Source organism: Danio rerio, chromosome 12 (assembly GCF_049306965.1).
Source record: "Danio rerio strain Tuebingen ecotype United States chromosome 12, GRCz12tu, whole genome shotgun sequence".
Classification (NCBI taxonomy): Eukaryota; Metazoa; Chordata; class Actinopteri; order Cypriniformes; family Danionidae; genus Danio; species Danio rerio.
The window spans coordinates 19,292,161-19,580,518 of NC_133187.1; the positions used below are offsets into that span (position 1 = coordinate 19,292,161).

A 288,358-nucleotide genomic window follows, 5' to 3' on the forward strand; every position below is an offset into this window, starting at 1 on the left:
AGCTAAAGTCTGCAGAACACCGGCCCTCCAGGAACAAGTTTAGAGATCCCTGATCTAGATTTACATTTTCCCCTACTTAAAATTTAGGTTTGTGTTTTCTGTTAAAATAATGATTTATTCATTCATTCTCCTTCTGCTTCGTCCCTTATATATCAAGGGGTTGCCATGGTGGAACTGAATCGTCAACTATTCCGGCTTCCGTTTTACGCAGCGGCTGCCCTTCCAACCGCAACACAAAACTAAGAAGCACTCTCACATTTGCACACTCACTCATACACTGCGGCCAATTTAGTTCATCCAATTCACTTATAGCGCATGTCTTTGGATTGTAAAAACATGCATATTTTAGAAATGCCAACTGGCCCAAGCGGGACTCGAACAAGCGACTTTCTTGCTGTGAGGTGACAGTGCTAACCACTGAGCCACTTGTTAAAATAATCGATTAATCTTAGTTTTTCTATGAAAGACAAAAAATATTTAATTATTGTTTCATAAAAAGTTAATCTTATTCAAATATAAAGTCACTCAACCAGCCTCTTTACCCTTGTATTAATCCGCCCACATACAGTACATACAGTACAATATTTAACAAATATTGCAGCTGTTGGATGACATAATGTACATTTAAGGCTTTTTTGTCAAGAATGTAGTTGTTTAGTTTGCAACTATGCAGTTTATTTATAAAGATAGTGCCTATTTTATATATTTATAATTTCTGAAAGACAGCGTGTCAGCAGCCATTAGCATGTCTTTGAGCAGACCAAAGATGGTTGACATTGTCAATCCACAAGATGGCAACAGTGACCGCATAAAATGCCCTTAGAGGAGGAATAACCCAGCGTAATTTTAAACTACAGCTGATCAAATCATTATAAAACTGGTAAGTGACTTTCTAAGTTGATTTCTCACTTTTGTATGTTGTAGTGCTGTATTTATACCATAGTAATTGTAGTGTATTGAGTGAGATAGAACTCTTTGAGTTACTTTTTGGTTGGCCATCTGTTTCTTATTAGTCTCCTGTTTTCGCTACTGCACACTAGATCAGTAAACAGAAAGAAAAAAGAAATGCCCATGTGTGTAGCGTTTTTCCTTATCGCAAACAACAGCAATCTGGTAGTGATTACGCTGATTTTAATTTCAGGGTTAATTATTGTGATCTCTCGACTGCAACAGATAAATACTGGGAGAAATCTCTGTAGACTGATGGCATTTCATGCATTGATTTACCCTTATAATCTTAAAATGTGAGCAAAATCACCTGTTTTGTCATCACTTTAGACATTACAATCATTCAAATACTAGCTCTAAAGTGACATTGGAGAATTAGTAATGGCTTCTGCTGTTCTGATGTCAGCTGCAGATGTGAATGAATAACGGAAGAAAGTAGTTCTTCATACAAAAGGGTTTTTAGACTCTCTGTATTTAATTTTGTTTATTTTTCCCCAATTTTTATTTAACAGAGAGATTTTTTAAACATTTCTAAACATAATTGTTTAAATAACTCATTTCTAATAACTGATTCATTTTATCTTGTCTTGATGACAGTAAATAACATTTTACTAGAAAATTTTCAAGACACTTCTATACAGTTTAAAGTGACATTTAAGGCTTAACTAGGTTAATTAGGTTAACTAGGTAGGCTAGGGTAATTAGGCAAGTTATTGTACAGCATAATGATGGTTTGTTGTGTAGACCAGGGGTTTTCAAACTGTGACATTGAGGCGTGCACTTGAGTAAATTATGATGACGATGTTTATGCGTTCACTAAAGGGAATAAAATGATTAATGTAAGATCCACAGCTAACTATCAGGCACCTGTAGAGTTAATGCGTTCCAGTAAAATATATACAAATAAAACAAACCGGTTGCTTTTTAAAATGAATGACTGTGAATGAAAATCAAACCGGTGGGCCGTCTGACAAAAAAGTGCCCTTCTGAATTAAATGAGCAGGATGCCCATCTGGATCTTTCACTAACTTCGAAGACACTACTGACTATGCTTTTATGGTTCTCAGTAATAGTTTTTTTTTTGCCTTAATAAGACAACAATATAATTATGTGATAAGCTTTTTGAATGATGCGTCACCAGGCTATTCACGTTTCCTGCAGAGTCTTATGTAATTTTAGGTCTTTCATCTTCAATTTCTCGACTTTAACTGCAGTTCGGCAGTTTAACTTCCACTCATGAACATTTCATTCAAGCTTCCATGACAAACTTATTTTAATTCATACCGCATGTCAAATGGAAAGAAAAAACAACAACTTCCGTGTGTGTGTGTGTGTGTGTGTGTGTGTGTGTGCGCGCATGTGTGTGTGTGTGCGGTCCTTTACTGACAGCCGTGTGTGTGAGTCTAGTCAAAAAATGCAGCGAGATGTGATGGTACATGCATAACGGTAATAGTTTGATTGCGGTGTTTACTTCAATATTGTCACTAATATATGCATACTCCACATGTCTTAATTCCATTTCTGTTTAGTTCAGTTATGACTTTAGTCGGATTAAGGAAATCAAAAATCACTGTTTAAATGGTAGACTCTTAATCAGAGTATGGTCTTAATCATATTAAAGTATTGTTGCCCACATAAACGTACTCAATGGTCGAGTCAACCACACCGTCAGGGCTCTGTGAACTTGGCTTTGCGAAGCAGCATTTTTTTGTATGTATGTACATCAAAAGCAAGTATGCTATAGCCCACACTTATCGACATTGGAAGATGATTTACGGTTAGTAGTGTCAGGAATCCGACCAGATTAGCATGTTGTCCTCACAGAAACAGGCTCAGCCATCACACTGAATCAGGTAAGCTATATATATAGCTATATATGCTTCAATGTAATTAATTCTACACACTTTAAATGCATTCAAGTAATATGTGAATGTGATATATATATATATATATATATATATATATATATATATATATATATATATATATATATATGCAACAGAGCAAATACAATTTTACTGTTTTTACGATTTTTGTTCTGGATAAAGTGGACTGGATTAAAAGCAGTTGTAAATCTTTAAAAACAATTTTAGGGTCCATTTTTAGCCTCCTTAAGAATATTTTCCTGACTGGACTCCAATGATTTGCTTAATTATCCTACAGTAACTTGCCTGGGTTACCTATTTAAACTAGTTAAGCCTTTAAATTGTACTTTAAGCTTAATACTACTATCTTGTAAAACAACATGAGATAAGATAAAATATCTACTGCTATCATGGCAAAGACAAAAGAAATTAGTCAAAAAAACTATTATGCTTTAAATTGTGTTAAAAAAATCTTATAACCAGCACTTATGAAATATTTAACTTAAACAAGGAGCTAAATAATAAAGTTATGTCAAATATGTTAGAAAAAAGTGGCCTAGAATATAGTAGATTACATTACAGACTACAATTTTTATAATGTAATTCGTTATCAGAAACAAACTACACGTTATGTGATTCAGTACCATAAAAGTCAATGGCTTTCAGTTTTCAACATTTTCCAAAATATTGAAAAAAGAAAGAAACTCAAAACAGTTTTGGATTGTTTATTGCTAAATAATGATGGAGTAAATAATGTCACAATATACATGGAAATAAACTATCTGTTTAAGTTCATTAAAAGTCACAAAGACATACTATAATGTTATAAAGCATTTATATTCCAATGAAAGTTTTTTTTTATTTATATATTCTCAAACAAACCTACAAAAAGTAGCATCACGATGTCCATAAAAACAAGCAGCAGCAACTGTTTAAATTGAAAAGGAAAATTAGACTTTCTGCCTCACCTCAGGTTCAGTGTGCCGCGGGAACAGTGAGGTTGTCAGGTATTTGTACAGAATACGCATGTCATCCTGCTCTAGACCACTCCTACAAAATGAAAAACAAAAGCGTCTTACAAATTTTGGTAGCTTGTAGTATGCTATTAAGAGGCAGTTTAAATGAATTGAGAAAAAGACAAACAACATTCTTAAAAACAATTTAACATTCTTAAACAGGCTTAAAGACAGGTACTTCTGAGAAAGCAATTTTTTAAACAAGACAGGAAAGTCATGTTGTGAATTCAACAAAGAGGATTAAAAGTCAAATTTGTCAAGTGTCTATCTGGATCCCTGTGCCATACAATTTGCGATTAAGAAGCTTTGGCTTCAGCGCTTTATTGTGTCCCTGCAACCTCAGCTCTCAGCCTTTATGTCCTCTACACTCAGTTATTTAAGGTAAACCCTCATTCATGTTAGGCATTTGCAGTAGGGGTGATTTTTAATTAAGATTATAATTTTGCTTTGTCTACATAATCATTTCAAGTATGATCCAGATGATCAGAAATATTTTTTGTAAAAACATCACACAATATCTTCATTATTGTATAGCAGTAGGTGCTTGTTTTCAGAAACATTTTTTGTTGTGCTGGTTAAAAGTCTCTTCCCATTCCAACAGTAATGATTAAAGTAAATGATCCAAATCTATTTATATGTATTTTTATATTCTGGGTAAGGAATAAGACTGAAAAAAAATTTCATCCAATTAAATATTGTTGGGCAGACATCTCCCATAATTCTGATAAGTAGCCCAAAATGTAGATTTGAATGCTTCTGTGCTTCTCTGTTCTGTGCTCCAGTGGATTCGCGCCGCACGTTCATGTGCATACGAGACACATGAGATCACAGCTTTAAAATCAAATGCAGAATCAAATCTTTTAAAAATCCTGAATCAATGTTGGGAGTTACTTTTGTAAGCTGGAGGAAGGATGACACCATGGCTGATGCATTTCTTTTAGACAGGTAATATGTTTTAAAAGTGTTTTAGTCACGCAAAGCTTATATAGATGTTTTTGCTATGAATGGGTTATATGCACAGAAGTGTTGTTCAGCCACTTAAATCTTCCGGTAAAAGATTATTTTACTGATTAGTATTATGAAAGAATATTTTCAGTTTCATAAGGGACTTTTTACAGCATCAATAATGTAGGTTATTTAGTTTAACAACAAAACTTAAGTAAATAGCGCTATTCCGCCTAGCCTGCTTTACTGAGGTAAAGTTGCTTTCATATTCACATCACATTGGCTCTTTTTTGAACAATGTCAACCTGTGACGCGCTCCCTATATTGTTTACCATGCTACTCTGAATATTTGCTCTAAAATAGGATGTGAGTATTGCTTAGTATTGTGTAATCCTTGCATGCTGCCGGCCAACTACTACTACATTTTTAACTGGCGAATGACATGCACTAGTGGGTTAACTGCTGTCATGCCCGCATTTATGTTTCAGGAGGTGTGGCTTTGGACAGCAGGGGTGGAACTGTGTTTCGAAGATATAATGCTAGCTGGTTAGCATTTTGGCAGATCACCTACTGCACCTTTAAGTTAGTTTAAATGCTAGTATAGTGCTCCATTTTGAAAAATAGTAAAAAAAAAAAAAAATAATAATAATAATAGTAAAATAAAATAATAATTAAAAAGCCCCTTTTTGTAATCTTTGTGAAAAAATATTTGCCACTCATTCAAGAATGCTAATTCATCAATAATTAAAAAGGCTAAAGGTGCACCCAACATAACACACTTTCCAACAGTATGTGAAAAACAGTAGGAATGCACAATTTTGGAAAAAGTATATTGGCATATTTCAACTTTCTGTGATTTATATTGCAATTTTTCACAAGATAATTAATTTATATTTTTTGATTGGGATGATTTTAAAGGGGAGTGCATAAAACATAATCAACAAATTACAAGCAAAGATAAATAAAGTAGAGCAAATATACAAATGAAAGAGTCTAACAGTATTCAGCTCCAGAAATAAAATAATCAAATATACAATAAAGCTGTATATTCTTCTTTGTGTAAAAGATTAAATAAAATCAAACTTTGCTAAAGCTTTAAACGTACTAATTACTACCTTGTGCCAAAATGCTTTAAACTTACTTAAAATGTTTACACAGACCTTTAAAACGCAAGCAACTGATAAACTTTTACTTTATTATAGTTAAACTGAGATGATTCCAAAACTCTCATGTGTTCGGATCTGTTGTACTTGGTTAACTATAATCCTGACTTCACACTGCACATCCTGCGATGTGACTATTAGGTATTCACATATTGCGATATCACTAAAAAAATTGTATGTGAGAAATACCTGTTTGACATAGTACTTCCCTCGAGATTCTGCACATCCAATAGGCACTACAGTCTGTCTGCATGAGAGAATTTATGAATGGGAGAGCAGCAGCTCAACTAATATGGGTAGGTCATGACAATGATAAATGACAAATGCAGTACTTCTGAATTCCATAATACTCATATTCATATTACATAGAACATACTTACATTACAGTCAGGAAGTAAATAAAAATTTAAAAGTAGTGCCTACTACTTGAGAAGTATGCAATTTTAGCATGGCAATTTTTGCCATGCCACAGAACACAGTCGGTAGTCTTGCATTAATAACCAATATGATTGTGTACAGAATGTGGGCGACCAATGTGTGATATTGTGGAGTTTTTATAGATGTGGTGCGGCCCAGCACTTTTCGTCAGGTGTATGATCTGGTTTAGTCTTTAAATCCGTCTCTGAATTACTCAAACTTATGTTTTTTGAATCAATACATTGACATTTTTGACAAACGTCCATTCAGATATTTGTGAACAGGTAAATTAATAGGTTAAATTAACCCTTTTTTTAAACAAAAGCTCTGTTTAGTTGCTCATCCAACTTTGTGTTTTAAAAAAAATTCTATTTTCAATTTAACCAGAATTGTGCAGCTGCGTTACAACAATATATAGCTACAGGCCACCATAAGAATCTATTAAAAGTGTCATTTTAATATGGACATTAAAGTATGGTTTCTTTGCCATTTTTTCATGACATTCTGAAAATATTAATGAATGATCTGCCAAATAGATTTTTTTTGCAGACCAAAGAAGGAATGTAAACAATTGAAGACAGAATTAATAGCCCTCCAGTATATTTATTACCATAATTTAGAATTAACATATTAACACACACATTTCTTATAACTGATTTCTTTTTTTTTATCTTTGCAATGATGACAGTACATTATATTTTACTAGATGTTTTTTAAAATACTAGTATTGGGCTTAACTCTTTAACTACCCAACCAAGAAAAAAATGTTTGGATTGCATTTCTTAACTATTAATGTCGCTAGTAAACACGCTCAATGCATTTTTTTAACATCCAATAATTTCTAAAATATAAGCCTCTACCAAATGGTTGATATGTCGGTTCATTGTAAAAGTACCAAACTTAATTCATATACTATGAAAAATTGGAAAATATGAAGTGTAAGACCAATTTATTTAAAAAAAACTATCAAAATAAAACATTTTTGAATATTAAATCATCTTTATTTTTGGAAGTATGCCATAAAATATTTCAGATTCTCATTTAACATGTTTTCTTTTTACAGTAAAACCAAAATCAAGTGTAGTTTGTTGGATTTTTTTGTAAACCAAGAATGCTGTGTGTGTAAGCCATTATTTAAAACAGTCATTCTTTAAATGACTTTAACAGTCATTATTTAAAATAGTCTAAATATTGTTAACCAATATGGTAGAGCAGGCAGTTAAAGGGTTAAGAAACATTCAACTTAACTAGGTTAATTAGGGTAACTATGCAAGTTTGGGTAATAAGCAGGGCCACACGAAATCTCCGCAAAAATTTTTAGCCCATCGTTAATTCTATTTATTTACTTGTGTAAATGTGCGTAAATTTATATTTATTCATTTTTAAAATAAATTTTAGTGTTCTTACTGACTAATATAAACATGTTCATTTGTTTTATTTATAATACAGTTTGTAAAGTATTTTTTTCTGTCATTTAGTAGATATGTTATATGAAAGACTTGCTTTACCAAATAAAGTGGATGCAATTAAACTTGCATTGTAAACATTTAATAAAAAAGGTATAAAAGGTTAAGAAGGTATTTTTTCTATTTATTTCATATATTAAGGTTTTAGTTATGATACTCCCAAAATCCTTCCACATAAATCTGCAAATTTTTAACAAAATTCTGAGCAGAAATAGTAAAAGATGTTCACAGATTCTGGTTGGGCTGACAATTAGGCAAGTCATTGTATAACAATGTTTGCTAAAGAGGGATAATAATGTATTTTTTTAATTAATTAAAAACTGCTTTTATTCGAGCCCAAATAAAACAAATACGTCTTTATCCAGAAAAAAAAAAACATGTTATAGGAAATACTGTGAAAAATTCCTTGCTCTGTTAAACATCATTTGGGAAATATTTGGAAAAAAAAAAAAAAAAAAAATTCACAGGAGGGCTAATCATTTTGACTTTGACTGTACACACAAACAAAATGAAGGTAAACAAATAATTACATGATTTTAGTTTCATTTAGAACAATTGTGAAAAGAAGGAATAGATTGACAATCACCAGATCAGCTGGTCGTTGTATAGGAAGGCTGTGTATTTCACCAAACTCAGGCTTTCTTCTACTCTATTGACAAATGACTGGATCTTCAGATAGGTCATCTTGTCCAGAGGGAAAAAACTGATTCCTCCGAACACATCCAGCAGATCACATGACTGGAGATGAAGCGTCTGCAGATACTAAAACAGAAGAGAGAACTGTAGTTTAACTTAAACCATAAAACTAAAATAAAATCCACCGAATCCAAATAGAATCGCACCGAATACACTGAATTAATTTGCCTTAATTAAATAATCAAAACTATTTATAATTATAATACAATTAGTTTTAGAAGTATTGTCTGTTTTGATTCCTTTTTGTGTCCTTTATTGTACATTTTATTAATATGATGATGTACTGTATGTATATTACTTATATTTCAAAGTCATGTCAATAGAGCAAATTGAATAAATTTGAGAGAGGGAAAGAGAGAGAAAGAGAGAGAGTGCACGAGAGAGGGAGGGGGGGGCAAGAGAGTGAAAAAGTGAGGCTCTGAAAGCTTTCTCTTGGTGCAAAATTTCATGCAAATTGTTTTGGATCCAAATGATTTTTACATAAACCCAAATCAAGTTTGTCAAGTTTGCATGGACATACAATCTTCAGACCATCAGAACTTGCACCGTGTACACCTGCCTTAACTTAAACTTACAATAAATTAATTAATTAATCAATTTAAACTAAACCGTAAAAAATATCTGTTAATTTGCAGTTTCCATATTTTGTTTTCTGTGCATTTATGGTTGTGAACTTTTGATGTTGATAATTCAACTCTACAGTTTAACAAAGTGACTTTTATTGACATTAAGGTATTTCGAAATAATATAATGTATAAGAAATAACATATACCCCCGGTTTCACAAACAAGGTTTAAGGCTAGTCAAGTTAAATTGCATGTTTGAGCTGTCTCAACTCAAAATAACTTGCAGTGAGATGTCTTAAAATACATCAAAGTCTTTTTTTTGTTTCCAGGTGCACACCAGTAATATATTTTTCTAAGGCCATTTTTATAAATGTGGCTTAAATAGCCTAATTTAACTAAGCCTTAGTCCTGGCTTAATCTAAGCCCTGTTTGGGAAACTGGGCCAAAGAGAAATAAGCCTGTAAAATAACAGAAAAAGTTCTGGCAGTTTATTACAAGGTTTTTGCACAGTAACATACAACACAAACACAGAGAATATATCACTTTAAACTATTATAAATGTTCAAAAAAAGTCAGTATATGCAACTTTTCAAGGATAAAAGTTGTCAGAAGCAAGATTAAGGTCTCATAATGAGATTCAAAAGCATAAATATTAAAACATGAATCACAATATATGGAAAACTGTTAATTAATAAGATATTTTTTTACAGTGGAGAAGCAACAAAATGACAAATAACAAATCTATAAAAGTAAAACAAAAACGGCAAATTTTAAAATGAAACTACCAAAAAACAAAAGAGAAAGCATTCAAACTATTAAAAAAATATACACAGATACACAACACTATGATAAAACTAATTCTGAATTAAGCATTGTCACATTTATTTTACAATAATACCTCATTACTGAGTAATTAGAAATGCACAGATTGCAATTTTCTCGGCTGACTTCTGTTTTTTGGGGAGGAAGTATGACTTGCCCATGCAGATTATTGTCAATTCAGATTTTCCATAAACTATAACAGAGATTATCTGTAAAGACATGGATCGGGCTGATGCTAACAATATGGACAGACCAGTCACTGGTCAAGTGTATCATGCAAAAAAAACAACAAAAACAAAAACATCTGATTCCATCTTGGCCAGTTGATCATTGCAACTCTACTAGTAATATATATTTCCATAATAGTTATCGTATAATAAAGCAGGACACACATACAAAACGCTACAGATAAGCCCGGTATAATACCAGGACTGAAAATCTGTTTCTGAAGAAAGTCCGGAACAACACTATGACGGCAAACATGGATGAAATTACCAAAGCATCCCTGATAAGGCTGACGTAAATGTAATTTGACAGCTGGGTTGCAGACCTGGTGTGACTTTGCACAGCAGTCAGTGACATTTAACCGAAGGCACAAATTGCACTTTCACTGAGAGCTTGAGGGCAGATCTCGGGTTAGGGAGGGGGTGACGCCAAGGGTTTCCCTTGACCCAAACTGAATTATTCAGACAGGTGAGTAAGCATGATGCCCTCAGCAAAGAAATCTGAACCGAAGAACCAATAAGACAAACACAGACAAATGAGATTGTCAGGCCTCTAACGTCACCAGAAAAACTAGCATCTCACATCTGAAACACTGGAGGAGATTGTTCTCTTTGCTTCACTGTTTAAATTTATCTAAAAAGATAAAATTAGAAGTAAAATTCTCTAAATATCTCACAATAAAGGCTAATATTATAATACTAATAAAACAATCTTTAAAGCATAAACACATGTATGTTGCTTTTAAGACACACATCTGAACACACTTCACAGAGCAAAGGTATATAGTGTCTACCTTTTTATCTGATTGAAGGATAGAGTTCACTTAATTAATACTTTATTTACCCTGTAAAAGAACTTTTCGAGCTTTTGGGTAAGCAGTTCCACTCCACCAGCCTCAAACGCCCTGCTGAACGTCCCGTTGAAGAGCTAAAGATCATCAACCACAACAAAAATAACTGTTAGAAACATCAGATGTTTTCTGTGTGGAAATCAATGTGAATGATGAACGGATAAATAACAGAGTCACGAGTGTTTACCTTATACATGCTGTAGCACTGCTGTAGTACAGACCCATAAACTGAATCCTAAAACACAAACAACAGGAAGACTCAGACTACATTTTGTGTAGCGTTTTAATTTCAGGCTGTTTTTATTAATATTCAGTGAAACAGTTTCACTGGAATATTATTAGAATAAAAAATACCCATATCAATATCTATTTTGATCACATTGATGTATTTATTTATTAAATATTTCTGTAGTGGCATTTCATTTATATTTCTGTTGTGGCAAATCTGAATTTTCTGTTTTTTTTATATATTAAATTTTGCTAATAATTTATTCATTTTAATAATTAATTTGTAATGAATGCATTTTTTTATCTTTTATTAATTATCAATACTGAAAACCCATTATTATTTTTACATGAGTTATTATCATCTAAAATATTACCAATATTAGAATTTATTTAGCCATTCAATTAAGATAAAAAACAAATTATATTATCCAATTATGTTGGTACGGATACACAATAAATTTGCATGCCCTTTACTATTATTATTATTAATAATAATAATAATAATAATAATAATAATAATATCTAAAATAATAAGTTCATACTAATTTGGTGCTTCCATTCTATGTTTTTATTGTAGTAAACATTTTTTTTTATTTGGGATGGGGATTTTTTAAAATACTAGTTATGATAAGTAATTACAATAAATCTCAGACTGCCAAATAAACAAATAAAAATAATTTTAAAGTCATTTTGAGTAATTTTCTAAAACATTGTAGAATAAAAATATTACTTACAATAATCTCTTCCTCTTGATATTCTACAGTGGGTGGTTTGCCATCTTTGTTGGGTTTTTCAACCATTGGATTTCGAACAACCTTGAAAAAAGAATTCAAAGTGCTTAATACATACAGTGCTAAGCATAATTGAGTACACCTCATTTTGAAAATGAATATTTGTTACCATTTCTTAGTGAATATAGGCAATGTATTTTGGTTCATTTAAGCAGAATAGATTTATTAAACAGATGTATTTATTAAAATAATATTTTACTCACTAAGCATATTTAGAAATTGAAAGATAATACAGTCAAATTCCAGCAAAATATTGCAAAAACAAATACAATCAAAATTACATATATCTAAAATATATGCACAAATACTACATTTGTATAGCTTCCTAATAAATAAATGAATTTAAAACATATATTTGTGAGGGGTGTACTTATATATCCTGAGCACTGTACTTCAGTCACATCCTGCCACACTAGTTAGATTTAATTCTATTCAATCTTCTTTGTTTGGTTTTTAAATTGTGACTAATTCTCTCCAAAACATCACAGATGCACAGTTATACCATGACCATCCAGTAATTTTCCTCTGGCTCATGGAAAAACTGTCTGTTCTTCTGAGTATGAAGGGATTTGGCTGGTTTTGTTGGACAGAATGTTCTGAAAATGAGGAAAATCTGTGTTAATAATGCTTTTTTTAATAAAGTTTTTTCATTGCTCTTGATCCCATCATTAGCAGAGTGCTAACCTGGTGAACTGAACAATGGCCTCACAGAGTCCAACATTGCGAATCTTCTCGTTCTTCTCTATTTCAATGGGGTGGTAAAACAAAATTTTCTTTTCCTCCTACAAGAGACAACAACAGCTCTATAAACATCTGATTAACATATAAAAAACAATACACCTCCATTTGTTCCCCTTTCAGGTCATTAGCAAGCCCAGATGAGTTGACACAGTGGACTGACAGTTTTATTTCACAAGAACTTCCATGTTAAGCTGCTTTGAGACAATCTACATTGTAGACACACTACATAAATAAATAAAAATAAATTAAATTTGTGTAATCTTTATTTCTCATTCTTTCACCCCAGCGCACAACAGAGACCCTACTACCATATATTTCCGAGAAAATTCAGTCAGTTTGCTACATCCACCTAATGCACTTGAAAATAGACAGTGGGCAAGCTAAAGGGGAGTGACGCATTGGAATGGAGACATTTATGAGCAAGAACAATATGCATTTGCATTTAATTTATGCATCACACAGTACTACAGTCATTATTAAACAAATATCATGTTATCATCTGTTAAACAGATGATTTTTTTGTTGAATAAATGCTTTGAAATGGGGATATTCAAACGTCAGTTGTGGGTGATGATGGGCGCAAGGCCCAACTCTCTGCCAGAGAGAGCCTGAGAGATAGGATACAATCTCTAATTGGATAATCTTTGTGCAGAAATGATGTTTATATTCATAAAAGGTCAGTTAAGTTAGTATGAAGTTAATGTTTCAATATTTTTAATGTAAAAAATAAACATAATATAAAAATTAAATTATTGTAAGGTTTTCATAAAAAGTTATTAAAATAACATTAACTTCAGGTTAAACACAATACTATATTCTGTAATTGGTTTTTAATCAAATTTAAAACAGAGTCCATTTTTATAGGAGAATTGGAGTTATGCGCCCTGTACAGAACACTATATTAATCGTGCACGAAACACCATTAATACCTAACATCTTCCATACACCTGCGTAGGCGGTACTTTTGGCGATACTTTCCAAAAACTACTGGTCTAAAAGACATCAATCAAAATTTGGATTGTGCAACAGGTATGCACCCAGAGAATGATCACACAAACATGCTTATCTGGCTTTCAATGATGGAGGAGTGTACGGAACATGGTTAGTCTACGTTAGTTGTGTCTTCATTTTCACATATGCACTTGGCAAATGATTTATGGCAAGTAATTTCATGTGTGTCAATTAATAATTTTGTTAATGGGATTATTTGAACCTTTGAACTTTGGTCTAAAAAGTACACAAAGTCCTCAAACTTTTTGTTTTAAATGCATTTAATGTTTGTATTGCATCATTTATTTGAGAGAGATGCAATATTGTCAATAGTATTATTTAGTTTTCCCATGACTAGAGAGAATTACACTTGTCAGCAGTCTATGGTTGGTAGGCATGGGACGACAACCGTTTTCAAGGTATACCGTGGTTTGGAAAAGTCAAGGTTTGAAAACTGCCAAAAATGTTTGTTATACCATTCCTACAGTGTTTATGCAAGTTTGTTTTTACGTTTTGTTTTATGTTTTTTTAGGACAACAGTGACTCCAGCAGAAAGGAACACCAAACAGGGCTTTTCAAAAAATCTGTGTTTTTGAAACTAATGAAGAGAGCAGAAGTCAATGTCATGATTCATTTTCATTATTCAGCCTGGCATGCTTACTGTTCCAAAATATTTTAAAAGTTTTTTAAAATAAAATACAAAATGTTTTTATGTTTTACCCAGACATTCAAAAGGAACTTATTTTAAAGCCGTAATCACAATACCGTGAAATTGTGATATTTTTACCCAAGGTTATCATAGTCACAATCTTATACTTCCCATGCCTAGTCTATGGCCTCAAAATGTATATGATATTTAAAAAGACAACAACATCACTATACAAAACAAAAATAAAACTTGCCTCTCCTTCCCGTGGGCCAAACTTAGGGTTATAGATGAAAAAACTGAGCAAAGACGGTGTGTACTGTTTCTCTTGCATTCCAGATGCCATTCTTGGGCTAATGAGATAATGAAAATAGAAATCAAATCATTAACACACGTGTAAACACACTCTTTATAAATTGTATGGCGTATATATCCAAATGACAACATGACAGAAGAAATACCTGATCATCAGCATTAGTGTGGTCTGTGTCAGCGGTTCCCTCTTTTTTCATTGAGCTTGGCATTCATGCCTTTTACCTAAAAAAAGCAATTATTTACAGCCGTCAACATTATAAAAAGAGCACATAAATGTACATGAAATAAATCACATAAATACAAGAAGTTTAGAAAGTAAACCTCTATTTTCTAAATGACTTAGCTTTATGTGCTAAGTAGGTACAATGTTATTTTTACATGTACTTTTGGAGCAGTCTACAGTCGAATTAAAATTATGTAGTTACATTACTTAAGTTAACAGGCTAATGAAAAGTGAATAAATCGCATGTTTCATATTTACTTGTCAAATAAACTTGTGCTGACAACGAAGTGTGTTTCTTTTTAAGACTAAAATAAACTAGTTAAACAGACACAAAAACATGAATGTGACCCATAAGGGAACTAGGAAAATGAAATTGATAACTGAGGCAATTACACAGAAAAAGGGAACCAAAAGCATCTCACTTTCCATGGAGAGAATGACGGTGGTCTGAAAAATTAGCCTTCTACTTCTAGGCTAGCTCGTTAGCTGCAGCAATAATCCGACGCTTCCTTTGGACATTTTAAAAGCGACAACTATTACAAAGGCTGTTCACACAGTTTAGGCTTACCTGTTACACCATGACAACAGAAATAAAGGTCTTGATTTGTTATCTCATGAGGGAAAACAGAGCTGAGATCACTGAATAAGATGTACTTCCTGCTCTTGACACTCGCCTGTGTGTTACAGCTACATCCACTCGGGTAGATTACATCAGCTGTTCGAACATGGGTCCGTTTCAATATCAGTCACGAACATACGAACACGCGAACTCATAAAAACATCAATTGGGAAATTTCTGTCTTGAAATATATATGTTTATTTATTTTAATAACAAAGACTTTCGTAAGACGAGGACGCTAGTACAATTTCAGTCATTCCTAAGGGGATAGTTCACCCAAAAATGTAAATTATGTCAGTTACTCTTATGGCTGGACTGGCCAAAGTGGTAATAAAAAAAAACTATCCAGTGCTTTAAGTGCAAATCAGTTGTTAGTCTGTCTTTTTCTTTACCACTAATATTTGCAATTGACTAAGTGTTGCGAATGTTAGCAGTAGTCCCCCTATATCATCACATTAAACACTACACACACTACACATATTATTTTAATTCAATGAAATTCAAGTTATTTATAGTGCTTTTCACTATTAATGTCGCTCCACAGCATGTAATTTCATAACAGTCAAAATCAGAAAAGTTAGGAGTTGTGTATAGGGTACACACATTTATTTATTTATTTATTTGTTTGTTTGTTTGTTTATTTATTTATTTATACAACAGTTTTGTCTGGTTCTGGAATGTGCTTGGCTGATAGTCGTGCGATATTCTGCAAATAACAGCACTCGTCCAACCTCTTCACCCATTACCCTTGTGTATTACTCCACCCGCAACCCCGTAGCGAATTGCAGAGGACATTCTACAGTTTGACAAATATTGCAGCTGTTGGACAACAAAATTAATTTTTGAGGCTTTTTTTTAGTCGAGAATGTAGTTGTTTAAATAGCAACTATGCAGTTTATTTAGAAGGATAGTGCCTATTTTTAAATATTTATCATTTTGGAGCATCGGATTTAGGCTGACATCAACCTGTCTGAGCAGACCAAAGAAAGCGACAGTTGACATTCCGCCACAAGATGGCAACAGAGACAGAATAATAAGTCCTTATGGGAGAAAAACAGTATTTTCTCAGCATAAATTTTAAACTACAGCTGAAAAAAATCATTATAAATCAGGTAAGTGACATTCTATACTCGATCTCTCTCTTTTGTATTTTGTATTGCTGTTTTTATACTACAGAAACTGGTAGTGTTTGGTGTGCTCTAGCTTTTTTCTGTAAACTGTAAATTCTGTAAATCTCTGTAAACTGAGGGCAAGTCGTTCAGCCTTATAATCTTAAAATTTGATCAAAATCAACTGTTTTGTTGTCAATTTAGACATTATGCTAGAGAATCATTCAAATACTAGCTCTAAAGTAACGTTGAAGTAGCAACAGTTTCTGCTGTTCTGACGTCAGCTGCAGAAGTGATGAGGAGTGGAAGAAAGTAGTTCCTTGTACAAATGGGTTTTTAAGACTCTCTGTGTTTGATTTTCTTTTTTAAACACACAATTATGCCATCGAACTGTTGTATAAATGCAATATCACACTCATAGCAGTGCTATATGGCTGTATATTGGCACTGGTGGAAGGTATTAAGGCAATCGGCCTGTGGCCTCGAGCCAACATATGCCTCCCACCAGTGCCGATATACAGCCATATCAAACTGCTACTGGTGTGATTTTGCTCACACACACACTCATATATATTAGGTCTAAGTCAAATATTGTCAAATTCAAGTCAAATATATACGAAAAAAATAAATAAATACATACATGTTTCTTTAGAATTGCAGTGTATATGTTCTTTTGGATAAAGGCGCCTACTAAAATGTAAATTTACAAGTGGTAATTTAGCACCAAGTTAGAAACAATTTTGTTTGTACAGCATGAAGAATAATTGAGGATGAGGCTGATGATCCTGCTGAAAGGGAGATATTAGGGAAATTGAGGAAGTGAAAAAGCAAGAGAGGACAATCTTAAACAAAAAAGCCTTTAACTACTTTGCACAGCAACAGCCTAGATATCATTTTCACTACCACAACAAAACCCAAAAGAAGTCTTTCCCATCTTCAGCAAAGACAGAATTTAGTAGGAAATGGCTAACACACAGTGAAGAGTCACAATCTTTATACTCTTTTTTTTCAGTCTTTATACTTGTGAAATTTCCCAGCCTAAAATTGTCTCATCAGTTTTTTTTTTTGTTTTTTTTGTAAATCTGATGAACTCTGGAAACTGATATTGACATCTATAGTATTTGTTATTAAGTAACTATAGTTTCCAGCATTCTTTAAAATATCTTTGTTCGTGTTCAAAAAACTCATATTGGTTTAGAACTACTCAAGGGCAGAGTACATGAGTAAATGATGGCAGAATTTTCATTGTGATGTGCAATTCAAACTAAATTTCACTCAAATGACTTTCAAACCATTGCAAATGATGAAAACAGTTTGCCTGTGAGAAAAACATCAGAATGATTCAAAAACTAATATACCTTTTTAGTCCATTGATGATTTAATGTAAAAACTTTGACATTTCATGGGGGAAATGTATTCATTAATGAAAAGCATATCATGATTTAAAAAAATATTTTGTGTTACACATATGCTCAGTTTCCTGGGAATTGCCTTGACGTTTACAGTGTAAGTTAAAATTCTCAAATTGTAAAGTTCTGTAAAGTTACTTTGTACATTAAATTCTTGGAAAACACTATGATCATTGTCATGACCCCAATGTATGACTGTGTCCACTTATGTAAGAAATAGTTTGCTTCAGATTATCATAAATTAACCTTCTACGTGTCAGAGAAGAGAATCGCAGTGTCTGTTTGCATAATGTGTAATAGTTAACATTGTGCTTTTTAAAAAATATTTTCTAGAGTTCTGCTTCTCATATGCTTTTAAAGTATATTTAATTGTAATAATTTGCATCTGCTAAAATACCTAAACAAAATATGGTTCTTTGACATTTTAGTCACTGTGTTCAGAATATATCCAAAGATTTATAAAGAGTGAATAGTATTTTTTTTTTTTTTCGGGTGAACTATACCTTTAAAAATGGTTTTGTACATGGCTGAATATAGAATAATCTACATGTTGCACTTTGATTGTTAACTGCAAAAATCTTTGTCAGCAGATTTACAAATTTAAAAGGGACAAATATGCTTTTTTCCTTGTAATTCCAAAATGTGTTCACTTGGAAATTTGCTAATATTTTTCACTGGTTAAATTATTTTATAAAATAAGTCACTGCAAGCATGGAATTATCGTAAAACAGCAATACTGACTTTTTTAAACTAACTTAAGCAGACTGTCAAAAATGTCTTTTTGGCTGTTATCTGTATAAAATATTGTTAAGGAGCCATTTAATGCTTATATCAAAAGTTTATCATAGCAGTGATCGATAATTATCCTTAGAAAATAGCTTTTTTTTATTATTATTCTACCCCTGAGATTAAAAGAGTTGTTATTCAGCAATGCGTTTTTACAAGCACTTAAATATACACTCACTGTCCACTTTAGGTACCAGGTTGGACCCCCTTTTATCTTTAGAACTGCCTTAATCCTTCCAGGCATAAATATAACAAGAAACTGAAAATATTCCTCAGAGGTTTTGGTTCATATTGACATGATAGCATCACGCAGAATGACATGGTACGTTATCCTGCTGGAAGATGGGTAAACTGTGTTCAAAAGGGAATGGACACGGTCAGCAACAATACTCATGTAGGTTGTGGCATTGAGATGATGCTCAATTGGGTACTAATGGGCCCAAAGTGTGCCAAGATAATATCCCTCACACCATTATACCACCACCACCAGCCTCAACCATTGATACAAGGCTGGATGGATACATGCTTTCTTGTTGTTGACTGCAAATTATGACCGTACCATCCGAATGTTACAGCTGAAATAAAGACACATCAGACCAGGCTTCCATACTTCTATTGTCCAATTTTGGTGAGCCTGTTGAATTGTAGCCTCAGTTTCCTGTTCTTAGCTGACAACAATGGTACCCGGTGTGATCTTCTGCTGCTGTAGCCCATCCGCCACAAGGTTGGATGTGTTGTGTTCAGAGATGCTCTTCTGCATACCTTGTAACGAGTGGTTATTTGAGTTACTGTTTTCTTTCTATTAGCTTGAACCAGTCTGGCCATTCTCCTCTGACCTCCATCATCAACAAGGGATTTGTACCCACAGAACTGCCTCTCCCTGGATATTTTATCTTTTTCGGACCATTCTTTGTAAACCCTATATATGGTTGTGCATGAAATTACCAGTAGTTTAGAAGTTTCCGAAATACTCAGATCAGCCCGTTTGGCACCAAACAACCATGGCACATTCAGTCTTTTAAATCACCTTTCATCCCCATGCCGATGCTCGGTTTGAACTACAACAGATCATCTATGTATGTCTATGACTATGTCTACATGCCTAAATGCATCGAGTTGCTGCCATGTGATGGGCTGATTAGAAATTTGCAGTTGGACAGGTGTACCTAATAAAGTGGCCAGTGAGTATATATATCATTTTTGGTCACACTTTACAATAAGGTTCATTAGTTAATGTTAATTAATGCATTTACTAACATGAACAAACAATGAACAATACATCTACTACTGTATTTGTTCATGTTAGTTAACGTTAGTTAATGAAAATACAGTAGTCCATTGTTAGTTTATGTTAACTCATGGTGCATTAACTAATGTTAACAAGCATGGACTTGGATGTTAATAATGCATTAGTAAATGTTCAATTATGATTAAGAATTAATTTGCTGCTTCATCAAACTACTTATTTAAATGACCTGAAATAACAGTTCCTTAGTTTTTATAATTTTTTTTTTATTTTTTTGTACAACTAAATTGTTTTATGTTTAATCAGCTTAAAATTGTAAAGAAAAATTAAGTAAACTAAAATGATTTGCATTGGGACAACATAAAGGTGTGAAAACCAGCATTTTTTTTACATTGTGTCTTGAATAAGCTACGTATATTGGCTTGAAAATGGAAACCTGCAAGTGTAACAAACGTACCATTTTACGTTAAAAACATATAGCTGCACGAAGAATAAACTTCATGGTATAATTGCTGTGTAATCTTCTCCATTAGTTGTTTGTTAAATCCAACATATTAGGCAATGCACACTGGGATTATCTCACTGGAACCGATGCCATTAAAGCACATGTTTGCCAGGCTCATTTTGATCTCCGGCTTCACTGCAGAAAGGGGATAATCAGAAGCCAGGATTGATGCGGCATTTTCAATTCCATTGTTCTAATGGGCTGAGCGGTAACCTGAGCGGGATATCCTTGCCATTCAGTATTGAGAGGCCCTCTTCACTGAAACTTACACCTGCTCTCGGTGTCTGTGCCTTTTGTACCTACTTTCTCTGCTTTGAATGTGAACTCTCTTCTTTTCAGGCTTTGGTTACATCTAGGATTTGATGGCTCATATTCTGTCTTTATTGATTAGGAAAAAAAATATCAAATGCACTGCTTGCGAATCAAAAAGAACAAGGAAAATGCCTTGATTTAAAGCTATATCAGGTGCTATTATGTCTCCATTTACACTGCAAGGAACTAGATGTTTGCGTTATGTTGCATGAAATAGCATGAAATATAGAAGTTGTTTACAAATGTATTCTTTTTTATGGATACTCACAAGTTTAGGAACATAACTAGTCCTCTGATATATCAGTTAGTGAAATTATCTGAAATAAAAAGCCAGGTATATTTGCTGTTTTGTGATATTTCTGAGGACCTAGGAACAATTTTTGATGCACTTAAATTACTTATGTCAATATTTTGTTTCGTCATTAAAAGTCTCCCGTTGTCATTAACAGAAGAGTAACAACATGGGTGGGATCCAAATGCAGCTTTAATCAAGTGTCAAGGCAGCCAAGGTTCAATACAGGAGCAGACAGTATTATGCGGATAATCCAAAGAATAAACAGTGAAACAGCTAAAGGGTTTGAGGCAAGCAACAATCAAAAAACAGCAAAAAAAACAAAACAAAAAAAAAAAACAAACAAATAAAGGGTCAAAAACTTAGTATGACAAGTAAAATGCTTTGTAAACTTCAAAGTTGAAACAAGACTCAGCCACAGATGTGTGTGAATGGTATATATTAGGAGGTAAACTGAAACCAGTGTGTGACTGCAGAGCATGATGGGACTTGCAGTTCGTCTAAATGACAGGGAATGCTTTCCAGCCGCCTAAAAATCAACACAACTGGCAATCATAACACTCACACATTGAGGTGTATATAATATTTTATTTAAATAATCAAGGTACTCGAAAATATTGTTGAAAAAATAATAATTTATTCACATTGTTTTAACATTGAAAGCATATACACATCTACACCAGGTGTCGATAAACAAACCTCTGAGTTCACTCAAAACTATCAATTCAGCACCTGATTAGATAAATCTTTTAATTATCTTTCAAAAGAAGAAGTTTAGTCTTCAGATTGGCTTTCAAGTAATGATGATCTTGTGATACTGTAAAAAAGTGGGCTGTTGTGATTTGGGGCAGAGATCAATATACTGAAGAAGCCTTGCGACAACTACAGGGTAGTTAATGAAATTTGACTTGAATAAAAACTACTGACTGATTTATTGACACATGTTAAGACATAATTTCAGTTTTTTACACGCTGCTTTTAATATATATATATATATATATATATATATATATATATATATATATATATATATATATATATATATATATATATATATATATATATATATATATATATATATATATATATTAACCAAGAGACCCCATTATTAGTCAGAATGGGGCAATAAAACTATTTAAGTAGTTTTCATCCCCAAGGTTGACATTTCCCTTTTTATACAATTTTAGAGGTTAAAAAGAATTTGTGAAAGAAAAGGAGGACTTTGATTTTAAGGCCTAATATATCCAGAGATTTAAAGAACAAGGTTATAAGAAAAATTTAGTGATTTATAAAGCATCTGATTAAGCTAAGAATATTAATAGAGATCAGATTTTGGTGCGAATTCTGTTTATTGTGAGAATATGGTTAAGACAAATGTATTTGTATATGTAACAACAGGTCATTGGGTAGCGCTGTCGCCTCACAGCAAGAAGGTCGCTGATTTGAGCCCTGGCTGGGTCAGTTGGCATTTCTGTGTGGAGTTTGCATGTTCTCCCCGTGTTCACATGGGTTACCTCCAGGTTCTTCGGTTTACCCCACAAGTTCAAAGACATGTGTTATAGGTAATTAGGGTGTGCTTAAAAATTGGCCTTAGTGTATGTGTGTGAATGAGTGTGTTTGGATGTATCCCAGTGATGGATTGCAGGTGGAACAGCATCCGCTGCGTAAAACATATGCTGGATAAGTTGGTGGTTCATTCCACTGTGATGACCCCAGGTTAATAAAGGGACTAAGCCGAAAAGAAAATGAATGAATGACCAAACATCAGGTCATTAAAAATGTACTCATTTACTCACTCTTAACTTATTTCAAGCCTGTTTCAGTTTCTTTCTTCTTATCAACACAAAAGAATATATCTGGAGGAATGTTGAAAAAACTGATAACCATGGACTTTCACAGTATTTGTTTTTCCTACTAAAGATATCAATGGTTGAGGTTGCAACAAACAAACTCATGAAGGTTTGGAACCGCTGGAGGGTGAGTAAAATGATGACAGAATTTTTATTTTTGGATAAACTACAGTTGAAGTCAGAATTATTAAACCCCCTTAAATATTAGGACCCCCTGTTTATTTTCCCCCCCAATTATTGTTTAACTAAGATAAGATTTTGTTCAACACATATCTAAACATAATAGTTTTAATAACTCATTTTTAATAACTGATTTATTTTCTCTTTGCCATGATGACAGTAAATAATATTTGACAAGATATTTTTCAAGACACTTCTATACAGCTTAAAGTGAAATTTAAAGGCTTAACTAGGTTAATTAGGTTAACTAGGCAGGTTAGGTTAATTAGGCAAGTTATTGTATAACAATGGTTTATTCTATAAACTATCAAAAAATAATATAGCTTAAAGGGGCTAATAATTTTAAAGTGTTTTTTAAAAAAATTTAAAACTGCTTTTATTCTCGCCAAAATAAAATAAGTAAGACTTTTTCCAGGAGAAAAAAACATTATTAGACATACTGTGAAAATTTCCTTGCTCTGTTAAACATAATTTCAGAAATATTTAAAAAAAGAAAAAAAATTCAAAGGGGGCCAATAATTCTGACTTCAACTGGATCTCTTTAAGATAAATCCATTTAGGAAACTGAGATTAGCTTAATATGAAAATGCTATATGAATTTGCAAACCTCAATATCACATGGCTTTACATTATATAGATAGAATGGTAACCCTATAGTACACTGGAAATAGTACACTGCTAGAAAATGTATTAAGGTCAATAGGAAAGGAGATAGGATAAAGATTTCAACAGAGAGAGACTTTCTGGAAAGGAAAAATGTCCAGGTTTAAATGTAGAATTTGATTTTTCTTCAGTAATTTTTCTGTTACTGACTTGATAAGTTTTTAATCTTTATTGTGTTTTATGATATTGTTATGGTGTTTAGTTTAAATTATTTCATCATTATTAACTTTTCCTCTTTGTTAATTTAAATAATAACTTTTTCTTAAATTCTAAATAATAATCTTGATAGTTTTAACTGATCAAGTGACTATCGTGTGACAAACTGATTGTTTAAATGGACTCTGTGTGCTTATATATTGACACCCCAATGAAGATAAGTTAACCATAATGTATCAGTACACTTGCATATTGTTTTCAATGTGAAAGCCATGTAAATTTAGGACTTTTATTTTATTCTATAATATTTTTGAGTGCCCTGAACTGACATTTTTTTGATTATGTAAAAAAATGCTGCATCCAAAATGGATGTTTTCTGACATCCATTTTTACCATTTGACATTTCTTATCTGGTTTTATTCACAAAAGACCACATCTACTCTAATTTTATTCTAATTTAATTGCTTTAAATATTTCTTGAGAACATCAGGTATCACCTGACATGTCTGATCTTAACCATCTGAAATAAATCAAGTTGCATGCTTTCTTTTGGATTTTATCTGTGGACTTTGGAATAATCTGTGTATTTATAAATATACTTTTAAAAAATCACAATTTTTAATATCCAAAATCTTTGCTGAAATATGTGAAATAAGTATCTAATATAAGTATATAATATGCATTCGGAAATTAACTGGGTATGAAGAATAGTTGTTTTACATGGTTTTGTGGCAGTTATTACTTTCTAGAGCACTTTAGTGTATCTATAACTTTTTTTGCATATACTGTAAAAGTCAAGGCGCATTATTATGGCTATTAGGTGGTTTTGTTTAATTTATACACAGCATGGTGAATAACGTATAGCTTAAAGCTAAAGATCAGACAATAGACTGTACATAATGTCTTACAGAGTTCAAAGCTCATGCACAGTAGCATGCTGATGGTTGTCCTGGATATAAAAAAGCTACAAATAAGTAACCACAGAACTGATACATTGTAAAAAGCAATTTGTTACTTTACCTAAAAAGTGAGTAAACCCACTGCCTTAAAAGTGATTTTACTTGCTGTGAAAAAGAGAGTAAACCTGTTTTTAAACTTAACTCAAATGATCCACAATTACTTAATTATTTCAAGGCAAAGGGTTTACTCACTTTATTAAGTAAAGTCAACTATTGGCTTTAAAAGAATTAAACTTACTCCTTTTTAATAAAAAAAAGCGAAATCAACTCATCACTTTTTCCAGTGTAAAAAGCTAAAGCAGATCCAAAAAAACCAAAAAAACAAAACAAAAACAAGGCAAATGCAACAGTTTAGTGTCTTTATTTTATTTTCCCTGAACAGTTTTATCATTGGTCATTTGAGGTGAATGTGGAACAACGAACAGACACATGTATTCAAAAGTCATTTGTTTACTTCATGTGCTGATTCTTATTTTGAAAAGAAATCAGGTGTAAAAAGCAAAATGACAGAAGAGGCTGCGGTGCATATAGCCGAGGGCTTGAGGAATCTTTCAGGATGAAACCATAGTCTGGAACTCTGTTGAGAAACATCAGAAATGAGAGCATAATTTAGGTAAGGATTTCACAGAGACGTTCTAAAGGAAACATTTCACTATAGCTTTAACCTGTGGAAAAAACTATGTGTTTCAACATATGCAAAAGAGGTTATTTCTATCAACTATATCCCTTTTTAAATAAATAATGCTAAACTGTTGTTGATTCTCAATCATTTGCCTGCAGCTTTTAGACTTTGTCAAGCGTGTGCATGACCGTTACTCGGGATTGAACTAAAATAATATGAGATGATCCTGATCTTTGATCCTCTTACATAATCTAGTGATAGATTTTCCTAGAGTTTCCATGATCTAAGACAGCTATTTAATCTAAGTAATGATAAGAGAAATCAGATAACTGAACAATCAAACAGAGGACATAAAAGGACAAACACAAATACTATGGAAAATTATCACTCAGTTGTCAGGGAAAATGAATACTATTAGATGTAAATATGAAATGAGACTAAAAAGTAAATGCATAAAACACAAAGAAATTTTCAAATAATGAATAAAATATAAATAAATACATAAATAGAGCAAAAAAATTTACCATCTACTCCAATTCGGCCATCACTATCATCATCTGCAGCTGTGAGGAGGCTCTTAATCTCCTTTTCTGTCAGGGTTCGTGCCCCCGGGAAAAACCGCTGGAGAAAGAACCTGATTCACACAAATCCATCGATGAGATCAATAAAGTGCTGCGCAACAGTCATCAAAACACACTCTCCTGATTCAGCATTTTAAATCTTCTTCCATTTCTTTCAATCAAATGATCAAAAAAAAAAAAAAAAAATCCCCTTCACACATTCCTGCTAAAGTGTGATGTGAATGTCATCTCCTGTGTTCTAGCTCTGTTGACGTCCTTACATAATACAGATAAATCACATAAAAAAAACATAATGACAGCATCTCCATGGATTACATTCAGAAAGGACTTAGTTTAAATGGAACTCTGGAATTATCAGGTAAGACATGGACATATATTGTAAAAAGCTTAAAAACAACAATTCTCTTTATGCACCGGATTTTATGCATGCCTATTATAAGCATGGCGTTTTTAGCATTAAGAAGTGCCTCCTCTGATCACACACTGAACAACTAAATCCTTATAAACTGTGCTTCGGATGTCCTGAAATCACATAAGCATAATCTATGGCTACATATTTTCAGCATTAGCAAAGCTGAAATCACATCTCTTCGTTTTTGATGAACTCAGCACCGGCTGAAATGACATACTTGAGCTCAGCCTCCTCGATAAATCCACTGTTATCCTCATCTATGATACGGAAGACATCCTTCACCTCCTGAGGAGTTTTCTGGCTCAGGCCACAAAGCTGGAAGAACTTTTTGTAACAAAAGGAGTCCGGAGCTGTTGGAGAAAGCCACATTAGATAAAGGCGAATATATTGCCAGACAAAAGTAGTTTGTCTTAATACTATAATCATGATTTATTGTTGTTATACCATCATTCAGTACACTTGATTCATATTTACCACACCTTGGCAGTCTTTGACAGCATTTTCAATGGCTTCAGCTGAGAGGATGGAAGTAAGTGACATATTCAAACTGTTGAGAGAATAAAACATTCCTTTACATGATGTATGTGTGTGTGTGTGTGTGTGTGTGTGTGTGTGTGTGTGTGTGTGTGTGTGTGTGTGTGTGTGTGTGTGTGTGTGTGTGTGTGTGTGTGTGTGTGTAACATTCAAAAAGTGTAAAATACATCAAAATAATAGATTAGCTGTAACATTTACTTTGGCATCTTCTTGATCAATGCTACAATGCAATTTACTCTACTTTCTAGTCAATCCTCTCTTACAGAAATAGCTTTAAAATGAATTAAACATAAAACATAAACATATAAACATAGCGACTCTAATAAATTCAACAAGAGTTGTTAGATGTTAAGCAGAAAGCAGCATCTGACCTGTGAAGAGTCTCCTCGCGCTGATCTGGAGCAGAGGTAAGGCTGTGTGATAAGCGTCTCTCATCCGCTCACCTACTTATATATATATGTATATGCTAATGGGACGGACAATGAGAGATGCTTGGGTTACCTGTCAGTGTATCAAATTCGGATCGACTTGAATTTCTTGCCCAACTAATTATCCTTTACTATTTAAATGAGGCTCGGACCGAATGCGCGCACATGTGCCTGCACTTCGCCCTAATAACAGTGGGTATTTTGACAGAATCGCTCTCTCTCTCTCTCTCTCTCTCTCTCTCTCTCTCTCTCTCTCTCTCTCTCTCTCTCTTTCTCTCTCTCTCTCTCTCTCTCTCTCTCTCTCTCTCTTTCTCTCTCTCTCTCTTTTTCTCTCTGCGTGTGTGGTTCAGGTATCCACTACGTAATATAGAAATACCTGACATTTTTGACCCTGTTGGGACACTTTTATTGTCCCATAAACAAAACAACTTATACATCAACAATAAATAAACTTCTATAATAAATTTATAATAAATAAATAGACTAACACAAGTGCATTTTTACATCACTTTGTTAACACATTTAATTTCTCTGGAGCTCATTATATTTACTCCATGGATGTTTGCAGTGTCTTAAATAATTTTGTAACAAGTATTTAATGCCTCGTTCTCATTGTATATATAAATAATTTGTATAATTATTTATGGTAGTGTTTAATATTGGACAATGGACATAATAATCTCTCTCTCTCTCTCTCTCTCTCTCTCTCTCTCTCTCTCTCTCCCTCTCTCTCTCTCTCTCTCATTTCAATTCAGTAATTGTTTTATTAGGATGACAAATGGTAAAAATGTATAGCCAAAGCATTTATAAAATTTACATTAAAGACAAAAGAACATACATGTATAAAACACAGAAACCACAGTAAATAGTAGAAGTGTAAAAAAAAGATATGCAAATAATCATTAAATAAAAAATATAAATAATATGTAATTTTATTCAATATATCATAATATTATTCAATATATCATGATCATTCATTGTATCATTATTAATCAATATATAATATTATTCATTTACATCAATAAATAAAATAATGATAAAAGATCAGAATACACTTTACATTTAACTCTGTACATATCACTTTCTCTCTGTCTTTCTCTCAATTCAGTTCACTAATTGCTTTATTGGCGTGACAAATGTTACAAATAGTGTCAAAGCATTTATAAAAAAAGAAGATACATAGCCTATATAGTGGTGGAAAGAGTACTTAAAAATCCAACTTAAGTAAAAATATCATTACTAGCCTAAAATGTAGTGGAAGTAGAGTAAAAGTATCTGTTGTGAATATTACTTATTAAGTATGAGCAAAAAGTAGACTTTTCAAAAGTACTCAAGAGAACACTGTAAAAAATGAAAAGTTGACCCAACTTAAAATTTTATAGCAATCAGCTGCAAATAAATTTTGAGTTTTTTAAGCTTCAGTGGCTGAAGTTGTGCCAAATTATTATTTAAGTTGACTTTAAAGAAAAAAGACTGAAAAGAAGACTGAAAAAAAAGTTTTAAGTCAAGTAAACTTTATGGAACATCTTCAACATCTTCAACCACTGACGCTTATTAAACTCAAACGTTCTTTGCAGCCGGTTGCTTTAAAAATTTAAGTGAACTCAACTTTTTGGCTTAAATGAAGAAATCAAAAATCTCCGACGTGCTCTTCCCGGCCAAAAGAGGTCACACTTGGATGGCACAAATGGTGTGTGGTTGGTCCGATTGCAACGTGATCTCCCCGGCCAAAATTGGTCGCGGCTGGACGGCTCAAATGCACAACATGTTCTAAAGTGCATTAATATACATCTGTACCTTTGTTTATAAACAACCAGAATATGACATATTTCGATTAGCAGGGACCGTGAAGAAAAGACGTACAACTGATAATGTAAAAGACGTCAGTTGGATTTTCATTTTGGTAGCCTACTACTTTTCAACCATGGCGGGACGTGACGGAGGGTCTTTTCAACTTGATTTTAGGTTGGACATAAGACACTGAGGTCGGCCTTATGTTGGGTCCTATGCCAACCCAAATTACTTTTCCAAACAAAACGCAATGTCCCCACGACGTACGGGTACAACATCGATCTGATGTCATGATGCAATTTCGTACAATGTTTATCATACAGTAAACATTCGTCAGCGCGAGGCAGTGGCGCAGTGCTGTCGCCACACAGCAAGAAGGTCGCTGGGCCGCTGGTTCGAACCTCGGCTCAGTTGGCGTTTCTGTGTGGAGTTTGCATGTTCTCCCTGCCTTCGCGTGGGTTTCCTCCGGGTGCTCCCGTTTCCCCCATAGTCCAAAGATAATGCGGTACAGGTGAATTGAGTAGGCTAAATTGTCCAGTGTATGAGTGTGTGTGAATGTGTGTGTGGATGTTTCCCAGAGATGAATTGCGGCTGGAAGGGCATCCGCTGCGTAAAAACTTGCTGGATAAGTTGGCGGTTCATCCCCCGGATTGATAAAGTGACTAAGCCGACAGGAAAATGAATTAATTAATAAACATTTGTCATCTTCTCATCAGTGACATCTAAAAAGTCTCTGGGTCAATGTGTGTAAAGATTTTGGACTATATCATAAACATATATAATAATTATTCTAATAAAATAAAAATACAAATAAAAAACGTTTTTTTCAACACATTTCTAAACACAATAGTTTTATATAAAAACTGAGTAACTTTATCTTTGCCTTGATGACAGTAAATAATTTTTGACTAGATATTTTTCAAGACACTTCTGTACAGCTTAAAGTGACATTTAAAAGCTTAACTAGGTTAATTTGGTTAACTAGGCAGGTTAGGGTAATTAGGCAAGTTATTGTATAATGATGGTTTGTTCTATAGACTATCGAGAGAAAAAAAATAGCCTAAAGAGGCTAATAATTTTGGCCTTGAAATTTTATTTTTTTTTTTAAAGACTTTCTCCAAAAAATATTATCAGACACACTGTGAAAATTTCCTTGCTATGTTAAACATCGTTTGGGAAATATTTAAAAATAAAAAAATAAAAATAATAATTTAAAAGGAGGCTAATAACTCTGACTTCATCTGAATAATAGAATTATATACATTTAGTCTCATCACACATTTTTGCAGGGTCTTGAATAATTTATATAAGACATTTGCAATGTCTCATTCTCTTTGGAGGTTTCAGTAAATAAATAATAATTATATTTACATACTTAAATTATATTTACTTTTAATTTTATCATCAATAATTTGAGAACTTTATAAAGACACAATTTCATCAGCATATATGCAAACACAAACATCTCATATATTATATAATCTGTATATACACACTTATTTAACAACTTTGCAACTTTCACATTTGTTACAAATGAGGTGTTACAATGTAATTTATTAACAGCGGAAAAAAAAGATTATCTGATGCAATGTTTCACATTTTCCCAATACTGAGAAATGAGCCACATGCACAAACATTGATTATACATTTCTTATTCTCATGTACTGCTTGACCTCTGTTGTCTGAATCACCTTTGGTCTGTTTCACAAGATTAGTTAACATCATCATGAATTATTGTGTGACCTATAGTTAATTAATAACAAACCTGAAGTTTGATGATATAGTACAAGATTTGTTTTTCCATTATACGTGCTTTTCTCCTTTTTTCTGATTGATGGCAATGATGGTAATAGCAAGTTTCTTTTGCAGCCTAAATATCTTTACATGTAATGAGATTGACTTTATCTTAGCTTTAAAGGACAGTTGGGAGTCCAGTCCACTTAAGTTGACTCTGAAACTAATTATCTACTCATGCAACTTGAAACTTTTTCTCTTACTTTATCACAGATCTGACCCATATCTGATAGAGTAATGATTGAGCACACAGACGCATCATTTGCTGGTCAGGAAAATCTGTCAGAATTCAGAGTAAAAAGTATGTGTGGACCAGAGAAAACAAACAACCTACTGAATCATATTACTGAATGATGCTTAATATCAACTTCAATGCATGTCTTTATTAATTGAAAATATGAAAAATATTTGTGTTGTAACGTTATGTGTCAAATTTAAAAGTGCATTAAACATAAATATGCAGCAACGTAGTAATCTTCTGGAATCTGCTGGAAATTGCATTACCAAGTAGCTTTCGCCTGTCAAGGAAATGGGAAGACAAGACATTGGAGACAACAAACCAATTCACTCTAATGTCACTGAACGAACTGGTAGTGTTACTGTATAGTGATCTATCCATTTACATTCTCTAATTTGGTTGTACAGTGCAGCCAGTGTGTCTTCTGTTGTCTTTTGTTTTCTGTCTTTTGAGTCTGCAATTAATTCTAAGCCAAAAATATATATATAAATATTACTGAAATTAATCAGAAACTTATAAAATGGTAAACAAACTGCATTCTTGTGCTTTTAGGGGGACATTTTTTTAACATGAAGTATGCAAATGAAAGTGTGTACAGGAGAGAGTAGAGGTGTGAGGCATATAAAATGTGGCAGGGAACTCCACCTAGTGGTAACCATATATACAGTACATACAGAAGACTTTGAATGTATCTTACTTTCATGTACAATGTGCAGGCTTTAAAATCTGCTAGACTAGTCATTAGAGTCCCATTATTAATCAGGGGTCTCCACAGCAGAATAAAACCGCCAACCTTTCCAGCTAGGTTTTACACAGCGGATGCCCTTCCAGCTGCATCCCATCACTGGGAAACACCCATACACTCACATTCACACACATACACTACGGACAATTTAGCTTACCCAACTGACCTATAGCGCATGTCTTTGGACTTATGGGGGAAACCAGAACACATGGAAGAAACTTACGCGAAAATGGGGAGAACATGCAAACTCCACATAGAAATGCCAACTGATCCAGCTAGGGCTCGAACCAGTGACCTTCTTGCTGTGACCCACGTGCGACCCACTGCACCACCATAACGTCCCACTTTCTATTCTGTGTAAAAGATGCGGTGGTGCAGTAGGTAGTGCTGTCACTTCACAGCAAGAAGGTCACTGGTAAAAGCCTCGGCTGGGTCAGTTGCTGTTTCTGTGTGGAGTTTGTATGTTCTCAGGGCATCCACTGAGTAAAACATATGCTAGATAAGTTGGTGGTTCATTTCGCTGTGGCGACCCCAGATTAATAAAGGGACTAAGCTGAAAAGAAAATGAATGAATGAATAAATGGATGAATGAATTAACAAACTTTAAAGCATGTTGTCATGACTTATTGATCATTTTATATAGATTATAATACTTTATTCAGCTTTGTAATTATTTGTGAAGAAATGTTTGTTTAATTTAGTATAATCGACTTATCTAAATCTGATTTTACATAAAAACATGACACAACACAACAAAACATACCTACTCAGTAAATATACACACACACACATATATATATATATATATATATATATATATATATATATATATATATATATATATATATATATATATATATATATATATATATATGTGTGTGTGTGTGTGTGTGTGTGTGTGTGTGTGTGTGTGTGTGTGTGTGTGTGTGTGTGTGTATATATATACATATATATATATATGTTGAAAAGTTTTAAAACGTCTAATTTTGATGTTAAAAATTCAACCAAGCAATTTAAAAAAGTGACTTTATTGAGCTTTTAGTATTCAAGTACACTTCACAAGTGTAATAATTGTCTAATGATAATTGTGTCTTCATAAGTGTAATTAACCCTCCTGTCGTGTTCACCTCCCGCCCCTTACTTTAGTGTTCCCAGTCAAAATTGATCAATTTGTTTTTACCTGCTCTTAAATGAGCAAAAACAACCTTTTTTAAACTAAATTTTTATTCAACAATCCTTAGCTGTAAAAATGTCTCAAAGTAGTGTTTAACTTGAATTTATAGAATTAGACATAACTATAGTACAGTATATTCAATCAGTTTATTTATATAGTGCTTTTACGATGTAGATTGTGTCAAAGCAACTTAACATTAGTTCTAGGGGTTCAGGGGATGTTTTCTGTCTAATGGATAAATATAGTCTGGAAACTTATTCATTTGCTATGGTGGTCTCTTTTGACCGGAAACACCACAGGTGTAACAAGGTTGACTAAAACACTCAAAATTCAGTAAAAGAGGGGATCATAACTTTTATGTTTAAATGCATAGTGTGGAGGATATCATAAGGCCTTGAGGCAATCATGTAAAACACAATATTTAAGAGTTTTTTTTATTGTAAATCGGTCAGATTTGAACCAAACACGACAGGAAGGTTAATGTGTTATTTTAACAACATCATATTGCCACTTATGTGTTCTGTTTTGATTTAGTTCCAGTGTTTCTTCCTGCAGGGCCATTGTTCTGGAGAATTTAGCTCCAACCCTGAATACAAATACCTGTCAGAATCCTGTAGCCCTTAATTAGTTTGTTCAGTTGTGTTTGATTAGGGTTACAGCTTAACTATGCAGTGACTCACCACCTTAATCGATTGTATTCTTTGCTTCCACTTTCCCAACTTTGCTTCCACTTTTTTTCAACTTTGTTTCAGAGCCTTCTGCTTTCATTTACCATTAAAAAAAAAAGATCATTTTACACCTGCTCTCTAAACTGTCTTTTAATATTCTTTTATGTTCCAAACAAAGTCACTGCCAATGTGATTCTTTGTATTGTAGAAATAGTTGAGCTATAATTTCAGTGTAATATTTCGACAAATTAAGAAGACCAAAGACTCAGTAATGAAAAATAGTATTTATTTTCTCATTGTCCTTTCCCCAAAACAGCGCCAAAGATTTTACAGAAACCAACATTCATATCTACAATGCGAAAGACCATGTGACGTTGACAGTCGTTGTGGACGGAGTGCAGCATGGGAGTGGACAGTCAGAATTGTGTATAAAAATCAGCCACCCAGATAAAAAAGTGGAGATCTCAGGCTACGATTGTGGTTGTCAGAATAAGGTGTTGGCTAGATCCCATTTATGCCTTGACCAAAGAGGCGAACTCTGTAACATCAAGGACAAACAATAAACCATTATCAGAGCTCATTAGAAACATATTTAAGCAATTATACATGTGATATCTTCAACAAGAAGCAAATTCCTCACCATCAACTCCAATCTTGCCGTCACCATCAGAGTCTCCAGCTTTCAGGAAGGCCTTTGTCTCTGCATCAGTGAGTGCCCTGGCACCAGCAGAGAAATTCTGCAGGAACAGTCTGAAGGGCACATAATCAGAATTAGGTGTCTTTTCAACATTTGTGACACCAGGTCATTAAAATTTGTATGTTAACTCGGTGTGAAACAGAAGTCACCATATCCTGTTCTTCCCTACTTTGATTTATATGTAAAAGAGCAAGAAAAAAATTGTATGGCAGGGATTAATTTGACTGATTTGGGAATTGATGGACCATTTAATAATTCTGATTTGTGAGCCTGGATCACAAAACCTTCTTGTCTTATGTTGTACAGGTACATTTTTGACAATGGCCAAAAATACACCATATGGGTCAAAGTTAGTGATTTTCTTTTATGCCAGAAATCAGTAGAATAGTAAGCAAAGGTTGAGTTCTATGAAAATATTCTGTGAATTTCTAACAGAAAATATATCAAAACTTAATATCTGGTTAGTAAATTTCCTTGCTAAGAACTAAATTTGGAATATTTAAAACTTTTTTTTCATATTTAGAATTTTATACATCTATAGAATGTTTATTTAATCAACTTTCTGTTCATCGTCAATCAACACTTTGTGATGTTGAAATCTGAATTTCAGAAAAATTACTCTTTTGATGGGTTTTGTGGTCTATTATCACATTTGTCAATGTACAGTCATAACGGTCTATGTTGAACATAAGTGACAGATTGCCCCTCACATGTCCTACTTAACGCATAATGTAGATATGTTGTTAAGAGAGGGAGATATCATGAGGCTTTATAATTTTTGCAAGATTAATCTTGTAACAAATACGCCAATATTAAATAAATAATAGGAATCGTTTATTTTTAATACGCTGATTACTTCAGTATCACAGCACAATCAAAGATTCTGCTTACTTAAGCTCATCCTCCTCAATGAAGCCGCTCTTGTCCTGGTCAATGACAGCAAAAGCCTTCTTGATGTCATCAGGAGTCTTGGCGGACAGCCCAACCTTGGCGAAGAAGCTCTTATAGTCAAAGGAGTCAGCAGCTACAAGATATATGTGATTTTTAGCCAAAGGGTAGAGGTACTAATCCATCAATGCAAAAGTATAAATTTCCTTAATGTTTAAACCTTAAAATGAAAAAAAAAAATATCATCAAATGTATGCCCTCATTTTGTTCCAAATCCACAGGACATTCTTTCCTTCATGGAGCAGGGAAGGAGATGTTAGCCAGAATGACAGTCTCAGTCACCTTTCACTTTCAGTAAATTTATTATGCAAACATGAAAGTGAATAGTGACCAAGGCTGCCATTTTGTAACATTCTGCCTTTGTGTTCCATGGGGAAAATAATGTCTTGAGGGTTTGGAATGGCATGAAATCTCACTTTTGGTTGTAGTCTATAAGGGTTACCTTGGCAGGCCTGCAGGGCTGCAGTGATGTCAGCTTCATTCAGAATACCAGCGAATGCCATGGTTAGCCTATAAAAATGTCAGAGGTTTTCATTTTATTTGGATAAACATACATTTAAATTCAAATACACGAACATATATTTCAAGAAAACATTTCTCCATCAACAAAAAATGATAAACTCCCATTTGCAGCCATATTAATTGCATGCCTGCAATAAATCCCACCCAGTCTTCTCGCAATCAAACAGCTTTAAAAAAGAGTGATATCCCAACACGTACAAATTCCAAGACACAAATTATTCCCTCTCCAGGTGCCAGAGACTTAATACGTCAAACACATCCTTTCCAGAGTTCATATGGAAGCGGTTAGCTGTTCGTGTTCGGTCTTCTTTCTTTCGGCAGTGAAGAGACTCACCTCTGGTTGTCTTCGGGGATTTGGGTTTGGATTCGCAGGGATGAAACTGGCTACTGCAGTGGGCACCAACTCCGTGGCTTCCACCTTATATAGCTCTACTCAAACGAAATATAAGGCATAATGTAATGGATACCGCAAGAGGGGCAGTTGGTTGAAAAAACTTGTCCAGTAGTCAGGCTGTTCTATTTATATGCTCTAAAATGAAGATGCTTAAAAGGTATATGTGTAAGTCCTTAATTTCGCGATGGCTAATAATATACGATGCTGATATGGATGAAAGCCCGCGGTGGGATGATTTTGAAGACGAACGGCAAGAGATAAGTTCATTTTGCATGGGAGAGTTCGCATTAGTTTTGTAAAGCGCAGAGCAAATCGTTTCGACGCGTTTGGAGTCTCACGAGGAAGCTCCTGAATCCATGAACCCATTATACTGACTTTTTTGGCCGTTATATGTTAGCTTTGAAAGTGGAAGGTAAATGGGTCGTTAGAACTTCTAACGTGTGTTTATTTTACACGTGTAAACAGTCAATGGTTACAGTTTTGCGCTCCTCTCCGTCTTCCTAATAGTTTCTTCATTTGAAGCCATTGCAGTTGCTTTGATCAGACCTGTGGTATAATCGGTCTAGAATTTAAACATTGTTCAAACAGATACTCTTCATAGACCACGTACGAATTAGCCACTAAACTGGCAAAATTTAAAATACTTAATTTTCTCGTGAGATCAGGCTGAATAGACGGACACAGTTCATGTCATTTTGTAGTAGACTGAACGTGTTGCATTTATGAATACATTAGTCTATGTGTTGTGATTCATTATGGCTTTATCACTTTTTAATACTTTACTGGATTTGAATTTAAAAACTTCTTATTCTTCTCTGCAGATTTCATTTCAGTTCCTGTACTGGCTATTGTATTATTTGCTATTTGATGCTTTGCCTTTGCTATTGTGTAATTTTGAATTGAAATTAAAAGTGTTACATTTATAAAAACAATATGCGTTTTGATTTATAATGGCTTTTTCACATGTTGCAAAACAGTCAATAAGCTGGATTTGAATTTATAAACTTCCTATTCTCAGTAGCCTTCCTTTCAGTTCCTATACTGGCAATTGTGTTGTGAATATAGTTAGTAATTCTGAATTAAAATTTAAATAAAATGCCCGTTTTGATATTGATACACAATAAATCCCGATTATGAATAAAACCCTACAATCTCTAATATCAATAGTAATCTCTAATATCAAAACTCATTCAAAATTATGATAATGACAGGTGTATTGGAGAAAGATAAGCTTTGTTGCACTCTCAGGAAAAAAAAGATACTTGGTGGTACAGGTAGTGTTCCTTGTTAAATTGTACCTATATGTTACAGAAAAGACCTCTTATGACACTTTTTTTTGTACCTTTTATAATTCAACTGAAATGAAGGCACACAATTGTTCTTATTTAAAATGTACAAAAATGCTGGACAACTCCATTATTACAATATCTCTGAAAATAAACCTCACTGGAAAGACAAAATGATTTTATGAGTAATTTCCATATTAAAACATGAATCATCATGTAAAATTATATAAAGAAACTTATAAACACTAATTATTAAGTTCTAGAATATAATAATACAAACAACAGGTAAAATATAAAACTATACGTATTGTATACTAAACGTTTAAGACATTTTAAATAAATGTTTAATAAGCATTTTTGATACTGTTAAGGTACTAAGTGTCTTGTCACTGTGGTGGTATCTTTATGGATCAGATTTGTACCTTTGATGAAGGTACAATGCAGGTTTTAAAAAAAACAAACATTTTGGTTTCCCATGGTACAAATCATGTCCTTAAAGGTACAAACTGCAATAGTACAAATTAGTTTCTTTGTCTCAAGGTACAATTCTGTTTCATTAAAGGTACTGTCACAACATTGTACCGTTTTTGTCTGAGAGTGTATAATAAAATGACAAACGAGACTATCAGAAGGAAAAACATTCCCTTTCAGCAGTCTTTAATATCATGACAAAGTGAATTTAGAGACTTTGCATTGTTTAAAGTAATATTAGAAATATCTATATGAAATATTGGACATCTAATGGCAGAATTACGCTGCAAAGGTGGAAGACATGCCTCTGAAGTGCAAATGGAGTGTCTTCACAGACTTTTTAACTCTCAAAGGTGGCATAAATGCATTTAGGCTATACAGCAACTGCATACTGCTATATGCTCTGGACTGAGGTGTGTCAGAGCAGGAATAATTTAGTCAGGATAGCTTTGTGCCTTTACACAGAATTGTAAGCAAGCACAGACAAGCGTAACTGTGTAAAGATGACCACTTCTGCCATATTTGTAATTCTAAATTGTTACTCTGTGCTTATTGACATTATATTAGAGACCAAACTTTTTTTAAAGAGCAAAGAGGCATTTAAATGTTTCTTAGTGGGCTGTTAGAACTGTGCAGCAAGTGGCTACACTCCAGGGGAGGGTGCGCTTCACTTGTCGTGCTTCAGTCATGTTACAGTATGCGTATGTGATATGCCTGTGGATTCTTGAGATTACAGTGACACTCTCACTCAGTCACTGAGAGCTGAGAGTGACGCCTGCACAAGGCTCATTTGCTCTCTTTCTGTTGATCACGATTAATCGGGCATGTTTACAAATCCTCATGCAGCTAAGCAGAGGTAATTCCCTATATCTGTCATTTCAACAATGCCCACACGTTTTTATTGCCTATTGTCTGTGCTTTTTCTTGGTTGTGCTAATATTATCACTTAACAATGTACATGATACTCTGCATATTTTCTCAGAAAAAAAGACAAAGCCATCACTGTTGCTGTAAATTTGCAAAAAATATGTCTACTTTTAAAGTATGTAGTTTTAGGGTACCAAATATGTACCATTAAGAGCAAATTGTGTACCTTTTAGCCTTACAGTGATCGCTTTGTACCTTTTTTTTTGTGTAATAGCAGTTCTACCAATTTAGAAATTCAAGCACAAGTGAGACTCAGACAAGATGAGGAGAGATTGTTTTAAATCAAATATATTTTTATTTCCTTAAAGTGCAATGAGATTGTAAGTTTGCACATGGATGGAGTTTTACAGAACAATACAATGCAATGAAACAACATTAATAATAAATAGCTTTTCAAGACATTGAACATGGTTCTTTGTGAGGACGAGTTTGCAGGGCATTCATAAATAAATATAAAAAAGATGATAAGCAGAGCTCTGGGTCCGAAGGCAAGGGTCCATGAATGCTTAGGCCTTTACAAGCAAAGCAAACTCTGTGGAAACAAAAGGAGAAAAGCAATTAGAGTCATATCAACAGCTCTTTTATATCAGTTTAAGGTTTAGAGTTCTTCTTTAAGCTTTCAAGTATTGACTAGCATCAACTATTCATTACTATATTCAATTAGCTCATTAAATTGTTGATTTACTATGAATAATAAACTATAAAAAGCTATCATGTTTAAAACAACAAATGCAAGATACAAAAAGATCAGTTCATTCATCAGATCATCAGATCATTCAAAGATCAGTTTTCTGTTTAAGGGATAGTTGCCCCAAAATTAAAAATCTGCCATCATTCTTTTGTTAAGCCCAAAAGAAGACATTCTAAGGAAAGCCAGAATCCTGTAACCATTGACTTTTATAGTATTTGTTTTTCCTTAGTAAATTGTAGTAAATGGTTATAAGTTTTCAGCTTTCTTCACAGTATCTTCTTTTGTGGTCAACAGAAGATAGAAGACCATAAAGGTTTGGAACCATTTGAGGTAGAGGAAAAAAAGAGCAAATCTTAATTTAATGGTGAACTGCCCCTTTAAGATTGTTTCACCAAGATTAGACTGAATAGTGCATTATGTAACAAAGACTTGACTCTTTATAAAAAGATTATTGTTTTGAATTTAAAAGTAAGTACCATCAACTCCAATTTTGCCGTCGCCATCACTGTCGCCAGCTGAGAGGAAAGCCTTGGTCTCAGCATCGGTCAATGCCCTGGCACCAGCGGAGAAGTTCTGCAGGAACAGTCTGGGAACGTTGAGGAGAGCATTTAGTTAATGAACTATATAATATAATATAATATAATATAATATAATATAATATAATATAATATAATATAATATAATATAATATAATATAATATAATAATGTGTAAGAATTAGCTCATTAATTGTAAGTTTGCGCTTTCTTACTTCAGCTCATCCTCCTCAATGAAGCCGCTCTTGTCCTGGTCAATGACGAAGAAGGCCTTCTTGATGTCATCGGGAGACTTAGCGCTCAGGCCAACCTTGGCGAAGAAGTTCTTGTAGTTGAAAGAGTCGGCAGCTGTAAAATATGACAAGGAAAACACATTGAAAATCAGGAATTTTATTAGCATTATTAAAATTACCATTCTTCTTTTGGAGAGTAATATGATGGACATGTCTTACCAGCGCAATCCTTAAGGGCTGCAGCCACATCCTCGTCCTTGAGAATTCCAGCAAAGGCCATTTTGATTTTTTCTGTAAACAAGACCAAAAACAAGATGAGGATTCAGTCAGTCAATGTAAAAGCATATAAACTTGAAGATTTAATGTTATTTCTTATAAATAAAACTTTTTAAGCAACCAAGAAGTTGATCCAATAAACATCATCTAAATCCCCCATCAGTTAGAGTTCGTTAGAGTTAAAGAAATCTTCCTACAGTTATTATATGATCTCAGTAAAAACATATCGCAATGCCAACCAAATGTAAAGCACGAAAAAATCATTTGAAAGAATAAACAATCATTGCAAGCTCATCCAAAGGCTCAGAAGGTAGCAGGTCCTCGGTTTGCTTTGGTTGTTTGCTTTGCTGCTTTCGCGTTTTCAGTCCTGCCGTAAAGTCCGTTTACATCCCCATTTAGTTCCTTCTTTTTCGTTTATCGTATTCCACTGATTAGAAAATTGATCGAGCCCTGTTGTATGATCCTGAGGCCTCTGGGAAACTCACCGTTGCGCTGCGCTGTTACTGTTCCACAGATGTGCGACGACTACCCAAGTAGCCACGGGCCCCGCTTTTATACACTTGTCTGTGGTGTTGTAACGGACACCATTTGCTTAGGTTGAGCAAAGTCTCGAAAAAATGTGTCCACTAGTCATATAGCTCTATTTTTATCCTCGCAAAAGGGGATGATGCTCTGATTCCTTATGGGAAACTCAGGAGAGACACCCTAGCCCACATAAGCGCTTAGAATATGCTTGGAAATCTGCGCAATCACATTTAATTAATTATTTGTTTCATGATTCTCATATTAGTTTAAATTTTACATCACCATATCAAATTATATGCGAATTGCCTCATATTAAAAAAGTTTTACACATTTTTTTTACATATTTGGAGTATGAGTGAATATTGCTTGAAAGGTATTTATTTATTTGTGTGTCTGTCTGTCTTTATCTTTACTTCTATTGAAATAAGTTTCAACAACATTGGAATTTTTGCATGTCTTAAATTACTGGGATTTTTTTGTTATTTGTTGGAAATAATTATTTAATTCAGCATTCCTTCATGAATTTTACACCATGATTATTGTTTAATGTTTATTTTACACATTTTTCTTTTAATTTCTTGGGAACGGGTGTTAAAGCATTTACAGTTTCTGAACTATATTTATAATTTCTATACATGCAGTAAGATGATGCTAAGCAGTTTCTGGGACAGCTGGGGGACTGCAGGAGCAAACGCTTCAGAGTTTCACATTACTGACAAATATGATTAAACACTTGAGATTTTTTCTCTCTGAAGGAGGCTTTCTCAATATTTGATTGAATGCAAGACATCCAGTGCAAAAGATCCTAAAAAGTAAATAAAAACAAATGAAATTAATAACATTTGATTAAATTTGTAAGTTAAAACACTGGAATTTTGTGATCTAAAATTAATTTCAACTTATAAAAACATAACTTTGTCTGACCAATCGTCATTTTATGTTCTAAATGACAACATTTAAAGAAGAATAGTAATCAGTGGTTTGAAGAACTACATTTTACTCAAAGTTATATCCAAGATGTAACATATTATAACATATTCACAATGCATATGCAACAAGTCTTGTTTAGACATTTAGTTTGTATTACATTTCTTTTTTCAGAAAGGCCAAACAATACATTACATTAAAACAGTTCACATTTTTCCAAACTGAAAAGGCCCCAGAAAACCTTTTATTTCTAACATATTTGTCATTAGAGCTGAAAATTCTACAGGAAATAAGGAGATGCAGATAAATCTCTTGCATCTATACATATCACATCTTATTTATAAAATAGGCTGTCTGGGTATTTTTGATGCCAACCCTCCCATCCAATCTTCCCATCGCCATCTATGTCTCCAGCCACGAGGAAAGCCTTGGTTTCATCTGCTGTAAGGACACGAGTCCCTTTTGAGAAACTTTGCAGAAATAACCTAAAGAATTAGATATAACTCAATGTGCTACTGATCAACATCAATAATAATCAACAATGACATAGTAATTAGATTAGATTATTTGCTTAACACTGCAAAATAAATAAATATATGCTGTAAACTTTCCCAGAGATGGGTTGGAGCTGGAAGGTCATCCGCTGTGTAAAAACATGCTGTATAAGTTGGCAGTTCATTCCGCTGTGGCGACCTCGGATTAATAAAGGGACTAAGCCGAAAATAAAATAAATGAATGAATATATGCTGTAAAGCATAGTGAAAACACATTCATGCTAGAACAATTAACAATTACTGCAGCTTTAAGTATTTCCTTATTTTTGAATAATCATAGTTAACTTAAACCAATGCAGCTTTCGAGACTTGCTACCGCTTGTTTCTTACAAACAACTGCTGATGTTTTATAAACTAATTATACTGAAAAATGTCAGAATTATTGGAATACTGTTCATCTTCAGGCCTTTTGTCTTTTTCTGATAGATAATATAGAGGCATGGGTTTTAAGGCGTAACATGTCGTTTTCACCCCTAGAGGGCGTGTTATCATATAAATAGAAGTGAATTTTGATGACTGTGACTAGGCTTGGAATCATGGAAGTCATCATCTCCATTACATCCTCTGGGATTAGAAATAATGTTCATGAATGAGCTGAAGTATAAAAATCTTAGTTTCAAGCAGAGTAAGACTGAAAGCTTTCAAAGTGAAATATGCTGAAGCAATTGCTGATGAAGGCGACGCAGTGGCGCAGTAGGTAGCCTCACAGCAAGAAGGTCGCTGGGTCGCTGGGTCTCTGGTTCGAGCCTTGGCTCAGTTGGCGTTTCTGTGTGGAGTTTGCATGTTCTCCCTGCGTTTGTGTGGGTTCCCTCCGGGTGCTAGAGTATGTGTGTGAGTGAATAAGTGTGCGTGGATGTTTCACAGAGATGGGTTGCGGCTGGAAAGGCATCCGCTGCATAAAAAACATGCTGGATAAGTTGGCAACCCCAGATAATTAAAGGGACTAAGCCGAAAAGAAAATGAATGAATGGCTAATTTCTGCCTGAAGAAAGTTGAATGTGCTAGCCAGCTTGTTATTTGCCTATTAAAAGAAATAGACTACAGTTTTTTTTTTTATTTAAAACTTTAATAGATTCCTTATTTTTCTAATTATGTATTAAATTTGTATTTATTTTACATTTCTTTATTATAAATCTTCAGGAAATATTTTTGGTAAAACCAAATAGTGTGAGTATGACCATCCAACAAGCTATTTGAGCTAAAAAAAAATGCTTAAAATATGAGTAAAAAGCAGTATTTATATAAAAAGACAGGCTGGCTACGGGCCTGCAGACTTAACATAATTTTCACTTCTAGACACAAAGTCATTCATAATAAATGGAAAGTACTCAACTATAGCTCATCTTGCTCAATGAACCCACTCTAGCACTGCGTCAACATTTTAAAAACCTTCACTGTCATTATTGGATGTGTGCCTGCAAAATATGTTTTAAAGGCGATGACCCTGAAATGGAGAATTTTGCTCGGAGAAATGTGTTTATTTTCCTCAAAGGTCAAATTAAGCTTATTTTACGAGTCACTTGGAATTAAACTGTTGAGTTTTACAATTTTTAAATCATTCAGCCGATCTCCGGGTCTGGCAGGGGAATTTTTAGCTTAGCTTAGCTTAGCTTAGCATAAATCATTAAATCTGATTAGACCAATAGCCAAAAAAAAAAAAAAGTTTTAATAATTTTCCTAATTAAATCTTTACTCTTCTGTAGAAAATTAAAAGTATTCTCATTTCATCTCTCCATAATAATCTGCAGTACAATGGCTGCATCAGGCATAATGATATTATACAGCTTAGTTATCTACCTGGTGACTACTTTTAGGCACTGTATAATATATTATTGTGCCTGCTGCAGCTATAGACGGCAGCAATGTTCCTTGATTATTATGCCAGTATAATCAGAATAAAGATTTTTTTTGTCAGTCTAAGTACACGATGTAACTGCAGGAGATAATAGCTTAAACTTTTTCTTAAATGTATTGATAAAATGCTAATGGTCTAATCCAATTCAGTGATTTATGCTGAGGTTAGCTACAAGTACTCCCGCCAAACTTGACTGACTGGATTACAAAATGTTTAACTGTATGTGACTAGTAAAACAATTCCAAAAGAAGTGGAGTGTTCCTTTAAAGTCAATATCTTTGTAAACATCCTGTTATTGCTTCCCTGTCATTATTGGATGTGTGCCTGCAAAATACGCTTTAAAAGCGATGACCCTGAAACTGAGAATTTACGTATTTATTCTCCTCAAAGATCAAAGGCCGTAAGCTCAATCGCACAATAAGATGAAGTCCACCTGTTTTGGTGTGTTTATTTTACTCTACCGAGAGCTTTGTCTTTGTGCACGTGCTGATCTACAGCAGGCAGACTGTGAACCGATGTGACGTCAGCTTCACTTCCTCCCCAGGCTCTTTTCCTGAGGATGGACGTCTGTCTACTTGTGTGTGCTGCCAACCAGGGGCCAAAGCAATGACAAAAACATCCCGCTACCTGCCCCTGTGGCCTTGTCCCGCTCCATACTACCTCTTGTTTGCAGGAAGGCCGTGTTTCCTGAGTGACAGCGATTAATGGATCAGGGCCGGACTTTTGTGTTCTCAGTGATACAGCTGTCTTTGTTCTTGTTTATACACTACATCAGGTGCACTGACCAGTGTCGGGAGCAATGTGATTTTAGAAATATTCCTAAAGGGATAAACTAAAGATTTTATCTGGTAAGTTAAGGGGATTTAGAATATTCTTTTTTTGGTGACTCAAATTTGTAAATTTTTATTTTGTATTGCTGTTAATTGTTGTTTTTACTGTATAAAGAATAGTGTTGATGACTATGTACATGTATATTTAATGGCAAGAATGTTGTTTTTACTACTTTTGGACCTGAATATTGTGTTAGCGGTGTTTGTTCATATGGCAATGTGTTTTTTTTACATGGCTGTTAAAAAATGTTATAGCTTTTTAAATACTGAAACATGTTGAGCTTATAAAAAAGTTGCACTTTTAAGGTACAATAGCTTGTGACTGGGACATAACAAAAAAAAACTTTTTTAAAAGTAATTTATTTACCCGTTAAAGGCATAGTTCACCCCAAAATGAAAATTCTGCCATTTATTTCATCCCTGTTTGAGTTAATTTTTTTCTGCTGAACACACAGCAAGATGTACTGAAAAATATAAAAAGGCAAACATTGACCCTATATATTTCTTCGATTGTTTGTTTATGGATGTCAGTGGTTTTTTACACAACATTTTTCCCCAACATAGTTTTCCCCCAACAATATCTTGTTTGTATTTAACAGAAGAAATTTTAGAAAGGTTAAAACCACTCGAGTGTAAAAAAATGGTTTATTCTTTATTTTTGAGTGAACTATCCCTTAAAGTTGCATATGAGCACACATTTGAATATATGTATGGACGTTTTATTAACAGATACAAACATGTCTATTTGTTAGTGTGTCTAGATAAAAACACATTTTACATATGTTTTAGAGTGTGTTGTTTTTGTTCTTTTATGTGATTTAATGCAGTGCTTTCTTATTTTTTATGCATCTCATATTTTTGAGATTTATTGGAACATTTGTGGATTTACGAATACATTTGTCGAACCCACAGACAGTGAAAACCACAAAATGTGGATTACTTTACAATACAATTATTGTTATATGTATATTATAATAATAGTCTACAAGAGAGGTTATTTGACTGTTTTCTGCTTTATAACTTTTTTCTTACTTCCTCACGGTTTTCTGTGCTTTGACTAGGCCCACTCGGAATCTGCACCTTTAGAAATTTGCAGATGTTGCAGATTTGTAGCCCACCATTGAGTCTATTTATTTAGTTGTGTGTAAATGTGTGTACATTTAGATTTATTTAGTTTTAAAATTAATTTTAAAATTATTACTGACTTATATGAAAATGTTCATATGATTCACTTCAAATACATTTTGTAAAGTAATAATTTTCTGTCTTTTAGTAGATAAGTGGTAGACATATGAGAGACTTGCTTTGTTTACCAAATAAATGGATCTAATTAGATTACATTGTAAACATTGAAAGTTAAAAGTGTATTATTTTTTATTGAATTTATTTTTTATTTTAATTTACATATCAAGTTTTTAGTTACGATACTCTCAAAATTATTCAGCATAAATCCCCAGATTTTTAACAATATTTTGTGCAGAAATAGCAAAATATATTCTCAGATTCTGTCTGGCCCTAACTATGACTATTCAAAAAGACACTAATAATAAAATATAAAATTTGTACATTTTTGATTTAGTGGCTAATTTGTAAAATCTCATTCGTACATTTTAGTACGCTTTGCTCTTCCACCAATGAGAGGTAGTGTTAGGAAATTAGAAGTTTCCAAATCGTAACTTCCAAACTTTTATGACAATAGTTAAAATAGTAATGTTTGCTTATTAAATCGGGCTTGCAGAATATGGTGTAGACCGCCTTTTTCTAAAAATAGCTTGTAGATGTTAACAAATCCCAAATAATTAGCCAATTAAATTAAAATATATATATTTTTTAAAGTAGAAAAACTGAAGTACTTTTCTGTAAAACATACTTTTTGTATTTTTGCTACTTCATTTTTACAGTGTAAATACTTTATGAATGTAACCTTGCAGAAATAGATTGCAAAAATTATACATATTTTTTTAGTATAATGACAGTCAGAGATGTTCGATGATGTTCTCATCATTGGTTTTCATTGTATAAACAAAACAATATTTTTTTCCCCCAAGTACCTTCTTTTTTGTTTTGTAGATGAACGGAAAAACTTCAGATTTGGGGAAAAAAGCTTTTTCGATGAAAAGTCTCTTCAAATCATGAGGTTAAGTTGTGCACTTTGCATGTGTGCATTCATTTGCTCATACCTGTGGTTGTTTAATAAATACTTCTTACATTTGTCAAGGGTGTAGTTAAAAGAAATGATTAATAAGCTGATAAGTTAGCAATGTGCAGCAATTACTGTATTTAAATCATTACATGTCTGGAACACGCCCTGTTTTATTTTGAGACGCTTTTTTCCAAGCCAAGCTTCTCAGTAACAGGCTGAGATTTCTCACTAAGCCTTGCTTGATAGATTTACAGCTCGTTTGATGTATCATCGTTTGCACCGAATCCGCCAACAGCATTGTCATCAAAGCTTTAGGCAATTACAATGAAGGAATTCTTGTGATGAGAATGTCTTTCAAATGCTGGCCCTAATTATGGCTGATCGTGTCTTTCTCAAATGTGGGCAGAGATTGCGCTGTTCCCTATCTCTCGGCTTCAGTTGCATCTCTATCTATTTCCAGCTGACCAGCTGTGATGGAAGCATGCCGATGGGACTTTCAGATTTAGCCAAGACGGCTGCCTCGGTTTCAGTTCCTGCTCCTCCCCTTCCCCAACATTAATCACTCAACACCAAGTGTAGGTTGGAATGTTTGTGTGTGCATGTATGGACACCACCAGGCGACCTCAGCCCAGATCACATCATTAGCCATAAATCTGAAGGCGGCCACAAAACAAACACATTTAGAGCACATTTGGGCATTCTTCCTCACCCGTGTGATTTACACGCAAACGAAACGATGCCTTACGCAACACCTGTCCCTCCAATCCCATCACTGCACGTGAGTCATGTGCCCATTGACTTCCGTGAAGTACATGAAGGCGCTAATTGAGGAGCATATCTTGCCAGGCTGCGAATTCCCCTTGTGCTGATGGTTGATATGCCTCTTGGGGTCCTGTAAAAGTGGCGAGGGGCCAGCGAGTGTCCTGGACCTCCACAATGACATGGCCAAGATCAGTTGTGTAACACCACTCATGTGTCACTTCACAGAGCTGGACACTTCTGTCTTGTCTCCAACAAAGCTTGTGAGCAGTTGTTTTCATAACGCTGAAAATTAGAAAAGCCCCCGCAGGAGCTCCAAGTCTTTCCCAATGACATGCTAACATGAAATACAGGCCTGACTGTGTGGTTCTGCCAGATGTTTGTGATGGTTTTCCCAAATTGACAGAGTGATCTGTCATCATTAAGCGGATGTTATGAATCATTATTCAGATAGATAAAGATTATTATTGTTCCATTCTTCATAATATTAAATAAAGTTCAGGTATTTATATAAGTACTCAGACTGATGAGGATAATAAATGTCCTGTTTCTCAAAGTATTTAGATAAATCCACAAAATCTAAAGGTCTAGATCAGTACTGAACAAATGTCAACATTTACTAAATGGATGTTCTTGCAAGCGTGTGACTTTTGGTTCTTTGGTCCCAGTTATATATTATTTATCAGTTTATCTGCTTTCTTTCTTTTTACTGTGATTTATACAGCACCAAGTGTAGATGTAAGCCCTAAAGTCAGCCACAACTGAACCCGATCTGGGCCAGATCTAAGAACGTGCATGGGCAGCGTTTGGGCCAGATCTAAGAAAGTGCATGGGCCGCATCTGGGCCAGATCTGAGAAAGTGCATGAGCAGAATCTCTGAGAAAGTGCAGGGGCCACATCTGAGCCAGATTTGAGAAAGTGCATGAGGTGCATCTGGGCCAGATCTGAGAAAGTGCATGGGTGGCAGCTGGGCCAGATCTGAGAAGATCTGAGAAAGTGCATGGGCCACATCTGAGCCAGATCTGAGAAAGTGCATGAGCTGCATCTGGGCCAGATCTGAGAAAGTGCATGGGCCACAGGTGGGCCATTGAAATCATACATATTTGTAATTCCAGTGGTTGAAATGTGTGTGTGTGTGTGTGTGTGTGTGTGTGTGTGTGTGTGTGTGTGTGTGTGTGTGTGTGTGTGTGTGTGTGTGTTTGTGTGTGTGTGTGTGTTTGTATATGGAATTTTTGCAGTAATTTAAAATATATGTTGCATAAATGACATGTAATACCCACATAGCAAAATTTCTCTGGCCCAGCTCTGGCCCACACAATCAGGTTTTGTTTGGCCCACATGCCGCAGTGAATTACGGTACATGACTGGACCAAATATGGCTTCCACTCAAGGGCCAAACACGGACCATATCTGGGCCAAGTCTCAGTCAAGTTAATAACTCATAACTGGGCCTGAACTGGGCCAGATAGGTTGGTGTGTCACGATTGCAATGAAATTGATAAACCCATGGAGTGATGCGCTTTAGGCACACTATGGGCACGCTTTTTCTCAAAGTGACCTGATTGGTAGAATTTTTTTTCTTTACTCAAAAATTATTTTAGTGTATTTTAAATTTGGGTCAAGACTGGCCAAACTCACATGGCCCACTTATCAAATTTTTAAATCTGGGTCAAATACTACGTTTTTCATCTGGCCCAAATCTTGTGTGCCGCCTTAAAAACGGTGCCACCTCTGCCAAACCCGGGCCATGTTTGGCCCACATGCTGTATGCCAGTGCCGGATAAATGCCTGCTGTGCCAGCTTTTTGCCAAATCTGGGCCAGAATTCTTTGCTACTAGGGTATATATTAAAATATGTAAAATTTGAATATGTAAAATCCAAACTTGTTTGATGTCATATATGTGCAGTATATATTTTCTATATTTTTGTAAATGTACACAAAAAAGAAGAAAACACAGTAAACAAACACCTATTTTGGCAAACATTTTAATCTTAAAATTTAAATGAATTTTTTCCAATGTATTTTGAATTTCTCCGCTTAAAAAAAAAAGAAAAGAAAAGAAACCAAAGTTGAGATGCTCTGTTGTTCTGCTCATATTTAAGCATGAATAAAAGAAAATTCCTTCTTCAAAATCTTCCTTAACGTTCTCTAAAAAGTAAGTGAAGTGCTTGAGATAGTATTTACACTATGACATCTTAGTTCTTTAAAATACCCCATAATATTTCATAAATTTAATTGTCTTGGATCAGTTTTTAGACTAATTAAAATAAACAATTCTATATTAAATTAAAGTTTTCTAATATAGTATTATATATTGTATACTGTAAAATCATGATACCCCAATGCAAAAACAGGCTTAACAGCCAATGAGTGACTTTAAGCTTTTTTTCTAGCAGGGCTTAGCTAAACACACAGGTAAGCCGAAGAACAATATTAACATCATTATTACTAACTCAAAACAGACTGCAACCACAAAGCATCATGAGAAAAGATGTTTAGTGGAGAAATGCTCTCCATTTTATTCTTGACCATTTCAAAGAATGCCACAATGTTTAGCATAATGCTAACTGTGCTAACCTACTAAACTGCATGTGCATGTCCACAGCCATTTGTGACTTGAGCTTCATTTGTGTGGATGTGTCTCCCAAGTAGGCAAGGCTCTTTCACTGAGTGAGTTTTGGCCTGAAATGCAGTGCGTCTGCAACAGGAGCAGGGATGCCAGTTGCGTTACAAGTCTGCAATCGTCCCTGTGCTTGTACAGTGTCTTTGGGGTTTCCCTGAGTCCTGGCTCTGGTTTTATGAGTATGACAGTATCTCTTGGATGGACTTCACACTTAGCAGAATGGCACCATACAGCAATGACACAAGATGCAAACCAGGCATCACATTTTTTATGGCATTTTATAAATGTTTTTTCCTTTCTCTATTTTGAGATCACATACATGTTGTCAGCCTTGTACAGGTCTCATGTGGCAGGTTCAGTGCTCCAGTAAGTGAGACGTCTGCCTAGACTAAAAAAAGATGACACTTTTCTCTGCATAAACTCAAGCCTGTAAACACAGAGAAGACAAGTTAAACATTAGAAGCAAGACATACGTGCACTTTCAAAAATAAAAGTTTGCGAGCTGGGGTGGTATCTTTTGAAAAGGTGCAAATGTGTACCTAAAAGGTCCATATTAATACCTTAAGGTACATATAACAAGTACAAAAGTGTTTCTTTTAAAATGTTAAGGTACTAATGTATACTTTTGAGGTACCAATATTGACCCTTTAATTAAAAATGTGTACCTTTTGCCAAGGTACCACCCAAGTGACAGCTTGCTTACCATTATTTCTGAGAGTGTGTCGGTGTATGAATTAACGCTGTTGTCTCAAAACCGAACATGCTGATGGGTTTGGTCTCCTAAAAAGAGATTATTAAATATACTAAATATATATATATATATATATATATATATATATATATATATATATATATATATATATATATATATATATATATATATATATACACATATATATAAATTTATTTTCATTTTTGCATCTAAACTCTTCATGTATAAAATAATACATTTAATATGGAATTTAGTTTAAAGAGGCTGAAAAAAAATGTAAAAAAATATTATATATATATATATATATATATATATATATATATATATATATATATATATATATATATATATATATATATCGGAATGTACCTATTTTTGTACATTTATAATTTATTGCATTAATATAAGAAAACACAATTAAGTATTTAAGTAAGCATTTAATATTTATATGTGTGTGTGTGTGTGTGTGTGTGTGTGTGTGTGTGTGTGTGTGTGTGTGTGTGTGTGTGTGTTTTTAATAATTTTAATAACTCATTTCTAAAAAGTGATTTAGTTTATCTTTGCCATGATGACAATAAATAATATTTGAGTAAATATTTTAGAAGACACTTCTATACAGTAAAATAAAAGTAAAATGACAAAAAAAGCTTGAAAATTTCATATAATTCAAGATGATAAGAAAATAAAAGTAATATATAATAGTATTTTATTGATCTTAAAATAACAAAGTACTGCCTCAGTTTATTTTTATTTTAAAGGAATCAATTTATTTGTATTGTACAATATATATATATTTTTATTGGATTTTATTTTGTATCATATACAGCAGATTAAATGAAACTAATGAGATCAGCATTATATCATGCAATAGAATGAATATATTAAAAACGAAACTCTCACAACAGACAAAGTAAGGGGATCCATTCGATTTTAATGATTTCTGGGTGCCTTCCAAAATAACTGGGGAACTTAAGTGTTCAATTTCTTTAGCAGGTGTTCTCTGTGTTTACCTTCTCTTATCTCATTTCGTTAGCGTAAAACCTACAGTATGGCTCAACATATGCACATCTTGCATTAGTCTTTCTGAATATATATGTAAATGTAACTGATGTATAGAATCGAACTATAAAAATGAAATCATCTTCCCTGTACAGTATGTCCTCACAGCAGCACAACTAAACCTGATCCACAACTGCGGGGCAAAGGCAGGCAGACTGCCGGGACTGACGGAGCTTTTTTATTTTTAAATTATAGTGACACAGCATATAGCAAAATCTACTGAACATCCCTGCCCTTATATAGCTGCTATACAGGATTAGATTAAGGATGGAAAGCCGACAAATAAGAAAGCATTTTTTTTTTAAATCTGTAAAATAAATTTTATGTCTGATTCATTTTCAGAATTACATTTATAAATATATCAATAATATAAAATAGATTGTTTTCTTGGTCTTCTGTCAAAGGGATAGAGAAGGTGAAGTGTAATGGAAATCTTTGAGAAGACAGTTCACTTCAGGATCCACTAGGGGGAGTCTTTATCAAAAACATATATCTATAAAAAGTTTCATATTTATTTACATGACCAACATATTACATATCCTTCAAACTACTTTTAAAGCTTGTTTGGGTGTTTTTTTATTATAATAAAACACATACAATTTAAACACAATTTATTTTATGTATAAATTTTGCATGTGCAAAAAGTATAAATCTTAAATATTAGAGCATACAATATTTGTTTTTTTGACCACTGGTAAGTTAGTGTCAGAGAAAATGTTCCTAAATCTGCATTCTCAGTCATGTCAAGCAAGTGGCTTTGCCTCAGCTGGCCTCTCTGTTCCAGATATCTGTAACATGGCTACCAGCCAATCTGCTGTACCAGTCTAATTTAAACTGTTCAGTAGTTCACACCTTGTGTCAGATCAGACCACCATCAGATAGGGATATTATCAATAACTAAACTTTAAACCATTACAAGAAAGAAATGTTACTTGGTATAAAATAAACATTGGCTGTAATAAAATATACTAAAAAAAAAAGAATAAATCAATAATAAATGTTTTATTTTTGTTTCATTCTAAAGTGAAGTACTACTACTGAAATAATTTATTTAAAAAAGTAAGAAAAAATTAAATGATTAAAATAAGTCTGATTTATTAGCCCCCCTCTTTGAATTTTCTTTTCTTAAAAATAAATAAATAAATAAATAAATAATAATAATAATACAACAAATGTTCACATTATGTCTGATTATCCTTATTTTTTTCTGTAGAAAGTCTTATTTGTTTCTAGAATAAAAGCAGCTTTTAATTTTGTAAAAAATATTTAAAGGTCAAAATTATTAGCCCCTTTGATATACAATGATTTGCCTAATTACCCTATTCTGCCTAGTTCACATAGTTAAGCCTTTAACTGTCACTTTAAGCTGTATCATGAAAAATATCTAGTCAAATATTATGTACTGTCATCATGGAAATATTTTAAAAATTCAGCTAATAGAAATTAGATATTAAAACTATTATGTTTAGAAGTGTGTTGAATAAATCTTCTCTCCGTTAAATAGAAAACTGGGGACGAAATAAACAGGAGGGCTAATAATACTTTAACTGTAGATGCTCAAAAATCAATCAATAAAAATCTAAAAATCAAATGACAAGAATGAAAATGACTGACAAAAACAACAATGCTTTAAGTAACTCAAGTTCAAGTTTACTTCAAACTAAAAAAGAAAACTAAAACACAAATATAATATATATAAAATTTATAAACATATATAAAAAATCTAAAATATTCAAAATAAATATGTAAATAAAAAAACCTCCTCAAATGCCTTAAAATATATCAAAACCCAATACCAAATACATTATAGTATTTCTAAAATAGAATATGATTTTACATTATTATAAATAATTAGCAGTTTTTTATGCAAGAAAATAAATTCAAAGGAATAACAAACTGAAAACACGATGACATGAATGTAATCACTCTAAAATGCTAAATAAACTTAATCACTAAGTTAAAAAAAAGTCACTTGTCAATTCATTTAGTGCTGGGTTTGTCCATATTTATCCAAAAAGTAAAGAAAAAAATAATAATAAATAAATAAATAAATAAATGAATAAATAACTGGATAAATTAATAATAATGATACTAAAAATATATAAATAAATACAATAAATGAATAATAATACTAAAATAAATAAATAAATAAAATTGAAAAAATAAAAATAATAATACTATATATAAATAAATAAAATAAAATAAATGAATTAGTTGATTATTCAGGATCTTAAATAATTAAGGCGATTGAATTTGCTTTGTACTGTATTGATTATGTTAGAGAAATTGTGTGTGTGTCATAAAATTATTTATGTAAAATAATTTAGTTTTTCATAAAAAATTTGGCAATTCAAAATTTCCATGCAGATTTTAAAAAATATAATTAAACCTAAATTTCACTGGCTGGTCTTTGAACCAATTTTTGTGCACATAAATCAAAGAGGCAACGTAAGGCAGCGTTTTAATTTAAGCAGGAGGTGGTAATGTATTTGTGTTTACAAATCCATCTTGAATTACTCACACTATTCAGACCGTCTGTACACCAGAGCTGCTGTACGAGGCACTTCCCGACTTTCCCAAAAAAGGCTACAACAGCCAAGGCTGACGTTTCATTTTTGTCCCCTACCCAGAATGCCGCGGGGCACCAGACGAATGGAGCTGCTGTTGTAGTGGGGCATGTAACTCTCAGCGCCACTGGCTCTGATTTGCATGCTCAGAATAAGCCCAAAGGCATCCAATTACACCGCTCTCATGGATTGTTTGGTGTCACTTATCATCTGTTTGAGGGATATGATGATTCTGCTCTTGGAGTGTAAAAGGATAGCGTGAGGTTCTGGGCCCCTTTTTTTTGTGAAGTGTTACCAGTCGATCGGTGGGAAGATCAGCACAAATTCACCTAAAATAGTGTCCCTCCTCCCTTTTTGGCAGTGTGCTAGGCTTCGGGACCCCTACAAGGTCTGTTGCCACAGTGTAGAGACTTCTTTCAGGATGAGCACATTCCTGTTGGTGATTTATGAAAAAATAAAGCTATGACAGAGAAGAGCTTTTCACTGACAGCGAAACATGAGCCGAGAGCTGAGTCTGGTGTTTTATTGTGTCACATTTCACAAAGACTTGTACTCAAATGTATTACACTTTAAAAGTTAAACTTAGGTTGTATTACACTTTGAATCAATCAAGTGATCACAATCTCCTATAAATCACAAAAGAAACATATATTAACCACTTGTTTAGAAGTAATACCTCATAAATCTGCTCCTATAGCGGCGTTCTCACTCTCGTTTTAATAGCTGTTGGGTCTTCAGTTTCAGAAGCTTGGAGGAAAACTATGATGAAGTGTATGAAATTCTCCATGAAGAAACGTGAAGCTCCGTGTACCTACTTGGAATGTGTGTGATGGAAGCACCAGCTGCATGTTCGCTCCTCCCCACGCTTGGCTTGATGGGACTGTGTGTGTGTGTGTGTGTGTTTCTGGTGCCTGCTGAGAACAATATCCTGATGCTGAATGAGTGTGTTGAAGGAAACTCCAGCATCAGTGATTTTGTTGCCAGAGGAGCACTTTGGGCATCCTGTGTATATGTGTGTGTGTTTATTCAGAGATTGAGATTCTCTAGTTTTGAAGCACAGACAATTAAAAAAGATTAAAGGTGCCATATAATGAAAATCTGGATATACCTAGGTATACAGTGCATCAGGAAAGTATTCATAGTGCTTCACTTTTTCCACATTTTTTATTTTACAGTCTTATTTCAAAATGGATTATATTAATTTATTTTCTCAAAATTCTACACACAACACCTCATAATGACAATGTGAAAAAGATTTTTTTTAATTGTTGCAAATTTATTTGCAACAATTGCACTGTAGCTGAATAATAAGAGTTCAGTATATGGCCATACCATGAGCCTCAAACGCAATCGTTTCCTCATTTCCATGTAGTGAGTGTAAATCCCTGGTTAAAAACTGACGCATCAAAATAAAACACAAGACTGTTAAGTTGCACACGAGGATATTAATTAGCACACCCTCAACATTTACTTTAGATCATGTTCTGGATCAGCTGGACCTGTGCGAGAAGCCAAGTCATCAGAAGTTTGGCAGCCAATCCAGAAGCTGTTACCTTATTAAAGTTTACCTACGTTTATATTAAATTTACAATGTACATGGGACTCTTATTTTGAAAATTGGAGATGACGAGAGACCAATAATGATAGATTAAAGATAGCTAGAAAATAAACCTTTCTACCCCTTAAGTTAAAAAGATTAAGCTATCTACACAATCTGTTTAAATAAGGTTTTTGAAGTATTATTACTTTGCTTGTGTTTAATTCAGAGTACATCACACACTCTCTCTGTGAATTAATATTCACAACCTTTCCAAATATAGTCAATATGGAGCTTCAGATAGATAAATGAGCATATAAAAAGAATATTTCTTTTCTGGAGAAATGTTGAATATAACTAAGCCACATACTGTCAAACCCCAAAATAATTCATGTGTGGCATAATACAATGTGTGGCTTAAGCAAGCTATTTGTACTCCACTCCACTGTTATGTGTTTCTTCTTGTTTGCCTTTCACACTTCCCTCAACATATACTTGAATGACATTATCATTTCCAAAGATGCTTGTTTTCATCTGTTTACACAGACATGCCCATGACAGTGTGAAACTTGCTTTCAAATGAATGTGTTTTCAGTCCCAAAAACATCATCGTCAAGAACAAAAGTTTTCCATTTTTTTTTTTTTGGCTGAAAATGTTGTCATGCAAATAGAATAGAATTTTTATAAATGGAGTTCTTCCCATTGCATTTAAAGGAGTGTTCCACTACTGTGTAAACATAAACAACATCTCTGAATGTAATACGCTCAAAGACGTTACAAAAAAATACATCTGGGTTAATGCGACCACAAACCCTTTAGATTCACCACACGCATACACCACATGTAGGGCCGTGGCCAGAGGCGCTGTAATGTTATATCAGAGAAAGCTAAAATGTCGTCCAAATGCTGCTATTTCCACAGAGCTTCTTCTGTTTCTGTATTTGGGCTTCCAAAGGACACGACACAAAGACACATAATTATGCTCCAGAGAATTATAAAAATATATAGCTAGCATTTGACAAAGTAGAACTTCCAGAATCTCTATTAGTTCAGTGCTGGATTTGGCTAAAAACTCCTCAAAGAAGGAGCAGTTCCAACTATAATAGACGAAGCTGTGGATTGTGAGCCACAACCTGTAAGTATTTTTATTTGTTAAAATTGATCTATGACATGCACAGTTTATAGCGGTTACAATATTTTCTAGCAAAAATGTAAACAAGGATGTAAACAATGGAAAATGCAGTTTGGCACCATTAACAATTTAGCTACAAATTTATATTTATCTGGTAAACCAGCCTGATCTCACGAGAAAACGTAAGTATTTTACGTTTTGCCAGTTTAGTAGCTAATTCGTACGAATTCGTACGAGTTCAGTCGTACGAAATGGTACGATTTTAAAAAGGAGGCGTGGCACCTGACCCCACCCCTAACCCCAACCGTCATTGGGGGATAAGCAAATCGTACTAAATTGTACGCATTAGATCGTACGAATTCATACGAATTAGCCACTAAATGAAAAAGTTACGAATTGCCGTGAGATTGTGTTGGTTAAACCACTGCAAACACCCACAATTTTCAGCAGTGCTGCAGTTTCTCTCTATGCGGACGCATTCCATGTGTTCTATCTCAAATAACAAACTCACAAAAGATATGAGAACGTTTCATATTATTTGCACATGCCTATAACCCGAATATATGAAAGACATTTGTCAAATTTTATTTTAGAGAGTAGGTCTGAGGTTTAGCTGTGTGCACTTCATTTTCTGCCTGATTTAGGCTCAAACTGATACAGCTAACAGCTACTCTGACTGACAGTTTACACAGCACAAAAGTGCATGATTTTAGGGGTGTGATGCTTTTCCTGGTGACGTGGAGCCAATCCACGAATCACAGCACATTTTGTTTGCTGATCAATCAGAGCCTCTTTAGGGCAGGTCTTTCAAAGGAACTAGAAAATATAAAGTTTTCACGTTAGCTGAGTAGCTGTATATAATTAAAGTAAAATATGAAAAAAGAACCTGATTTTCTACAAATGAAGCATGGGCACAAATTGCTTTGCTTTACAAACACAACCAAGCCTTAAAAATACCCTCTGGACCACCCCTTCCAAAAAACATCTTTATCCATCTTGAAATGCAAAAACACAATGTGATCCACTGTCAAGGGCAATGCCGAATCAACAGGCAGTGATTAATACCTTATGCTTTATTCACACCAAATGCGAAAGTAAGTTAGGTACAAAGTCAATGCAAAAGCGGAACCATAGGTAAATTACTATCATTCGGCACAAATGGCACAGAATGGGCATGAGGTAAAAAACATGCTGTGGCTCTATGAGTAAAGGTCCTACTACACTAGAGTGTGATAATTTTTTAAAGCATTTTTTGGTCACGCTTTGATTTTCTATTGATCTCATGCAATCACGTGATGATAATTTGCAGGTCAGAGTTCCCCAAGATTGGTGCTCCATGTTTGGTGTGAACCCAGCAATAAGCTGCAGGTGACGCTGCACTTTTTGGCCCATTGACTTTTATACTCCAGGCTGGAAACGCAAGCTTTGGTAACAATTTTCGCACATTGATGCATTCCAGTTCAAACTTCAATATCTTGTTTTATCATCAAATCAATCAAATCAAATCACTTTTATTGTCACATCAGCAGCAGCGCGAGTGCTATCATAAGTGAAAAGCTTAGGTGCTGGCTCCAGACAGTACAAAATACAGACAGTGCAAAAACAGCTGAAAAAAAACAAAAAAAAAAAACAGGGCAATGTAAAATTGACAGCGATATGTACAATGAATAGGTGTCCACATAGTTGTAGGGCCTGCTCCTTTTTGTAACATTTGTACAACAGATATTTGCATGCTCAAAATCTAGTGTGACCATGACTTAAGTATAAAGCTCTGTGGGCCAAAAAGAAAGAATATTGACGTCATGAGGCAAAAACTCACTTTAGTGGCCACACAACCACAATGTTATTCATGGACTTGCTTAACATATGATGCTTCATATTTGTTTATTTTTGAGTTGTGCATGGACATAAATTAAGGTTTTGTTTATTATTTATATATAATATAGAATTAGTGGTAATATATATTTTTTTTAGTAATTCATAGTAATAAAGTATGCATTTTTAGAAAGGCATTTTGAGATATACAACCAAATGGCTCTTCAAAAAAGTCAAAAAGCCTTTTGTGAGAGCCCTGATCTTTAGTGGGGCTTTATTTTTTGGGACAAAAGATTGACAAGCACATTATATTCAGGAATTGTTCTATATTTTATTGTTGTTTTTTTTTATAGTGACCTAACGTCACTGTAAGACCATAGGTCTTGTATACACAAACATGAACATTTTGAAAAATGTGGTTTACTTTTTTCAGAAACTCTAGAAATAACTATTTATATTCTTTTTTTTTTTTGCCTTCACCACTCATAAATTTTGTTTGAATTGAAGTTACCATAAGGAAAGCAAGCTGTTTGCCCTTAATTGGTGTCACAATTCAAGTCTATCCACATTGTTACAAACGCACATTGGTCAAAACGTCCTTTTATTGTTAACTGAGTTCCTATACATTGTGCTGTATAAAATTTCAATTAAAAAGGAAATTGTATGTGTATTTTCGATAAGAAACTGATTTTAGTGATGGTTATAATTTTTTAAACTGTAAAATAATATTGAAAGAAGACAGCTGGAGAGTCACGTATTTTTGGTCAAAGAGCCACATGTGGCTCGAGAGCCACAGGTTCCCTACCACTGCTATAAAGGGTGTTCAATATAGCTTTTGCCATTGTATTAATAACCCATTAATAAAATAAAATAAAAAAAGGAAATGATCACTGGTAATCGTGACAGAAAGCCTATGATTATTAGTTAATCAGTTTTAGTGTTATTTTTCACTACTTTTCGATTGTAGAACTGTAAATGTGTGACATATTAGGCAATTATGTTCTGCGAGGAAAATTGTATTGACTGAACATGCAGGATACTAAGGTGGATGAGAGCTCAAGCGTGCTTAAAAAAAGCTAAAAAAAAATTTTAAAAAAAATTAACAACCACAACATGCAAATACAGAAATACACTGCAAATAGTGCTGAACACAATAGAAATGTATTTTTGGATGTCTTTGGGATGTGCTGGAACAGATGATTCTCTTCTGTTTTCAGTTTACCTTGGTAAATTGATGTCACAAAGGCTAAAGGTACTAGCAAGGTGTGCCTAATAAAATGACCAGCAAATGTTGATATGTATGTCTAAATGTCAAAATGTGTATAATAGGAGCTGCACGGTGGCGCAGTTGGTTGCACAATCGCCTTACAGCTAGAAAGTTGCTGGTTGCTGGCGTTGGTTTGCCCTGGGTACTCCGGTTTCCCCCACAAGTATAAAGACATGCAGTAAAGGTGAATTGGTTAAGCTAAATTGTTTGTGGGGTATGTGTGTTAATGAGTGTGCATGGATGTTTACCAGTGAGATGCAGCTGGAAGGGCATCCATTGCGTAAAACATATGCTGTATAAGTTGGCGGTTTCTTCCGCTGTGGTGTCCCCAGATTAATAAAGGGACTAAGCCGAAAAAGGAAATGAATGAATGAATGAAAATTTCTATAATATCTAATTATATACAGTATATTATAATTAGAATTTATTTAATTATTATTTAGATCAGTAGTTAGATATTTGTCTTAGTTTGTTGTTGTTGTAAATTGTCTGTTTTTGTTTAATTGACTGGTTTATTGTGACCAGTCCCCCCTGCATAAATGTGCTCTGTCATGTCATTTAAGAGAGTTCTGTTTTTGGTTTACACATGGTTTGTTTGGTTTGAACTCTGTTTGGTTTTTCTGTGTAGTTTATTGATTTTCCAAATGGTTTAAATGTTTTATTAATTCATTTATTTGTTTTATTTTTGTGTAAACTTCTTTGATATTATTAAAAATTATTATTTTAAACCATTTCTCTGTCTATGCATCTTACTATGTGCTGGCTTAGTCCCTCATATATATATATATATATATATATATATATATATATATATATATATATATATATATATATATATATATATATATATATATATATAAAATAAAATTATTAAATTATATATAAAATATAACATATTATCATGTTCTGATCAAATGTTGTAATCAGTGATAGCTTACTGAACAAGCAGGACACACTAATTTTTACAATTCTACTGTGTCAGTATTATTAATTTGTACATTGATGTTCTACTGTACTGTATATTAAGCATGTATATTAAGCATAAGCATCTTATGGTTCATATTCTTATTGTTTTATTGCATATTTTATATTGTTGTGCTTTTTCTGCTGTTGTTGGTATTTTGTTAAACGCATTACAAATAAAATCTATAATAATAATAATAATAATAATAATAATAATAATAATAATAATAATTACAATAATAATAATAATAATAATTATTATTATTATTATTATTATTTTATAATATATAATAATATAATATATTTTATAATATATAATAATATTATGGTTATATAATAATAATAATAATAATATATATAATATAATAATATATATATTTTAATGTGGTTTTCCAATTCATGATTAAAATAAGTAATAATAACTAATAAATAATAATTATTAAACACCCTTTGAATTTTCGTTTCTTTTTTAAATATTTCCCAAATGATGTTTAACAGAGAAAGGAAATTTTGTCTGATGATATTGTTTCTTCTGGAGAATGTCTTATTTGTTTTATTTAATTATTAGCCCCTTTAAGCTATATATTTTTTCATAGTCTACAGAACAAACCATCATTTTACAATAACTTGCCTAATTACCCTAACCTGACTAGTTAACCTAATTAACCTAGTTAAGCCTTTAAATATCACTTTAAGCTGTATAGAAGTGTCTTGAAAAATATCTAGTCAAATATAATTTACTGTCATCATGGCAAAGATCAAATTAATCAGTTATTAGAAATGAGTCATTAAAACTATTATGTGCTGAAATGTGTTGATGTGTAGAAAATTGGGGAAAATAAACAGGGGGGTTTATTATTCAGGGGTTAATAAATCTGGTTTCAACTGTACATCTGAAAATAATAGCATAAAAGAGAATACTTTATATAACACTGCACTTCTGCAATAGCACTTTCTGGACTTTAAATGTATCAGTATCAAAAACACAGGAAAACAGTCAATAGTAAGTCAGTTAGAAGCATAGTAGTATTGTTCATACGGGGTTGTGTCCATGATTGGCCACTGGGTGTCAGATTGTTCAAGCTGATGTTGTATTCTCAATAACGTCCAGCAGAGGAAGCCACACTCAGCCTTATCTCAACCCCAATACAAGGCCTTTACTGTATTATCTTCATTATTGATTAAGAGTTAAGGATATGTTATTTTTTACAGGATTTCAGACGGTAAAAAAGTGTTTTATAATCTTGTTTAACAGCATTTTAATTGTAAATTGATAAAATGTTGGGAAAAAACTCCAAGTGTATGTGTGTGTGTGTGTTATTCTCGGACAATTTCTTAAAATAATTTGTACAAAAAATTATTATGGTAATGTACAACCACTTGTTTGTGTAGAAAACCCAGTGTTAATTAGTATTTAATATGGTTTAACTAACTAACTAACTAACTAACTAACTAACTAACTAACTAACTAACTAACTAACTAACTAACTAACTAAATGCCTTGTTAATAGGCTTTTAATATATGTTTGCTATCCTTGTTCGCTTGACAAAAACCCAACAAAAGTTCTTCACTGGCTTTTAGATTCTTTCAGAAAGTCAGCACTGTCACCAACAGTTTGATTTTTCATAATACTTTATTAAGTAAAACAGGATTAGATTTTACTTGACCGTTATTAAATAAATGTTCTATTTAGTATGAATGTGTGTGTAGTATGAATGAAATTTGAGTGTACTGCATCTGCTACATTGTCATTATGACATGACCTACCAGTGTCAGTTGCGTCTTTTCTCTTACACTCATAAACTTGCACGTGTGGCCTCATAGGATAAAGTGTCCGTCAAATGTATACTTGCAGACTTTATCTTGGCAACTTACATAATATATAGTCAGCAAGGAAGAGTATATGACCAGAGTAGTTTGTCTGAATCAAAGGGAAAACTTCAGGGGCGAGGGCCTAAAATATTGTTTAAAAGAAGTATTATTTAAAATTTGCTACTTAAAAGTGTTGTTAGTTATACATTTACAGTTCCTCTATATTAGGGGTAAACAAATGTTTTCTTATGAAGGGCCAAAAACCAAACTTGATTGAGGCTAGTGGGATAAAGGTAGCTATAGTTGCCGTTGGTAATTTCCCAATTTATTTAATAATAATTAAAAATAACTAGAAAATATTGCTTTATAGTAACTAATACACCATTTATTTTCTAATCTAATCTAATTTATGACAGAATAGAATTACACCATTTTCTCTTGATTTGCTCACCGATGTCTTCTGCATAGTTCTCTGTCCATCGAGTGACATTATTCACATTTTTGAAAATCTGATTTATTCACAACATTTATTTAAAACATTTTATTTCAGTTTGCTTTTAGTGTAGTTCAGAAATAAAACAAACAAACAAACAAAAAAGATTACATCAAATTAGAAACGATGATCTCTTTTAAATGCATTCGCCCCATCTCTCTACATCCTTCTCACTGTCTTCTCAGATTGAGTAGTGGGCCACATCAAAGGTTACATGGGACCAACTTTGGTCCGTTTGCCCTTCTTTGGGCATCTCTGGTCTAGAGCTCAAGTCTCAAGCTCAATTCCTAGAGGGCAACAGTACTGCAAAGTTTAGTCCCACCTCTAATTAAACAGATCTAATCAAACTAATTGAGTGTTTGATACCTATGGAAGCATTGAAGCAGGGCAGGAATTAAACTCTGCAGGACTGCGGCCCTCCAGGAATTGAGTATGACACCTATGCTCTAGAGTCTGAATTTATTGGATTCATAAATCAGTAGCTGAACGACCTGGTGAAATTCTGGTGAAATTTTGAAGTGTGCATCAGTGGTGGAAAGAGTACTGAAAAATCATACTCAAGTAAAAGTACAATTACTTGCCCCAAATGTAGTGCAAGTAGAGAAAAAAGTATCTGTTGTAAATATTACTCAAAATATGAGTAAAAAGTAGCCCTTTTAAACAAGTGGTGCTCGCTGCAGAGCCATTTGGGCGAGCTGAGCTCCAGCGAGGGGGAGCTTGAGCTTGAGCTCCACCTTTTTTGCACTTCTTTTACGAGTGATGTCACTGGGGGTAGGGTTAGGGGTGGGGTTGGTGTACGCATTAAAACAGCTTACAGGAGGCAGAGCGAGAGCTCATGCTCCCCCTCGCTGGAGCTCAGCTCTGCTCAAATGGCTCTGCAGCGAGCACCCTCTCCTTTTAAAAGTACTCAACATTAGTGAGTATTACACTGTGAAAAGTTGATGCATTTTGTGCAGGGATGTGTAAACGGAACATTCTGTAGTATATTTAGTGATCTTCCTGTATTTGTTCCTTCCAACCTTCCATTCGTCCATTTATTCTTTTTGTTCCTTCCTTTATTAGGTCCTTTGTTCGTTCATTCGTTTGTTCTTTCCTTCCTTAGTTTGGTCAGTCCTTCCTTGAATTTTCCCTTCATTCATTTGTTCCTTTCTTCATTACTCTATTCATTTGTTTGCTTTTGCATTTGTTTGTTCATTCATATTTTTGTTTCTTTCTTCATTAGGTTCTCTGTTTATTTATTCATTCATTCGTTTCCTCCTTCCTCTCTTAAGTTTGTTCAGTTCTTTCTTGAATTCTTCCTTCATTCATTTGGTCATTCCTTTGTTCCTCCCTTCATTTGTTCGTTCATTCGTTCATTTCTTTATGTCTTTTGTTCTTGAATCCTTCATTCATTTGTTCCTTCCTTCATTGCTCCCTTTATTCATTCGCTTATCCATTTGTTTGTTTGTTCATATGTTTGTTCCTTCCTTCACATGGTCCATTGTTCATTCATTCATTCGTATGTTACTTCCTTCTTTAGTAAGTTCAGTCCTTCCTTGAATCCTTCTTTTTTTATTTGTTTTCTCATTCATTTGTTTTGATTTTTGTTCCTTTCTTCATCAGGTCCTTTGCTCATTCATTCATTCATTCGTTTTTTCTTCCTTAATTTGTTCACTCCTTCCTTGAATCCTTCCCTCATTCATTTGTTTCTTCCTTTGTTCCTCCCTTCATTCGTTCTCTCATTCGTTAGTTCATTCATATCCTTGTTTCTTTCTTCATTTGGTCCTTTGTTCATTCATTTCTTTCTTCCTTAGTTTGTTCAGTCCTTCCTTGAATCCTTCATTCATTTGTTCCTTCGTTCGTTCCTACCTTCATTCGTTCACTCATTCATTTGTTTGTTCCCTCATATTTTTGTTTCTTCCTTTATTTGGTCCTTTGTTCATTCACTCCTTTCTTAGTCTGTTCAGCACTTCCTTGAACCCTTACTTCATTCATTTAGTCTTTCCTTCCTTCATTACTTTGGTCCTTCCTTCATTCAGTCCTTCCTTCCCTTCTTCATGTGTTCCATTTAGCGATTGTTTGAGGCTGTTTGATCATTTTAATCATTATACAGTCGACATCCTTCATATTCTAATGAGTGACATGCAGTCTAGAAAAAGTCTCTGGGTCATTGCGTGTGAAGATTTTGAACATCTTCTTGGACATTTTTAATGCTGCCAGAAGGTTTCTGCATTTACAAAGTACCCATGTCTTGAGGTTCGGTATTATGCGATTTACTTTTTTTGTGTGATCTGTTTGGACAGGACTGATTTTTCTACTTTAGCCAATCCCCATAGACAAGAAAGAAATAAAGTAGTGATGGAAAAGGAGCAGAAGGAAAGTAGTGGAGTAAAAGTATTGTTACAGCACTAAAAATATACTTAAGGGAAAGTAAAAGTACACATTTTAAAACGGTAAATTACAATTCCTGAGAAAAGCTACTCAATTACAGTAATTTGAGTATTTGTAATTTGTTACTTTACACCACTAATTTAAGGGTAATGTACTATCCCATGAGGCCACAGGACAAATTTTCTGAAGGGCAGTGAAGCAGCTGATACCTTAGAACATCCAAATTCCAGTCATGCTTAGTACACACATATAATTGGGACATACTTTTTAACAATCATTACGTTTCTAATCTATAATACTGAAGTTGCTATGTGATTATTTATTTAAAAACAAGCACTAAATGGCCTTTTAATTAAAATGCTAATGTTTGGAATTTAAAGTTGTTTCAAAAGATGTGTATTAGCTTGTGTGTGTGTGTGTGTGTGTGTGTGTGTGTATGTGTGTGTGTGTGTGTGTTTATATTTATTTACAGGGTGTGGAGAAAGCTGGGTGGAGACTGTCAGAAGACATCCACACACACACACCTGCTGAACACAGAGATGTTGAACCAGTGGCTAAAGAAGCAGGGATTAGTTCTCCACCTCGGCTGAGAGATTTCCTCTATGCATACAGATTGTGTGTGTGTGTGTGTGTGTGTCTTGACTGACTTCGTCACAGTGCCTATTGAGTCAGCTCTCTGAGTCATCCGTTTCAAGGTTGCCTAGTGACAACGGCTGGGAAATGTTTCCTATTGCGCATTCGCTGATGCTTGGCACCAATATTTATTCAGGCACTGCAGTGAGAGGGCAAGAGAAAATAATTGATGCATTTCACGTGATTGCATGGATGTTCAGCCATCCGTCAAAAATGTTTACCTGACGATTCAGAACTTTCCCTGTTTTTCATGATAGCCAACTTTCTGTTATAATATAGGACGAGACTTTAAATCAATATTTCCAAAGCAACTCAGTGTGAACACTTAACCAGAAGTGTATTTTTTGGACATGTTAAACTGAATATTGGTCTTTTTATGTGGTTACACATTGTTACCAAATCAATAAAACAGCAGTTTTATCAAAATGCTTGAATCCGTCAATTTATTTCACTTTTGTGCTGAAATAATTGGCAGTAAAGATAAACATGTTGTAAAATATATCATATTTTAACTCATGGTTTCTAAATTAAGTGTTGTATTGATTTGTTTAAGGCAACACACACACATACACTACCTGACAGAAGTCTTGTCATCAATCCCAGTTGTAGGAGCAACAAATAATAACTTGTATAAGCCACTTCTGATACCAAATGATCAACTAGAAGTTATTATTTGTTGTTCCTAAAACTTGAATAGGCGACAAGACTTTTGTCAGGCAGTGTACACATTTACTTGACTAAGTTAAATAAACATTTGCATGAAACATTATTATTGATAATGTCAATTTAAAAAAATATATTTTGTGCCTGGTTTTGTTTTCAGTTAACTATAACCTAAATGACTGATCTAACTGAAGGTATTATTTCCTTTCACCAAGTCATTTTACACCATTAATAGCCTCACACCTAAAATAATAACCATTTAAGCTGGAGCTCTCAGCTGGAGAACAGTGATGCTCCGCTTTACATCCTCAGATGTCTATCAAATCTGATGTTAAATTTAAGACAACGCTGAAACCATTATATATCAATATTATTTTCTGCATATGCACCACTATCAGGAAAACCAGCAGAATTTTATGTGATTGCTTGATTTCAAAAGTGTGATTTCAGCATTAGATTATGAAGCGGTTTTACAGGTTTCCTTTAGCAGAAGGTCTTGTGTTGCTATACAAATATTTACTGCTGTCAAGTAATGCACAGACACTACAGCGAGCAGCTGAAGACATGATTTCCTGTTTTGACACCGTCCACATCAACAATAAAACAAGCCGCTCTGCAAAGCAGGTGGAGACACCTACTGAACATATTCATGCCTATTGAAGCTCTGAGGCGTCCTTTACAGCTGCTGGATTAGACAGGGTTGACCTGCTTTGCCCTTTTAAAGTCTGTTCCTTTTAATTACAATTTGAATCAGTGGAAAGTCATTACATTACATATTTTTGCAGTTTAAAATGGGTTTCACTGTTTATATAATTTTTTATAAGCTAAATGGTTCTTATTAAAGGTTCATTTTTAACCCATTTAAGCCGACCAAGTTCAGAGTTGCCATTTTTCTTTAATAAGTAATTTTCTACATGTCATCTATGTTTAATTTCTCAATGATATGAAAGCAAACAACCAAATAAAAGAAAGAAAATAGTAAATTAGTTGAATTCCTGTCACGTAAGGCTTTTAAACTTCCCAACAATGCAAAATGAAGGCAAACCTTTCCAAATAAAGGCAAATTACTTTTTGTTCACAAATATATACCAACATAATCATGAGGGTCTCTAGAGTCATCCAAACAAAACAAATCTCTTAATAAATATATAGTTTTATTCTACAGTTTTCCAAAAGTTCATGTGGCAGCTAGTTGCCAGTGGGCAAATGCCTTGTAAGTACATAAATCATGGAATTAGGGAATAATGTGTTAATAAGTTAATAAAGAAACGTTATTGGTCTTCTTTAATGTTTTTTTTTTTTTTTTTTTTTGTCTTTGCTTTCATAATACCCCAATCTAAAAATAACTTAACCCTTTAACTGAACTGTTCATCCACACAAAAACACAAACACTGTAACTCAAATGTTTTGAATCTCTTGTCAGGGTGAAGATTTAAAAAAGGGCCAGGGTCTGTGTTTTTTAGAAAATGAAGGAGAAAAGAAAAGTTTTTGTTTACAAAAATAACATGGGGACATCGCCTTAGGAAACTCATTAAATCTCTCAAAATCTCAGCTCTTAGGATCATTCAATAAACAGCTTGAGCAGCATCACTTACTAACTTGTTTGACTATTTCTGATGATTTTCTAGAAAAAGTATCAAAAACCTGAAGAAAATAAATACAAAATAATAATAAATATGTTCATATAGGACACAAGGCTACATGCATGAAACCATTTAGAAAAATTTGGGCACAAATAGGTTAAGAATATATATATATATAGTTAAAGTCAGAATTATTATTATTAGCCCCCTTTTGATTTTTTTAATCTTTTAAAAATATTTTCTAAATTATGTTTAACATATCAATAAATAAATAAATAAATAGCAGTATGTCTGATAATATTTTTTCTTCTGGAGAAAGTCTTATTTTTTATTTCGGCTAGAATAAAAGCAGTTTTAAATTGTCTAAAAAACATTTAAGGGACAAAATTACAAGCCCCTTTGAGCTATTTTTTTCTTCGATAGTCTACAGAACAAACCATCCTTATACAATAACTTGCCTAATTACTCTAAGCTGCCTAGTTAACCCAATTAACCCTTTAAATCTCAATTTAAGCTGTATAAAATTGTCTTGAAAATTATGAAGTAAAATATTATTTACTGTCATCATGACAAAGATAAAATAAATCAGTTATTAGGGATGAGTTATTAAAACTATTATGTTTAGAAATGTGTTGAAAACAATCTGCTCTCTTTGACAGAAATTAGGGGAAAAAATAAACAGGGGGGCTAATAATTCTGAATTTATATATACACATAGATAGATATCATCAAAATAATTTTGTTGGCAGAATGAGTTCACTTACAAGACATTTTAACTCAACAACAAGTAGTAATTTATTGTCACTGCACTTTGGAAGCCTATGTAGGCTTTACATTTACATTCACTTTGGAGGCTTTACATTTACTTTGCTTTTTACAAGCATTCTAAGAAGAGTAGATTGCTTTTTAATATGCAATGGCACTACAAAAATACTGACAAATCATTTCTATGCTTCTGTGTTTATATGCTTGTTATGACGTGCCAATAACTGTTTAACAGCATACACACAAAAATATAACGATTTTCCAAAATTTCCAGTCATGGACATTCATCACAGGGTACTACGTGTTCTTATTTTTCATATAATTCTAAAACATTTTATTGATCAGAGTATTATTGTTGACAACTATTTTGAGAAAGGAACTTTTGATTTCCAACCCATAAACACCCCCTACCCCCACATCAAAGGGTAAATGAATTAACCATCTACCAGCCTCATGTGCATGTGCATTCATTATTGCACATTGTGCGTGACAATACACCCTCATAATAGCCTGACTATACTTTAGCTTTACAACATGATTATGTTGACCCAGTTAAGATGGCAATTTTATAATATGTGATATAATGTCTGTATACCATTACAACATCCTTTTTGGATGAATGTGTGAATACATATATTCCAACAAACCGTCTTAAATACTTTAAATAATTTACATTGGCTGTTGTGCATGTTGACATGAGGAAACTGTGTGTTGACACTAAGATTTTAAACATTTAATTGAAAGATGTTTGATATAATTCCATATGTATGTTCTGCATGATAAGACTTTCTTTATAAAAGCAGTGTACAAGTTTACATTTAATGGAACCTGATTATATTTTTGGATTGTGCTGGATTAAATTTCAAAACAAAAGGCAGTAGCAGTAGAGTACTGCAGGAATAACATTAAAACCCTGAATGAACACTGTAAAAATTATAATCTAAAAAAACATTACAACATGTATTGTTATATTATGTAAGTTAATCCGGTTTTAGCTTTATTTACCTATATCATGCACCTATTATGCAAGATCAACTTTTGAAAGTTGTTTGGATAGAAATGTCAGTAAGAATACTGTGTACACAGTCATACAGGAGTGATATAAACACAAGTGTCTTTTCATTCCCTGATGTTAAAACTAGAATCAAAATCCCAATCAATTTAAGACCCACTGCACCATGACAGTGCGGTTTTCCCCACCCACTGATATTGATTGACAGAAGCATCTCAGCAGGCACAACATGATATCAGATTAAAGTTGTACCTCAATAGAGGGACGTTGCATTTTAGGTGGAAATGAAATGTCAGACTGATGTCAGTCTCCAATGTCGGACAGATGTTGGATTTTGGTTATAAGGTGTTGGCTCGATATTAGATTTTGGTCACTTTCCAACAACCTAAAATCAACTAAATATCAACTTCATTTGACGTCGTTACTTAACATCAAAATAATGCTGTCCTTAGATGCTGGCTAGACTTTTAGTCACCTGAAATCAAGACCTAAATCTAACCTAATATTACAGTTTTTCTTGTTTGCTTTGTACTGGTTAAAGAAACTATAGGTTCCACTTCATTTTCATTGTCACTATCCCAGCAGAGCAGAAGACACGTCTTTCAAATGTGTAAACCCTTTCTCAATGGGTTGACACATTTTCCCCACCATTTTTCAAAACAGTTAACACGCATGTCATTCAAGCAGTCCAAACTCTATTGTTTTAGCTATGGAAAGCAAACAGAAACCATCTATTCCTAACCATTAGAAACTAGCAAGATCAGTATGAATTCACTGAAGCACGGGTTTGACACTCCTACAAATCTTCTATTATCAGTCTGCAAACATTAAAAACAGTGGAAGGTCTGTGTTGTTCTATGCCAGCATAGATGGAGGAGGTCGATAGTAGCTATTTCCTATACCCCCAATAGATTTGACTGTATTTGTTTACATGTGTTTTCTGTAATATTGACAGTATTTTATTACTTTTGTCTGTTTTTTTTCTGGGTTTTTTTTTCAGAATTTCAGTTTTCAGCCACAGTTTGAAAAATGTCATGAATTCAATATAAATTTAATCAAAGCATTTCTTATTCTGGATCCAATTCTTTGCAAAAAGGCAAATTTGACAGCCCAAATAGAAAGACGACAAATGCTATTGGCAATAGGCTATAATGTCAAGCAATGGTGCACTGGTTTACTCTGAGTTCTGTATTTTGTTGTCCATTGTGTAATGATTATTTGAAAGCTCATATACTTGTTTGCAAGTTGTGTTGTTTGAAGGTAAAACTAGCTTTTGTTGCATATTGTAAAGGTTTTGACACGGTATGTGCGTTTCGCAAGCAAAATGTGTCATTTTGACCATGAGTGCCGCTGTTTAGGTCTGTGTGTTAACTGTTTTGAAAATGTGAAGTTTCAGTTGACGACTGCATCAAAGCAATCAAGGAAAACCGTAACATCTTACAATGTTGTGTGCCTGTTGGGGTATTACTATGTCTCAGTATTAATGCATTTTATCATATCCACAAGACAAGATTTACAAACAAATGGGGGTTAAAAGATCTGTTCCAACTTTCTGAGATCACAGTGCACCTCAAGAAACAATAAGTGGTACATTTTGTATTTTTAAATAACATTTTGGTTGAAGATATACCAGAGCTATGCAACTGATTTGTCCTAGCCTTTTGTCCACTGGGGTTTTACACTCATGTAATGTACACGATAATGGGAAAACAATGTGTCTAAGGTTTATGCTAAACCCATTTAAATATGCTGATCTCTTATTATTTATCTATTCAATTAAATTCAATTCACCCTTATTTTTTTTAGCGCTTTTACAATGTAGATTGTGTCAAAGCAGCTTCACATAAAAGATCATAGTAAACTCAAACAGTGTAGTTCAGATTTCAGTGATTTCTATGCCTAGGTATACTTGATTTGATTTTCTTTATAATTTCATCCCAATCATCTAGTGACTTATAAAATACACAAAACAGGTTTAGTAATCATGTTTTTTGATAGGGATGATTTACACTATAGAGTAAAATAATAAAATATTTTTTATATATATTTACCACAGAAGTAAATGTCTCCGGCAAGATGTTCTTTGTATCCCAACAATCAATCTGGGATCATTCGAATTGGGAAGAAAATATTGCTAAGGGGGCAAAAAGGTGAAGATAACATACCATGCTTGTATGCATACTTCATTAAAATAAACAAATAAATTAGTTTAAGTACATTATACTATATGGAACAGTTAAAACCAGCAAGATCCAGAATTATATATACTTTGATGCAGATGTGTTCTGTACACTTAAAATTAGAGATCTGCTGCTTGTTCAAACTAATTATTTAAGTGAGCTGAATCAACACAATTCTTGAGTTTCTTTGGGGTTTACGTAAATCTTTTATGTTCAATCCACTTACATTTATTAACACAATTAAGTTTGCTTTATCAATTTGTGGGACAACATGAAGGAATTGTGTGGAACCTTGCATTTTTTACAGAGTACCTGCGTTATGAGGATGTGAGCGGGTGCAGAATCTCTCTAGCATCTGTTTAAGCCCAAACGACAGAACAGGTTGTACTTTTTGCCCGTCTCATCTCACCAGCTATTGGGTCATGGAAAATCTGACTGTCCTCCTATTTCCGCTTTGATGATGCTGCGTGAGTCAGGCTTTAATGCACTGGTTCGTGGCTGCTGTTTTGTCCAATCCGATCATGTGTGATGATGACATAAGTGGCAGTATGACATCAATGGATTATGCATGATAAATATCATCTATTTGCTCACATTTCAGATCAGATTATCATAGCACCGAAGCACTAAAACGAAGCACTGGAGTTCTTTCAGGATTATGTAAGGAAGCAAAAAAAAAAAAAAGAGGATTACTAACATAATGGTATTAGATGTGGCAAGTTAGGTCATTCTAGAATAGTTATAAAAAATCTGTATTTTAAAAAGTCATTTTAAAGTATTATGACGTAAGAGATTCAAGGTGAATGCTCCTGCTGTTCCTTTCCATTAAATAAATGTGACTGGTGACCCCATCCTGCATCCAAATATTCCAGCATTCATAGCATCATGTAAAAAACGTAAAAGTCCTGTATGTGAGCTAAGTAATACCTTCAAATTCAGTTTCATAAAACAGTAACCAAAAAGTAACTGGGTGACCTACAACTCTCATCAATATTCTGAAATGTGCATCTGACAGACGGTATTATACTCAAGTCCACAGGAGAGAATTTGTCGATGATGTTGTGAAGCTGATGCTGTATCACGACAAAGATGAACATTGTGGATTTATAACATCTGTACTGCATTCATAAGTCACACATTTAAATTACTATAAAGGTCACAAAATAATATTTATTATATTTTTAGCACAGTCTAAACCTTAGCCTTCAAATGTGTATCCCATTCAATTGTGTGTGAATCACCTGCTCAACACATTCAATTCATCTTCATTTCTAAGCGCGGTTTATTTACAAAATAAATTTGAGAGGATCATGTGCTTGTGATTGATAAAGGTTGGTCTCGCATCAGCTAACGCATCATGCGCCATCTTTAATTTAAAGAATTCCCCCCCTTCCACCCCTACTCCTCCTCCATTTTCCAAACAGGATGGCACGGCAGCCCAGTAGTTAGCACTTTTGCCTTACAGCAAGAATGTCACTGTTTTCAGTCCTTACCAGGCCTGTTGGCGTTTCTGTGCAGAGTCTGTATGTTCTCCCTGTGCTTGCGTGGGTTTTCCCTGGTTTCCTCCTACTGTCTAAAAACATGCAACAGAAGTAAATTGACTAATCCAAAGTGGCATCATAGACGAACTCTTAGTCAGCTATCTCTCATAGCAATTCCTAATTCATTAACCACAACAAGTAGGGGAGTTCTCGAGACCTGCAGTACCTGAGCTCAAACTCCCCTCTCGCCCTTCAAACAAGAGGCAGCCCCATGCTTGAGGATATTCTAAGCTCAGGGCTCTCTCATGGGAAAACATGCCAAACATGCTTTATTATCAATCATAAGCTAAGTGTGAACTCTTGAAAGCGCAAATTACAGTATAGATATGTTAGATTTTAACATAGATGAAGAATAGTGGATATAAATTTCAGCTTGAATCTGGCAGACAGAAGAGTAGTGGTAATTGTTGGTGTATTTCTAGTTAAATTTAAACTGATTCAGTCCAGTTTAGCATAAATATCACTATTAAAGTTCATTTCGGTTAATTTCGGATCAATTTAGAATTTAATTTAATTTCGGATCATTAGAATCAACTATTACTGTTGAAGGCTAATTCAATAGAAAGCAGCTCCACCAGCCCCAACCAAACAAGCCAGAAGCAAGAGTGGCAAGAAACAAAAAGCTTCACCAATTGATGAAATTGAAGAACAAACCTTAGGGGAAACCAGGCTCTTCTCCTCTGGGCAAACGTCAAAGGCACGAGAACCTTGAGGATAAGGTCCAGGTCCACATAGTTCAACGGGCAGGTGTTCAGACTAGCAGACAGGATCAAAACACAGGCTCGTCTGTCGCTGGGGTATTTGCAGGAATCAGTCTTAGGCTCACAACTCATTTAAAACCATTAAATCTATGTGCTCTGGATACAGGTCAGAATAATGATTATGTGAACCTCAGGATGAGGAGAAAGAGACAGACAAACATAAGTGTGGATGCCATACAAATTGTTTTCTTTTTCAAATATTTCCTAAATGAATTTTGAAAGCACATATGTGAGCAAGGGTATATTGTAATGTAAAAATGTAATGCAATGTATATATTATATAGCACATTTATCATGTATGGCCATACACTCAAAGCATTTTCCAATCATGAGGGGGGTCTGTTCACTCCACCACCAGTGTGCAGCATCCACCTGGATGATGTGATGGCAGACACAGGACAGCGACGCCAATGCACTCATCTCACATCAGCTATAGGTGGAGTGTAAAGATAGTGATGAAGCCAATACAGTAGATGTGAATGATTGGGTGGCCATGATGGGTAATTCCAAGTTAAACTGCATGATTTTAGCCCCAATTTTAACTCGCCAACAGGTTTTGAGAAATCGCAAAAGCCTGAAATCACAGGCAAATCGGAGCTCTTTTATGAAATTAACAATCACACCATGTGAACTATCAAAGATGCGATCTGAAAGAAACGCAGTTCAATCACCGACACCCGTGAGATGATTGGCAGGCTAAATATCTGGATCTGTCGGGATTCAAATTATGCCATGTAAAACGTGTTCTGATTGAAAATAACATCAGCTATTACCTACAGCCAACGAGAGAGCAGCATCTACTAGTATGGCTATCTGCAGGCCAGCGGGAGGAGAGAAAAGATTAAAAAGTGCTTATTTTCAGTCTATTTGGACCCAAGAAATGGAAGAAAACTAGTGAAAATTTGTCAGAACCACCGGTTTGATGTGTCATCTGAGCAATATCACAACTGGGTCGAAAAAGAAAAACGTTTCAGAGAAATTATGAATTCCCTTAAAAGGCCAAATGAGCAAACTAAGTACATTTTCTACCCCACTAAAGGCTTCTTTCTCGTTATGTAGGTAACATAAGATATACTATGTCACCTTGCATTGTTTCCATGTCACTTCTCACGTGTGTTTGAGTTTGCAGACCAAGACAAAGTTGTTGGCAATTCTTTCTATTGTAAAGTCATTCAGTTAGAAACCCTGTCTGCAATCTATCTTACAGTGTAAACAAAGCAGCGACGAAACGCTATCCTAGATAGTCATGCAGTGTGAACTCGGCATGAGGGCTGATGGTGGAAATTAAGCCATCGACACTGGGGTTACACTCCTACTCTTTACAAGAAGTTTCATGGGATTTTTAATTACCACGGAGAGTCAGGACCTCGCCATAATGTCTCATCTGAAAGACAGCGCTTACTGACAGTATAGTGTCCCCTTCACTATACTGGGGCATTAGGACTCACACAGACCGAAGAATGAGTACCCCCCTGCTGGCCTCACTAACACCATTTTCAACAGCAACCTATTTTTCCCATGTAGTCCCCCATTCAGGTCTGAATCCTAGACTGTAAAAGTTATGGACGTAGTATACGTGACGTCACCCATAGGTTTCTGAAGAATGCAAATGAAGATACAAGTGAGCTTGGCAAACCATCACCATTTTGTTTGCGTGCCACTGCACTGAAAAGAGGTAACCAAACTAGGGCAAAGAGGCGGCGGCGGGGCATGAGCGGAGCTACAGATGCCTGCTATCATTTTGCTTAGATGGATTTTCTTTAGGAGAAATGCTTAATATTCATTATCTGTGACTTGTTTCTGTTCTGACGACATGTGCTTGGTTGTGTACTAAATAATGAAGTGTTTAATCTTTTAAAAACACTGTTGTAATACGTTGAGCCACTGAAAATTGTTTGACGATGTTTTTACAGGAGGAAAAGGCAAATTACTTCCAAATACTTTAAATATAGTTTGTGTTAGTAAATACAAGGCTATTTATATAATCCAGTTATAACACTGTATGACGTTTCAGATGACTGTTCTATAACATACAGCAAATCAATGTCAGATTCTGGAGTGCATTACAGGTCTGAAGAAAAATATAAATGATAAATTATCTTAAGTAAAACAAAAAAATGTATAGAGATGATAAGTATATAAGAATTTCACTCACCTGGGAAATGAAGCACACTTGAATGGTTTGTGAGCACGATTAGTTGCACAGCATGCCATTTTATCTGATAATTGTAAGAAATAATTCCAAAAGGTACTTGACTATGTAAACATTTGTCATAAAACAAAACAAAAATACAATATATATATTATGAGTTCAGCGGCTTATCAGCTGGAATCAGACAAGACGGTGACCAGCAAGACTGTCACTCAAGTGGCCACCCCTTAATTATGCACACTTAATATAAACAAAATGCATGGGTTATAAAAAAAATCACCCCTCTCACATTTGTCATGAAGGGTACACTTGTACACTATCAATAAAAGTGTACAAGTGTGAAATTGTACACTTTATCAATAAAAGGTTTAGATTTTTAAAAACACTTGTAATACATTGAGCCACTAAAGCATTGTTCTAATGACATTTTTTTAAAGGAAGAAAATATAAATTACTTCCAAACACTTTAAATATAGTCTTTGTTAATGAATGTAAGGCTATTGATGAAATGCAGCATAACACTGTATGACAATATTTCAGATGACTGTTCTAGAGCCTACAGCTAATCAATCTGTCAAATTCTGGAGTGCATTCAAGTTCTAAAGAAAATTCTAAATGATCTTAAGTAAAACAAATACATTTATAGAGATAGTATATAAGTATATAATTTTACTCACCTGGGAAATGAAGGCCACTTGAATGGTTTGTGAGCACAATAAAGTGTCATTTTATCTGATAATTGTAGAAAATAATAAAAAAAACAACTGACTGTGCAAAGCCACAACAAATAAAAGAAAAATATGGTGTATGTGTCGAGCTAAGCAGCTAATCAGCTGGAATCCGCTGAGGTGAAGCAACCAGTGAGATCTAGCTGTCACTCAAGTGGGGCCAACCTTATTTATGCCAGCTTAATGTAACTTAATATAAACAAAACGAATGAGTTATAAAAAGTTCAGCCCCTCACAGTTGTTATGAAGGGTACTATAAGCTATATGAACAAAATTTTTTTTTGTACCAGGCTGTAAACACCTTTTTATCTGCTGTAAAGTTGGCCATTTTAACTTTAGGCTCAATTTTGATGAATTGCAGTTTTAGTTACTTCCGTATTAGCTTCACGAAGGAGAGCGGGAGGTTGCCTCTTGGTTATTACACAGCGGATGCCTTTCCAGCCATAACCCAGTACTGGGATACACCCATACACTCTTACATTTATACTCATACACTACAGCCATTTTAGCTTATTAGTTTGACCTATAGTGTATGTCTTTAGCCTGTGGGGGAAACGGGAGCACTCAGAGGAAACCCACGCCAACACAGGGAGGACATACGAACTCAGAAATGCCAACTCACCCAGCCGGGACTCGAACCAGTGACCTTCTTGCTGTGAGGCAACAGCGCTACCCATTGCATTACCCCTATATGACACCAATCATTGTAATTATAATTACATATATTATTATAATCAGTTTAAGAATTATGTCCAAGCATATTTTACAGTCTTCAGTTTACTAGTCTTCATTGACTGAGGCAAAAATACTAGAAAAAGTTCTAAATATGACAAAATATTCATTAAGCATAATTAAAAGAACATTTATTTAATGAAACTATTTTTATTTTGCTTCATCTAAACAATGTTCTGTGAAAAGAAACATCAGGCGTCCAGAGCATTAGCAGCAGCAGAAGAAAAAACTGTTTAAACAGCTATTTTTACATGTAGCCTTGAAGGCACCAGCTGTGCGCTTTGGGCCTTAATTGAGCCATGAAACTTCATATTTGTTTACTAATCAAAATACTTGATGTACATGTTCCATTATCACATCCATTTCTCATGTAATTTGTCCAACACCCAATTAGACTTCTGACAGTGTTTTCATTTGTCATTTACATCTCATGAGCTGGAATGTCGCACTTAGCATGGGGTTCCTAATGAGTGACTTATTTACTCGAGGGAAATACGAGCAGGACTTAAGATAACTCGGAGTATGCAAATCAACAAGTTATCTTGAAATGTGGCACAATGTTCAGCAGTTGTCAACTAAAAAGTGGCAAGCTATCAGTACAACCAAGTACTGATAAAGTAGGCTACTACTGAAGCAAATAAGGTTGATTTGCATGTATGTATGAATGAATGAATGTTCGCTAGTTACAATTGAGAGTCTTTATGCCTGTTTGTGGGCTCTCTTTTTGTATGAGAAAGTCTCTGGATGCAGCATTTTGCTTACAGGCAGATTGTTATCAGGGTAAGTGGTGTATACCGGAGGTTCCACACTAAATCAACTGATGGTTGGGATAGAAACTGTTTCCATAGTCTCAGCACTGAGCCCTTGCACACTTGACCGAAGCCTGTGTCCAAACGCTGCTCTGCCAAGGCCATCAGCGAAGTGGGGGAGGAACATTGGAGCTGATAGCCGCTGTGACTTCAACAGCTGTCAAATGGACTTGTTCCCAGAGTCCTATATGAGTTGGTCCTGTTAGTGCCACACCGCTTGTAACTGATTTAGAGCATCTTAATCCTATGTAAAAGATTGTATGTGCACATTCATTCTTTTCTACTCCACAAACTTAACAAAACACAAACAAGTTACAAACAAGCCTGAGAAGGAACTGGCGTTAATGCTGAAGCACTTAGAACAGGTTCACTGTACTTAGGTACAAAACAAACAAGTCTGTGTTTGATCTGTCTGATACCACAGTTTATGAAAAGGGTGGTTCTCGGCACACAACCACGCTTGCTCTACAAATAAAGGTTGCAAATGGAAGGGTTAAAAGCCTAATACTGTAGGAAATGCTCAAATTGTTCAACAAAAGATTCTTCATTTGCTAATATTTTGTTCTTTAGATAGCGGGTTTAAATGGACATTTGAATTAATATTATAATGTTAATATTGAATTAATAGTATAAATTAATATTTTCTGCTTATTCACGTATGCAAGATGATTCAGGGACTTTTATTACTTCAATAGAACACTATGAAGCTTTTTAATCTTAAAAGATAGCAAAGTCGATGATTATCAGCACATTTAGAGCAAAAAGAAACACACAAAATAGTTAATATGGCTCTTTGTGAAACATTAATGTTATTTTGAAGTGAACTCAAACCTGAGATGATCTTTTTTGTTTTGAACAGAGAGGCTGTAGTTTTTAACTGTTCAAAATGCTACTTGTGCTTGTCCTGGATGCTGCAATGTACACTCACGGCAACTTTATTAGGTACACTTGTCCAACTGCTTGTTAACGCAAATTTCTAATCAGCCAAACACATGGCAGCACCTCAATCCATTCAGGCATGTTGACATGGTCAAGACGATCTACTGCAGTTCAAACTGAGCGTCAGATTGGGGAAGAAAGAAGATTTAAGTGACTTTTGGTGCCAGATAGGCTTGTCTGAGTATTTTAGAAACCGCTGATCTACTGGGATTTTCACGCACAACCATCTCTATGGTTTACACAGAAGAGCCAGAAAAAGAATAAATATCCAGTGAGCAGCAGTTGTGTGGGCACAAATGCCTTTTTGACACCAGAGGTCAAAGGAGAATGGCCAGACTGGTTCGAGCTGATAGAAAGACAACAGTAACTCAAATAACCACTCGTTACAACTGAGGTATGCAGAAGAGCATCACTGAATGCACAACACGTCCAACCTTGTGGCAAATGAGCAACAGCAGCAGAAGACCATGCTGGGTGCCACTCCTGTCAGATAAGAATAGGAAACTGAGGCTACAATTCGCACAGGCTCACCAAAACTGGACAATAGATTGGAAAAACTTTGCTTGGTCTGATGAGTCTCGATTTCTGTTGCGACATTTGGATAGTAGGGTCAGAATTTGGCATGAACAATATGAAAGCATGGATCCATCCTGCCTTGTATTAACGGTTTAGGCTGCTGGTGGTGTAATGGTGTGGGGAATATTTTCTTGACACACTTATTAGTACCAATGGAGCATGATGTCAACGCCACAGCCAACCTGAGTATTGTTGCTGACCATATCCATCCCTAGACCACAGTGTACCCATCTTCTGATGGCTACGTCCAGCAGGATAATGCACCATGTCATAAAGCGCCAATCATCTCAGACTGGTTTCTTGAACATGACAATGAGTTCACTGAACACAAATGGCCTCCACAGTCACCAGAACTCAATCCAATAGAGCATCTTTGGGGTGTGGTGGAATGGGAGATTCGCATCATAGATGTGCAGCCGACAAATCTACAGCAACTGCTTAATGTTATCATGTCAAAATGGACTAAAATCTCTGAGGAATATTTCCAGTACCTTGTTGAATCTAAGCCACGAAGATTAAAGGCAGTTCTGACGACAAAAGGGGGTCCATTCTGGTACTAGTAATGTGTACCTAATAAAGTGGCCGGTGAGTGTATATAAAAACATAAAGTTTAGTGCATGTGCAAATGTAGTTTTTAATAATCAGTTTCTTTCATGCTTTAAAACCTTTTCTCTAGACAAAAAACACTACATCTGCAATAATTTGCATGAACCCTTTAAAAAGGCGACTCGTTCTTTATATCCAATTTCTATAAATGATAAATGCATAACGTAACAGTAAACCAGAAATGTTGCAACATTTCGTTATTGCTTAAATAATGAGAAATGCAACAATTACAAACTAATAATCTCCAACAATAACCTCCAATGCATTATATATCTCAATAAGACATAACCGTAAAGATCTTAAAAGTATTTAAATTATATTTATGCAAGGCTCATTTGAAAAGCAAAGCTCTATGCAAATACTACACAGCGTTCTGACTTGATAAAGTGCCGTGGAGTTAGTATCAATTCTGTCATCTCTGCAGGAAACCCACACCATGTCTCTCTCTCTCTCTCTCTCTCTCTCTTAAAAATAAACCCATTGAACGTAATCGTGTAAACAAACGGCAAGTGCCTAACGTTAATGTAAATGCACCACATAACTTCGTCCACTTTTCAAATAAAGCATACCAAGCATAAACTAGAGTTTTATCTGCCTACACCACCTGCAGCAGCAACACCAACATCAGTATCACAGCCCCCCTATTATCATCATCTGAAAGCGTGCAGAAAGTTTCAGATCGCTATTTCCGACGCTTCTGCCAGCTCATGAGTGACTCGAGGCAAAGCGGATCCCTCCTTTGATTGGCCACAAAAGCGCTACGTGGACATCTAGCAGCAACAGGTAGAGCGCGTGACCGTTATCATTTCATTCTGACCGCGGCTGTCAGGACGGCAACAGCGCTTAACAACTTATTATCGCTCTTCGCAAGGCTCTTATCGCGCACACATCACCTTGGTGGACATTCATTTCTAGGTAAGACTAAACTTTTTTTTTTCTACTGAAAGCAGTGACTGACAGCCTGTGATACAGCAGCGACAACGTGCTGTGGCACTGTATATTTTACGGGTGTAATAATTCTTGTTTGTGGTTTAATGTTCAATATCGTTATTAGTTTACAGTATATAAATTTTGAGTTTTAGAATTTCTGTATGATGATTGAGATGATAATAAACCGAGCAATTATGGCTTATCTTAGGCTAGCCTACACATTAGGCTAATTACACATTATCAGTAAATATCTCTTGTAGTCTAACAAGTTAGTCAGTAAGTGGCTACAGGATGCTTAATTTATTTCCACTTAATAAAATATCCACTTATAATTCATGAAAAAGCATATCATTTTCTCCATCAAACAATAAAAATTTTGTGTGATGCATCTGTAATGTTAATTTGAAGAGTTCAGGCGCAAAAACCTCTAAAAGCCATTTGATATTTTCTTCTAATATTAGCATTTTTCTCTAACTCTTGTGTGTTGTCTCAGTAATTTAAATTTATAGGGACGGATAAGTTATTTTCATTGCCTTTCAAGTGAAATAACTAAATATAAACAGGAGGCTGAGTAAAGTTCTCATTTTCGGAGAACATTTTAGAGGTTTTTGCATCTGAATTCTTCATTTGTTCATTTAAATATGAATATGTTATTTATCAAGTAATTACGCAGGATTCTTCTTAAGTATCTTTAATAAATATTTATGGTAATGTTTATAAACTTTAGTTACCTACGGTAGATTTTTTTAAAATTTGTGACTTCAACCTTTACTAATACATTATTAAAAACTGTATTTGTAAAGCTTAAAGTATATGTTAAATATAGCACAGCTAAGCTAATATTAATTAAAAATTAAACATTAAAAAAATGTATAAATGCAGTACAAATGAGACCTTGTTGTAAAATGTTGCTCCTTTTACAGAGATAAACATTATTTTTCCTTCAATCAAATGTCAACGTTATCATTTTAGGGCCTACACCAGGGTGTGGGTGAGTCAAGTATGAAGTCCAAAGGAAAGGGGTCAAAGCGGGGCAGACAGTCTTGGGCAGAGCAGGACGACCCAGACTTTACGCTGGAAACAGAGCCAGGTTCCAGCGAGCAGGAGGGCTCAGAGGCGTCCGTCAGGCTGGGTGGGTCATGGAGAACACTGAGAGGCGAGGGGCACAGCCGTACCCGTGTGGGCGCACGACGAAGGCGGCAGCATGGCAACACTAAAGAACGCAACGTCCGCAGGCTAGAGAGTAATGAAAGAGAAAGACAGAGGATGCACAAACTCAACAATGCCTTTCAGGCCCTGCGAGAGGCCATTCCTCACGTCAAAACAGAAAAGAAACTTTCCAAGATCGAGACTCTCACATTGGCCAAGAATTACATTAAGGCCTTAACCACCATCATCCTGGGCATGTCTAATGGCTGCCTGCCTGACGCTGAGAGTCAGATGGAGGCTAACGCCTCGCGGCTGCTGCAGTGCTATCAGCAGCATCTACGGGAAGAGGGAGAGGAGGATCTGTCCAACTACCTGAACCACATTCACAGCTTCAGCCAGGACAGCTAACACACACTGCACACTACAGACTCAGTGAGCGCTCAAGGAGAAATGTAAATATGTGTATGATGATGATAATGATGATGAATATCAGCTCTTAAAGGGTGAGTTGAATGCTCTGTCATCACTTACTTACGCTCATGTCATTCCAAACCAAATTTGTTGATCTTTGGAACACAAGATTAGCATTATAATCAATATGGCAATGGTGATGTGTTTGGTCTTAGTGGAGTAGAACTGCTACACTGCTGCTAATTTGATCATTAGTGCAAACTTGCTCCTGCCAGTATATTCACATACATGCTGCCACTGTTTTTCGCTATGCATTATGGTAATGTACAGCACAGGGGTGCAATTCTGAAAACCATCGTTAGCCAACTAAGGTCGCAAGTTGCATCGTTACAAACATAGTTTGTTAATATGGCATTTCTCAAATCTGTCGTTCCAACGAACATTGGCAAACTGCATCGCAAACTTGTACACTTGCAAGTACACCTCTAGAGCTGTAGTTAGAAACATAGTTCCTGGTTGTGTTCTATTCCCAGTTATTCCCCTATTTCTGCAGGGGTTTAAGTGTCAAATTGTAAAAGTAGACTTCAAATATATATATATATATATATATATATATATATATATATATATATATATATATATATATATATATATATATATATATAAAACAATATTCTACTTAATAATAATAATAATAAAAATAATTATTATTAAGTAGGATTTTTTCTTCATTTATTAATAAATAGCCTACTGTAAATTAGGCCTACATCCATTAACGGTTTTTATGATTTATATATGAAATTAGAATAAGTGTTAGCATAGGGATTTTATATCATAATCAAAATATTGTCAATAATATTTGTAAAGGAAACATATATATAGGTCCTATATGTGTTGTTTACATATATTATAATTAATATGGAAATCGAGTGCATGTTTTTTCCAAAACGAATATCATATTTTTTTTTTTGCGTGTGCATGTAAAACAATATAATTTGCACAACAAATATGTTTTTTTTCTCTAAAGAAGTTGTTATGCTACCCTGTTTAGCATTATTATGGACGTTTTATGTTATAACTAACGTGGTTAAAATGATGGACCTGCGACAGAGAAACTACGATTTTGGGAAACACTTGTCACCACATTGTTCTTTTCCCAAACGATGCATTATAATAAGATAGATCAGCCACAAGTTTATGTCGCAGTTTTGTAATGCTTAGTACAGACGTCCACTGAATTGTTTTTTGTACTACATAAATGCGAATGCTGTTGTAAAAACACTCTGCTTTCTCCAGCTGTCCAAATTTTAAAAAAAGCACTGAACACTCACCATTGAATGTAAAACACACAGTCAGCACCTTGCTACGCTGCCGCCATTTTTAAAAACATGGTGCTTCCATTGACAACAACAACAGAAAATGTTAAGCTCATGTTTCTGCAGCACAAAAATGCTTTGGTGGACACTCGCCCTTAAAGTGGGTAGGATTATAGTTATAGATCCTTTACTGCCATGACTTCCTAAAGAAAGGATCTACTCCTTGGCTACTAACAAGAGTAATGTCTGGACCTCTTCTACTGACCATAGGCTGCTATTTTAGCTCTCTTTAAAAATAGTAGTAGTCGTGTGGACCAACAACACACCGCTGCTGACTATTTAAATATAGTGGCTTTGGTCTTTTGTGACGCAACTCCAATAACAATAGTAGTAATAATTTTCTTGAACCAATCAGCGATGAGCAATGTATATACGACTCGGCCAAGGAGGCACTGAAAAAAGTATCAGGGATTTGGTATGGAATGCAGTAGAAAAGACAAAGAACTGCACCATACCACACAGTGGAAAAGTGCCTTGAGATAAAACCTCCATAGCAGATCTACACACAGATGGAGAATATCTAAAACGTTTGGCAGATTACTAGCAAAAACTATGCAGATGTAAATAAATGCTGAGGGGCAAAATAATTGGCTGCCCCTAGGCAATAGGATTAAGCTGATAAATGATATTATATCGAATCGCAATAAAATTTATGTCAATAACAATGGGAATTTAAAAGTTTGTTGATATTAGAGACATACTGCATTTTCAGCCACCGAAAATTTATCGGCCAAAAATGTTATGCCGGGTATTGTTGAGGTACTTTTTTATATCTGGAAGTATTAACAACTTATATCGAAATATATGGCGTTATCATTCAATATGGAAAACAATTATCGAGATTGCATTTTTGCCATATCGCCTAGCCCTATGCTAATGTGACAGCAAACAATTACCTGTGCCATATAGATCATGATGTGCTTAGAAGCAGATTGATTAAAATATCAGTCTGCGCATGCATAGAGTTTAATAACAGAACTAAAGTATATATTTTGAATGAACTTTAGAACTTTTCAAAAGCATTTAATAACTTTTTTCATTCAAATTGAGTGGTGGAAGCCTTTTGCTAAATATTACAAACATACTTATATATGTTTTTATTAAATTTAAACACTGATAAAAGCAAGCAATCAAATCTGGCCACAGAAGCTTAAGTATGTGCAAATGTGCAAAAACTAATGAGGTTTGTTCTTGAACACCAGGTATATTTGGGGCTTTTGTTTATGTTCATGATATTGAGCAATTTTGTGTGAACAGACTATTTAAATGGGACAGAAATCTCTCAAGTTTAATCATAAATATCTTAATTCGTGTTCCAAAGATTAAATAAAACCTCATGGGTTTGGAAGGGGATGACAAGTGATGATGAAAATATGACAGTTTTCATTGTGTATTTAACTAACCCTTTAAGACATGGGTCTCAAACTCAATTCCTTGAGCGCCGCAGCTCTGCACAATTTTGCTCCAACCCTAATCAAACACAGCTAATCTAGTAGTGTCTGTTAGTCTTGAACACCTTGATTACTTGGATCAGCTGTGTTAGATTACAATTGGAGCAAAACTGTGCAGAGCTGTGTCCCTCCAGGAATTGAGTTTGAGATCTTTGCTTTAAGACAACAAAAAGATCCATTTTAAAAACCTGTTAATGTGTTTACAAGCTCAAGTTGGTCCATTAATAGGCTTGTTTATGTACAGAATATGTGCCATGTGGATGTTATTCAACATCATCAGTGCTAGCCAGATGGCAAGTAACTTTTTATATTATTACGGGACACAATCTGCCAGTCTTTCATGTATTTCACCCACACATCACAAATACATCCTTTGTCCATAAAGCAAAATGTCAGTGGAGCAAAACACACTGCATGGACATAAAAACTTTTCAAGTTTGGAGTGATGTAAGAAAGATAAATTAATATCATTAACAATATTTGGGTGAAATATCTTAAGTATTCATTCATTAATTTATTTTTGGCTTTATTATTCTGAGGTTGCCACAGCGGAATGAACCGCCAACTTGTCCAGCACATGTTTAACGCAGTGGATGCCCTTTCAGCCGCAACCCAGCACTGGGAAATATCTCAAGTATCTCATACTAAAAATACAAACTCTTATCTAATAAAACTCTTTGGATTATGAAGAGGATATGCAGAGCCTTAATGTAACACACCATAAAATACCACAAAACAACAGGTTTTGTTCATATAGTGAAAGTCAAAGGGGTTAAAAACAACAAGTTCATTATATAAAGACCCTCATTCTATTAAAAACGCAGCTCTTTGAAAGAAGATGCTTTGTCCATGTAGTAAAAATTAATGGGGTTCAGACCCCATTTACTTTTATTCTAGAGTATGGACAATGTCCTTTTAATATAATAATATACATTTAACTTTAGGATGAACTATCATATTAATATGTGTTAGTCATATTATGAGTTATTCATATTAAAATGCAAACATGTGAATCAGATTTCATATTTATTGAGGACACAAACCATGCACACATGACACTGAGAGGAGTTTACTGTAAACACACTGACTCCACTGTAGTTATTTGTCTACATTAAATAATTTAAAACTATATTTTCCTTTTGTCTTTCCAGTAGTTTCTCTCATGGCTGCATATCATGTCTTTATATGTACAGAAGCGACCTTAAATAATGCCCATCACATTAGGACCATAATTACTCTTAAATAATCCAAATTTATACATCCACATGTACAACATAACTTAGCAGAATAAAATTATTCCCCCTGATAAAAAGATTTAGTAGAAATACTGTTACTTTTTGAAATTTGTGCTGCCTTTAAATGGAATTATATCACTTGTATATCTATGTATCGATGAAATATGTTGATATCCTGAGAAATGTTGTTTCGCAACATTGTCTTCACATTGTCAAATGCAACCTAAATATTGCACTCTTTCCTCCACAACAGCTCTTTAAGTTAAGTTACACTACCATTCAAAACTTTGGGGTTGGTAAGATTATTAATATTTCTTTTTTAAATTCTTAATTTGAGTCTTGAAGGAAGCGTTTAAAGAAGATTTTGATGCTCACCAACAAAGCCAAAATACAGTGAAAATATGTAATATTGTGAAATACTTCTTTTTTGATACTTTCTTTTAATATATTTATTTCTAAGCAGTTGTTAATAGTTTTTAGTGTCACATGATCCATCAGAAATCATTTTTATATGCTGATTTGATGCTTTTTACGCTCTAAGAATCTTGATTAATTAAAAGTCCCAAGAATTAATTTAAAATAAATATAATTTAGTATTTTAAAACTCCTTACTGTCAACTTTTCGGCCAATTTGATGCACCCTTATTGAATAAAATTAATATTAAAATCTTCATTCATTCATTTTCTTTTTGGCTTAGTCACTTTATTAATCTGGGGTTGTCACAGCGGAATGAACCACCAACTTATCCAGGATATGTTTTACACAGCGGATGCCCTTCCAGCTGCAACCCATCACTGGGAAAAATATTAAAATCTTACTCACCCAAAAAGTTGGACGTGTAGTGCGTTTGTACAGTATCACTGTGCTGTCTCAGCCTTCAACTAGAATAACTACCGATAACCAGATACAAGCAGATGCTGAAAGTATTACAAACTCTTTTACGCTGATGCCACTGCAGCCGACCTGTGAAATCCCATAAGCAGGTGTTTGTTTAAATCTGTTGTGTGTGTGTGTGTGTGATGTTTAATATAAAATGCTTGTAGAGTGTCTTCAGTAGCTTACACTGTGATGTTTGTTTTTTGTATTTAATGCCCCTGGATTCAAATAAAGAATCGAAACTGCAAATGTGTTACTTGACCACAGACCAATAAATAAACGCTAAATTAAGATCCTCTAACTAACCAATGTAAAAAGAAACATTATGTGAGTGTTTAAAAAGTAGAACAAGTTATCTATGAGAGCCCTCAAAGCAAGAAAACATCTTTCAAGCTCAATTCACCTAAACTGTCCTCTACAGGAGCTTGAATCCAACCCTTTTCCGAATGGGAGTAAGAGATCTGCCTTTTACGTGAGAAGTGCTACAGAAAACAATTGATGTCTACAGTAGAGAGAGGGTTAGCATGAAGAGCTCAACAACCCACTGGGTTTCCGTTGGGCTCTGGCTGGTTCCTGGTTAGCAGTGGACTGCGTGCTGCTGTTTGGTTGCTGCCACTGTTGGTCATGGATGGCATCATGATGCGAGGAGCCTCCATGGCATTTCCTCGGACCGTTATGTGATCCCATCCACCCTGAAACAAACAGATGATTTTAGGCTGGGAACACACTGAATGATTTTTAAGTCTGGTAAGATTTTCAAAATGAAAGAGAACACAACAATAATGAACAATGTTTTGCTTGTGTAGTGTGTGGTGTGGTGTGATAATCAGATCTTCATCCAGAGTCTGCAAAATCTCTGCAGACTTGAGAATAGACATGACAAAATAGACAAATAAATGAATAAACATTGCCACAAATTGACAAGCTGTTCCTAAAATTATTTAATGTTGTGCTGTACCATGGCATCCCAAATGGCCCCATATAAATACCCAGAAGGCACACAACATTATAAGACGTTAGGTTTAGGTCATGACGTCAGCTAACCAAAATTTAATTTCTAGCCAGCGTCTAAGGACAACGTTATTTTAATGTCCAATAATGACATCAAATTAAGTTGATATTTGGTTGATTTTAAGTTGTGTTGGAAAGTGGCCAAAATCCAACGTCTGATAGATGTCATAGTGGTAACACCCACACAATGTCAAAGTATAACATGATTACATATTGATATTCGGTTAATTTTAGGTAGGGCACATTGTGCATTGACGTTGGGCATTGACGTCAGCCTAATGTTGGGATCTAACGTCAACCCGATTTTGATTTCCAAACAAAATTCAACATCCTCACAATGTTGGCGTCTGTTGGGGTACAACGTCAATAAAACGCCATTTTGATGTTGTGTGCCCGCAGGGTAATGTACTCAAATTTAGATTTTACACAAAATACACCTTTTTGGTATAAGAGACTTGGTTGTTTTGTACAGCACTGTTTGAACTAGCATGGCATCCCCACATGTAAAACTGTTTTAAATTTTAAAGTGCCCCGTTATGGATTTTAGAAAATGACCTTTCGTGCAGTGTTTGATACAGTTCTGTGTGAATGAACACATCCAGCAGAAGTTTACATTTTAAAGTTCACTGTCTATAAAGTATAGGTGGGCATAAAATAATCTTTTAAATCTAGATTAATCTTGGAAATAATCTCGAAATTAATCTAGATTAAAATGGTTCATTTAAATTCTGCCAAAGGCATTCAGAATATGTGTGCTACCCAAATAGTAAGTCTTTGAAATTGGGTTTCTCAAGCCAGTTAGCGCAATAGACCAGGGGCTTATCTCCTGTTTCCAAATGCATCAGAAACTGCTTGAGAAACTGTTCTACTACGATAATTGGTGATGAAAATAAATTAACATGAACACACACACACACACACACACACACACACACACACACACACACACACACACACACACACACACACACATAAACAAACACACACACACCACAAAATGCGGAACTTTTTTTTAATTCTATTTGGTGTGCGTTATTAAATTCCATAATACTCTCACTAGTCTTTTCTCTTTATTTGCGTCTAATACCCCAGTTTGTTATGAAGGCATGAATTAAATGTTCATGAGTTAATGTGAAACTGCCGAACTGCAATTAAAGTCAGGCATCCTGCTGATTTGATTTAGAAGGGCACTTTTTTGTCAGATGGCTCACCGGTCAGGAATACATCCGTGCTAAAATATCCCCAGCTCCCAACCCAACTTTGAGAATAGATTAAGAGCGATATTTTTTATCATGCGATAAGAGTCTCACGTTAAAGCAGTACATTAACGCCGATAATGACCCATCAATAGTATAAAGTTATTGACTCTCAAAAAGAAATAGCCATTAAAATGAATCATCTTTCAATTGAATCTTTAGCCGAATAAAATTGTCCACCCACTTCTTGTGCATGCAGATTTGGAAAAACTGGAACCCCCCTTCTTCAAACACTGATTGCATTATTATGTGAAGATGCTCTGCAATGAAAGTGAAAATCGATTTTACTGTTTAAAAATTAGGCTGTGAGGAATAAATGGTTAAAGGTGCAGTATGTAAATTTGACACCCTGTGGTTGAACTAGGTATTGCACTTCTGGATCAAAACAAACACAAGTGCAGGTTGCCAGATTGAGGACAGGAGCAAGTGATTTAAATCGTGTTCTAAATTAAAGCAACGGCACCCGATAGAGATATATTTTTCATATTAAAGGGAGTTTTTGTCCTAACCAACACCTCAAAATAATATATAATATTATATACAGCTAAAAATTAAAATAATATTAGAAACGGCTTCTATTTTTCACAGGTGAACAACAGAAAACTGACAATGATCACCTCAGCTACACCTCATGTGCTTTATTCAGTGTTAAATGATAGCAATGTGAGTTTAGATGCCATTTTACATTATATTTATTGCCATATACTGAAAGCTGCAGCAGATAGTTCACCTCAGAACTGTGACTCAAAACCAACACATATGAGTGATTCAGCATGTACATTTAATAATGTTAAAGAGTTTTAATATGTGTTATTTAGATTATAAACCTTACCATTTTGTGAGTATGTGCATTTTTGTGCTTCTGAAGGGCTGTATATAAATTTCTGTCAAGGTTTGTTTGGTGCAAACAGGCAAATTACTCATTGTGTATCTCGTCATGAAGCGTGTTGTTAGGACATGCGGTTACAATGTAACCTGCTCACCTAATGTTTACATTCATAATATTTATATTATTTGCTAATTAATAACCTCATGTGGAACTCTGAATCTGCTTGTCATTTCGGAGTGTGCTACTGTCCACCGGAGGTTGCATTTCGATCGCGGACGCATGCTTTAAGAGCCTTTCTGAATGAATGAATAAATGAAAAACGGGGTTTTCCAACAAGGCAATCTGGGGTTCTGAAATATAATTAGCTAAAGTTGCAGTGAGCAGGTTAAATTACTAAAACAAAAAGTGTTCCGGTAAGGAAAACACATTTTCAAAGCAGAACATCAGACTACAGCATTGTTTTTCAGATAGAGAAGAATGTTCACTTAGCACACTTCTTACATATCTGCTATTTTATGCTTTAAAAGATTCAAATACTTACTTACTGCACCTTTACAATATATATATATATATATATATATATATATATATATATATATATATATATATATATATATATATATATATATATATATATATATTTATAAAAAAAATACCACAGTATAGACACAACCTCTTGTTTTGTTACTTTTATTTTATTGATGACTGCTAAAGCAACTTACCCTATAACATAGGATTCACATAACGTAAAGTAGGAGTTTGGAAAACCCAATCGCTGAACAAATCTTATGGGAATTGTTGGGGTAATTAGATAAAAAATAAATGCAAATGATAAGACACTAAAAGTGTTTTTGAACTTGCGTACATATTAGCCTGTCGATAGAGACCCCCAAAACCAAAACATGAACTTTTATAATCCATAATTGGGGCACTTTAAATGACAAAGAATTTTTTTCAGGAAAAAAAAAACAACAATCTAATAAAATTTAATTGTTTTTACATAATTTTCTCCACTATAGACTAGTTATGCTGATGTCACTAACCTTACTGATTAAAACCTGCCTCCAAAATCCTGTATTTGTGCAAATTATTGACTAAATCAGGATGAAATGTTTTATGTTTTATCTTGTAAACATGCACACTGTAAACCATGTTCTGAACAAACTAATTCAAACTAACAATTCAGGGCACATTTGTGTAATGGTCATACTGTATAGTGTGTGGTTAGAATATTCAGAATAATCACACACACTATATGCATACCCTATTTTACACATTAATACTGAAACATACTTTGGACTTCAATATGACATCAGCAGTGCTCACCCCAATGCCATAGTCCCATGAGTGTCCTTTCGGCTCCATTGGCAGCACCCCTAGCCGGCGACACACAGTGCCACAGCTCAAACTGTGACTGCCCTGTACCTTATCTGCAATAATCCACACCTTCAGAAAAACACACAGACACACACACACACAGACGTGCACGCATACACACACAGTCATTTAGCATCGCAGCAAACCTATTGGCTGTAACAACTAGTTAGAAGGGGAAATGGTCTAGACCTGATCCAGAGGTCCCACAGACACCTTGCGCACATTATTGGAGATGTGTTCCCATGATGAGCCCTGAGGGTAACTGGGCATCACACCATGTCTGTACCACAGATTACCTGTTCATACAACACCACACACACAAACACACGATTATTAGTTTTGCATTGATGTTCAAATAATATTCGTCCATTTTTTATATGTATGAATGTCTTGAGACTGTGAACCCAAAAAATGAAAATTCTGTCAGCAACTACTGTACTTCTACTTTTTCTAAACATCTTTGACTATCTTAAACAATGTTGGAAACAGAGTTACACAAGGTTTAAAGACACTCATAAAAGTTTGAAATCTCTTGAGTGTGAGTAATTGATGACATTTTTTTCCTTTCTGGATGAACTATCATTTAAAAAAAAAAAAAAAAAACTCCAAACCCTTTAAAAAAAGACAGTTAAACTGTTAAAATTCACCATTATTGAATCCCTCCAGACCCCGGAGATTAGCCAAATTGGAGCACATTTAGCTTAGTTATATTGTCCTAGACCAGGGGGGTCTAAACTCGGTCCTGGAGGGCTGGTGTCCTGCAACTTCTTTCAACACACATTCCTGGAAGTTGCTAGTATACCTAGCAAGAACTTGAGCTGGTTCAGGTGTGTTTAATTGGGGTTAGAACTAAAATATGTAGGACACCAGCCCTCCAGGACAGAGTTTGGACATCCCTGTCCTGGACAATAACATTCCTTTTTTCTCTGTCGGTCTTACTACATGGTGTAACTACAGAAGAATCAAGCTTTAAATAAGATAATGATCAAAACCCTTTAGTCATTTTTGAGCTAGATGCTAATGGTCTAATCCGATTCAATGATTTATGCTAAGCTATGCTAAAGGTGCTTCTGTCAGACCCACTGGATGAATTAAAAAAAAGTTGTAAATTCAATTTTTTTTTAACTCTAGAGGATTTGTAGAGGAGCCTATGTCTAAAAGATAAGTGGGGTGTTTCTTTAAATAAAGCTTTACAGTGGAAAATAATCACTTATTAGGTAAAAACATTTTTTTGATTTATTATTTTTATTTTTTATGTGCAAAAAAAATGCATAGTAAAAAAAACATGTAAATTTAAATAAAGTGAAGTAAATGTGAGTGAAAGTCGTGACATGGTCGAGTATGGTGACCCATACCCATAGCATTTGTCCTCTGCATTAAACTCATCCAAGTGCACACATAGCAGTGAACACACACCTAGAGCGAAAAGTAAAATACTTAAATGCAGTGCTAAAATACTAAAAATGGTCAATTATTTTATATTATAATTTAAAGTGATAAATTATAAATATATAAAAAATACATAACATTATTCATATTTAAATATTATAAGCCATAACATTTTATACAGTATTTAGACTCGCAATTATATGAATATCTAACAAAATTGTAAACATTCAAACGTTTTACAAACAGGTAGTAATGAAAACTAGGTATGCATCGATCACGATACTTGGATCAGATATCAGTTCGATACCGCATATTTTTGCTGTATCGGGTATCGGCCAGCTGGTACATTTAAAGAACTGCATTCAGATTAGTTTTACTTTCATTTTCTCTCAATGTGCGATCAGACAGTAACACACAAGAGTTTTATTTCAGTGGCTGATTTAAACGTTGAAATATATGTCTGAAAGTGCTCTATTTTTTACTAAAGCTCTAATATGCAAGGGTCGTTTAATTCTCATTGGTTTAATACCACTTGAATTTTGTTGTACAAACACTTCTTCATGGCTTACACATTATGCTGGTGGTGTAACAAATATGACTAGTTTGCTAATATTCAATTCAAAAGGTGTCATTTAATAGATTTTCCTCATGCTTATTAAAATTTGCATAAAAACTATGTACATAAGTTAAATTTAACTGGCAGCGCAATTTTACAAAAGTAAATGTGAATATTTGCATACGTTTTCCCTCTTTGTTATAGTTTTACAAAATAAGAAAGATATTGAGAAGAATAATTGCCATTAAAGTCACTTAAGCTACCCAAACTTCTTTCTGCTGTTCTTATGCTACTGGGACAATGCAATTGAGACAGAATAATAATTATTATGTCAATTATTTGTAGTATTTTCACAGCAATTTAAACTACCCCTTCAATATGTACAATAAGAAACAAAAAGCTAGAATTTAGACTGCAAATACTCTGAGGAAGAATAACTGAGTATGTGTCTAACACTCGGCCACACACACAACCACAGATATATTTAAGCAGCTGATGTATGACATGATAAACGTGCTGATTTGTATTCTCAGTGGTGACAGGTAATGCTTGAAATATAAATGTCTTGTCTGTTGTCCGAAGACGCATCAATTATGTCAGGTTTTCACTTTTTTTCTTGTGCTTGAATGTTAAAACGGCCCTCCTACAAATTGTCAGTCACTGAAATGGCACTAGACAGTTGTCATGTAGGCCTATTATATCCATTCTATAGTTTAATGTGAAGCACAGATAAATATTTATGTGGTTAAATTCATGTTCACTTCAGCGCTTCCCGCCACCCCACCAGCCAATCATTCTCCATTCATTCACAATTCAAGCTGCGTGCCACGTTTGTTTATGACAACAAGAAAAACTCTTCAAGATTATTTGTTCATGTTAATATAAATAATTAGTGGAGAAATACATTTAGTTTTGCATTAAGTGGGTTTATTTAATAAAAGCATCATGTTTTTAGTTAGATTGTGCTTTCTGTCATATACAGATATATATATTTTTAAATAAAGGCACAGTATCGGGATCGGATCTGTATCAGTCTATTCTCAGAATTTTGGTATCAGGATCGGATCCAAAAAAAAATGGTATTGGTGGATACCTAATGAAAACAGTGATGCAAAACTATTTTTTCTTTTAATTTTGATTGATTCTCATAATACATTTTCTTTATCCGCTGTAAACACAAATGACCCTTCGCTAAGCCACACCCGAAAACCATCACACACCAATCGTGGCTTAGGGGAGGTCTGTTAAGCTTTCGAACGAGGGAAACAAGCCAAATCGCTGTGCATATGGATTGTGCAAATCTGATACCTGGTATCCTAAAATTTTGGATGGAGTGGTGAACTTTTTTCTCTTTACAAAACCTAAAAACTAAGGTTAAAACTCAAGCTGTGTGAGGGGCCGTAAAAGCAACATAATCCAGTCATATTTCCATCTGTTTCAAGCTTCGAATATTTGGATTACATATCAACAGAACAAAACATAGATATGATCACTGGGCACTTGCAATCAATATACTTCACCTGCAGCTGTTTTTCAGTAATTTATATCCCTCATGTCCAAGTCAGAGCTACAGATGACTGATGTTTTCCTCTGTCTTTTAGAGATTTAGTCATTGGTGATGAAGTTGTAGCGGGTTAGTGTTAGCTTTTATATATGGTGTCGGATTAAAATTTGCTGGTAGGGAAAATATTTTTGATTTGCATTTTCATGTATTTATTTTTTTCACTTAACTGCAAATTAGAAAAAAGAAAATGGATTAAAAAAGCACACAAACATACTGACAGTTATAGGTACTTTCCTCTTTCTGGCTGTTCCTTTCATGAATGAATCATGTAGAAGCACTGTTCATTCGTTTTTCTTCTTCGTTTAGTAACTATACATTTAATAGCACAACAATTGTCTAAAAAACAGAGAAACCATGATTTATTAGTGTTATAATGAATACAATTGTTATTAAAACTTAAATGATGTTTTGTTTGTCACATATAATTAACTATTTATGTGATGTTGGTAAATGGTTTCAATATTTCAAACCTGCTGGAAGCACTGCAATTGATACAGTTTTTTCCAATAAGGTGGTGTAATAAATACATTTACATTTTTGTTAAGTGTTGTTCACATTAAATGAAAAAAATTAATTAAAATAAATACTACTACTACTACTAACAATAATAATGAACATCGGTTTAAAAAGTATTTTGTGACACCCACATTTTGTGTTTTAAATAATAACTCTGAATCTAACTGAGAAGTTTATTTTAGGCCTATAAAACTATAAAACGTTTATGCAGATTAATGCAACACTTTATGTAAAAACTAAATGATGATATACTAGGGCAATACTATTAATTCACCTTACAATTCTATGCCAGCTGAAGTATCACGATACCAAATAGTAATGCGATACTGTAAATCATAACTCAAATTATAAAGAAAATTGTTAGGAATACTATATTTCACATGTTATATTAGGTCTACTTGAATCTAATTCATGACTCTCTTATTATTGAAATAAGTATTATTTGCACTCCACTTAACCTAAAATTTATTCCTGCTTTTTGTTTATTTTGTAGATAACTGACCGACGAAAAATACATTAAAACATCAAAAACATGCAATCTAAAAGGTCTCCACAGACTATTTAAATAAAATGGTTTACTGTTGCACAAATGTGTGAGCATTTTAGAGACTTTTCCACATGTAACACTATCTATTGTAGCTAGACCGTTAATGTCGATATTACCATTTAGAAACTATAGTGGCACCACCAGTATATTAGAGCCATGGTATCGCAATACTACAATACTACTGTGCAACAGTTATATAGATAGATATAATCTATTATATACTATAGTGGTCTATAGCCTATTAAAAGGTCAATATTGCCTTGCTGTTTCTCATCTCGCGCAGCGCGCGTGCACTGAACCCAGAGTTGAAAGAAATTAATTAAAATAATATATTCTAGAATTAAAATAATATACTCACTTTGCAGCTTTCTTTTAAACTATAGTAGGCCTATATAAAAATAGCACCTAACCGTTTTGCTGGTAATGTCTTTAAATTAATAATTAGGCCTATTAAATTATTTATTTATTATTTATGTACAGTAATTAAAACAAAATGAGATAGTAAAATATAAATCAACAATGAAAATGTAAATTAAAACTGTAAATGAAAATGTAAATGAAAAGCTTATTTATTGACTGTCTTAGTCCTATCGCTTTAAATAAGACTGTACATCTCTCTATATTTAGGCAAAAGCGCTGCTTTATTTATTTATTTATTTATTTATTTATTTATTTATGCCTACTAATCTGTATGTATGTTTGTACTTTCATTTTACTTGTCCTAAATTTCTTTAATTTTACTTTCCAAAATGAATCCTCATTTCACTTTAAGTTAACAATGATAATAAAGCTTGGTAAAAAGCTTTTAAGGATTATTGAAGGAATTATAATGCTTCATGTTTCATCTTTATTTACCAGTAGCAGAGTATTTACAGCTACTGTGTACGCTATTTCTGTCTGTTCGCATCCTGTCCCTTTGTGCCCCCTGGTGGCATAGTCGCAAATTGCGGCTATACCTAAAAAGACGTTCTTACTCCTTTAGAGTGGCGGCGGTACAAGGCAGGGCGGTAATGCCCAAGAGTCACCCACTGTAGTTAGTATTAGATCATTTGTATATTTCACATATCCTGCTATGCATAAACTAAGATGTTAAATGGTCAGCGTATGAGGCGGCAAGCCTTTAGCTTCAGTTTTGATTAAATTATTTTCTAATCGGTTGCTATAATATCGTGAATACACCCCTGTAATCTATACTGCAGACCTTTTTTGGTCTGGCTGTCTCAGATAACTCATCTGTTCGCCAAAAATGACTGATGATATCCCTGGGAAAGCCTAACACAGGCACATACATATTGTAATAGACATGTCAGGCACGAAAGCTTGACAGGTGTAACAACAGGTGGATGGCGGGGCTTAGCAAAGGGTCAATTACTACTAAAAATGATCAATTATTTCTATTAAGTAATTTCATAAAACTACAACAACTTTTAAAAGCAACATTGCACACACAAAGATACAGAAACAGATCTGAGTACACATTCAGCAATAAATTACTAACATCAGTGCTTCCCTACTTTTGAAAATGATCATTCATCACTGATGTATTAACAATTTCTTATCAATGGGTTGTGTATAAGTGTACCATTTTCATCAACTGTGTATACAGACGTCCTTCCCACTGACACCTGTTTGAGCTTCTGTCCTGTTGGTGAGGGTATGTGATACCAGCAGTCTCCTGCAAACAGATCAACCATATTAATCCTGTAACAGAGACTTTCTAGGCAATGCTGCAACATCAGCATGACAGGCATGACTTGCATTTAAATGTACTGTGCTAGATAAGCGTGTATTGTTGCATATTCATCAGGTTACACGATATGTGCACACGACACAGGCTTTATGTCTGAAGGTTATTCTCTCACCGGCTGGGGTTTGGGTTGACACTGAGCCCCTATAGAATGCAGAGCCGTCTTTAGCAATGGCCCAAACCTGATGAACGCCACCTATGGAGATTGACTTGAAAGGCTGGTCAGTTCCCACATGTAACCATGACGACCCCTGTGAGCAAGCCACATCATCAGTCAGGATTACATCATTCTGATAAGACTCTCACAAGGACAATGCTAAATATTTGTATGGTTAGTCCAGTTGATTTATTCTTTATTCATTCATTTGTAACACCAGGCCAGCATCAAGGCTTTATGGAAACCCAAACAATCCAAATAAACCAAAACAAAATAATTTCTGAAAAATTTGTGATAAATTTGTTATAACAATGAAGAGCGAAATGTCATGTCTCGCAGGACAACGGTGCATGTCTCGCAGGTGACAACATAAATTAATGTATTTTAAAGCTATTTAAAAAAAAAAAAACCTATGCATAACAAACACATGCTATAAAATGTGTAGGATATTAAAAAAAAGTTGAATGTTTTGATTCATGTGTTTTTTATGTGCATTTACGCTTGTGTGCATTGTCTGTTATTTGTGATTAAAAAAAAAAAAACTTGTGATCAGCTGGTGCAACCCTTGCCTGGGAAATATTAATTTACATTTACACAAGAGATAGTGTTGCTTTCTAACAACTGAGAGATTTCAGCTGCTGTCTGGGCTTTCCATGCCCTTTACACCACCCTTTCTTCATGTGTTCAATACTTTTTTTGTATTTTTTTTTGTAAGGTTTTTTTTAGTATAAATTTACCTCATTTACCACAATTTCCTTATTGGATGGACTACAAATATCTTGGAATCTGGTTAGATGGTAAACTGTCATTTGAAACACAAATGAATTGCTCAAACAGGGTTAAAGCCTGTATTTGTTTTTGTTTTTTTCAAGAAACAGATATTCTTTTAAGTACTCTTCAAAACAGTATTTGGTTAAATTAACAGCATTACCAATTTTGGATTATGGGGATTCAATTTACAGATCAGCTTTAAAAAATCTCCTTCATTAACTGGATTAGTAATGGGTCATTCTTGAACGATTCATTAACTTTGAATGACCCTTTAGTATGACTCAAGAACGATCATTCTTGAGTCATAAAAAAGATTCATTTAATGAGTGATTTATTCGGGCATGCGCACATTTGTGCATGTGGAGTAGAAGACTAGTACTTTTTTCGAGTCCTCTATCGGATTTGAGTCGTTCGTTCATCACGTCAAAGACAGAAGCCAAATACATGCAGTCAGAGCAAGAAAAAGATTTGATCTGTTCATTTCTCTAGTCCTCGGTTTTGAGTCATTCTTTTATCTTGTGAAAGGCAGGAGCCAGTCAAATGCATTTAAAGCCAGAATTTTTTTTTTTATCCGTTCATTTCTCGAGTCCTCTGGTTTGAGCCATCTATCTTTACATGCTGTCACCCGATGAACTAACAACTCAAAAACCCAAAGACTCAAAAGATAAACTAATCATGGCTTTTTTCGGTTCAGACTGTGTGCATTGGTTAAGCTTATATGGACTGTCTGTGTAATGTGAACCAACCAGTCAAATATGAAGACCTGTCAGAAGAAGTGAGCTGACAAAATCATAGAAAAAAGAGCAGGTAAACAATAAATGATTATTTTCTCTTTCTCTTTTAGCATTCTAGTTATGACTTGCTTGTAGAATGATCAACGTTTGGTGTAGTTGTAGATGACTTTGGAAGAATCTTGTAACATTTTAATAATATTTTGGCAAATTAAACAAAATGACTTAAAAAAAAGATTTGTTCATTTTAATGAACCAGACTCAAAGGTCAGAGTCAGTAAAATGATCCGAACTTCCCATCACTATTCATCATCTGGTAACTATTTATTTACATTTAAACAAAAGATGGTGTTATGTTTTAACAACTGAGAGATTTCAACTGCTGTCTGGGCTTTCCATGCCCTTTACACCGCCCTTTCTTCATGTTTTCAATACTTTTTCCCTGTGTCATTTCATTTTGTTACACACAACTTAATATCTAAACTAATTATTTTTGTTTTCTTTGAACTTATAGATTACTTTAGTTGTTACTTACATCTGACAACTAACTCTGAAATATGCAGGCTGAAAGTCAGTTTTGCAGGAATATCTGCTTTCTCATCATTAAAACCTATATATTTATCTCATAAGAAGTTTTATAAACAGTTTCATAAACAGTCTGCTTTAGTCAAAATCTTCATCGTTATGAAATGACTGTCTTTACAGTTTGTAAAGTATTTGTGAAATATTTACGTCAGAAATGCTGAGTAGTTAGCGGTTGTCTAGAAAATGAGGAACTTGTCTCTTACCCCAGGAGTCAGTGATGTGACACCCAGGCGGCACAAAACATCTCCCTTGTTGCTGATGGCCCATAATGACACCTGTTCTACGGTGCTCTTCGGCCCACAAGGCAGGATTGTTATGTCACTCAATGGTATAGGTGGGACCTCCTGCCAGGGGCCGGTTGTAGTGAGTTTACACTTTCTAGAGGGAAAGAATAGAAAGAGTAATGGGAAATTAATTGAAGATGTTGTAAATAATTCCCTTTCCTTTATAAAAATTATTATTTTTTGAAGTAGTGCAACATTATATATATTTTTATACACTGCCTGACTCAATATTTTAAATACATTTACTGCTTTAAATTATCTATTGATTTTATGTTAATGTTATCTAATAACCAATTATCTGTAAATCGTTTTTAAACATGTTTATATAAGTTTAATGAGCTAAAATATTGCTTGTTTGTTAATTAACCAAAATGAATTAATAGGACCCGATTATAAAGTTATCTTCAGTATTTCAATAACAAAAAAACAAAAAAACCTAAGCATGATACAGATCCCCAAATTTCCTGACAATAGACCCTTTTAATATGGTGATGTCATTGGCCATAAACAGTTCCTGCTTGTTGTCAAACTATTTAATATCTGTAACAAGAGGTGATTCAGTTATAACTTGATGTTATAACAGCTTTTGTAACATTATTTATAAATATGTGGAACTTTATGGACTCTCAGGAGCTATGGACATTTAAAATGTAAAACAAGGAATATGTCAGGACCAATGTTATTTTTTACATCCCTCAAAATGGTCTATAGGCTTAGTATTACATTTTTTTCCCATGGCAATCCTATATAGATACAAAGATTGATCACCTATATCACCTATATTTTATTATACTATTTGGTTGAATAAAAAATACATTTCTTTACAGTCCACTACAGCAGATGGTAATATTGTTTTTTTCTGCTGAGATGGGTAAGGTATACAATATTTTTGACAGGCTTTCATTAAAATGCTGGTCAGTTTGTCTGCTTGAACATCCCATTTTGCACTGCACCAATAAAACAGAAGTGAGATAGACTAAAAAAATGTTAAAACAGATGTTGCCAAATCTTCATTTGGGGACATAACTTGCAGCAGGAAAAAGATAATGAATTGCGATATACAGCAGAATAGCGTAATATATTTAAAATCACAATAATATTGTATTATGACACGTATTGTGATAATATCGTATTGTGAGGACTCCCACCCCAACAAACTACCTTAAACATCACTTAAACATTATTACATACCTGGCCCAACGTCTGCGGCGGACAAAATCCTTCAGTGTTTTATATCCATGGTATGACCTAGAACATTGAATACATTCAGAAAAATAGAAAAGATTTACTGTACCTTACACTATACTTTTGTAAGCTGTATTCAAACCCCCGCAATTACATCCATTTGAACTTCAGCTTGATTTTATGAAAATTAAATTGTACCAGTTGCTCTTCAAATTGGCATAAAGGATATCAGTGATGAGAGTTTGTGTGAAATGAAACTTTACAATGATTATTTTGCTGGAGCACATTGTTTTCCTTTAAGTAAACATTTATTCAGTGAAGTTATTCACTGAAAAAACAATGTTTTGTATATCAAAATGTATTAGAAGGCTTCAGACATAATATTCTTAGCCGTTATTGTGCTATAATGATGCACAAGGGTCATGAAACAACAAAACACATTTGAGATGTTGACAGTCATATATGTGTCCCACACTGCTAAAAACACTATTGGGACACATATCTTTCACAAAAAAGGGAAAACTGGTTGTTTTTGCATAATTTTGAGGAAACTTGTTCTTCCCGTTTGAAAAGAAATTATGAAGCTTTGTCACGGCCATGAGATCGTTGCGTAAACATGACATCTTTGCTTTCAGCATTAATTCATGAGAAAGACAGTGCGCTCTATTGTGTGTGAAGTAAAACTTTAATAATATGCATGATTTGAAGACTTTTACCTGACTTTTACCGAAGACTTTTACATGGCTTGGCAGTGTTGTGTTTATAAATGTGCCGCAACGAAGGTCTTGTTTTTTAATTTCCTGCTATGAGAGCACAGCTAGACTCACGTGTGGATTACAGTGGTCTGCTAACACGCGACAAAAATATGTTTTTAGGGAACATTTTTTACCTAAGAGCTTTTCGCATCTAGAAATTATGAAATCCGGATTTGCCACTTGTCTTCTTTTAAAAACAATGCGATTACAGTTCATGTTGATTGTCTGGCTCTATAGATTTGGTAGGTGTGTGATCAGTATTCTTTGTTTATGTTTATTCAGATGGCAAAATAAGTTAGTATAGTCAGCAGATTTAAAAAAAAAAAAAAACCTTAGTAAAAATGATTTAGTTGTTAAGTTTACAGAATATTAATATCACTACCTGAAAGTGAAAGTGAAAGTGCCAAACTGCAGTTAAAGATGATAAATTAAGAATTTGGCACATAATTTGATTACTGATATAAATATAGTCACTGTTTTTCTCCCCTGCGTCTGTGTTTGTTTTGCCTCTGTGAAAATTAGCATGTGCTCAAACCGAAAACTCACATTTTTATACAAAACCTTCCCTCTTTCCCTCCCCTGACACTCCTCCCTAAACAGAGCTGGACTCACCCACTTTCCTGACTTTTTCAAACTAAAGGTGTGAAAACACCCTGCTGGAACAGGGAGGTTTCATGACCCTTTAATATTCCATTTCATTTCATAACTAAATGTTTTAACTAAAATAAAAATAAACCTCTGCAACTTCCGGTTGATGTGGACTTTTATAGCAAAATAACTTACGCAGGAAAGTCAGCTGCATACTGCCAGCCCTCTCTGTCTGTCCCTCCTGCTACAGAATAGTCAATAGACCATTCTGAAACCTGTAACAAAATAAAGGAGTATTCAAAAATACAGCAATTGAGTTCTTTATGTATTGGGAGAAAATGAATAGCAGTCGAACCCAAGTCCAGTGTGGAGAGGGAGGTTTAGTGTTGTTTTTAGTGCACTCCTTCAGACCCGAGGCATCACTCCACATGTAACGATCAGTAGGAAGACCCCTGGAGGAGAAACAATGCGCAGTGAGTATACTGAATATTTCTGGATGATAAACATCATGCTCAGTATTAACCTGTCAGTGTAGCCAGTGACAGGATTCCAGCGCTGGTTCTCATATATGTAAACACTCTTGACATCGGTCTGTGTGTAGATGTTATCTGTGCTGCTTGCCAAACCTGTGTGTGTGAAATAAACAAGTAACGTTATTAAAACACAGACTGGGTTAGAAGAACAGAGACTAGTCGATGCATTTACCTTGAAAGAAGCCTCCTCCATAACCTCCAGTGTGGACCCAGGCGGTGTGGTCGTAGCCGATCCCCCACACCACACCAAGACTGTTGGACTCCACAATGCGCAAATGCCCTCCAACTTGACGCCAGAACCTGTACATAATGAAGATTTGATGTTTGCAGAATGATTTTTCATGTGGTGTCATAAGGCAACAAAGAAGCCAATGGATATTCGTTTAAATGCATTCGAGTTCAAAAGTTGGGGATTTAAAGGTTTCAAATAATTCACATTCTTCTGAACTTTTTACTCGTCAAACAACTGCATTGTTTGTGTAATATCTGATGAAAACACATACTAAAAAACAAGATTGTTTTCATATCATTTATTTCATTTAAAATTTTTGTATCGAATATATGCAGACAGAGGTGTATGGGTATTTTATTCTGGGGGAACAATGGGTATTGTTAACTAAGCATACTGTATACGTGCAAATTTATGCTCAAAATCTGCGTATCAGTGTTCACAAAAAAAAAAAAAACTGATGAAATATGAAAATGTATTCTAAATTTATAAAAAATAATGATGTAGGATCAGCTGAAACCACAGAAAAAAGAACATATTCTGGGAGAGCCCTTTTTAACCATATTAAAAAGTTATATTTTATGCATTTTAACACAATAATCATTATATATAATTAATTAATGTGTTGTTACATTTATATTTCATTTTAAATGTATGTCATTTAAAGTGGAAGAGTAAGATAAGTAGCTTGAAGCAACTCAAGCTTCAAGGTTTATCTTTTAAATGCAGATACTGTATCTTTGCATATTTGTATAGACTAAGATGTGTGTGTATATATGATATGAAGGTATAATGTATCTATTATAGCAGAGTACAGTATATTATTTAAATATGACATGCATATGTACAATATCTCAACCCGTTTTTTTATTGTTGTTGTGATTTAGGATTTATTTTTTTCAATCTACATTGCTAAAATTGTATACATGCATGTACAGCTGGAGGCCTGTAATCTGCAGTCAATATGATTGAGGTAAGGAACTACTTTATACGCATATGCATATATACAGTATACTAACATAGTCACTATCTATGTAGACTATCAAAAGAAAATATAGCTTAAAGGGGCTACTAATTTTGTCCTTACAATCTTTTTTGACAAAATTAAAAACTGCTTTTATTCTAGCCGAAATAAAACAACTAATACTTTCTTCAGAAGAAAATACATTATCAGACATATTGTGAAAATTTCCTTGCTCTGTTAAACATCTTTTGGGAAATAAAAAATTGAAAGGGGGGCTACAAATTCTGACTTCAACTGTACATATGCATATATGAATATGGTGCTGTGAAGTAGGCAGGTATTTTTTCTGAGACGTTTGCCTGTGCCTACAAATACAAAATAATGCAATTATTAATGAATAATACCTATAGTGGTTTGTTTAGTCTTAACTTTAAAACTTTTAATAAATTTAGTATAGAATCAATCATAGATTAAATTCTGACAAAAGCTGCGCTTGAAGTCTTTTATAAAAGGAACTTTTATGAATTTAACACCATAGTCCACTGTATTCTTTAAAAGTGCATTGATTCAATATGTTACATTGTTCTCTGATATCTACAGTTGAATTCAGATTTATTAGCCCCATTTAATTTTTTGTGTGTCTTTTTTTAAGTACTGTATTTGCCAAATGAACAGAGAAATTTTCACAGTATGTCTGATAATATGTTTTCTTTTGGTATTTGTTTTATTTTGGCTAGAATAAAAGTAATTGATTTAAACACCATTTTTAGGTCAAAATGATTAGCCCCTTTAAGCTATATTTTTTCCAATAGTCAAGAACAAGCCATCGTTTTACAATAACTTGCCTAATTACCCTAACCTGCCTAGTTAACCTAATTAACTAATTAGTTAGGGCTTAAATGTCACTTTAAGCTGTATAGAAGTGTCTTCAAAAATATCTAGTAAAATAATAAAATAAAGCAAACAAAAAAAATAAATCAGTTATTAGAAATTAGTTATTAAAACTATAATGTTTAGAAATGTGTTAAAACTAATTTCTCTGCGTTAAACAGAAATTAGGGGAAAAAAACAAAGGGGCTAATAATTCTGACTTTAACTGCACATAGCAGCTACGTATGTGGCTTACGCAAGTGCAAAACCTATCCAGAAAATCTTTTTTATGCTCATTTATAGCCACAGGAATTACCCCTAGAAAAAAGCTCAGATTTGACTATATTTGGAAAGGTCACGTCAAGAAATATTTTTACAAATTGAGTAGATTTCTTGTTAAATCACAATCTTTTCAACTGAAGTGGTAGAGAGGTCTATTTAAGTTAGAAGGAGAGAGTTAATAAAATAAAATGTAATTAAACTTGCTTCTTGAGTTATGTTGTGGATTAAAAATATCTTTGTCTTCCCCTTTGTAACTAAAATTTAGCCAATAATTAGCTGAATTTTGTGATTTTAATGTATAGTAAAACAAAGGCAGGAATTGATATCAACCTCTGCAAAAAAACAGATGAGTTTTTATTTATTTATTGGCATCCTTTGACTCCAGAAAAATGACAGTAAGAGCTGAGTGATATGACATGATACATAAACGTGTATTAGACACTTATAGTCAGCAATCTGCACGTGCTTGTTGCCTCATTACAAACATACAAAAAACTGTATCCAGCTATCCTTATATATATATATATATATATATATATATATATATATATACACATACATACATACATACATACATACATACATACATACATACATACATACATACATACATACATACATACATACATACATACATACATACATACATACATACATACATACATACATACATACATACATATATATATATATATATATATATATATATATATATATATATATAAACAACAGTTCTGTCTGGTTCTCAAATCTGATTGGCTGATAGCCATGATATATTTAAGTAATATCAGCACTCGTACAGCCTCTTCATCCTTTGTGTATTACTCCGCCCATATCCAGCCAGCAAAAAGCAGACACTACAGATCTAAAGTTTAAAAGATGCTTGCTCAGTTGTTTAACTGTCAGCTTATGATTTGAATCCAACGCAGAGGAAAGTAGTTCCTCATACAAAAGGGTTTTTGAGACCCTCCATGTTTGATTTTGTTTTTATATACACAATTAGGCTGTCAAACTGTTGTATAAACACAATATCACACTCTTAGCAGTGCAATATGGCTGTGTATCGGCACTGGTGGGGGCACTAAGGCACTCGGTCTTGTGCCAACGCACACCTCCCACCAGTGCCGATATACAGCCATATCGCACTGCTAAGAGTGTGATATTGCTCATATATATATATATCTATACACACACGCACACACACACACGCACGCACGCACGCACGCACGCACACACACACACACACACACACAAACATACACTGTCATTCTATGGCACCTTTTAAATAAATAAATAAATTCCTTATTACAGATTCACCTAATTACAGCAAACTTTTTCACATAAAATAAATGAGTTATGTGATTCTTACATCTGATCACAGGCTGTAGGATAGGGAGATGCCTCTAGTTCCTTCGTTGGTTCGCTCACAAAGACGTCCCCTTTACAGGTGACAGACCAGATGGCCTGTTTGCAAGGAGGGCCCTGAATACCTCTGGAGTCGCAGCAGGACACGCTGAGAAGGGCCAGCTGATTGCATGAATAAAGAGTCAGTCAAACAGCAAGGTACTGACAATTTGTTGTGTTTCCCATAACTCATGTACTCTGCTCACCCAGTCGTACATCTCCAGCTCAGTTGCCGCAGCCAAGCGAATGGGCCACCTCTGTTTGGTTCGCTCTGCTGTATAGATGGCAAACGTGTGTTTGGACTCATTCAGTACCGGCACCAGGATCGTCACTTCATTAATGAACGCATGAAGATACTGGACAGAGGAGGAGCAGAAAAGATTTAAAGCAAAGGCAAATAAAGCACTGAATTAATAAAAGGAGTCAATATTGAACATATAAAATCATGTTACTAGTACTGTAGTTTTCTCAGTGCCAATCAAAATTTTAAGTTGATAATATTTTTTATGTTTTAGAAAGAAGTCTTTTATGCTTACCTGCACTCAAGAATGCATTACTTGAACAATTAATATTTATACAATTAAAGATTCATTTAAATTTACAATGTACACTAGGGTTGGGTACTGAAACCTGGTGCCATTATAGCACCGGTACCTTGGTAACTGGTATGTACCGGATCAAATCAGCATATGAATTTCGGTGCCTAATTTCGGTTCTGCTACAAGCACGAAAGAAGCATCAAAGGGGTGCATGAAAGGCACACATAGGCACTATGTCACACCATCACTAAACATTTAATTCTAAACAACTTTGAGGAAAACGCACAGGCGATATCAGGTGATTGGTATTGTTGCTTAGGGAACAGACGCACGCAACACGTGTAGTACATCGCATTCAGCCTGGTTTTTCAGTGAGCGAGAGCGACACTCTTCAGATCAACACGCATGATCGTGTTCATCAAATTTGTTTAAACTAAGCATTCTAAAGCATATTTTACATGCAAGGATTCTGACACAGCAACGTACTTCACAAAACTTGCGTGTAAGGGAGAAACATGTAAAACTTTTTGACACATTTGAGGGCTCAAAGGCAGAGGAATGCCTCTCTTGCGTGCTCTAGGTTTCACGTGCAATCGCTACCTCGGGTACATCCTCTGCTTTCGCAGAACTTGCTCTCTCTGTGCAGTGCTGAGCGCATCAGTTCCCCACATTCGTCAGAAGTTGATGCCCAAATTGACACAGGTAATAAAAAAATTAAACTTCAGTTGTGAAACACTATCAAAATGTCCACTGTTGATGATATTAGACTTCTGTTTTAATAGCGATTTTAACACTTTTATTATAGGAAGTCCTCGGCTGTGCAGAGTCTTTTATTAATTAGAAATCTAGTGTACATAGCTTCACGTTAGGAATTGCAGTCTTAAACTTACAAACAGTCGGCAAGTACCACAAAACAGATGTAACACATTGATCAAATGTAGTTTTCAGTCACGCTTATGTAAGTCATAATCAACTCGTTTAGTTTTACCTTTATTTATTTTTGATTTCAGTCTTCAACAAATGATTTATTTACAACACATTTTTAAACAATAGTTTAACTAACTCATTTCTAATATCTACTGTTTTATCTTCTATATGGTGAAAGTCAGTGCATAATATTTTACTAGTTATTTTGCAAGACAGTTGTATATAGACAAAGTCCCTTTGAGTATCTTATAATCTTTTATTAAGATTAAAGTGTAATTTAGACTTAATCAGTTAACTACGAAAGTTGAAATAATTAGTAAAATTAATTTGTAACTGATTTGTTGTGTATATAAAAAATATACAGTAAATATTTCTTAGGGAGGCTAATAATACTGACATTATTTTTATTTAAATAAAAAACAGCTTTTATTCACGAAATAAACAATAAGAAATATGACTTATAATTTTTTTTAGGAAACACTGTAAAAATTTTCAAAAACATTATTTCAGAAACAAATGGTAAAAATCTGTTAAAGTTTACAGGTGCAACAATGTTCCCTGATGTACTTGAATGTTAGAAATGTGTTATCCTACACCAGAACAAAGTAACTTGTCAAATAAATTAACAAGGAAAATTATTTTGAGTTTGAGTTATTTAATTAGCTTGTTTTTGAAGACTGCTGAGTGATGCATGAACAAAAAAGACTTTGAATAATGTTTTATAAGTATTTTGTGATACATATGTTAAAATGTGCTCCTAAAAGTATGTGGCCCCTGCCCGCCCCCCACAGGTTAATAGTAAGCTAATGTAATTTCATAATGCAAATCTTAAGTTTATGCTAACCAACAAATGATTTAACAAAATGTATTAATGTAATTGAAATATATAAAATATGAATTGATGTTTACTATAAACTTTAATTATATTGTTATATTAACATTATTTTTTAAAAAGATTTTGTCAAATAAAAGATTTTTATAGAGTCATCCACCATCATTTTGTGGCTAAAAAGTATCGGTTCAGGCATCGTTTTGGCACCGGTATCATTTTAAAAGTATCGATTTAGAACCGGTATCGGAAAAAAAAAAAACGATACCCAACCCTAATGTACACTTTAAGAAACATTTATTATTATTATTTACAATGTTGAAAGCAGGTATGCTGCTTAATATGTTTGTAAAAAGTGTGACACATTTTAATTAATTTTTTTTATGTTAAGCATTGATGCATTTTGATAAAAGAAAGTCCAAAGCATTCTAGTCAAAACTAACCACATAACATATTAAACTCAAACTTTTATAACAAATAGGTTTTACATTTTCAACAGCTAATGTAAGTATATTAAAGTACTAAAAAATTGCTATTTTTTATCAGCAATAATAGTAAACTTGCCTCAACAAATGACCTCAAAATTGATTAACACACATTAATTATCACAAGTCAGCGGCATGGTGGCTCAGTGGTTAGCACTGTCACCTCAGAGCAAGAAGGGCCAGTTGGCATTTTTGTGTGGAGTTTGGATGCTCTCCCTGTGTTAGGGGAGACTGGGTAAACAAAAGGGTAAACAAAATTGGTCGTAGTGCATTTTGTTTTTGCTTGGAAAAACAGTATTTTACTTAGTCTATTGGCAGATTATTTTGCTTGTTTTAAATACAAAAATTCTTGTAATTTGGATTTCTTATTTCTGAAAACATGACAAAATTTTTGCTTGTCTAGAAAATGCTTATTTATTTAAGAATTTTTAGATATGGACAAGACACAAGACAAAAATCTAAGTAAGAAAAGCATATTGTGCAGTAAAATAAGCCTGTCACACAAAGAGGACAGTCATACATTTGCTCTCGAATAAAGTAGAAAAATGGGTCACACTTTACAATAAAGTTCATTAGTTAATGAATGCATTTACTAACGGGAACAAACAATAAACAATACATTTACTACTGTATTTGTTCATGTTAGTTAACGTTAGTTAATGAAAATACAGTAGTTTATTGTTAGTTCATGTTAACTCATGGTGCATTAACTAATGTTAATAAGCATGGACTTGGATGTTAATAATGCTTTAGTAAATGTTCAATTATGATTAATAAATGCTGTACATGTGTTGTTCATGATTAGTTCATGTTAGTAAATGCATTAACTAATGAACCTTATTGTAAAGTGTTACGGAAAAACGTTTATATCGCATTATATTGCAGTCTTTGTCTAATGCCAACTTTTCAAATTGTAACACTGATTAATCGTTCAGCCCTTATCTTAACAGCCAAAACAGAAAAATAACAACACTATGTCTACACTATATTTGTTTTATTCCCGTTTATTTATATAATATTTTTATAATATTTTATTATTATTAATTTATTTTCCATCATCACTGTTATGTAACAGCATGCATGACTCCAGACTATGCAATTATTGTATTTGACCTAAATTACTTTAAGCCACCTTGGGATTTTCAGGTTTTGGTGTGGGGCTTAAATAAAGGAAAGAAAGGAAACTGTAATGTTTACTGTTGTATTGCATGTAAATTTTCTTTTCCTTAAAAAAAAAAGAAAATAATAAAACAAATAACACAACTGAAATCGTGAGATAATTAATAAGTTCAAATGACATTTTTAAAACATCAATTTCAATATTATGATAAACGATAAATATTAAACACCCCTGGTCATCTGTGTGAGAGATTACCTTCTTCTCATCATTGAAGGTGTAGTAGATAAACAGAATCCCATCCTTGTTCCCCTCTGCTCCTGAAAACTGCTCCAGTGCAAACTGAACATCCACCCATTTATGAGGCTTCCAGTCTCTCCACCACTGCATGGTGCCCTTCTTCACCCACACAGACTGTGAGAAACACAACAATCTCAGTGTGATAGAAATCACAAGTTTTTTTAAAAGGTTTAAAGCTAATAAATGGGTTTTCTATGGATAACTCTTTTGTGCTACCAAGCTGGTCTACCAAGTCTAACTCTTGGTGGACTTACTGTTGCATTATCAATGACAGTCTGGATATAATAAAAGAAAAAGATAAGTGGCAAACCGGGTTAGTACTTGATCATAAATATCAGGTGAGGTGAGCTGACTGATGCGAGAGCACTACCTGTTCAATGGCCTGCTCATAATGCATGAAATTCTCCATTTCTCTCTTGGAGCGCTCGCTCAGCTGCTCAAATATCTGTTTACGCCATGCTGCCGTTTGAGCAGGTGTGATGGAGAAAGACATGGCCTGCATGGAGGAGTTCAGGGCTGAGGAGACAATCATATTTCACACGGTCAGGGACAAGGTGATGCAGCAAATTCAATTACTTTATTTTTCACGGAGAGTTGCACCTGACTATTAGTCATTCTGGATTCAAATTGCATTGTTTTGAATGCAATCTTTCTGACATGACTTGAAAGCACAAAAACATACAAACACTTGTAAAGCTAACTTTAAGGGTTCCATATTTTTTCCACTGAAGAAAAAAGCTTCCATAGATAAAGAGCTGATGGCAAAATTATAAGCCCTCATGTGAAATTTTAACTCTTTTTATTTTGGAAAAATATGTCAAAATTAGAGATGTACCGATACGATTGAGTCTGAAATGTGATTGGAAATCGGGCCACATTTCAGACTCAGTCGGAATCGGACGTTACCTCCCAATCAGCACCCTAATATATATGTGCAATTCCAGCGTTATGGATGTGATATTTGCAGTAAAAACTCAAAATATTAATTCACATAGAAAGTAAACATTAACATTATATTAAAGCAACTGTTTAAATTTTTCAAAACAACTAACCACAGAGTTATAGGATCAGAAAAAATCCATCTGTAAACATTTTTTATATTTTAAATGAGCAAAATAAACATGCGTTATGGATGTGACAAAAAAGTTTGCGAGTTTACAGTATATAACATACTTTGTAAAAAGTCTGTGAACTAAACTGCACAACCCAAAATAAATAATGCTAATCAAAAGGATAAGAGTTGACTTAATACAGAATAAAAATTATTGGTTTTATTTTATTTGATAGTTTTGTATTTATGAGGGAAAAGCTTTGTTAAGGATGTGACACTTTTCCATTATGGATGTGACAGATGTGAAATTGGTACTTGTGTGACTTTGGTAATTTGAATATAATAGTTTGAAAACACTGACAAAGACATTTTCGAGCATATATATATATATATATATATATATATATATATATATATATATATATATATATATATATATATATATATTCTCATTATTTTTTAACACATCTATAGTTTTTTGATTTAGACCTCCTTCTTGACTTAAAAGAGAAACAGCAATGCGTTCAGCATGACATCATTTTGTTGTAGAGACGCTATTGGTTAAATGCCAACAAGGTAGGACACAGAAGCCGCTTGAAGCGGAAAGCACGAGTATACCTGTGTACTGGAGGTATTACAAAGTTGATGACAACAACATTCCCAAACTCTGAGATATGTAAACTTGGGATTGCCCGCCAGGTGTTTTAAGTTGAGGTGCTGTTTGTTTTTATATTAGATTTATATTTATGTTTACAGTTGCACTCAAGTCCAAAAGTGAAGAATTTGGTTATTTATTACTTATTTGTAAAGCTATCTCACAGAAGTGATTCATTTGTTAAAAGAACTGTTAAATGTTAAAATAAGGTAAAATTACAAAAAAAAAGGAAAATTGTAGATCTGTTTCTTCGCTGTTTTTCTTTTTTCTTTTTATGTATTATAGAATTATCGGATCGGGTTTCAGTATCAGCAGATACTAAAAATCAAATGACTCAGACTCAGACTTGGACTCGAGGGCAAAAAAACCTGATCGAAACCTGAAAAATATTTTTGTCTTGACTTCCCAGCATAGACATTATGATTTTATATTTAACAGACTGTATATTCTACAGCCTTACTTTAAACACAAACCACACAACAAAAATCTGTATTTTTACATTTTCAAACAACTTCATTCTGTCTGATTTATATCTATTTTAGTAGATATATTATATGAAAGACATGCTTTGTTTATCAAATAAGTGAAACTAATTGGATTCGCATTGATAACATTAAACTAAAGTTTTATCTATTATTTTTTATTTCATATTTTAGTCTTTTAGTTACAATACTGCTAAAATCATTTCGCATAAATAGGCAGATTTTTTACAAAATTATCAGTAGAAATAGCAAAAATGTTAACAGATTCTGTCTGGCCCTAGTTATGAGTTTGAGAAAACACCATTTTTGCTTTGTTCCACAAACAACTGATGACATTTCTTCAAAATCTAAAACAAACAAAACGTTTTTATTCAGAGCATAAAATATTTATGCAATTCCCACAGGTTTGAAATATACTTGCGGTGATGGCTGGTATGAAACACACAGTTAACCCACACAACAAAAAATATTTAACGATACTGTATGCGACAAACAAAACATAATTTCATTTTTAACAATAGAACAATAATTTAACAGAACAATCATTTTATTTACTATGACAGTGTTATACACTGCTTCTTTTTAATGGGTTAAAGTAAAAAAAGACTTCAAATTAAAAAGAAATACAATATTTCTCTTACTTTTATGCTATTCAGGAGCCATGTGCACCCACTAACAGGTGAAATCTGGATCTCTCTTTCTTTCAAGTCCCAAACAAACTTGAATGCCAAAGAGTTTTGCATATGTATAAAATATGTATAATATTGACATAATAAAATTGTTAAAATATTCAGCAAATGAGAAATAAATGATAGAACAAGTAATAAAAAAATACAATATCCCTAAAAAGTTATAATAATGACAAGATTAAAACATGTAGATTTAAATAAGGCAAACGTGTTGATTAACCATTACTAATGGTGTCCATATATTTTGTAGCCAGTCCTTTATAAGTATAAAATTTTTTTTGGAGTCATTTAGATTAAAGAATGAATTATTTAATGTTTTTCTCACTCTTGTGACTGTGTGTACACAGTCAGCTGCAAAGCCAAGCAAAGTGGGCTTAAATAATTAGGTAATGTAAAATCGCAAAATGACGGCTTTAGAAAGCGAAAGCAAAAGTGGAATCCAAGACATTTTGGGAGATTTAGAAATCTCTTAAAAAGTCGCGTCTCTTTGGGTCTCTGCAGAGCTTGTGAGATTACCTGTGGAAATGTTAAAGGTTAAAACGGTTAAAAAGGAGAAGTTTTTCCTTTGCTTAATCGATTGCAGATGTTTGGTTATATTGGGTGAATTAAAAAAAAAAAGTGTTAAAGAATGATAATAATAGTAAAAAGTGTCATTAAATATACTTGGGCGGCCGTAAATATATCTGGGCGGCCCGTCCAAGTAAAGCCTATGTGTGGGAAGCCCTGCAATTTATATTTCATCTAACATATAACATGAGCCTAACATATATTTTGAAAAATATATTACACATGCATGTAAAAAATGACTCACTTGTAGATGTAGATGAGTTGAACCAATTGAGCTGTGAGTGACATTCAACCAAACATCCTCCACCGCTGATCCAGGCCCACTTTGGATGCTCATCTGCCCCATAAGGCTCCTCTACAGCCAAATTATAGGTGGCTACAGAAGACAGGCTGGAGGTTTCAGCTGCGTCTCCTCCAGCTCCTGATGCGAGATGAGTCTGGGCTTCCTCCAGGTCCACATTGCTCCACTGAGGATCCACTCCACCTGACTGACTAGGAGACAGAACCTGAGCTGGAGAAACCCGGTCATCCACCTCTTTTTCTGGCTGCTCTTCTTCAGGAATAGAAGGGCTGGCTGAAGGGACGTCGCGCCGACTTATTTGACCTTCACGATCAGACACAAGCTCTGAGATGAAGCTGTCGCTAGTCACTTTGGGTATACGTGGTTTAGGGGCGTCTCCCATCTCAGGTGCTGGGACAACTTCACCTGCAGCAGGGTCAGTCTCAGCGTCTGCATCACTCAACATTGATGCCTGGGACTGCAGACGCACCTCGCCACCAAAGAAACAACCGGCACTAGGCGGTGTAGAGAAGAAAAAAACATGTGAGGTTTGCTTAGAATCATGAAGACACAGATGTATGTGTAATTAAGAAAACTATATATATATATATATATATATATATATATATATATATATATATATATATATATATATATATATATATATATATATATATATATATTAGGGATGTAACACCGTCATACCGCAATAGCAATTTTTTTCGATATTACCGGTGTCGCATGACACGGTAAAACTATAGGTCTTCTGAGAAAATTTGCTCAGGCGAATGAAGCGAACGGGAGGTAGCGGAAACTACAATTTCCATCAGCCCAGGCGTGGCCATCATCCTTTGCGGTCTGTTGTCACTACAGATCCAGTAATACGGAAATGGAGTGTGCTGCTTGTAGAAGGGATGAAAAAGAGCTGGAAATAATTGAACCTAGTGGGTGTTGTCGCGCGCGTTCTGATCAGCTGTGTTGTCGCGCGCGTACTGTAAAGCGGGGAGGGGATAGGGGGGTTGAGCGCGCATACTGAAGGGTGGGAAGGAGGGTGTGTCGCGTCGCAGGGGCACTTTTGATCATTTTGGATGGGCATTTTCTATCCAAGACTAAAAAGGGCATGTGCACTGCACAGGTTGAGCCCTATGTGTGCACGCTCCTGCAAGTTGGGGAATACGACTAATAACAGTCATGGGGACTGCAGAAACACAGCACACTGTTCAGATTGATGCAGACATTGACTTGTACCGCAAAGAGACCTCTATCTTACTCACGGCTTGTCCTCTCAAGTGGGGAAAGTCAATGCACAATGTTACCTACTGCTGTCAACCTGGGCCAAGTCATATCTCTGTCCCAGAAACCTCAGTCCCAAATGAGACTTTTTTTCTGTTGCAGGGGACATTGTAAATGCCCAGAGATCCCAGCTTTTACCAGATTAAATTTATTTAATAGTTTTCCTTAAAACCCATCTCTATGTAAGTGATTGAGTGATTAAATGTTGAATGTGATGAGTTTTCAACAATACTAATTTTTTTACATGGTTTAATAATTTTTTGTTATTAAAATTGAAGTTCCTGTTTCAAAGCTTACAGATAGATGGCTAATTTGTATGTCATTGACACTTTTGGCACTTTTTTGGAGTATTTTCATAAGTTTTGTTTATCCTGTAAATGATTCAATAAATACCGTACCGTGACATTCTTACCGAGGTATTACCGTACCGTGAAATTCTGATACCGTTACATCCTTTTTATATATGTATATATATATATATATATATATATATATATATATATATATATATATATATATATATATATATATATATATATAAGGGATGTAACGGTATCAGAATTTCACGGTATGGTAACATTACCGTGACATTCATTTAGAGGTATCACCGGTGTGATCATAAATATGATCATGCCTTGATTTTTAATTATTTAATTAGGACACTAAGGTCTGACTTTGCTTAGAAAAAATGTCTCGTCACTTAACAAAAATAATGTACAATATAAAATATAAAGTCATGGTCCAGTGGAAAAAAAAGACCTAATATTGTGTTTGTCTATAGCTTGGTCGACTGCATCCATACATCTCTGTAATGACTCAAATAACTTATTAATAAAGTCATCTGGAATGAGTTTATCAAGATATTTTGGATTTATCTTCAATGCCGCCTCCATCTTACCCCAGACATACTCAATAATGTTAAATCTGGTGACTGGGCTGGCCATTCCTGGAGGACCTTAACCTTCGTTGCTTTCAGGAACTTGGATGTGGAGGCTGAAGTGTGAGAAAGAGTGCTATCCTGCTGAAGAACTGGCTCTCTCCTATGGTTTGTAATGCAATGGGCAGCACAAATACACACATATATACATACAGATATACACTAACGGTCAAAAGTTTGGGGTCAGTAGGATTTCTAAATGTTTTAAAATAAGCTTATCCTGCACAACAAAGCTGCATTATTTAATTAAAAATACAGTAAAAATGGTACATTTGTGAAATGCTATTGCACTATAAAATAACTGTTCAAAGGTAGTTCATAATTTAAATTCCAGCTTCATTACTTCAGTCTTTAAAGTCACACAATCCTTCAATCACTCTAATATTAATGATTATAGTTATTATTATTATTATTAAAAAAAATATATATAATACATTTTAATGGTAATAATAATAAAAGCAATAATGACTGGAGTGATAATTTTTTTTTATTTGAAACTACATACCATCAGTAATAAAAAATATTTAATAAATTATTAATTAATAATTATTAAAGTATTAAAATTTTTTTTAATAAATGCTGCATAAATGCAGAATAATTTTAAATTATTAAATAAAATGAATAATGATTGAAAAAAACTGACCTCAAACTTTTGACATATATAATCTAAATGATAAAAATAATTAATTTTATATTTCTAGAACATCATGAAATCAGTAGGAAAATTGTTATTTAATCCTACAGTACATGCTGTATATACAGTTTAAGGCTAAATTATTAGCCTTGCTGTGATGTTTTCAAGTGATGTTTAACAGAGTAAAAACGTTTTCAGAGTGCTTCCTATAATTTTTTTCTTCAAGAGAAAGTCTTTTTCTTTTAGTTTTGTTTATATATAAGTTTTAAAGTCAATTTTCTTATCCTCATTAAGATTTTTGAGATTCCTGATAAAACAGAACAAACCACCGTTGTCCAATTACTTGCCTATTTAACCAAACTGGCCTAGCTAACATAATTAACCTAGCTAAGACTTTACATTGCACTTTATGATGAATAACATTCAATAAAATAGTAAAATATTGTGTCATTCTCTCTGTTAAACAGCACTTTGGAAATATTTTTTAAACGAATTACAATTTCACAGAAGGGCTAATAATTTTGCCCTCAAATATGTATATTCATAATGAATTTATTCTGATAATTAACAATTTTACATAATAATACACTAATATTTAAAAACATATGCCGAAACAAAACAACATTTACAGCTTTTTTATGTCAGATGTATACATTAGGGCTGCACAATATTTTGTTTTAGCATCGATATCGCAATGTGCGTGTCCGCAATAATCACATCGCAGGATTTTGAGTTGGGTTATAATTGCACAATTCAGCTCAACAGTTGAGAATACATGAGATTTATAGAGTGAACATTTATCATTTGCATTTGTTTTGAAGACATTTCAAGAGAGCTTAAAGCATTCGGGCACAAAAAAATACAGTCCCACTTTATATTAAGTGTCCTTAACTACTATGTACTTGCATCAAAAAATAAATACATCGTACTTACTGTGTTCATAATGTATTTGAGAACACTTGTGGTGCTCGTGAGTTGGGATAGGAGTAGGGTGTGTTGAGGTGTAAGATATGGTCAACAGTGTATTTACAAATGTTATTACAGAAGTTAATTACAGATGTATTTACATACAGGTATTTAATCAAGCATAAGTACAGAGTAAATACATGTATTTACACAATTAATACATTGCAACTAATTATTAATTTCTGTGTAAGTACAAATTAGTTAAGGACACTTAATATGAAGTGGGACCAAAATACATTTGTAAATTTAAATATAAAATTATTGTACTGAATTAATACAATGAAGACTATACAGTGTTATTTTAATTTTATTTCATAATTCAATTTTTATACCTGAATACTGTTTGAAAAACCATTAAGCACTGTTTATTTAACTTTTTTTCGTTGCTCTATTGTAGTTATTTTTGCTTGTAATGTTTTGTTATTATTTATACATGATTTACACCCTTAGAAACTCACCTTAATCAATCCTAATAAACTATTTTATTTCCAAGTAGAGCTATTTAAGATATTTGGTGAAATTCTTTCATAATGTAATATATATATATATATATATATATATATATATATATATATATATATATATATATATATATATATATATATATATATATCACAGAAAAACTAAATATCGCAATGTTAGATTTTTCCAATATCATGCAGCCTTATTATACTTTAACCTTTTTTTAAAAATTACGTATTAATAAATATAAAAAAAATCTATATTTTTCTGTCACATCCTGTGCCAATATATTAATATTTTTCATTTATTAAAAAATAACAACATACAAAAAAAAGGGATCTAAAATCTGGAAACTAACAAGGAATTGTTATTTCAAAAAATGCAAAACCTTAAAATAATTGATCACACTTTATAAAACTGTACTGCCTTTGTGAAACTGACCATCGCTGCATCACAGATGTTTTAAGAGAGTCAGACACGAAAACTTCAAAATAAAACAGCTGGAGTCATTTCTCAGTTAAGAAACCTTTTAAGTGTTCTTCTAAGAAATTAAGGCTGCTAAGAGGTTAGGTGTGATGAAACAATGCAAACTGCAAAGTGTCATGACTTCAAAATGTCTTTCTTGAATGAATTTTACCACCTGGTGGTAAATTCTTTCAAATGCAACACATTTTGCAAATTCTGCAGATGCTGAGGCTCTCTAACCTCTGCAGGCTGCTTGCGCTGGCACTAGAATGGGACCGGTCATTATCTCTGGTCAAAGACACAACCTTCCAGGCCTTCCCACTGAGCTCGCTGGCAGTCACACCCTGACGAAAATAGACGGCCCGGTCTTCAAAAGCAATACCCCACACCTGAGGACAGAAACGCAGCATGATGATCTTCACATATATCAGCCAAATGGTTTTAGCACTTTTTTTCATTTATGATTCTCTCTAAAAACAGTAACCAAGTGCAGTATAAAAACATAAATATGACATTTTTGTACATTTGTGTATGACTTTTGTCTCTGGGGAGGAAAAGATTTATTTACATTTTAATACAAAGTCTTTATTTAATCGATAAATCAATCCAAATGAATTTTTTCTGAGTCAAGCCTTAAAAACATGTTAGTAGCCAACAGTATTTCAATCTCAGATGTGAACTGCAAATGTATGCCTGATTAATGGAAAACATCAATAAAGACATCAATTAAAGGAATTAATTCATCATCTCTGACCTGGTCATTGAGACCCACGTTGATCATGACCATTTCTCCAACCATACTAATCCAACTTGAGCCACAAGGATTATGGGAATTCACGCCCCTCCTAAACCAGACCTATAAGAAATAAGAAGATGATATGGGGAAAATGTAAGTTATAACACCAAATTAAACCAAACAAACATGTATATACTGTACTTCTTCTCAAAAGTTTGTTCTGAACTGCTTTTAAGTCTAATGTTCACAAAAGCTGCGCTTTTTTGATCAAAATTAGATTTTTATAAAATATTACCATTTAGAATAGCTTTTTTACAGTAAAATAACTAATAGCTACATTATTTATTAATAATATATTATTTATTATATTAATAATAATTCATTATTCATTAAAATAATTAATAAACAACGAAATATTTAAATATATTCCTATATCTTTTATGTATACATACTTTAAAACATCATTTCAATTAAGCAAAGCCAATTTTTTAGCAGTCCAGACTCTATTCTTTTGTGATGTATTCCTTTAGAAATTGTTCTAATATGCTGCTTCGGTGCTCAGGAAAGATTTAAAAAAAAACTGCTGTGCAACTTAAAGATGCAGTACGTGATTGTCTTTAGAAAAATTTTTTGTTGTGCTGGTTGAAAGTCTCTTTACATTCCAATAGTACTGATTTAAGTAAATGAACTAAATGTATTTATATGTATTTTTATATTCTGGGTAAGGCATAAAACTAAAAAATGTTTATCCAATTAAATACTGTCAGACTGACAAATAACTTAATTACAACAGGTAACTCAAACTGTCTGTCAACAAATTTCAATTTGAAATTCTGCACAGCCTCTTTTAGCAGACAGATACTCCACTCACACGCACACGGGAAGAGCGAATCTACCGCTGACAGAGAGACATCAGGCAAACATAAACCTGAACTTCTTTCTGAAAGACCAACTTGGCCTTGTATGCATGAAAAGAAAGATTGTTTCTGAAAGGGCTTCTGCCAAAAACGCAGAATCCAAACTTTTCTAATCCCTGAATCAAAATTGGAATTAATTTTTCATGCTGGAGGGCAATGACGTTATACAATTCAAAACAACGATCTGAAGGATGACACCACAGCTGAAGTATTACGTTTAGACAGGTATGTTTTAAAACTATTTCAGCCACGCAAAGCTGATGTCGACTGTGTTCTTGTTTATGAATGGGTTTATATGCACGGTAGTGTTGTTCAGCCACTGAAAACGCCCGGCAAAAGATTGGCTATTTTCAAGTTCATATAGTACCTTTTGCAGCATCGATAATAAAGTCGGTTAAATAGACCCGAGCATTCATTTAGTTGTTCACGTGAAAAAGGAGCTGAAAACAAACGACGTACTGAACATGATCGAGGATCAGCCAGCACAATTGAAAATGAAAAGTCACTTATTCTCTTGGTAACCTAAAAGTGTAGTGTATCTCTAAAAATCTCTAAGCTATTATGCTAATGCTAGCCTTCTGGCAGATCACCTACTGCACCTTTAACATTCTCATTTCAGCATTATTTAATGGAACTTCAGGTCACCTCCACTAACTTCATCCTGTCTAAAAAAAGAAAAAAACAGCACTGATTTCTTTCAAGAAGAAAAACGTTTGAATGGTACTGCTTGTAGTATATATGTAGAATATATGTAGTAATTGTAATTTCATGTAGATTTTCCACCATGTCCAGCATTGATCATTTACCATGAATGATAATATAACCTGCAATAAAAAATAATAATAATAACAATAAAATGCTAAACTGATAAAGAATTGCATTTTAATTAGTGGTCTCAGAAATTAGATCTCACTGTATGTGCAAGTGTGATATTTACATTACATCACATTTACATTTACATTCAGCAGACGCTATTGTTTAAAGCGACTTACAATTGAGAAAGCATTCAGCTATTTATTAAGAAGAGGCAATACACACAAAGCCTGTATTTACACTGCAGATCCTGATAGTCAATTCTATTTTTCTGACTGCAAACAATTTTTTTGATGACCAGCTTACATCGTTTTTTTAAAAGTATCCGATATCTGCGTTTACACTGCACACAGCAAAAGGCACAATGACATGGAAAAAAAGAGTGGCCGCTGACTGACAGCTGATAACAAAAGAGCGCTCTTTTCTCCAGTATTTAATCTGTTCTCAGGTTTTAATTTTTTAATTAATTTGATTTTTTACAAGTAGTTTTACTATAGTTTATGGCAGAAAAGTTATCATTTGGTCATATTCTTTAAATTGAGGCTTTTTTTTAAACCAGTAGGGATTTTAATGTCATGTCCAGTGTTGGAGGTAATGCATTACAAGTAACGCAAGTTACGTTATAATATTACTTATGTCTAAGTAGTGTAACAAATTAAGTAACGCATTAATTTTTAAAAATAAGAAATAATATTTGAATAAATGTTTTTGAAAATGTTACGCGAGTTACTTTTTTAATAAATTAATTAACTTTAAAAATGACAAATTGCTGAATTAAAATGAGTTACAATGAATCACGCAGTCAATGAGAGAATGTGTTCATTATTTTGAACACATCAAAGAAAAGGAAATAAGAATTTTCTCAATGGACAGTGATTTTACTTAAAATAAATAATAGAAAAGTAGCAAACACATTGCTTTAAACTTTCAATAATCTGTATATCCAATATGTAGAGATCTGTTTGATATTATTATCCTAAAATATAGATGTTTTTGTTTTTTAAAGGTAAATAAAGGTTAAACAGTGTGTTGTTAATTGCAGAATTCCTATATTTAAAAAAGAAAGAAACAGTTCTGAAATTGATCAAGTCTCAGCCAGGTAACAAAAAGTAACACAAAAGTAACGTAATGCATCACTTACTGTAAAAAGTAACAGAGGCTACATTCACACTGCAGGGCTTAGTGCTCAAATCAGATTTTTCTCAGATTGGATTTTTTTTGCATAGCTGTTCACATTGTTGTTATAAATGTGGCCAATATCAGATTTGCAGAGTGAATAGATCATGGTCCTAAACTGACCCGCATGCGCAAAAGTACAATTACGGACAGCACAAAGTGTCTAATTATGCACACAATATGTATACTGTATGAAGCACATTGTCAGATTATGCTTAGTATGATTATTGCCCTTTTCACAGACAACTGTGGTGTATTTCATGAACTGTAAAGGGTTGTTCTGCTACTAATAAAGGGTATTTCATCATTTGAAACCTAAATTAGGTCTCTTGTGATTAAAAACACTGATCATTTGTGATTCAGGACAATCACGGTGTGAGTCTTTCTGACCACCAGTGTAATGAACTCATTAAGGGTTAATGAGCAGCCGCAGACTAAATTTTGAAGGCAGAGTTGATTTATCTCTGTTTGCAGAGTTAATTCATTGTACTTCGTTATAAACAGCAGGCACGTGCAGAAGGGGGATTTGGGTGCTTGAGCACCTGCCCTTTTTTCTCTCGGAGAGAAAGTTTCCCTCCAAGTAAAAGTGCTCCCTCCTTTGCGTACGAATCCCCTAGGCTTGCCATGATAGACGGTGTTGACGGTGATACCGGTGTTAAGACGCAACACCGGTGACATCACTTTTCCACCGTGACACCGTCTCCACATTTGTTTTTTTAAAGTATTCGTTTTTTTTTTTAATTAAACTTTTATTTGAAATAAATGGAAAATATAATTATAAATAATTAACTTAAAACGAGAGCATGCTCTAAAATTATCATCTGAACATAGCTACAATGTGTCATATTTCATTTATAACGTGAGGAGAAAAGAGGAGTCGGATTTACAGAAAAAGGATGGCGGATGATTTATTGTCAAAACGCAATGCAAAAGCGCCTGTTTGGCAATATTTTGGGTTCAACCCATATATATATATATATATATATATATATATATATATATATATATATATATATATATATGATTATTATTATTAAGTAGGATATTGTTTATTTTGTTTTTTGAAAAGTTTATTTTTACAATTTGACACTTTTAAACCACTGCTCTAACACACCAATGTTCTAACCAACAGTTGTAACCCACTGTGTCTTCATGATGCCCCCAGATCCAATTCATATTGGATAAATTTCCACATATGAACAAGGCCTTAATCAGATTTAAGTAAATCGAACTCCATGTGACTTTTTCATGCCTACAAGTACATGGGCCATATGCGATCTGTGCAACATTGGGTAACTTGAACCATGCAATGTAAATGCAGCCAAAAGTGCTACTGTAATTACACAAAGCAATAGTTTGTGCTCAGAGAATTAAGTGCTAGAGTTAGGAGGGGATAGAGTTTTTTATAGAAAGAAGAGTGTTTCTACAGGTGGTTTGTTATTTTCTTATTTTTTATAAGATGTTGAGTCATTGTAAGACTGTGTCTAATGCAAATGTGCAAGTGCAAAAGTGTTGCAACTCCATATCACATTGAATGAAATGATGACTTACTTTATGATCTTTAGTGACAGCCCACACTACATTCACACCAACAGCTACATGTACAGCACCCACTCCAGGGTTCGGTGACTCCACTGTCACCCACGATGACCCTGTGATTACATCAGTGGTATTAGAAACAGACAGGAATATAATACTTCTACTGAATGAAAGTATATATCAATATAAATATAAATTTTTAAAAAGTTTAAATCACAGCTCAGCCAATGTAAATGTACTGCAGAACTACATTCACCCCTAAGACAGTCTCTGCCAATCCCCTCTCTGACTAGCAGATGACCTTCCCACAGGACGGCCCACACCAAGTCACCAGGCCCACAGCTGATCTGCACGACCTCTCCTGGTACGGTCACCTCCTCCCAAAAGGAGCCCTCAGGATTATGGTGGTTGATGCCACTGCGGAACCACACCTGCTCAAATTAAGAGGAAAATATATATATCAAACTCATCAGATTATTATGTTAGTATGAAAAGCAAACTGTAATGCTATATAAACATATTCTTTTCATTATCTTCAAGGAACAAATGTATTTCGCCCTAGGGCTTTAATGCTACAAGCCCCAAATTTGGCCAAAAGCTGTGTTCTGCATTGCTGTTTGTTGCTATAACTTTTTTTCAACTGGTCCAAGTTTCGGTTTTGACGTAAAATGGGACCTAATTTTTTTTAAAGATTTATTTTTGTCAATTTTGCCTTTATTTGACAAGACAGTAGGTTGACAGAAAGTAAGGTGGGAGAGAGAGGGGGGTACAATCAGGAAAGGTTCATGCCCGGAGCCACTGGGCTACTGCGCCGACAACATGAGACCTAACTTTGATTAATTAAGATTTTTTTTCAGATAAGATAGCTCTTCACTATCACCAACACCCAACCGCACACCCTCCCTGGGCTCTTCACCTTCACAAGCACCCCACCACCAACATTTTAAACTTGTAAGGGCCTACTCACACTATGCCATCCGTACCGTGCCCAGGCCCGTTTCGTTAGAGAAGTGTGAGTGCGCTGAATCGGGCTCAAGCATGGTTCACTTGGCCGGCCTTGGCCCGGTTGGAAGAGGTGGGCCTGAGCGCGGTTCACTTGGGCTTTGGTACGGTACGCTTGTGTGTGAGTGCAAAACGCACCAAAACCCGAAACTGAAAGCGCGACGAGACTTTTAAGGGACTGTTTCATATAGATTTATTAATCATTCTTACTGTTCAATGAACGCAAACTGCCGTAGTTTATGAAAGACGCAAACCCCTCACTGCACGACAGCTGCGCACCTTCAGCAAACCTCCTCATTTCTGCAGCACGAGAGCTTTATGATTGTTTATGAGCGCCAAAAGTGACGGATCTGTTCGGTGAAATATCTGACTGCGTGTCACTGCATCTCTAAGGACTGTTTGGCGAAATATTTGACTGCATGTCAAACCGACTGAAAGAATATAACAAGAGCAATCTCCACTGTACTGAGCGAGAGCGCTCACAGCGCAGCATCAATGACGTAAGCGGGCCCAGGCCTGATTAGTACGAGTGCCGGCCATCGGGGCAGATGGGAGGGGGGACAAGCGTGCTTTGGCCTGGTTCGAGGCAACTGTACATAGTGTGAGTACGGCCTAAAATTCATTCCTGAGGTGCAGCTGATCACAAAGAGTTGGAACAGATCTTTTAATCAGTTTCTTTGCCAACTCTGTTTTGTGGACATGCTTACTGTATATGCAGAGACATATTAATATGCTCCTGTCAATCAATTCAGTGGGTGGGGAAAACCACACTCCCATAGTATATCACATTGTGGTGGGCCTCAAAATCGCTGGGATTTGGATCCAAAGGTAACGTCAGGAAGTAAAAAAAACAAGAGATATTTTTAACACTCCAATATGACATTGGACATACTAAACCTACACACGGTTCTGTCTAAACAGATTACAAAAGTTGATTTACCATCATAGGTGCCTTTTAAGATGTCAGAGTGTCATGGTGTGTTGTTGGCCACTGTGTGTAAGCTTAGAATGGATTGAGTTCTCACCTTGCCCTGCAAAGAAACAGCCCACAGTGCCAAACACCCTCTGGGCTCCTCAGTGACTTCCCAACCACCACAAGTGATGTCATTAAACGGGTCAGGAAGACTCCCGGTCTGATCTGAGGGGATCTGCTCACACATATGAAAATCAAAAGACACAATGTTTTCATGAGCATTATAGATAACTAATCTAAATAAATTATCTAGAATCACTGTATAATAGCTGGCATATGACATTTAAAAAAAGACGTTTATTTTTTAAAGTTTAATCTAACAAAATATTCCCTGACTTTAGTCTTTTGAATCTAATACTTGTTTTCAGGTAATGTGTTTTGGCTGAACTCAAAGATAATGTAATATATTCATTTACGTAATCACGTAAACTGATTCTGAAATATCTGCATTTATTTCTTATGTTGAATAAACAAATAGTATGTTATACTTTTATAATGGCCATTATTTAAGATTAAAACTGGTATCCAACAAGAGAGAGTGTATTATTTGTATTTTCCACAGAAAATGAAAGGAGGCAGTTAAGTTATAGGCTCCGTTTTGTTATAAATATGCTTGCAGTGATGATGACGGTCATATAAATATGCAGCTACACGATGCCTCAACATTTTTGGTGTCTGTTGTTAATTTCAAAATAAAAAATAGGCAGTTCCTCATATAATGTGTTTTTTGATTGTTAAGAAAGGGAAACAACGTAGCCAAGGTGATGTGAATGAGGTCATAAAGTACACTGTTCCCTTTGAAGATTTACTCGACGTGTCTTTCGAAGTTTGCTTTCCATATCAATCTTGCGAAGTCTGAACTTACAAAGAAAGGATGCAGAACTGAACTTTGTGTAGGCTACTTAATATTGAGGAAAAAGCCCCAATCAAATAGGCCAATGTCTGCAGCCCTGCCTCCATTTTTAGATGTCTCTGTTTTCCCCCATCCACGCTAACATGGAGCAGCAGTGTTTTAAAACGAAAACGGCCTCTTCCTCATTTTCAAAAAGCTGTGTTTTCAGGGCTCGAAAACTCTGGGGTAGTGTGGACGGAACGTGTAACTGTAGCAAAACTTATGTGTTTAAAGCTAAAACAAATCAGTGTAAAAGGGGCCTTAGTCACCAGAAAAACTACTATAAAGACTGTCAAATAATTTGTGACCAGTTACAGAGGAAAATGCTAAAATAATTCAGATTTTTTTACTGGACATCTCTGGGAAATAAGTTAATTTATTCATAAACTGGTGTTTATTAAAAATAATTAATATTAAAATGATAATTTGAATATATTCAACTTTTATTTCAAAGTTAAAAGATACGTTTAATACTTTATATTTTTGTCTTTAAAACTGACTGCTGACTTCAATGTTACTTTGATACATGCTTTAGGATTGTTATAATTAACAAAATAACCAAACAACATTTTTTTTTTTAAAACATTGATACACACCTTGACCCAAGTGTCCTGTGCCTTGTACCTTCTGTATCGTAACCATCTGCGGCGACGCACACAAGAGTTCCATTTTTTATCTTTAGTGTAAGTAGCTGGAAAATCAATAGCATATGTCCATCCCTGAAAACACACACAAGATTTAGTTTTACACCTTAAAGCAAGTGAAAGCAAGCTCTTTTTTGTTTGTTTGTTTGTTTTTCAGACGTCAGTACTGACCCCTTTCTCTGTGGGCTCTCCTCCAAAGTTTTCATCCACATACCAGTCCCCTTCCCACTCCCAGTTCTCAGAGGGCAGCTGAAAGTCAGCCAGAGGTTGGTGCTTCAGCCCGGTGACATCACTCCACTGCCATCGGTCACTGGGCAACAACCGGTCTGAGAAGCCATCGACTGGGTTCCACCTCTTTTCGGGAACAGGAAGCACATTAATGCCTAATATGTCACGAATACTTGATAAACAGTAGTGTTTATCATAAAACAGAAGTGCAAAGTTCTTTCGAGCTGTATTTGTATTCATTTAATGACTATAAAATCCTCATATACTGTAACCATCCTATTTTATTACACCTTGAATAGCAAGTAAACAAATAATGTTAGGTCAAGCTTTATTTTGATGGTCCATTTGTTGAATTTAAGTTACATTGATTTCACATGCCAACTAATTCTCATTAGATTAGACTGTTAGGTTGAGGTTGACGTTAGGGTTAGTGTAAGTTGACATGTACTTGCAAAGTTTCTTATAGTCAGGTAAATGTCTGTTAAAGGAGCAGTATCAACAGATCTTTGGCAGACAGTCTACTAATACTCAAATAGGCCATCAAAATAACCAGTTACCAATGTTTATTATTATTTTTATTCATATTTTGAATATAATACACTTCTTTAAAATCATAAAATGATACATTAAATTTTTCAGACGTGGCACTAAAAATGCATAATGTTGAAAATGTCTGCATTCTATTTTAATCAAAATGATAAGCAGCATAACTGATGTCAACAGTAATAATAATCAAAATGTTTCTTAAACACCAAATCAGAATATGAGCTTGATTTGTACAGGGCCATGTGATAGTACCAAAAAAAAAAAAAAAAAACTTCTATCACGTCAATAAAAAAGAAAATTACAACTGAAAGCAAGTACTATATACAATATTACGATTTTTGCTTAAAAGATTTTTTTATTTGAAAAGGGTCAAAAGTTACAGTATTTTACAAACATTCTGTAAGTTTTGGAACTCAATACCTTGATGTTACTCTAAAAACAGTTTATATTGAAGATAATGGGAAAAAAAATGAGAGAAAATGGAACATTCCACTCTGTGATGCAATAGGGAATATAATATGCAAACTGTAAGCCAATCACAGCAGTGGCTATTTAATTTTAAGTCTATAGTCTGCCACATCCATTCAAACTGTGTGTTCTGATAAAGGAATCAAAAACTCACAAACAATGTCAAACTACTTCTACATTTAGATTTAGTTTTATGTCAAAATTTTGATTGGATTAGTAGACCTTAGAGAACAGTACAAAATAAAAAAAACTGACATAATTCACAACCCCTATCAAATGCAATAAAATCAAACAAATGCAGCTTTGATAAGCATTTTTTTAAGCCTTATGTGCTGTTGAGGATGTTTTCATTTTGAGTCTTAATTTAGCCATAACTTTTTCTGTTTCAGCTCAATGATCATCATTTAAATGATTTTTTGTGACAAACCTTCTTTTGACATATTTTGAGAAATTTGCTTTGAAATGAAATTAAAAATAAATAAAAAAAACTCAACGATATACTCTGGGCAAATACACTACCCTATGATTATGTTAGAGATGAAAACATTCACTAAATTTAACTGCTATAAAAATGCTTCAGATAAAATTGAATTCATTTTTTTCATACGTTTTTTTCATAAATAAACCTCCGGATCCAGATCAAAACTACTAAATTGTTAAAAAAAATGTTCAGGATTTGAACTCTTTAATTGCCAAATGTATAGAACAAACAAAATTACTTATTTTTATCAAATATTTTATTTTATTATTTTTTCACTTATTTTATCATATTCTTGGGCGTGAAAGATTAGTACCAACATTGCCTTTGAAGCATCCAAAAATTCTTTTTTTTTTTGCACAGGTCTATCTAAAGAGTTAATGGTGCCAACTGATGATCAACAGTAAAAATGACAAATTTTACCTCTTCCCAACAGGGAAAACCACCAACAATCAAAAATGCATGATTTTATTGTATGATGTCACGGCTTTGCAATTAAATAATGTGGTTATAATGGAAGTCAATGGAGAAAAAACAGCCACCAACAGTAAATTAGAGAGGAAAAAAATGAAAAATCTTATGCTGCACAAAAACTAACAATGAATTAAAGGCAATGTTGTTGCTAATCTGCAAGACTGTGATAAAAGGTAAAAACAAACACAGTCCACAACAACTTTTTATATTGAAAAGAAGTGGTTTTGCGTTTTTTTCACCAAATCAGTGACATCACTTATGAATTTGGCAATAAAAGATATAAAATCCTGTGAATTATAAAAACATTTAGTAGTTTTGATCAGGACTGAGGTTGATTTACAGATTTCTGTATTCTGTATTTCTGAAAAAAAAAAATAGAAAAAAATATTTATCTGATGCATTTTTACAGCATTTTAATCCAGTGGATGTTTTTATCCCTAACATAACAAATAGGTAGTAAACATATTATGTAAATGCATATTATGTAAATATTTTAGACCTCTATTGCATATGAGAGGCATTTTTTCATTATAATTTATCAGACTTCATTTAAATTTTACTTCTACATATTGGTCCAAATATACCATTTGGTGGATTTTTCAATATTCAATAAAATAAACAGTGCATTTTGAAATAATACACATTAAAATCATTGTACATTCATCATGAAATGCAATATTTAACATATTATATAACAAATTTTAAATAGGGTTGCACGGTTTACCGGTACTATGGTAGAATCGAGATATTATGGCTCCCAAATACTGGCGGTGCCACTGTAGTTTGTAAACGGTAGTATTGTCATTAACGGTTTATCTACAATAGATAATCTTGCATGAGGAAAAGTCACTAAAATGCTCAAACGTTTGAGCAACAATAAAACATTTTATTTTAATAGGCTGTGGAGCCCTTTATGGTTGCAAAACTGTGTAGAATTTCTTTCTCTTATGGTAGCCTATTGCACATTTTCTAACGTTTAAAGAGCACCTAGGTTACCCCTTTTTCAGATTTAATATAAGTCTTTTGCGTCTCTAGAATGTGTGTACAAAGTTTCAGCTCAAAACACTCATCAGATTTTTCATTATACCTTTTACAAGATGCTGTTTTATACTGATTTCCACCAGGGGGTGGTTTTGTCGTACTGCGCCTTTAAGGCAAGTTCTGCCTGCCTACTGTTTCTATGTGCCTTCGCGCGTGCTTTAATCTTCTCCCTCGGCTGCGTCAGACAACAGACAGACTTAAAGGAAGAAGGTCTCACGTAGCGTTTGTGAGAAATACTACAGTAAGAACTAATATTTACTAATCAGTATTGTGAAGTTGCATTGATGAGTCACACACAATATCGTTACAAAGTTCACGCGCGCACACACACACACACACACACACACAGAGAGAGATACACACGCACACCGCAGCTGACACACACACACACAGGCAGGCAGACAGACAGACAGAGCGCGCTTAGCTTAGCACTGTTTTTGCACTCAAATGTGACAGGATACAGGCTAACCTCCAGTGCTGTGTGGATATCTGTTATGCTAGTGTACAAAATAAACCTGATTTAACTTCCACAAACCAGGATTGAAGCGTCTTCTTTTATAATTGTTCTGACACGCGGCTGTGCTGATGAAGTAAAGCTTAAGTAAATCGCTGTAATTAATTACACACGTGCACTGTTTTAAAACACTTTAAACATGTGAAACTTACTCTTAATCACATTTGATGATGATTGCTGACCCTAGCGAACAGAACAGACCTTTTATTACCGGTTGCTTTGCGTATGTCTGTCTGGTCTTGTTGACATATTCACGTGACTACCGGAACCGGAATGCGCGCAGCTGTCAATCAATTCGGTGGGCGGGGGGACCGCACTCCTACGTAAAGTTGCGGTCGGTCTGAAAACTGCTCTAATTGGTCCACCGTTTTTATGCTGTTAAATTGAAAAAAAAAAGGACTGGGTGTGTTTATATCACCCCAATATGACGGTCTATACACTATATATACACACATGTTTGTCCAAATAGCTTGAAAAGTAGATTTTTCACCATAGGTGCCCTTTAAGTTCAAATGCACACCTGAAACGGTTCATGTCTGTTCCTGTTAATATGATTCAATAGGCGCACCTGGTTTTCATACGTGTCCTCTTGGTAGCGGATGGGCACATCACTTGCATGGACGTTCAGGTAGATGTTGTGGTCACAGGCAATGCTCCAGCAACACTGCTGCACAGCCGTGATGCGCTTGAACTCCAAATGGGCCTCGCGACAATGTTCCCACTGCTGTCCCGCTGTCGAAAGACTGTAAACCCTCCCGTACACATCAACAGCCCACAGGAGGGAGCTCGGCATAATGCTCCCTGCTGAACACACAAGAGAGAGAGATATCTGAAGATAAACAAACATCTCAGCATCAGTCTCCAACTACAAAACACATTTAGAAAAGAAACAAGGCGGCAAAAAGTTAATTTCGTTTAAATGAAACATCGTATGAAACAGACATTCCTGCCTACTCTCTCCTCTGCTTTGACAGCAGCTCTACAATCAGCTGATTCTCATTACTGCTCCTCAAGCTGCCAAAACACTGCTGATACACAGGAGGAGACCTGTTGAAGAGCTTTATTTGCTGCCTTTTAAGTTACAAAGAAAACCAAGATCCAAGCAATATAAACTCTATGAATCGAAGTAAATCACAGACCACACTTAAAATACTCTACTGTGGTAGCACCACGTTAGTCATGTTCATTCATTCATTAGTCCTTTTATTGATCTGGGATTGCAACAGCGGAATGATGAGCCAACTTATCCAGCATTTCTTTAACGCAGCAGATGCCCTTCCAGCTGCAACCCATCACTTTGAAACATCCACACACTCATTCACGCACATACACTACGGAGAATTTCAGCAAACTCAATTCACCTGTACTGCATGTCTTTGCACTTGTGGGGGAAACGGAGCACCCAGAGGAAACCCTCACGAACACGGGGAGAACATGCAAACTCCACACAGAAATACCAACTGACCCAGCCGAGGCTTGAACCAGCGACCTTCTCACAGCAGTGAGGCGAATGTCCTGCCCACTGCACCACCACGTTGCCACATTAATAATTTTGCAGAATGAATAAACTAATTGTTTATCACCCCACATGAAAAAACAAATTCATAGTACTACATGTATATACACCTACAGGCTGCTTGTTAATGCAAATTTCTAATCAGCCAATCACATGGCAGTAACTCGTTTAGGCATGTCTACATGGTCTAGATCAGGGCTGCTCAACCCTGTTCATGGAGATCTACCTTACTGCAAAGTTCAGCTCCAACCCTGATCAAACACACCTGAACCAATTAATTAGGACCTGAACAGCACTTGATAATTACAGGCAGGTGTGTTTGATATGGGTTGCAACTGAAATCTGCAGGAAGGTCGATCTCCAGGAACAGGACTGAGCACCCCTGGTCAAGATGATCTGATGCAGTTCAATCAGAGCATCAGAAAGGGTGAAGAAAGGTGATTTAAGTGATGTTGAACGTGGCATGGTTGTTGGTGCCAGATGGGCTGGTCTGAGTATTTCAGAAACAGCTGATCTACTGGGATTTTCACGCACAACCATCTCTAGAGTTTACAGAGAATGGTCTAAAAAAGAGAAAATATCCAGTGAGCAGCAGTTCTTTGGGTGCAAATGCATTGTTGATGCCAGAGGTCAGAGGAGAATGGCCAGACTGGTTCAGGCTGACAGAAAGGCAACAGTAACTGAAGAACAACTGAAGAATGCCGAAGAGATTTTCTGAACGCACAACACGTCCAACCTTGAGGCGGATGGGCTACAGCAGCAGAAGACCACACCAGGTGCCACTCCTGTCAGCTAAAAACATAAAACTGAGGCTACAGTTTGCACAGGCTCACCAAAATTGGACAATAGAAGATTGGAAAAATGTTGCCTGTTTTGACGAGTCGCGGTTTATGCTCCAACATTCGGATGGTAGGGTCAAAATTTGGACAACCTGAAAGCATGAATACATCCTGCCTTGTATCAATGGTTCGGGCTGGTGAAGGTGGTGTAATGGTGCGGGGGATATTTTCTTGGCCCATTAGTACAACTGAGAATCGCGTCAACTCTACAGCCTACATGAGTATTGTTGCTGACCATGCCCATCCCTTAATGACCACAGTGTACCCATCATTTGATGGCTACTTCCAGCAGGATAACGCAACATGTCATTAAAGAAGAAATATCTAGGACTGGTTTCTTGAACATGTCAATGAGTTCACTATACTCAAATGGCCTCCACAGTCACCAGATCTCATTCCAATAGAGCACCTTTTGGATGTGGTGGAACGGGAGATTCACATCACAGCTGAAAAAATCTGCATCAACTGTGTGATGCTATCATGTCAATATGAACCAAAATCTCTAAGGGAATATTTCAAGCACCTTGTTGAATCTAAGTCACGAAGGATTAAAGCAGTTCTAAAGGGAAAAGGGAGTCCAACCTGGTACTAGTAAGGTGTACCTAATAAAGTGACCCTGAGTGTATATAGTACAACATTATATTTAATGTTTTTTTAACCTATGTTTACAACTATAATAAATGCTAGAGCATTCTGTAGTATTTGCTGCAGTAAACTGAAAAACGGTCTTAAATACTGTAGTGTCCTTTATTTTTTGTTACTGTTATCTGAGGTGTTTGTAGAATAGTATATAACGTAAATTGTAGAGAAATAAATACAGTATTGGCTAGTTCTTTCATGGTACGTTAATTGTATTAAAACAGCAACTAGCTTAGCTACTTACTTACGACTACCTTGATACAAAAAACTATGGTATTTCATACATAATTACTGATGATAATCTGAAAACAAAATTAACAAATTGGCAGAGATAACGTCAACGTTACCGACGCTGTAAAAATAAAGCAATACGTTATTAAGGTGGTAACTTAATTGCATTCCGTGTACTTTATGTCTGCCGCTGAAAGCGTTAAAACATGAATGTGGAACAATTAAGAGAGCGTGTTGTTGTTGTTGTTTATCGCTTGTTTGTTGATGAAGGTAATACCGGATAACGTTGCTAGCTAGCATTGACCGCACTGGGGAAATAAACTAATAGAATACACGTCACGACAACATTACAATATCAGCAAATAATAGAAATACGACGCAAATACAGTCAAAAGAGACCTATTTTGAAATGAATGGCTGCACCTGCCAGTATTCCGCAGTGACAGGTGCGTGTACATAACAGGGATACATATCATCACTGTTAACGCATCCTTAACATGGACGACAGTAAATCAGCAAAGTAACATACCTTGTCCGTGTCCGGGTGGGAGCACTGAGTTTATGTTGTCATCTTGAGACCACTCAGATTGGCGAAATCTGTCTGTGATTTGCCCTACGCTAAACTCCCAGAGATCCAAAACAGGAAGTGGTAAGAATTGGAGGATTGATTTGGCAGCTGTTGCTTTTTTAGTCCACCAGAGGGCGTCAATGACTAATGTTGTTGGAAACTAGGACGGTAAAGGTTACTAGGTATAGTTCACATACAAATAAGAACTGTCATAATCTACTCCTCCTCCCCTTTTATCGGTTAAATACAAAATAAGATATTTTGAAGAGTACTGGCAATAGGTAGCCAATCATTTTTGCTTTCAACTTTCAGTTGTTAATATTTTTGTAGCATGAATATCAACGATTACTGGTTTCTTACATTCTTTAAAATATCTTCTTTTGTGTTTGATAGAAAATAGAAACTCGTTAATTTTTGGAGCCACTTAAGGGGTACAATGTAAAAAAAAATATGATCAATTAGTCATGATAGCAAATGTTTTTAATTCATTGTAACTTATTAAACTAATTTGATCCTGTTCTAACTTAATTTTTATAAGTTGGGCAAGCTGTTTTAAGTTAGTTTAACATAATATAAGCTCAATGGAATCAAGAGATTAATTTAATCTAAAAAATTTAGGGCAACCAGGGTTTTTTGCAGTGCACTTAGATTTATTTATTTATTTATTTATTTGGTGACCTTTCTCTTTAATATGTGAATTTAGTGCTTCAGGTTATTCTATTTATGTACATTTTACTTTCAAACAACAAAGTAAAACATTTAGAAACTGTTTCTTCGTGAAATTTTTTTTATTTAACTAGAACTACCTTTAAATTTAAAATCTTTTGACTTCTCTCTTAGAATTCTCTTTTTCGTTCATCTATGTTAAGCTGCTTTGATACAATTTACATTGTAAAAAGCCCTTTAGAAAATAAATAAAATTGAACAATATAGCGTCATCAAAACAGCTGAAAATCAGCATGTGACTAATTATTTCTACATGCCAAAAATACTCTAAAATTCGAATTAGGATGTTTAGGGCAACCAGATTACATTATTACTCAACAGAATGTACTTTTTTAGTGGTTTGTAAAATAATTTTTCAATCAAAATAAGTATCTATTTCATATTTATGTACAGATTTCCAGCCCTGGTTAATACCTGCATGTATAAAATGCATAAGCAGCCTGCTATGAGGACATAGCAAGGGAATTCAGAACCACTCTGCAGATTTCAATGCCGTGGGTCATAGTCTATCATGTTACAGAGACAGTGGGGTCCCTAGAAATATCATTACCTTTCCCTCCAGCAGAAGCCTTGGTGACAGATGACAGAAAACTAGTTGAAATAATTGTGTGCCACCCATAGGATAATAACTTTGTTGCTTAGCACCATTCAATCATCAGAGTGGGTGATGGAACTGCCGCTGACAATATTATTTTATTAAAGAAGTGCTGTTTAATGAAGAAAATATTTTTTCACACATTTTAAACATAATAATTTGAATGACTAATGACCGTAATATTTTGATTTTATTAGGTATTTTGCAAGATATTATGGGTTAAGTAAAAATGAAGAGATATAAGAAATTCTCCAAAAGAAAAAAATATATATAAATTTCGAAATTATTCATACACTTATTCTATAGATACTTATACTATATCTCACCTACTGTATATGTGTGTGTGTGTGTGTGTGTGTGTGTGTGTGTATATATATATATATATATATATATATATATATATATATATATATATACAGTTCAAAATTATTCATACCCCATGCAAATTATATATATTATTATTTGACTGAAAATGACCCAGACTTCTCCTAAAAGAAAAGACTATGCATTAATGGGAAAAAACTCAGCTGTTATTTACATTTGAACAAAAAGTGGCATGCCAAAATGATTCATACCCTTCCCAATAATCAATAAAAAAAATCTTTATTGGCCATTACAGCAATCAAACACTTTCTATCATTGCTGACCAACTTCTTGCATGACTCCACTGGTATTTTTGCCTAATCATCTTAAGCAATGAGCTCAAACTTTTTTAGGTTGGAGGTTCTCCTCGCCATCATACCGATCTTTAGCTCACTCCACAGATTCTCAATTAGATTTAAGTGAGGACTCTGGCTGGGCCACTGCAAAATGTTAATGTTTTTTTTTTATGCTAACCACTTCCTCATCGCTTTTGTTGTGTGTATTGGGTCATTGTTGTCATGCTGAAATGTCTGCTGGTGCCCAATGCCACGTTTCTCTGCGACTGTCTGATATTGTTGTTGAAAATTTTTATGTATTGCTCCTTTTTCATGGTGCTATTTACTGTGATTAGGTTCCCTGGTCCACCAACTGAAACCCCCTCTAAAAACATAAGGTTCTCACCACCCTGTTTGACAGTGGTTATCAGAATCAGAATGAGCTTTATTGCCAGGTGTGTTCACACATACAAGGAATTTGTTTTTGTGACAGAGCTTCTACAGTGCAGCAGAATTAAAGAGACAGGACAAAAAACAGTTCATAAATATATTTTAAAAATAGAAGTGTTGAATGCAAATATACATAGTCAAGTGTACGGTATGTACAGGTATATTATATACAACATTATATGTGCAGCTGTTATGTGCAAATCGGCATGTAAAGTTAATATATTGTGAAATAAGTGTATATGTGTATAAAAGTGTTTAGCAAGCAGTGATGTTTGTTTCTCAATTACTATCATCACGTGTTTATGAGATTGATTGCCTGAGGAAAGAAATTGATTCTCTGTCGGGCTGTTCTGGTGCGCAGTGCTCTTTAGCGTTGACCATGTAAAAGTTTAAAGAGGCAGTGTGCTGGATGTGAGGGGTCCAGAGTGATTTTGGCAGTCCTTCTGCTCGCTCTGGATAAGTCCAGTTCTTGGAGAGTAGTGAAGATTGTACCAGTGATTCGCTCAGCAGTCTGAACTTCGATGTAGTCTTCAGAGGTCGGATTTGGTAGCTGAGCTGAACAGTTATTAAAGTGCAGAGGACTAATTCAATTATGGAAGTGCAGAACAGTTGAGAGGGGTCTGGCTGCAGATTCAGTGCAATGCAATCAGAGCTACATCCAATTTTTTTTAATGCGCTTACCTAACCCCACCACTAACCCTACCCGTCACAGAGACGTCACTCATTCCATTGAGTGCATTGTGTCTGACATTGCATCGCTTACATCATAAAGGCTACATCCAGATACTATTGCAACAGTTATGGTATTGTTAGGGTTGACGTCTTCTCCCTTTTTATGCCAAAGGAAGGCTACAGTACATCATTGTGGCCAAACAATTACATTTTTTTGTTTCATCTGAATTAGATTTTTTTGTCCAGATGACCATTTCTAAAGGTCAATTGGACTTTTTTGTGCCATCTCTGAAGAAGTGGTGTCCTCCTTGATCTGTGTCCATTGAATCCAGCATGTGCAGTGTCCATTAGACCGTCTGCCTTGAGATGTTGCCACCAGCAGAGCCCGAATTCTTCAGGACAGACTTGGTGGTGATCCTTGAATTTTATTTGTTAATTTTTTTAACTTCTCTCACCATCCTCCTGGCCAGCAGAGCCGTCCCTTTCGGCTTAAAACATATCTTCTGATATTTTTCAGTGTGAAACTCAGTTTCTTTGTCTTAGCCTTGACTGTAAAGGAACTCAAAACAAGCCAACAGCAGACAGCTTCTGTTTTTCACCAGTTGAGTTGTTTAAAACAGCTGTTCTCAATGAAAAAAAAACAGAGTAATTAGGATGCTGCAGAACAGTTTTAACTATTCTTCAAAACAGTAAACTTTGGATTTTCCCATAGACTGTGACAGTTTGCAACCTGTAAGAACAATTTTGGACATGGTTCTGAAAAAAATGTGTTTTTCTACAATGATGCCTCTTGTAAAAAGTCCTATTATCAGTGTTGGGCAGGCTACTTGAAAATGCAGTGAGCTAAGCTGTAGTGAGCTAATTGTAGCTTAAGCTACCCTTTGGGAAATGTAGCAAGCTAAGCTAAAATCTGCTTGGCAAAAGCTTTATGCTATTTTTTTGCTATTCTAGCAATTTTCATTTTTCGAGGCAACTTAATTCATTCCAAGTCAATCATAATTCAGTGATCAATAAAACTTAATTAAAAAAGATAAAATAAAAGATTAATTGTTTAATTCAACTATTTGCTGCATGTAATATGCTGTACAAAAGAAAAACGGCATCATGGTGGCGCAGTGGGTAACATGGTCGTGTCACAGCAAGAAGGTTGCTGGTTCCAGCCCCAGCTGGGTCAGTTTGTATTTTGATGTGGAGTTTGCATGCTTTCCCCGTGTTCGTGTGGGATCCTCCGGGTGCTCCGGTTTCCCCCACAAGCCCAAAGACATGCGGTATAGGTGAATTGGGTTAACTAAATTGCCTGTAGTGTATGTGTGTGAATGACTGTCTGTGGATGTTTCCCAGTGATGGGTTGCAGAAGGGCATTCACTGTGTAAAACATATGCTGGATAAGTTGATGGTTCATTCCGCTGTGGTGACCCCAGATTAAAAAAGGGACTAAGCTGAAAAGAAAAATGAATGAATAAACAAAAAAATAGTATATAACAGTAAAAAAATAAAAATAATAATTCAATAAAATGTTCCACATTTAAAATGCTTTAGTAATTAGTAAAGGGAAATATTCAGGAATACACATTATTTTGTATATAAACTTTCCATTAATGAATTGCACTACATAATGTAGTATCATTAGTAACCATCAAGAACTGGTAGTAATTACCATAGTATACTTTAGCCTTTACAACAGTACACTATATTTTCAATAAAAAATTACCAAAACAAATTATTTTAAGTACTTCACTATTGTGTAGATAGACTATTATCTTTTGGAAAAAGCCCATGTTATTTGCTGTCAAAACCAAACTGGGTGAAAAAAGTAACTAATTCAGAATTTGCCATGGGTATGAATAGTTTTAGGCTCGTCTGATTATCTATGTAATGCAGGGGTGTCAAACTCAATTCCTGGAGGGCCGAAGCCCTGCACAGTTTAGTTCCAACCCTGTTCCAACACACTTACCTGTAGGTTTCAAACAAGCCTGAAGGACTCAATTATCTTGATCAGGTGTGTTTAATTAGGGTTGGAACTAAATTTGCAGAGCTGCGGCCCTTTTGGAACTGAGTTTGACACCTGTGATATAATGTGTGTACACATTTACAGTACAGAGAGAGGGAGAGAGATGACTAAACAGCTGATAGAAAAGTGCTGAAATCTATCACCATTATCAGATAAGTATATGATCCCCTTTTACAACATGCAGCATACAAACACCTCATATAACCCCATTTATGACAGATTTATAGCCATCATAAAAAACAAAGCAAGAACATTGCTTTGGACACAATAAATGTCATACGGATCAATCACTGACATCATTTGTTGGCCAACACAACATTTTTAGTGAATGAGATGAACGAAGCGTGTTAAAAAAATATAAAAACAAAACAATAACACACAGTTCAAGTTCTTCACTTTTATTCTGCTAACAAGAAAAATAATAACAATGCAACTACTGACAAAATATTGATAATGGAACAGAGCATTGGCAGAATAACAGTAAATTATGAAATACAAATTCAATACATGTTCATATAGATATGCATATCTTTATTACTAAATAATGTGGAGCGAGTGGAAATTGGGCAATGAATCAATATTGCAACATAAAAATAAAAGATAAAAAATGTTTTTTCCGATATAACAACATGCTGAAAGGCATAAGATGTACACAACCTTACAAGTCTTAAAAAATAAAATTAAATCTGTATTTATTTCCTTAAGACCAAAGTATTTCTAGTCCATAGTGAAGAATGCTCATGAGTTTGAGTTGATGTCCAGTTGACTGTGCAGTTAATAGAAATGTTATCAGCACACATCAAACTCGAGGAATAAACTATTCAACTAAGTGTGTTTACATTGTCAACCTATAAACAAGCAATGGGTGTGAAGGATGAGGAATACATCAGCATTTTAAAACTGTACGACAAAACAGACTGAACATGGCAACTGGCAAACCTCACACTACTTCACTGAATTCTTCAGGAAAAGAAACATGATTTGGTTTCTAATTAAAATATACATTTCGGCATTTCATATCACCTTTACAAGGCCCAAAAAAAGGGACCAATATGGTCAGAACAAAGCCTGTCTGGTGCTGTGCATTCGCGAGGAAACTAGTCTACAAATCTAGTTACAATTTAAAATAATTTAAATCAAAGACTAAAATTCTCATAAATAACGCCTTCTTTAAATGAGCTGGTTTGTACTTATCAAAACCTCAAAGATTAAAACTGATGTGTAACAGAACCCTTTTGTTCGGTTCTTCTGACATATCTGCAATGTGTTGATATAGACAAAACCTTTGGAGACACGACTTCTGCATGCAGTCTCGTCATATGATTGGTGCAGATCTGTCATTTGTGACTGTGGGTCGTAGCCTGACCGTGGCAAATGGATTCCCACCCCTGAAGAGAACAAAACAGGCATTTTGATTGAAGAATATAGATTTAGTTCTTACATGCTGTACTGATTAAAGGAATATGAAAACTCGCCCACTATTTCCTAACCCTTATGTGTTTAAAACAGAAAAGAACAGTGTTAAACAGAAATGAAGACATTTTGAAGAATTTTAAAAACCGGTAACCACTGACTTCCATAGTATAAAAAAAACAATACTATGGAAGTCAATGATTTCAGGTTACCAACATTTCTTAAAATAGCTTATTTCATGTTCAAAGAAAAGAAGTGAAGGGTGAATAAATGATGACAGTATTTTTACATTTGAGGTGAACGATCCCTTCAATTCTGCTTAAAGTTACTCACCCAAGGAAAGGAGGCATTGAGTGACCGTTTGCCAAAGACACCTATTGCAAACAGAAAAAAAAAGTATAACTATAAATGATGATAAACTCTGCTTCCATTCTTTAGAACTTAAAGTGTGGAATGTATTTTCCCTGACAGACTGGTTTGATTAGGATGTCAACACATAATTCCGTCACTTCACTAGCCGGCTAAGAAGCTGAAACAATCACTATGTCCTGTGACCTCATCATATGCGTCAGGAATCTTGATAATCTTGAAACGCTTGCTTTCTTTTGACTGAGTGTTGACAATCTAACCATAACTACTTTAACAAACGATGGTGAACCGTAAACATTGAGTACACAGTACTGAGAAAATACTGGAAGTCAGACAAATTGATATAAACAGACTTATCTTCCTATTTCATATTTCATATTTCATATTAAAATGCAGAAGACCATCAGAAAAAGAACAGGCGCCGTATACTCTTGTCCTTCCATGGTCTGCTTTACATTTTTAGAAGCCACAAGTTGTTAGAATAAGGACCAAATACAAACTTCTTTGACACACAGTTTTCAGAATTATTAGCCCCCCTGTTTATTTTTATACCCATTTTCTGTTTCTAAACACAACAGTTTTAATAACTCATTTCTTATAACTGATTATTTTATCTTTGACATCATGACAGTAAATATTATTTGACTAGATATATTTCAAGACACCTCTATACAGCTTTAAGTGACATTTAAAGTCTTGACCAGGTTAATTAGTTTAACTAGGCAGGATTGAGTAATTAGGCAAGTTATTGTATAATGATAATTTATTCTGTAGACAATTGAAAAAAATATATAGCTTAAAGGGGCTAATCATTGACATTATAATGTTAAAAAAAAACTGCTTTCATTGCGGTCGAAATAAAACAAATAAGACTTTCTCCAGAAGAAAAGATATTATCAGACATGCTGTGAAAATTTCATTGCTCTGTTAAACATCATTTGGAAAATATTTGAAAAAAAAAATTAAAAAAACAAATGGGGGCTTCTGTAAACTGTTCTACCGTCATATGACATGCAATTTAGCTTTAAAAAAAAAGTTTATAATGACCACAGAGAGCTTGTCGATTTTCCAACAAGACCAAAAACAAAATGAGTGCTAAAAAACAAACAAACACATACACACACATTACAAGAGTAATCTATTTCTAATGACCGCACTTCAAAATGCACCCAAAAACAAAACAAAGATACATTTCATAAAACCGGGACACATTTTCTGTATTGTGAAGTGTTACAGAGGTCACTTGTCATTTTGGTATTTGTAAAATCGTCTTTTGTAAAAAAATTGCAGTTTTTGGAGGAATGGTGAACAAGCTGGGGTGCGTTTTATCAAACAACGACGTAACTCGTGGCTGAACTATCATAGTATGATTCATCGTTTGGGAAAAGAACGATGTAGTAACGAGTGTTTCCCAAAACCCATAGTTTCTCTGTCGCAGATCCATCGCTTGATTCACGTTAGCTATAACATAAAACGCCCATAATGATGCTCTAAACAGGGAGGTAACAACTTCATTAGAGAAAGACCGAATAATTTCTTTGTGCAAATGATATTGTTGATATGCACACACATTTAAAAAAAAATCCAATACTAGTTTTGGTAAAAACATGCACTGCTTTTCCATAAGAATTGAAATATATGTAAATGGCACATATACTGTAGGGTCTATGCTTACTTTACAAATATTATATTCTAATATCATATATTAATTATATCAATAAATAAATAATGAGGCATTTTTTTTTATTAAATTTAATATTTATTAGGAAATGAAAAAAACCTAATTTAATAATAATATTAATGATGATTCTTATTCTTATTATTATTATAATTAAGTAGGATATAGTTTATTTTGTTTATTTATATTGTTTGTTATTTTTTTAAGTCTACTTTTACAATTTGACACGTGCAAACCACTGCAGAAATGTTTTAACCAACAGACCCATGCCATATACAGTACAGATACTTAAAAAAATAACCTACTATAAATTTAAAATGATTAACGTATGCTGTGATTTTTGTTTCCACATGCTTTGGAGACATAACGTAACTTCCACTTTTAACTAATAGGTCACCTACAGCTTTCGTCATGAGCCAGGGCTGTTCAAAATGACATCAATGTTTTCAAAGCGCACTGCGAAGGGAGCGCACCTGTAAACATCAAGATAAAACTGAACTGTAAAAATACTTTGAAAGCAAATTACACCAAAGAGTAATGACTTTAATGCTTTTTTAAAAAAATCATTCCAGGTTTAAATGTTAGAATGTTTTAAACGAATAAGGCATAGGAGGGATAACTGGGAATAGAACACAACCAGGAATTACGTTTCTAACTACAGCTCCAGGTGTAGTTGAAAGTATACGAGTTTGCGATGCAGTTTGCTAATGCTCGTTGGAACGACGGATTTGGGAAATGCCAAAATCAACAAACAATGTTTGTAACGACACAACTTGCGACCTTAGTTGGCTAACAATGGTTTTCATAAACACACACCTGGTTGGCAGACTTTAGTCTCTGAATAAAAACACAATAGTATACAGCTCTGGGGAAAAAAAATTGGAGACCACTTGACAATTTCCTGACAATTTTCCTAGTATGTGCGAGTAAAATTATTACTATTTTATGAAGTTCTGAAAACATTCTTTCCAAATTTCATATAAGAATATGAAGTCTATAAATAGACTGTCATACTGAGCCTTTTTAAAAAGAAAATGTTAAATGGTCAGAATAACCTTTTTTAAACGAGTTGTGATTTAAAATCAGTTTGATTTCATCCCAATAAAATCGAGTTTTCTAAAGTTAAAAACATTAACTTTAGTAAGAAAAACTCAAATAAAGGCCTAAAAACATGGGCTTCTTTTTTATATTTTATTTTTATTTTCAATTTGGATGACATGTCTTTAGTGTCATCAAAAAATAAATAAATAAATAACAATAATAATTGATCACATAACCTGAAGGGGAAAATTTAAGGGGTCTCAATACTACGTTCTCAATATCTGTATGCATTTACTGGTGTCATCAGTGCACCATCAAATGCTCGTATTCCATTCAAGGTAAATGAATCTAAAAATTTCAGTATGATGGTGATGCACTGAGGATGTACACGAGGCTTGAGGTCACTCAGGAGAGGGAGCCAGATCCTCAGATACAGTTTGACACAGGATGATATAGTGCAGCTCTAATCGTCTACACTCTCCTTCACAATGGCAAAACCAGGTAGGGAGCATTTTTCAGATGTCTTTTTATTTTTCACAATGATAGTAATGCTGAACATTCATCTAACCCCTCCCTAGGCCCCCTGGCAAAAAACAAAGGTAACATTGCAGGTTTTAATACACTCTCTTTATTTTTGTTCATACCACCTATATAGACCTCATTTATACAATAAAGATTTTAGAACTGACCAAACTGAAAGCAAAAACTGACTACTAGTGAAAACACTTGCATGTGTTTGCATTATTTTCTAACTAGATAAAATTGGTTAAATTAGGTTAATTTAGGGCCCATACACAACAAGCCAACGCAAAACAATAAGCACAGACAAACTATGTTGTAGCCCCGCATTGGCTCACGTGTGGCTCCGTCTGAATCAAGAAGCTGCATGTAACCACACCAAATGTATGAAGGCCAACTAACATAAGAGTACACGATCTGCTCCTGTGCAAGAGGATGCGCTTTTCTACTTTGCGGGGAACAATATCTGTGTTTATCAGAGTAATTGTCACCTTCCATGGAGAGAGTCGCTGCTGCAAATAAGTCTGAAAATCTAATAATCCATACAGTTTGCAAATATTTGAGAAATATATCGAAATTACAGCCGGTCTCTTTGTGATCCTTCTTGGTTTGCTCTTATTCGTTGCTGAATAACCAGTCAGAGCGCTCTCAGATACAAGAAGAGAAGCTCAGATGTAACAAAGGCAATGTGTGGAACACACTAAACCAACTTGACCCACCCCTGACCGACAGACCAATGAAGCCCAATGGCCGACCAGTAGCTTGGTGTGTCCCGGTCCTTATAGCAATAATTATATTTAAATCAAATTCTTGCACTCTAACTGATATTAAATGACTGCTGCACTGCTTTAATGAAAGTGCATGAACTATGTTTGCATAAAACTGGATGATCATGTTCTCCAGCATGTTTGGAGATACCCCAGGAAAAAAAGCATCTCAAGTTCACTGGTAGTTTACAGTTGTCAAACTTTTTTTGAACAGTGACTTTTAAGTGAACTTGAAAGATTATGTGCTGAGTAAGAAAGTTTTTCTGGTTGAATTCCTATGATTTCTGGCTTTTTCAAAATGTTGTCAATCAGATGCTTGATTAAAACCACTGACTGAAAAAAATGAAAGTCAACGTTTACCTTCAACTAACTGTTCAGAACCATTAAGAATCTCATACAGGTTTGCAATAAGTTAAAGATGACACACATTTCATGTTTGTGTAAACTACACAAAAACATTTAAAACAGTTTAAAACAGGGGTGTCCAAACTTTTTGGGCCTAGGGCCAGACGCAAAATAATAAACTTTTTCCCGGGCCACACAAGCATACATATGTATACAGTACATACATACACATACAAACATGTGTGTGCGTGTGTTTGTGTGTGTAGTATGTATATTATATGTGGTTTTATTTCCTATATTTTAAAATCATAATATATATATATATTTTTCTCACCATCAACTCTGTTAATGTGAACAGTGATGTTGTGCCATAGATTTCAGAATTGATGAAAAGTCAGAGGTGAGTCATATAGTAAATACATGTAGCAAATCACAGGTTCTCAGTGAACTTTTGTTTACATACATCAGTGAAAATTATATATATATATGTGGAGCCAAGCAGACTCATCACCCTTTGTGCAAGACAAATTTGGATGAATCAAAACTCTTGTAAAACAGGGCAACAAAACGACTTGTTCTCTTGTACTTCTATGTTCACAGAGAAAGGGGTTGAGAACAGCTTAATGTCATTACCCAAAGCGAAAAAAACTTCTGTAACGAGGGACGCGAGTTGCTGTCGCATATTTTTTCATTTTCACCTGTGATGACTTTGGTAGGAAAACACACAACGTTGAAGTCACCAATTTGTCCCATTAATCAGATCGTTTTACATCACAACAGGAAATGCTGCCTAATTAAAGGCATGTGATAGTGACAACCAGTGGTTATTTATTGAATTAAAATATTTTTTGTACAGCGGGCTAGATTTTATTAATATTGATAAAAATCCTAGCCGTCCACGTAGTTTGGACAACCCACATGAATCTCTTCTCAGAGGATTTATCTTGGTCTCTCACCAATTATTCATAACAATCTCATTAGTAAACATAACTATTTTACATAGCGTCAGAAAGTGGCCAATTCATAAGATTTTGCATAGCCTGTCAGTGAACTACGAATCAATGTAATAAATGCTGTTCCATCTGGAGATTTATTATTGATTGCAGAACCAGCTTTACTGACAAAAAGCGCACACAATCCCCTTCGAATAATCATCCAGCCCTAGTGGTAGATTAAAGGTGCAGTAGGTGACTGTCTTCAGAAACATTTTTTGTTGTGCTGGTTGGAAAAGAGAAAGTCTCTTTACATTCCAACAGTAATGATTAAAGTAAATGATCTAAATGTGTTAATATGTATTTTTATATTCTGGGCAAGGCATAAGACAAACAAAAAAAAGGATGACACCATGGTTGAAGTGTTTCTTTTAGACAGGTACTGTTATGTTTTAAAACTCTTTTAGTCATGCAAAGCTGATGTAGATTGTGTTGTTTTATGAATGGGTTATATGCACAGAAGTGTAGTTCAGCAACTGAAATATTCCGGTGAAAGACTGATGTGACTATTTTCGATTTTATTTGGTTCTTTTACTGCTACGACAATATAATTTTTTATTTAGTTTAAAAACAAAACAAAGTCAATAGCGCTATTCCACCTAGCCTGCTTCACTGAGTTTTATATTCACGCCGTTTCATTTTTGAACAATACAACCTGACACCCTCCCTATTGTTTACCATGCTACTCTAAATATTTGGTCTGAAATAGCATGCAAATATGTCTTAGTAATAAGTGTAATTCCTGCACTCTGCTGGCCAACCACTAAGCATACAGTAGTGGCTTTAGTTTTGCTTGCTACACAACTGAAAATGTGCTTGATATAATAAAGTTTTTCATTCAAAGTTGTAGTATTATAAAGTACAATAAAGTTTTCTAACTGGTGAATAACATGATCTAGTGGGATGTCCACTGTCATCTTTAAGGTGCACGTTTGTGATTTCAGGAGGCGTGGCTTTGGACGGCAAGGGGGGGATGGTGTTTCAAAGTTATTATGCTAACGGATAGCATTTTGGCAGACCGCTCACTGCACCTTCAGCTTCTGTTCAGTGCATGTGTTTACGTTAAAGTATAAACGGACAGACCTAAAAAACAAAGGTTCAAATCTATGCATTAAGACCGCTAGAGTAAATGCAGCCATTGCACACTCATTCTCCCTTTTCTATCTCTTCCTCTGCAACTGTCTTTGCACTTAGCATTTCTTTCTACCATCAAACTGTGTTTACCGTGCTCTGTGAAGAGGGGGTGGAGGGCTTGATGGGTCTGTCCCTGGATGAGTCACTGTAGTCAGGCGGGGGCTGCAGAACAGGCTCCTCCACCTCCTCGTCTTCCTCCTGTTGCTCTGGAAGATCAATATGGCTACTAAACGGGCTCTCCATTCTGCTGCAATAAATAAATAAACATATATATTAGTGTATGTACACACACACACACACACACACACACACACACACACACACACACACACACACACACACACACACACACACACACACACACACACACACACACACACACACACACACGTTTGACTAATTTAAAGGGATTTTGTCTTTGCTTCTTAAGGCATAGAGATATTATAAGTTTAATGAGGACATATAGTGGACTTTTTTGCATATAGGTGGACTTCAGTGGTTTTTAACTTGCAAACTTTAATTTCACTGTAGCTTCAAATGGCTCTAAACAATCCAACGTGAGGAATAAGGCTTTATATACAGTGCATGCGGAAAGTATTCATAGCGCTTCACTTTTTTCACAATTTTTTTATGTTACAGCCTTATTCTAAAATGAAAATTAATTAATTAATTTCCTTAATTTTACACGCAATACCCTATATTGACAACGTAAAAACATATTTTTTGAAATTGTTGCAAATTTATAAAAAATAAAAAACCTGATAAATAACATGTACATAAGTATTCACAGCCTTTGCCGTGAAGCTCTAAATTGAGCTCAGGTACATTCTGTTTCCACTGATCATTCTTGAGATGTTTCAGCAGCTTAATTGGACTTCACCTGTGGTAAATTCAGCTGATTGGACATTATTTGAAAAGGCATACACCTGTCTATATAAGATCCCAGGGTTGCCAGTGCATGTCAAAAGCCCAAACCAAGCATGAAGACAAAGGAATTGTCTGTAGACCTCCGAGACAGGATTGTCTCGAGGCACATAGATGGGGAAGGTTACAGAAAAATTTCTGCTGCTCTGAAAGTTTCAATGAGCACAGTGACCTCCATCCTCCGTAAGTGGAAGATGTTTTTAATCCACCAGGACTGTTCCTAGAGCTGGCCGGCCATCTAAGTTGAGTGATCAGGGGAGAAGGGCCTTTGGAGTGAATGCCAGGTGTTACGTTTGGAGAAAACCAGGCACTGCTCACCACCAGGTTAATACCATCCCTACTGTAAAGAATAATGGTGGTGTAATCATCATGTTGTGGGAATGTTTGTCAGTAGCAGGAACTGGAAGACATGTCAGGATAGAGGAAAAGATGAATGCAGCAATGTACAGAGACATCCTGAATGAAAACTTGCTTTAGGGTGCTCTTGACCTCAGAATGGGGCGACAGTTCATCTTCCAGCAGGACAATGACCCAAAGCACTCCGCCAAAATATCAATGGAGTGGCTTCACAACAACTCTGTGAATGTCCTTGAGTGGCCCAGCCAGTGGCCAGACCTAAATCCTATTGAACATCTTTTAAAGTATTTTTAAAGCATATTTTACTTGCGTCTCAGACTTAGTTCAAGAATTTTTTTTCTTGGTAATTAAAAACTGTGATTATTACCATTCTTTCAGACCAATGAAAGAAAGAAAGAAAACATCTTGAATGACAAGGGGTAAATTTTCATTCTGGAAGTGAACCAACTTTTTAATGAACAGATAAACCTTATTAAGTCCCAGTTGAAAACCAATCACTTAAATTTAACAAAAAAGCAGACTTACCTGTTTGGAATCGTTGTCTCATTGTAAGACCGGCAATAAGAAGACGGAAACCATCCCCGTCTGAAATTGAAAGCAAAAAAAAAAAAAAACATCTATAATATCCATATGCATTTAGACAAATATTTGTGTTTAGCAGTTGTATGACTAATAACTAGCGCTGTAGTGGCACCAATGTAAACGATGCACCATGTAGTATAAAGAGTAGATTTGGTTTTGGTTGCTTAGGAACTGTCACACCGCCAGCTGTGGATAACTTTGAACTGAGCCTTCAAGAGAGCGTCAGTGCATTAAGACGTTTTCACTTCTCAAAACAGTAGTTACAGCATAATGGCTGGTGAGGGAAAAATCTGTGAACCCTGGACCTCTGAAATGGCAGAGCTGGTTGGGGATAACAGAGCTGCTCATTAAAATATGCAAAATAAAGACGAATGAGACCACACGAAGTGACACTAACGCCTCCACTTGCAGCAGGATTATTTGTGATCTTGTTTGTGTGTTGCTATATGGATAAATCATTCATTTTAACTGTTAATACGATCAATACATGTGTCTGTTCTGAAATTACTTGTGCTTGTGTCAAGCCATGGAACTGCAAACACTTTCTTTAACCCCAAAAAACTGGATGGTTTAACTTAATGGAATTCCGCTTCATCGTAATAATGAATACATTTTAAACTTCATAAATGATGTTCATTATGCACATAATCTGAGCCAACTCTTTATTTTAAAGCTTCACAGTGTGACAATTTATTATTTTTCATCATTAAAGTCTGTAAAAACTGCAAATTTAGCCATTTAAATATTTAAATAAGACTGATGACAGAGGGCAGCCTATCTACTATTTGCATGGTTACAATTTCAAGTTGACATTATTGGAAAAGAACCTTTCCTTTTATTATTAATGATTATGAATACATGCTAAGGGATTAAGGGATAGTTCATCCAAATATCCTCATCATTTACTCATTCTCCACTAGCTCAAAAGCTGTGTTTCTGTCTTTTGTTAAACACAAAATAAGATATTTTGAGAAATGCTAAGAACTGGTAGACATTGACTTCCATAATTATTGACTTTTTCCGTAACTATACAATACTAAATGTCAACTGCTACCAATTTTCATTATTCTTCAAAATATGTTCATTATTTGGTGCTCTGTGTCTTTTATTCTTCAGCCGAAGCCTAGTAACTTTTAAAGACACGAAGAACTAATGAGAGACAGATTTAGCAGACATATTAGAGTGAGACCTCAATCTCATTAAAGCCAGTGTAAGTTCTGTGTGTGATTGTGCTGACAATGTGCAAATTAAACAACACAGATGCAAAAGCTCACTTCCATAATGAACAACAACACCAATCCAAGATGCACAAATTAAAAATAATCAGGCTTTGTAATCAGCTTGATGGGGTGACACTATTTTCTGCCATTCCAAGTAAATAAAGTGTGAAGTAGCGGAGAAAATACAAGTGCAACAAATCTTAAAAATTACACTTGTCAAGGACTTTCCATTGGTACAGACTGTTAGCAAATCTGACTCTAAAATAAGTCAGTTTATTTAAAGTTTCATGCTAGTACTGAGAAACCAAAAGCACAGAATTAGCCTTTCAATCCTAATTCTATACTAAACCCTTAAACCTATGTCTTCTTCCTGGCCCTTGAGAAGGAGTAGGGTTGGAAAACATTTCCCTAAGAAATGCGACACCATTACACACTCGTCATCAAATGTCAACGCTAGCTCATACGTCACATGAGATGTTGCTTGCGCTACTTAATCAAGAATGTGCAAGCACAGAAGCGTTTATGATTACTCGTTCTTAAATTTAGATTTTAGAAATGGTTATTTTTCAGTATGACAGTGTTTTCAGTTTAAACCTCCAGGTTTCTTTAGCTTTCAGGTCACGAATAGTGAATATTCTAGCAAGAAGCACAAAATTAAAACAACATTAACGTTACACCAGATGTGCTGTAAAACGCAAATTCCCTGCTACTAGACTAGGTGGCCTACTCTGTCAAGTCATCAGGTATCGGAATTCAAAATGTGCTGTGGGACTAACAAAAATTGGTTATTTATAGGAGGATCTTTTTTCTTTATAGTTCTTTTTTCTTTATAGTTATACTTTTTTCACATAGTTTTCTTTGAAGAGCATGGGACTTAAAACATAAACATCATTAAGAATGTGATAAAGCAGATAGTTGTTTGTAGTAAAAAAAATAAATAAATAAATAAAAGTTTAATATGTGAATTGTTTGTGAGTTACTTCATGCTTGTTTGGACAGCTAAAACTGCTATAGCTGGTGTATTGAGGGTAATTTCTTGAAGGATAAGCCTTCTATTTGTATTAGTAGGTATTAATCCATTTGTATTCCATTAGGTGCTTCCCAAAACCCACACTTATGCACTATTCTAACTAAATAGTGTACAGTAAGTAGGGCATTCACAATGAAAACTATAAAAAAATAAGTGCACTTTAAATACCCAGATAACACACTCGTTAAATTGAAGTGTGGAATGTTGGACACTTCATGCACTTAACGGCTGCTGCTTTGCTCACGTAGCAGAAGGGGAGGAACTGTATAATTTCAGGCACTGATGTTGGATTGCTTTATTGATTTTGGATTGTGAAAGCAAAATTCTCCTACAAGAGCGATTATACCACCACTCGATGGTGAATGCGGTTATACTTGTGTATTATTTGGTAGTTTGGTCATTTATTTCGCTAATTTGGCAACCATCAAACGTCATCAGAAAAACAGTTTGAATTTCTGCTAGGTTAAAAAAAAATAGATTCAATTTGATCCAAAAAAAACATGCTCCATTTGGGAGGACACTTCATCCATATACCATGCTGTTGAGTGTGCAAGTGCATAAGTACATAATGGACAAATAGCAGAGTGTTAAGTTAATTTATACATTTTTACAAATTTAGGTGGATTCAACATATAATAATTAAGTTGTCCCCCAATAAACTCAGCAATTGTGCTGTTTCAGCTCATTTTAAATAGGTTATTTAAACAAACAGCAAAAAACATTTGAGTGTAGCTAGATAATTTGACTGTTTCGTAAACCAGCAACATTTAAACAATTATACATGTTTGCTAGATTGTTCTCAACCCGTGTAGTGATGTTTGTTCATGTTAAATATAAATAATTCTTTTTCTTTTTCAGAAAAATTTCTCTCGTTTGTTGTTATTTGATTTATGTTTTGGGCTGTTGAATTTCTGTTAGGGGTGTTTTGTGGGACTTTTCAGGGTGTTGCAAAGATTACAGCCCACTGGAAGCAATCTGCGTTTGAGACAGCACTTAAAATAGCTGATCGGTGCGCAGGTGTGTTAATTGAGGGCTGAAAAATTGCAATGTCTCCCATGCCCCTAAGGGCCCAAATATACTATACTTCAAGCAAGTGAGATGTCACTTTGAACAAAGTTGGACTGAAATGAAGTCACTGAACACATTTAGAGTGTTGATTTATTCAAACACAATGTAAATAAAAGCTAAAGTGGTACTGCTTTTTATGTTTAACATTGTAAATCTTCTTTCACTTTAGCAATCTGCGTAATAAAGTGATATGAATAAAGATGACTTCACTGGAGTGCGGAATTGCCAAGCTGGCACAAATATTATTTACATCGCTGTTATCAGATGCTATGTAAACTGTTGATTTCTCATTACAGTTCTTCTCTCAGTGCGTTTATTTCCACTATAATCAGTATTGGAATGTTTATCTAAAATATAGCACTCAGAGATTCTTTCAGGGAACTCTTAAAGGTAGAGTTCACCCCAAAATAAAATCCCTTCATTGTTTAAAACCTGTTTGAGATTCTTTTTTCTTCCGAACACAAAACAGGTTATTCTAAAAAAATGATGGTTGATCTATCATAATCTTTTTCCTACTACTGAAGTGATAAACCAGCATTTACAAAAAAAAATTATATATATATATTTTTGTGTGTTCAACAGAAGAAGAAACTCTCAAAGGTTTAAAACCACAAGATGAAGAGTAAATTACTTGGTAATCCCAGTGGAAAAAGTAGTTAAAAGCAAATAATAGGCCGTTATGGCCTATTTCCACTGAGAGGTACAGTACAGTACGGTACGGGTTACTTTTATCAATCTTGCGTTTCCACTGCCAACAGGGTACCCTTTTGGTGGGCGTGGTGTACGAAAGAAAGTTTCAGACGACATAATTTTTAGGAAATGTCATAGTAATGCAGAACGGGTTATTCACATATCAAATGAGCTTTTCTTAAAAAACGGATTTGTGTAAAAATGTTTATTACTAACCTTTCAATGAACATTATTTGATTATAACTTCAGATCAATAATGCAAAAAAGCCTACAGTAACGTCTGCAATTATATGAAATAAATTAAACATGGCAGTTTGTTCATGTTGTAGACATCATTTGCTGCTGTTTTTCCTGGCTTCTCTTTTGTTTTTTTGTGCTTCACTGTCACGTTTGTCCCTTTTAAAAAGATTGGATTTCAATAGCGTTCAGCTGCGCATCTAGCTCCTCCTTATGGTACCCCTTGGGGCTGTTGGTACTCTTTGCAAACTGTGACCAAAAAGTGGAAAGGCAGAAAAAGCGTACTGAACCAAACCATACCGTAAAACTCAGTGGAAAAGGGCCATTAATGTTACAAACATAGAACCAAGAAACAACTAAAGTAACACAGATTTGAAACACTTTAAAGTGTAATGAAACACACATACATGTTTTTCTATCAGGACACATATATTTCACAAAGAAAAAAATTGGTTGTTTTCTGCATTATTTCGAGCCAATTCATTCTTGCGATTTGAAAAATGTGACGTCTTTAAGCTTTCATCATTAATTCATGAGAAAAACTTCAAACCCGTCAGCGCACTCTATTGTGAGGTGAAACTCATATTAATATGCATGATAGGTTCAAAGACAGTTTTTACCTATTCAGAGAGACGGCACGTTGTATTGCCAACCATAATTAAAACTTGTGGAAGAAGAAGAATTATTTGGAGACATGGGTCGTCAGTGTTGCAACAAAGGTTTTGTTTTCAATTCCCCGCTATGAGAGCGCAGCTGGACTCACGTGTGGATTTCAGTGGTCTGCTAACACGCAACAAAAAATCTGTTTGTATGGAAAATTTTTTACCTGAGAGCTTTTGGCATCTGGAAATGGTAAAAATACAGATTCACCACTCGTCTCCTTTTAAAAATAACGTGGTTCCAGTTCATGTTTATTGTCCCGTCTCTACAGATTTGTTGTGTGTGATCAGTGTTCTTAGTTTGTTTATTAAGAGGCAAAGATAGTTAGTATTGTCAACAGTACTCTTTCAGTTTTAAAGACATAGCTTAGTCAAAATGATTCATGTCCCTTTAAGGATAAAAAAACATCTGCCCCATTCAGTGGTCCACTTACTGTCCGGTATGTTCAAGTTCTCCGTACAGCCATCCGTCCCGCTCTTCCTGGATAAGCAAAATAATGATGTCTCCATCCTCAAAGCTCAGCAGCGTTTCGTTATTCCCTGCTGTGTGGGGGAAAATAGTTTGCACCCTGGTCTTTTTCGCCGTGTCCATGCCGCTAGACACTGACGTAGACCGAGACAGGCCGTTTTCGTCTAGACTGTCCTGATCTGTTGATTTCAAAGCAAGCACAATTTATGTGACACTAACGAAAGATAGTTTGAAGCAGTAATCAGCTAAATGAGTAATAATAGCGACATTTCAGAGTGCCTCATCAACACAAAGACTAGTGCGCGCTTGATTGTTGAGAGGATAAATGGTGAAGTCTGATTTGATCAAAGTATGAGAGTGCAGTTAGCTTGCCTGAATACTGCTCTGATGAGATGGGGCTTTTGGGAGCTTCCTGGGAGAACATGCTGGCCAGTGGGCTCGTGTGGGCTTTAAGTGATGGGGCTGGCGGTGGAACAATTGAACCGGAATTGGTCTGAGGAGAAAAACAAAGAGGACATATTGTCAGTGTGATGTTCCAACCAGTGATGCTTAAGTTACAAGAAAAAAGTAATAAATAACAAATTACATCATTAAACTTATCTTTAAATTGCATTTCTAATTACTTTGCCTGTAAAGTAACTTAATTACATGACTTAAAATTCATAGACAATAGAAGTTAAACTAAAATGAACATTTGTTAAATATTATTTGTATCAAAACATTTGAATGACAAATGAATGACACCATATTTCATACATGCCATATATTGATAAATTTCATATTTCTTTGTTCAATTGTTGGCCAAATCTAACATTATTAAGCAGAAAAATCTGGTAAGTATTCCAAGTAACTAGACAATATTCTGCTTCACTTATTTTACTTTTTTTTTTTTAATTTTCATATTCAATTGAAAATGCACCCTTTTAAATGTAAACTTGTTTAGTTGAATAGAAACATTCTGCAAATGTATTTTTTAAAATCAAATATCAAATATAACTTTGTTTCTCAAAAATGATTTATATAGACCTCAATTTAAATACAACATTTAAGGTAAGTGCATTATGCAATTCAATTGCCTAAAACTGAAATCACTATACTTTTTAGCAGAAAACTAATTTAATTACAGCAACAAAATTGTTGCAATGTGACTATGACACTAAAAATGAGCCCCATTAAGATATAACTATACTATATATTGTACACTATGACACAATGGGCCCTACCTTACACCCAGCGCAATAAGGCGTTTGGTGCGATTTGTTGCTATTTTCAGACCACTGCAACCCTAATTTTTAGTTTTTGCACCATGTTGTTTAAATAGCAAATCCATTTGTGCCACTTTGTGGACTCATGGGTGTGCCGGTCAAAAAAGGAGGTGTGTTAAGGTGCATTGTTGGGGTCTTGCTATTTTGAGAAACTGAAATAAACTACACCATCAACCAAGTAAATGCTAGTCTAAAGTCCAGGGCAGAGTGCGTTAGATATGCGCCTATGCAGGTTCAAACAATTAATACACACAGGATGTACATTAAAAAATACAAATCTTTACATATAAAAAAAATAAAATAAAGTATTAAAATGTTACAAAAATTACTATTTACTACATACAGTAGATATAAAAACACTACCTCCATGTCTTTTTCATGTCCGGGGGGCTTTTTTCAGTTTATTCATGACAATTAGCATTTTTTTTTATATTGTTATTATTAGTAGTAGTAGTATTTATTATATCCATATTTATATTCGTTTCAATAGAAACAAGTTTAGATTTGTCCATCTGTCGGATTTTGAAGACGTGTGCATCACCATATGGGGTACAAGAATAGAATGTGTGTTTAGATATAACTCAGTTTTTTTTACTACACTTCATTATTACTGTTCATTTATTCATTTGCTGGAAATTAGAACTGAATTTTAAAAATATTTTTAAAACAAATCTTTGTGCTATCCACAAAAGTAAAGGAGTAATGTAAAGAGTAAAGGTAAGGTAAACAGGCCAAATGGAGGAGTTTTCACGCTAGTAAAGCCTTCAGTTTTTCCAAAGTCTGTCATGTAACATAAATAGCAAATGCACCATGGAGCGACACAACTGACACTTAAAGGAATGGGAGATAAGACCATGATTGGTTTAATGCATATTATGCTCAAAACACACCTATAACTCATTAAGAGAATAAGCACAACCCTATTAGACCATGCGTCAGGGCGGAAAGAGTAATTTTCCTTCCTTAAAATAGTGGATTCGGACATGCTCTCAAGGCTTTTGCACCATGCTCTTTGGACTTTGTACCTTGATTCTTAAAATAGAGCCCTACTTCTGAGCTAGGCTTTCCACAACGCTCTTAATCCTGGTTTACTGTCATTCCAAACACTTCTTTTAACCCTAAATTAAAAGCCGCGTTCACCCCGCTTTTCAAAATTGACATGCTTCCATTAAGGACATTTTAAATTGACACAATATGAAGAGTTAAGGAAACAAAGCTATTGTGTAAAAAGGAAGGCTGCAGTGTATATATAAAACATGCTATAGCTGAACTCCTAAACAAAACTAGATACATTTAAATAATCAAAATAGAGGCATACTAGTTATATGCAATGGTAAATGCAAAAATTTCAATTTACTTACTGTTTACTTCTGGTTCCAAACCTTATTATTTGAACACAAAAGAAGATACTTGAAGAAAGCTGAAAACCAGTGACGATTGACATCCATGGCAGGAAAAACACTACCAGATTCAAGATATCTTCTTTTGTGCAAACAGAAAAAGTTTTGGGTGTAACACCCTTTGAAATAGTGTTGCTCACATAACATATATTTTTAATTATTCCAAACTCATTTCAGAAGTATTTGGAATGAAAGGCTCTTTGAGATAGTGTCAAAGTCCTGTTTGTTAGTCATGCTGTAGCAACTGCTAAGTGGATTTCCTGGGTTTTCTTCTTCGTGGAGTTTTTTTTATGAGAGCACTCTCTGGCCTTCGGAGGTAAATTACTAGTTATCACACAACCATGCTTCCAGAACAACATGTGCATGACAATCATAGCTTTTGGATTAATTTTAAGTTGTGCAGCCCTAATGTTAATAGAGGTACAACATGTTTTGTTAGAGACCAACCCTGTCACTGCGTTCCAATGTAGGTGAAGACTCTGGTATGACTGACATTGAAGTCCGCAGACCCTCAATCATGGATATCACTGTGTCTGGCACCCTGGTGGCATCATTGCACTTTTCTTGCCAGCTGGGCAGTTTGACGGTCAGCATCTCCTTGGCCTGTGGGTGAAAGAGCACAAACAATTCTAGTGAAAAAGCAAGCAAAGAAACGACACATTACAATTCAAAATTGGAAGAGGCTCTGTAAAAAATATGCAGGGTTTCACACAATTATTTCAAGTTGTTCCAATACAAATCGATTAAGTAAACCTAATTGTTATGTTCAATCCACTTAAATTCGTAAAAACTATTAAGTTGTCCAAAAAACAAAAGAACTTTTAATAAGTAGTTTGAACTAGCGGCAAAAATATGAGTGACATTCTATTTGTACAGGGACTAAATAATGGAACTTAAAGAAGTTATACATCACTAACATAGCTGGACTGCACTGAGCTAGTGGTACTCGATTTTGGGAAAAATCATAATCATGATTATTTTCGTCATAATTGTAATCACGATTATTCAAAACGATTATCAGCTAAAGTAAAAATTATTAGCGCTCCTGAGAATTTTTTTAAAATAAATATTTCTCAAATGATGTTTAAAAGCGCAAGGAATTATAACAGTATTTCCTCTAATATTTTTTTCTTCTGGAGAAAAACTTTTGTTTTATTTCGGCTAGAAAGAAAGCATTTTTAAATATTTTGAAACCCATTTTAAGGTCAATATTAGCCCTCTTAAGCAATATATTTTTAGACTGCCTGCAGAAGAAACTACTGTTATACAATGACTTGCCTAATTACCCTAATTAATCCTTTAAATCGCACTTGGAATCTGAATGCTTATAATTTGAAAGATATCTAGTAAAATATTATGTACTGTCATCATAGCAAAGATAAATCAGTTATAAGAAATGAGTTATTAAAACTATTATGTTCAGAAATAAGTAAAAAAAATCTTCTTTCTATTAATTTTATTAATTAAATTGGGGAGGAAAAGGGTTGCTAATATTCAGGAGGGATAATAATTCTGACTTCAACTGCATATATACAGTTAATTTCTACCTTGCAAAGGAAACAGAAATAAATACAATATAATAAAAATATGAACAAACTGTGCTTTAAGCATCTTCACTGTAAGAAAAACACTTTAGCTACAAAAGTCCTTCAGTCAAGAGCAGTGAGGCATTTTCTCCTTTTGTTGTTTGATTATTGATAAAAAACAGGCGGCAGCAGAAACATTGTGCGCTGTCAATTTAATTGTTTCTCTTTCACATGTCTTTAGATTCTCAACTCATTTATTACACAAATGAGGGTTAATATAAATAATAACGAAACACCGCGTTTTGACACCTATTTGACCATTAAAGCGATCATGTTAAGGTGCTCTGCTCGTCTCAGTGTGAGAATGAGACCGAATGTTGGTCTTTCGTGCTTTTAAGAGCAACAAATGTATACAACTGGAAAGGGGGTGGTGTCATTCATTCATTCATTTTCTTGTTGGCTTAGTCCCTTTATTAATCTGGGGTCGCCACAGCGGAATGAACCACCAACTTATCCAGCAAGTTTTCCCCATCTCTGGGAAAAGGGGGCGGTGTATGATGCAATAATTGTTTATCTCAATAAAAGGTTTTTCATAATCGTTAGAGGCCAAAATCAAAATTGAAATCCAATTTTCGAAAAATTGCACAGCCCTACACTGAGCTGCATGATCGATTAAAAAAAAAAAAAAAAAAAAAAAAACTCGATTAGACCCTACACACGATCTTAATTCAGCTTTTCTATAATTCAGCCAATATATTTTCCAAGTCAGGAGAAAAGGCGGCTGCAAAAGTCTTCACGTTTTATATTTGTTGCTCAGCAACATGGACACCTCCAAATGGTGTTGAAAGTGTAACATACTGTAATTATAAGGTATAATCCACCCCAAAATGTAATGTTTGTCTTAATGTAATGATGCGGCTGTGAAATCAGGTATGAGCTGACCCACTGTTTGTTTACTACCAAGAGGGCACGCGTGGCCCACCAATGTATTCTACTTTAGTGAACAGAACCTGCAAAGGCTGTGAATAACAGATAATAAAGTAAATAAACGTTCCGTTTGTTGCACAGAGCAATTGTTTGGGAGCTGAGTGGACTATGATTTGCATGTATGTTATTTTTTTCTCAAAGTGACGGCAGCCGTAATGAGCGCACTTGGCAGTGAAAGTGAAACCAAAAGTGCACACATCATTTAAATGATCATATCGCATTGTAAAGTTATAATTACGACAAGCATTTGATTTGTTTCTTTTTTTCATAGCGAACACAAAGTGTTGTGTATGAAAACAAATGTTTACTGGGTCAGTATAACTACTTTAGCCTATATAATGTTTAATATAATGTAAGAGGTAATCTGATAATGACAAATCATCACCTTAGAATGATAAGGTTCTATCTGACAATTTTGTCAAAATTAAGTAATTGACATTCTTATTAAATGACAACTTATTTACATTATGGGATGTTTAAGATATTTACATTTTTTGGCTTTTTATTTAAAAAACAAATGTTAAACTCATACTGTTTGCTATGGAATGCGAAAACATTAAAGCTCAATATCTCAAAATTGTTCCGAACCCAGATAGAACCTAATAATTTAAAAATAATGAAATGTTGATAATGAAAAAAAAAAGGTCTAATAATGTTGTCGATGACAAATAACAAGCAAACAAATATGTCTCAAACATAATAATTCAACTTCAGAATTATGAATAGTTGTATTCTGATGTCATCACTTTACTGTGAATTAACAAGCAGGACATATTTAAAGTCTGTTCAAGTCAACTATTCCAAGTCTATACAAAATTGAGCATTTTTACCAAAAGTAGACCAACACATAGGTCTAATATTATTATTGATGTTGTTTTTTTACCATACTTTTAAGAAATAACAATAATAACCTACTCATATTAAGCTTTATTTTATATCTACAGAATAATGAAAAAAAAAATCATGATCTTGATTTTAAGTTAAAAAAAATTGTGATTCTCATTTTAGCCAGAATCGTGCAGCCTTTGATGACACCTCCAGAATTTACCAATTTTAGTATGAAAGATAGTGCAGCAGAGAAATGTGGCACACTGTGATGTTTGTTGCTATGGTAAGGTTAATCTAAAGGTCAATTGTCTTTAATTTATCAAGTTCAACTTAAAAGAAAAATGCATTAAATGAGGTGAAATGCATTTAATTTCTAAAGTATTTAAGAACATGTAATATTTAAAACCCTTGTTTGTCATATTTTTTTTCTTAATAAACTACACTTTTATATTGTTAGCATGGAATAAAATAACCATGATAACGAATTTTGATCATATTAGCGTCCCAAGAAAAAAGGAAAGATGTCTCCTTGATTTCTGATGGTTAGAATAATAAAACCAGATTTCTAATAAAATATGTTGTTCATTGTATCTGTGTTTGTAACAGAGATCAGTTTTGTTTTGTTTTTTTTACTACTTATGGCCCATACATTGGTTGATTTATGAAAATGTATCTTGGTTTCCACAAAACTACTAAGCAAAGCAATTCTTTTCAACATTAATAATAATAAATGATTTATCAAGGATCATACAGCTCTGACGAATAGAGAACTGTTTTATTTCATAGGAATTTATGATTTTATTTTTATAAACAAATTATTTTCAAATTGAGCACTTAAACAAATTTGACTCCTCAGACTTCACAATAGTACTGTACATGTAATACTGGTTCTGATTTCTTGGTGCTCCAATAACATCAACCTCAAGATCAGCAGGTTTAATATGAATCTGAAAATTTTCAGCAGGTCACCTTGTCATGGAAAGCTGATAGTTGATAAGAAAGGGCACAGTGTTTGTCCACCAGGAAACAAAACCTCCTTTTCTCTTCTAGTAAAGCCTCCTTACATCCATCTGCGATAAACCTCTGCATGTCTGTCTGCCGGGATGAGATGGTCTCCATGCACTAGAGATGATAAAGATAATAAGACACAACTTAACCATATGACGCAGTCAGATCAGTCAGTCAGAGATGGACAGATATGAACAGATTGCATTAAGAAGCACAAATAAAACATCATATTTAAGCTATTTCTCAAAAAATGGTATTAACATATTTAAGAAATTCACACAGTCAACACCTCAATCTAATGCAGTGATTGTTTTGCGAGTAATTCTTTTATTCCAGACAGAGAATTCATTGCTTTTATAGAAGAGCGCTGTTACCCAGCAGACATGTGAAAATGACACTAGAAACAGAGCTCTGTTCTTCTTCACAGGATTCCCCTCACTATTATAGTTCTGTGCAAGTTGTCATAGTGACCATGAACGTTGCTTGTTTCCTTGGAATTGCTTTCAGAATTTTCTTTTTTTCTTTTTTCCCCATTCGCAGTTCATGCCTGGACAAGAAAGTTCCGCACAAATATTGTTTCTCAATGGCTTTAAACAACAGGAGTGTATGATGAATGTGTGGTGTGGCTTCACGGCTACATGTAACAGACATGTTTTTGCAGGAGATACTGGTCAAAGCCATCAGAAGTGGAACTTAGATAAGTAGGTATTTTATGGGAGCATGCTTTCATTAACAGTTAAAAATTTTAAATATTTCCTGACATGTTTAATGGAGCAATGGAAATTTTCACAGTATTTCTAGTAGCATTTCTACAAGAATAAGTCTAATTTCTTTTAATTTGACTGGAAAAAAAGTATGTTTTATTTTTTTTATTTAAAAAAAAATGTATATCTACCAAATGATGTTTAACAGAATAGAAAATTTTCACAGAATGTCTGATAATATTTTTTCTTCTGGAGAAAGTCTTATTTCGACTAGAATAAAAGCGGTTTCATTTTTTAAACACCATTTTAAGGTTAAAATTATTAGGCCCTTTAAGCTATATACCTAGTTAACCTAGTTAAGCCTTTAAATGTCACTTTAAGCTGCATAGAAGGGTCTTGAAAATATCTCGTAAAATATTATTTACTGTCATCATGGCAAAGAGAAAATGAATAAGTTATTAGAAATGAGTATTTCAAACTATTATATTTAGAATTGTTCTGAAGAAATCTTCTCTCCGTTAAACAGAAATTGGGGAAAAAATAAACAGGGGGGGTAATAATTCCTCAGCATAAATGAGTACAGCCCTTTTAAAAAAAGCCCTTTTTATCCATTCCTCAGTGAATATAGACAATAATTTGGTGCAAACAAAACAGTTGTATTTAACAGTTATATTCATAAAATAAGACATTGTTTACCTAATTTTAATAATTATAATAATAAGAAAATATAGCTATATAAAGGGGCTAATAATTTTAACCTTAAAAATGGTTCATAAAAAATTATTCTAGCCGCAATAAAACAAATACAACTTTATGCAAAAGAACAAATATCATCATACATACTGTAAATATTTCCATACTCTGTTAAAGATCATTTGGAATATTTAAAAAAAAAATAATAATAATAATAATAATAATAAATAATAATAATAATAATTTTCTGTAATCCTGGCTTTCTTGATTCTACTTTTGTGCAGTACCTCTCTGATTGGCAACAGAACAAACCATGGTTGTCCAATGACTTGCCTAATTTAGCTAAAGTCAATTAAATTTAGATATAGTTAAACCTTTAAATTGAACTTTCAGACAAAAAGACAAAAGAAATAGGTTATTTATTAGTTACTAAAGCTATTATGTTTAAAAAAATGTGTTGAACATTTTTCAGTATATAAAATAGCATTTTGGTAATTTTTTAAAGGCTCACCAAACACCAAAACACATTTTTTGAGATGTTGACAGTCATACTGTATATACGTCCACGTTGCTAAAAACACTATTAGGACACATATACTTCACAAAAAGAATGGCTATGAGCTAATAATTTTGACTTCAATCGTATGTACTTTATCTGCACCAATCCAAAATAATCACTTTTAGTTACTCTTTTTGCGATTCTTTTTCTCTTTCATTTACAGCAGGTGACACACAAGAAACCATGGAAGACAAATCATGAAAATAAGACCAGAAAAGGACCTTAAGAAAGATTCAAACTCAAGTTTTCCACACAGCTGACTTCAGCTCAAACTGAACCATCTGTGCTTTAAAATATAAAGTGTTGATCTGTGTTTACAATGGGAATTTTAAGGTCAATTCAGATTTGTTGTGATTTGCAAAGTCAAAGCAAAATTACAACGACACCAAAGCATTTTATAGTGAATGTTTTTCTCTGTGGAAATTTAAATGATTGTGAGTGATGCTTTGTTAAACTCAACGGCAGCTCAGTTTAATTTTCCTTTAGACGTCTGTGTCAAAACAAGACTGAAATAAACTCTGATGCAAACATATTACATAAAAAAAAGTTTTCCAATACCAACTGTTCAAAGGAACAATGCACTATTGAAAGAAGGAACACAATGTTGCTTAATGAACTAATAAAAGTGACAATTAAAAAAGCCCACCCCAGGAGTCTCAGTGCAGTATTTGTTAAACCAAGTTCCTGAAAATAGACATCGAGTAAAATTATGTCTGTAATTGTTTTGTAATCAATAGACTATGCAAGTTTAAATTCATCTGCCAACACTTTTGAGCAGAGACCCCCAATAAATTATTCATTTTTGATACTCAAATGTCTCACCAGGGTTTAAAATCAACAATCGTTAAGTGCCAAATGTAAAAAAAAAATTGTAAAAAAAAATGCCAAATGTAAAAAAAAAAGTTGGCTGGTAACGTTTTATAAATTTTAATGTGATTGGCATAGTCCTATGATTCCAGTCCAATCAAATCTTGGATAAAAAATTTTCACCAGACAGACCATCCTTATTACAAAGACACTTTCTAAATGCAGCAAAGACAGTGCGGATGCACTGAAAGTGTCCAAAAAGATGCAGACCGAGACCGTTTAGACTGCATGTCAGTGATGAAATTGCCTTAAACAACACCTGAATGTACTACAGAATGTTACATTTTCAAATACACAAACAGTGTAACAGTGTTTCGTGAGCTTGGTTTGTGACGCAAACTGCTGGACTTTCATAGCTTCTTAGTCAGGGTTCAAAGTGCATAATAAGCGTCAACATATCCTCACAGCTTGATTTTTGAGATCTAATGTGTTCCCAAATTAAATTAATCTCACATTTTATACGTATAACGCATTAATGCCAAACAACCTATCTTGCACTTATACACACCCTTAGAAGAAACTGCCATTGATGTAAGCTACATTTTTTAATTTGCAGGGTATAAGGTGGAATCATATTCAAACGTAATATTGTCTTCTTTTAAAAGAGTCACTAATTGGGTAGCATTTAGAACAGATACTATATTTGAACTATACTGTATGTTTTGCCACGTAATAGTACTTTTATTTGATTTAGTATGAATTTTCAGTATAGTGTAGGTAGCACTGTGATCTTTGAAAATGTAACATTATGTAGTACATTCAGGTGTTGTTTAAGGCCATTTCATCTCTGATCTTTCATGCATGCAGAAAATAATAACTGTTTTCCATGTCTTTGTGTCTCAATTTGTAGTAAATACAGGGTTCCCATTTTAAGCCAAATGTCAAATTCCTTGGCTTTTCCCTGGCTTTTGCTGAGTAAAATGCAGAATTTTAATAACGGAAGTAAGTTTTTTTCTATGTTAAGACTTTCACTTCAATTGTCTATGTGTAAATGACAAGGAATAAAAAAAATGACAGTAAATGATCAAACTACCGGTTTAAAATTAAGTAAGCATTCTTACATAATAAGGTCAAAAATGAACAAAATAACAGGTAGTAGCTGTGTTGAGCACCAATCAGGCAAACAAAAGTCATTAATAGTATTTTAACAGGTACTACAGCCTGGTAACTGCAATTGATTTGAGTGACTACAGGATGAAAAGCAAGAAAGGAATAAAATTGTCCAAAAAATAGCCCATCAGTAACAATATGCAAAATATGTGAAACCACATGATTGAAAAATCAAAACATGGTGACAAACCAAAACATCTACGATATTCCATGACTTTCAAGGTCTGAAATAGACCTTGCATGATCGATTACAGGATATTAGATAATCCATGATCCATGAGAACCCTTTAAACACTGATCGTCATGAACTTTTTGCTAGTGCTGTCACTTATATAATGTGCATTTAAAAAAGCAATAGGCATGTTTCTCAAGTTTGTAATGAAACTGGTATGAACATTTGCTGTCAACAAAAGAAAACCAGAAATGTTAGTTTTGTAATTTTACTGTTGTTGATTTTGTCCAAATAGTTCTACACGTTTTTAATAAAGTAACGCACATGCCACTAACTCTTTTCACAACCAATGGCAGCTGCAGTAAATTGCTGGTCATGTTCAGACCCTGTATGCTAGAACACTGAAGCAAAGACGTTTGCTATTGTTTAATTATGACTTTAATCCCTACTACACACTACAGGATTTTAAGCCCTATTTGCAACCTCGCAGACAGATCAGTCTGTAATCGGGGAAAGTCTGTGGGTGATCAGCAGTCTTTATGGGTAAACTACAGAACGACGCATGACCTTGCAGACAAATCCAATATCTAGCATGCTGAATACAGTACAGAATACAATCAATGAGATGAATGGCCGTTGTGTTTAGGAGCTCAACAGAAATGTCTGTGATTGGCCAGAATCGACATCATTGCACTCGCTACACTCTGCTTTTGCGTAAACAAGAAGCTTAATAAAGCCACGTCTATCTGCTGAACTGTGCAGATATAAGAGGGATCAATCTGCTGACAGATCAGTTGATTGACAATGTTTTCAAAAGCTTCCTTGAACCCTTTCAGAGAGCATTTATTCATTTATTTATATTTTTCTGCAGCTTTTAGTATGCTGAACCCACTTTTATTGCCAATCTTAGCCAATCCTAATAGTTTGTTTTGGTTTGTCAATATCCACAACCAGCACAGAGCCACAGGGATCAAGAGAGCCTGCAATGACCTCCCTTCAGATCCCGCTTTTAGAGAGATTTCAAATGCTTTGTGTCAGTGATGTCATCATCACACAAGCAGTCAATAGTGTTCAGCTCTTTCTGATGGCTCCATCCTCAACATTTTATTAGTTGTGGTTCTTGGGTGAAAGAGTTGTTGTCAGAATCACTGTCATTTTACAAAAAAATTAAAGGGATAATTCACTCAAGAATGAAATAGAAGAAGATGTATGGTAAAATGTTGACCATTGGCACTCCTAGTAAGAAAAACAAATACTATGGAATACAAAGTTACTAACTTCTGTCTTTAAAAAAAAAAAATAATAATAACTTAAACAGGTTCAAAAGAGGTCAAAGGTGACTAAGTGATCATCTTTGGGTGAACTATCCCTTTAAAAGCCACTCATATAAAAAAGCTAAATAATAATAAGACTAATAACAATTAAATAAAAACAAATAAAACAGAGGAAACAATTTCTCAAAAACACAATTTTTCCATCAAATGTCAGTCTATGAACTAAAGAGCTGTTTCGTATGCACCTAAAAAAATTAGACAAAATATTCCCAGACAGAAAAATGCACGCACACACACACTCACACACACTCACTCACACACACTCACTCACACACACTCACTCACACACACTCACACACACACACTCACACACACACACTCACACACACACACTCACACACTCACACACACACACTCACACACACACACTCACACACTCACACACACTCACACACACTCACACACACTCACACACACTCACACACACTCACACACACTCACACACACTCACACACACTCACACACAAAAAGCCTCACCTCATTTTCTTTGATCTCATATTTGGACGAATGTTTCCCTTGACTTTTTCTTCGTAGTTTCTTCAGGTCAGCCTGTGATTTGTCCAGGAAGTCTTGCTTTAATTTGTGTTCTGACTGGTATCTTTTAAAAGTGGCCTAAAGGGAATGTAATTCCACCGTATTTATGAAAATCTCTCCTTGCATAGACAAGTGGAACATTCAAAATACTCAAGTAACAAAGAAAGAAATCTTCAATACTTACAGTCATGTACTTGGTATCCATATCAGTTTTCTTTTCCAGTTCAGCAATGAGCTCTTTGTGGAACCTCTTGAACTGTAACCACAAGATTTATAGAGATAAGTCAAATTTGAATTTGAAATTTATAAAAAAAAAAAATCAATAAATTGCACGAGATCTTATCAATTCCAATGCTACGATAACGTGACTATGTAGAACATTTAACCAAAACGAATAATCTTATCAGCTTCAGTGGTTAAATATTCATAACACTGTGAATGGGAATACCTAAGATCATCTGATAAAAATGGTTTTGGAGGAAGAAACACTCTGAAAGTCAAGAGAGCAGAAGGTCAGCCCTCAGTGGCCACATACCACAGGCAAGTTCAGCACACACATTATGCCAAGGCAAAATATGTTTGTATTATTTATAATGTCAAGCTCATGGGAGTTTTCCAATATCACTTCCTGCTTCAGTACTGCTCTTAAGTATACCCATTTAAAATCCGGAGTTCATCATACTTTTCAAAAGTAATTTTCTTGCTGTGATGCCAATGCTGCTTTTTTAGTTAATAATAATAATAATAATAATAACAATGCATTTTATTTAAAGGCGCCTTTCTAGCACCTCAAGGACACCATACAATCAACAAGAGCAATAAAACAACAAGACAAATAATAAAATATACACAGCAACAGTGCAAATAAAATTAAGTATTAAAAGCTATCTTAAATAAGTGGGTTTTGAGTTTTGATTTGAACAGTGTAAGGTAGTCAATGTTTCTGATGGCAGGTGGTAGTGAGTTCCAAAGCCCCGGAGCAGATCGGCTAAATGCTCTGTTGCCCATAGTTGAAAGGCGAGAAGAGGGAGCAGACAAGTGGAGGGAGGAAGAAGATCGCAGGGTGCGAGAAGGAAAAGAAATGTGGATGAGGGCAGACAAATATGGATGGATGGAGTGTGGATGGCTTTGAATGTCAACATCAAGATTTTAATGTCAATTCGAAAATGAACAGGTAACCAATGAAGCTGCTGCAGGACAGGGGTGATGTGATGAGAAGAAGGGGTTCTGGTGATGATACGGGCAGCTGAGTTCTGGACCAACTGAAGCTTACGGAGAGATTTATGAGTGAGACCAAAGAGAAGAGAGTTGCAGTAATCTAAACGAGATGTGACAAGGCTATGAACGAGAACAGCAGTGGCATGAGGGGTAAGAGAAGGGCGAAGACGGTTAATGTTGCAAAGGTGGAAGTAAGCAGAACGGGTGATGTTACTGATGTGAGAATCAAAGAATAGAGTGCTATCAGTTGCACCCAATCCTTCACAAATCATTGTAAAATGCTGATTTTAAATATACATGCTTGTCACATCAAACAAATTTAAATATTAGTCAAAGATAACACATGTAAACCCATCATGCAGTTTTAAAATGAATGTTTTTATTATTCGGAGGGGAAAATACAAAACTACATTACCCTGTGTGGAAAAAGTGTTTGCCCCAAAAAAAGTGTTTGTGTTTGCCCTAAACCTAATAACTGGTTGGGCCACCCTTAGCAGCAACAGCTGCAATCAAGCATTTTCTATAACTTTCAATGAGTCTGTTACAGCACTGTGGAGGTATTTTGGCTCACTCATCATTGCAGAATTGTTGTAATTCTTTTCGCACATGAACCACATTTTTAAGGTTATGCAACAACATCTTAATTGGATTCAGGTGAGGACATTGACTAGGCTACTCCAAAATTTTTATTTTGTTTTTTCTCAGCCATTCATAAGTGGACTTGCTGGTGTGCTTTGGATCATTGTCCTGCCATAGAACCCAAATTCGCTTCAGCTTGAAGTCACTAACAGATGGATGGACATTCTCCTTCGGGGTAATTTGGCACACAACAGAACGATTCTATTTATCGCAGCAAGTGGTCCAGATCTCGAAGCTGCAAATAAGCACCAGAGCATCACACTAGCATCACCACCACAATTTACTGTTGGTTTGATGTTTTTTTTTCAGAAATGCTGAGTTATTTTTTGCGTCACACATACTGTAATGGAACAAACACCTGCCAAAAAGTTTAACTTTTGCCTCGTCAGTCCACAGACTATTCTCCCAACAGTACTGGGCATCATTAAGATGTTTTCTGGCAAAACCGAGACAGTTCTTTATGTTGTTTTAATGTTTTTGCTCATCAGTGGTTTTCATCTTAAAAACTCTGCCACGCAAACATTTTTGCCCAGTCTCTTTCTTATGGTGGAGTCATGAACACTCACTTTAAATGAGTCAAGTGAGGTCTGCAGATCTTTGGATGTTGTGGTGTCTTCTCTGACCTCTTGGATGAGTTGTCGCTGCACTCTTGGGGTAATTTTGGTCAGCCGGCCACTTCTGGGAAGGTTCTCCGCTGTTCCATATTTTTGTCATTTGTAGATAATGGCTCTCACTGTGGTTCACTGCCGTCCCAAAGCTTTAGAAATGACTTTACAACCTTTTCCAGACTGGCAGAACTCTATTATTTTCTGAATTTCTTTAGATTACTTTAGAGTTTCTTGACTGCGAACAGATGTGGCAGTAATCAGGCCTAAGTGTGGCTAGAGAAATTGAACTCCAAAGTTAAATAGTTATATTGTTTTAACTCTTTTGCACTTCTTTCAACTCATTTTTCTCTTAATAATGAAAACCTCCTTTAAACACCTGCATGTTGTGTTTACTTGTGTTGTCTTTGACTAATATTTAAATTTGTTTGATGATCTGAAACATCTAACTGTGAAAATGCAAAAAAAAAAAAAAAAAGAAATCATAAAGGGGCAACTTTTTTCAACACTGTATATTGTCATAATCTTTTTGCCCTAAATTATTCTTGCAAAATTGACAACATTATTTTTAAGCTTCATCTTAATTGGAAGATAAATAAGGAAAAAACATGTTTTAACATATAAACACACACGCATGCATGTACGTACGTACGCACGCACACACAAACAAACAAACTTTGAAAATCAGAAGAAGGGCCATGAATGTACAGTACTTACAGACTCCTCCATCTCCAATTGGGCGTTCTTGTGCACTTCTGAAATCTCCATTAACACCACTCCTGAAAAGAAAAATTGCACATTATTGCAAGACCATTTGCAATAATAATCATTTATGTTTTTTGTTTGTTTTGTTTCCATCAAAACTTGGTATCAGTTTAAAGTTGCCCTACAGAAGGCTATACTTTAAAGTTTATGTGTTCCTCTGTGACTGCACCTTTAGCATGCATCTCTCCTACTCCATAAGATCAGTGTCATTTCATCTTGCTGTGGCTCCATTAGTGTTGCTCATAAAAACAAACATTACAGCAAGCAAACGGAGCCAAGCTGCAGCATTATCACTCATCTAGCAGTTATAATAGCTTCATTAGCATGGCAGGGTCAGTGGAATGAGTCTGTAAATGTAGTATTTGTACTGACAGTGTCAGAGCCTGCAGTGTGTTTTCAGAACCCCACAGATGATGCATAAAAGGCATCTTTACAAAGGTTACAGGGCATCCCAGGCAATGTAAGCCTAAATAAATGTACATTAGTGCCTATAAACGCAGAAGAACCAGTATTAATACATCAAATTTTTATAGTTCACCAAAAAATGAAAATGTGTTGTTAATTTGCACACCCACAAAAGAGGTAGTCATTTAAAAATGTCTGCATAGACCAAGCATTTAACGGGGCATTATTACACAAAGAACACTTTTAGAAGACATTTAAGTACAGTTGTGTGGCAACAGTGTATGAAATAGTCTGTCTCTAATGATACAAAAGTAAAGTATTAATAGTTTTTTATGTAATAACACTTTGTCAGAACAGTCTGCAGAAAGACTTTGACATTCTCCCTTTGTGTCATCAGACTAGAAAATTCACGCCCATCATCGACGATCTTATTAGCATAGACAGCCCTTAAAAAGCAGCCATCATCCAGTTTTCATCAGGTTCCTCACTATACCTCAATAAACTCCCACTGGAAGGGTTTCAGGGCAAGTACGATGGATACAACTCAAGTCACAATTGAATTTTATTGCGTACATTTACACAATGTTCTGCCACAAACTAGACAGCCTGAGTACTGACGTTACACTAGTCTGTCAAACTTCAACGTTCTTCCTCGTTTAAAGAGCCCATATTATACATGAAATAGGGTCATATCTTGGTTGTAAGGGTCTCCAACAACAGTTTAATATGCATGCAAAGGTCAAAGAACACTTTCATGGTCTTATAATCTGCATTTATTTTTACCTAATTATCCCAGCGACTCCTGTATGAATCGTCCAGTGATTCATTTGTTCCCAAACCCCTCCTTAGCGCGAAGCTAATCAGCGCTGATTGGACCAATGACAGTCTGTTATGATTGGTCGACTGCCTTCAGTGAGAGAGTGAAATGCCCAACAGCTAATCAGCAATATAAAAGTAATCACAGTTCATACACGCTCGATAGTGTAGGCGTGGATTTTAGTTGCCAGTGGGTCAATGTAAAAACAGACTAAGGACTTGAAAATAAAGACGTCTCTCTATTTAATTGAGCAAAAACTTTAAAAACAGTTGATGCACTCACTGCACTCTGCTCTTTTCAAACACACACACACACACACACACACACACACACACACACACACACACACACACACACACACACACACACACACACACACACACACACACACACACACACCCTGCTCCGGACGACAACGCGCGCGCACACACAAACACACACACCTCCGGACGACAGCGCGCGCACACGCACACACACACAGACACATAAACTACTCCTCCTCCATGGAGCTCCGTAAACAAAGCAGCATGCGTCGCGTTTTTAACGTGGTTTTGCACGCGATATGAGAATAAAGCGAGTTAACCTCATACAGTACACGCGGTTACAAGTAACAAATCACAACTAAATACAATTGCAAGCTAGAGTCAACGAGGCAACTTTAATCGCACGTACTTACACTTGAGAAATGTAGGAAGAAACCCATTCTGACATGTCCAGCAGTAAGTTACTCTTTACTGATCCTTCCTTTAACAAACGCCGATGAAGTATTCTTTGTAGCATGTAGTTTCCAGGAGTTTCCAGTAGTTCCCAACTGCTTGGTTATAATGCTGAGGTTTTATCTTTAGCTTTTATCGTAGAGACTCAATAATATCCATCTGCAGTGTGACTTCAATCGACTGATGTTTGTGTGTGTGTGTGTGTGTTTCTGGGTTTCTATGTCAGAGGGCGGGGCCGCAGGTTTCAAAACTCCCGGGTTTGCGCGTGCACGTGAATAACTTGGTTTCGTTCGTACGTGATGGCGAAACACCTAATGACTCGGTATCAAGGCGACTCGTTTGAAGCACTATGAGTCGACTCTTTTATAGATGAATCAACAGTTTTAAACACTGTACACTAACAGCTTAAAGCCTTAGCTGGATACTTTACTTCACTTAGAGCTGTGTTACAAACTACATGGAAGGGCATTTTCAAAAACCCATAATATGGGCTCTTTAATTAACAGTTGCTAGTAGGTTATAAACCGGCAAGCGTACCAACCCCGAGCAATAACTAACTGAAAGAGAAGAAAAAAATTAAACTTGCGCCTTGATTTATACACAGACACAACCTATCGGCTAGAAACAGTAAAACATATATCCATAATCTATGAAAACTATGACATATATGAAAATACAACATAAATGTGCCTGCATTTAAACTAACATGGCAAATATGCATACTTATATTTGTTCTTCAAATACTCTAAAGCATATTAACATCTATCATTAATGATATACATATTATAAACAATAGTGACACATACTGGAAAGTCCAAGCCATAATAAGTGTATAGTTTTAGGATGCACAAATGAACATTGTAGTCTCCACAGACTGCATTCTTCTGAGCCACTTCTTTTGACATTTTCAGTTTTTCACAGATAAGTTAGTCCAATCAAGTATAGACATTTGTAGCCATCCCTTTTTAAAAAGAAGGTCGAAAGCACAATCTCATTTGGATTTTAAGCGACAGTCACCAAAACTGCACAATTTGGATGGAAGCCTAAAAGGGGGTCTTTCAAATAGTTACAAAAGTATATGTTTATTTATTACAAGACTTTTTGTTGATTTTCTGGAACAACTACACATTTAAAGAAATATATTCTAATATTACCATGAAATAAAATTACTGTGTAATAGTATATTGTGTAATAGCCAGTATTTGTCAAACCACCCACCCCTAAATCCTCTTTTTTTTTTTGTGGCAGGAACAAGCTTCCGTATATATATCCCATTGTGACCCCATCTTTTATGTCAATGTCAACCCATGTTAATTGGTAGTAAGTTTGACTACAATTTGACATTAAATTCATCACTTATGAGTTAGGCCAGTTTGAAAAGCACTGATTTGTTTTAAAATAAACGATGAAATGCACAATTTAATGAAGAAAAGATCTATGTACAAATGCACCTGTCAATCAACCAAATTTGAATTCCTATGACAAGGAAGAGGGTTTTCTGAGCATGAAAGATGAGGTTTTTAATGCCGAGGTAATATTGCACAAGTAACTGACACCTGAGCTGTGACAACATAAATCCTTCAAGTGCTCCTGCATATATTTGTATAATATAAAAGGTACAGGATTGAATTTTTAAAGAATTAAACACAAAATACTACAGTATTTAAGGTAAAATTTAACTACTGATTCTGGATTTTGGTTTTCGATGTCTCTGTGATCTATTAATGCTGTACTACAATATGAATTTGAAAAACAAACTGACAACATTTTGATTAATATGTATAATCCCTTTTAGAGAAAAAAGTGCTTCTGTAAGTGAAACATGATATTAAGAACATTTTATTTTTCATTTTGGAATGAACAAAATGTGGATTTGACTATTTTGTTGACTATATTGTTAGGTAATATTATAGCTCATACTGTCGAAGTGACATCAGCAGAAAAGGAAAGCTGTCATTTTCATGTACGTTTTATGTAAGAATGTTGATCTCATACTGGCCACAAGGCAAAAAAAACAAACAAACAAAAAAACAATAAACTCAACTACTATTAGGTAAAACTGCTGCTAATAAGTAGCGTGAAATAAAAATTTGCCCTCTCTTTAAAAAGCAGAACCCAAATTCATTTTTGAATTCCCATTATAGCCCACATGTACTTTTTCTTTTGAATGAATAAGCAATAAAGATTAGTTAAGAAAACAAGTAGAAGTTCCTAAAAAAAGTTGAAAAAACATTTTTTTACCATAAAATTCACAGATTTATCAGCATATGGTTTTATGCGAATGTTTCGGAACCCCTTGCAAATTCTGCAAAAATGTCAGTAAATAAGACTAAATAAAATAATTAAATAAAACCAAATAAGAGATATCAAACAAAATGCATGTCATTTTTTGAATTTAGTACTCTCATGGGTGAGATTTTTTACTTAAATAAATGAAAAAAGAAAAATAGCCGAAATTATTAAAATACCTCCTCTTCAAATTTGGCAACAGTTAGTTCTTCATACTGTGTGTGGTTATCTGGATGATCTACAGCTTTGTTTTGAAGAGGGCTGTTGTTCAGAAAATCCTCTAGGTCCTGCAGATTCTTCATTTTTCCAGTATCTTTTTCATATTTGAACTCTTTCAAACAGTGACTATGATTTTGACATCCATCTTTTGACACGGAGGATAATTAAGGGACTCAAAAACAACTATACAAAAAAGTTAAATTGTTCACTGATGCTCCATAAGGAAACATTATGCATTAAGAGCCAAGGGGTGAAAACTTTTGAAAAAAATCAAAATTTAGTTTAAATACAGTATTTTTTAACCTATTCAGTACTGTTCTTTGAAAACAGCAGAACATACATGCATGTTTTCCAAGGACAAGTTATATAATTTACTTTGATCTTTACATTTAAATAGTTTTCACCCCCTGTTCTTAATTTATCATGTTGCATTATGAACAGAAAAACCTTTTCTAAAAGCTCAGTTTGAATAAATGAACATGAGTAACATGGATCTGAAAATCGAACAGTTCAAATAAGCAAGATGATGAAAAACTGAAGAACATACAAGGACTCACGAACAACCACCACAAATCAAAAAAAACAAAAAAAAACCTTCATAGATCATCTAAGTAACCGCACACAGTATTAAAAAAACAAAACTTTTAAAATGGGCTATTTTAATAATTTCATCCATTTACTGTCGTGTGAACTATGTGTAAACATTTTATGTCAAATAAATTTTTCAGGACAGTACTATTTAAAAAAAACACTCATGTATTGTCTTATTATGTTAAAAATTTCCAATTATGTAAAAGTTTTCCCAAACTTTCACACGCCACAGTATGTTATCCTTTTGCTTTTTCAACCTTGCAATTGAATCAAAATGTCATAACTTGATCTTCCAACAAAAACAACGACTTCTCCCAGGTGGTGTATGCCAGACTGCATTCCAATCAACAACAACAAACTGATTGTTTAGCAAAGATCTGCCACTATTTCTGTTACAACAACTTCACCATCAAATGTACGTGTTTGTTGTCCTCTAATGGCGAAAAATGCTTTATTAGGGTTTAAACGAAAAGCACTAATGCGTCAGAGTGACTAACAGAAAGTAAATATTTAAACTACAAATCACAGGAAGAGTTGAAGAAAAATCCAGAAGGATTCAATACTTTTAACGCCTGTTAAGATGGCTTAAGGAGTTTACTGGAAAAGCATTGTGTGACAGCAGCTTTCTATTAGACTGCAGCTATTTTGGGGTTTACCCCCTTGGTTTTTCCTACCCAGATTGAAAAAGCTTCCTGTATCCACAAACAGGGGAGCAACTCTAAAATTTGGGTGTCATTTTACAGGAAACCTTATAAAATTCTATTTGAAAAAATCCATAAACTCAAATTTGTGAGAGTATAACTCTGTGTCGAATCTCTTCAAATCAATGTAAGAGTTATTCTACTCCAACTTTTTTATAAATAAAATTTCCAAGTACCCAATTTTGAAGTTTCTCCATAACTCCATAAGTATAAATGCAAAATCTCAGTGTCACTGATCAGAACACAACAACATCAACTTCTGAAAGTGATAAATATTATAGCATATGTTTTCTGCCACCTAAATGTTTGAACCACCAAAATACTAGGCTTTATTTGAAGGTGTGTATCATTTATTATGCATAAGTTTTACGAACACTGATTGTTTTTTTTTCTTGTTTTTTTTCAACATAACTTTTTATTATTTTATTGACAATTTTTAAAAACTATAATAAATTAAATATATGCACAACAATCTGTCCATGTGAGTGTCCTCATCAGGTAGCTACATAATAAAACAGAACATAGAACATTTAAAGTAATGTTTTTGTAAGGAAGATAATTGGCAAATGGTGTTAGAGAATAAAGCTTTTGTTAAAAGTTTTATTAAGGTGTATTACTGGTGATGTGATGAGTGATTGGGTAGCACTACATGGACAATTAAAGAAAAATGAATACCTGTTTAAAATTATTTGACCTACAACACAATATTTCAGTGAATTTAAAAGATTTTTAAGGCCTAAAATTTTAAGACCCTGCAGACACCCTGATTTTTTTTCCTCAAAAAACAGTGACCATTGACTTGAGTTGACGAATGAGCAAAGGTCTAAAAATCGTCTTTAATGTTCTACTAAAGAAGAAAAGCCATCTATATCTTCCATGCTAAGAAAGTTTCTTACATGGCTCCCATTGGGGTTGATAAGCGTAATGGCCTGTTACCAGTGTCATTAAAGGTCAGGTGAAATTAAATTAAAGATTTTTAAATATTAGTTTCAGCCTGTGAATTAAGAATATTTATAATCTAGTATGCTCCAAAACAGCAGCGGTGGAAAGAGTACTGAAAACACGCTCAAGCAAAAGTAACATTACTTGCCCAAAAATGTAGTGCAAGTAGTAAAAGTATCTGTTGTAAATATTACTCAGAGTATAAGTAAAAAGTAGCCCTTCTAAAAGTACTCAAGAGTAGCGAGTAAAAATTTATGTTTATATGCAGTTTGTGCAGGGATAAGTGTAAATGTAACATTCTGTAGTGCATTTAGTGATCTTTCTATTTTCACTCGTTCCTTCCTTCCATTGTTGGTTTGTTCTGTCCTTACTTAAGTTATTCATTTATTCGTTCACTTATTTATTCCATCATTTGGTTTTGTTCATTTATTAATTTGTTCATTCCTTCCGTCGTTCTTTAGTTCTTTCAGTCCTTCTTTGTCTCTTTTCTTCATTCATTCGGTCCTTTCTTGCTTCATTAGTTCAGTCCTTCCTTCCTTCCTTTGGTCCTTCTTTCCATTCCTTGTTTTGCCCTTCCTTTATTAGATCCTTCCTTCCATTCTTCATTTATTCCATTTAGTGATTGTTTAAGGCTTTTTGGTGATTTCAGTCATCATACAGTTGACATTCTTCATTTTCTCATCAATGACAGTCTATAAAAAGTTTCTGGGTCATTACATGTAAAGATTTTGGACATCTTCTTGGACATTTTTAATGCTTCTAAAAGGTTTGCTGCATTTATAAAGTGCCCATGTCTTGAGGTCAATCAGTATGATGCGATTTACTTTATTACATTTACATTTAGTCATTTAGCAGACGCTTTTATCCAAAGCGACTTACAAATGAGGACAAGGAAGCAACTTACACAACTATAAGAACAACAATGAATAAGTGCTATAGGCAAATTTCAGGTCTGTAAAGTCTAAGAAGGAAAGTATTAGTAATTTTTTTTTTTTTGGTACAGTTAGTGTGATATCCAGAGAGGCAATTGCAGATTAGGAAGTGAAGTAGAGATTAAATAGTTGAGTTTTTAGTCGTTTCTTGAAAATAGCGAGTGACTCTGCTGTTCTGATGCAGTTAGGGAGTTCATTCCACCAACTGGGCAGATTGAGCGCGAGCATGAGCGAAAGTGATTTCTTCCCTCTTTGGGATGGAACCACGAGGCGACGTTCATTCACAGAACGCAAGTTTCTGGAGGGCACATAGATCTGCAGAAGTGAGAGAAAATAAGGAGCAAGGCCAGAAGTCGCTTTGTAGGCAAACATCAGAGCTTTGAATTTGATGCGAGCAGCAACTGGCAGCCAGTGCAAACGGACTAGCAGTGGAGTGATGTGCAATATATGCAATTTGATTGGACAGAAAATGCTAACCAATTATTTTTTTTTTAGCCAATCACCATATATAAGGAAATAAAGTAGTGGAGTAAAATTGCAGATACAGTACAAAAAATGTACTCAGGGGAAAGTCAAAGTACACATTTTTAAAAACTACTTAGCAAATTACAATTCCAGAAGAAAAACTACTCAATTACATTAATTGGAGTATTTGTAATTTGTTACTTTACACCACCACAAAACAGTGACAATTTGCGTTTAGAAAATATAAAACTGATAAAAAATATTAAAAAAAAAACATCCAAAGCTTGTAACTTCCACATAAATGGATCAACTATTCTTTTCACATAACCTCATACGTCAGTTTCTCATCAAATCTTCTGACTAATCAAACACTTTCTAGTATCTATAATTTATAGACATTAGTTTAAGCTCAAACACTTTCGATGAATAATCCGTTTAAAAATTAGGGGGGTGGGGGGGTGGAAGCTAGTACAATAATCTGAAAGTTGATAAACACAACAAAAAAAAAACATTTTCCTGATTGCACCATCAAAAACCTAGTCTAAACAGTCTCTAAGAAGATGGAGATTCACCATTTTCCTAAAAAATACATTTCATTATTTGTTTGTGCAGTGAGATAATGTCTGTCATGCACAATTCCACCATTCGATAACACATCAACGCCAAGGAGGTTTTTTTTTTTTTTTATAAAAAAGCTAACAAAAGTACTCTTTCAATGGACTATTCTTTCAGTACTAATTTAGAAAACTTGTGTAAGCAAGGGAAAAGGGTGGTGACCAAACAGAGTACTTGACAAATTCCAGTCCTACAACTTCAAGCAAATGCTTAAATACTTGAGCAAAATCACTGTTTCAGAACCAAATGAAGAAATACAGTTGTAATTCAATATATGACGCATATGGCTCAATCATGCAGTCTGTGTAGTTATTTTAAATAACAATGTTCAAATTGTGTTCATCTACATTTATTATGGATTATTCTGAAGCATTCTTGCAGACATGCTGATACTGACACAATATTCATTTAATCATATCACGTTGTCAATCAAATGTCACAATTCTAAGCAATGCATTCCTTTGTAACAATTGAGCTTGGAATCTTTTTTTTCCTGAAGGGATTTGGGACAGAAAGTTTTGCAGACAAAGTCTCACAGAGTTCCTGTTTGCTTTGCTTGTTTGCTGCCAGTCTGTGCAGAAATTCGCACTGTCTGGTGGTCATCTGGAAGAGATTCCAGACAAAAAAGACAAGGCTAGAAGAACTTGGTAAACTACTAAAAGGGCATTTCGTTGCATGGGGTGTTCTTCTGCAGAAAATCTTTGGAAAGAGTCCGTCTGTTCAGCTAGTGTAGTGAACAAATAGAGTGTTGAGTTAACTACTGCACTTGTGGAACTTAATTTGAAACTGTGGTTTTATACATGTTAATTTAATAAATGAAGAGGGACCTTTAAATCTCAAGAATGAGAATAAATGTGATTTCTAATGATCCATAAATAAAACTAAACTATATATTATAAAAAGAATCCATTGTGTAACAATTGCTAGAAGCTTCGTTTTATTACTTGGGTAAGATAAAAAAAAGTTTTTCTGGTTGGGCAAGCTTCTTGGAAAATGTAGTGAGCTAAGCTAGTTACTCTACTTAAAATGTAGCTGGAACTACACTAAAAGCTACCCCCTGGGAAATGTAGCAGCTAAGCTGAAAAGCTACTGTACAATGCAAAGGTAGCTTAGCTACAAGAAAGCTTTTTTTTTTTTTCATTTTTAAATCAAAGCAACCTTAATCCAAGTCAGTTCACTTAGTGATCAATAAAACTGTCAATGAAGCATATGCTACATAATTGTTAAGTTCAGCTATTTACTGAAATTAAACAAATTTTACATTTACATTTTTTTACATACTTACACATTTAAAATACTATAGTATTAGTAGTACTTCTGTATATTAAAGAGTTTCTGTGTCAGCCCAATGATTGATTGGCGATGTCACTGTCCAGAGCGAGAGGTGACAGTAACCAAAGTCCCTTTAAGGCAAGTCATTTCACTTGGCAGCAATCTTTAAAACGTCTCTCGGGCAGTATGCTCAGGCATTCTGTTTGAATGGGGAAACATCAAATTCTCAAAAATTGCTTGCCAAGCTTACCATTGAATTTCAAATTACGAACCACCAATAAAATTGAACAACAACTGTCTTTAGTTTCAATTCTAAACATCCAAATCACACAAAATCTGCAGACACTTATGTCTGGTCCAAGCCCCTACCCCAGAGTACCAACAGTCTACAGAGATTGAGGATTGGTTCCTGTACTAGAATGTGGGCTTTTTTCACCACATAACGATCGATGATTGGCTCCTGTACTACAGTAAGGGCTTTTTTCACCACATAGCGATCAATGATTGGCTTACTAGTAGGGAGGGCTTTATTCACCATATAGGTAGTTACACCTTTCCCCATTCAAAAAGATACAACAACAAAAAGAAGAATCTGCTATTTTCGCTATCATATGGATTTACATTCATCAGCTAGACGCTGGCTTCATAGCTATGTGAATGGCGGTGGTGTCACTTATTGATCTGCAATCAGTAAATGTAGTTTGTGTGGATGCTACTGCACTACTTGACTAAAAAAACTATTTGATTTAGAAAGCAAGGACTCTACCGCCACGCTACTGATAAACGTAGTTAAGCTAGTAGCGTCACTACTTGTAGCGACGCTATTGCCCAATACTGCTTTCATCATTATATACATAAACTTAATTTAGATGCTAATATCAAACCTACCTCATGTGCAATTTATGTTTCCGCTTTTTATTATCTAAAAAAAATTTAATTTTATAGCTCCTTGTTAACTGAAAGCTCTGTAGCTCACTATACAGTTTAGAGAACTAGCTGATGCATATTTGTTAAAATACTTTTTATAACTGAATACTTTGAATTTATTCAGTAAATATCCATTTAATCTAAAAGAAAAATAAGCCATTGTTTATATGCTTTTATCCAGGGGCGTTGCGGGGGGGGGCTTTGGGGGCTTAAGCCCCTGATGTATTGTCAAAAGCCCCTGATCTTTTGGAATATGTTGCACTTAAATAAAAATAGGTTGTATAACATTTATTTTTTTATTAAAGTTCTGACAATTAACACGTGTATATCACGCGTATTCTACCTAAAGCAGCGTTTGTGTCGGGTATTAAAAAAGTAATCTTTTCAGCAGTACCTGTTTCTACCAGCAGGTGGGAGTGGCTCTGTTGTCACATGGTCTAAAAATATTCCGCCACTGCACATCATTCATTATTTTGCGCAGCTGAAGCTGATGAGGTAATAATACAACTGTTTCGCAAAACCGAATAGTTCTAGCTAAGTTACAGATAAAGCTTAATATTTGTTTTTACAGCAGAAAATGTGTGTAGTTTTGGTGAAATAACATAACTGTAGGAAATCAATAAAATGTGCTGCACATTAATGTAAGTACATGCGAATTAGTCAGAAAAATGTAAATTGTACTTGCTTTCTATATATATATATATATATATATATATATATATATATATATATATATATATATATATATATATATATATATATATATATATATATATATATATATATATATATATATATATATATATATATATATATATATATATATATATATATATATATATATATATATATATATATATATATATATAGACATCTTTATCTAGATATGATATAGCCAGTCACATCTGTTTCTCTAATAGTTAAATCACAGTGAGTTCATGTATCTAGCATATTATTTTATGGCTATATTCTACAGTAACATGCTTTGTCAGTTAGCAGCGGATTATAAATCGACTTTCTTATGAAATTACCTAATGCCCCCGGGCCCCCCTGTTTATTTTTTAAACACATTTCTAAACGTAATAGTTTTAATAGCTCATCTCTAAAAACTGATTTATTTTCTCTTTGCCATGATGACAGTAAGTACTTGACTAGACATTTTTAAAGAAACTTCTATACAGCTTAAAGTGACATTTAAAGGCAGGTTAGGGTAATTTGGCAAGTCATTGTATAACGATAGTTTTTTATGCTGACTATCGGAAAAAAATATAGCTTAAAGGGGCTAATTATTTTGACCCTTAAATGGTTTTTAAAAAAATGTAAAACTGTTTTTTTTCTAGCCTAAATAAAACAAATAAGACTTTCTCCAGAAGAAAAAGTATTATCAGACATACTGTGAAAATGTCCTTGCTCTGTTAAACAACATTTTGAAAATATTTAAAATAGGAAAAAAAATTAAAAGGGGGGCAAATAATTCTGACTTCATCTACATTTATTGTCACAGTCGTGTAAATGATCAGTTTAAGCCTTTTTTATGTTTATTTAGATCTTATTTTCATTCAACTCCAGCAATAGCTGGATTCCTTCATCCATAATATTAGGGTTTTCCTGGAATATTCTACAACTTTTGTGAGGCATATATGGAATTTCTGCTCAAGTGTGAATGAAACAGGCATTACATGCATTCAAAGTGCTACAATGCCCACATCAACCTATTTTGAGGAAAACTAAAAATCTCCCTCCTAAAGAAATTTGAAGTAAACACATTTCTAGCATTTAAATCTTTATTTTTTGTACTATTTTTGATACAATTGTTTTTGAAAAAAGCCCATTAAATATCAATATTTTGCGAGTTATTGAATTTAGAAATTCCAGTATCTTGACAACACTACACCTCAGTTAATCACTCTGTCCAAATAAACATGTGTGTAGCTTTGTATCACATTGGATAACAACTTGGTCTATAAAATAAATCATATTTTCAGATTTGATAACATGCAGAAATTTTTATTTTCAAAAAACAAACAGAAACTACAAATCTTTAGTTTCTTTGGGGCTAAGCCCCTTATCCCTTTCGACCCTAGCAACGCCCCTGCTTTTATCACCCAGTTAGTACTGAAAACACACTGAACTGTGACTCCAAAACAAGGTATGCATGAAAACGGTCATTTTTGTTTACAGTTACACCCTTACTAGCAAAAACCCATTTACACTAAGCAAAAATGTATTTTTACCAGGAATTGTTTGCATCATTTTTGAGCAAATTAAAAGCTTAATGTGAAGACTAAGATATTAATGTTTGTAATTTGCACAAACAAAGCCAAACCTGCGATGGGGAATTTGAAACGTTGCTATGAAACAGATGACAGTTTACAAATCACAGTAAAGCTCTGTCATTATTTCCAAATGATATGAATCAAACTGATGCTGAATCACAAAAAGTCAACAAGAACCAAACCTGTCTGGGGTTTAAAGCAGACGCAAACGTAGATCAGATTTTTGATAAAATGAGGAAATAACTGAAACAAGATATTCCAAGACGCGTTGACAACAGTGAATCATCTACTATGACATGTTAAGACGATCTACGCATACAGCACATCCATATCAGCGAATAAGACCTCTGAGTGATGGTACCAAGTTATTAAAGTAATACTTACCCAGCTCCCTAGAAACCGGCGAAACAGCAGCACTTTCCCCTATTTTTGAGAGTGCATCAAAATAAGCCTTTCCGGCAAAGGTCATTGCTGAAAGAGAGTGAATAAGTCATATTGATTAACAGGAAGCCATGCTGGACACTTTTCAGCAATTTTGAAAGAAACATTGGCTTTGGTCAGAATTTGGAAAACCTTTCATGCAAAAAAGGGGAGATGGTGCATTGCTTCATGTAAATGAAGTGATGTGATTACCTGCAACTGATTTCTCATAGTTCTTCCCCAGGTTAACCAGATTCCGCAGTCCTGGGTTGAACTGTTCCATCACATTCTGGAAGAACAGGAAACAAGGCTCATATTTTAAAGTTATATGGAAAACATCTTATATGGCTACTGAATAAAACTGAAGGAATGTCAAAATGACTCTGATTAAAGAAATATGAACTGAAAATAAAAACTGTCATCATTTTTCTAACTCTAAGTAAGACATAAAAACTTTAATCTCACTTAATCAAGAAAAACAAATTGTCTATGGTAACTAGCAATAGTTTGGTTGCCTATATTATTCAAAACTTGATGAAGAGTAAACAATGACAGCATTTTAACTGTTCCTTTAACATGACTGCATTTGGAAATATTTTTATGTTGGTGGCTTGGTGCAATAAGTTCAATGTTTTTATAAGTTTGCAATTCCACAGGCCTGATGGACTTTTGTTGTCTGGATAAAAGCAGTTAAACATTTTTAAAGGGATAGTTCATTCAAAAAAATGATGGATCTAATAATTACTTGTCTAGTTTCAAGCCCCCAAGACCTTCGTTTATCCTTGGAACACAAACAAAGACTTTTTTTGGGATGAAATCTGAGAGCTCTCTTATCCTCAGTAGACAGCAATGTTTCTGACCCATTCAAAGTCCAGAAAATTACCATATAAATCATTAACACAGTCCATGTTCTTGAGTGGTTCAACCGGAAGATTAAGAAGCTATACATTTGTGCATCTATGAAACAAAAATGATGACTTTATTAACAGCTTCTTCTCAGTGTCAGTATAGGGCTTTCATGAGCACTGTGCACTAATACTCCGAATACCCAGATGCCCACGGCACTCTTGTGAAGATGCACCCTATATTGACACCAAAGCAAAGACACTGCTAGATGATTTTTCTGGATCTTGAGTCAAAAAACTTTGCAGTCTATGGAGGATGAGGGAGCTCTCAGTTTTGTTCTAAAATATCTTAATTTGTGTTCTGAAGATGAACTGAGGACTTAAGGTGAGGGTGAACTATATTTTTTTTGGGTGAACTACCACTTGAAGACACCTGACAACTTTGGAACAAATCAACCGTCAATAGTCAAACAAATGATTAGAGTATTTTATTTTTGGTATATGGGCCAGTATAAGATTCTGACGGTTTCGCAGTATTGTGATTACTGCTCTAAAATATATTATTTTTAAATATCTGGGTAAAAAAACAAAGACTTTTCCCCCCTTTGAACACAATAGAATTCATTTTGTGAAACATTTTAAGCATTTTGGAACAGTAAACGTGTCAGGCCGAGTAATGAAAATAAATCATTGACTTCAGCTGTCTTCATTTGTTTCAAAAACAGATTTCTTTACGATAAAAAAACGCCATCATTTCATATCTTTTCTGCGAGAGATACTGTTGTACTAAAAAAAAAAAATATATTAAATCTTACATATATACCTTAGGAACAGTATAGTAAAAATTTGTCAGTTTTAAAACCTTGACTTTTCTAAATCACGGTATACCTTGAAAACGGTTATCATCCCATGCCTAGTTTTAGGGGATTTTCCACTCTAGGTGAATCACATTTTATTGTATATGCAATAAAATAGAACACATAAATCACTTTCTAAAAATAACTACTTCATCTAAAAATATCTTGGTTTAAACATTGACTTATAATTGTGATTATACTGCCAACAAGATCAAAGTCCTCCTGAAGTTAAGGGCCATTGCTCTATTGAAATGCCCTTCTGTAATGCAATTCTGGGCAGTTCCACTTCTAATTCCCAAGAACACACCCTTGGTAAAACAATGAAGAGTCAGGTATGCAATAACAGAAACAGTCCAGCACAAACAGGTTTCTTAACTCTACCCAGAAACCCAACTGAAACACTTTAAAATGCACTCATGCATCTATTGCTCAACTTACACGTACCTTAAATGAAAAAAATGTTAAGAGTAAAACAACACTTTGTTATTTAAAAACCAACCAACAAACAAACGAACACAGCTATGTGTGATGCTGGCAAACTAACAGGTGAACGTTGTAAAATAACACATCACGCAGTTTAAAGCGACTTTACCTTGTATGTGCTCTCGGTGAGTTTGTTCACGTCCTCCGAGGCTCGAGACATTTTAGCAGGTATTCCTCAAACGTCCTTGGTGACAATTTGTTTGTTTCAACTTTCCACGTTCAGATCCTAAAAGCTGCGTTTTGTCCCACCTGTTAAGGCTTGTTAAGCGGCACAGAACAGAGCGCTCATGCGCTCCCGAGAAAACACGACACTGCACTGATGCAGGAGAGGATGAAACCTTTCCGCGCGACCTCATGCCACACGTGGAAAGGTGGGATCCGTGACGTCAGAGCTGAACTACAAGACTACAAACAAAAGGTGTTTTTTTTCTTCGGTATGATTTTTTTCTCAATATTGCTACTTTCTTTGTAGAATTTGGCTATTGTAGCCTGATTATATTTATTAAAATATAATTATTTATAATTTTTTATAAATTTATAAATATCAATTTCAGTAAAAATACAATCCAAATAATACATAAACATTACAAACTATATGAAAAAATACTGGGTTGAATATCAATGCGCTCGCACTAAAAAAATAGTATTTTATTAATTGCCCAAATAAATAACTTCATGCGGTACAGATTTAAAAAAAGAAAATCAAATAAAAAATATGGTATCGCTTTAAATAAATCTTTTATAAAAATAAATAAATCTTTATGACATGCTGGAATGCTTTAAATATTGAAAATAACATTTTATATTAAATCATATCAGTATTAAGAAACATTTCAGTATTACTGAATATTGAATAAATGCAAATCCAATTTCCAAATAAGTGACATATAGGCCTAAGTCAGTTTATACAGTTATATTTTACTAATCTTAAGGTAAAATATGGTTGTAATAAGCAGTCCGTCAAATTGTGTTTTAACTAACCAATTTGTTTTAGCTCAAAATTTCTCTTTCACTAGCAATATCCATATTTGAGTCATTTTAGCTGATTTTGTGCAAAACAACCATGATGTTGTGAGAGTTATGTGTGGATCGAAGATGTATATCAAATTCATACTGTATCAGAATGTGTTAACAGAATCTGAGGACATTTCAACTTTTACAGCGCCACTTTGTGGCCGTGTGTGTTGTTCTACAGAGTCACTGAGAGATAAGGTAGTTCTGCTTGCTGTTTTAAAAGTTGTTTGCTACTATACTAACCCGTCCATATTACATACCCAAGACCAGTGTTGGGGAAAGTTACTTTAGAAAGTAATGCATTACAATATGAGTTACTCCCCCCCAAAAAACTAGTTGCCTTCCCTGGTAGCAAAGAATTCTGGCCCTGATTTGGCATAAATCTGGCACAGCAGGCACTTATCCGGCATTGGCATACAGCATGTGGGCCAAACATGACCTTGGTTTGACAGAGTTGGCACCATCTTTAAGGTGGCATAGAATATTTAGGCCAGACGTGAAAAGTATTATTTGGCCCTGATGTTAAAAAAATTATATGTAGGCCATGTAAGTTTGGCCTATCTTGACCCACATTTAAAAACATTTTTATTATTTTCAAATAAAGAAAAAAAATTCTAATCAGGCCGCTTCAGACTTGGCCAAGATATGGTCCATGTTTGGCCCTTGTCTGGAAGCTAGACTTGGTCCAGTCATGCACCGTAATTTACTGCAGCATGTGGGCCAAGAAAAAGCTCATTATGTGGACCAGAACTGGGCCAGAGATATATTGCTGGGTTGCTTAGTTACTTTTTATGGTAAGTAATGTGTTACATTACTTTTGACTTCTGTGTTACTTTTTCTGCATTTGGTTTAATATACTTCCAAAACTTGCAGGTTTTTTTTTTCTTCTTCTTCTTTTCTTTTTTTTTTTTTAAATAGAGGAGCTCTATATTAACAATGCACTGTACAACCTTTAAAGCACACATAATAAATGTAATATAGGATAATGTTATCTTCTGAGAACATCTTGGCCCCAGAGCTATACATGCCAATAACAGATTAATGAAAATTTAAAGCAATGTGGTTGCGACTTTTGTACTTTTTGTTTTATTAAAAAGTACAACCACTGTCCATTCAAATAATCCTCCTTTCCTTTTTTTCCATGTGTTCAAAACTATTGGAATATTTCCATCCCAAACATCTAAGGCTCTGCTGTCTTCATTTCTGTCTGTTCCAGCATTCTCATTGTATGCCGGACTTAACATGACTACATTCATTTTGATTCTGAGATTTATTTTTTAAAAGTGACCTAACTAAACTAAAAAGTAACTCACATTACATTTTTTAAAAGTAACTCAGATTTCACTTTATTTTTAAAAAGTAATGTGTTACTTTATTTGTTACTTGTATTGCATTACCATCAGCACTGTCCAAGACTCCTAGACCTGATTTTACATAAAGCTGGCAGAGGCATATACAGTCATATGTGAATTGAATATGACCAGGGGGTCCTATCCCCAATAGTAATAGGCTGAGTGTGTTTGTGGTGTCTGCTTTTACTTCAGTGTGTTCCATTGTGTTAGATGCAGAACTCAAATTCGGAGTATAGGACAACAATCAATACTTTCTTTTGTATATATACAGTACATAACTACTTTCCTTATATAAATATATATTTGTTAAGAATAAAAAGTGCAACCTTTAGAACTCCAACATTCCAACAACCTTGGGGATTCAGAATAGGGCCATACATTGATTGCTATGGTATATGTAGACTGAGTTCTTGCAACCAGAAAAAGTCAACTCATTGCCATATTTGAGCCAAGATAAAGTATTGTGAAGCGCATCACTAGGCCAAACAGATCTTGATATATAAGTAGATTATTTAACAGTCTGGGATTTAATGTAGCCATTTCTTGCATGTCCTCTTGGAAAGCCATTCAGAAGCCTTTAGCGAAATGGGTTTGTGAATTAGTCACATCTCTGCATGAATTATATTTGCCGTGACAGCACAACACATATCATTATTCATATGAGCATAAGGTTTCAACACGTGAACATGATTTCAAGCCTTTACCAAACAACATGAAAGACTTAAAATGCTCACTCAGTCACACTCGAGTCACAAGCTGTTTATTTGGAGATCTGTGCTGAAGAGTCCACATGGACTGGTAAATATCAAATATTGCTCTGAATATAGATGTATACTTGTTTTTCTATGATGACTAATCATGTAGTCTTCAGATTTTGCGTTAAATGTTTATGTATGAAGTTACAAACCGATTTCCACCAGGATCCGGAGTGTTCTGGTTCACACCTTTCTCTCACTGATTTCCTCTCTTGCCTTTGGGATACCAGAAGAATCCCCTCATCATCAGTTATCTGGTAAGCTGCTCCTTTTAAGGTTTTGGCTTTGTTTTCACTGGTGAAGATTCTGATGATTAAATGTGTTTTACCAAAGGAAATGTCAAAGGAAAGCTTATTTTCCATCAGATGGAAGGGAATTCAACATACTTGCGCAAAACAGGGAATCTGGCATCTTACACTAAAACAGTGGTTTCATTTGAACTCTATGACCCGAGGCATATCCTGCGCTCTGTCTCTTTTACATACACATGGGATTTGGGCAATGGGTAATTCTTATTTCAATACATTTAATTTTCTCGTATCTCTAAAAATGATGTTATTTACAGCTGTCATTGTTTTTAGGGAAGTGCATAAAGGCCCAGAGCCTTTTGTGAAGTTTTACTACGCCTTACCAGGGAACTACACGTTAAAACTGAGCATTGAAACAGATGCACCTCAGCATTCCAGGATGACAGGCCTGTACTCGGTAGATCTGACTGTATTAGGTGAGTGCAGATTCTGAATCACTTATTATCAGTGTTTATATTTGACCCTTTTTATAGTACCAGTGATGCTAACAAGTCAAAGATTATGTTGTTTTATAGATGCTATTAGATACGTTGATCTGATAGGACCTGTGATTTATAACGTCGACCAAAACAGCAGACTGTCCTTTGAGGTTGGAGGAAGGTAAAGCATATTTCCAAACATATATATTTAGTCCTACACTGTAAATTACACAGTATTTTACTGTAATGTGAACTGTATTTTACATTTGGACATTTATGCAGTATGTTACTGTATTTTATATATGTATTGTGAACATTATAGTATTTTTTACCGTTAAGATATACAATACTGTTAATACACATACAGCAAGATAAATGGTAATTTAAATGTAAATATAGTATTTTTGCTGTAATTGATTTACAGTAAGTTACTGGCGAACTACTGCCAGTAAGTTATTGTAGAGGGAATTGTTCATTGTGTAACTTTTGATTAAATAAAAAGTCATCAGACTTTGATCATTGTTTTTTCTCTATTGCATGTGACGTCTATAGCCCTCCGGTTTGGCTGTGCTGGAGAGTTTTGCCTGATTGCCACACACCCAATCCAGCTTCCTGCAGTTTAGTCCAGATCTATGAAAACACTTTCTGTCTGAACTACACTTTCACATCTGTAGGAACGCACTGCTTAGACCTGAGTGTGAAAAATAACATCAGCAGCCTCCAGACATTCTACAGCATCTATGTGCAAAGCGGTCGTAAGTATAATACTTTTATACATACTGTATATACAACAAGTTTTATTTTATAAATTAAAAGAGACACTGGGTGACACGATGGCTCAGTGGTTAGCACTGTCGCCTCACAGCAAGAAGGTTGCTAGTTTAAGTCCTGACTGGGTCAGTTAGCTGTTCTGTGTGGAGTTTGCATGTTCTCCCTGTGTTCGTAGAGAAGGGTATAAGCGGATGTCGGAGCCAGCTCCAAGTGGGTGGGACTTGAGCTCCAAGTGGCCTGTACAAATCTGGAGTTTTTATTTGTTTAATGTACATGACACAGAGTCCAATATTATGCTTTATGAATGTCTACACCTCAACCCTTAACCCAAACTCACAGTAACCTGTTGTGTTTTATTAACATCTACACCTACCCCAACCCTAAACCCAACCTCACAGTAACCTGATGTGTTTTATTAATATCTGCTCCACCTACATCACCTAAGCCCAAGGTTTAAGTCCCTCCCACTTGGAGGTCACCCAATCTACTCTCGATGTAATTCCTCCCACTTGGAGGTCTCAGGGCTGCAGTGATACCTACCTGTGTTTGTGTGGGTTTCCTCCGGGTGCTCTGGTTTCCCCTACAGTCCAAACACATGCGCTATAGGTGAATTCATTCATTCATATTCTTTCCAGATTAGTCCCTTTATTAATCTGGGGTCGCCACTGGGGCATGAACCACCAACTTATCCAGCATATGTTTTACATAGCGGATGCCCTTCCAGCTGCAACCCATCTCTGGGAAACTTCCACACACACTCCAATGTCCAAGGACATGCGGTACAGGTGAATTGAATAAACTAAATTGGCTGTAGTGTACGAGTGTGAATGAGTGTTTATGGATGTTACCTGGTACTGGGTTGCAGCTGAAAGGGCATCCGCTGTGTAAAACATATGCTTGATAAGTTCATTCATGCGGTTCATTCTGCTGTGGCAACCCCTGACAATTAAAGGGACTAAGCCAAAGGAAAATGAATGAATAAAAGAGACAGGGGGGGTTCCTGTAAATAAAATAATATATAATTTTGTGGGACAACTGAAACATTTTGTGGAATAAAAAGAAAATTCTGGGTCCCATTTTATATTAAGTGGCCTTAACTAATATGTACTTACAAAGGAATTAATATTTTGTTACAATGTACTTATTGTTTAAATACATGTATTTACTGTGTACTTATGCTTGGTTACATACATGTATGTAATTACATCTGTAGTTAACTTTTGTAATTACATTTGTACATACACTGTTGACCATCCCTTACACCTTAACCCACCCTTAAACCTACCCATGAAACCAAACCTGTCCATAACCCAACCTCTATCCCAACTCAAAAGCACCACAAGTGTTCTCAAATACATTATAAACACAGTAAGTACATTGTAATTATTTTTGATGCAAGTACATAGTAGTTAAGGACACTTAATATAAAGAGGGACCAAATTCTGTCATGAGTTACTCACCTTTGTGACTTTTTCAAAAAATAGTTCACCCAAAAACAGTATGCTCACCATTTTATCAACCTCCGCTGGTTCTAATCTCAAATTTCTTTCTTCTGTTGAACACAAAACAAGTGAATGTTAAAGGTCAATAGCTATGGTTCCATACAAAGATGTGAATTAGACTGAACCCGTTGATGGTGGACTTTGGCTGAGGGGTTTAAGAATGACCAAAACAACATTTCAGATATTGTGAAATGTGGTCAAGCCACTGTTTTTTCTCTCTCTCTATTAAATAGGACTTATTATGCCCCTTTTTCAGTGGTGGAAAGAAGACTGACAAATCAAAAGTACTATTACTTGCCTAAAAATGTAGTGCAAGTAGAGTAAAAGTATCTGTTGTAATTGTAAATATTCCTCAAAGTATGAGTAAAAAGTAGACTTTTCAAAGGTTCTCATGAGTAGTGAGTGGTGAGTATTACGCTGTAAAAAGCTGATGCGTTAACATGTAATTAGTGGATGTGTGTAAACGTAATATTCTGTAGGGCATTTAGTTATTGCCCAGCTAGCAGGCACACATTGTCGTAAGACGTTAATATTGGGTTAGATTAAGGTTGTGATGTCCGGTGACCTAAATTCAATAGCCAACGTCTAAGGATGTTATTTTGAAATTCCGTTAAAGACATCAAATGACGCTGATATTTGATTAATTTTAGGTTGTGTTAGAAATCGACCAAAATCCAACGTCAAGCCTACGTCTTACACTATCGTCATATTAACGTCAAATACAGACATTTATTCATAAGGTATGGCAACCAAAATCAAACATCTGATAGGCGTCATGGTGGTAACTTCCACACAACATCAAGCTGTAACATCATTAGACATTGATATTTGGTTGATTTTAGGTTGGACGTTAATGACGTTGAGTTGTGATGTCAGTCCAATTTTCATTTCCAAACAAAATGCAACGTCACCACGACATTGGGGTACAATCTCGATCTAATCATGTTGACATCTTCTGCCTGCCTGGTGTTTAAGGCCATTTCGGTCATCATACAGCAAAACATCTGTCATCTTCTCATCAGTGACATGCATCTAAACAGTCTCTGGGTCAATGTGTGTAAAGATTTTGGACATCTTTATGGACACTTTCAATGCTTTTAAACAATTATAAATCGCCCATGTCTTGAGGTAGTTCATTATGATGTTATTTACCTTCTGTATGCGATCTGTTTGGACTCACAGGACTGATTTTTCTAATCCCCATAAACAAGAAATAATAAAGTAGTGACTGCAGGTTGAAGGAAAGTGAAGTAAAAGTACCAATACATTTCTAGAAATGTACTCAAAGGAAAGTAAAAGTACACATCTTTAAATCTACTTAGCAAATTATAATTTCTGAGAAAAACTACTCAATTACAGTAATTGGAGTATTTGTAACTTGTTTCTTTACACCACTGACGTTTTTACGAAATGTAAAGTATCTGTTCTTGGCATTTCTCTGCTCTTGCACATCTTGGCATTTCCATTATGAAAAAATACACACAACTTTTCACAATACATCTTTAAAAAACACTAGCATACTGCATAAATGTCAAACAGTAAAATACAGTTCATATTACAGTAAAATACTGTGTAATTTACAAAAATCCTTAACTGTGTAGCTAATGGCTGTAACATTCTTCAGTATTTCTTCCACTGAATTCAACAGAAAAAAAACCCCAAACATGTTTAAAACATGTGGTGGATGAGTAAATGATAACGTATTAAAAAAAATATTTTGTGTGAGCTATACCTTTATTTGCAGAACAATTGCATATGAGCACTCTATCAAATATAATGGTGATGACAGAATTTTTGAGTAAACTATCCCATTTATTGCACTGAAAGATTAGCTGTGTGAATAAGGATAGACGTTTAACACTGCTGTGTCTGTCAGAATACTGTGACATTTGAAGCAGCACAACATGACGTTTGAGATACCTTCAGGCAATTTTTGTTCATTGATGATTCATTCAGCCTCAGCACTGAATTACTCAACGGTACAACATGACTTGCAGCTCTTCAGAAATGTTTAATAACTTGTTAAGAGATTCAAATGAGGTGTTACATATGAATTAGTGCATTCTAAGCCAGTTATTCTCAATCTTCAAGAACTCTACTTTTCCACAATATTGTTTTTTAGGGCTCTACTTTCCCCCCAAATATTTTATTTATATAAACTAAGAGTGAAATGTTAACAATACTAAAAATATAATAATTATAAATACTACAGTAACATTATATTAATATTATTACATGTCTTCTCCGTTTGTTTAGAATACACTGTTAAACCCGATAAGTTAACTTAAACTGTTTGAGGAAACCATTTGCGGCAAAGCATTTAAGTTTTGAAACAAAATGGTTTGAGTATACTGCAAACTTATATATTGTATCACATGCACATATGTGTTGATATCATCAAACTTTTAAAAGAATTTGTAACTTAAACATTTTAAGTTCAGTTATCAAATCCTTGTTAGTTCATTTAACTTAAACAAATTAGGTCCAAACAACTACAAAGCTTTTCAAATGGTTTGGTATTCCTTTTAGCATTTAAGTTAACACACACACACACACACACACACACACACACACACACACACACACACACACACACACAAATGAATTAATTCATAACTCATTTGATTAGTGTTCTGCTTAATATAATCAGCTTAGGAGTTACCATTACTTTTTCATTGATTGAAGTAACTTTTTAAAAAATTATAAGTTTAACTAACTTATTTCATTTTGTGACTTTCACTGTTCGGTTTTGGAGTGTATGTATAAGAATGTAAAATAAATAAATAAGAAGTATTTATTGAATTAATATTAGTATCTAATTATAAGTACTGCTATCTTATGAATACTGATAATGCATAATTAGTGTATATTTAATAGGTACTGCCATATCATGAATTGGTACCAGAATAAATAAGCACAGATTAAGTAGTGGTAAAAAGCTGTGAAGAAAAGCTATAAACAACAAGTACTGGTAGACTTAAGAAATAGTTAAATAAAATGAAAATGTACTCTCTATTACTGACCCCAAGTGGTTTTAAACTTTTTCTTGAAAAGATATTTTAAATTTTAAAAGCAAAAAAAGTTGTAAATGTGTATGAGTTAACCTTCATATGTTTGTTTTTTAACTATGGATGTCAATGGCTCCCAACATTTGTCAAAGTATCTGCCTTTGTGTACTCAAACAGCTATGAGACAAATGATATAAATGATGACAGAATAAAAAAATTTTGAGTGAACTATCTCTTTAGAGTAAATACTAATAATTTAAAATGAGTAGAAGTGGCATTAAAAAGATATTACAGCATAGTTTCATCGTTAAAAAGAATTTATTGTGTTACTGTGAACACAAGCATAGAACTGGAAATATTGTGTTTATTTAAGTAACAAAATATTAACTTCTAGATATTTGCATAAAATAACATAAAATAAATAAACCACATGCTATTGGACAAGAATTAGGCTGTGAATCCGTCCCCCAGTACTATTTCCCACTTGCATTTGTGTTTGTGTGTTTGTGTCACGTGAAAATGTGTATCCATTGTTTTCCCTCAGATGTAAGTCTCTTCTTCCTATTGCCCTGCGCTGCAGTGATTGTTGCGACCCTCATATTTATCTTTGTGACCGTGTGTCGTCCACGCCAGCGGTCTCTCATGTGTAAGGTGAGTTATTCAGATCAGGAAAAACACAAATAACCGAGAATAACGTCTGTAACATGATTGTGAAGGGCATTTCTGGATAATATTGTAATATTTGGATTTGTCCACTAGAGGCTGACATACTCTAGAAAGTGTTTAAACGGTTCACTAAAAAAATGAAAACTCTTGTCATCATTTGCTCTCCCTCCAATTGTTCCAAACATGTTTGAGCTTCTTTTTCTCTTGAACACAATAGAAGATATCGTGAAGAATGCTGGAAAGCAACAGCCATCAACCTCCGTTGGATGTTTTTGAAACTAGAAATTCATAGACAGTTAGAACACTTTGAGGGCTTGTAAATTATGAGGAAATGTTTATTTTGGGGTGAGCTGTAAAGCTTTAAGGTATTAAAAAAATAAAAGCACATTTTTATGTACCTGTAGTAGTTTATTTTTTATCTTTCTTTTTGTTTATTTATTTTTTTAATTTGAAATCTTCAGTAAATGACTTTGTGAATGTATTTACGCATAGCCTACACACTAGTTTTAAAGTTTACAGTTACAGTTAACTAAATTTTCAGCTGTGTTTACGCCAGTTTTCAGTGTCAAACAATCCTTCAGAAATCAAATCAGTAATTTCTTTTAGGATTCCATTTATATTTTTGAATTATTTGAGAAACATGAAAAAGATCAGCATTTATCTGAAACACGGAGATTTGTAACATTCTACTTGCTGTTTAAATAATTAATATATATATTAAAATATTATTCAGCTTGGATGCATTAAATTGATTTTATGTCAATGGCGTTTTTTCCCAGTAGTTTACTTTTTTAGATTAAGTTTACTTATATAGTTTACAAGACAAAGACAAAACTAGCCTTCCTAAAATGTAGTTATTTTTCTAATGTTTCCCAAATGATGTTTAACAAAGCAATGATTTTTTTCCACAGTAATATATATATATTTTAGCCCCCCTGAATTATTGCCCCTCCCTGTTTATTTTTTTTTCAATTTCTGTTTAACGGAAAGTATATATATATATATATATATATATATATATATATATATATATATATATATATATATATATATATATATATATATATATATATATAATTTCTTTTAGTTTGGCTGATGAAACGAACATCTTTTTTTTCCGATTAGCTAATAAACCACTGTTGTTCAATAACTTGCTAAATTAACTTCAATTAACTAACCTAGTTAAGCCTTTAAATTGCACTATAAACAATGATCTCGCAAATTAACTAGTTAAATAATATCTACATCATTATGGCAAATACAAAAGAAATTACAATTAAATTAAATGAATTATAAATTAGTAATTAAAAACTAATGTTAATCTGAAAATAATCTCCCTCTTAAACATCACTTGAAAACTATTTGAAAAACACATATTTTATAAACATATTTAAATATTACAAATGTAACATGTCTCAATTTGTCTTATTTTTGTTTGCCTTCAGGGAGATTATGTCTCCTTCACAGACATCGAACTGCGTGCAAAGGATGCCACCGTCCCTTTGCAGAGCAATTCTTCTGCATCTAAGACAAATGAAACCCAGCTTCTGCTTTATCAGCAAGGGCCTTCCTACAACCCAGAATCCTGTTAGTCTCACACAAGATGTATTCATTAAAACAGATCTTTCATTGCATTATTTTGCTGTATGGTCTAACTTTTTATATTTGACACAAACAAGCATTGTGAATAAACACAAAATAGAACCTCTAAAAGCTTTTCACTTAGCTCATCTGAGTCACTCTGTCAATATGAACACATTCATGCTCCTTCTGCTCTTTTTGTTTACATTTGAAAAGGTTTCAGGGTTTGATTCATGCAGGCTGCATTTGCTAATGTGAGAATTGTTTTTAGATTTTGGGTTTTTTTTTTTTAATTGTCTAATGAATACAGAAAACATCCAAAAAGCACTTTTATGTGTTTTTTTGTCTGAGCCATACATCTCCATTTCAGCAGTACTTACATACACCAAACAGTTGTATTTAGTATTTGGTAGGTAGTTACAGGATGTACACTGTAAAAAATGTCCAGAATTTTACAACATGTTACTGTAATTTTTCACAGTAAAGTTTCACAGTAATGTGTTGTATTCAAAGTTTTATTGTGAAATTATGGCAGGTTGCATGGTTACAGCAGATTACTGTAAAAAGGGCTATATCTTTTGCATGTTATTTATAGGAAGTCAAACTCTTTTGATTTCATTTAGCATAGATATTAACACAAATGAACTTTAATGCCAGTGTTGGCACTTTTTGGATATTTAGAAATAACATAATGTTATTGCAGCTCCAAAAACAATTTGGTTACATCTTCAAAAATAACTTTAAAAGATAAAATCATCCTGTTTTGAAACGACATGAATGTCATAGTAAATTGAATTTGGTAAATTTTGCTATGTAAATTTAAATTGGGTGCACTCCACCTTTATTTAGTTTTCTAAGGTTAACATGGGAATGTTAATACATTTTAATGAACATAACTTTGCCCTTAGCTAAAAACATAATAAACTGGAACAAAAGTAAATGATTTATAAAGCCAAACACTGTTAAACACCCAAAATGACTTCGAAGTCAGGGTAAATATCAGAATGAATATCCGTGGAAAGCCTGCTTCACAGTAAAATAGTTAACTTCTACAAGGTTATGCTGTGAAATCACAGTAATGGACTTATCTACTGTGAAGTTTAACTATTTGGCTGTAATTTCACAGTAATTTAATGTAACAAAATTACAGTAAATTACTGTGTACTCATGGTAATTTGCTGTAAATTTACATACAGTATTTTACTGTGAAAGTAATGCAATTATTAGCCAGTAATTTACTGTGAATTTAAGATATTTTTTACAATGTGATTTGCCTGATTATACAACATTATATTCTAAAAATATTGTGGAAAAAGCTGAATTTTTTTCTTCTGTGAAAAATGTGCCATAGAATGCATTGATACAATATGTTAAAATCTTTTGTAACATCTAGACTTAGGTTTAGGTAAGTGTAAACAAATCTCCAGTTTTGCTGGTCCATTTCCAACCCTGGGAGTTGCCCCGAATGTAAAATGGTTGTTTTTGACCATATTTGGAAGGATCGTGAATATTAATGAGCTCTGCTCTGATGTTTCAGCAGCACATGTTAGTGCCTTACATTCACGCACAGCGTGATGTACTCTGAAATACACATGTGCAAATTAGTCATACTTCAGTTGTCGAATGATATTTACACAAACTGAATACATTCCTTGTTAAATGACAATATTTTCAACTGAAGTGGTGGAGAGGTTTTTTTTAGCTAGGAGAGAGTCATGTGTTGTGGATAAAATATATTGGCTAACTTATACTTAGCAAAAGGGGCTGACAGAGAAGTATTTTTGTGAAATTTTGAGTTTAGTGTATTTGAAAGCACAAAAAGTAATCATTATCAACCTCCGCATAAACAAGTGAGTTTTATTTAGTTTATTTCTGTGTAACGAATATGGCCATTCAGACACATAATTATTTTGCTTTATTCAACAAATAATACACCATCGACCTCTCTTACCCAGGAAAAGACTGGATAGTCAGTTTGTAATATGACTCCAAGGTATTTACAATATGAAAGTAATGCATTTCGAAATGGACTCACAGAGACCTGGTCAAAAATTCTACACGCTATACGCTTGAGTCTCATACTTTTAATGTAAACTTTTATTCTCTCTTTATGTGTAATCATGTATTTTGCAACAAGTCTGTTGCCCATGTATTAATATTATGGTTTTAATACTTCTGCAATCAATGTTAAACTACCACAGCGAAACAAGATCATAGATGGTTCATGCTTGATGTCCCTGCAAAGCTAATTTGGTGTACTGAACGATTGTTTACATTCATGTTAATATGTGTGCAACATATTAACATTTTAAGAAACATTAAACTTTACATTTCTGCATCAGTTTACACCCAGAATGCCTATGCAAATCACTACAACCTGGACGGTGGGTACAAAACCATCCTTATAAAAGCTTGTGATCTAAGGCCACTGCTCAGACTAGAGTGAACCCATAAATAGAATCCAGGAGAACCCCGGTAGAACACCCAGAGAACTGCAGGGAGTATTCATGGACCCTGACAAAATGGTTTAACTGCACAACTCAGACATTCCTATCTCTGATACCTTTCCTTCTTTTCCGTCGAGAGTCTAGTTAAGTTTAGTGCATCGTAAAATCAGTAGTTTTGCCACTTCAAAACTTGAAACGACCGACTCCACCCCACTCCAAGCCTCGCGAGGGCAAAGAACTGACCACCAGCTAACCACTAGCTAAACAGAGCAAGTTCTTCACATCAAAAAAGGAACGCAAGTAACTCTTCCAGATTACCACTGAACTGGTGTAAACTAAATGTAACCCTAACGAGACCATAGAAGAGTTAAATTAATTATTTTAGGTTCACTTGGTTTGGTCTTACACCCCTTCAGACCCTGTGTCCATTATAATGGACATCACATGGCATCCCATGTTTTTTTTCACTTACGGAGCATTTCACCAAATTTTTAATTCCTCAATAAACTGAATGCTGCTATACCATATATCTACATATATGGTTTTATAATATTCTATCAATATGAATTAGAATATAAAACATTTATGTTGTTTTGTAAGGGGCAGTTTCTGTGTCACGAATCAAGACAAGGAGGATCCAATTGCGAGTGTTTTAATGAACAGAGGACACACGATAGTTCAAACAAACGAGAGCCACAGACCACAACGATGACATTAAACAGACAGCGGATGATACTGGGAGACAACAGTCAGGAACAAGGACAAACAAGGACAACAACGGACTGATAACCAGCACATACCACAGGAGGAATTTTATAGCCAGCCAAATGAGGTTCAGCTGGAGGATGATAAGTCAGCTGATGACATCAGCTGATCCTAGCAGGCTGTCAACACAAAACACACACCCTCACACATGACAACACACAAGGCATGATACATAACATACAGGAGGAACACACAGATCCATAAACCGTTACATTCTGCTAACAATTTTAGGGCAAGACAGAGATGAGTCACTGTTACCAGAGGTAGAGGGAGAAATTGAGATTGAGGCAGAGAAAAGTCAGGATCAAGAAGACAGAGAAGATCATGACCATGACGCAGATGTAGAACCATTACTTTGTAATGATGATGGTATAATGTTGGGGAAGTACAACTGTTTTGACCTCATGTCCACTACAATGGACAAAAAATAAAAATACACCTAAAGAGTGATGACATTTTTTTAAAATAATTTGATCTCATTAATGGGAGCCTCAAGAACTGTGAAAATATACTTTTACATTTTTTTTTAAATTTGGAACATAATTCAGGTCTGAAGGAGTTAAATTTCGATTTTGTTACCCTGCTTAAACATAGATGGGTTTTTATTTTTAATCGCAATAGCCATACTTGAAATCAACTGATCATTCAAACGGTCACTGGATGATTTGTTTGTTCGAATTTAAAGAGTCGATTCTTTTGAAGCCCTGTTCAAATGAATCTTCAAATCACTTGTAGCTAATTCGCTACATCTGTTTTTTATTTAGTTTATTGCTGTTATTTAAAAATTACAGCTAGTGCTGAGCACTTATATTCATCAGTTCACATGTGTCTGTTGCCTCATTTCAATCATACACCGCTAAATGCACAATATACATGTTCAACTAAATATGTAAAGTTCTCCAAAGTTTATACTAATCTTGATTGCCTATAGAGTAGTTTTCCATCCATCTTTTCTCTGAAAGCCTTTAGTTTTTTTTTTATAATTTTAAGATAATATAATAGCTTTACGATCTAAAAAAATGGCATGCCATAAGCAAGAGTGGCAGCTTCACAGTCACAGACTATATCCTATCATTTCACTGTAAATACAACGCGAACAATTTTGTTGTCGTAGCTTTTTGATGAATACAATTATACATGTATATATATATATATATATATATATATATATATATATATATATATATATATATATATATAGTTGAAGTCAGAATTATTAGCCCCCTTCAAATTTCTTTCTTCTTTTTTTAATATTTCCCAAATTATGTTTAACAGAGCAAGGAAATTTTCACAGTATGTCTGATAATATTTATTCTTCTGAAAGAAATCTGATTTGTTTTATTTTGGCTAGAATAAAAGCAGTTTTTAATTTTTTAAACACCATTTTAGGGACAAAATTATTAGCCTCTTTAAGCTATATTTTTTCTCGATAGTTTACAAAACAAACCATTGTTATACAATAACTTGCCTAATTACCCTAACCTGCCTCGTTAACCAAATTACCTTAGTTAAGCCATTAAGTGTCACTTTAAGCTGCATAGAAGTGTCTTGAAAAATATCTAGTAAAATATTATTTACAGTCATTATGGCAAAGATAAAATAAATCAGTTATTAGAGATGAGTTATTAAAAATATTATGCTTAGAAATGTGCTAAAAAAAACCTTCTCTCCATTAAACAGAAATTAGGGAAAAATAAACAAGCGGTCTAATAATTCAGGGGGGCTAATAATTCTGACTTCAACTGTATATATATATATATATATATATATATATATATATATATATATATATATATATATATATATATATATATATATATATACTCATTTCCTTTCTACAACTATCTTCATCTGAAGAAATCTCCCCTCCTCCCCTTCTTACACCTTTATCCAGAATGGGTGGCACGGTGGTGCAGTGACTAGCACTGTTGACTCACAGAAAGAAGATCAATGGTGTCGGGTCCTCGCTGTGCCATCTGGTATTTCTGTGCGAAGTTTGCATGTTCTCTCCGTGTCTGAGTGGGTTTCCCCCGGGTTCCCCGGTTTCCTCCCACCGTCCAAATAGGCTCTTTATTATAGAAAGAATAAGCCAAAATCTTTTTTCTAATGTCAGGAAATTCAGCCTCAGCAGCGGGGGAGTTTTAGCCCTGCGAAAGGGGCTCAGGGCTCTCTCCCGGGACAGCATGCCAAACAAGCTATGCATAAATCATGAGCTAAGTGTGAATTCTAGAAAGTAGTGTAATCAACCTAGGTTGATCTCAGGTGTGTAAGATCGCATCGTTCTGGAAAGAGCATTCAGTTCAGTACATCATTGATAAGCTGCTATAAACTCAATGGCTCGCAATGGCTTATAAAACCAGACATGTTGCCATGGAAGTATAAAATTTGCAATGTATTTTAATGATCCTGTAAATCGTCACAGTCTGTTTTGTTTTAAATGTTTTTTTTTTCAGTAGAATTATTTTACACCAATTCAATTTACATGAGAACAAGAAAGAACGATGTTTGAGGCTCACGATGTATCCTTTCAGTCTGCAGAACTCTTCTTATTCAGCTATGCCTAGGTCAAGTTTGCATTCTATGAACTTTAGAAAGTCCCTTCGATCCCTTGGCTCAAATATGTCAAAACTAAAAATAGAATTTTAAACCTGACTTCAGCCAAATTACCACATATTTAATAAAAGTAGGGATGTCCCGATCAGGATTTTTTGCCCTCCAGTCATTTGATTTTAAGCATTTGCCGATACTGAAACCTGATCCGATAGTTCCATAATATATATATAAAAAAAAAGAATAGAAGAGCGAAAAAACAGATCCAGGATGTTTCTTATTTCAACATTGAACAACAAACAGAGCACTTCTGTGAGGTAGCTTGAACAATCAAATAATAAATAACATCAACTCTTCACTTTTGGACTTTAGTGCAAAAGTAAATATAAAAAAATATATAAAAACAAATAACACCTCAACTTAAAACATTTGGCAGGCAATCCCAAGTTTACAGATCTCACAGTTTGCCATGGCAATTTTGTCGTCATCAACTTTATAATACCACCAGACCGCAGACATACTCGCGCTTTCCGCTTCAAGTTGCTTTTGTGTTCTACTTTACCAGCATTTAACCAATAGCGTCTCAGCAACAAAGTGATATCATGCCATACGCGTTGCTGTTTCTGTGTGAAGTCAAGAAAGAGGCCTAACTATACTATAGATGTGTTAAAAATAATGAGAACATGCGAGTCCTGATCAAGAGGTAACATTCGATTTCGATCAAGTCCGAAACTGTGTGATTGGGCCCGTGTTTCCGATCAGGTAATCAGATCAGGACATCCCTAATTAAAAGTATGCCTTATTTGCATTTGTAAACATAGCATTTTAGAAGAAATATTTTCTTTCTTTAATTCTTAATGTAATAAATAAACTGGGAAGGTATGCTAATAAATATTAGTTCCTATTCACCTGTAGTGTCTTGCCTTCAGGCAAATCTCCTTGGAATCCAAATAGACGATGACATTGGTGATGAACCTTTAAAAATAGAAAGTACCAGATAAAAAGAATTACATGGAGTTCAACGAGCATACTTTGGAATATTTTAACAACATTAAAGCTGACCCATATTTATATATATAAAACACAGCGATGTATAGAGTATGATCATATTTCTTCGCGAGTGATTATGAGTGAGAGTTTTCTTGTCTATGACCCGGAGCTCTTTCTCTCTGAATGAATGAATCTGACCTGTATTTTCCTGCTGTGATGATCAATGACATTTGCCATCTGCACTGTAAGGTACCAGGAAGACAAGAATTACAGCTCCACAAGGGACTGCAGAATATCTCTGTAGGTTAAAGGGTACAGATGAGCAATGCATCATTCGTCTAGTAATAACTGTGCCCTTCAGCTCAAAACTAGCGGAGGCATTATTCTTGCCCTTGAAAGTGTTACAGGACTTGTGTGTATGTGAAGAGACTTTAATACGTTTCTTCACAAAAGTTCAGCAAGGATTTGTTGTTTAATTAAGCCAATCAGCATCTAAATAGATTTTTCATAATGTAATCATAACTGCTCAATTTTTGAAGTTGAGGGATTTTATTTTAATATTTTTCTATTTGTTATTTAGAGGTTTTGTCCTATTTTTAATCCAACTGTGTAAGATTTCTTAAATCAAGAAGCATTTTTTATACAAGTACATTTTGTCTTGTTTTTGAAAAAGGTCTAAATTAATTGAGTTTCTACTTAAAACAAGCAAAATAGTCTGCCAGTGAAGTAAGCAAATCAATCTAAAAATATATTTTTTTGTCTAACAGGGGGTTCCCAAACCTTTCCATCTGCGACCCCTAATATAACTATGCCAGTGACTCGTGACCCCAACATTTTTTGGAGGTGCACAAATATACACTGTAAATCCCAACAGTTTGGGAAATGGAATGAGTGTAGTTAAAATTGACTGAATTTTAGTTGAGTTTTGAACTCAGTGTTGAAGGTAATGAGTTTATTAAATACCTCATTACTTCAACTTAAATGGAGTACGTTCACAGTACTACTATTCACCCTATTCTTTGCAGACGAGCGGGGGCAGCCATTTAGATCTTTTTGGCTCAAGACTTCCAGTCTCATTTACTTCCATTCATTTTTAGATGTTAAAAACTGCTTGTTACGCTGCTTGATGTTGCAAACTGATATTTTCTAATTATATTATTCTACTTGGTCTGTATAGTAATGCAGACATTTGTTTGTAGAGCAAGTACTTTGACTGTTTGCTGCCGTTTATTATTCCTAGTCATTTCTCCCACAGGCCACTGAATTGGAAGTTCTACAACAATCGCAAAAACCGGCGTACTTCCGCATTTTAGAATAAGGTCAATAGATTAGTTTTTGTTTTTACTCAAATAGTTTGTAGCAATCGGTTTACCTAAATGGTTTGAGTTGCCGTAACTTATTTGGTTTTTCAGTACTCAGTTGGTTTGAGTTCTCTTCATAGTTTTTTTTCTTTGCTCACATTGTTTTGTTTACTTAAACGGATTAAGTTCACAGTACTCATTAGGGTTAGTTTTTGAATTTAAATGATTTGTTGCAATCGTTTTTCTCAAATGGTTAGAGTTACCTTAACTTATTGGGTTTTACAGTGTCCAAATGTTGCACACTCAACAATATAAACACAAGCATAAAAGGTGCATCAGTCTAACAACCATATCATTTTTTATAGTCGTTCTTTATTTTTTGTTTAATCTTAACCTCACCAAAAGAAACTGGTGGGCACAACGTTTTCAGCACAAGTATATTCTTGGTTAAATTTTGAAGAACCCCACTCAGAGATCATCCTTAATGTTCAGTTGTGACCTGTATTTATTTTTAATATATTTGATTCCCATAAAGGTGTTAGAAAGTTTAACCTGGTGCTATAAAATCTACTGCATCTGATATTTTTTGCTGTGTTGTTAATCTAATGTAAACACACCAAATCTATGAAAAAAATGAAAGGCTGATAGCTTTTCACTTGCATGCTGTTGTTTTATGTAACTATAAGCTACTTTTTTTGTGGGTTAAGGATAAAATATCGTAATTTTAATAGTTTACTCAAATATAATTTTTGGAAATCAACCTGTCATTGTCACGCGACCCCCACTTTCGTAACTATTTGTCTAGAACAGGGGTGGGCAAACTCGGTCCTGCATAGTTTAGCTCCACCTCTAATCATAAACACCTGAACATGCCGATCAGTGTCTTCAAGATCACTAGAAATCTATAAGCAGTTGTGTTTGATTAGAGTTGGAGTTAAACTGTGCAGGACACCGGCCCTCCAGGACCGAGTTTGCCCATCCCTGGTCTAGAATATGTTTCTGGATATTTGGACTAAAAACAAGACAAATCTTCAGTTTGATTTTTTGTTTGTTTGTTGTATTTAATCAAAATTCAGCAAAACAGTAATATTGTGAGAATAAAAAATACAATTACATTTTTGTTCTAACTTATTTAAAATGTCAAATAATTGTCATATATTAAAGAGAAGGCAAAGCTGAATTTTCAGCCAGTAATCCAGTCTTAAGTATCACATCGTCCTTTAGAAGTAAAATTGTCAAGTAATTAATGTAGTGCAATTATTAATGTTTTTTTTAGAAAGTGTGAATTTGAATAATTTCATACATTTTAAATTATATGATGTTCCTACCTTCTCTTTTGATCCATTTAATGCAGGGGTGTCCACACTCGGTTCTGGAGGGCCAGTGTCCTTGAGTTTAGCTCCCACCCTAATCAAACACACCTGAACCAGCTTATCAAGCTCTTACTAGATATACTAGAAACTTCCAGGCAGGTGTGTTAAAGCAAGTTGGAGCTAAAGTTAGCATGACACTGGCCCTCCAGGACCGACTTTGGACACCCCTAATTTAATGAATTCTTGCTTAATAAAAGCATCACATACTTACAAAAAGAAGAAGAAATGCTGTATTTGATAAAAGACCACTATGGAATGCTTTGGTAGTAGATGTATAGTTATTAGAGATGATTAACCAAAAACCATGCTGCAGTATTTTACTTACTTGTATTCATTCATTCATTTTCTTTTCAGCTTAGTCCTATCATTAATCTGGGTTCGCCACAGCGGTATGAACCGCCAACTTATCCAGCACGTTTTTTTTTTTACGCATGGGATGCCCTTCCAGCCACAACCCATCTCTGGGAAAACTCACTTGTATTTAAAGAATTAAATAAACCAATATAATTTTCATATATGCAAATTATTTGTTACATACAAGTCCTGCTAAAACCTCGGGTACAGTGTTTATATTTATTGAGTCAAGCAGAATTTTTTTAACTGTAAGAAGTGCTGGGTTCCACACAATTAACTGGTGTCCAAACAAAGTTAACTTGATAACTTTTACAAATTTAAGTGGATTGAATGTAAAACATTAAAATTTATTCAGTTTTAAATGCTAATAATGTGAGTTTGAATGCCATTTTACATGACAATTACAGCTGAAAGCAGCAGCAGATAGTTCACTCCAGATCTTGAAAATAAAATAAACCATTTGAAATTAAACTTTAGAACTGTGACTCAAAATAAAATACAATATCAGTGATTCAACATATACATTTATGTTAAAGAGTTTTAATATATAATAATTACATTCTAAACCATACTATTTCGTGAGTGCACAATTCAATTTCTGTAGTGTTTCATCTGATGCAAACAGTCCAATTGGTTATCACTGCAAATCTTGTAAAGCAGCATGTAGTTAGTACATGCGGTAATGTAACCTCCTCACCTGTAATGTTTACATGCGTAATATTAAAATTATTTGCTAATTAATAATTCACGTGAAACTCTCGATCTGCATCTCATTTCCGAGTCCGTTACTGTCCAGTGGATGTCGCATTTCAGTCACGAACACATGCTTTTAAAGCCATTTTGACTGAATGAATTAAATACACTGTTTTCCAGCAGGCCACGAGGGGTGTGAAAATAGAATTGGCTAAACTGGCATTGGGCAAGAACCAAAACAACGACTGCCTTCCGTCACACGTTTTCAAAGCAAATTATCTGACTTCAGCATTGTTTTTTTTAGATAAACAATTATGTTCACTTCTTAAATATCTTTAAACATTTTATGATATTTTTATGCTTTAGAAGAGTCAAATTTTACGTACAGCACCTTTAATAATTGTGTTGGTTCAAAGTCATTTTTTTGGAGTGTACTATAATAACAAATACCAAACTGTGGCTTAATCTCTGGAATGAATGCTATAAATTGCACAGTCATTACTACAATCCAGTGTGTACTTCCAGTCAAAGCTCATGACGTTGATGTGTGACTGAGATGCATTAGGCAGAGGCACGAGTAAACAAAAGTGTTAATCATCTCAGCGGCGTGAGCTGTGAGGAAGCTGGAGATTTTCTCTCCCTGAAGGTGAAGGTCACAGACAAGCAGACCATTTCTTTCCAAAACCTTCCCAAAATGCCTCAACCTCGTGCTGTATTCGCCAACTTCTAATGCCACCCACAAGCTATTATCACACTTTTTCCTCTCTAAAGGTCATTTTCTTTTTATAAAATATATTTAGTTCAGTCTTACGAAACGTCCCTCTGTGACACAAGCTTTGGCTTGGGACTGATCTCATCTCCTTAAGTCAGGCTAAAGCCCTCAGAGCCACCTGTCCATCACAGCAGTGTGATTACATGCTCTCCTTACGGTTCTTGAACTCAACCAGTTATATCTGCAGAGGTTACTGCTCTGCTTCATTACAACACATTTACATTGTATATTTTGGAAAATTTAGAGCACTTAAAAAAATTACCATCACCCAAACAAGCTAGGTCAATAAAAAATTTCTCTAAAAGATAAATCAATCCAACTTTGGGTCATTTTTTAACCCAGTGGCTGTTGTTATCCATATCTGACCCAAAGTTAGGTTGAAGCAAGTTTTTTATGGATTCTGAAGTAACATTGAACTGCAATGGACAAATGTAAATATGATAAGGCAAGAGAGAGAGAGAGATTTCATTGCTGCCTTTATTTATTTGTATTGGCAATTACAGGTTAGCAGTGTCAAGCAAACATTGAAAAATTGGCACAAGAAACAAAAAAGGCAATCTTGACACTGCATAACAAACAAAACAACACATAACTATTACATATCTGAAAAAGTTTCGTTTTCTTTAAAAACATGGTATAAAAATATGATCATATATTTAAATAAATATACCTTGCAACATAATTCACAGTTCATTAAGTGTCTTCAAAATATCTGACTTTTAAAGCCTTCATAATCTTCTGAGAGTAAATCAGTCAGCGTAAACAAACAGAAATGGGCTTCAGACTCTACAAAGAGTTGATTCTCATTCATTTAAAATAGCTATTTCCAAGAAACATTTTGGAACATTTACAAGTAAAAAAAAAATGATCACATTTTTTCTTTGCAAGAAAATGTTCCAAAAGCACACATTTTGGTTTCATTTGTGATTTTAATGTGCAAAGGGACCGCTTGAGCTAATGGTAATCCCAAAGTACACTTCCACATTTCTTCATCAGAACAACATGCTCAATATTTGGTGACTGCTTTTATGATATGATTTGCAGATGTTTTGTACTACATAGATTGACCATTTGGTGTCAACACTCAACAAAATGGTCCTTTGACAACAAACTACTGAAGATGGGAAAAACAATAGACTACGGCTCTGCGGCATTAATCTTTCTGTGTGGCCCAATCCCAATTTTACCCCTTAGCCCTTCCCCTTATCTAGCTATTAGCCCTATGCCTTCAAGCTAAACAGAATTGGAACACACCTATCTTTTCACATGATTGCACAAAACGAAGGGTTGTAGTGTCACAATTCTGAAGGCATAGGGCTAGTGGGAAGAGCTAGATACCCCTTGAAACAGACATTTCCCAGAATACACCATCTACAGCAGCAGCATGGCTGCACACAGAAGTAAGGAGATGCACAAATTAGCATTTTTCGTCATTACTATGCATTTTTACAACAAACAAGCATACACTGAAAAAAATAACTCTTAAGATTTACTTTAAACAAAAGTCCTCGGAACATTTTTCACAAACAAATTTCAAGTAAATTTTACACTCTTATATCAGGTACAATTAACTTGTCAATACCTTGTAAAATTTATCTAATTTATTTAGGAGTGTTAGGTTAAACATTAAGTAAAAGTTAATTGATTATCTTTACTTTTGAGTCTTTATTTATTTAAATGAACCAAGTAATGTCATGTTCTTGTATTAGCAGAAGGAACATTGCTTTTATCAATTTAAATAAATCTTATTAGTTACAAATTAGTACATTTGGTGCAACTTGTTTTAAATTAAGACACACATTTTCATTTGAAATGTGTTATGTCACTTTATTTTAAGCAAATATATTTAGCAAGAGCAACTTTACTTTATAAATGCTTAATGATGTCAGCGCTAGTGTTAGCACAAGCTATAATCTTCTGAGTGAAGAGATAAACATTAATGCTGATAATAAAAATGGCAAGACGCAAAGCTTGAGTGCTGCTCTTCTGTAAGGTGGTAAAAACGTGTGCTTTTATTTTCAAAATACTGTTCTTTTAATTCAATCCCTTGCAAAGCATGCTGGGAACTATCCATTGCTACATGGTTTGCGATGTTTAGAAAATATTTAAATAAATAATTAATATTTAACTCTTTCCACTCATTTAATTTATTACATGAAGTAACTGTGTAAATATTAAATATGTATTTAGTATATTAGTTATCCTTAACACTATTACAATATAAAAATCATGAGTCAATTCATTAGATTTGACTAAACTAAAAAGTCATTTCTTTCAGTGCATGTTTTAATACATTCATAACGGCATTTTATCATTATGATTAAAAAACACTAAAATAAAAACCGCAAAATTTCGCTATCAATAACCAGCCTGATCTCACGAGGAAACGTATGTATTTTACGTTTTGTCAGTTTAGTGGCTAATTTGTACGAATTTGTACGAGTTCAGTCATACGAAAATGTATGATTTTAAAAAGGAGGCATGGCACCCAACCCCACCCCTAACCCTAATCGTCATTAGGTGACGGACAAATCGTATTAAATTGTACGAACTAGATCGTACGAATTACCCACTAAATCAAAAAGTTACAAATTGCCGTAAGATTGTGTTACCATAATCCATAATATAAACTCCTGTACAGTAGGCCCACAACATACTTTCACATCTGACACTCAATAACACTCGAATAGATAAATATGGCCACGGAGTAAATGTACAATACATTTACGATCTTATTGCTACATTATATCATTATGATAACATGTATGTGCCTTTAGTGATTTCCTGAAAATAAACAGCAAAAAATAACACAACTGGAATAACTACAGCAGTCACAATCATCAATCTCATATGAACAAGAGATTGCGATGACTTGATGATGTGTGCAGGTGTTGTAGTGGTGTCCCATTTCTTAGGGGTACATTTCGGTAAATTTTCACACTTTGTTTTAAGGAGAAGAGGTACAAAAATAGAATTGGGATTGGGCCTATATGTGCACGCTCTCAAATGTAGTATAGTTTAAAGTTTGTACCCGTTTGCAAATAAAGAAGTATATTCTTTATCCTTTTAAATATCAATTTTAGACTTTTGACTTATACAACACAAGATACAAAAGAGTATCACATATAATTCTCATCGAATGTGTAACTTGTTCTTAATTATCCAAATCAAAAACAGCTCTGTAATAAAACGTTACCTTATGCTCTAAGGGTAACAATGCACACTTGAAAAGAAAAATGGAGTAATGAAAACACTCTTTGTAATTAACATAATTACAAAATGACATTCTCTGGCAAATCTGTTAACAGTGAAAGGAATCACTGTGTAATTTTAGTAAATAATAGACAAAATCACAATATAATAAGTAATGAAATGCCTTACAGTGGGTATTTTGTGCTAACTCTGTGCTAGTTACAATCAACTGCATTATCTACATCTTATTTTTATTCAGATTATTTGTGCATTAAGACATTAAGTTGTTGTATTTTTAAAAAGACATAAAATATCTTCCTAACTAGATTTAACTGCTGAAGCAGGTTTAAGAGGACATCGATGTATTTTATAGTTTGTAATATCTAAATTAATGACTCGTATTCTTCAAGGATGTGCACTTGTGCTTTTGTGTACATCAACATTATGACTTGATAATGTACCGTAGTCTAAGTTTCTTCAAGTGTCATGTGTATACATTGATATGAAATATATTCAGAAACATTCATTATTACTTTCTGTGATGGCATTTTTGAATATAGTAATAGTAAACTGAAATATGTTTCTGTATATTTGGTAAAATATTCAAGTATAGGTAAATATATTAATCATTTAAGTTGATTTTTTAAGAACTATTTACTACTTCTTGTTTGAGTGAAGAAGATAAATAATTTTTGAAGATGAAAATTAAATAATATTGCTCAAAAATATCCACTAAGATTTTTAATTGTCAAATAGTCGGTCTTCACAGAGCTCCAGTGGCCCCTTTGAGGCTCCACCGAACACTTCGATGTTACTGTCGGTCCAGGACACCACGTTTCCAGGCATGTAGGATGAGCAGTTGGCCATAGTTATGATATCCGTGGAGCGCAGGACCCGATCCCAGATGTTAAAGTGGCTCAGTTCCCCCACAAAGGCCTGGGTGGCATCGAAACGCCCCCCTACTACATCCTGTTGAGGCCATAAACGACAGGCCTCGTTAAGACAACAACAATAACTTCTTTTATTCGCTCTTAGAGGATGTGCATGCTAACTCTACGACATTGTTTTCTACCTAAGGTCAAGTTTTATTTAAAGTTAAACTTCATGAGTCAGTGGCTCTGTTGTGCAGGGGCGGCATAATATTACAGTTACAGTGCAAATGTGAAGTGTGAGGTCTGGGAATGCGAGCAGAAAGTGCTGTATCAGCCCTGCTACTGTTCTCACCTGCTCTTGGCCCAGGATGAGGACTCCTCCAGGCTTGATAGGGTGCCAAGGGGCTAGATTTTCCCCTGAGCCCAATCTTTGGCCATCCTGGTAGGCTTCCCAAAGCCCATCCCTGGTAGTCCAAGTGATGCAGACATGGTGCCACCTCCCATCGCTCAATGAGAGAGGTAACTGTGCCACCTATTTCACAGCAAAAGGTTACTTTCTTTCTTTTGTGAAAGACAAAGTTTTGTTTTTCCATGAAAAATAAATATCAACGGCAGGGCTCAACAATAAGGACTGTCTGATGGCACGGGCAAGCGTGAGAGACGCTCGGGACAGTAGACAGGATCGTTACTGGCCTGATTGGGCCAGTTCTGCCTTGTCACTAAAGTATCATTTTTAAATAATGTGACTTTGTCAATTGCATGCAAATACAGTCTTAAAATCAAGAAACTTTTGTGCTTTTAAGCCTTTAAATGTTAACCTTCTGCGAGATGTCCTAAACACCATACTGCTTTTTTATTCCTCTTATCTGATTAGATGTTTTGAGTGTCTTATTTTTTTCCATAACATGATAACAACCAGTACAGCGAAGAGGCAGCAACATCAAATTATAGGGTTAAAAGAAAACGTCTGTGTTTAACGTCTTGGAAGCAGACATTTAAATGAAGTGATGTTTTGCACAGTTTGCCATCAGTTTAGCAAGTCAGCCACCTTGTTTTAAATAATGTAGAACTGTAATAAACCTGCACAGTTTTCATACTGATCTTTTTGTTTGAATAAAACTTTGAATTTTGCTCATTGCACATTTATTAACATTTAAAAATATTTAAACTCTAGATTCACACATGTTATTTTTGATACGTTATTTAAAATTAGTGGTTAAAAAATAGCTGTTAACTTTTTTTTTTTTTTTTTTTTTTTTTTTTAAATTTTGGGCAGGACAAGTAAAAATCTCAACCACTGGTCCAATCAGGCCAGTGGAAAAAATCCTTAGCGCTGAACCCTAAATGGTATGACTTTGAAGAGAAACATTTAATTTTTACATTTTTTTTAAACTTAATTTACGGATAGTTCACTCAAAAATGATAATTAGCATCATTTACTCACCCTTATGTGGTCAAACTATTCCTCTGCAGAACATTAATGGTTGTTGGTGTGCTCTAAAAACTGCCGGGTTGTCTCAATTTATGCCAAATATGGACAAAACCAATTTTTACATTTTATTTGTCGAATTTAAATGAACTATTTATCCTAATGGATTTTGGATTATTTGAACCCAGTATTGTCTGCACCAGTAGTCTTTTTGTTAGTGTGTCGACACACATAGCACTACAGTTTTCCATTTGCAGCTGAAGGTCCTTTTGCTGATCGTTATCCTATGTTCGTACTCCTGCATTTTTAGAGTGTAAACATTGTTTTGTTTCTTGATTTTCTTTTTATTTTAGACATTTTTTTAACATTTCTAAATTCGGTAAAAGGTTTAGTAAATTATGGCAGAATTGTCATATTTGGATGTATTACTCTTTAACACACAGTAAAATTTACTCAGTTTGGATAGTATTTGGTTCCTCTTTAAATTGAGTTAATGTTACTCAAGTCAATGAGACACTGACTACTCTTACATGGACATCAGTAATTGAATTATTTGCTTAAATCTAAATCTAAATTAAGAAAATAAAAAGACTAAGGTGTTTACATGGGTTGCTTTTTGAGTGTTATTTTCATGACCGCGTTTTACATGTTATGGCACATAATTCGATTAATGTCACTGGGCTCTATTTTGACGATTCATGCGCAAAGTGCAAAAAGCAATAAGCAATAAGGCCGTGTCAGAATCCACTAATTTAAGGACGGAAAAATCCGCTTTGCACCGCATGATCTAAAAGGGTTGACCTTATTTTTTTAATGAGTTATAGGTGAGTTTTGAGAATAAACCAATCAGAGTCTCATCTCCCATTCAGTTGCATTGCTTCATAACGCACTTGATATTTACATGACGGACTTTGTAAGTGGAAAAACTGAGCATTTCACTAGCAAGAAAACAAGTAAACAGAGCATCTGCAGCGCGAGAATGAGAGATAAGGCCTTCTCATTATCTACTTTCACTTTTGCTCTTGTAGATAGGGAAACCTTGTACGCACAGACATCAATTAGCCTATAAATAATTAATTTCATTTGTTAAGCACAAAGATTTGTTTCAAAACAATTTCTAAATTCAGTTCTAATTTCCAGCAAACGAATAAATGAACAATAATAATGTGGTCAAAAAACTGAGTTATACACACATGCTGTGTGTATAATCTAAGCTTGTTTTTAATAAAAACAAATATACATATGCATATAATAAATAATACTGCTAATAATGATAACATTATACAAAAGCAAATTGTTATGAATAAATTGAAAAAGCACACCGAGATGAAGAGGCATAAAAGTTTGGTTTTTATATTTATGTAGGCTAGAAAATAAAATGTTTTTAATACTTTAATCATTTATATTTATATCCTATAGGCTATATATTTTTATTATATCCAATATATATCCTTAATATTTTAATTACTTTTCATTTGTAAAGATATTTGCGTATTGCTGTAAACCCTGTCTGTATTAAGCAATGTGTAAGCGAGGCGCACAACACCCACGCACTCTGTTTGGCACTTTCACTTTCACTGGGGGGTGTATGTGTGTGGACTACCCTGACGCAAAAAGCGTCGAAAAGTCTTACATGACGATAATAGTTCGATTAGGGTGTTTACTTGTCTATACTGCACTTCAATAATGCGACTAAAATCGGCATACTCCACATGTCTTAATCTGACTTCTCTTTAGTTCTGACCTTATTATGACCTTCATCTGATTAAATTAATCTAAAAAAAATCGCTGTTTACATGGTAGACTCTTAATCAGAGTATTGTCTTAATCGCATTAAAATCAAATGATTGATGTTCACGTAAATGTAGTCAATGAAAGGATTAATACAGTAATGATTGAGAACTGATGAATACCTATTGTTATTAGGCAGAAACACAGGAGAGAAAAACAAAACTACTACTGAATTTAGTCACAGCCTTAGATGAAATCAGCTGAAATATAATACATCGAAGCTCTCAAAATCTCAGCAGAGGATCAACTTGATCAATAAGCAACTTCACAAACAGCAGCATTACCTATTACTAACCTGCTTGCCTTATTATAAAGAGGGACCAAATACTCTCTGAACTGAGTCAATTTTACTTAATGGATTACACTAATGGTGCATCAGTGTATAATCCTAAATCTCAATTGCACTTGTGATTTTAAACTTTTGATGACATGTTTCCAGGTGGCATGACTGTAAAGGTGTTAGGAGTCTATGGTGTCAATCCTCATAGAACGCGTCCACACAGTATTTTTGGGGGGAATTTAGAGTTTAAAGCTGCATTATATAAAGAGACTGACAGTGAAAAAAATATTTAATTATTAATCTGTTTTTCTTACAAATCAGAAAGGTTGGAATATAATACCCAAGTTATATTGGACAACTTTTATGCAGCAATGAATTGTAGCTTGGAAGCATAAATCAGCATTCAGAACGTAATTGTTTGTGTTTGACAAGTCAAATTTGACTTACCTTGTCATTGATGAGCAGTTCTATAGGGTTATGGCCCCATTCGATTAGTACGATCTCGTTTGCCTGTCCAGGCACTCCATAAGAAAAAGGGGTTCCAATGCCAGGGCTTGAACCTGACTTGAGCCACATGCATATAGTGAAGGCGTACATTTCAGGCAGGCTTTTCTTTACTTGTCCAAAGAGGTAATTTGTGCGAAGAGGAAGAGAAATCTTGAAATTCTCTGGTGATTTGAATCCAGCTCCTCCTAAAGCCAAAAGTGTTATTCGTTATTTCGTCATCTCTGAAAGGATACAGAAATACGCTGATGATCACAAAACAACTTCATTGCTCCATCGGCATTGGAAAGTAATGAGGTGTCAGACTGTTTCAAATAAAACATTAAAAAGTTTCTTCATTTAAAAATAAAAATCATCATTTACTCAGCCTCCACTTGTTCCAAACCTGTTTAAGTTTCTATTATCTGTTGAACACAAATAAAGATATACTTCCATTGTATATTTTGTTGTTAGTTGCTGCTCTTTCTCAATATTCTTCAGAATATCTAATTTTGTGTTCAGAAAAGAAAGAAATAACTTGAGTGTGAGTAATTGGTAAGAATATGGTTATTTTGGTGTAAACTATCACTTTAAGAAAAATAATGAGGACAGCTTTGATTGATAGAGGAAATCAAGAACACTAAAGCGCATAAAATGGGAATGTTTTGGGAATTTTATACATTTTTTAAAGCTAAAAAAACTCTTGTAAGTTGGAAAAGAACATAGGAATATTTAGTGCAGACCTTTCTCTAGTTCAGAGATTCTGTTCATGAGAGAGTTGAGGGTATTATCTGTGCGCTGGCGATGTGCGACTGTCTCATTATAAAGCTGGGACTTTTCTTCCTCCAACTCATTGACCTTCTTCAGCAGCTGGTTCTCCAAGTCCTCCAGTCGATGCTGCAGTAGATTTCTCAGCTCATTAGGGAAGGAGGCACCAGAGGCATTGGCTCGCATTTGCTGTTGCTTTAAAAGTTAAACAAAAAATAAATTACAAGGATGATTGTGGATATTTTATTAAGGTACAGAATTCAATCTGCATTAAATATTAAAATAAAATATAAAAAAATATATAAAAAATGTATTTTCCAAGACCCATCTATTAAATGTTTTTACATTCAAAAATCAAGTTTAGGTGTCAAGCTTCTTTAAGTTTGACAATATTTAATAGATTTTTTTTTTTGTTAAGTAATTTTTATGTATGATTTTTCTGTTTGAAAAAAAAATCAAATCAAAGATTCTTACTGACATTGAGCAACCTGTAGCATCTATTGACTATTTTTATTGATACAGGGAAAAAAAGGTTTAGATGATTAAATTTGTACTCTAGAAATAAAAAGAAATTTAAAGAACTATTCGATAAAAAGTTTATAAGGCACTGTCATCATTTGTTTGCATGTTTTATATTTTATTTTAGATGAAAACATAACTGGTTCCTGATTTCTTGAAAGAAATCAGCATGATGAAAATAAAATAATGCAGTAGTTTTATTTTTTAAATAACAGTAATTTTACAGTATCTAATTCATTATTTCTTAAAATGTATAAAATGATTAATATAATTATAACAAAACTCTAATCTCTAAAAAACCTAAAATGTGTTCTTAACCCTCTCAATGCAGGCGTTGCTGATTTGCAACAGTTAAAAGCATAGATTTTGCCTGTTTCTAAAATTTAATTTGAGCCTGAAAGGGTTAAAGATGCACCGACTATAATAAATGAAAGAATTTCTGTAAATAATTACTAAAAAAATTATTTACTATACTGAAAAAAAAATCATGAGGAGAACATATTTGTATAGTTTTTATTTATTTATTGTAAGACTGAGGTGAGTAAAAACATTTTTAGACTAGACTAGAACATTCTTCATTTGAACCAACAGGTGAAAACATGCGTGACTCTTGATTCTGTCAGAAAAATCGATGAGTCTTGTAAAAAATCATGTAATCTAACTGAAATATTTAATAAAATGGATATGGTCATCTCTAAATCACTGAAAAGCCAATAAATGTCCGGCATAACCAATATTAATAAATCTGTACTAGAAAAAAAAAAAACACTAGAAATATTTGGGGTGGACAAAAATGGGTATCCTGTAGTGTTGCTGTAAATCCCTCTTGTAGAAATATTTACTTTTAAAAGTCTACAAAAATGACTATAAAACTATAAAATATATAGTTTTACCTATTTATGTCTTTTTAGGGAAAAAAGAGGCTTCACAGAAAAAGGTGAGTAAAAACATCTTCACATTAGACTAGAACATTCTTTATTGGGACCGGCAGGTGAAGACATGCGGTCTTGTTTCTTGATTCTGTCAGAGAAATCAATGAGTCTTGTAAAAAAATAAAAAAAATAAAAATAAAAAAGCATACTTTACAATCATAAATTATTTATTATTTTTTATATTTACAATAAATATTAATTAAAATGGATGTGATGTTAATGATAATTTCAAAAGGATTTGCTCTCTGAATCACTTAAAAGCCAAAAATGTCTGGCATAACCAATATTAATAAATCTTTGCTAATAGGACAAAAAGAATGTCCCATAAAGCATTTTCATTTCACAAAATATTTAAGTGTTCTCTTTACTAGAAAAAAAAAACACTAGAAATATTTGGGGTGGACAAAAATGGGTAATCTAGTGTTGCTGTGAATCCCTCTTGTGGGAATATTTACTCTTAAAAGTCTACTAGGAACTAGAAAAATATATATGTCTAAATTCTATCTTTATAGGAAAAAGAAGCTCTGCAGAAAATTAGTATAGGACTTATTAACCAAATTATTTTGACAAAAATCCCTTAGAAATCCTAATAAATATGGGATGCATGATTTGTAGCTTATAGGTCTACAGTTCCATCGTTTGCACACAGTCAGATTAACACCTAACATTTAAGTGGCACTGACACATTGCCGACATTTTGTCGCTTGGGGCATCATAAGTAACTTTGGCATTTGTGGTTAAGGGATAGAGACGTTCTAACTAATGAGATAATCCCATCCTGTAAATCTTCAACGCCTCCACATAATTACCAAAATAGTCGTGGCAGAGAAACATCCAGCACAGTGTACTGTTAGTCATTTAATCTCTTTATGCTTAACGTTAAGTGTCAAAAATAAAATAAAATATAATAAAATAAAATGAAGACTCACCTCTAAATTTTCCAGTCGATCTTTTAAACCCTGCATGGTCTTTCCAAGAACGTCAATGGTGTCATTTGGATCTTTAGGCACATCATCCATTGTGTCCTTATTCATTTTCCGGAATATTTCCGATTCAGACTCACATCGTGAAAGTTTAGAAGTCAGTTCTTTAATTGTTCCCAGCTGGTTGACAATTGTCTCCTTCTGCTGCAAGATTGTCTCGCGGAGCTGCATGACAGTGTTTCTCAGTTCCTCCTCCTGAAGAGATGCGCTCGGGACAGGCACGGGGCAACTTGTGTCCTGGTCAATGGGGACTGCAGTGCACAGAAAACGCTCCCCTTTCTCGGTTTGTCCGTAAACAACTTTGACACACGTAAGTCCATAGACGCAAATGAGTCCGGCGATCAGATGAAGCATTTTGTAACGATGTAGTGGCAAGCGCGCGCTGAGAGGTTTATTAATCTGTATGAGAATGTAATATTGCGTTGAGTTGCAAAACTTACCTTAAACAACACTTAGCGAATAAATAATTTTCATCTGTGGATATTAGTGATGATTATCCACTGGTCTTTGAATCACAGACGCCGCGTTTCTCACTACTGCTGCTGACAAGAAGAGCGACGCCGTCAATAATGAACTTCAGAGTCTCGACCAATCGGATTGGCTGTAGTAGCTATTAACGTCACTGTTAGAGAGCTATAGAGTAGCTGTAAAATAATTTTCGAAAAAAAAAATCTTTTTTATTAAATAAAGAAAAGGTTGATTTATATATAGGCCTTTTTCTTTTTCTTTTGGCTAACAACACTGAAAACTTTTTTGCAAGATTTTTATTTTTATTTTGGCAAAACAATTACAATTTGCTCTAAAAAGACCTTTGCTTAAAAAGTACAATGAAAAGCATTGTATGCTTACTTTATATATAAAATTATATATTACAAATTATTTTGTTTGGTTTTATTAATTATAAAAAGAGACTTTACAAATTAAGAAAGTTTATTTATTTACTTAATTTTCTTAATCATAAATGTGAACCTCTTTTTTATATTTTGCTTCCTGAAGTGCAACATTACTTTAAGATTATATCTAAGTCTCTTACCAAAAAAAGCTTTAAAAAAAATGTTTCGTAAATTCCTTTAACAGGCCCTTGGCCAGGGTGGAGTTCGGGTTGTTGGAAAGACCTAGCCTTCACTGACAAAGGTCCATAATTTGTCCAATACGCTCATTTTTTTACTATTATTTTGACTGCTATGCATAATGAATTGTGAAAATAACCAATCAAAAAAAAAAGGCTTTAAAACCAAGCAGAATCTAATGTTCGCTGTCGGTACAGAATTTGCGATACCTTGGCAATTTACACAGCAGAGTAAAGTTACTGTTACGTGAACCGCATCGCCTTTCTAATGATATATGATGTAATAAATTGGTATTTTAAAAATAAGTATTGTATTTTTTGTATATATAATATTGCATTATTTCTTTATTCTAAATCTTTGGGAAATGTTTTTGGTATATAAAAAAGTGTGATTATGATGACTATTCGACAAGCTAATCTAGCAAAAAAAAAAGTGCTTAAAATGCAGTACTTGAACCTCATAATTAAATAGAAAATGAGGCCCATAACTGCAAAAAGGTCCACTTTGTGAGAACAAAATACCACCCCTTTCACCAGGCTGGCTATGGGCTTGTTTAATGTATATTTTATTTATATACATTTTCACGTTTCTGGTGTTTTTATACATACTGCATTAAAACAAATAAAACTAATTGTATACCATTGAGCAAATTTTTGTTTAAAAAATGTTAAAAATAAAAATAAATAATTAGGTAAGACATAACCTCAGGTAGCCTTAATACAAAAGTCAGCAATAAAGTTTTATAGCTTTTACATTATAGCTCAGGAGTTTTTACTCCAGAGTCCGAGGACCTTCAACCACAAGGTCACTCAAAAAGCAAGAATAAAACATGAAAAACAAAAGAATTATTAAATATTTGAATTATTACAATAAAACCAAGCTAATCTATCTTTTTATTTAAATAAATAAATAAAAACATAATTAATCTTTTTTGCTTTAGTGTGTACTTTTAGTGTTTTCCTTGTTCCTGCCTGATGTGTTTATCTTTTTATTATCTGTTGAATTACTGTTTGTTTGAAGCTTGTCCCAATCTTAGCCAATTTACTGAATTGCTATTTTGGATTACCCTTTTTTACAAAAAGAAGCTTTAATGAAGAACTAATCAAAAAAAAGCTGTGGTAAACTGAATAAACTGATAATGGGATAACTTGTTGATAGGGACTAGACAATAGACAGGAGAGCACATGGCACAAAAACAATAACACAAGCCCTGTACTCACATTAACAGGACAAGAACACAGGGCCAATGAGAGCACAAATTAACTGCATGTACACGTGAAACAAAACACAAAAGCATATGGCCGCATGTAAACATGAGCCACATACATACAAGCCAACACAAAACTAAAGACAAGAGACACAGACGCACAACAAGTGAAAGAACACCCACCGTGCACCAAAATACATGGCATAGTTGTTCAAGCCTCTGCACCAATTTGAAGCACCAATTTGAAGAGCACACCACAAACAACCAACGTGTATAAAAAGATAAGAGCGTGCAACCTGAACACGGCCGAGATCACACCTGCATCAAGAGATTAGAGAACGCTCAAGATTACAAGACATAAGTGGCCTGACACTAGCACCCCAAAAAGGGACAGAGACACAACCTTGCATCCACATAGGGAACATTGATCAAGATGGTAAACACAGGACAGCCAAGAAACACCACATGACAAAACAGTCCAGGGTGGGTCGAGTGGGTCAGGGAACCTGCCAGTGAGCCAAGATGTAGCTGGAGGAACAGACCAGGTTGGATCAGGAGGGGTGATCCAGGGATGATCAAATAACAGGGAAGGGTAAAGGCTGATTTATACTTTTGCGTCATGCGCATGCGTATGCTGCAGGGCAGCCTTCACGCGGTCGCATACCCCTCGCCTTCACCGGCACTGATGTGCACGTCTCAAAAAATTTAACTACACATCACAACGACACATAGCGCAAGCTCTGTGATTGGCCGGCTTGGTAGCACTGACAAATGTGGGCGAGGGTTAGAGCCGTGCAAACTCATTGGAGCAAGTGTTTACATGTGTGAAGTCCCATGGAGTCCCATGGTTATTGCAAAGCAACACAAACAGGCTGCAGAAGTATAAATGCACGGCAAATGCAAGGCATGCACTGTGGGTCACGCCCATCACTCGACACAAAAGTATAAACGAGGCTTTACAGGGATGGAGTCTTTATGGGGACAGGAAAGGCTGGAGGCCTGACAATAGTGGGCATGGCTGGAGGCCTGTGGGGAGCCAGCAGGACAAGGAGCCTACCAGGCGCAGGTATGGCAAGGAGTCTAGGTGGTGCAGGAAGGGCACGAAGTGGGACTGGGGCCGGGAGAGTAAGGAACTAGTTCTAATACTACTTCAGGTAAAGAGCCTGGGTGTTCATGCATGGTAAGGAGCTGAACTGAGAATGGCAAGAAAAGAAGCTTGATTAGTGCAGACACTGGGCCATGTTCAGGTGCTGGAGCCATCACTGGTGAGCGCTCTGGGGCTGAAGTCATTGGCGGGTGCTCTAAGGGTGCTTTCACATCTGTAGGTCGCTTCATTTGGTCCAGACCAAATGAAATAAATGATACACTGTTGCAATTTCTGCCGTCTTTGGTTCGTTTTCATACCACACTGCTGGCTTTGGTCCTAAGCAGTTGAAAAGAACCAAAATGCCCTTATCTGACAAAATCCACATCTCTAATTGGCCAGATGTTTTTGAACATAATTTCTGAACTGCTTATCGTTTGGTTAAAATTCACCTGTGGGAAATTGCCAATGAACTCCTGCAAATAAACAAACCGTCAGACACAAAATGTCGCTTTTCACTATGGAGGGACGACTCTGCTGACTAATTGTATCCCTGCTTTAGACACTCCTGCTTTATACATTTCGAGAATAAAGCACGGCTGCGGCTGGAAAACAATGTTTTAATGCATCGCTTGTCACTTCAGGAGGAGGTGTGAATTATTTTAGCTAAACTGCGACATGGTCATCTTGCGGAAATAATACAAACAATCCATCAGGTAATGTTTTTCCTCTCTCTCTGTTGGTAAAGCACTGTCAACAAATATTTTCCTCCATATCCCATAATGCACAGCGCATCAGCCTATGGCAGCTGGATTAGTGCAAAAGGCAAAGTACTTTTTGCTGGTTGGGTCTGTTTTAGTTCGGATCATATTTTCACCACAAACGAACTGCTTCAGGGTTCGTTTGAAAGCGTACCGAGACCACCTCTTCAAGCAGGTCTCGGTACGCTTTTTTGGTGTGTACTCGAGTACTATTGCTGCATTCACACCTGCCCAAACGAACCACACCAAGAAGGAAAGCGAACTCTAGTGCGATTCAACCGAACTAAATAAGGCAGGTGTGAAAGCACCCTAAGAATATAGCTGTCACTGCCGGGTTCTCTGGAGTTGGAACCGACACTGTCGGGTGCTCTGGGGCTGGAGCTGACACTGCCAGGCTCACAAAAACTTACAAACTGTCAGAGTGTAATTATCCTCAGCATTCCCATCTCCCAGGGCGGAAGGGGCCTCTTGAGTTTAGTGTTGAAGATCTACTTCAGTGCTGTGGTGGAAATTTCAAGCCATTCTTCAGCATAGGCAAATTGGTAGGCAACCGAAGTCTTCCATTTACGAAGTTCAAGTATTTGCCAGAATGCTCCATCTGCTATCTAGCGAATCAGTCAAATCTGGGGAACATCGACAACGAACTGGCACCAGACAGCAAACACGTGGAAGCTTTAATGAATAATAAATAATACAATTTTTCAACTAATAAAAACTGATAATGGGATAACAAGTTGAGAGGGACTAGTTACTAGACATTAGACAGGAGAATACAATGTACAGAGACAAAAACACAAGCACTGTACTCACATCAAACAACACTAGAACATGTGGCCAATAAGAACACTCGTTAATGTCGTGTTCACATAAGATAAAATTCAAAAGCACACGGCCACATGGAAACATGAGCCATGTGCTACATACAAATCACAACACAAATCACAAGACTGAATGCAAGACACGAGTGCTCGATAAGTAAAACAACACCTAAAACTGTTTTTTAAAATGCATAATTGTAATTCAGGTCTCCGTTTTGTGGGGGAAAAATCTTTTTTTTTCTTTGGAACATCTGGTGGGAACATTTTTTGGTCCTAATAAGAAAAACAGCTTATTCATAAAACGAGTGCAAGTGTAGCTATTATTAATTACTCACTCTCATGTTCCAACAGAGACTTTTGGCACGGTGGTGCAGTGGGTAGCACTGTCACCTCACAGTAAGGAGATTGCTGGTTCGAGCCATTTCTATGTGGAGTTGGCATGTTCCCCCCTTGTTCGCGTGAGTTTCCTTCAGGTGCTCCGGATTCCCCCACAAGTCCAAAGACAAACGCTATGGGTAAATTGGGTAAGCTAAATTGTCCATAGTGTATGTATGTGAATGAGGGTGTATGGGTGTTTTCCAGTAATGGGTTGCAGTTGAAAAGAAATCGGTAAGCCGAAAAGAAATTAATGAATAAAAAAATAAAACCAGAATCCCCAGGAACTAGTCAGTTTGCCTTAAGCAAACCTGGTTTTACCTGGTGCCCATTGCCTCACAGCCTATTCCAGCAATAATCACTGTGCTCAAATATTTATTTATGCTGCAAATTTATAAATTACTAAATAAGCTAATTTAGAAAAGAGAATAAAAAAGACACGATTATGTAACAAAATTTAGGATCTGTGGATATTTTTTTTTTTTGCTTCTCTGGGCCCCAGAGTGCTTCTTTTTGATATGTTGATAATTTATCATGCTCACAATCAGGTATGAGGACGTGTGGCTGTGCAGGGATGGGCTGATACTCTGTTGACCCAGGGTGAGTCAGAACAGCTATAAAAAGGTTGTTTTTGAGAGACGATTTTTTCCAATATTTCACATTTATAGTGTTCATAAATACTATGAGTAATGAAAAATAAAATTAAAACTTTTGCCACGCCTATCGATTGTTCCTATTCTACCAATGCCATTCTCCTTTATTTAAAGAGCAGAAAAAAACAAAAAACATCCTCAAAACAGACCTCAAGTTTTCGATGGGTTAATCTGAAAATTATCAAGCTATGATAATACTTTTGTAAGCAAAATAAACTAAAATAATGTCTGTATTAGACAGTTTCTTCTCCTCGGTGCTGACATATAGTTGAAGTCAAAATTATTAGCCCCCTGTTGTTTTTTTCTTTTTAAAATATTTCCCAAGTGATGTTTAACAGAGAAAGTACACTTTTACAGTATGTCTGATAGTATTTTTTCTTCTAAAGAAAGTCTTGTTTGTTTTATTTTTAGCTAGAATAAAGAATTTTTTTTTTCATTTTTTAAAAGCCATTTTAAGGTCAAAATTATTAGCCCAAAAATTAATTAGCTATTTTTTCCCGATAGTCTACAGAACAAAGCATTGCTATACAATAACTTGCCTAATTACCCTAACCTGCCTAGTTAACCTGATTAACCTAGTTAAGCCTTTAAATGTCACTTTAAGCAGTATAGAAGTGTCTTAAAAAAATATCTAGTAAAATATTATTTACTATCATCATGGCAAAGATAAAATAAATCAGTTACTAGAAATGAGTTACTAAAACGATTATGTTTAGAAATTTGTTGAAAAAATCTCTCTGTAAAACAGAAATTGTGTAAAAAAAAATTAACAGGGGAGTTAATAATTCTGACTTCAACTGTATACTTCAGGTACACCTGTGCTTTGACAAAATAAAATAAAAAACTAAAACTAACAATACCCTTAATGAAACAAACTAAAATTAAACTGAAATGTACAGTAATTTTACCAATATCAATATTAAAAACTATATTAAAAACACAAAATAACCTTGATCTGAGCAGGTGTAGTGTAAAAAGTGGACATGTGTAATGTCTAATCAGCAGGACACTGATATGATTGTACCTCTGATCATTTTAATTGGAATAAATGAGTTTAAAATAAATAGTTTATGTCTGTTCTGAAACCATGGAAGGCTTGTTTCACAGGTCTCAGTGAGAGGTCATGTATCTTTTGCAGTAAAATGCAAAACATTTGACACAACAACCAGTGCTGAAGTTTCAGTTTATGCATGCATCAACTGAAACAATTCAAAACGTTGGATAGTTTAGTTTTAAATGATAAATAGAGGAAATGTATCAATAACTATAAATAGAAGAACTACTATATAAATGCTGACCTGCTGTTTACATGCTGTTGGACCGGAGCAGGAGTTTAAAAGGATCATGACCAGAACTTGGCTTTTGACCAGAGCCACTGCAGAGAAAACTGATGCCGACCAAGGGTATTGCTGAGCCTGGCAGAACTCTGACACCTTCCCACTGGTGGAAAGAACACTCTATCAAAGAGACAATGCACAATTAATATTGTGTGTTAGATATGGAATTGATACAAATGTTCATCACAATTGAGACAAGGCAGAGACCTTCTGTGGTCCAACTGAAATTAAGTAAAAGGGAGTCCATGGGCCCTATACACACCCAGTGCAATAAGGCACAAGACATGTTTCCCCGACATGTTGCTATATTTTTAGACCAGCACAAACCTAATCCTTCAGTTTTCCGCCATGTTGTTTAAATAGCAAATGTTCCAGTGTTCCGGTCTAGCAATGAGGTGTGTTAAGGCACATTGTTGGTGCATTGCTGTTTTGAGAAACTAAAATAGACTGTGCAATAGACCAGCTGGAAGCAGGCCCAAAGTCCTTAGTTATGCGCCTCGCTTACACATTGCCTAAAACATGCAAAATGTACAGCAATACACAAATATCTTTACAAATAAAAAAGAAAGGATTAAAATATTACAAAAATGATTCTTCTCGACATAAATATAAAAACCACTGCCTCCATGCCTTCTTCATCTCAGAGGGCTTTTTTTCAGTTTATTCACAATCTCAACTTGCTTTTGTATAATGTTGAAATTATTATTTATTATATGCATATTTATATTAGTTTTATTAAAACAAGCTTAGATTTGTCCACCTCTCAGGTTTTGGACCATATGGTGCATAGGACATGTGTTTGGATATAACCCAGTTTTTTCACTACATTTTGTTATTATTGTTAATTTATTTGTTTGCTGGAAATTAGAACTGAATTTAGAAACAGTTTTGAAACAAATCTTTGCGCCTTACAAAAGAAATTTAATTTGTAGGCTAATGGATGTATTCACACCATTTGAAAGTGAAAGTAAATGTTTCACTTAAAGGAGTTTTTTTCTTTATCCTCGTACTGCAGATGGTCTGTTTAACTGTTTTCTCGCTAAGGAAGCTTCAGTTTTTCCACTTACAAAGTCCACCATGCAAATAGCAAATGTACCATGGCACGACGCAACTGACTCTTAAAGGTAATAGGAGATGAGACTCTGATTGGTTTATTCTGAAAACACACCTATTACTCATTAAGAGAATAAGCACAACCCTGTTAAGACCATGTGCCGCAGCGCAGAGCGCATTTTTCTGTCCTTAAAATAGCAAAAGTGGATTCGGACATACCCTTAATGCTTTTGTTCCCTGCTTTTAGACTAGATCGTTAAAATAAAGCCCAATAACTGACCATGTCTTTTTTATTTATTTTTTTTAATCAAAACATTATATGCTTTGAAAAATTTCAAGAAGATAATCTGAGATTAGAGCAAAAACCTGTGCATAGAGCCCAGAATTTCTAGCAACTCCAATGAGAGCTGACTTGAGATCAAATGCAAATATTCAACATATTGGGTTAATTTTTTCAAACCTGTCAAGGATTTATATGAAACAGTGGAATGCTAGAAACCACCAGTAAATAACTTTTAAAAAATCTGGCAAATGTGTAAATTCTTGCAATTTAAAATTGCTTTGTCTTTTCATATAACTTGTTTGAAAAGCAACTATTTGAAAACTGCATATTTTTGTAGTTTTGTTTTAAATGAACAGTCCATGCTTTATCCTTTTATTATCCTTTGCTTGTTTCAATCAATCTTGCATAAATCAACTTATAAAAGTTTGGAACCTCTTGAGAGTGAGTAAATAGTGAGTTACATTTCATTTTGGGTTAAACTATTGTATAGACCAGTGGTGCTCAACCCTGCTCCTGGAGATCGACCTTCCTGCAAAGTTCAGCTCAAACCCTGATCAAACACACCTGAATCAATTAATTAGGACCTGAACAGCACTTGATAATTATAGGCAAGTGTGTTTGATATGGGTTGCAACTGAAATCTGCAGGAAGGTCGATCGCCAGGAACAGAGTTGGTCACATCTGGTATAGACAATTTTAATGTGGCCCTGTCATTGGCCCATGAACATTTCCGGCTTGTTATCAAACTATTCATAACTGTAACAAGAGGCAATTGAATCATAATGTAATGTTAATGCTATCATAACATTATTTCTAAAGTTTCTCTCTACCAACGTAAGAACATTGCATGGCTCGGATCTTTTCTTATACATTTGCTGATGCAGAAAGGCTTATAAACATCTCCATTGAAGCAATTGGACTTCTAAGCATGGGACTGCACTTGAGTATCTTTATTCTTTTGGTCTGCAACAGTGCATGAGGGGAAACTGATCTGAAGAGAACACAGACAAAAGCAGACAGTCACTTAATCTTAACACTTGATGAATGTTGTTGATCTCTGTAAGGGTGAAACTACAGTGTGAGAAGTAAAGCTCCAGTGTGCAGTCTATAAAGGCTGTCATTCCAGGCAACATTCACCCTATGTTGCCCTCTGTCCATTCATCTATCAAAAGGATGACAGCATTGACTCAGAAAAATGCCAAGCATACTTTAAAAAATGCTTTATTGATTCAAATTCTTAAACACTTGTGTTCAGCATTCAAGTAACTGTAAAATCAAAACATAAGAGATTTATTAAGCAGACAGTACTGTGACATTAAATATTCCATGTTTCATCCAAGAATGTCTTGGTTGGTGTTTAGATTGTATGTTTTTATGCTATGTTTCCATCCACCTATTTGTATTTTGCAATATAAAATATGCTTGATGAAAACACCAAGATTTGAGTAGGAACTAATTGTTTTATTGAACTTTTTATACGATAAAAAAATGTGCAAAAACTATCATGAAAACACATTTAGCGAATAAATTCCAGTATGTACATCAAAAAACTTTGACTTTAATCTCATTTTGACTGTGATGTGATAGCGTTAATGGACAAATCAACAGGCCAACTACATTAAAACCTCTGAAATGTTGTTTTGGTCATTCTAAAATGCCTTAGCCTAAGTTGAACTGATAGGGTGCTTTATTTGACAAATGTTTTATCCGATATTTTAGTTTTGTGCAAACATTTGCTTAGCATTTTTAAACAGAAACATTGACATCTGAAAGGTCCAGCCAGTTGGCCCAATAAAGGTGTTCATGGATGAAGGTTCACTACATGATGGCCTTTCCAGTGCACAATGTCATTTTAGTTTAAATTTAACTCGTATCTGACTCCAATTTGAATATGAGGTGGTTTAGAATATTAATATATTTATCTTTTGTTTCATCTGACGCCAATCAAACATAAAGTTTATATCAATATAATTTAGATGAATATTTGAAGCTTTTGTCTTTACTCATAACTATTACATTTGCTCATTCGGATGCTCATGTTGCTCAAAGGTTCGTCTCGTCCTGTGACACCCCGAACGGTCACTCTTGTTAGTCTAGATTATTAAACAGAGGTAATTGACTAATACTTTTAGATGGCCGCTTCTATGTTTGCTCATTCTAAAGTATTTTTGATAAGTCCCTTTATGTACACCCTTAAGTTCAAAGTAATATTATTTCAAATCATAAGGTCATTATTATAAATATAACCAACTACTGTTCTCTATAATCATTTTGGTTTAGCCAAGCTCAAGGTTTCCCATGTACATTTAATCTAGAACAGCATTACTTTCAAACAAGGGTCAGGCACACTCGTGCAACACCTTGTTGACCTAGACGGAAATAACTCTTTTTCCACCTAAGTACACTTAAATCAATACCAATAGTCAGTCACTGTATCTCTAAAATACAGTTAGTGTGTCTGATGCTTCATCTCAACTGGACTTTAGTCCCTTACTGACCTGGTGCAGGAAGTGCGGAAACAAGGATACAGTGTGATCTACTAATTCATAAACAATCAATACATCAAGACATCAAATTCTCAAAGATAAGATCAAAAGCTGCATACCTGACTTCGAAATACACACAGTATAGAGCATAAGAGCTCCATACTACGGGCTGATCTGATTGCAGAATTGCCCTGACGCTTTTCCTTAAATAATCAACCCATATTAAAATTCTGCAAGTGGGGGTGTCTTGAGACAACAATGGGAATCCACCTGCTGTGGGAATCAGTAGGTAATTTGGATAGAGGACCCTGACAAATAACATCCCTTCTGCAGTGGATCAATGATCCCTAAAGTTTCAAGTGTTTACTTGGATTATGCCTATTTCCATGAGAACGAGATCATTGCACCAGTTGCAGTGAGACATTTCAAATGGTATCAAACATGATGCAATAACTTGCATTGATACAGAACATCTATACTTTGAGATGACTATTCTTTATATTTGTTCTTTGAGTTGAGTGAAGAAGAGTGAGGGTGAAGGAAAGGGAGTGCAGGAGAATGAGCCCACTCCATGGGTTGTGGAAGCAATTTGTCTCTGTGTTTATATATCCTGTTTGTATTTTCCCTATGTGGATTCATAAAAGTATCTGGGATTTCTTAAATCTTACTCACCAAAGACCAAAAGAGAGACTTTCTCTGGAGGCACCTGTGATGTCTATATCTAAAATTATAATTGTTACAGAAAGGGAGACCATACATCCAAATGTTGTTTGGGATTTTCGAATTTTAGCATTTTTAAATTCACTGTAAAATACTAAATGAAGACAAAATGATATTAAAGACTTATTTTCAAAAGAAGACAGATGACAGAATGAATAAATATGACAAGCTTTATTTGAGCATCAGAATATTTTGTCATTGTATTCAAATTTAAACCTTGTGTCTTCCATTGAGTACCGCCGGTGTCCTCTGGTCACCTTCAACAGCCACAGCATCTTGACAGTCACACACAATATTTTCTGGAGACCCTCACCAGTCCCAGTGCTTTCGATGACCCTCATCAGCCCCTGTTCTTTAGGTGACCCTCACCAGCTCCTGTGCATTTGGTGACCCTCACCAGCCCAAGTGCTTTCAGAGACCCTCGTCACTCAAGTGTCTCCCAGTTACTTTCACTGGTCCCAGTGTCTTTCAGAGACCCTCGTCACTCCAGTGTCTCCCAGTTACCTTCACCGGTCCCAGTGTCTTTCAGTGACCCTCACCGGCACCACTCTACAGCTGGCCCTTCATTTCTTCAGAGGTCTCTTCACTCTCTGTGCCATTGCTACATAAGAAAGTTATGAAAGAAATTAGATAAAGTTTATGAACATAATCTTATTATTATATATACAGTGTAAACAATTGAGTATCGTGTTTATCATTTTTCATACCTGTAAGTGCATGAACAAAACAGCCTCCAAAAACTTCTTAATCTTTTTTTCAGTAGGCCAAGCCGCCCAATTTTCGGAAGCTTTGATCTGGAACATACACACAAAGAAACCTTATATCAAAAAGTCAAATTACAGAAAAATATTATCAGCAGCATTCAGCGTGTGATGTTTGTGTTTGTATATGCATTTAATCTATCACTGTTCGTTAACAACGCAGAAATATGTGTGTACAATTTGAGTACCTGCTTCCTGTGAGTGGCACCTGTTGAACAACATCTTCATAGCTACAGTATTCATCCTCCTATAATATACAAACATATTACTCAGCATACATATATCTCATCAAATAATTTTGTATTACTGTTTCTACTATTACACAATAACATTGACTAATAGCTATAGATTAACAACATTCTGATTAATATCCTAAACCCATTACACATAAATGGTATCATTTGAAATGTATACTTATTAGAGCTTGTACTCACTGCTGTATTGCTGGAGGACACAGGAGGATAGATGTTTGGCAGCAGATGTGTGAGGTTTTCAAGCAGATGCTTGGTTAAAGCATTATACAGCTCTTGCTCTTCAACCATGGTAGGGCTGAGAGGAACACTGCACACACAGATAACAAACAAATATGACACTATTAGCCACTTTTTACTAACCACTGAATCAGACTGGGTCTCTGTGTCTTATAAGTAGGGCCAGACAGAATCTGCGGATGTTTTTTGCAATATTTTTGCTAGAATCTTGTAAAAAATCTGAGGATTTATGCAGAGTGATTTTAAGAGTATCATAACTAAAAACATAATATATGAACTAAAAAATATACATTTTTAACTTTCATTTAATGTTTACAATGCAAATAAAATTAGATCCACTTATTTGTTAAACAAAGCAAGTCTCCTGTATAACATATCTACTAAAAGACAGAACATATTACTTTACAAACTTGTATTGTAAATAAATCATATGGACATTTTAATATTAGTGTTATTATATCACAATAATATTAATGAAATTAGTTTGAAAAAAACTGAATAAACATAAATTTACACACACTTACACAAGTAAATAAATAGAGTCAATGATGGGCTAAAAAATCTGCGTAAATCTGCGGATTTCTGCACGTGTAGATTCCGTGTGGGCCCACTCATAAGACTTTTTTTTTATGTAATTCTAGAAACCTCATCCTTGGGTTACATTGTATGAACCTTAAAGTACAGACTAATTGAACAAAATGCACAAATACAAGCACTTACTAAAAGATGGTTGGTCCAAAAACAATTGACAAGTTTGTTGTTGTCATTAGATTCTGTTGACTTTCACCAGCAACACGAGAGAGGAAAAACATCAGGTAGCTGAGGAGGTTAAAATGTTCCTCTGGAAGAGTGTTGAGGATAGCCCTCATCGCCTGATGTTGTTCATCACCTTTCGATTCTGAAATATTTAAACAAATTAGGTCAATGAATTAATCAATCAATGAATTTGGTCATCATTCATCATTCCAGGTTCACTTACCCAGGAACCCTTTCAACAATTGGTGGCGCTGTGGCTCTGGAATAAGGCCACCAGGAAGCTCTCGGAGGAAAAGTTTCAACAAAGAGGCCACAGGATGAATATCCTCAATATCAAACTCTGGATATTCTCCATTGTTGAAACTCTTCTTTAGATCCTGGCAGCTCTTCACCCTCCCACTAACCCTGAAGAGGCCACAAATGGTGACGCCTAAACACAAACACAGATTTTGCAAATACAAAGTCAACAAACATGTGACAAAGATGGTCAAAACAGTCAAACACACACACACACACACACCATGCTTCTCCAGGAACTCCACCATGTGTCTGAGTGCAAGAGGAATGCCCTGCCTCATCTGACCACTCTTTCTCAGGTGTATCAAAGGCACTCCAAACACAGAGTTCAGTGTTTCCACCTGCTAAAGTCAAAGGTTCAGGGAAGACAAAAAAGTAATTACTGTAAAGCAAATCATGAGAAAGTAAATTCACATATCTTAAGAGTAACTTTAGTAATAGATTGTATAGGAGAACACAATACACATTATTGCAGACTACATTTTCAGTACATGTTTGTTAATTTCAATGCTTGTCAATAAACATGAAACTTTTAATTTTCAACTTTTTTTACTGTTGAGTTCTTGAATTGTTAGTAATATGTAAAAATTGTACTTACACACACTGATAAAACCGCCATTTTCAGCAGGTGATCGTGTGGCCTGTGGCCGATATAACCAATCCAATAACAGATTCGAAGCCGAGGGTCAAAACGGAACAGGGTCAAAACCGGGAGATCAAGCAGGGTCAAAATCGAAGTCAAATAACGGAAGAAAGTCGAAAACCGGGAGTCAAAACACGAAGCAAATCCAGAGCCGTAAGTCAAAATCCGAAAAAGGGTCAATACCGAGAATCAAAACCGAAGAAATCACTGTGAAAATCGCAAACCGCACAAACACTACCAACCTTACCGAACGCCAAAACACCCAACAGAGAATTCTAAAAAAGAATTGTCATATATACCTGTCTCATGTCGTCATGCGTTCTAAAGAAGGTTTAAAAAATGCTAACGAGTCCAGTTGACTGGTTTTTTATTAGAAGAGCGCATTCAGTGTATAACTGACTGGGCTTAGTTACAGCAAACAAACTTATCACAATAAATAATTAATAATAGTCCAACACTTATGGTTGACGATACCTGCAAAAACATTAAATAAATAAATACGCAAATAAATAAATGAGCAAATAAATCCATAAAGGCTGCATAAATAAAACAATAAATAAATACGCAAATGAACAAATTAATGAGTAAATAAATCCATAAATACCTGTATAAATAAAACAATAGATAAATAAACAAATACGCAAATAAATAAATAAATATAAAAATACACAAATTCCTGCATAAATAAATACATAATTAATTGGCAGCTTTTTATTAGAATGTTGAGCTAAGGAAAACGAAACTACTTTAAAAATGAATAAACGTTTAAAAGAGGGCAGAAAATCTTCTTATTCCCACTAACTTACATTCGTGTGATTTATTATTTATCTGCCCGCAATATTGATTATCTATATATTTATTTATGCAGGAATTTGTAACGTTACATTTTATATATGTATTTTCGTATTTATTTACTGCTCTCCAGGAACTTGTGGATTTTTTTACAGGTTTCGTCCTCCATGACTGAATATAAACAACATAATTATCTTAAACAAAAATAATACATAAACTGATTATATTTCATACATTCCTGGTTTAACTTTAACGTTAACTTATATGGAATATGCAGAAACCAAAATTGTAATAAAATTACAATCAGCTTACATGTCAAATAAGCAAATGACAAGTTAATAAAGTAAAGTAGATGAATAAAGTTACTTACATTTCTTCATCCCTCTGAAGAAAAAAAAAAGCTAAATCATGAACTAGGCCTACATTCTTAAACACCACAGTATTTCCTTAAAAATCCCGTTTGGTGAAAACTCCCCAGATAGCAAAATACACTCGGGCCAGTTCCGGCTAGATTGTCGCCTGCCGGAGACTTACCCCTCGGCCCAACTTCGGCTGCCGGACTCGGGCCGGATGACTGTGGACTCACTGCCCGATTCCGGCCCGAATCAAGCGGGCCAGATGCGGCGGCCGTAAGCGAGCCGACGCTGCGCATCCGCGCCGGAATCGGCGCGAGGGTAATGTGCGCTGCGGCCCGGAGCTGGCGCGACTCCGTATTTATACACCTTATAAAACCTTTTGGTATTACATTGGTACTTGATATATGGTATTAGTTTATTTATATAACAGCAAACACAGGCTATAATGTAAACACAAAGTGTAAGCACTGCGTTTAACCTTTGAATAAAGTGCAAACTGCATACATATTCTGTAACGAAAATAATCAGACAAATGACAAAATTAATAAATGTTAAACGTTTATTGATTGCAAGAAAAAAATAGTACTAAAATTTTATAAATAATTTGTAGTGCACAAGAATATCAATATAAAAACAACAATAAAACAACACAATAAAGACACACAGAAAGATTTAAACAAAAAATCTAAAAATTACACACAAACACAGATGTTTTTAAAACAACCCTGTTTTCCCAATAGACTTGAATTAAAAATTTGTAAAAAACAGCTAAATTTTATATAAACCTAAATATAGAAACCAATTTAAGATATAGCAAGAAACATCTTAAAAATACCAATGACAATCCGTAAAATATCCAAGTCAAACTTGTGAAAAGTACTGCAGAATTCTGAAGAAACATCTTGAAACATTTTTTAATAAAACATTAAATTAATAATAAACAAACAAATAAAAAAAAAATATATATATATATATATATATATATATATATATATATATATATATATAATTGCAGAAGTATAAAGTCAAACTTATTTTTAAATAAACTTGAACAAAATCAATTGCACAAACAGCAAGACATGAGTGAGATGATTATACATTTCATATATATACACGTCTTGTGCAATTTTATATTTATAATTTTATTTGTATTACGTTTATTAAAAATGTATCAAGATGTTTCTTCATAATTTGGCGCACACACATACATACATACATACATATATACACACACACACACACATATATATATACACATATACATATATATATATATATAAATGCAAATGAAAGAAACAAATTGTTCAAGTATCAGGGAACATCCTAATACACTTAAAATGTTGTTTAAAAAATAAAACAAAATAGTGATTTAGACATTTGACACATTAGCTTTCTCTTCTTTCTTCCTCCACCCCTGTCAGGGGCAAGTTGTAGCTACCTTGTAATGCATTTTTCCACTTCTTTATCAGTGGCGTGGTATGGACATTTGTCCTCACTCCATCTGTGATTAAAAGATAAACAGATAATTAGTAGTGAAGAAGTACTAATGTATAAAAAAAGAAAAAATTAGGAAAAAAGTAGGCTACCTACGAAGCAAAAAAAAAAAAACAATAAAAAAAAAACAAATAAACTTAAAACACTTTGAAATTAGCAAGAGCTTGAACTTACCAGTTTCTTCATTTGTTCGGGCTGCTCCTTTAGTTGATTTTCAAGCTTTTCCAAATCAAATTGGCCAAAGGAAGGTCAAATGTGTTTACATCTGGAATTTCATCACGTCTGTTTTGGCTTTGTGAGAATCAGGCCCAGCTGCTGCTTTATGACGTTGCATGATTTTAAAACTTCAGTCAGTCGTGCTAAAAAAGAAAAATAACAGATTAGCATAAATCAACCTGTAGCTTATTCTCATACAACCTCTGTAAATACATCAGTGGGTTAGACATTGCTGATATTCTCTAGTTGATCTTTACTTTCTAGCTGCATTAAACCTTAACAAATTTAGTGATGTCTTCAATTCTTACAAAGACATCACGAGATGCAATAAGTTCTGTCTTGATCTCAAACTGCACTAGAACAAAGACTGTAAATGTTCATAGGTGTACTGCAGGAGTGTCCAAACTTTTTGGGCCGAGGGCCAGATGCAAAAAAACAAACGTTGTTGCGGGCCAAATTTTAAATACATCACACAGACACGTGTGTGTGTGTGTATATATATATAAATACAGTTGAAGTCAGAATTGTTAGCCCCCCTAAATTATTAGCCACCGTTTATTTTTTTCCCCAATTTCTATTTAACGGAGAGTTAAACATTTTTTTCCACACATTTCTAAACATATTAGTTTTAGTAACTCATTTCTAATAACTGATTTATTTTATCTTTGCCATGATGACAGTAAATAATATTTGACTAGATATTTTTAAGACACTTCTATACAGCTTAAAGTGACATTTAAAGGCTTAACTAGGTTAATCAAGTTAACTAGTCAAGTTAAGGTAATTAGGCAAGTTATTTTATAACAATGGTTTGTTCTGAAGACTTAAGGGGCTAATAATTCTGACCTTAAAATGGTTCATAAAAAAATTAACCGCTTTTTATTCTAGCCGAAATAAAACATAAGTCTTTCTCCAAAAGAAAAAAATATTATCAGACATACTGTAAAAATGTTCTTGCTCTGTTAAACATCATTTGGGAAATATTTAAAAAAGAAGAAATAAATCAATGAGGGGCTAATAATTTAGACTTCAACTGTGTGTAGACAGACAGACAGACAGACAGACAGACAGATCATAACAAGAACTGCTGCTTAATTGAATGCATGTAATAGCGACACCCGGTGGTTATTTATTGAATTACGTTCATTTTTGTATAGCGGGCCAGATTCTATTGATATTTATAAAAAGCCTCGCGGGCCGTAGTTTGGACACGCCTGGTGTACTGGAATGTACAGTATCTGTGCATCTTGATGGTGGTCTTAAGATTTCTGCCATAGTCATTGATGGTGATGGTACTTGTGGTGCTGCATTGATTTCTGAAATCTTTATACCTGCCTTTTATCCAGCCTCTTTGTTCCAAGAAATTTTTCTTCATCACGGTATAGATGCGTCTATACTGTCCCTTGATCAGATACATTTACAAAACAAAACATCACTTTAGTATAGTGCCAGGGCAAAACTCACAGGTTGTAATAGATCAATGACATAATGTTGACAGTATGTGTTTAAAATAATTGCAAACAAACCTGTTCTGTCTTTAGATGTATGACAGGCGATCATCATCCTCATCTGTCTACCAGTCAGAAATCACAGTTGCGTGTGGATGTTTGAGTCGAGCTTCCTCATATGCATCTATAATAAAACATCACATTGTTGTTAACCTACCGTAAAGAAAAGTTCAAATCCTGAAATACTATCAAAGTTAATTAATGCATATAATACCTATAGTGTAAATAATCAGTGCACAAAAGGTTGCACAAGATTTATTCGGAGATTCATGCAGAGTGACAGCCTTATGAATCTGAGACATAGATTTGTAAGATGGTCAAGCACATGCATTATTCTGTACCCATGAAGATTAACCTACCATTGTGAAAAATGTTTGATGATAGCCAATAACAATAAACCATTTCAGCTGTTTGTGAAGCAATTAGTAATGTAATGTCTGAAAAGCTCAATCTATGTTGAAAATATATCAGCAGTTTACAGCTTATAATGGACTTTTAGCACACAACTATAACATGCCTATTCACGTTCAAAAGAGTGTGCCATTGACTTCTTTGGTCGTGATGTGCTGCAAAATGATCTCACTAACCTTTGTTAAACAAGAACAATAAGACTTAACCAACAAATATTGTTACCCATTCATTTAAATCAGAATTTATTACTGTCAATAACATAAAAAAACATCAAAATCTGCTTTAAGACGTTCAGTTTTACATTAACTGACCATTACAGCTTGAACAAAAGATATAATTGATTCACATAGGCTAAAAAATATGAATTAAAGTGCATAGTAATATATTTCTCTTGGATAATTTAAAGAGAATAGTAAACAGTCGAGTTTCGATCATTTTTCGTGACTAACTGCATAAACAAGATAAACAATATTTTATTAATCCAAAACGATTAGTTTTTATTTAACGTTACACATAATCACAGAATTAATACTGTTGGATAAGTATACGCCTGTACAATGATTTTTTCAACATCCACGGTACTTTATAATGTTAAATCAGGAAAAAACACGTTTTGCCAAGTTAGTTAATGGATTCGTCTACAGAAACTTTCTTTAACGCAAAGTTAGCACACACACAAATTCGTTTCATGTTTCTTTAAAATAATTAAAATAGTTTTCAGTTACTACACACGTTACAATCTAACATTGTGTAAAAGGAAAAGGAACTTTCAGACGTGTTTGTAACTGTTAACGTTAGCATACATTAGCTCCAGTCGTGTTTCTTAAAGCAAGTTACATTTCGTATCAAACTGTTTTAAAGTACTAAACGCTGTTACAACCAAACACCGTGGAAATGTTTTAAGCTCTAAATTCGCTAATTATACAGTACACAAGCAGTAAAAAGCTTACCTTTCTGGCCGGAATCCACGTGAGTCTTTGAAAAACCAAACTTTTTCTCCTTGTGATCTTCGTGCCATGGTGGTTGACAACCAGCTTTTTGGAGCATTACCGCCACCGTCTGGATTGGAGTTTGGATCAGGAATTTAGTAACGCATGTGTTTATTATGAAACCAACTTCTGCTTTAAAAAAAAAAAACAGTCAGCACAGGAGCGTGCTATCTCAAAAATGAGCAAATTTTACATAGTTTTTCTCTAGATGACATGTATAATCTATTTATAAATAATATTGTTTTGTTTGCGTCTAAACATTGCGACCATCCACACTAAATATTCTTTTTTTTTTTTTTTTTGCTATCGTACCATGAATATTTTCTCAAATTATCATTAAACGTGGAGCTAACAGATTACTAGATAAAATAAGAACTTAATCAGTTGCCATCAGCCGAGTCCTTGCCAGAAGCGGCCCGGACTCTACAGACAGACTCGGGCCGGATATGGTTGACCGGAATCGGGCCAGTGCTTTACAGCCGCATCACAACCGCATGTGCGCGAGCGAGCTGCGGCCCGCACTCGGCCCGGATAACACTCGCCGATGCCGAGTCGGAGCCGGAGGCGCCGGAGGGCAGCCGAGCTCGGGCCGATTACTGCCTGCTATCTGGGTCAACAGAGTTTAAGATGCATTCATTCCAAGGTAAAATTAATCCGGAAGATAAATTATTCAATTTATATGGTTTAATAAACTTCTCTTAAAAAGATTATAGCCCTTATAAAGGCGATGTTTTCACCGCGACTTTTCAAAATATCCCAGTCAACGGATTTTTGCAATACGCTGGCAACACGTAAGGTCATGTGCTGTGTTCGTCCAATCAGTGACACATACACCATCAATATGCAAACGCCAATGTTAAATCAGGGTTTAAGATGATATAACTGTATAAAAGAACACATTTAATTATATGTGGGCTAAAGTAAGACAAGTACATATAGCCAAAATAATAATTCTTAAATAAAAATGACAATAATTAATTACTCAAATACTTTATATTAAATTACTGATGTTGTTATTATGGTATTATATCAGTAGTACTCAGTAGTATAAAAATAAACTTATTTGTAATAAAATATGTTCTGGGGCTACACGGTGGTGCAGTAGGCTCACAGCAAGAAGGTCGCTGGTTGAGTCTCTGCTGGATCAGTTGGCATTTCTGTGTGGAGTTTGCATGTTCTCCCCGCATTCGCGTGGGTTTCCTCCAGGTGCTCTGGTTTCACCATAAGTCCATAAGTTTCACCATAAGTGCGGTACAGGTGAATTGGGTAAGCTAAAAAATGTCTATGTGTTGAATGAGTTTATGGGTGTTTCCCAGTGGTAGGTTGCAGCTGGAAGGGCATTTGCTGTGTAAAAAAAACATGCTGGATAAGTTGGCTGTTCATTCCGCTGTGGTGACCAAAGATTAATAAAGGGACTAAGCCGAAAAGAAAATGAATGAGAGAATGAATGAATAAAAATAAGTTCAAGTTGCAAGAAAAATATAAAAATATGTTCAATAATATTAATAAAATGTTTATTAACATATGATATATATGATATTATATTTATTATAGTATTGTATGTTATATTATATTAAGGTACAATTCACATTATATTAACAAACCATTATAAGATTTTTAGTTCAATAAACTAATAATTAGCTGCTTGCTTACTAATATTATTAAGGTAGGTATTGATAGGAATAGGAACGTCTTAATAGTACCTTGTTAATAGGCATATCCTTAGTATTTAATAGTGGAAGTATTACAATTAGTTTTAAATAGCTGAATAGTATGCTTCAAATAGGCAAATAATCATGAGAACTGCTGGAAAAATCTCACTTAATAAAAAATACAAATGGTAAGCAGTCTTTAAAGAATGCAGTTTTCAGTTGTCTTTTGAAGTTCATTCATTTTCTTGTCAGCTTAGTCCCTTTATTAATCCAGGGTCGCCACAGTGAAATGAACTGCCAATTTATCCAGCAAGTTTTTGCACAGCGGATGCCCTTCCAGCCGTAACCCATCTCTGGGAAACATCCACACACACACTCATACACTAAGGACAATTTAGCCTATACCCAATATACCTGTACCACATGTCTTTGGACTGTGGGGGAAACTGGAGCACCCGTAGGAAACCCACGCGAAGGCAGGGAGAACATGCAAACTCCACACAGAAACACCAACTGAGCCGAGGTTCGAACCAGCGACCAAGCGACCTTCTTGCTGTGAGGCGACAGCACTACCTACTGCACCACTGCCTCGCCGCATCTCTTGAAGTTATTATAATTTTAAAAATTCTATTTTATACATGTTTGTTAAATTCTTTATCATAATACGTAATGTGGTCTTACAAGACATTTCGCTTTACCTACATGGCACACAGTCAAATCTTTTATTAAATTTCTTTTTATATCATAACCATATGATCAAGTGTATTTTAAGCCTATAAATGTTTTAAGTCTGAAAACTGATCACAGCTCTCAGTGTGGGTCCCATTGTAAACCCTTAATTTAATTCACTTGTTTCAACTCGTCAGATCATTAGCGGAAAGCAAAGAACAGAATGGACATATCGAATTTACAGTGTTGATGAGCTTTCACAACACCAGGATTGAGTTTAATCAATAAAATTTCAAGGAGCAACACATTAGTGCTTGCACATGAATAGAGCACTAATGACACTGCATGCGTGTTTCTGAGAGATGTAAAAGCTATAGAGCATAAACGAGAAAAAAATGAGTCGATGCACTCTGCAGAGAAAATGTTATCAAGATATTATATTATTATATTACATTCATGACACTGAATAGATGAGAGCTCTGTTTACAGCGGCTGCACATTTGTGCTGTGAACCTCTAACCCTCTTCACAGGAGAATGTGAGTCATCAGGTGTTCAGTGAACATCACCGTGCCCTCAAAGCCTCACCTAGACTACACTCTAAAGTTCACATTTCATTGTTGTTGTCTGTTTTGTTTGAACCTCTTTATTCATCAAAAATCTGCCATTATGATGTATAGTCAATTTTCAAGAAATGACTCCTCACCATATCTGTTAATAAAGCCATGATATTAATCTTTTTGTGAATGATAGATCAGTTTAATTTTGACATTTTTGTTTTTATTAAAACGACTGGTCTCACTTTATTTCCGTGGTCCCCTTTAGCATTCTGTTGCTACCAATAACTTTGCAAATGTCAGCTGTCTACACAATCTGGACACTGTCAGGATTATACTTTGTTTAGTTTCCATTAGTTTTCATTTTGTTCCTTACTGTAAAAAATCCTGGTTGCCTTTAATTTTTATGCTGAATCAAATTAACCCTATGAGTCAATTGAACTTATATTATGTTAAACTGACTTAAAACAGCTTGCATAATTTATACAATTAAGTTAGAACATGATTAACTTATAAGTTAAAAAGTTACAATTACCTAAAAACATATGCTGTCAGTAGTAATTGATTATATAATCTTTTACAGTGTGTGTTTTATTTTTTTATGGCTTAGGGTATGTGACGAATGATGTTAAAGCAGAAATGTTTCATTACAGATGAAAATGTGACAATTATCAAAACGTTGTATTATGTCAGACCAGTAGATGGTGATGATGTCACACTATGTGCATAATTCCAGTACAGATTTGGTTGCATCCAAAATCATGTACTCTTTTGAGTAAATGCTTATTTTGATGAAAATAATGTCTTATTTATCTCCCAAAAGTGCATTGTATGTGTGGGCCAGAGCACAAAACCAGCACAGGGTTTGTGGAAACAGTCATAAATACACTGTCAAAATGATGGATATTTTCTTTTATGCCAAAAATAATTACCTATTAATCCTTATGCACTGCTAAGGATGTTTACATCCACTCTGGGGTGATTTTGTGTCTTAATTTGGCCATAACTTTTTCTGTCTCAGTTAGCAGAATGATTTTTGATGACAAATCTTATTTTGACACATATTTTAAGAGTTCACACTAAGCTGATGATTTATCATAAGCTTGTTTGGCATGCTGTCCCGGGAGAGAGCCCTGAACTCAAGAGATCCTCGAGCCCATGGGCTTCCTCCCGTTCGCAGAGCAAGAGGGGAACTTGAGCTTAGGTAGATCTCAAAAACTCCCTGCCTGAAGTGGCTAAGGTAAACTACTCTGAGAACAAAGGGAACTAGACCAAGTCCGTGTTTTGCTTAATCGGTTATGTATGCATATCTTTGGATGGTTGGAGGAAATCGGAGAACATACAAACTCTGCACAGAAACACCCACCGGCCCGGCGAGGACCATGGCAGGCAGTGTTCGTGCTATGGGGCTAAAAGTGCTAACCACTGGGCCACCGTGCCACCAAATATATGAGAAAAAAAGAGAAGGGGAGAAGAGGGGTTTCTTCTAGACTAAGATAAATGTGAAATGAAAACTGTGGGTATGAAATCATATGATTAGCTAATGCTAATGCAGACCAGCTGTTGTAGATCATAAGCACGAGATCCTCTAGAAATTATAAATAAACTTTACTTTAAGAAAATGCTTTGCGTTTAAAATAAATAAATAACTCAACAATACACTTTGGGCAAATTTGTCTTTTATGATTTGGTGAAAAAAAAACACAAAAATTATATATTTTCAATATAAAAATAATTGTAGACTGGATTTTTTAACCTTTTATCAAAGTCTTCAACATGCGATACAACATTGATGCATTGTTTTAGATTAATTTTAATATTCCCCCTAATTTACTGTTGGTGGCTGTTTTTGCCCTATTGACTACCATTATAACCACATTTATTTATGACAAGATGAATGTCACCATATAATCTTATATTTTTGGATTGTTGGTGGTTTTCCCTGTTGGGAAGAGGTAAAAATTGTAAATTTTACTGTTAATCATCAGTTGGCACCCTTTAGATATAACCCTTTAGATTAGTTTTTGGACTTTGTATAACAGCAATTTAAAGTGTGTGTATGTGTGTCTGTGAGTGTGTAAGAGTGACCTTTACACACTAACCTTGATGTGTCTGTGAAAATCAAAATATGCATCTCAGCTCTTAGAACTACATGGACTACAGAAAAACAAAGACTGTGTATATGCAGCATCAAATGTGGTAATAATGGAAGTCAAGTGGACAAAACAGCCACCAACAGTAAATTAGGGAGAAAAAATTAAAATCTGTTAATGGATCAAAGCCAATGTTGTTACTTATCGTTCACACGACTGTGATAAAAGGTTTTTAAAAATCAATTCCACAATTACTTTTTATATTGAAAATATGTCATTTTGTGTGTTTATGGTTTAATTCACCAAATAATTTGTGAACTCGGCTATTAATGAGTTAAAACACTATAGTTTTCTAAACAATTTACTAGTTTTGATCAGGACTATATATATATATATATATATATATATATATATATATATATATATATATATATATATATATATATATATATATATATATATATACATTTATATGATATACATTTATATGATATACATTTATATGATGCATATATATAAAGCAGTTTAATTAAGTGGATGTTTTCATCCCTAAAATTTAATTTTGATTTTAAGTAATTATTTGCAATTGTTTAATATGGTCATATCTATAGGTGATTTTCTCAGTATTTAGAACAAGGATGTCCAGCCTTGGTCCTGGAGGACTGGTGTCCTGCTGAGTTTAGCTCCAACTTGCTTCAACACACCTGCCAGAAAGTTTTCTTATATGTCTTGTCTAGTAAGAGCTTGATTAGCTGGTCAGGTGACTTTGATTAGGGTTGGAACTAAATTCTCAGGAAACTAGCCCTCCTGGACCGAGTAACACCACTGATTCAGAACTGTATATATTATTTTTTATTTTAGTATTTAGATTTTCATAAATCATAAGTTTTCAGATTTTTTTATGCCAAATATTGTTCAATCACAGCAAATCAAATATCAGTGGAAAGCTTGCTTATCATGTATAAACCTCAATTGTTGGTTTTTCTTCTGATTTTGTGGGCCGGTGTCACATATTTTTAATTTGTGGATGAATATATGTACAATTACTTTAGAAATTATTTTTGTCACAGCCTGTCTTTTTCCTCTATGAAGTATACACTATTGAACACAGCCATACTGAAAATGTAATATGAATAAATGATATATCCATATTCACAAATATGTATTTTTGTGGGTTACGCATTTTCAAAAACTTTCATTTTAAAACTTTGAAATTCAGGCTCTGATATGTCATTGCCATGTATATGGTGTGAAAAGTGTTTTCCCCATAGAATATTTTGTTTTTACATGTTTGTCAGACTTTCTCATCTTTTAGATCACCAAACAAGTTGAAATATTAATCAAAGATAACACAAATAAACGCATCATGCAGTGTTTAAATGAAGGGTTTTTCGATTATGAAAAGGAAAACAAAATCCAAAACTACGTAGCTTACTGGTCAATGCATCAACTCATGGTACTCCAGTGCTCGAGGTCTTGAGGTCCTACGGCATGCTGATCCTTTCCCTCTCTCTATGTCCTATAACCCTGAAAAAATAAAATAAAAAATGTCTGTTACTGGCAATTTGTCTGTGAAAGAACATTTTAATAACATTTAAATACAATTAGGTTTTAACAAAGCTTTATCGCCTTAATTGCTGAGATTTTCCCATAAGGTCAGAAATATTCATTAATTCATTTTCTTTTCTGCTTAGTCTTTTTATTAATCAGGGGTTGCCAAACACTGTAAAAAAACAAAAACAAAACAAGGCAACTTGATGCAGTGAGAACTTTGAGTTGTCTCAACACTGTTTTTTAGTTTTGTTCAGCGAATATAATTGTGTTTGTTCATGCAATGTTGATTATTGTATTGTATTTTGTGCAAATTTGCAAAATACGTAATTACTATTAGCATTTCATAGTATTTTTAATAATTTTACTTACAAATGACAAACATTTGCATTTGGCTTAGTCCCTTTATTCATCAGGGGTCACCACAGCGGAATGAACTGCCAACTTATCCAGCAAATGTTTCACACAGCAGATGCCCTTCCAGCTGCAACCCAGCACGAGCAAAGACTAATTTACCTGTACCACATGTCTTAGGACTGTAGGAGAAACTGAGCACCTAGAGAAAACCCACGCAATCAAAGGGATGCCAACTGCTCCAGCTGGGGCTTGAACCAGCAACCTTCTTGTTGTGAGGCGACTGTGCCCACTGCGCCACAATGTCACCCCTCCTACAAGCAACAGATAAACAAGTTTTTGATTGTTGCGTCACGCATGCACAAATTATTTAAATTTCAGCATTCCTGTTCAACATAAAAATGTTTGTTTAGAAAACTTTGTTAAACATGTAGACATAACATTTAGCGAATATTGTTGACATATTTTTATGTAGATCAACAGTTATTTACAATTCTTAGTAGGCCTATATATGACAGAAAAAGTAGCTATATGTGCTGAATAATTGGTGATTTTAATTTTTTAAAGTGCAGCAGAATGAACAATCAACTTATCCAGCAGCGAATCCCCTTCCAATTGCAACCCATCACTGGGAAACACCCATTCACTCACATTCACACATACGCTATGAACAATTTAGCTTACCCAATTCACCTATACCGCATGTCTTTGGACTTGGGGAAACAGAGCACACAAACACGGGGAGAACATGCTAACTCAAAAATACCAACTGACCCAAGCAGGACTCGAACCAATGACCTTCTTGTTGTAAATGCCTTTCACTGACCTTTTACTGTGCCGTCCAGGTAAATGCATAAAAGGTATAATGGTAAAACACAGAAAATGTTTATTTTCATGACTTTCATGAATAGATAGACTACTAAACCCCTATTACGTTTATTTTCTATAATGTGTATGAATAGACACAAAATCTTTTCAAAGATAAGTCATACATTATATTTAATACCCACAAATATATGGATTTGTTTTTGTGTAATTTGGACACATGGTGACATTACATTTGTAACAGGTTCCATTTATTGTTATGAGTAGGCCCACACAGAATCTGCATGTGCAGATTTCTGCAGATTTTAAGCCCATCCATGAGTCTGTTGATTGTGTAAATGTGTGTAAATTTATATTTATTCAGTTTTTAAATTAATTTCAGTAAAATTGTTGACAAATAAGAAAATGTTCATTTGAATTACAATACAGTGTGTAAAGTAATATGCTCTGTCTTTTAGCAGAGACATGCTTAGTTTATCAAATAATTCGATTTGCTTTGTAAACATTACATTAAACATTATTTTTTATTTCATACATTAAGTTTTAATTACGATACTCCCAAAATTATTCTGCATAAATCCACAGATTTTAAAAATACTCTTCGCAGAAATTGCAAAAAATGTCTGCAGATTTTGTCTGGCCCGAGTTATAAGTTATCCACAATAACAACAATAATGAAGGCTCACTGTGCATTACTTTTATATTTTAATCTGTAGGTGTGATTTATCATTTATATTAATTGATGTGAGACTGTTACATGAATCATTTCACAGGTTCAGGAGGGGACAGGATTCTGTTCCTCCTTTTATGCTCGTATAGTCCAACAGAGGGGCCATTGAAATGATAATGTAACCTTTCACCATCTGGGCTGTTGAAGCTCCACCAGAATTGCATCTGCTGCCACTGCTGGGATTGTACTCAATTAATAGACTGCAAGTAGACAGCTGTCAATAGTCGATATATATATATATATCTGTCTGTCTGTCTGTCTGTCTGTCTGTCTGTCTGTCTGTCTGTCTGTCTGTCTGTCTGTCTGTCTGTCTGTCTGTCTGTCTGTCTGTCTGTCTATCTATCTATCTATCTATCTATCTATCTATCTATCTATCTATCTATCTATCTATCTATCTATCTATCTATCTACCTACCTACCTACCTACCTACCTACCTACCTACCTACCTACCTACCTACCTACCTACCTACCTACCTACCTACCTACCTACCTACCTACATACATACATACATACATACATATATATATATATATATATATATATATATATATATATATATATATATATATATATATATATATATATATATATATATATATTTGTGTATTATTTTAGCGTGTGTGTGTGTACTTTGCATGAATTATTTCAAATTATGCCTCAAATCTCAAATCAACAAACTAAAAATTTTGGGTTGTCATAACCCAACATTGGGTCAAAAATGGACAAACCCAACATTCAGTTATTTTTAAATGACCTTAAATTAAATTTTTTAACCAAATGCTTGCAAATGGATTACAACATCTGGAGCGGATTCTCTACATGAGATCTGCTGCTTTCTTAAGTATTTTATATAATAACCACCAAATTAATCATATCAAACAAATTTCATTATTTGTAGGCCTATAGGAAAGACAAAAATACAAGTGCAACTTTCATGAAAAAATATGTCATTCATTTTCCTTTGGCTATAGTTTCTTATTTATCAGGGGTCACCACAGTGGAATGAACCGCCAAGTATTCCAGCATATGTGAAGCTGCTTTGACACAATCTACATTGTAATAGTGATATACAATTAAAGATGAATTGAATTGAACTATTCCAGCATATGTTTTATGCAGCGGATGCCCATCCAGCCACAACCCATTACTGGGAAACACCCATACCTTCTTACATTGACAGGCACACACTATGGCCAGTTTAGTCCATCCAATTCATTATAGCACATATGTCTTTGGGGGAAATCGGAGCACACAAAGGAAACCTACGTGAACACAAGGAGAACATGCAAACTCCTCACAGAAATGCCAACTGGCCCAGTCGGGTGTTGAACTAGCAAACTTTTTGCTGTGCCAACATTATAGTGCTAGCTGAGCTACCGTGCCAGCCACCATGAAAAACTATAGTGAATATGGTTTAGTGAATATAGCACTAAAAGTAATGCATTTTTGTTTTAGATGTACTTTTCTCTGTGATGAAGGTCTGAAGTTACATTTTCCAGTAGTCTGTTTTTGAAAAATGAGTTTCAAGAAGATCATCCAGCTTATCAGTGAGGATTTAACTTTTGTGCACCTTTAATACAGCTTCCCCTAGTGGTCATACATGAATCTGCACACTAGTAGAAACGTTAGAAACATTCACTCAGCGTCCTGGCTCCGTTAAAAAGGATCATGGATCCGTTAAAAAGCAGCACACAAGTGGTTCATACGTGTAGTCCATAATTTCCATCATTAGTACAGTTACCTGTAAAACCAACTGAACTTGTATCGATGAATAATATAAACAATTAATTTTATATTTTTGATTTGCACCTGAACTGTTACTAAAATGTTATGTTATACAAATGTGTGATTTTAAGTTAACTTAGACGTTTTACATATATCGTTTTAAAGGAAAACTGAAAGACCATCGTTTTCGATGGTCTTCGCACGCCTGCTCTCTAATCAATATCCGTCCGCTTTGGACTATATATCGGTCTAAATATGAAAACCACAGCTTAAGACACACATAAAACAGCCAGTTCTACTTGTGGAAGATTACTACAAAGACATACAAACAGTATGTTGTTGTTTACAAATTATTATAATACATACCATTAGCAGACGAAACAACGGCGGATTGATTTAAACCCTTCCACTAAATTTCATTCGATGTAGCGGAAGTTCATTTACAACTTCTTCCGGTCCCCTTGCTGGTAAGTTGTTGCTGTTTTTTTGGAATAATCTTGTATTTTTTTATTGCATAATGCATGCAGAAATACATCGTTAGCATTTATGCGAAGACACATTGCTCAGATATGTGCACCAACTAAGTTATAAGGGGAACATTTAGAATTTAGCCTGTGAACAATATCACAGAATCGGTGTGGTGGGTAGTAGCAGCCCGCTAATCAGTTAGCCCATAGTGGGCTCTTTCTTCTGTGAATGGCCTGATGGTTTTCTGATTTTAATATGCGCTTTTGTGATCACTAGAAAGTTCCTTTCTTGACGCTTAAATATGTCTGTGGCAGTAGTTGCTGTATGATTGAGGGCTTTATTTGGGTTTTAATACAGCACTTTGGCTCGAGCGCATCTTGTCAGTGAGCGTGACCGCAGTAGGCGTGTTGTTGCAGTTTGGCGCGCCCACCGCTTCCCTACACGAAAGGGCAACTTTTAAAGTGTTTTATGCAGTAGTTTCTGAATCAGTTAGCCTAATGAGATGTTTGATTGTTTATTTGTTATTATCCCATTGTTTGTATGTGAGAGTTGGGGTGCATGCTAAGACAGGAAACGTTTATTTATGTAAAAAATAGCGCTTCAAGGCAGCCGCAACACGGGGGTCCTGCAAGGTGCTGGAAGCAACTTTGACATTTTGACGTTTAAATACAAGAAAAAATTAAAAACAGCCACCCTTTAGGCCACTGATTACATATTATTGTATGAATAAAGTGATTGTAGATGAACACTCATAAACTTGTGAGTGAGCCTAATTGTAAACTCTGCTTAGCTTAATACTTAAAACAGGATTTCTTCAGAAATTCTTCAGTTATGCGGCATTAATTCCAGCAATATCTAATAGCAACCCTATATATGGTTATATGCTGTTATTATTTAGCGTAAACAACTCTTAATACGTTTAACTTATATGTGTTTTTATGTCTTATTTACACACATTAATATATAGATAGATAGATAGATAGATAGATAGATAAATAGACAGATAGATAGGTGGATGGATTGTAAACAGTAAATTAAAACAAGCTTACCTAAACTAATCTAGTCTAAAAATAAGCTTATCATGGCTTGCATGTTTTTACATTATTTAAAGCAAGTAAAGTGTTTCCATACATTGTGTGTGTGTGTGTGTGTGTGTGTGTGTGTGTGTGTGTGTGTGAGAATGTGAGTGTGTGAAACGAATAGCAATTAGTGCTGCACAATATATCATTTCAGCATCGATATCGCATTGTGATACTTCGCGATAGTCACATTGCGGGATATGCAATGATGAGTTTGTATTTTAATTTAACATTTGCATGTGTTTTTGATGCCTGTTATTGTATAATGATTTTAAAAGCATTCAGGTATATGAAATTGTACCATTTGTGACCTTAAATATGATTAATTTAATTGAATTACTTTTTATTTTTATCATTCAGTTACTGTAGCTGAATACTGTTATACCCGTGGGGGGGACTATGAAACACATTATTTCAAGTGTATCTTTTTCATGATTGTTATGCATGAAAATACTCACAACAAATGCAAATACAGAAATGCCCTGCAAGTAGCACAATGAAAATGTGTCGGGGAACCCCAGAAAGTTTATAAAGTGTTTATTAGATTTTATGGAGATGCAAATAGCAAACACTAATTCTTCAATCTTTGACTTAACATGTACATGAAAAATTGAAAATGCAACGCATACAAATACAGAAATGTGCTGCAAATAGCACAAACCACAACGAAAATGTGTCGGAGGACTAGGGATGGGTATCGGTGCTAAATTATAAAAGACTGAAGTATCAATAAGCTCTGATGTTAACGGTTCTGCTATCGGTACTGGAGAATTGATGCTGAATAAACATTACTTATAGCATAACTGACCAACCTTTTCTAATTTGTGATATTCATCTGCACAGTTGGCAATCCCACATGAGAAATGCTCATGTTATCGCCCAATATTACAATGGCGAGCGCACACACATAGCTCAAAAACAGACTTGTACGCACAAACAGCTAGTAAGCTTGCAGACTGGCAGAGAGAACGGGTTGTATTTCCAGAGTGGACAGCGACAATGCCCGTTGCAACAACCGCAACAAGTTGTTATCTTGTATTAGCAAAGTATCTTTCAAAAGTGCATTAACTGCAGAAAGACAAATTAAAAGTTTTCGACTGACAAGGTAAAGGTACATCATCCACATTGTTATGCTAGCAGTCAATCACATAAGGTCCCTCTAAATTAGTATAATATTAATAGTAAAATAAACACGCATTCGGTTACAACGAAAACAGTATTTTTTTCTGCAGTATCTAAATAAGTCTTAAACATTAAAAATGATTTTACATCAGCTGTATTTACAAATTCATTCATTCATTCATTTTCTTGTTGGCTTAGGCCCTTTATTAATCCGGGGTAGCCACAGCAGAATATACCGCCAACTTATCCAGCAGGTTTTACGCAGCGGATTCCCTTCCAGCCTCAACCCATCCCTGGAAAACATCCACAAACATACATGCACTACGGTCAATTTAGCCAACCCAATTCACCTGTACTGCATGTCTTTGGATTGTGGGGGAAACCGGAGCACCCGGAGGAAACCCACGGGAATGCAGGGAAAACATGCAAACTCCACACAGAAAAGCCAACTGGCCCAGCCGAGGCTCAAACCAGCGACCTTCTTGCTGTGAGGCGACAGCACTACCTACTGCGCCACATAAACATTATCTGATTATTTAACTGCATTTTGCAACTAAAAGAGGGTATTTTTCAACTGCAGGGAAGACAAGAAACCAAGAAAGATCCTGACTTCTTCCAGAAATCAGCAAACATGTTGATTTTTGCCAGAAGAAAAAAGGTTAAAAACTGAGAGTGATTTTTCTTTAAACCATTGGACATTCTTTTACAGGAAAATTTGTATTTATTTGTTTTACAGTTATTGGTTTTGCTTTATTTGACATTAAACACATAATAATAAAATATAGTGTTGTTAATTCTGTTAAAATTTTTTTATGAAAAAGATAACCACTACAAAAAGTACAGATAAGATGAGCGTTAAAGTACCGAACCGATAAGTGGTATCTATAAAAATAGTAATATCGTTAAAACGTTAATGATACCCATCCCTACGGGGGACCCCAAAAAGTTTAAACATTAATTCATTAGTCATTGACTAAACGTGTGCTTGAAAATCCTCACAGCACATGCAAATACAGAAATTCAATGCAAATAGCACAGACAACAACAAAAATCTTTTAGGGGACGCTAAACAATTTATGGATTGTTTATTAGATTTTATGTAGATGCATTCCCACTGCAGAATTAGCTCAATAAATATAACATTATAAATTCTTTCCAAGTCATATCGCAAAATAAAAAAAATATATAGCAATGTTAGATTTTTCTAATATCATGCATCCCTGATAGCAATTGTACTAAATTGCATTATAGTTTAAATGTTTAAAAACATTCTGACAAATGGGCTAAACATATTTTTGCTCCACTGTGATTTTTGTTATATTTTAAATGATTTGCATTTTTAAAGTGCCTGAAATGTTTTGGGTATATAAACCGTTTTTAAATCATAGTAAACAAACGTGTTATAGCCATTATTCTTTGCTCAAAAAATAAATTGAGAGCTCAATCTTTTATGCTTGTTGGGAAAAATATTACATCTGTATTACATCTTTATGACTTTAATGCTTGAAAAGCACATTTTCACGTTTGTCTATGCATCTACACATATAAATCCATATGTACATAACTTAAAAATACATATGTACATAAATTTAAACTAGTACAATTACTGGATTGTAGTCAAGGTATTTCAGTTTTAAACTGGAAAATATAAAGCAGTTCTACAGAAGACAGTATAGTGAAAAGAAAAGACAATCAACATGAACTGTAAACACATCTGCTTTTAAAAGAAGACTAGTGGCAAATCCGAATTTCACCATTTGCAGGTTCGAAAAGCTGTCGGTTAAAATTTTTTCCTAACACACACATTTTTGTTGCATGTTAGCAGAGCACTGTAATCCACACGCGAGTCCAGCTGTGCTCTCATAGCTGGAAAATAAAGAAAAAATCTTCGTTTTGCAACACTTCGTAAATGCAACACTGACAACCCATGTCACCAAACAATTCTTCTTTTTCTACTTGTTTGATTTACGGTTGACAGCACAATGTGGAATCTCTCTGAACATTGTAACAGTTAAAATGAGTCTTCGAAGCTATAACATGCATACTAATGAAGTTGCATTTCATTCACAATAGAGCGCGCTGATTGGTTTAAACCAAGTCTTCCTCATAATTAATGAACATATGTGCTGAAAACTCAACAATGTCACTCTGTACTGACCCGGTTACAGACATCCAATCTCTACACTGGAATTTACACAATGATCTCATCGGCGTGGCGTTGCTTCTAAATTTTGTTTTTAATCTGGAAGAACGAATTTGCTCTAAACAAACACAAAAACAACCAATTTTCATTTGTTAGTAAAATAAATGTGTCCTAATAGTGTTTTTACTATTAAAAAGTAAATAGTTAAATAGTGGGAGTTAAATAGTGGGACATATACAGTTGAAGTCAGAACTATTAGTCCCCCTTTGATTTTTTTTGATTTTTTTTTTTAAACATTTTCCAAATTATGTTTTATGCTGTTCACACCAGATGCTGAAGAAGCATCAAGCGCGAATGATTTTACATGGTAAGTCAATGCAAAAAAATGCACCTCTGAAAGGATCTAGTGGACTCAAACAGTGATCCAAACGTATCAACGCTGTTTTTCAGCCTTCAAAAAGCACATAAACAGTTATTTTCTCAATAAAATCCATGTTAGAAATTTAGCAATGAAGCTACAGTCACCGGGCAGACAGAAGCCCTGCCCATCACGTGAATCTGTGTCTGTTCTGAAGTGGATTTTGACGCACGAATGAAGCGAGTAAACTCAAATATTCACGGATCCATTTATGCACGAATAGCGCGATTTATTTGTGTGTTCTGCGCCTGGTGTGAACACAGCACAACAGAGCAAGGAAATTTTTACAGTTTGTCAGATTTTATTTTTTCTTCTGGAGAAAGTCTTATTTGTTTTATTTTAGCTAGAATAAAGGCAGTTTGAATTTTTTAGAAACCATTTTAAGGTCAAAATTATTCACCCCTTTAAGCTGTATTTGTTTTTGATAGTCTACAGAACAAACCATCATTTTACAATAACTTGCCTAATTAACCTAACCTGCCTAATTAACCGAATTAACCTGGTCAATCTTTTAAATGTCACTTTAAGCGGTATAGAAGTGTCTTGAAAAATATCTAGTAAAATATTATTTACTATCATCATGGCAAAGATAAAATAAATCAGTTATTAGAGATGAGTAACTATTATGTTTAGAAATATGTTGAAAAAAGATCTTCTCTCCATTAAACAGAAATTGGGGGGAAAAATAAACACTGGAACTAATTATTCATAGAACAGCTATGCATTTTTGGCATTTAGTGCCTTATAAATAGCTTCATATGTGAAAATGGCAACATTTGAGTACCGCAGCTTTGGAAAAATAAATTGTAAAAGCTTAATATAATTGTTATCTTTAGTATACTTTTTCTCATCATTAAAATAGCCTTTGAAGCTTGAATGACGTTAAATACAAACAAGCAAACAAACCACGGCATTGGTTGAACACAAAGACAGCACAATAGGATCATCACTGCTCTTGTCTGTGTATGGATGTAGAGTAATATTGATTTACATTCTCTTGTATTTACCCTCCTAAAGGTGACATGTTCTTCTACTGAGACGAGCGCAGACATTTAGTCTGCCCATTTCCAGCGGAATCCTGTCGGTCCCGGCCGCCACCATGTCTTTTGTGCCCACCCCGAGCCCCACCGTGGTGGACCAGACCACTCTCATGAAGAAATACCTGCAGTTTGTGGCGGCACTCACTGACAACAACACACGTGAGTCAATTCTGTTAAATAATTCTTTTCCAGCTTCAATATTTGGATAAAATTGTTGTCTGCTTTCATCTGGTTGATGTGACAAAATCTCATATCCTGAAAATTATATTTTTATAACGATATAGTAAGTTCAATCAATATATATATATATATATATATATATATATATATATATATAGACCACATTGAAATTACTGTTTTTTATTTTATTTTAAAGTATATGCTCAAAAATGTGCACATTCATATTGTCAGTATTTGTCTCTGTTTATTTGGATCTTCAGAGCAGATATATGAATAAGAATGTAGAAATATAGAACAAATATTAAATAAATATAGGATGCTTTTCAAGAACTTTTAATAAACATAAAATATTGCTAAATGCAATGCAAAATGTAAACATTATACTTTTAAGTTTCCATCTTTCACACCATGCCTTTTTTGTGTTTCTGTTCGGATTTCTTTGGTGGCTTGTAAAATTGTGATCATCCAAATTCTAAGATTGTATTACTGTAAACATTGCATTTCGCAAAACCATTAAATAAATTATTATAGACTTCTTATTTCATTCATAGGATATGTAGTCATATTGCACAGCCCAATCTCTGCTTTTATTCCATATAAGCATCTAATCTCTTTTCACATCTCTGCTTTTATTTCACTTATTTCATGTAAACATCAGCGGATGAGACCAAACTCAAAATGATGCAGGAAGTCAGTGAGAATTTTGAGGTAAGCACTTATATTTTGCTTATCAATGCTTGAAATTTAAGTCTCTTCCCCGTGTTGATTCATGTTAATCTTCTTTCTCAGAATGTTACATCCTCACCACAGTATTCTACTTTCCTGGAGCACATCATTCCTCGTTTCCTAACATTTCTGCAGGATGGAGAAGTGCAGTTCCTTCAGGAGAAACCAACACAGGTGTGATATTTGATGAAATTATTGATACTTTTTTGCGAATTATGTTGTGAATTGCAATAATAAAGTCTTTAAAAGGATTTTAAATTCTTTAAAATGTTCTTAAACATCATTCCTTTTTTTAAAAAGCGTTGTTACAAAATAAATCTCCTCTGTATTTTTGATTTTCAAGTCAAATCCACACATTCTTTAGTTACAATTGTCAAAGATGCTAAATAAAGTAACTAAGTCTTGTTTTCTGTGAAATTGAGCAGAATTAATTGATTATATTTGAAGTAGGAAAATGATAGGGATTTATTTTTATTAATACAATAGTTTCTTGTTTGAATTAAGATTTTTATTTTGGTTCAGTTGGCAGATATTTGTTTTTGTGTTTTCTTCCATTTCATTAGAAAGCCAGATTTTTAAAAAAACATAACGTTTAAGTTATAGTTATTAATAAAAACAATACTGAGAAAGTATTACTGTGATTCAGTATAATAGTTTTTAATGTTGTAGTGTTTTCGCTTTGCATTTTCTTTACTTCCTTTTCAAGAGTCATGCATTTTATCTTCATAAATTCTGTGAAAACTCTGTCCAGGTTTCTGCCCTGACATTTAAGTAAACTCTTGGTATTTTTGTGTCTTTTTGTAGCAATTAAGGAAACTTGTCCTGGAGATCATCCACCGAATCCCAACTAATGAACATCTGCGCTCTCACGCCAAGAACATTCTGTCAGTCATGTTCCGCTTCCTTGAGGTCAGATTTCTTTACCTGAATACTAAATAATTCTAATTTGGAAACCTTATTAAGTAGCTTCTCATTTGACAGAGCATCTTATCAGACAAATATCTGTGTATGTCCAAGAGGAACAGCATGTTAAGTTTTTTTTATAAACATGATCAGCAGGAATACAATGATGAGAGCGATGAGCTTTAGTCCAGAGAATGGTACTGTGTGAACGATTGTGAGTGTTTGTTTGTGTGTGTGTGAGTGTGAAGTACCAATAATCCTGGACACTGAAAGTAAAACTGATAAGATCTGAGTGTTCAAATGCTGATCTGTGTTTTTATTACTTGAGCGTTCTTTATATTTTTGATCCAATAAAAAATGCTAACCTGGTATAATTGAGGGATTTCTTTCTCTTTTTTACAGCCCTTAAATTTTTCAATTATAGTGTAAATAGCCTGAAAGCTATTATGCACTGCCACTGACTAAAAGACACATTAATACATTTTATTAGGTCTTAAATGAATTGCCTTTAAAGGATATTCTGACAGGAGTTTTCCACTTGAATTCATTATGCAGGGCTTTTTGTCAGTGGGTGTAATAAATATAATTTATTCTTTATTTTATGCAATGTATTGTCATTGATTATATTTAAATAATTATTCTGACTGTCTCTGCGTTCCATTATTTAGATTGAAAGTGAGGAGAACGTGCTAATTTGTTTACGCATCATCATTGAACTGCATAAACAGTTTCGCCCACCAATCTCTCAAGAGGTGAGATGCAGCCTTCTGGCACTCTGTGACGTTGACTAGCATTTGGGCTTTCTGACTTTTAATAAATGCTATGAAATAATAATAAAAATTGCTCATTTTTACAGATTCACCATTTTTTGGACTTTGTGAAACAAATATACAAAGAACTGCCGAAAGTTGTGGTAAGCTCTTTAAAGAAGAGATGAATTTATTTTATGTTTAGACAATGTTTATTTGTGTCGAATGACCCATTTTCACTGATCAGTACGAGTATGGTACGCATTTATTCCAGTTTCCACTGTCAAAACATTCCAAATTAGTAAACAGTTTTTGGCACCTTTTCCAGGGTATCTGCAGAGTCTTAAAGTCGTAAAATGTCTCATTTCAAAAACCAAATATTTGACCTTTAAAAGTCTTAAATCCACTGAAATATTGTGTTGTAGGTCTTAAAACATTTTTATTGTGTCCTAATTTTCCTGTCCATGTAAAGCTATACCCAATCAGGTCAACACCCATTCGATTTATTTCATATATACTTTAGGAGGTTTTATCGTTTAAGGCTTATTCATTAACTCTATTTATTATTAATGTGCTTTAATTATCTTCCTTACTATAACGTTTGTTTTCAATGTTTTTTTATGTTTTTAAGGTGCTTTTACACCTAGACTTTTGTTTCAGACTTTTTTTTATTGCTCATAAATTAAAATAAGGACACATGCCAGCTGTAACTCTGACCAATGTGTGGAGAGTTTACATGCACGTGACTTGTTCTTGCTATTTTGGTCTGTTTAAAAACTTTGCCGTGTGAAAGGGGACCACACCAAGAACAATGTTCATTCATAACTTGAGTAAATTTCATTTATTATTGTCTTAAAATGGTAATAGGTCTTAAAAAGTCCTACATTTGACTTGAAACCTGTAGAAAGTCTGCTTTCCAAAGTGCACCTAGCTCATTGGTATGGTACCAAAAGGTGGAGTTAGAATTGCTTCTGACTGCTGATTGGTTTACAGAGCATTGTCATCAGCGTCTACAACAAGACAACTGAGAATAACAACATGTTAAGCAGCCTTTTATGATTAGATTTTCACTGATTTACATGCGAGTGGTCACAGCATCTTTAAAATTTTCGTTCCAATAGTCGAAACAAGATCCACTCCTCTACCCCACCCAAAAATCACCCACCTCACCCCCTTTCAGCAGCATTTAAAAATACACCGCTAAAAACATTGTAATAATACATGGATGGCAAGCACTAATAAAAAAATCAAAAACAGAAATGTATGTTCTGTATGACGTCTACTGTTGTTTATGGTGTTTACGTTTTAGGGTAGGGCCGATAGACAATGCCATCGACGATGCTGATGTCCGACAGACACCACGATGCTGAGCTGGCATTACGATCCTCCGTTGTCTCCAATGCAAATCCGCTCGCGAAAAATACACACTTAGGCCCCTTTTACACTAATAGGTCTTAGTTTTAAAATGGCATTTTAGAACGAAAACGATCCACATCCACTCTGGCGTTTCATCTAGCATTTCTGAGCAGCCCTCCTTCCACACTTTGGCTGAAAACGCTCATCACTTGAACACATACACACACAGGCAGAGACACAGACACACACGCACACACTGTCTTGGGCTCAAGACAGTGGGTCAGACTCCAGGCAGTCAGCTGGTCAGTAGACTGGTTCAGTCTTTCGCTTTCATGCTTGTACTTAGTAATTTTAGTGAAAGGAAAACCTCAGATAATGTAGGCTGGTTCCTGTTGATTGTGCACCTTTTTTACCAACCAAGTTTGTCAACGCCATTGTAATGGCACCAATCACTCTGCCTATTCCCGCCTATTTACGAGTCCCGTAGAAAAAGTGATTGACAGGTGATAATTATGTGTGTAACTTATCTTTAGTTATTTATGATTTAGTTATGGGTAAAACTAAGGCCGTGTGGGTCTGGTAGCAAACGGTAGGCTACAAATAATTAATTTGTTATTAATTATTCATAATTAATTCACAGCTGCCTTTGACGACAATGCCATCGTTCATAGCGATGTTTCATATTAGACATCGTACGATGCCAAATTGGTTGACATCGCCCAACCCTATTACCTTTTTACATCACATCTAAAAACATGTGGAAAATACAGGAGATGTCTCTTCCTCTCTCTAATTGCGCTAGCGTTTACATTTGAAATAAGGAATTTAAGCTGAGCACAAAAGATGCTGTATGCGTACGGCTATATGGCTTCATCTTTTCTGGCATATACCAGGCCTCTCAAATAAGAATATAATTGGCAGTGGAAACACAAGCAGTGTGACCCGTTCTAGAACTGTACAGTACTGCTCAGTGGAAATGAGGCAAGGGAATCTGTTTTCTGAAGCTTTATCTCTGTCTGACAGGCAAGGTACTTTGAGAATCCTCAGGTTATAGCAGAAAACACAGTGCCTTCTCCGGAAATGGTGGGGATGATCACCTCCGTAATGGTGAAGACGGCACCGGAACGTGATGACAGCGAGACCCGGACGGTCAGTACTCACTCTGTAATTGGAGAAGACCTGTTTAAAATTGTAATGATCTCAATTGTTCAGATTAAGACCAGCAGAGACACAGTGATGTGAGCGATGTGCTTTAGTCCAGAGAATGGTACTGTGTGTGTGTGTGTGTGTGTGTGTGTGTGTGTGTGTGTGTGTGTGTTTGTGTGTGTTTGTGTTTGTGTGTGTGTTTGTGTGTGTGTGTGTGTGTGTGTGTGTGTGTGTGTGTGTGTGTGTGTGTATGTGTGTGTGTGTGAGAGAGAGAACTGTAAAGTACCTATAAGCCTGGCGCTGAAAGTAAAACTGATAAGATCTGAGTGTCCAAATGCTGATCTCAAAAACTTCTGACATTATCCCTATTTCTTAGTTCACCCAAAAACAAATATTTACTCACCCTTAAGGCCTTCCAAGCATGTTTGATTTAACTTGTTTTAGTGACATATTGAAGAATAATAAAAAATAAACATCTGGTAGTTATTGGAACTATTTTGCTGTCCATAGTACTAGGAACTATACAAACTTTACTTTTAGGGCTGCATGATATTGGAAGAAACCGACATAACAGTATTTTATATTTTTGCGATTATATATTGCGATTATATAATTTCATAATATGTCTTAAGTCAGTGGTTCTCAACCACGTTCCTGGAGGACCACCAACACTGCATGTTTTGGATGTCTTCTTTGTTTGGCACACCCATTACAGGTCTCTGCTTATGAGTTCATGATCTGAATCAGGTGTGTTTGATTAAGGATACATGAAAAATGTGCAGAGCTGGTGGTCCTCCAGGAACGTGGTTGAGAAACACTGGCTTAAGTAACTTTTTGGAAAGAATTTATAATTTTACATTGATTGAGATGATTTTGTGGAGGAGGGTATCTGAATAAAATATTTAAAAATATAACTAATTAAAATGCAAAAACTAAAACAATGCTTTTTAGGTGGAATTGAGGTACAGAAATTCAGTTAGAAAATCTAAAATATTTAATAATATAATGTAATGTAATGTAATAATAATAAAATAATTAAACACAAGTACTCTTTGGTAAAGTGGCGAACCTTATATTTTCTTCTGCTTTCGCACATTGCAATATTAACGTGAAATGATATATTTTGCAGCCGTAGTTCCTTTCAGGCAAAAGGGCTAATGCTATAGAAAGGAAAAAATCTATGGATGTCAGTGAGTACATTTACGTAGACACCAATAAGATTTTAAAACTATTATGAAAATTTTCTGATTAAGAGTCTACGGTGTAAGCAGCTATTAAAATTTGTTTAAAAATATTTTGTATTATTATGATTTTTAAAAAAATTAATTAATTTTTAAAATTAATTTTATTTATTTATTTTATTATTTTTTATTACTTCATAATCATAATGGCAAGGCAAATTATTAGATTACTGATGTTCATGTAAACGTAATCAATGTTTGTTTACAAACTTTGTTCAAAATATCATCTCGGGTTCAGCAACAAACTCAAGTGAGTAAATCAGTTTTTTTTTATTTAAGTGTTACAAAAAAGCACGTATTCAGTTTTAAGAGTAATCCAATTGAACTTTTTTGTGCAGAAATTGTGCAAGGCAGTTCAGTGTTCTTGTTTCCATCAAGTTTACACTAAATAAACTAAAGTTACATGTGTTTGGGATGACAATATGTACATCATCAACAAACATTTTGAACCTACACAGTTATTTTACACTAACCAAAATATGCGATCAGATCAGCCAACAAAAAACATTTAAATAACTTGTCCCTTTAGTTGTATTCCCATGCAAATAACTTAGTAGACACTAGAGGGCACCACAATACAGTTTTCAAACTTTTGTGCATATGCTTTAAACATTTCCTTTCTTGGCTTTTATAAAAAATACATCTTTTACTCTCAACAAAAAAGAAAACTCCATATTGGAGCAAAAAAAAGGTTTTCTCTTATATGGTGATCAGTGGCCTCATCCATCTCCTCTGTGTCCTCCAGCATACCATAATCCCCCGGGGATCGCTGTCACTCAAAGTATTGGCTGAGCTGCCCATCATCGTGGTCCTCATGTATCAGGTGAGAACCTATAAAAACATCATTCAGTATTGACTTTATGCTAACTGTCCTCTTTTTTTTTTTAAAGGACACGTCCCTCATTTAAACATTTGGCTCCTTTAGAAAAGGAGTTGTCAGTCATCTGAAGCACACACTTTGTTGATAATTTCACTGTTTTCTTAAGCCTGACACTCTTATTAAAATGACTGAGGTGTTTTTTGCTCGGGAAATTTAACTGTGAAGAAAATACTGGTGTATTGTGCCTGAAAATGTCAGTTGGCTGCTTTTAGGAAGCCGAGTGCAAAACAAATCAACACACAGCTTTTGTTTCACCTTCTCTGCATGTTATCATTATACATGTGGCCAGCAGGGTGCATTTCTATTTTCTGCCTAAAATGTAGCACCCACAAATATCACAGAGACTGGTTCAGAAATATGCTATGAACATTTCCAGTGTGTTTTGAGGCATAGTGTCTTGAGTGATTTTTGCTATGATTAATGGAGATTTTCATTTATAATTAAATAAAAAATACTTAGACTAGGCTTGGGCTGGTATAAGATTCTGACGGTATGATAACCTTGGATAAACATATCCAAGGTTACAATGTTTTGTGATTACTATCATTTTAAAATATATTCTATTGAAATGTGTGGGTAAAAAACTAACAAACAAAAAAAAAAAAGAATAATTGTATAATATCAATAGACTTTGAGAAACATTTAAAATATTTTGGAACAGTAAACATGTCGGGCTGATTTCTTTACAATTTAAAATGGCTTCTTTGGACATTTTTGTTGGAGATACTTTTGTCCTAAAAAACTTCAACTACTCGTAATGGTATCACAGAATATTGGGCGAGGTTTTTTTTTTTTATATCTGCTGGAAAACAATACTTCTGCTCTGCCGAAATAGCATCGTAGAGAGGAAAAAAATGTCACTTTGGTTTGTAAGCCATTTTGTTTTTAAATAATGTGAAAAAATGTGTCTTAATTTCCCTCATTCCACAACAAATCATTTACATTTACTGGAATTTGGAAAGGAAAAGGAATGAAATGTAAATCAGAATATTCAATCAATTCTGATTATGTATAATAAACAGAATTTCCAGCAACATTTACTAATTAAACAGCTAAAAACCTCTAAAGAGAATTTGCAAAAATGCAAAAGATAAAAATGAATTGGTTTTCTTCTACAATAAATAAGGGATGGATAAAATAGCTTTACATTAGTTAGTAGTATTTGGGAATTATTTAGTTAGTTTATTTTGTAAAATGAACTGTTAAAATTTAGTGGAGAAACCTATGAACTAAACAGGTTTTTTTTCAAGCTTTAATTGCTCCCAGTAATGTTACATTTCGGAAACATACCAATGAATTGTGATTTTAAAACCTTGACTTGAATAACTCAAACCTCAGTGTGTCTTGAGAACGATTATCGTCTCATGCCTAGTTGAGAGAAGCATCTTTTGAATGGTTTACAAATGGCCGTGAGTGTTTTGCGCATGGCTTATGCACCATGAGTGCCTCGCGCTTTTGCCATTCTGTGCACTAATTTCAAAGTTTGCAGTTGAAATAAAAGTCAACCATGAACGGAAAATGTGTGTTACGTCAGTCTCGTCTTTTTCATTCTTCAATCAAATAAAAGCAAAGGCAGATTCAATCATTTTCTAGTGACACCGGGCTTCTTTTTTGTCTTGTCTATAAAAAGGCAGTGTAGTGCTCCTCATGGTTTTGGAACTGAAAAGCGTGTTCGTTGTGGTCAGAGTTGCGATATAAGAATTAGAGTGGATCATAAATTAAATTCATAGGCCTATTTTCTGTGTAGCGATCCATTGATTTAAGGTAGCCTGTTATTTTTATTTGAAGGAAATAAAAACATAAGAAATAAAAACATAAGAAAAAAAAACGCTGCTTCTTAAAAAGGATTCAGTCAGTGTTTTCGTTTTGTAATCTAATTTTGTAATTTAAGTAAAAAATATCTAGGGCAGGACTATTTATGTTATTCTTTTTATTTAGTTTTTGTTCTATGCTGTTGAAAACTACAGGTGAGTGAAGATGTTCTGTTGTTAATGTGTTCACTTGTAAAAATAAATGAGTATTTTAAAATGCAATACTTAATGTGTCAGACACAAAACAGACACGTCTTTAAATTAAATAATAATTTAATATTGTTCTGACTAGCTAACGGTAAAAATTTGGTTAACGAGCAGTGGTTGGCAAAACTAACCGAAATGAGCATCCTTAGAATCATTACATTTTCGTTTCTTTGGTCTAAAATGTTCAAATGTTCTTAAATGTACCTTTTTAAATCCTGCAGAAACCCCGTCACCCATTGTTACTTGATAAAACTAATTGCTTTTCCATGTGACGTCTCTTCTAGCTGTACAAACTGAACATTCACAATGTGGTGTCAGAGTTCGTGCCTCTCATCATGAACACCATCATGCTGCAGGTGTCTCCACAGGCTCGGTCAGTAACCTCTTTCGTCTCATTGAATGCGTGGAGTTACGTCATCCCTAATCAAATGGATTTCATAGATGCAATTTAACACACGGTGACATTTAACGCTTTTCCTGTTTTTTTCCGTGACAGGCAGCACAAGCTGTTCAACAAGGAGCTTTATGCAGATTTTATCGCCGCTCAGATCAAGACCTTGTCATTTCTTGCCTACATTATCCGGATCTACCAGGTAGTGTGACTCTGGAAAATATAGCATGACCACCTGTTTATTGAAGCTGCAGTCCGTCACTTTTTCCTCTGTTGCTATCTCTGTTCAAAACGTACAGTTATTTGCGGAATTATACTCTTTATCGTGGATTGAGTGTCGGTGCGGCATCTTAGTGTGGATGAATCAAATATTTTACTATTTTTGCACGACAGATCTGATGGACCGTTTATGTGATAAACTTTTTCAGCAAAAAACAGGAATCTTTTTAGGGGTTTGGCTCATTCGTTTACAGCGCTATGGATTTTAAGGACTTAAAACATTTATCTATAAACTTATTTCAAAATAGAAGTTTTGGGTAATTGTACTGCTAGGAGTTTAAGATGTTTAAAAGGGATGCTGTAACATTTAGGTACGACAAATTTAATGTGTGCGACCAATCAGGCATGAGGAAATCGATTCTGAATTGATGCATTTTTTTACTCAGTGGTTTAATTAAAAGATGTAGCAATAATAATGGAAAAAGAAATAAACATTTATAATATATTTTTTTAATTGAAACAATGAGTGTAAGCCATATAAAATAAATTAACGAAACCTGATATCTTCAATGCACATGACAGTTGATCTAAACCAATTAAACTACAAAGCTCAGAGTTTAATCAAGCTAATCTAACAATAACAAGCTAAACTAAAACTAACCTAACAAGAATATCATAAGGCTCCGTTTAGAATCACACAACAACCATTAAAGCCAACAAAGTTTAACAAGTAAACTCGAATTACAACAGTAAAACTGAAATAATAAATCGCCAAATAAGCAAGTCAAAACACAAATGCATGGATTACACACTGATCTGTCAGATCTTTAAATCCTTGCGGCTTTTCTTGGGATTGGTGGAACAGGCAACTTCTTAACATTGATGGACAGATAACTGAACCATTAAGCAATCTAAGAGTGGAGTGAAAAGTGGAGAGAGGAGGGTGAGGAAAATAAATGCACATAAAACTAACATGAAATATAACAGTAGCAATATGCTTTCGAAGTAAACGTCTGTAACAGGAGTGTTTGACAACAGTGACACCATGCTTGTGCGTACTACGCAGTGTCTATTTTAAAGGCATGTGTGATCAAACATTCATTACAATGGCAGAATACAGGGTATAGATTTATTTCACCAATATTACAACCAAGAGTGGAGGTGCATCACATACACAGCAAATTCTGCATACACACCTGCGCTGAGTTGCTGATAACACATGGTCTCTACAGGCACTGTTCACCAACAAAGTCAGCAGCAGAACAAGTTTCACAGAACTTCTCGCTTGGCACATAAAGATTTGTTCATCCAAATATGTCTCTAATTCTAATTATCTATACCGTTTGCTCATGTTTAAGAAATGACAACCCTCTTAAACACAAATATGACAGTTTAGCTTCAGTTTTTGTTCTTGTGTTTTTATTCATAGTTTAAAAGCCAATCCGACTGTTCTTATTCACCATTGCCGATTCCACTGCATTCAAGTCATGTTGGATAAATTGTATTACAACAACCATGATATTGTCATTACAAGTGGTACATTCGGTTTAATCCCACAGATTTTATGGCTGTGTCAGTAAGAAACATGGTGGAATCACGGATCTATTATAGAGAATTTGATGTCTTGTTACATGTAGATCAGTGGGGGGAATTTAAAGAAAAGTCAACTTGTAGGTTTAAAATGACAACACAGTTTTCATTTTATTTAGCAGTTAACAAACTCTGTATTTTCTTGTAATCGACCACAAGTAGGTGCATAGCCATCTTGTGCTGACAAACGTGGTTAGACATCAGTGGTTAAACATGAATTAGAGTGGTTAGTGGTTAGACACGAATTATACTTGAGGTGGTAGCTGGATTAAAAGACAGCTTTTACCCACAGTTCACAGTTAACTATATGTGACAAACAAAACATAATTAGATTTTTAACACTATTTTTTATTATTATCTCTTTTTAACTTTTTCTTTTCAATGGGTTGAAGTTAAAAAAAAAATTAAAGTCCACTATTTCACTTATGCAATTCAAGAGCCATGTGCACCCACTGACAGATAAAATCTGCTTCTGTCTCTCTCTCTCTCTCATTCAAGTTCAGGTTGCTTTATTGGCAAGACATTTTGTACAGTATTGCCAAAGCATTTTAGATGTATAACTTATGTAATATATTGACATCATGAAATTAATAAAATATACAGCAAATGAGAAATAAATGATACAAAAAGGATTTCAAAACAGACAGTATCTCTAAAAAATATAGAATAATTACAAGAATAAAAGGTCTAGATTATTTAAATAAGACAAATTCCTCTCTGAGTTTTTAGTAAATTTTTCTTAGTCATTTAGATTAAAGAATGAATAATTTAATGTCTCTCTTGTGTGGAGAAAATTAACGACATCTTAGAAAACAAAAGCAAAACCAAATAGCGGACATTTTAGTTGGTTTAGAAACCCCAACTAGACACAATAAGGTGCGGGTCTCTGTGGGTCTGCAGAGCATGTGAGTGTTGACAGTTCCTACTGCTTGTTCTGTGTGTGAGAAACGGGTAAAGTAGAGAAGATTTTCCATTACTTAATCGCTTGCAGATGTTTGTTAATATTGTGCGTATACAAAAAAAAGTGTAAAAGGATGATAATAGTAAAAAAAATGTTTACTTGGGCGAATGTTAATATACCTGGGTGGCCCGTCCAGTCTATGTATGGGAAGCACTGGACATAATTTTTATGACTTATCAGCTTGTAATCATGTACGTCCTGGGCAAACTCTCTTTGACATGAGCCTATAGAGAGGTAATGTGTAAAACACACTTAGCAAACTCTCCTGAGTCTGACAAATCTTCACCCACCGCCCAACGCTGCCTAATTGCAGACCATCGACTTGGTGTGTCCCGGGCTAAAGACTTACAGCAGCCCACCTATATTTTGTGTGAAAGCCCATCAGTACCACTGAAATTATTATGATTGCTGAATTATTATTGCTGTTGTGAATTGTGATCATGTAAGGCAAATTTTAAACAGTTTTAAACACTTTCTGGTTACAAAAAAATAATTTAGAGTCATTTTAACCCCCCAAAAAAGTTATGGACTGCAGCTTTAAAGTTTTCTCCATTTGTTTTTAATACTCAATCAATGACTAATGTGGTGATGTGGACTGCGTGTATCAGGACTTGGTTGGGAAGTACTCCCAGCAGATGGTGAAGGGGATGTTGCAGCTGCTGTCGAACTGCCCCCCTGAGACGGCTCACCTGCGGAAAGAGCTGCTAATCGCTGCCAAGCACATCCTCACCACAGATCTACGCAGCCGTGAGTCATCCACCGCTAAACACTTTGCAGATTGTTGGCAGATATTCCCAAATAAGATATGCAGAAGCGCTCGCCATTGTAGCCGAGCTCGCATCTGGTGTTAATTACACCGCTGAGCTTCGCGGGGTAGCGCTTTGATACATAACGGCTGCATTCTCTTTGAGCTTCACTTCTCAATCAATAGCATTTGAGAGAGGAATCTGATACACTCTTCTAAATCATTAATCCTGTAGAGAAGGTTAAATCAATCGATGTGAAACTCTCAGTGTTGAGACCTGGCATTGATGTATCTCATGGTTCACGGGCCCTTGAGCTGATTCGGTCGGGCTTTAGAGCCTGCGATGGCATCTGATAAAGTCTGTTTGTGTTGCAGAATTCATTCCATGCATGGACAAGCTTTTCGATGAGTCAATACTCATTGGCTCAGGATACACAGCGAGAGAGACGCTAAGGTAAGACCGTAGATTAACCCCCTCCCAACCTGTAAGGATATTGGCCTACGTAGGCAGCATTGCTAGGAATTGTCCAAGTGTTCAAGAAGCAAAGGCTGCTTTCAGAAATTAGGCTGCGCAGTTATGACTCATTTTGGACATATTTTACAGTAGGGTACATGCTGTGCTCAGCAGACTAGAAAGTACCAGTATGCATCGTGACTAACAAGTTAAAGTATCAAGGGTTTTGGCATGGCAGTATAATTTTTTTTGCAACATCTAATTAAACTAAGCAGACGCAGTATAAACAACATTGAATAAATTCTTAAATAGGTGGAGAAAAGTAATAAATTATTACAACTGGAGGATTGATGATATGATTCTAAATATGTTATTAAATTAATAATATCATAAAAGAGTCCAGACATGGTGTGGCAAAGTGATGTTTATTTTAAATAAATATTTATTACTGTATTCGTGTCAATAATTGATTAGATATGGTAGTGTATTGATATAGGGATTGTATAATAATTGATAAACGGATTATATTAAACTATTTTACTTAACTGTTTAAATGCTACGATCATATCAGTGTTTCCTCTAGGATTTTTTTCCAGCTGTGGCGGCAGGCCTTTTTTTTTTTTTACACGGTTCTACCAACTACCTGGGATCTCTTTGCTTGTGCGCCGATTTCCTCTGCTCGTGCACAAAACATCTTGCACGCCTTCTCAAATATACACTGCTCAAGATCTTCTTGTGCGCTCTCAAATAAATGCTGCTGAAGTGCGATTTAGTGCATTTATGTAGCCAGTATGTCTCCAACATTTATTAGATTTGCTAGGAATATTAATGAAGACCTACAGAGCGGTATTAATGCATCCTGAATTAAAGTGCAACGGCTAAACGTCATGGTTGCTGGCCCTTACACATCACGCACCTGTCAGTCAGCCAGTCAGTCAGCTCGTAACCTTAAAGGGTTAAATAAATGACGCACATCACTACTACGGTTATAAAAACGTTTGCGCTGTAACAATTCACCTACCTTTTAATATGTTTCGGTGCAATTATAATTCGCCTTAATTCGTCCTTATATTCGTCCTTAAAAATGACGACTGAATTTTTTAAATGATAAGGTGAAATGTAGCCGTGGCGTGATCAATTTTAGCGTGTCTCCCCGCCATTGAAGAATGAATGTAGCGGAAAACATGAATGTATAGTTTTGAGCACCGGTATCGTAATGTGTGCATCTGCAATGGTCAAATCGCAGGATTGAATTATTTATTTAAATATTATTGATAATATTAATAATAACTATTATTAAACTTTAATATTATTATCTAATTTTTATTATTCATACATTGATGACCATGAACATAAATACTGTTAGACTGCCTGTTATTCTTATTTTTCTAGTAATTTAGATTTTATGTAGGTGCACTACAAAGAATTAGACTTGATCATCCCAGTCCTATCTAAATTAATGAAATCTTTCCAAATTGAGATTTTCAATTAGTCTGTCAATTAATTTTATTTAATAAATATTGGGGCAAAACAAAATTAGATTAGATTGAATTTTATTGTCATTACTCATGTACAAGTAAAAGGTGACGAAATGCAGTGTATCACATTGTCAGATTTTTTTCAATATTGTGCAGCCCTAGTAGACAACGATATCGGAGTAGATTCTAGAATGGAGCCGTAAGTGTTTATTTTATTTAAGTGTGGCTGGCTGGAAGTTACTTGGAAAAAGAAAGTTTGATTTCGTCAAGTTTACAATGTCAGGATTGATACTTAACGGTGCATGACTGAGCTGAGATGCCCCACTGGGCACAGGAGAACCAGGTGCCCATCTTCATGTGCCAGAGCTGCCCTGGCATTGGCCGCTGTCGGTCTCCTTGCCCCAGATGTCATATACCTGCCAACACCAGCCCTCTTTCAGCCACGGCCTCCATCATCCTTCAGCAGACACATTTGGCAGGATTCACAATCTGTCAAATCCATTAGTGTCGTTTATTCTGAATCTTTGCCTGAAATCCCCCAAGTATTGAGCCAGGATATTATTATCAGCCAGGGTTAAAAGCTATTTGCTCTTTGAGGGTTGCTTTTGATCAATTCCAGGCCACAAGAGCAGGGGTCTGTGTCCAAAGTCAATAGTAAGATAAAGCTAAAATGTTGCTGTGCTATTGTTTGAAATTTAAAGGGGCAGTTAGAAACCAGATATTTTCTCCAACAAGCATGCATTTAATTGATCGACAGTAAAATATTTATTTTGTTACAAACATTTTTAAATTCAGAAAAGTTCTGTTCTTTAGAACCTTTTTCATCTGAAGACTACTAACACCGTATGATTGTTTACAGCTATTAAGCAGCATTTCTAGTTTTAACTGTAAAAATGAGAAATCAACACATCTCATTAATATGACATATCTCTGAAGGTGACAGTAAAAATGATGGCTGTTGAAAAAGTCAGCTTTGCCCTACTGGATCTAATAAACATTTCAGGTGTTTAAATATAGAAAGACATTTTGATAATTATTGATAGCAGTCTTAAAGGGCCATGAAACCCCTCTCTTTCGGTTCAACTCAACCTCAGAATTATTTTCAAATAACTGTTGTCAGTTGGCCTCACAAAATGAGAAACAATTTTATAGTTTACAAAGTTAAAATGCAAAGAAATAAACAGTAAGTAATTTAATATGATAAATTTGTTATTCGTAATTTTAAATACTCATAAACATAATCATATTTATTTAAACACAGAAACATAGGCAAACACAGCAGCACAGATATTTGACGTTTTGTCTGAATGGTAACAAACTCAACTGATAAAAGACAAAGTCCGCCATTCTCCAATTCTCATACAGCAGCTTGCTGCAAACCAACAGCTTTGCTGTATCAGCCCTGACGAAATTTCGGGGAAAACCATGCAACAAATCCATTGGACCATAGAAACAAACACATACGACCCGTGGCGTGCACGGACGCAGTCTCACCCAATCATTGAGTCTCGCAGCATGGCAGGTCTGTCTTGCCTTCAGAAAGCATGTGCTCTCATGAATAATTTAGAAGCAGAGTCTTATAGGATAATAAAACTCCGCTATGAATAATAATAAGAAACTGATGCGTCATCACTCCACTAGCAGATTTGCTCTGTCACAGACTTTGATCTCGCCCCAAAAGTTATTTTAAACCCGGAAGATAAAATAGCTGCTCAAAATTATCCAGTTTTCTCCACAATTAAAGCTGACAGGTGCTATTGTTTTCTTAACGGTGTGTTAAAATCTGTTAAAAAAAAAAGTACACAAGGTTGTCTTAAACCTTTAAAGTATAAACATGGTGATTGTCATTTTGGCAGGAAAAATAACTATTGGTGTAATCAGCTGTTAATCTCCATCAAATGATTTCTGATGGAGCAGCATTTATTACACTGAGCCATAGTTCACTGACAAGCTACACAAAAAATTGAATCGGCACAGTCCTCCAACATGTAAAATATGTCCCTAGAGTGTGTATGTGACGTTTCAGCTCAAAATAACACACAAATATTTTTTCACAAATCTTTGAAACTGACCCTTTTTATACAAATTTTGCCGTTTTTATGACTGTTGCTTTAAATTTAAATGAGATTGTGCTCCCAGCTCTTTTCATAAGAGGGTGGAGCTTTAAACATCAGATTCAAAACTCTTAGCAGTCGGCAGCTTCTCACTCAGGGCTGTCTATGCTTATGAGAGAGAGATTAATGTCATGATGTCATGATTATGTCATTAACCTCTTTCCCTCTCTGACATGTGCTAAGGGAGAATGTCAATCAAAGTGAATAGTTATTATAAAAATAGAATTAGTTATTTTTTATCATAAGAAGTTTGTTGAAACCCTTTATAAAAGTGTTTTTTAACTATGGGTCTTTGCTGCTTCTGTAATCATGTTGTTCATGTTTCTGCTGTCGTGTGTTTATTAGTTACGTTGAATTAATAAAAGCAGTTAAATTCTCTGCTCGATTTCCTGTTTTAGCAGGAGAGCGCCCTCTGGCCATCAGAGGATATGTTCTAGTGACTCCTTGATACTATATGCATTGCAATAGCACCTTTTCTGCTTGATCGTGGTCTTGATTTTGTTTCCGTTACTCTAAAATACCATTTTGAGCATATAAGACTGGAAAGCTTTATATAAATCTTTAAACATGTTTTGATCTTTCAGGCCCTTGGCGTACAGCACACTAGCAGACCTGGTGCACCATGTTAGACAGAACCTCCCATTGACGGACCTCTCCCTGGCTGTGCAACTGTTCGCCAAGAACATCGATGATGAGTCTCTGCCCAGCAGCATCCAGACCATGTCCTGTAAGCTGTTGCTAAACCTTGTTGACTGCATCCGGTCCAAGAGCGAACAAGAGAATGGAAACGGCAGAGACATCCTCATGAGAATGCTGGAGGTGAGATAGACTGGCACAGTAATAAAGTTGGTATCATGATTGTAATGAACTCCAAAATGTGACTGACCACCCTCTTTTAAATGCTTTCATAAAGCACAAATGCTTAGATGTAACATTGTATTGTCTACATTCTCAGGTGTTTGTATTAAAGTTCCACACAATTGCTCGGTATCAGCTGGTGTCCATCTTTAAGAAATGTAAGCCCCAGTCAGAGATGGGAGTTGTGGATACAGGGGCGTTACCAGGAGTCCCAGCTACTCCTACTGTAACTACGCCCGCATTGCCTCCACCTGCACCCCCAACACCAGTCACCCCAGCACCGCCTCCAGCAACATCTTTTGATAGAGCAGGGGAGAAGGAGGACAAACAGACCTTCCAAGTATCGGACTGTCGCAGTCTGGTGAAAACCCTTGTATGCGGAGTGAAGACCATCACATGGGGCATCACCTCTTGTAAAGCCCCTGGAGGTGAGATGCATGGACTTTTATTAATTTATATATTTTTTTGCAATGTCGTTAAACATTGGCACTTGTCTAGAAGTTGTTAAAGGGATAGTTCTTGCTGCGCAGGTTAAATGTAATAACCTCACGTTGACATTGTTGTATTACAGAGGCTCAGTTTATTCCCAACAAGCAACTTCAGCCCAAAGAGACGCAGATCTACATCAAGCTGGTCAAATATGCCATGCAAGCATTAGACATCTACCAGGTACGACCGTCCACTGTTTAGTGCAGATTACATCTGTCACTCACTCTGTCACTCACTCACTCGCACTCATATAATAATGGTTTAAAGCTGTGATGCCTAAACTAGGGGCCACTGGCCAAAGTTTATCCTTTGAATTGGCCCTCCAGAGTGAAAATCATTGGGAAGGATTGGGAAATTCCTATAACAGAAATTCCCATTTTTATTTTAATAGAACCTTTTGTTTGTTTTATTGTTGAGCTACAAAAAAAAAAGCAAACTCAAATTACATGTTTCAATTTAATGTTGTAAATGAATCAATTTTTTAATTTTCTAAAAAGATGTACATACTGTTACTTAGTGAATAAGGACAAAGCAGAAGACGTCAGTGTACAAATCAAAGCAAAGGCAGGTTCAGCATGACAAGTGTATTCGGCACTGAACTGTTTTATAAAAGGGATTTTTTTTAACATTTTATTGTAATAAGTTTTTTAAAATAATTTTTTTCCAAAAAATGTAATGCAATAATAAATACGGTTGAAGTAATTTTTTCAATATATTTTTAAATATTAAGAAATAAATTAGGAAATTACACATGGCAACTTTTATGTAGTACACTTATATTATGCTATATTTACGTTTGGCCCACAGCTCAAAATCAAGCTTAGATTACACAATTTTATTAATAATATTACCCAAAACCTCATGCAGCTATTTTGCAGAACTTTTATTTTATATAAAGAAGGAATTTGAGTAAAAAATGCATCATAATGCATTGAGAGTCTTTCAAATGATCAAAGTGATGCCTTCTGAATCTTCATCCAATTGTGTGGCAACTTTGCATGTTAACAGCTGGCAGTAAAGTGCTTCCAGTCACTTATTATTATGTTATTGGTATGGGGGTTAGAGGATGTTTACCAGCCAGAAATGTGCTGTAGCAAACTGTTTTGAACTTCAAATGAACTTTGTCCATATTTGTTTGAATGGCATTACACCTTTTAATTAATTTGACTTCACTTGAAATGTAGTGTGCTCTATACAGTAGATTGTCTCGAGTGCACATGATCCCGAAAGCTGAATTTTACAGCTTATCACAGAGCCAACCCCCTTTTGGCTAGGTACAGATTGCTGGCAATGGGCAGACGTACATTCGTGTGGCAAACTGTCAGACGGTGCGGATGAAGGAGGAGAAGGAAGTTTTGGAGCACTTCGCTGGAGTCTTTACCATGATGAACCCTCTCACTTTCAAAGAGATCTTCCAGACTACTGTTCCATACATGGTGGAGCGCATATCCAAAAACTATGCCTTACAGGTACCATTGAAAGAAGTTCAAATTCACTTCTCTATCACTGCTATTTCAAGACTTTAATCTATTAAATTCTGTTTATCTATTCAATCCTTCAACAGATTGTGGCAAATTCATTCCTGGCCAACCTAACCACATCTGCTCTCTTTGCCACCATCCTGGTGGAGTATCTGTTGGAGCGTCTGCCTGAAATGGGCTCCAATGTGGAGTTATCAAACCTTTATCTCAAACTCTTCAAGCTGGTCTTTGGCTCAGTGTCTCTCTTTGCTGCTGAAAACGAGCAAATGCTCAAGGTGAGTGTCGTCTTGTGCTGCTTTAGAAACTTGTGGCCTCTTTTGTCTTTGAGTGGGCTTATTTAAGGTGCTTATTTAGAGTACTGAGTAGATAATCTGAAAAATAGTTTTGAGAGCAGGGGAATTGCTCACACCCTCTGAGCTCTGATGGCACTGTGCTGTCGAACGCCTCAGCGCCAGTAACCATGCTGCATTAATTTTAATGCGTTCTGTCAGCTCCTCTGATGAGAAATGACACTTGTGCCTCAGATTGACAGGAAAGACCAGAGTGAAGGTCACTGTGAAATAGCGGGAAGGAAAGAGCTTCCTTATCTCACTTCTCATCGATCCTGTTCCCTGCTGAAATTATCATCTTGTATTCAGTGTCGGCTTTTTTCAATAAATTTATTTTTGACATAAATAGCTGTTGAAAAGTTAAACATTTATATATTTATTTAGCAGGGATGTATTAAAGGGCACCTATGATGGAAATAATTTTTTGAAGCAGTTTGGACAGAATTGTGTAGGTATAGTGTATTCACAATCATATTGAGGTGATATAAACACAATAAGTCTCTCTTTTTAAAATAGGATCCAAATCCCTCCCATTTTGAGGCCCACCACAACGTGATGTAAGAGTACAGTTTCCCCACCCACCAAATTGTTTGACAGCTCCGTATTAACATGTCTCCGTGGTAACGAGTATAGTCATATCAACAAGACAGAATGTGTGCAAATTTTGGGGGGGATTAAAAGATCTGTTCAGCACTCTTTGATCATCAATTATCATCAAATGTGATCAAGATCAATGAGTTTTACAAGTTTAAAATGTTTTTAAAGCGGTGCATGTTTGTAATGAACAGCTTTTTATCATCTTTACCATTCACCACTGCCATATGTCAGTACAATTGTAAAAGAAGACGCTTCAATCTCAATTTGTGGACTTTGAATAAGGTTTATTTTGTACATGAACTTAACGGATGTCCATATAGCCTTGGATATTAACGTTTATCCTGTCACGTTTGTTGTGCAAAAACAGTGCAACATTTAAGGCAAAGTTAAACATGAATGTGTGTGCGTTTGCGTGAACTTTGTAATGACATTTGTGTGTTAATCATGCATTGCAACTCCACAACAAATACATCAAATAATCATTGGTAAAGTTCTGAAAAGTACTGTAGTATTTCTTACAAATGTTGCGTGCAATCTGCATCATGTCTGTCACTGTGCTGTTTATCTAACGCTGAGGTCACCAAACATGTTCCTGGAGGGCCGGTGTCCTACAGATTTTAGCTCCAACCCTAATCAAACACATCTGAACAAGCTAATTAAGGCCTTACTAGGTATACTTAAAACATCCAGGCAGGTGTGTTAAAGCAAGTTGGAGCTAAACCCTGCAGGGACACCGGCCCTTCAGGACCGAGATTGGTGACCCCTGATCTAAAGCAACCGATACGGAGATCAAGGCACCCTCTGACAGGCACATGGGAATGGTGGGCAGGGAGACCTGCATTAAAGGAACGGGCAACAGAAACAGCTACAATGTGTTAAAAGCAGAACATTCCAATATTCTGAAAGCTATAATAAACAATTTGATGTTTGTTTTGAGCTGAAACTTTACTGACACAATCTGGGGACACAAAAGACTTATCTTAAATCTTAAAAAAGTTGTAAAATAGATGTCCTTTAAAATGATGAAAAGTGGAGTGATGCCTGCTGACAATAAGCTTTGCCATCATGAGAAAAATGTAATTGTATTAACATGTCAATTGTTATACATGTAATTATATTTCACAGTTACTGTTTAGACAATTTTTGTGCAAAATTCTTACTTAAAATCCTTTTTTCTGACACATTTATAACATCTTACTGACTTTTAAATGGTAGTAAAAGCCATAGTGGCCAATGGTTGTGCTAATCAATCACCCTAGACTGTTTATCTTTTCACACTATGGAGCTTTAATGCATGAAAATTGTTTTTAAAAGTTGTATGTAATTCCTTTTTTTCTCCCACAGCCTCACCTTCATAAAATTGTAAACAGTTCCATGGAGCTGGCACAGTCTGCCAAGGAGCCCTATAACTACTTCCTGTTGCTTAGAGCCCTGTTTCGCTCAATAGGTGGGGGGAGCCATGATCTCCTGTACCAGGAGTTTCTGCCTTTGCTGCCTAATTTGCTGCAAGGTGAGTGAAATTACTAACTGCATGTCAAAATAATGTACTGTTTCCACTAAGCAGTACAGTTCTATATTTTAAAAATTAAACATTGCAATAAATTTTATTCTGCAATATATTGCGATTGAAATAAAATTTCACTAGATCTTTTGGATAATTATTTGGAAAGAATTTATAATTTTAGGTTGATTGGGATGATTCTGTAGGACAATGTCTATGCATGAAATATTAGAAGCAATCTACAAGCATAGAGAAATTCAATTCAGTAAAGAAAAAGATACCAATGAAATAAACAGAGTTTATAAGCATCTGCTTCTCTGCTGATTATGATGTATTATAAGTTAATATAAGTTATTCTAATCATACTGTAGCTGCTGAGGATTTTTATTTAATTCTAGTGGGTCTGATGTCTAGTGATATCTTTCTAGCCACACAGTGTTTGCCTGTCACATTTTGTTATCAGTAAATAAATCACATTTTGTTATCAGTAAATTACTTCAAGTAGTAATAATATAATTATTTAACTTTATTTTGTAAAGAATAATCTGTTTTTTATTCCTTATTAGGATAGTAATGTATTAGTTTAATTTAAAAATGTTTATTTTTAATTTCCTTTTTTGTTAAAATATAAATTAATTTCTTCAACTTTTTTTTTTAAAGGTAAATCAACATCTAAGTCCCTCTGAAAAAAACAAGTTTTGATTTTTATTATTTTTAATTTTTAAATTGTGGTGTTTCTCAGGTTTGAACATGCTTCAGAGTGGCCTCCATAAGCAGCACATGAAGGATCTGTTTGTGGAGCTGTGTCTCACGGTCCCGGTGCGCCTCAGCTCTCTTTTGCCCTACCTGCCCATGCTTATGGATCCACTGGTGTCTGCACTCAACGGTTCCCAGACTCTGGTCAGCCAGGGTCTGCGCACACTGGAGCTCTGTGTTGACAACCTGCAGCCTGACTTCCTCTATGACCACATCCAGCCAGTCCGAGCCGAACTGATGCAGGTAAAACATCTGACCAGTTAGGCTTTAGTCAGGTAAAAGGTGAAGAATGATTCAAATGTTTTTTCTTAATTTTTTTAAATGAACAGGCATTGTGGCGAACGCTTCGTAACCCCGCAGAGACCATCTCTCATGTAGCTTACCGTGTGCTGGGTAAGTTTGGAGGAAGTAATCGTAAAATGCTGAAGGAGTCGCAGAAGCTGCTGTATGTGGTGACTGAGGTTCAAGGGCCAAGCATCAAGGCAGAGTTCACTGACTGCAAAGCCTCCATTCAGCTGCCTATGGAAAAGGTAATGCTCTTTTAAGCTTCATTCAAGCAGAATTCTGTTATGATTTGTGTATTACGGTAAAGGACTGCACGATATATAGAAATGTGGTTTTTTAAATCCAAAATAATCTCTTTTTGTGGCACTTTTTATGTAAATGAACACATAATTAGCTTTGAAGCCAGCATTTATTTGCATAAACATCACAGAAATAAAAATAAAAACTTGACTTGTTGTTAAAATGTTTAAATACATTTTTACTGTATTTTTAACCCTTTGATATGTACAACCGCACCGGAGTGATTTGTCTTGGCTGGTTTTTGGAGCATACAATCACACCGGTGTGATATTAATGTTTAATTCACATCAGGTACACACTGTTTAGGTAACTAGTCCATTTACTCTATTATATCCCAGTTAAACAGGCACTTGTAAAATACACTTCATGATGAATTAAAGGCTTCATAGAGTGATCGCCGTGACCCATGGCGTATGCCTTGTGCGTTGCTGTGAGTTTATACTTATGTGTTGTTTGTAATGCTTTTCAATAACATTTAACTCTAGCTGGCAGTAGGTTATGTTCTTAGCGAGTTTATTTGCGAGTGTTTTGTTTTTTTTGAACGCTACCTTAATGTACAAGTAGCTAAACTCGCTCATTCAGAGGTGGAAACCAGCAGACATTTGACAACATTAATCATAAAGTAAACACAAAACATCTGGACCTCTATCACAGGACTCAATACTTATAAACACTTGCTACATTAAGCTCACAGCTCTCAGCACTGCCCACACTCAGCACAACTACAAAGACGACGAATCACACAGCTTGCGAAATGCATCGTTGTGACGTGTAGTTAATTTTTTTGAGAGATGCATGTTAGCATTGGCTTCAGCCTTGGCGAGGGCTATGCGACCGCATGAAGGCTGCACCAGACTATGCATGTGCGCTTGACGTAGAAGTATAAATCAGCCTTACATACTACAAATCAGCAGCTCTAATCTTTCCATTGCAGCACAGGCTAGCATGGTTGCCATTACCTGTCATCAAATAATAGGATTTGATGATAATGAATGCGGAAGAGGATATATATATACAAAATGAGGCTTATTCCTATATATTTCCCATTACTATAAATTACTATAGTCCTTTAAATGTGTAACGCCTGTTTTTTGGGGGGGATTTATTATTTTTGCTGTTTTATTCTGTAACTTATTTCTGTTTAGTACAGCATATTATTTACAGTAAATAATTGCAAACTGCACACAGAAATGCCAACTGACCCAGCCAGGACTCGAACAGTGACCTTCTTACTGTGAGGCGACAGTGCTACCCACTGTGCCACCATGCTGACCATATTAACATTCTTACTGTAGCATTATTTCTTATTTGCTTTTATTAATAAACAAGGCCCATAACATATTTATTTTGTTGACGCATCAAATGAGATCTAAAAATTGTGGGATATAAAACTCAAGTAGAAAGATTTTTTTAGTTTAATTTAAGGATTACGTTTTTTTAAATTAATTTTTTAATAATAATAATAATTAAAAATTATTATTATTATTATTAGGAATTATAATTATCCAAATCGATCACATTTTGGCTTTCAAAGTCACATTTTCAAACTAATTTTTGAGAAATAAATGTGTGTCCAGCTTGCTTTGTTCAGTGAGTGTAAGTTACATGCATGTGCTATGCTGTCTGGCACAGAAGTATAAATTTGGCTTCATTAAGTAACCTTTGTTATTGTCTGTAAGGGCCTACGCAATACCAGAAAGGTTATTGCAAAAACCACAGTAGCACCACCACAGCATACACAAGTGCCACTTTTAGTTTCTGGCTTGCCTCAGAGCAATCTCTATAAGCAGTAACAAATTCACTTCCTTTTATGTGTCAATTCATCTTCGATATGTGTATGAGAGGGGGTGGAGAGGTTCAAGGGTCGGAAGAGGGTTTTCTCTTCATCTAATGAATCCTTGTCAAAGCGTTGTGTGTGCCGAAAGACATCGTCTTCCCCAGGTAATTAAATAGATCATCAGGCTGTAAGCTGTGCTCATCTCTTCCCTCCTGCCCACCCCCCTTCTAATCAATCTCTCCCTGCTGTGCAGACGGGATTATTTACTCCAGCTAATGGCCCTTCCTGCTGCTCGTCGCTGCTTGGGAAAACGCAAACTGTCATTTCTGTAATTGTGTTCACT

The 288,358-nt window shown here is 34.6% G+C and overlaps 11 protein-coding genes, 4 long non-coding RNA genes and 2 other non-coding genes across 37 annotated transcripts in view; 4 read left to right on the forward strand and 13 right to left on the reverse strand.

The window, feature by feature from the left end:
- Positions 1 to 15,596, reverse strand: part of ccz1 (CCZ1 homolog, vacuolar protein trafficking and biogenesis associated) — a 56,671-nt gene extending 41,075 nt beyond the window's left edge. The window contains exons 1-11 of one of the 3 annotated variants that reach the window (XR_012387500.1): positions 15,482 to 15,596; positions 14,837 to 14,912; positions 14,632 to 14,728; positions 12,683 to 12,780; positions 12,501 to 12,594; positions 11,942 to 12,022; positions 11,167 to 11,214; positions 10,973 to 11,056; positions 8,407 to 8,582; positions 2,849 to 3,863; positions 1 to 715 (exon numbers count right to left, since the gene is read on the reverse strand). The exon at positions 1 to 715 is cut by the window's left edge and continues 685 nt beyond it. Coding sequence is in view for 2 of the 3 variants with exons in the window: in XM_017358438.4 (XP_017213927.1) it covers positions 3,782 to 3,863; positions 8,407 to 8,582; positions 10,973 to 11,056; positions 11,167 to 11,214; positions 11,942 to 12,022; positions 12,501 to 12,594; positions 12,683 to 12,780; positions 14,632 to 14,728; positions 14,837 to 14,850 (774 nt within the window). In the remaining variant the exon portion in view is untranslated. 3 annotated transcript variants of the gene reach the window in all.
- Positions 15,597 to 25,344: 9,748 nt separating this feature from the next.
- pvalb9 (parvalbumin 9) lies at positions 25,345 to 27,574 on the reverse strand. The gene is made up of 5 exons (NM_182938.2): positions 27,520 to 27,574; positions 27,094 to 27,161; positions 26,832 to 26,964; positions 26,146 to 26,255; positions 25,345 to 25,576 (listed from the first exon to the last, which is right to left on the reverse strand). Exons 2-5 carry the CDS (start codon positions 27,152 to 27,154, stop codon positions 25,551 to 25,553), a joined length of 330 nt encoding a protein of 109 aa, NP_891983.1. The 5' UTR covers positions 27,155 to 27,161; positions 27,520 to 27,574; the 3' UTR covers positions 25,345 to 25,550.
- Positions 27,575 to 34,257: 6,683 nt separating this feature from the next.
- Positions 34,258 to 36,597, reverse strand: pvalb3 (parvalbumin 3). 2 transcript variants are annotated; one of them, XM_005169450.6, is made up of 5 exons: positions 36,352 to 36,551; positions 36,074 to 36,141; positions 35,575 to 35,707; positions 34,627 to 34,736; positions 34,258 to 34,524 (listed from the first exon to the last, which is right to left on the reverse strand). In XM_005169450.6, the coding sequence occupies exons 2-5, from the start codon at positions 36,132 to 36,134 to the stop codon at positions 34,499 to 34,501; spliced, it is 330 nt and encodes a 109-aa protein (XP_005169507.1). In that variant the 5' UTR covers positions 36,135 to 36,141; positions 36,352 to 36,551; the 3' UTR covers positions 34,258 to 34,498.
- On the reverse strand, positions 35,881 to 35,990 carry mir2192 (microRNA 2192). The gene is given in 1 exon segment (NR_030663.1): positions 35,881 to 35,990. It is a non-coding gene; the product is annotated as a microRNA mir-2192 (primary transcript).
- A 2,906-nt stretch (positions 36,598 to 39,503) lies between the features above and the next one.
- pvalb2 (parvalbumin 2) lies at positions 39,504 to 41,587 on the reverse strand. Its single transcript, NM_131516.2, is given in 5 exon segments — positions 39,504 to 39,763; positions 40,399 to 40,508; positions 40,673 to 40,805; positions 40,910 to 40,981; positions 41,452 to 41,587. Coding segments are annotated over 4 exon segments (330 nt in total). The 5' UTR covers positions 40,971 to 40,981; positions 41,452 to 41,587; the 3' UTR covers positions 39,504 to 39,737.
- An 8,948-nt stretch (positions 41,588 to 50,535) lies between these two features.
- LOC137496810 (uncharacterized) lies at positions 50,536 to 56,461 on the reverse strand. The gene is made up of 3 exons (XR_011017410.2): positions 56,198 to 56,461; positions 55,476 to 55,954; positions 50,536 to 51,610 (listed from the first exon to the last, which is right to left on the reverse strand). It is a non-coding gene; the product is annotated as an uncharacterized lncRNA (long non-coding RNA).
- On the forward strand, positions 56,410 to 56,533 carry dre-mir-338-2 (microRNA 338-2). The gene has a single exon (NR_045235.1). It is a non-coding gene; the product is annotated as a microRNA 338-2 (primary transcript).
- A 17,403-nt stretch (positions 56,534 to 73,936) lies between these two features.
- LOC141376788 (uncharacterized) lies at positions 73,937 to 79,197 on the reverse strand. The gene is made up of 3 exons (XR_012387947.1): positions 75,943 to 79,197; positions 75,241 to 75,320; positions 73,937 to 74,394 (listed from the first exon to the last, which is right to left on the reverse strand). It is a non-coding gene; the product is annotated as an uncharacterized lncRNA (long non-coding RNA).
- Positions 79,198 to 83,400: 4,203 nt separating this feature from the next.
- On the forward strand, positions 83,401 to 85,447 carry bhlha15 (basic helix-loop-helix family, member a15). The gene is made up of 2 exons (NM_001077652.1): positions 83,401 to 83,506; positions 84,494 to 85,447. The coding sequence occupies exon 2, from the start codon at positions 84,524 to 84,526 to the stop codon at positions 85,076 to 85,078; it is 555 nt and encodes a 184-aa protein (NP_001071120.1). The 5' UTR covers positions 83,401 to 83,506; positions 84,494 to 84,523; the 3' UTR covers positions 85,079 to 85,447.
- Positions 85,448 to 88,917: 3,470 nt separating this feature from the next.
- Positions 88,918 to 139,145, reverse strand: tecpr1a (tectonin beta-propeller repeat containing 1a). 5 transcript variants are annotated; one of them, XM_021480289.2, is made up of 26 exons: positions 139,024 to 139,145; positions 135,838 to 136,070; positions 131,692 to 131,874; positions 131,473 to 131,595; positions 130,037 to 130,159; positions 128,266 to 128,440; positions 128,022 to 128,122; positions 123,583 to 123,684; positions 123,069 to 123,217; positions 118,036 to 118,586; positions 114,718 to 114,863; positions 114,602 to 114,622; positions 114,306 to 114,461; positions 110,357 to 110,506; positions 110,116 to 110,273; positions 106,574 to 106,701; positions 106,392 to 106,494; positions 106,224 to 106,320; positions 106,064 to 106,143; positions 104,532 to 104,588; positions 103,260 to 103,434; positions 100,928 to 101,063; positions 100,648 to 100,740; positions 94,683 to 94,789; positions 94,443 to 94,562; positions 88,918 to 90,712 (listed from the first exon to the last, which is right to left on the reverse strand). In XM_021480289.2, the coding sequence occupies exons 2-26, from the start codon at positions 136,060 to 136,062 to the stop codon at positions 90,554 to 90,556; spliced, it is 3,618 nt and encodes a 1,205-aa protein (XP_021335964.1). In that variant the 5' UTR covers positions 136,063 to 136,070; positions 139,024 to 139,145; the 3' UTR covers positions 88,918 to 90,553. The 5 variants fall into 5 exon arrangements, with proteins under 5 accessions (XP_021335964.1, XP_021335963.1, XP_073774452.1 ...); XM_021480288.2 differs by having other exon boundaries at positions 135,838 to 136,073; XM_073918351.1 differs by lacking the exon at positions 114,602 to 114,622.
- Positions 139,146 to 144,536: 5,391 nt separating this feature from the next.
- Positions 144,537 to 191,961, reverse strand: baiap2l1a (BAR/IMD domain containing adaptor protein 2 like 1a). 3 transcript variants are annotated; one of them, XM_009306593.5, is made up of 14 exons: positions 191,744 to 191,961; positions 189,663 to 189,738; positions 189,414 to 189,500; positions 175,815 to 175,876; positions 172,820 to 172,891; positions 172,579 to 172,713; positions 166,624 to 166,776; positions 162,761 to 162,916; positions 160,021 to 160,141; positions 159,614 to 159,827; positions 154,219 to 154,278; positions 152,503 to 152,659; positions 145,901 to 145,941; positions 144,537 to 145,542 (listed from the first exon to the last, which is right to left on the reverse strand). In XM_009306593.5, the coding sequence occupies exons 1-14, from the start codon at positions 191,792 to 191,794 to the stop codon at positions 145,470 to 145,472; spliced, it is 1,458 nt and encodes a 485-aa protein (XP_009304868.1). In that variant the 5' UTR covers positions 191,795 to 191,961; the 3' UTR covers positions 144,537 to 145,469.
- Positions 191,962 to 194,751: 2,790 nt separating this feature from the next.
- tmem130 (transmembrane protein 130) lies at positions 194,752 to 203,135 on the forward strand. The gene is given in 8 exon segments (NM_001110034.1): positions 194,752 to 194,798; positions 194,921 to 195,012; positions 195,089 to 195,260; positions 195,337 to 195,479; positions 195,579 to 195,663; positions 196,035 to 196,237; positions 201,308 to 201,414; positions 202,875 to 203,135. Coding segments are annotated over 8 exon segments (957 nt in total). The 5' UTR covers positions 194,752 to 194,790; the 3' UTR covers positions 203,022 to 203,135.
- Positions 203,136 to 214,714: 11,579 nt separating this feature from the next.
- nptx2b (neuronal pentraxin IIb) lies at positions 214,715 to 226,075 on the reverse strand. 2 transcript variants are annotated; one of them, XM_068224598.1, is made up of 5 exons: positions 225,451 to 226,075; positions 223,046 to 223,265; positions 222,267 to 222,511; positions 218,672 to 218,851; positions 214,715 to 218,440 (listed from the first exon to the last, which is right to left on the reverse strand). In XM_068224598.1, the coding sequence occupies exons 1-5, from the start codon at positions 225,856 to 225,858 to the stop codon at positions 218,189 to 218,191; spliced, it is 1,305 nt and encodes a 434-aa protein (XP_068080699.1). In that variant the 5' UTR covers positions 225,859 to 226,075; the 3' UTR covers positions 214,715 to 218,188.
- A 4,206-nt stretch (positions 226,076 to 230,281) lies between these two features.
- Positions 230,282 to 256,646, reverse strand: LOC141376787 (uncharacterized). 2 transcript variants are annotated; one of them, XR_012387946.1, is made up of 5 exons: positions 256,588 to 256,646; positions 253,157 to 253,253; positions 252,958 to 253,069; positions 252,470 to 252,561; positions 230,282 to 232,929 (listed from the first exon to the last, which is right to left on the reverse strand). It is a non-coding gene; the product is annotated as an uncharacterized lncRNA (long non-coding RNA). The 2 variants fall into 2 exon arrangements; XR_012387945.1 differs by lacking the exon at positions 252,958 to 253,069 and having other exon boundaries at positions 231,305 to 232,929; positions 253,102 to 253,253.
- On the reverse strand, positions 237,508 to 241,573 carry LOC137496811 (protein FAM13A-like). Of its 2 annotated transcripts, none has more exons than XM_073918353.1 (8): positions 240,255 to 241,573; positions 239,880 to 240,000; positions 239,583 to 239,789; positions 239,324 to 239,501; positions 238,547 to 238,673; positions 238,301 to 238,359; positions 238,059 to 238,145; positions 237,508 to 237,952 (listed from the first exon to the last, which is right to left on the reverse strand). In XM_073918353.1, the coding sequence occupies exons 1-8, from the start codon at positions 240,273 to 240,275 to the stop codon at positions 237,901 to 237,903; spliced, it is 852 nt and encodes a 283-aa protein (XP_073774454.1). In that variant the 5' UTR covers positions 240,276 to 241,573; the 3' UTR covers positions 237,508 to 237,900. The 2 variants fall into 2 exon arrangements, with proteins under 2 accessions (XP_073774454.1, XP_068080848.2); XM_068224747.2 differs by having other exon boundaries at positions 239,880 to 239,997; positions 240,255 to 240,730.
- On the reverse strand, positions 242,811 to 246,080 carry LOC137496812 (uncharacterized). 2 transcript variants are annotated; one of them, XR_011017411.2, is made up of 5 exons: positions 246,027 to 246,080; positions 244,684 to 244,789; positions 244,493 to 244,559; positions 243,116 to 243,300; positions 242,811 to 242,948 (listed from the first exon to the last, which is right to left on the reverse strand). It is a non-coding gene; the product is annotated as an uncharacterized lncRNA (long non-coding RNA). The 2 variants fall into 2 exon arrangements; XR_011017412.2 differs by lacking the exon at positions 242,811 to 242,948 and having other exon boundaries at positions 243,167 to 243,300; positions 244,489 to 244,559.
- trrap (transformation/transcription domain-associated protein) overlaps positions 256,647 to 288,358 on the forward strand; it is a 178,777-nt gene continuing 147,065 nt past the window's right edge. For 3 of the 8 annotated variants that reach the window (XM_073917658.1, XM_073917660.1, XM_009306682.5), the window contains exons 1-21: positions 256,647 to 256,688; positions 262,469 to 262,650; positions 263,330 to 263,379; positions 263,461 to 263,571; positions 264,202 to 264,306; positions 264,969 to 265,052; positions 265,157 to 265,213; positions 267,429 to 267,554; positions 269,538 to 269,615; positions 271,975 to 272,063; positions 272,187 to 272,283; positions 275,460 to 275,598; positions 275,972 to 276,050; positions 280,227 to 280,461; positions 280,598 to 280,928; positions 281,072 to 281,169; positions 282,264 to 282,458; positions 282,554 to 282,745; positions 284,741 to 284,906; positions 285,640 to 285,896; positions 285,983 to 286,183. In XM_073917658.1, coding sequence (XP_073773759.1) covers positions 262,551 to 262,650; positions 263,330 to 263,379; positions 263,461 to 263,571; positions 264,202 to 264,306; positions 264,969 to 265,052; positions 265,157 to 265,213; positions 267,429 to 267,554; positions 269,538 to 269,615; positions 271,975 to 272,063; positions 272,187 to 272,283; positions 275,460 to 275,598; positions 275,972 to 276,050; positions 280,227 to 280,461; positions 280,598 to 280,928; positions 281,072 to 281,169; positions 282,264 to 282,458; positions 282,554 to 282,745; positions 284,741 to 284,906; positions 285,640 to 285,896; positions 285,983 to 286,183 — 2,790 coding nt within the window. In that variant the 5' untranslated portion in view covers positions 256,647 to 256,688; positions 262,469 to 262,550. 8 annotated transcript variants of the gene reach the window in all.

Excerpts from the sequence above, each read along its gene's own strand:
- LOC137496811 (XM_073918353.1), bottom strand. The coding sequence starts at position 240,275 with ATGGCGGTTTTATCAGTGTGT. Across the intron at positions 240,001-240,254 it reads TGGCGGTTTTATCAGTGTGT|CAGGTGGAAACACTGAACTC; the intron begins GTAAGTACAATT and ends CTTTGACTTTAG. Across the intron at positions 237,953-238,058 it reads TTTTGTTCATGCACTTACAG|CAATGGCACAGAGAGTGAAG; the intron begins GTATGAAAAATG and ends TTTCTTATGTAG.
- nptx2b (XM_068224598.1), bottom strand. The coding sequence starts at position 225,858 with ATGCTTCATCTGATCGCCGGACTCATTTGCGTCTATGGACTTACGTGT. Across the intron at positions 223,266-225,450 it reads ATCGACTGGAAAATTTAGAG|CAACAGCAAATGCGAGCCAA; the intron begins GTGAGTCTTCAT and ends TAACTTTTAAAG. Across the intron at positions 218,852-222,266 it reads AACTGCTCATCAATGACAAG|GTGGCACAGTTACCTCTCTC; the intron begins GTAAGTCAAATT and ends GCTGTGAAATAG.
- pvalb3 (XM_005169450.6), bottom strand. The coding sequence starts at position 36,134 with ATGGCATTCGCTGGTATTCTGAATGAAGCTGACATCACTGCAGCCCTG. Across the intron at positions 35,708-36,073 it reads AGCCCTGCAGGCCTGCCAAG|CTGCTGACTCCTTTGACTAT; the intron begins GTAACCCTTATA and ends TATATCTTGTAG. Across the intron at positions 34,525-34,626 it reads CGGCAAGATTGGAGTTGATG|AGTTCGCCTCTTTGGTCAAG; the intron begins GTGAGGAATTTG and ends TTGATGTTACAG.
- pvalb9 (NM_182938.2), bottom strand. The coding sequence starts at position 27,154 with ATGTCACTTACTTCCATCCTCTCAGCTGAAGCCATTGAAAATGCTGTC. Across the intron at positions 26,256-26,831 it reads ATCGAGGAGGCTGAGCTCAA|GTTCTTTCTCCAGCGGTTTT; the intron begins GTATGTCATTTC and ends TGTGTGAATCAG. Across the intron at positions 25,577-26,145 it reads TGGCCGAATTGGAGTAGATG|AGTTCCAGACTATGGTTTCA; the intron begins GTAAATTTTTTT and ends GTTTCTCAACAG.
- baiap2l1a (XM_009306593.5), bottom strand. The coding sequence starts at position 191,794 with ATGTCTCGAGCCTCGGAGGACGTGAACAAACTCACCGAGAGCACATAC. Across the intron at positions 162,917-166,623 it reads TATCAGCTTTCCATGACAAG|GCCAAGGAGATGCTGACCGT; the intron begins GTGACCTGCTGA and ends TTTCACCCACAG. Across the intron at positions 154,279-159,613 it reads GAACTTGAACATACCGGACA|ACGGGGATGGTTTCCGTCTT; the intron begins GTAAGTGGACCA and ends TTTCAATTTCAG.
- bhlha15 (NM_001077652.1), top strand. The coding sequence starts at position 84,524 with ATGAAGTCCAAAGGAAAGGGGTCAAAGCGGGGCAGACAGTCTTGGGCA.
- tecpr1a (XM_021480289.2), bottom strand. The coding sequence starts at position 136,062 with ATGCCGAGCTCCCTCCTGTGGGCTGTTGATGTGTACGGGAGGGTTTAC. Across the intron at positions 101,064-103,259 it reads TCACATCACTGACTCCTGGG|GGGTCGTCATGGTTACATGT; the intron begins GTAAGAGACAAG and ends GCTTGCTCACAG. Across the intron at positions 94,790-100,647 it reads ATACACAGTTGATGAAAATG|GTAATCTGTGGTACAGACAT; the intron begins GTACACTTATAC and ends TTGTATGAACAG.